We start from the raw sequence: 281,115 nt of genomic DNA, 5'->3' as shown, positions 1-281,115 counted from the left end.
AGGGAAGAAAAAGAAAAAGGAATCCAAATTGGAAACGAAGAAGTAAAACTGTCACTGTTTGCAGATGACCTGATACTATACATAGAAAACCCTGAAGAAGCAACCAGAAAATTACTAGAACTCATCAATGAATATGGTAAAGTAGCGGGATCCAAAATTAATATACAGAAGTCAGTTGCATTTCTATACACTAACAATGAAATAGCAGAAAGGGAAATTAAGGAAATGATACCATTTACCATCATGCCAAAAAGAATAAAATACCTGGGAATAAACCTACCCAAGGAGGCAAAATACCTGTATGCCAAAAACTATAAGACACTTATGAGGGAAATTGAAGATGACATAAACAAATGGAAAGATATATTGTGTTCTTGGATTGGAATAATCAATATTGTTAAAATGGCCATACTGCCCAAGGCAATTCACAGATTCAGTGCAGTCTCTATCAAGATACCAATGACATTCTTCACAGAGCTGGAATAAAAAAAGTTAAAATTTGTATGGAAACACAAAAGACCTCAAATAGACAAAACAATCCTAAAAAAGAAGAATGGAGCTGTGGGAATCATGCTCCCTGACTTCAGGCTATGCTACAAAGCTACAGTAATGAAAACAATATGGTACTGGCACAGAAACAGACACATAGATCAATGGAACAGGATAGAAAGTCCAGAAATAAACCCACACTCATATGGTCAATTAATCTATGACAAAGGAGGCAAGAATATACAATGGAGAAAAGACAATCTCTTCAATAAGTGGTGCTGGGAAAACTGGACAGCTACCTGTAAAAGACTGAAATTAGAACATTCTCTAAAACCCTGTATAAAAATAAACTCAAAAATGGATTAAAGACCTAAATGTAAGACCAGATACTATAAAACTAGAGGAAAACATAGGCAAAACATTTGTGGATATATATTACAGCAATATATTTTTTGAACCAGCTCCTGGAGTATTGGAATTAAAAGCAAAAATAAACAAATGGAATCTAATTAAACTTAAAAGCTTTTTCACAGCTAAGGATACCATCAACAAAACGAAAAGACAACTTACAGAATGGGAGAAAATATTTGCAAATGATGTGACTGATAAGGGACTAATTTCCAAAATATATGAACAGCTCCTACACCTTAATATAAAAGAAACAAGCAACCCAATCCAAAAATGGACAGAAGACCTAAACAAGCAATTCTCCAATGAATACATACAAATGGCCAATAAGCACATGAAAAAGTGCCCAGCCTCGCTAATTGTCAGAGAAATGCAGATCAAAACTACAGTGAGATATCACTTCACACCAGCCAGAATGGCCATCATTGAAAAGTCCACAAACAGTATATCCTGGACAGGGTATGGAGAAAAGGGAACCCTCCTACACCATTGGTGGGAATGTAGAATGGTGCAGCCACTATGGAGGACAGTATAGAGGTTCCTTAAAAAACTGAAAATAGACTTACCACATGATCCAGCAATCCCACTCCTGGGCATATATCCAGAGAAAAATAAAATTCAAAAAGACACATGCACCCCAATGTTCATATCAGCACTATTTACGATAGCCAAGACATGGAAACAACCCAAATGTCCATCAACAGATGACTGGACAAAGAAGCTGTGGTGTATTTATACAATGGAACACTGCTCAGCCATAAAAAAGAAGAAAATAGTGCCATTTGCAGCAATATGGATGAACCTGAAGACTGTCATTCAAAGTGAAGTGGGCTGGAAAGAGAAAGAACAATGCTATATGGCATCATTTATATAAAGAATCTAAAAAAAAATAATAATGACACAAATGAACTAATTATTATGTTGATTTCTTGAATATGTGTAAGCACATTTGACTGTCCTTTAAGATTGGATTACTACATTCTGTTGTTTCTTATTTTGTAGTTGGCTTTATTCCTTTGCTAACTATGTAAGTTTAAAAAGCTGAAGATCTAATCCATTCTTAGATACAAAAATTAGTACATATATGAAAACTAAAAAAATGTGCAGTATACTGTTTATATGTATTTATGTGCAATATAATGTGTATGTGCAGTCAAAGTAATAATTCTGCGTAATAAAACTGGAAGGAAAAAAAGGAAACAAAAACTAGATGAAAACAAGGGATAAATTCCATGTTAACTTAGAGTTGAAAAGACTTATCAATCTATTTCACAAAATCCAGAAGCCATAAAATTCAGTTACATAAAAAGAACAAACATTTATTAAAAAAGAAGTCAAAAGATAACACTGGAAAAACATTGTTTGTGGTATAACTCAAAATAAGTTCTAATTTCTACTATGCAGAAAAAATATCTTGAAAATGGTAAATGGAAAGTATCAACAGAAAGAAGGACAAAGAAACAAAATTAATGGAAAAAATGCAAATAAACATTTAACAACGTGCAACTTCACACAATAAGCGAAAAAAGAAAAGAAAAAGCCCACCAAAGAAACAAAAACCTGCATTGATGAAACTGGACTTTCATGTAATAGTGAAATGAAATATGTTGCCACTGGCCCTCTCTCCCACCAAAGAAAACTGAATACACTACAAAAATCACATTTTAAAGGATTCAGAGAGCTGTGGAAACAAGGACTGGATGGCGTAAAATTACAGAAAAGGGGAAACTGTTCCCAGGTAACTTGATAATTGCCAGCCCTTTGTTTATCTGAGGACAGGCTGTAGATTAGGCTTGTTTCAGACAAAGGGCTTTTGCTTGAGGGCAGAGACGTCAGCAGCCTTTTAGCAGTTGCTTGGTGCTGTAGTGACAAATGTAATAGTAAGGGGCTGTAAAAGCACACAGTTTTCACCTTGGGATATTTTCATAGTTCTATGGCTACACAAGAAATGGAGGAGCTAGCACAAAATCTTCTAAAACACAGACTGAAATATCTTTCTATTGTGCAGTGCTGCCAGGAAAGAGCTCTATGTCAAACACAGCGAGTTTCCTCTTAAAGACATTTGCCAAGTTTTGAGGCTGAATGAAGTAGGAGGCTAAAGAAAGCTGAAAGCTTCTGAAGGTCAGAACTGTCTGTTGGCTTCTAGGGCTGAAGAGATTGTATTTCCAGAATCTAGGAACAAGAACATACCAGAAGGAGACTGGGTCTTACTAAACATGCAGCAGATCCCAGATCAAGCTCAGTTTCTGATTGGATTGAGTTCATTAGCTACTCACCTTAGTTACTTAATGAAATTAAAGGGAAACCTTCTTTTCCATGGAACTTCTGTGGTTCTTCTAGACACACTATAGGGCACTGCAACAGAATGATTTCTAGATATGCAAAAAGGCAAGACTGTATGACTGATATTTAAGGGGAAAAGAATAGGTGCAGATCCATAGATGTTGCCCATATTGAAGTTAGCTGATAAGAACTCTAAAAAATATATATTTAAAATAGAGGAAAATAACAAAATAGATGAAGGATAGAAAGTTTAAAACAATTGGAATATTTAAACAATAATCAAGTGGAAAGTTTAGAACTGAAAAATGCAGTTTGTGAAATATAAAGCCCAACCTATGAGTTTGACAGGAGAGGGGATATAGCAGAATGTAGGATTAGTGAACTGTGATATGGGTCATTAAAAAATAGGCTGAAGAAGAGAAAGAAAAGGTGGAAAAAAGATAAGAGTCAAGTAAGACATACTCAAATGGTTTACCATTCACGTAATTGGAATTTGGAGGAAAAGAAGAAAGAATGAGGCAAAGCAATATTTGAAGAGATAATAGTTTAGAATCTGTTTAAAATTGATGATGGACGTCAATTTGTGGACACAAGCAAGTAGGAAACCACGCTTAGGTTCATCATGGAATAACAGCTCATAAAGACAAAGTCAATTACAAAATCAGAAAGGGGTTAGAGAAGAGCAATACATTGCCTTCAAAAGAGTGAGACGATAACTAACAGCCAATGTCTTAATCAGAAACAGTTGAAACCCAGAAAGCAATGGAATTTCAACTTTAAACTGCTTATAGAAAATAACTGAGTCTACAGTTCTATGTGAAGTGAAAATTTGCTTCAAAAATGAAGATAAAATACAGACATTTTCAGACAAGGACTGCCAGCAGGCCTGCTCTAAAAAATATTAAAGAGATTTCTACAGGCAGGAACAAAATGACACTATATGGAAACGTGGAATATATACAAGATCTTGTGATAGCTCACAATGAAAAAAAATGTGACAGTGAATATATGTATGTTCATGTGTAACTGAAAAATTGTGCTCTACACTGGAATTTGACACAACAAGAAAAGAAACTGCAGGAGGGAATGAAGAACATATGAAAAGTTATATAGTGAGTAAATATACATGAATCAGTATTGTACAAAACAATAATTGTTGTGTTTTGAGTTTAAATTAAATTATTTTTAGAATTATAATGTATGACAACAGGTGAGTGACATTATCAAGATGGCAGAGCAGGAGACTGAAGCCCCTGCCCCCCCACAAAGAACAGAATTAGCTATCCACAAATTAAAATAGCTCTGGGAGCACTTAGGAGTCCACTTAAGAAGCTTTAGCAACACAGTGGACCAAAAGCCTGATAATAACTTCGTTTTTAAAAAAGGGTAGAAAGAACAGTTTCATTTTGCCTGCATCATCTCAGTGCCAGGTTAACACTGCTCCGTGCCAAGTGGGCGCTCCCTGGCCCAAGATAATTCCTTTGCTGGGAGAAGAAGAAAGGGCTGAGTGACCAGCTTACCCAGACTTTCAGGGCACTTGCACAAAAGACCCACTTCATTTCAGCCCACCCAGAGGCTGGCATAGCTGAGACATCTGGAGATGGCTAGGAACAAGGAAGAGACACAGTGCACCCCCCGGCAGACCCAGAGGCACTACATGCCCCCACATTTGGCACCTCACACCACTAGACCAAGGGCCGCGGCATGCACCAGCATGCACCGGCATGCCCTGACCCACAACTGAAGGTTTTTTCTAACCAAAATCAGTCCATAGAATGTGGAAGAGGTTAATCCTTCTTCAAACGCCCAGACACATACACAAGGTTACATGGATCACAATGAGTTTGGGAAACATGACACCACCAAAGGAATACAATAAACTTTCAGTAACTGATCCCAAAGAAGTGGAGATCCACAAATTGCCTGACAAAGAGTTCAAAATAATTGTTCTAAAGCTCAGAGAGCTACAAGAGAACATAGATTGACAATTTAACAAAATCAAGAAAAGGGTACCAGAACAAAATGAGTTAAGCAAACAGATAAAACATTAAAAAGGCCAAATTTTGGAGCTGAGGAATACAGTGATCAAAATTTTAAAGTTCCATAGAGAGCTTCAAGAGCAAACTTGATCAAGAGAAGAGAGGATCAATGAACTAGAAGACAGGTCATTTGAAACTATCCAATCAGAGGAGAAAAAAAAAATGAAAAGGAATGAAGCGAACCTACAGGACAACATCAAACCAAACAATATCTGCATTATAGAAATCTCAGGAGGAGAAGAGAGAAATGAGCAGAAAGCTTATTTAAATAATGGCTGAAAACTTCCCAAATTTGGAGAAAGATAAGGACATCCAGGTACGTGAAGGTTAAAGGTCCTCAATTAGGTTTAACCCAGCAAAGACTTCACTGAGACATATTGAAATGGTCAAAACAGAAAGCCAAAGAGTGCATCTTTCCAGAGAAGACAAGAGCAGCAAGAGAAAAACAGCTCATCACATACAAGAGAAACCACCCCCCACCCCCATCCCCCACCATAAGGCTATCAGTAGATTTCTCATCAGAAACCTTGTAAGCCAGGAAAGAGGGGGATGACATTCTCAAATTGCTAAAAGAAAAAAACTGTCAGCCAAGAATACTTTGCCCAGCAAAATTGAACTTGAGGAATCTTTGAAGGAGAGATCATCGTATTCCCAGGCAAACAAAAGCTGAAGGAGTTCACCACAACTAGACATACCTTGTAAGAAATGCTAAAGCAAGTTCTTAAAGTTGAAAAGAAAGGGCAAAAAAAAGTAACATGAAATCCTATGAAAGTATAAAACTTACTGGTTAAGGTAAATACATAGCCAAATTCAGAATACACTAATATTGCAATGGTGGACTTTAAATCATGTCACTTTAATGTAAAGGTTAAATTACAAAAGTATTAAAAATAAATATAGCTACAATAATTTGTTATTGGATACACAATATAAAAAGATGTAAATTGGGACACCAAAATTCTAAATTGGAAAAGCAAGAGCATTGTTGGTGGGAATGAAAATTGGTACAGCCACTATGGAAGACAGTATGGAATTTTCTCAAAAAATTCAAAATAGAAGTTAAATTTAATTAAAAATTAAATAATTCATATCCAGCAATTCCCACTTCTGGGTACATATTCAAAGGATATAAAATCAGTATCTCGAAGAACATCTGCAATCCCATGTTCATTTCAGCATTATTCATAGCAGGCAAGATACAGATACAGCTTAAGTGTCCATTGATGGATGAGTGAATAAAGAAAATGTATTGTATATACATAAACGAATATTATTCAGCCTTAAAAAAGAAGGAAATCCTGCCATTTGTGATAACATGGATAACCTAGAGGACATTATGCTAAGTGACATAAGCCAGACAAAGACAAATGTCACATGATTTAACTTACGTGTAAAATTTAAAAAAGAAAAAAAAGTTGAAATAGTATCAGAGAGTAGATTGTTGTGTACTAGAGGTTGGGGGAGGTGGAGGAAAAGGAGAGGTATCTGATCAGAGGGTACAAACTTTCAATTATAAGATGAATAAGTTCTGGGAACATAGTATACAACGTAGTGACTAGTTAATATATATTTGAAATTTATGGAGAGTGGATCTCAAGTGCTCTCACCATAAAAAAGGAGATAATGGATATAATAATTAGATTGTGGTAATCACTTCACAATGTATCAAAATAGCACAGTGTGTACCTTAAAAATACGTAATTTTTTTTTTGTCAAAAATAAGGAAATAAAGGGGAGGAGGGTATAGCTCAAGTGGTAGACCACATGCTTAGCATGCATGAAGTCCTAGGTTCAATCCCCAGTACCTCCTCTAAAAATAAATAAGTAAATCAAATTACCTCCTCCCCCCAAAAATAAGCAAATAAAGTATTTTAAAATAATAATATAAAATGCATGATACCAATTACAAAGCAGTCTGGAGGGTAAATGGATTATTAAGAGTATTAGGTTGTAAACATATCAGGAAAATGAAAAAAATGTAGTTTATATTAGGCTGTAATAACCCCTAAGAGCATGTTGTAATCAATAAGTTAAACACTACAAGTTAATAGATGTCTGGATGGCTTAGCAAGTCCACTACTAGGTACCTACTCAAAATAAAATTTAAATATATCCCTCAAAACTCCTGCACACCAGTGTTCATGTGGCTTTATTGGAATAAACCCTGAAGTAGACAATTCACATGTCCTTCAGTAGGAGAACTGGTAAGCAAATTATAGTATTGTATCCCTTCCTTGGAATACTACTCAGAAATTAAAAGGAACAATGCCATGGATTAATCTCATAAACATTGGTGTATGGAACAAAAACATAAAAGAGTAAATACTTTATGCTTTCACTTACATGAAATTCTATAACAGACGAAATTAATCCCTGGCAGGGGAAGATGTTAACTGGAAAGGTGCATGGAAACTTTCTGGGATAATGAAAAAGTTCTGTATCTTGATTGGAGTGGTGGTTACATAAGTGTATACATTTGTTAAAAATCATCAAACTATACCTTTAAAATCTGTGCACCTTATTTTATGTAAATTTACCTTGATAAAAAAATTACTGATAAAACAACAACATAAGGAAAGAGTAGCAAAATTTTTATTAATTAAAAAGAAGGCAAGTGAAAAGGGAAGAGGGAACATAAACCAGATGGGCCAAATAGGAAACAAATAGTAAGATGGTAGATATAAACCCTATATCAGTAGTTACATTTAATGTTAATGGATTGAATATTCCAGATAAAAGGAACAAGTTGTTAGTGTTATTTGCATATCTCTTAGTTTAGATTTGTCTGTCCTGCATACAAGAGATACACTTTAAGTAGTAAGATACGGAAGGGTAAAAAGTAGAAGAGTGGATAATGATAAAGCATGCCAACATTAACCCAAAGCAGGCTAGCATAGTGATATTAATCTGCAGATAGTAAGAACAGAATTAGTTTTTGGTTACATGTTGTCCAGAAACTAAAGAATATACTCGGGTATAAAGTTAACACCAAATATAATGTCATCCTCATTTTCACAAAGAAAAACCACCATGGTTCATATGAGTGAGAAATCATTCTTTTCAGGTAAAAAGAGCAAGCAACATTTTGCAGTCATTAGAGGGAAGCAAACCTAGAAATATAGTTAATTAGATTCTTCCAGAGTTTGTTGAACCAGGAAAGATTAATTTCCCTCAACCACCCACCTAGCTTCAGAAGGGTTCAGACCAAAAATTAACACCAAAACCCTGTGAATTACTTGCAATGAGTAGCACGTCTTAAGGTAAAGTTTACCATTTTGTGAACTCTGCGTGGAATGGCTCATTGTGGGTTTAATTACTCTCAGCTAATCATGTGTATTATTCTTATTTTAGAAAACAGTCTGGGTTCAAATCTGGGATCCACCACTTACTAGCTTGGAATATTTGTGCTAGTTAACTTAACGTCCACGGGCCTCAGTTTCTGTCTGGAGCTCAGCGGAGCTGGAGAGAGCTGAGCTACCAGGTGTGGGAGTAGATGATTAAGACATCAAGCCAAAATAAAGGTAGCCATTCAAGTATTTACTCGCCTAGTGCTATAGTGTAAGTGAGAGCAGAGAGAGCAGGCCCCAGATAAGGAGGCCTCTGAATGAGGGTGCCTGGGCTAGGAATGCACGTACTTATAAGTATTAAGAACATGGCCAACCAGGGACCCAAGTCCTGGACTGCAGCTCCCTTCAGATAGTGGCATTGGATTGGTTGTGCACTGTCTGCTGTGGTGGGCAGCTTTCCTCCTCCACCCCTCTAATGTGATGCCTGCCAGGTAAAGCCTTTGTAATTGTCCATGGTTGGGCCTGAAAAATCACACGTAGGTTTTTGGCCAGAAACTGGACTTTCCTCAGTTTCCACTGTAGAATGGGAGATCATAAATGGCAGAATGCATATAAAATGTGCAGGAAAACACCTGGCAAGTGATAAACTCCCAATAAGTGTCTGTATTGTTATTTTGCTGTAGTTGTTAATATTATCCCTGAGTTAAAACTCCTTACATGTTGTGATGTGATATAAAAGAAATACATATAATGTGTATATATATGTATGTATATATATATATGTATATATACACACACATATACAATTGACGCTGGAACAACACAGGTTTGAACTTACACGTGGATTTTTTTTCCATAATAGATATTACAGGATTACAAGATCCTCGACTGGTTCAATCCAAGTGTTAAGGAACAGGGATACGGAGGGCCGACTATAAGTTATCCTTGGATTTTTGACTTTGAAGAGGGCCAGCCTGTCCAATCCCTGCATTGTTCAAGGGTCAACTGTATTAGGTCCTCATTTCAGGCACTGATCTCCTGAAACCCTTGGAATTTCCTATAATGAGAGTTACAAAATTGTGTTTTGTTATGTTAATGAGGTGACCATTGGGCTACACCTAAAGATGGAGGCAGGTTGCCAGAGGGACCAGCCTTGTGCCTAGAGGTTTGGAATTTGCAATCTCACCCTCCAACCCCTCTGGGAGGGGAGGAGAGGGGCTTGAGATTAGATTCAATCACCAACTGTCAGTGATTTAATCACTCATGCCTAGGTCATGAAGCCTCCATAAAGACCCCAAAGGACTGAGTTTGAGACCTTCCAGGTTGGTGAACATGTGGGAATTTGGAGAGAGTGGCACTGGTAATCTACTGAGTAAATAGGCTTCCTGAGTTCTGTGAGTTGTTCGAGCAAATTAATCGAACCCAAGGAAGGGTCGTAGGAAAGTCTGATATGTAGCCTTTGGTCAGAGTTCAGATAGCAACCTGGCCTTGCACCTGGCATCTGAAGCAAGAGGGCGGGCTGTCTGGTACAAGTGAACCCTTAAGCTGTGGAGTCTGATGCTGTCTCTGGTTAGATAGGCATCAGAATTGAGCTGAATTGTAGGACACTAAGTTGGTGTCTATAGAACTGTTTGTTGGAGATGTGGGTAAATCCCCACCCCCCCCACACTGAAATTGGGTCCAAGAACCCAAAAGACTTATAAATGCTTACTTATAAGCAATTTCTATAAATAACTGCAATTAAGACTCTGATATCTGCCCCTCATATGTTACTGGTGAAAATAAAACAGGTAAAACTTTTCTGCAAAGCCATTTTGCGGTATGTATCAAAGACCTTAGGTACTCAAAGTCTTTGAGCATGGGCACTGCTAGAAATTTACTGTAAGAAAGCAATCCAGTATGTGGAAAAAGATACATTCTCAGAGATGATCATTGCACTGTTTCAAACAATAAAAAATGAAATGTCTAGCAATAGGAAAAATGATTTTAGAATTTGTTTCATTCATATGATAGAATATTCTGCAACTCTTAAAAATCATGTTCACACGTACATAAGCAATTCACCGAAATAATTTCCATTGACTGAACTGGCACAAATTTATTTATTTATTTATTTATTTATTTATTTATTTATTTATCATTGAAGTATAGTCAATTTATAATGTTATGTTAGTTTCTGGTGTACAGCAAAGAGATTCAGTTATACATATATATTATTTTTCATATTCTTTTCCATTATAGTTTATTACAAGATACTGTATAGTTCCCTGGGCTATACAGCAGGACCTTGTTGTTTATCTGCTTTATATATAGTAGTTTGTATCTGCTAAACCTAAACTCCTAATTGATCCCTTCCCCCTCCCCACTTTGGTAACCATAAGTTTGTTTTCTATGTCTGTGAGTTTGTTTCTGTTTTGTAAATAAGTTCATTTGTATCATATTTTGCATTCCACATGTAAGTGATATATGTTTGTCTTTGACTCACTTCACTTACTGTGATTATCTCTAGGGCCATCTTTGTTGCTGCTAATGGCATTATTTCATTCTTTTTTATTTATTTTTAATTTTTAAAAACATTTATTTTAAATTCTATGATGTATTCTACTTAAATGGCTTTACATTTAAAAAAATTTTTTTATTGAGTTCTAATCATTTTACAATGTTGTGTCAAATTCCAGTGTAGAGCACAATTTTTCAGTTATACATGAACATATATATATTCATTGTCACATTTTTTTCTCTATGAACTACCATAAGATCTTGTATGTATTTCCCTGTGCTATACAGTATAATCTTGTTTATCTATTCTACATTTTGAAATCCCAGTCTGTCCCTTCCCACCCCCCACCCCCTTGGCAACCACAAGTTTGTATTCTATGTCTATGAGTCTGTTTCTGTTTTGTATTTATGTTTTGTTTTGTTTTTTAGATTCCACATATGAGCGATCTCACATGGTATTTTTCTTTCTTTTCTGGCTTACTTCACTTAGAATGACATTCTCCAGGAACATCCATGTTGCTGCATATGGTGTTATGTTGTTGGTTTTTATGGCTGAGTAGTATTCCATTGTATAAATATACCACTTCTTCTTTATCCAGTCATCTGTTGATGGACATTTAGGCTGTCTCCACGTCTGGGCTATTGTGAATAGTGCTGCTATGAACATTGGGGTGCAGGTGTCATTTTGAAGTAGGGTTCCTTCTGGGTATATGCCCAGGAGCGGGATTCCTGGGTCATATGGTAAGTCTATTCCTAGTCTTTTGAGGAATCTCCATACTGTTTTCCACAGTGGCTGCCCCAAACTGTATTGCCACCAGCAGTGTAAGAGGGTTCCCTTTTCTCCACAGCCTCTCCAGCATTTGTAATTTGTGGATTTTTGAATGATGGCCATTCTGACTGGTGTGAGGTGATACCTCATTGTAGTTTTGATTTGCATTTCTCTGATAATTAGTAATATTGAACATTTTTTCATGTGCCTGTTGATCATTTGTATTTCTTCCTTGGAAAATTGCTTGTTTAGGTCTTTTGCCCATTTTTGGATTGGGTTGTTTGTTTTTTTCTTATTAAGTCATATGAGCTGCTTATATATTCTGGAGATCAAGCCTTTGTCAGTTTCATTTGCAAAAATTTTCTCTCATTCCGTAGGTTGTCTTTTTGTTTTACTTATTGTTTCCTTTGTTGTGCAGAAGCTTGTAAGTTTCATTAGGTCCCATTTGTTTATTGCTTTTGTTTCGATTGCTTGGGTAGACTGCCCTAGGAGAACATTTTTGAGATGTATGTCAGATAATGTTTTTCCTATATTTTCTCGTAGGAGGTTTATTGTATCTTGTCTTATGTTTAAGTCTTTGATCCATTTTGAGTTGATTTTTGTGTATGGTGTAAGGGAGTGTTCTAGCTTCATTGTTTTACTTGCTGCTGTCCAGTTTTCCCAACACCATTTGCTGAAGAGACTGTCTTTATTCCATTGTATATTCTTGCCTCCTTTGTCGAAGATTAGTTGACCAAAAGTTTGTGGGTTCATTTTTGGGCTGTCTGTTCTGTTCCATTGGTCTATATATCTGTTTTTGTACCAATGCCATGCTGTCTTGATGACTGTAGCTCTATAGTATTGTCTGAAGTCTGGGAGAGTTATTCCTCCAGCCTCTTTCTTTTTCTTCAGTAACGCTTTGGCAATTCTAGGTCTTCTGTGGTTCCATATAAATTTTACTATGATTTGTTCTAGTTCTGTGAAATATGTCCTGGGTAATTTGATAGGGATTGCATTAAATCTGTAGATTGCCTTGGCAGTGTGACCATTTTAACAATATTGATTCTTCCAATCCAGGAGCATGTGATATCTTTCCATTTTTTAAAGTCATCTTTAATTTCCTTCATCAATGGTTTATAGTTTTCTGTGTATAATTCTTTCACCTCCTTGTTTAGATTTATTCCTAGGTATTTTATTACTTTGGGTGCTATTTTAAAGGGGATTGTTTCTTTATTCTTTATTTTTTAATTGTATTATAGTCATTTTACAATGTTGTGTCAAATTCCAGTTATTTCATTCTTTTTTATGGTTGAGTAGTATTCCATTATATATATAATATGTAATATAGATATACCCCATTTTCTTTATCCATTCATTTGTTGATGGACACTTAGGTTGCTTCCATGTCTTGGCTATTGTAAATAGTACCACTGTGAACATTGTTGTGCATGTATCTTTTCAAATTAGTTTTCTAGGTGTATATGCCCAGGAGTGGCATTGCTGGATTATATAATAACTATATTTTTAGTTTTTTAAGGAACCTCCGAAATGTTTTCCATAGAGGCTGCACCAATTTACCTTCCCACTAATAGTGTAAGAGGGTTCCCTTTTCTCCATACCCTCTCCAGCATTTATTATGTATAGATTTTTTGATAATGGCCATTCTGATCCTTGTGAGGTGATACCTCATTGTCGTTTTGTTTTGCATTTCTCTAATAATTAGCGATGTTGAGCATCTTTTCATATGCCTGTTGGCTGTCTAAATGTCTTCTTTGAAGAAAAGTCTTTTTAGGTCTTTTGCCCAGTTTTTGATTGGTTTATTTGGATTTTTTGTTACTGAGTTATATGAGCTGTTTGTATATTCTGGAAATTAAGCCCTTGTCAGTCACATCATTTGCAAATATTTTCTCCCAGTCTGTAGGTTGTCTTTGTTTTGTTTATGGTTTCCTTTGCTATGCAAAATCTTGTAAGTTTGATTAGGTCCCATTTATTTATTTTTGCTTTTGTTTCTATTGCCTTGGGAGACTGACCCAAGAAAACATTGCTATGATTTATGTCAGAGAATATTTTGTGAATTGGCACAAATTTAAATGTTCTTTGACAATACCTTTTGCCATCAAGGACATGGAGAATTTGTTGATAACCTAAACAAAGTTACAAATGCTTATGCTCTTTGACGAAGAGCTTCTAGGAATTTATCCCAAAATGTATTTTCAAACATGTATATATGTGTATGGGTACGTATCTGTGTGTATGTATTTACTTTGACATTGTTTGTAATGGCAAACAAATGAAAACTGGAAGGGAATGGTTAAATAAATCACATACGTCCATTCAGTGGTATTTTATGCACTTGTAAAAATGGAGAATGTGCTCTCTGCAGTGATATGGAAAGATCTCAACATATATTGTTCAGTCAGTAAAGCAAGATGCAGAACTGTGTGCAGTAAATTACCTGTTGTGTTAGAAAGTGGAAAAAAAAAACCATGAGTGTATTTTCCTGTGTGCTTGCATTTGCTTCTATCTGGAGAGATGCATCAGAAACTGACAGGCTCAATAATGGGCCCTAAAGATATAGCCACTTCCTAACCTCTGGGACCTGTGACTGTTACCTTATATGGCAAAAGATGTGATTGAGGAGATTATCCTGGGTGATGTGGGTGGGCTTTAAATGCCATCACAGGTATCCCTATAGGAGAGAGACGGAGAGTGACTACAGATGCAGCAGAGGAGAAGGCAGGGAATAGAGTGATGTAGTCAAAGGTCAAAGGATACTAGCAGCCACGAGGAGCTGGAAGGGGCAAGGAGCAGAGTCTCTTCTGGAGCCTCTGCAGTGAGCGTGGCCCAGCTGACACCTTGATTTCCTGGCAGTGACACTAAATGGAGACTTCTGGCATCCAGAGTTTGACAGAATAGATTTCTGTTAAGCCATCAAGTTTATGGTAATTTGTTACATTAGCCGTAAGAAACTAATTCAGAAACTAATAATAATAATAACCTCTTATGGAGAATTAGGTGACTGGAACAGAAGTGAGAGTAAGATTTTTCACTGATGATCTTTTTATAGTGTTTATTTTGTCTAACAAGATGAATACATTTACGTTTAAAATGTTAACTGTTAGACATAGAGAACAAACTTATGGTTACCATGGGGGAAGGGGATGGGTGGAGGGATAAATTGGGAGTTTGGGTTTAGCAGATACAAACTACTATATATAAAATAGATAAACAACAAAGTCCTACTGTATAGCACAGGGAACTACATTTAGTATCTTGTATTAAACTGTAATGGAAAAGAATATGAAAAATAATAAATATATATTATATATATATAAAGGAAAGAAAAATAATATATATGTATAACTCAATCTCTGTGGCTATACACCAGAAACTAATGCAACATTGTAAACCGACTATACTGCAATTAAAAAACGTAAACTGTTAAAACATTTAACTCAAAGATTGCCCCTCTTCTCCGCTCAGACCGGCCCCCAGTTCTGCAGACCAGCAGTGAGGGAGGGGACTAGACTGTATTCTGGGCCTCCACTCACTCTGCTGTCCCGGCTGGCTTCTGATGTCAAGATTCAAGGCAAAGAGCAATCCCCTCCAAGTGGCCTTAGCACAGTCTAGGTACCTGTGTCACAGCATGCTGACCCTACTGCAAGCTCTTCATCTCACAGCATGTTTCTATGAGCTATTCAGACAGCTCTTGGAGGCCTTGGCGCTGCCACATTCCATGACCAGCGTGAGAAACAACTTCCTCTGACTCCCCTTTAACTCCTACTCTTTGAATCTTGGGAAGCAGGTACGGAGTTCCCATATCCTGCCCCTTACTGAACAACGGGTGCCTTCTCCTCTGGTCTTTACATAACCAAAGGAGTTCAGTCGATTTCACAGAACGATGAAGATCAGTTTCAAGGAAGCCATCTGCCACGGGCACTCCATTCAGTATCTGCCTTAACAGGCAATCTATTACAGAAGCAATCACAGAGTTCTGCCATTTTGAATGCCAAGATATTTCTCAGTTCCATTCATTTGCCTTGCCACCACCTCGTTCAGGCCACATCTTTCACCTGGATAATTGTGACAGCTTCCTAATGCTGCCTGCGTAGTATCATTTCGTTCCAGTCCATTTCCTAAACAGTAGCCAGAGCACTCTTTCCAAATGCAAATCAGATCGTGTCATCTCCTGGTTCAAAACAAGTCAGATGTTTCCCACTGCCCTCCTAGTGAACCCCTACTGTGATTTTACAAGACCGTCACGATCTGGCCCCTTCTTACTTCTCCAGCTTTGCATGTCATCTTCCTCTGCCTCCCCCACTGCTCACCAATCCCTTTACTTCTTTCCTAGTCCTGTCCTCCTGATTTGCTTTCCATTTCTGGCAAATACTAACCAGTTTCTCAGAGGAGAAGGCCCCCGTTGTTCAGTAAGGGGAAGGATATGGGAACTCCATACCTGCTTCCCAAGATTCAAAGTTAGGCAGTCCTGTAAACATAGGCGAGAAAGACCTCTTCTGACATCAGACAGGCAGTGGGATTCTGTAAATACAATGACTGAAGAAAGGGGGCTGGTGAACAGGGACCAAGACTGGGATCTTGGAGTTTATTGAGAAGGGCTGGTGTAGGCATAATCTGTGGTTGGTCCTGGAGGCTTCTCTAGACCTAAGGTCCCGAGCTTTTATGGTACATGATGTGGCACTCCTTGTAGCCTGAGATGGGCTCTTGATCAAGCAGCAGTCAGCTGTACAGAAGTTGTTTACAACAGCAAAACTGTGGAAGAACTCTGTTCAATAGCCATTCTCTAGTTGGGTCTTCACTTGGTATTTGTATGAAGAACCAAGACCATCCTTTCTACCCTGATCCTACCCCATTGATTAGGTAAGCCCTGGAGGTCATGGCCAATTATGAGATGTGATACAGAGGGAGGAAATGGACTTGCTACTACCAGCAGGAATGGAGTCTTGAATTTATAATTGTTTCTGTCTGTATTGAGCTCAGGGATGGTGAAACAGGTAGCACTGGTTCCAGTTGGGTATTAGGAGTGAAGGAGAAGGAGGAGTCAAGAATGTTTCTCACGATTTTGTTTTGAGATCTGGGTCAACAGTGACAACATTCCCAACCGTGTGGAATTCGCTGCCCATCCCTGTGCTATACTTGGCTAGGCTTTTATATCTTTTTCCAGACCCCAGACAATAACTAACATTTGCATAGTAGTTTGCCATTTTTTTAACTTTAAAAAGTCATTTTTATTTATTTTTTTATTTTCTTAAACATTTTTTATTGATTTATAATCATTTACAATGTTGTGTCAAATTCCAGTGTAGAGCACAATTTTTCAATTATACATGAATATATATATATTCACTGTCACATTTTTTTCTCTGTGAGCTACCATAAGATCTTGTATATATTTCCCTGTGCTATACAGTATAATCTTGTTTATCTATTCTACAATTTTGAAATCCCAGTCTATCAGTAGTTTACCATTTATCAGGAGCTTTCACACATATTGTCATATGTGATGCTTTTCAATGCCCTGCGATGTCCACTAGGCTGTCTGCTATTTCTCTTTATTATGATAAAGAAATTGAAGCTCAGAGAGGTGGAATGAGTTACTCAAGGTAATACAGCTAATAAGAATTCCAGCTCTGGATCCAGTTCTTATAATTCAGTCATTGCTTGTTCATTTATATATCCATTCTTGATTTCTTACACAAATATTGGGTGCTTCCTAGACCAGTTACTGGGGTAATCTCCAGAGATACAAAGGTATGCATGCTATTCCTTCCCTGAAGGACTGGCATGGACAGATGTGTTCACACATCAAAAAAATGCAAGTAGATTTCTTCAAAAGAGTAGATGTTGTGTAAGGGCGCCGGGAAGTCCACATGAATGATGTGTGAGAAATGTCAAGTGGAGGAGGAAGAGAGACACCGCAGGCAACTGCTTTATGTTACTGCATGTTCCATGGTTCTCTGATGTATCACTGAGAGAGTGAAGTTAATGAGACTGACTTTTATGAAATTTTATGAAAAATTTGGAGGGAAAGAAGTAAGGACTGAATTGAGGGACAGCATTGTTTTATGCAAATGGTGAGATTTAATGAATAAATTCTTCCTTTAAAGGTCTTTTTTTGAAGTCAGCTATGTAGTGAAAGGAATTATGTTTCTAATATGGGCAGTGTTCTCTATTGTGTTTCACAGTTTGAACCCAGAATACTAAACATTCCTCCAAATTACAAAGCAGGGGAAGTTGAAATTTCATAACTAACAAATGTAAAATTGCAATTGTTCACCAGAATAGTATAAAAGTCTGTATTAGAGCAGGTGAAAATATGGTGGTCCCTTTGATTCTTAATGGAAAATATTGTGACATTTCTATGGAAAGAGAAGTTTACAAAGTCAGACTTTTTTATCCTAATTCAGTCTGAGCACTATTCCTTTCCACAGTTAAGTGGTATAACATATCATCAGTTCATATTGAACTGAATGTCCTCCGAATTTTCTTGAGTCATAATTTATGTCTTTTCTATACTTCCGCACCCATCTTTTTACAGCAACTAATAGATGGGGGACTGACGCCAACTTCCCTCCCCAAAGCCCTGTGTTACCTCCGGCACCATCACTACTGTAGAGGAGATTTTCCCATTCATCCTGACTCTACGCAGTCCCACCTTTTCTTTTCCCTTTAAGATCTGATTCTAATTACTTTGTTAGTGGTGGTAAAAGTAAGATCTTCCTTGAAGGGCGTTTTTAGAAGTGGTGGATGAAACTTCAAGAAAAAGAATGCAGTTTAGACTGGCCTGTCTCCAAGGCCAGAACCCCGCCAGTGACTCCTACTCCACTGTGGTGTAGGACAGAGACCCTGCTGCAGGCTGAGGCTGTCTAGGGTTCAGGCCTGGCTGCGACACTCGCAGTGCACTCCTCCAGGATGGCCCACCTCACTTGTATCTGGCATGCAAACACCTAGGCCTTTGTCTCAATAGATGTTGGGCGAGTGGATGAAGCCGTGGAGCAAACCCCTCTCCCTCTCTCTCTCCTTCTCACCTCCCTCTCTGCGCCTCCCCTTCCCCTCCCCTCCTCTCTTCTCCTCTTCTCCTTTTTAATAATAGACCCTTTGCATTCCCAAGTGTTCCACCTCAAGAATCCACGAACTGAAAACCACTGTGGAAAATAATTTTCCCTATTAAATGCACGTAGAAGAGAGAAGAGGAAAAAAAGTGCACAAAACAAAAACCCAAACAAAACACGAAACAAGCAGACAAAACCCAGATCCCTCTGAGGTTTTCAGATGGTGGCCCTTCTTCCATGTCCATCTAGTCTTCAGTCTTGTCAGTTCCTCCATCCAACAAACAGCCTCTCGGACTATCGTCTCCCCCTCATTCCTCCTACCTCCAGTTCCGGTCCTCGTTACTTCACACTTTACTTACTACAATAAACTGTCCACTGGTCTTCCTGACTTTGCTGTTTTTGTTTGTTTTCTCTAGTCTGTTGCAGATTAGTGGCCCTAGACATCTCGATATCTCCTTTCTTCTTGGCGGGTGGTACAGAGTGGCCCCAGTAAATGTACTGGCTCATATGCGGACTCCCTCCAGGAGCTCTGTGTCAACCATCCAAGGGATGTATGTCACCCAGCAACCCTGCTTCCCACTCCTGAAAGCCACTTAAAGACCTGCACGGCCCAACGCGGAGCCACTAGCCATATGTATAATTGAACCTTCAAAATTTGCCCTGTAGGCCTGAGCAATCCAACTTTTAATTCATTTAATTTTAATTGTTTGGCTTTTAAATTTAAAAACTGAGGCAGTTTTGTCAGGGTAGCTGTGAATCGTAACAGAAAATGATTTTTGATGTTTGATTCAGTTGTGGGAAACCTTTTATGTATATTTGGAGCATCTTGGGTAACTGAATTAATCTTTTCAGTTGTAAATTTGACAGTGTCTAAATGCAGATCAAATATTGCTGATGAACTTAGCATCCAAATTGAGATCTGTTGTAAGTATGAAATGCACATTAGATTTCTGAGACTTAGTATGAGTAATAGAATGTAAACTATCACATTAATAATTTTTGTATATTGAGTACATATTGAAATAATAACATTTTAGATATATTGCGTTAGATAAAATATATTTTAAAAGTGAATTTAATCTGTTGCTTTTTTGCTTTCTTTTAATGGGGCTACTAGAAAATTTTAAATTGTGTATCATGTATTATATGTCTATCAGATAGTGCTGTTCTAGAACCATTGAGCCATTTTCCATGTTCTCCCTTCAACTTAGATTTTCCAGGGCTGGCTAAATTTTTAGTATTTCCTATAAGTGCCCCTCTATCTGTATAAATAACTCATAATTGTTAGATAACCTGTTCGAATGAATGGTTTAGAAAATGTGATCCAGGCTTCAACCCCCTTCTAGTGTTTTCTAACATTGTTCTTTGCATTTGGAACATCCTTGTTTTCTTTTCCAAAGTCTGCATATCCTCTCGGTTCAGCTTAGATGACCTGTCCCACCCTACCCCTCTGCCGTCTGTGACTGCATGCCGTGGGTTGATGTTTCCTATCTCTTGATTCCCAGAGCACCCAGAGGCAGTTTCCACATACTCAGACTCATTGCCACATTCCACACCACTCTGCATTGTTCTGACTTCTAGCATGTAAATCTTCCCTTCCCTTCTAGAAAGTTCAGCCACTTGAGTTAAGCATTAAGCTTTCTCCTTCATCTGACACATCTCCCAGGTTTAAACTACTTTTTGAGCAACAAAAAGGCCAGTAAGGACCAGTGCAGGAAAATTCCGTATATTTGACTTGTACCCTTGTTGAGTTGCCAAATATTAAACTGTGCAATTTAAATTAATTAAAGAAAAATATTTATATTTTTGAAGATGTGCTGGAGTGGAAAAAGAATTTGCCACGGAGTCAGCAAGCGTTTAGTTCCAATCCTGCCTCTCTGGGCACCTGATTTTGGACAAGTACACTTCACCTTTCTGGAACTTTCTTCGTCTGTAAAATAGATTAGGTAAGCTCTAAGGTATATTGCAAATCACATATTTTATAAGTCCATGATGGAAATCTTTCTGAAATGTCTTACATACTACTCTGAATTTTTAAAATAGAACAGGCTGAACAGAAATTAGCATTTTTAAAAATGTCAGAGTCATCATTAGGGATGTCAATTATTATGCACTGACAGTGTAATGCAGCTAAGGGGTTATTGTGATGTGTCTGACTGCTTACTCTCCAGAGCATGTGGTTTTTATTTTTTAATTAATGTCTGCCCTTTAATTTCCTCATTTAATGTCAGACTGTCACCTGTCACTTACTGCTGACACCAGTCCTGCCTGTATTAGTACCTTCCCTGTCCTCATCCCACATAATCTGGGCTTCTTAACCTAGGGTGATGTGGGGAAACCCAGTAATGGTAAGCTTGTTTGACTTATGTCTGAAATAGGTCATTTCATCTGTCAGCAACCATTGACTGGGTGTCTGTCCCTTTGTGTGAGGTACAAGTGGTGCGGGGGCTGAAGAGGAAATAATGTAGAAACCATCTGAATAACCTTAGGGAACTTAATAATGGGAAGAGTATCTGAGCTTCAGTGCAAGGATTCTGTAGGCCTTTTTCTCCACCTCTCAGTTTCCAGCTCCTTTCCTGATGGCCGACTTTCCCAGACAAGTCACCTACAGGTAATAGAGGGCTTAATAATAACAATGGTGAATCAACATTGTGAGGAACTCTTGCAGAAATATGCTAAGAGACAAGGAGAACAGAACAGATAGGCCAGAAATAGACTCTGTGTATATATAGGAACTGGATGTATACAGAAGTAGTTTCTCAAAACAGAGAGAAGGGGGGAGGGTATAGCTCAGTGGTAGAGTAGGTGCTTAGCATGCACAAGGTCCTGGGTTCAATACCCAGTACCTCCATTAAAAAATTTAAAAATAAATAAACCTAATTACCTGCTCTCCTGCCCCTGAAAAAACCAACAGAGAGAAAGGAATGGGTTATTTTATGTCTCATTTAATTCTTACAGTAAGCTTGTGAGCCAAGTAACACTATTCTCCCCCTGTTACGGATAAGGTAAAGAAAGGGTCAGAGACTTGCCCAAAGTCTCTGTGGTAGATCTGGGAGCAAGTGTATTGTCTTTGGTCTATTTCTCGCCTTCCTCTGTCCTGCGTTAGATCATGTGTTAGATGATCTAAACACTTCTGACAGTCAAAGGAAGCAAATAGAAAAGTGGTTCTCAAACCGGAATAATTTTACCCCCTCCCGCAGAGGAATTTGACAATGTCTGGAGACGTTTTTGTTTCTCTGAGCTGAAGTGGGAGAGATGCTGTAGTTCGAGACCAGGGATGCTGCTACATATCCTGCAACACAGGGCAGCTCCCAAGAATGACCCAGCAGAGGCTGAGAAACCCCACACTGTGTAAAAGAAAGCTCTTAGCCCTTGGCTAGTCCTGTGGATTGGATTAAACTAAATAATGTATCTGAAGTCTATGTTTTTATTCTTTTTTTATCCTGGTCACACCATGCTGAAGCAAGAAACCAGTGGAAAGAAGATGAGAAAGAGCTTCTGCTGCTTGAAATACCTGGAAACATTTTAATTTTATCTATAGGAATACAAGTAAAAATCTAAAGATCTGCTACATAGCTATAGTAGACATTACTAATATTTGCCAGCAAGATTTCTTATCCTCCGTTTTAGGGTGAGGGTGACGGTGGTGAGCACATGCTTCTTGAATTTAGGTGTAGTCCTGTGAGTGAAATCTGAATTATGGATGGAAGCAAGTTCATGGTTTTCCATGCTCTCATCCTAGACCTCAGCAGCCACGGCAGTGTCTGTTGGTGTGGAGAAAGCGCAGCATCTAAGCACCGTGGGAAACTGCTCCAGTTTGTGGAGAACAGCCGTCCTGCCCAGGCTCCCAGAGCTGCTGAAGACTTTGTATGAGTAAGGACTAATCTTTTATTGTGCTATACTAGTGAGAATTTTGGAATGATTGTTGTAGCATATTCTAACTTATCCTGACTAATACATCCAAGTTAATTGGCAAGCACTAGAGGAATTCTTGAACCCCCAAATTTCTGGGGTGTTGCTTCTGCCATGGGAATCAGGATATATGAATATTCCACTACATGTTCATTCACACCGCTGCCTCAAATTCTGATTAGCATTGAGGTCCTAGAGAGATGTCAGTCTCTGTAAAACTCCAGTGACTCTGCAGTAAGCAACAAATGTTCTCACATATAATTGCTGGCTCTCTATGTGAAGAAATATTTTTTTAAGGCTTTGAAAATACATTTTTTGTCAGAAATGATTTCTATTGACATTAAAATATGTCTTGAATTGTGGCATCTCAAGCTTGATGACTTTTACCTGCTTAGTATATAAATTCTGTTCTATAAGATATAATGTAAATTTTATTTAGTTTCCTGAATTTCGAGATGAGAGATTGTGAAAATTTCTAGGACAATACTAATCAACTCCTCCCTCTTCCCTTCCACACACTTCATGCTCTCTTGCTTCCTAATTTGACTCAAACCCCTGGCATAATTTCTCTGACCTGTTGGAAACAATTCCCTTTTTTTGTAAGTTAAGGATCCAGAGACTGAAAACCAATCTTTTCTTTCTAAGTTATCATCAGTACTCCTGTAATGTTACTTTATGTCTCAAATCCAGTGTGATTTCTACCCACCCCCTTCTAAGTATTTAACTTATATCTAACATATTTATTATTGCATTTTTTTTACTTACTCAAAAGTATTTATTTACTTCATAGCAATCCTATAACTTTATTGCATGAGCTGTGACTGTAACCCAAGGGTCAGTGGTCTGGAAATCCTCAGTTCTTTTCGCCTCGGGGTATTTTGTCTCCTTTTCCTCTGATGTCACATAAACCACTCTGAGGTGCACTCCCTCAGATGGTAGAAAGTCTCCCATGCTGACCAGCGTCCGGGCTGTACCATGCATCTGACTTTCTCATGGTCAGTCCGCCCTGTGGCCTGCTCCCCTTTCGCCCCCTGCTCTCTAGTGGCTGCTGTTGTCTCTACACCAACAGTGGCCTCTGCGTGTGTCCATCACTTCTGGTATGGGGCACTACTCTGTGCTGGGACAGAGGGCTGTTGTCACAGATTCTGATGGAAGGTTCAGGGTAACAGAGAGGGACCGCAACGCAGACTAGGCATGATGAGCCGTGTAAGATTGGCTCATGGGCACTCCAGTTCTCCACAATCCCTTGGCCACCCTCATTACCGAGAATTGCTCAGTGGGTGTCTTTCTTTTCCAGCTGCAGTCGTCACCAGGACACTGGGCTCTTTCATTTTCATGCTCTCCTAACATCTCCCCTTCCCTGTTTCTCAGGGCTCTGACTCCACCTCCATCAGACTCTCGTCACCCAACTTCTCTGAGGCCCATAATTCCCTTGCTCCAGTAATGACTACACTTTGACTTTTCTCGTCTTTAACTCAACCCTTGTCTTGCTTTTTTATTTTGTAAACTTCAGCTAGACATTCTGCCAAACAAAGGCCATCTCCTCTGGGTAGATGCCCTTTGAAAACATATACTTTCAGATTCTTGTTTTCTTTAATCTAGTGCATTTGTTAGAAATGGGAGTTACTAATTTCTAGAACAAGGAGGAAGCAATATGAGGTATCAAGGCACTTGAGGAGCATAAGCAGTAGACAGCTTCATGGGAAGGAGACGTGGCATGTCAGAGCACAGGAGAGTTGAGTTGTATCCAGCGGGCTTGGAGTGGTCAGAATGGGCCATATAATGGAGGCTCTTGGGAAGTATTATGAGGGCAGAAAGAAGCTTTTGAAAGACGTAAAGGAGGAGAATGTCATGTCCAAAACTGCATTCTAGAAAGGTCAGTCTAGGTTGGGTCACAGGGCCACAGAGTGGAGTGAGAGAGAGCAGTAATAAGACTTTCATGCCAGGAAGAAATATAAAATGTGTGGGCTGAGGTGGGTAATGGAGTGAAATGGATTTGAGAGCTATTGAGAGGGTGGCATTGAAGGGGCTTGGCAGCTGTTTGGGCAGATGAGTCAGTGCAAGGATGAGCCTGGCTTGAGCAGTGTAGGGGTGATGGTGTGCTCGCCGAGGTAAGGGAATGAGGAAGGAGGAGCACTTTGAGGTGGGGCCGGAGGAAACCGTGGGTGCGGTTATGCCCATGGTTAGTCTGAGGTACCAGTGGTACCCTCTTGAAGATGCTGAGTAGGAAGCTGTAGATCCCCAGACACCAGCACCCACGGATTTGGCATGCTTGGTTTTGATTGTTCCTCAGGGTCATGACATTGCAGCAGCACAAGTGTAAATCAGGTGGTGAAAAGTGGGTGTTTCAGAGTGAATCATGTAGCCTGCGAGTGAGATTCACACATCTACCTTTTTGAGGATCAGGAGAATTCAGGAAGGATGGGTTCAGAGACAAAAGTGAGAAGTGGTGGCTAGTAGGCCAAGAAGGAGGAGACAGTAGGTAGAATTTAAGCCTGTGGAGTTGGAGTGGATGGAGTGACACCGAAAAGCCACTAAAAGTCAGGACTGGAGCTTGCGTGGTACCAGGACTGCACTGTTGATGAGGGAAGCAGAAGTCGAGTCCATTTGGACAAACTACAGCCTTTGATTTTTTGATTTCTTAGCTCTGTGAAGCAGCTTGGAGCCAAGAAGCTGGCCCTAACATTTTGAGTTTGCTCTGCTTTCTTCAAGCACCACCCCCCACAACTGGCAGGGACTCATAGTTCTTTAACAATCTGCAGAGGGATTGAGGCGACTAATGAACTTGGAAAAGAGAGTAAAATCTAACCCGCATCAGCAGGGTTATATCTGTTATCTCTGTATGCCTGGGGATGAAAAACAGCATGGTATTTGAAGCCAGAAACGTGCTAAATTTTCACTTCTGACACTTTAATTTTTCTTGTTTTAACTTTATTGATACTACATGGTGTCCCTCCGTTCCCCACCCTACTGCTCCTGCAAAAAAGCTTGGCAAGAGTTTCTTCTCTTCCCTAACACTCCCGTGCTACACCCCACCCCTGCCCCTGCCCCAGGTACACACACCCAAAGTCCTACTAAGTAATTTGACCCAGGCATTTCAAAATACAATTTCTTCATTGGTGAAGAAATACATGGTGAGTATTTTAAAATACTGGGTGGGGAGAGGAATTCCTGAAGTCTTAAAGGTAGCAGATTCAACTGCAGTCTGGTTCTGTAGTTACATTTTCTGGCACCAAGTTTATTGCTGAAATCCAAGTAGCGTCTCTGCTTTGCCCCAGCACCGCCTGTGCCTGTGGTTGATTGACAGACAGGTCTCGAAATCCCTGGGTGATCTGCACACCTTGTCCCTAGGAATAAACATCACTCCCTTTGGGAGAGCTCAAGGCTGAGTGATTCATAACCACATCCTTTTGATGTCTACAAAACAGTAGCTTTCTTGGAGTCAGAGGCGAATTCGTGACTGATTCTTTGCCACCAGTGCAGATGTCTTGGCTCTCAAAATGAAGCTTGGTTTTCACACAGTGGAATGAAGAGAATTTATTCAAGTCTCAGTACTACCTAAATCTGAAGATACCAGCATCGGTGCCCTAATTTTTCCAGAATTTCTTGTATTTGCCGCGTACTGAATCTTTTCTCCTTCTGAAATACCTTTCCAAGGACCATAGTAGAAACCACGGCCTGGTGACTTTAAAGGAAAGGGTTAATTGACTGAAGGCCTATACGTTTCTTGGGTTGTTTGCATTTCAGCTTAGAAAACAAAAGAAAGAGGGTACCACATTCAGTTATCTAGTATCCTAATGCGTTTAGATGTTCTACAGTCACATTAATTCAGTGTAGCCCAAACTGCATTTTTTCTCTCTCCCCAGTGTTGCTTCTCCTCCCGCAGTTCCTGTCCTAATGGATGGTACCACCACCCATGCAGACACCCAGTCGAGAAGGATGGGAGTAACCCAGGGCTCCTCTTGCTTCTTTACCAGTCTCCAGATTCTCTTGATTCTATCTCTTCAACCTCTTATTTCTGTTTTCTCCTCTGCTTTCCCACCACTTTAATTAAGGTCCCCACCATATCTTACCTGATCTATGGTCATAGTGTTCTGTCAAACTTTCCTGCCTCCGAAAGCTTACCACCCCTGATGTCAGCAGTTGGCCTTGTTGTCCTTACAAAATGACCCTTGTGTGTTGCAAATCTGATTGCTTTATTCCAGCTTGAGACCCCTCAGTCATTTCCCGTGACTACAGGATAGTGTCTGAAGTCTCTAGTATAACCGCCAAGGCTTTCCCCCTTTGACCTGGTCTCTGCCTTTCCTCCTGACTCTCTAGGCCAACATTCTGCCCTGTGACCCAATGTTTCAGCCACATGGTATGATGCCATGCCATCCTATGACATACCAAGCTCCATGGACTTGCTGTTCCTTTCACGTACCCGGCATATACCGTTCTCTCTGGCTGGAGTGGCCTTCCTCCTCTCCTCTGCCTAGGAAACTCCTCATTACCTTTTAAGAACATCTTACCCTTGGTAGCAGCTGCCTAGTTTTTCTTATCCTCACCCTCACCAGGGCATTTACAGCATTACCTTACAATGATACTATCTGAAATGTCCTTCTTTGCTATCAATCTAGGAGCATCTTAAGGAGGAGCCATGATCCATTTATCTTTGGCCCTAGTGCCTAAATAGCCACAAGAAGGGAGGAGGATGAGTCAGGTGGCCTCAGTCCCAAGGTTTCAAGGAAATCACAGGGCTCTTGAAGGAGAATAAGCCCCAGAGCTCTTCTTGTGGTCCATTTTGCCCTTTTGTTTGTATTTCCCAGGGACTGGAGTCTTCAGAATTCTTTTTTTTTTTTTTCCCTAGCAGCCACCAGTGCTGTTGGCCTGGGGACATGGTGTTAATAAAAAGAAGTGGAGGAGGGATGGATGTGTTAATGGGGCAAGGGGCTAGCAGTCATTTTAAACTGAAAGGAATTGGGAAATCATGATTATGCCTAGAGCTATATTTTTCAAACTTTCAGAAACATAATCCCCCCCAGAAGGATATACGGCTTTGTTATGCTCTCATACACATAAACACATGCACATACATATGTGGAAAAAAAAGTGAAGAAAAAGGTTCACAAAATGGTTACCTTTCCTATGTGTCAGGCATTCTGATACTTTTTTTATGTTCACAAAATTTAAAAAAAATTTTATTGACATATAGTCAGTTTACAACGTGATGTCAATTTCACAGAAATATAAGTAAAATGAAAAAGCAGAGGAACCACTCCCAATTAAAAGAACAAGAGAAATCCCCTGAAAGAACGAACGATGAGATAAACTCCAACAGTCTGCTAGTCATGACTTCAAAAAGGGGGTGATAAAAGCACTGAAGGACATTCTCATATTTTGTATTCTAGTTAGTCTATCCTGTTCTATCTTGTTTTTTAAAAATTCTGGTTATGACCCATCGGATGATTTTACAATTCACCAGTGGGTCACGATCCCTATTCTGAGGAATCCTGTTGCCAGACCTGCCCCTCTTCCACTCAGGTGCACGCTTGTACGCGGATGAAGATGGCCACAGTCCCAGACGCCCTCCCAAGACACAGCAGTTTGTGGGAGGGAGCCGTGCATGACAGGGGAGATGAGCATCCAGCTGAGGAAGAGAATTCCTTGCAGTTTTAAAGAACTGAAAGAAGTGTGCAGCGTAGCTCAATTTTGACTCCCAAAAGCTGAATAAAGCAGCCTGATTAACCGAGCACGAACTCAGAACCTGGAACAGCCGATGGCTGTTTGGTCCCAGCAACCTTGGTCATAGGGATTTGGAAATCTACACTGTGGCTCCACCAGTTGAGGCGGCTTCCAGCACCCGCATCGGGTGTCAGTCTCATCAGTGTGGGGCTTCTGCTTTGGTAATTTCCACTGCGTGGTTGTTCCCCGTGCCTATCAGACTGACTGACAATTAGTGGCTGAGTGTGTAAACAAAGCCCGGGCAGAATTTAAATCCCTTACTAATGAGCACTCATGTTTGTCAAGGGAACACTGTTGTTTGTTCCATTGGATTTCACATGCAAAAATATTGTTCGCTATCTTCACAACAATGTGAGAGGGGAAAAGGAAATTAGAGATCAAGGTAGATGCAAACAAGGCAAAATGACAAGTAGTATAACTTCCAAATCTGTCTTAAGCCAACTAAATAATGAAATTATTTAGTTAATCTAATCTAATCTGTTTATTAAATTAAAACACTTCTCTGTTGTTCCGTGGAGCAGGTACTGAATATATGCAGGTCCAGTGCAAGAGGAGACCTTAGCTAGTATCTATTTTCCACACATCCTCTCTTCATTTTCTAGAACTTGTAACAAAGTACCACACACTGCGTGGCTTAAAACAATAGAAATGTCTTTCCACAGGTCTGGAGGCTTGAGGTATGAAATCAAGGTGTCAGCAAGGCCATGTTCTCTCTGCAGGCCCTCGGGGAGGATCTTTGCTTGCCTCTTCCTAACTTCTGGTGATTTCCAGCAATCCTTGGCTTGTCCATGTGTCATTGCAATCTCAGCCTCCATCTTCACATGGCATTTTCCTTGCCTTCACATGGTATTCTCCTCTCTGTCCCTCTCAGTCCAGGCTGACAGTGGTTTTGCTGCTATAAAATTCTCAAAAGCATGTCAGTATTCCGGTGAAATTCACAGGAATATGAGCCATTAGACAGGAGCATCCTCCACAGCCCCTTCCTGGATAACCCCATGTCTATTCCTGCTTCTGCTGTGACAGCTGATTGGGTCCATAAATCACAGGTCCAGTCTCTTTAACAAACTGTTGTCCGGCCACACTCTCTGCAGAGCACACTTTCTCAGCTTTTCCTGCTATTTGAATAGGCTGAAAAATGTCCAGATCATCATGTGCTGGTCCCTTTTTGCTTATCAGTTCTTTCTCAATTTATTCCTTTCCTTTGGCATTTTATTATAAGCAGCAGAGAACACCTTTCATGCTTTGCTTGGTTACCTCCTCGCTGATAAGTTCTACTTTCTATAAAACTCTAGGATACAGTCCACCCAAGTGTTTTGCCACTTTAAAAACAAAGACTGCCTTTCCTCCAGTGTCCAGTGACAGCTTCCTCATTTCCATCTGCGACCTTTAGTGCTCATATTCCTGCCAGCAGTCTATTCATGATGATATATGTATTCTCTGGGATAACAGGAGCTTTCTCTACTGTGTTCCTCACTTCCATATTAGCCTTTACCGGGATAACTTTTAATGTCCATGTTCCTGCGTCTCTTCAAGGCAATCTAGGCTTTTTCTATCAAGCATCTCAAAATTCCCCAACTCCAAACCCATTTCCACATTTTCAGGTATTTGTTACAGCAGTATCCTACTTCCAAGTACCAAATTTACATCAGCCAGGGATCTCCAGAGAAATAGAACTAGTAAGATATATATATATCTAAATATCCATATCTGTATATCTATGTTCTGTACATCTGTATATCTGTCTCTGTCTGTGTGTCTGTCTGTCTGTCTATCTGTCTGTCTCTCTGTCTAGTTTGGCAGGATGGAAACTCAGGCAAGAGTTGATGTTCCAGTCTTGAGGCAGAATTTCTTCTTAATGTGGATGGGCCTCATGCAATCAACTGAAGACTTGAATAAAACAAAAACACTAAGAGGGAACTCCTCTTGCCTAATTTGAGCTGGGACATCAGTCTTTCTGCCTTCAGACTTGAACTGAAACTTCTATTCTTGGGTCTCCAGCCTGCTGGCTTTGGGATCAGAACTGACACCATCGGCTCCCCTGGCTCTTGGGCTTTTGTACTGGGATTGGAACTATAACATTGCCTCTCCTGGGTCTCAGGCTGGCTGACTGCCGATTTGGGGACTTCTCAGCCTCCATAAAATGTAAGCCAGTTCCTTATTTTATATATATATTTATATCCCATTGGTTCCTCTTTGGAGAAACTTGACTAATACAGCCTTCTGCCAATAGCCGTGTGAGTGAGCCATCTTGGAAGCCCCAGTCAAGCTTTCAGATGAGTGCTGCCTGATCTGGCATCTTGACTGCAGCCTCATGAGAGATGCTGAGCTGGAACCCCTTACTAAGCCATTCCCAAATTCCTGATCCAGAAACCATGTGGGATAATAAGTGTTCTTTGTTTTAAGCTACTAAGTTTTGTGGCAGTTTGTTATGTAGAAATAGATTGCTACCACACTAGGTGATTCCAGTGTGCAGCCAAGCTTAAGGAGTACAGCCTTACTTTTCTACCAGTAAAAAAATCACGAAATACCTGCCTTTTAGGTCCTCAAAAGAATCCTGAGCACTTATTTATATTGTACAGGGCCTGTCAGATGTCTAGGTGAAGCGGCAACTTTTCTTTGCTTCTCAGTATTTTCCAATTTCACCCTTATGTCCAAGCAAACTCTCCCATCAGTGAGTTTCATACCTGGGCCGTTTTACGTTGTCCTGGTCCTTGTCTCTTTGCACTCAAAATTGACTTCCGAGCTCCAGTAATTCTGTTATCTCATGTTTGGGTGTAGGCATCTTTGTGTTTAGGACATGGTAAAAACCCTATGAAAGACATAATATTGTTCTAAATTTTCCTGCTGGCTTGAACCTTGCCTCTTGATTTTCAGAAGGAAATTGCACAGGAAAAATAATAGAAGCCACTAGACACAAGTTCCATTAATTTTCTTGTCATCGAACTGCTTTTATACCCAATCTTCCCTCTCCTCTGGCTGTTCTTCTTGAAGAGTGGCTGTCCTCTTTTTCACAGGCTAAGATTTCCAGTTGTGCTCTACAGGGCATCATCTCCTCCTCTCCACAAGGACTGGTCTGCATCCTCACCACTCCCTCTCTTCTGGCTTCTCCTCATTAACACTACTCATGATTTTCACTTAAAGATTTAACTCTTTCCCCAGCAGAACTGCAGTCTCCAAGAAGGCAAGGGCAGTGTCTTGTTAGTGGAGAGTCATTGAAAATATGAGTGAATGCATTAATTTTTCAAATACTGAAGCATTTAATGAAGAATAGAATCACTCTTTCATTGTCTACCCCAAAATTTGTATTTCATTTTGTTGAGAATAAAAACCAAGATGGAAGTTAGAGCCTCTTCTCTAGAGGTGTAGTAAAAGAAGCTACAGTGGTATTAAACTTAAAATAGGAATGTGTCTGATTGGTGGTCAACTACCAATTTGACAACCTAATGGCCCTTTGACAGCATTGAAAGCATCATATTGAAACTGAGAAGCTGCAGATCTGAGACACCCTTTCTTTTATTGCTGCTTAAGTGTTCTTGATTTCTCTTTATTTTACAAAGTCAGAAAGTCACATTCACTCAAAGAGCCTAATGAAATTTTCCCTAGGAAGCAGAGTAACAGCCGTTATTAGGTGTGAAAATCACAAGGTGGCCATCGTCTCTCTCAATCACATTATTTATTACGTTCTCCTTTTGGAATGTGCACTACAAACTGACTATGTTTGATTTTTCCATCACATCCAATACGGTGCCTATTACCTCCTTACCCTATAGGCTTTTCATGGAAGAGTCAATCACTACCATTACTTAGAGAGGGTCAGTGAGACAGAGGAAAGAGCATAGACTTTGTATTTAGATTTAGTTGAGGAGGGAGGATAGAGCTCAGTGGTAGAGCATGTGCTTAGCATGCATGAGGTCCTGGGTTCAATCCCCAGTGCCTCCATTAAAATACGTACATACATACATACATACATACCCCCACAAATAAATAAGAATTGTAATAAAAGTTATTTTTAAAAAGTTTCCTAGAGTTAGTTGAATGCTGGTTCTGCTATTATTAGCTATGTGGCTTTGAGGAAATTATTTGGTCTTTCAGAATCTCAGTATCCTCATCAGTAAAAATAATGTACAGCCAGAGTTGTCATGGACAATAGATAATTTTGCAAACATTTATTATGGTGGCAGTTTCTTTGCCTTCCGTATTCACAGATGACTTCCAAATATATGTAGCCCCACTCTTCTCCTTAGATCCAAATCTGTGATTCCAACAGCATATCTCAAAGATATCTCATTAAGGCATCTTCAACACAGTTGCTTGACTCACTGTCTTCCCTTTCATCCTTTCTCCTCTGGTGTTCTCTAGTTTAATTCACAGCAATATCACTCAGTCACCCAACCTAAAAACCTTTGCATTATCTTTCATCTTTCATTTTCCACTCTCTCTGTCTTCATCCCCGGGGGCTGTCAGTCAACAAACTGTTGATTCTGCCTTTAAAATTATAACCTGTCCTCTTCCTCCCCACTTCTACTGCCTTGGTTCTGACTCTTGACTCTTCAACCTGGATCATTGCCAGGCTCCATGTAAACAGAAGCAAGTCACTCATCTGATTATACACAAGACACATTAGTAACAGTGTCCCAGAGGATCCCAATATTCCCTGTGTAGCCTCTATGGATCCCCCACAGTGCTCACCAAAGACTGTGCAGTTGTTGATGCTATGAACCCCAGTACCCAGAACCACTAAGTCACCACAACCCCCCCAGACCCAGAGTTACCACTTACCCCTGCACCTGGCACCTTGAAACACTAGGCCCAAGGTCACAGCATACTCCAGCATGCCCCCATCCACAAATGAAGGTCTTTCCTTACTAACATCAGCCCATAAAGTCTGGAAGAGCTGACTGTGTCTTCAGATGTGCAGACACCTGTGGAAGTCTTCAGGGATTACAAAGGTTCAGGGAAACATGACTTCACCAAAGGAACACAGTAAACCTCCAGTAACTGACCCCAAATAAGTGAAAATACAGGAATTGTCCAACTAAGAGTTAAAAATAATTGTTCTAAAAATGCTCAGAGAACTATAAAACAACACATATAATCAATTTAATGAAATAAAGAAAATAATACAAGAACAAAATTAGAAGTTCAACAAAAAGACAGGAAAAAAATAAAAGAAACAACTTTTGGAGCTGAAAAAAAACAATGACTGAACTGAAATTCAGTAGAGAGTTTCAACAGCAGACAGGACCAAGAGGAGAAAGCATCAGCCAGTTCAAAGACAAATCATTTGAAATTATCTTATCAGAGGAACGAAAAGAAAAAGGAATGAAAATAAATGAAGGAAGCCTATGGTCTTTAGGGGCACCATTAAGAGAAATAATCTATGCATCATTGGAGTCCCAGAAGAATAAAAGAGGCAGAAAGGGATAGAAAGCTTATTTAAAGAAAGAATGGCTGACAGAAAGAGAAAGAAAAATACCATACGATATCATTTATATGTGGACTCTAAAAAAAGAGAAAAAGAGGACACTAATGAACTCATCTACAAAACAGAAAGAGACTCGCAGACATAGTATACAATCTTATGGTTACTGGGGGAATGGGGGTGGGAAGGGATAAATTTGGGAGTTTGAGATTTGCAAATGTTAGCCCTATATATAAAAATAGATGAAAAACAAATTTCTTCCATATAGCATGGGGAACTATATTCAATATCTTGTAATAACCTTTACTGAAAAAGAATATGAAAATGAATACATGTATGTATATGCATGACTGGAACATTATGCTGTACACCAGAAACTGACACATTTTAACTGACTATTCTTCAGTAAGGAAAAAAAAAAAAAGAAATAATGGCTGAGAACTTCCCAAACCTGAGGAGAAACTTGGAATTTCAAGTTGATGAAGCTAATAGAGACCTCAAGATTTCAATCCAAAATGATCCTCTCCAAGTCACATTATAATAAAACTATCCAAAGTCAAAGACAAAGAGAATTTTTAAACAGCAAAAGAAAAAAATTCTCTCATGTAAGTGAACCCTCATAAGGCTATCAGTGGATTATTCAGCAAAAACCTTGCAGACCAAGAGAGAATAGGATGATATAATCAAAGTACTGAAAGAAAAAAAATTCTGCCAGCCGAGAATACTTTACCCAGCAAAGTTGTCCTTTGGAAATGAAAGTGAGATAGAGATTTTTCCCTGAGCCGAGGGAGCTCATCACCACTAGACCTGCCTTACAGGAAGTGCTAAAAGGAACTCTTCAAGCTGAAATGAATGTGCACTAACAAGTAATATGAAAACACGTGCAAATATGCAACACATTGATAAGATAAGTATATAGTCAGATTCAAGTACTCTAATACTAATATATGGTAGGGTGTTAACCACTTAACTCTAGTATAAAGGTTAAAGGACAAAAGTGTTAAAAATAGATACAGCTATGATAAGTTGTTAATGGATACACAGTACAAAAAGATAAAAATTGTGACATCAAAAGCATAAAAAGTAGGGGTGGGAGTAAAAGGATAAGAGTTTTGTGATCATAGTTAAGTTCTTATCAGCTTAAAATAGACTGTTATATCTATAAGGTGTTTCAGGTAAGCCTCAGGGTAACCACAAAGGAAAATCCTTCGTAGATACACGTAAGATTGAGAGAAGAGAATCAAAGTATACCAACATGGAAAATTATCAGTTCACATAGGAAGACAGTAAGAGAGGAAGAAAGGGAGGAAGGAAATACAAAACAGCCAGAAAACAACAAGATGGCAGTAGTAAGTCCTTACCTATCAGTAATTCCTTTAAATGTAAGTGGATTAAATTCTCCAGTCAAAAGGTACAGAGTGGCTGAATGGATAAAAAGACAGAACCCAACTAGATGCTGCCTACAAGAGACTCCAGCTTCAAGTACACAGATAAGCTGAAAGTGAGGGGATAGACAAAGATATTCCATGAAAATGGAAACTGAAAAAAAAAGGCCAAGGTATCTGTACTTACAGCAGGTGAAATAGTCTTCAAGTCAAATGCTGCAATGAGAGACAAGGTCATTATAGAATAAAAAAGGGACCAATTCAACAAGAGAGTATAACAATTGCAAATATATATCAACCCAATATTGGAGTACCTAAATATATCAAGCAAATGCTAACATCTGAAGAGAGTAATAGACAACAAACAATAAATAACAGTAGGGGAATTTAATATCTCACTTTCAAAACAAGCTAAATGTCCATTGATGAATGGATAAGAAAATTGTGTTACATGTATATACAGTGCATATTATCAACCATAAGAAAGAGGGAAATCTTGCCATTTGTGACAACGTGGATAGACCTTGACAACGTTATGTTAAGTGAAATAAGTCAGACAGAGAAAGACACTGTACAATCTCCTTTATATGTGGAGCCTGAAAGCATTAAACTCACGGAAACAGGGAGTGGAATGGTGGTTGTCAGGGGCTAAGGGGTGGAAAAAATGGGGAGATGTTGGTCAAAGAGTATAAACTTCCAGTTATAAGATGAATGAGTTCTGGGGGTCTAATGGTGACTGTCATTATCAATACCATATTTTATACTTGAAGTTGCCAAGAGAGCAGAGCTTTAATGTTCTCACCATAACAATAACAACAAAATGGTAATTATGTCAGGTGAAGGATGTGTTGAATAAGCTTATCGTGGTAACCACTTTGTAATATATACATGTATCAAATCATCACATTGTATACCTTATACTTACACAATGTTATATATCAATTATATCTCAAGAAAACTGAAAAAAAAAAGAAGTAATGAGAACTTCATGCTAGAAAAAAATCTTTGCTTTAAATTCCTTATCCAACATAGGCCCTAAATGGCACATTCCTTTTTTAATTTACAGTATTTTAAATGGAAATCTTATTTGTGACCAAGTGTCTAGATTACTTCCAACTTACTTTTTGTGTTTTTAACTCTTGACAAATTACAACTCTTTTTACAAGGAGGCAATCTGCCTAATTTTTTAAAAAAAATGGGGCATTGATACTGAAACCCAGCTCCCATTTCTGTTGGCCAACAGGATTCAATGTATATATTCATCCCAGAAAGTTGCTTAGCTTCAGGAAGGGGTAGGTCAGTCAGGTGAGAAGGGAGAGTCAGGTTCTAATCAAAGTGGGGCATGAAAAAGTAACTGACTTCCATGGAGAGTCTTGCTTTTTCTTCAGACCCAACATATTCAGTGTCTTGAAAAAACTCCTCTCACTAATTTGTGCACATATTTCTTTTGAGATTGATGCTTTTGGAAGGAAAGTACAAAATGACAGTGTCTGAGAACAGTGCTTTTAGGAAGATATTCCTGACCCAGTTAAAGAACCTCAAATTTCAAGCAAAAACCCATGCTCCCAATTTCCTCGGCAGTTCTGTGACACATTTTAGTGAATTCATTACAATTTTTAAACCTTTCCCAATGTAAAATATTATGAATATAAATGTAAGATTTTTATAGTTGTAACACAGTTGTCATCCATTTTTTGTTTTTGTCATTCTTGCCCTACGAGGAACGGAGGCTGCTCTAGAAACCAGGCTGTTAAAATGTCCTGTTTTCAAATGTGTTAGCAAGTGTAATTGGTTCATATAAAAGAGGACATGGAATCTCAATGGCTGCCTTAGCAAGAAAAGGCGTGTTACCAATTGAGAGGATAATAGGCGGCTTTATCATCGCTTCAAGTTTAATGAACACACAGAGCACACCTTTTGACAGTCTGGGTTCTAGTTCTAGCCATCGTGGGTTGTAGCTTTCACAGCCTTTCTTTATGGGGAGCTGAGAAGCAACAGGGTAATCTCTTAGCCCCAGAGTGTCCACTGTCTAGGGACTCTGTCAGAGATGTCTTTAGGGCCCATGTCAGCTCCCTTGCCTGCTTCTAACTTCTGCCACAGCTGGGTTGCACAGTTCCTTGCCCGCCCAGACTCAGCATGACACTGTACTAGTGTGCCAAGCCTGCAGGAACAAAGTACCGTGAATCTCTCACGGTTATGGAGGCTAGACATGCGAGGTCAAGGTGTTGACAGGCCACACGCCCCTCCTAAGGTGCCAGGGGAGGGTCGTCCCAGGCTTCTCTCCTCGCACCTGGCAGTTCCTTGGTCTGTGGCAGCAGAACTCCAGTCCTCACGTGATAGTTTCCTTGTGTGCTTATGTCTGTGTCCAGGTTTCCCCCCTTTTCCAAGGATGCCCGTCATACTGGATTAGGGCCTGCCTGAGTGACCTCGTTTGAATTTGATTACCTCTGTCAAAACCTCTCTTCGAATAATGTCACATTTCTGATGTGCTGGGGGTTAGAACTCCAACATATAAAGTTTTGAGTGGGGGAGCAGGAAACATAGTCTAACCCACAGCAGCATCACACCTTGGACTTGCCTTCTGTCTCTTGGCCTTCTCAACGCTGAAGCTGTGGAAGTCTGCTGGGCTCAGGAGGTGAGGCCCTTGACATCCTTGGGGCAATCCTCCATCAGTCAGGGCTGGGACCCTGTGAGAGGTGCACCAGCCCCCTCTCCTTTGCGTGGATTATTCTGGCAGGTATTTTGTCTTTGCTCAGAAGTCCTGATGAGACTGCGTCCTAATTGCTAAAGCAGCAACTTCATGAGTGCACCTGACACTGGCATTCTCCCTCGTCTCACTGCTCCCTTCTCTTAGTACAGCTTCTTGGGGTCCCCTCTCAGATAGATTATCAGTGCTTTGCTGAGATTATGTCTTTGTCTGAGACTCTGCTTTTGAGACCATCCAAACAGCTGCTTTTGCTATCTTTAGTAGGAAAACTAGTCCCCTAGAAGGCTGCATCTCAATTTAAGTTATACATGATAGTAGTGCCTGTGATTATGGCATTAACTATGAAAAGTATATTTTTCTAGTCTTCATAACTGTGCCCTGTCTTGCTAGTATGATTATAATAGACATAAAGAAAATATAACTTTATTGCTGAAAATACCTACTCTTACTTTGGCAGGTGAGAAAAACGGAACCTCAGAGAGTATAAATGATAATACAGAAAGTTAGAAGCAGAGATGGATATAGACCGTAGATTCTCTTATATCTAAATTAGCATTTTTCCCTCTCAACACGTTTAATTCCAGTTACCAGGGATACTTTGTATGCTAATAAATGTTGTTCCTTTTAGAGGGCGTTTTGCAAGCTTTTAAGGTCATGGAATATAAACTTCTTAAAGACAGGGAAAATTCCTATTTATATTTGTGACAAATAAGGTTAATGTCTTTCATAGAATAGGTACTAAATAGATATAATGTTAGCTCCATAATGGCACAGATTTTTGTCTGGTGTGTTGGTTGATATATCCCAATAACCCAGAATAGTGGCCATAGTAGGCATTTGACAAGCATTTGTTGAGTGAGCAAATGAATGTATACATGCTTAAGAGACAAGAAACAATTGTTTCTGTCTCTTTTGCCTTCTGTTAGAGGGCCACCTAAAATCCATTAATAATAGCACAGTTACACATGTCAAAGAATGTTCCAGATTGTTTACATATATCCGTGATCTAATTTAATCCCGCAACATCCCTATAAGGTAAGGACACAGAGACTTAGAGAAACCTCATAACTATTCCAATATCACAAAGCTAATGACCGACCCAGCCGTGTCTGGATCCTGTGGTCTCTGTTGACATAGCTTAGATAGCTGCAGTGTTAATGCTGTCAAGAATGACGGCACATGGAGCTTTGGTCTGCACTCATCAATTAAGCAATCATCTTGCAACCATCATAACCAAAAGGTGAAGGGTTCAATCCACGATATTTCTAAACATTGAATCTGATGGAGTGTCATGGCTCATCATAAAACCAGAAAGAAACTTTCTCTCTCCCTGTTGGGTTGTTGCAAGTCTGTGGGGAGGGAATTTTATGAAAGTGAAATTACCTTCATTGTCATAATTCCTTATGTTATTAAGTTCTCTTCTTAATTGTTGGTTTTCTTTGTCCGCTTTATTATTTTTTTCTGGGGAAATAATGTTCTGCTGAACAATGGCAAGCAAATAAAATCTCCTCCTTGTGAAATGTCAGCTCTCTTTGACAGCCTGAAACAGTATATTCCAGAGGTCACGTCAAGGGCTCTGCAGTCAGCCGTGTGGCTTTGACAGGTTCCTTGCCCACTGTCAGTTCCAGGTTCTATGTCTGTAAGATGGGCTCAAAAAAGTACTTAGCTCATTGTGCTGTGTTATGAAATGAAATACTGAAACCAAAATCCTTGGCACAGGACCTGGCTCTCGATGTAAATGCTCAATAAAATATTGCCGTACCACCACCACCACCTTCATATTCAAGAAAAGTCCCTTTTTTAATGGCATAATACCATTATTTGTTTGAAGAAAGATCACCTTTGCTAGGGTATAGATGGCTTCTTTGGGTTTGCAGATACGACATAGAAGGTGAAACTTACCAAGATGAATTGTGTTCCTTCTTATGTGATTTAGTAAAGGCCTCACCATCCCCCACAGCTGTGCTGTCCAACATGGTAGCCACTAGCCACGTGTGGCTCTTGGGCGCTCCAAATGTAGCTAGTGCAACTGAGGAACGAAATGTTACATTTTATTTAGTTTTCATGTATTTAAATTAAAACTTAAATAGCTACTTGTGACAAGTGACAACCAGACTGGACAGCACTGTGTCTTATGCTGGAATGGGACTTTGCAACCCTTTGCCAGCTGTTGCCCTATTAGGCTCTGCCAGTAGGGGGCCCTAGAGGAAGACTTCAAAGTTAGGAGGAGAAGGGACTTGTTCCTTTCTGTTCACTTCTCTTTTCTGACAGTGTCACTACAGCAGTGGTTCTGCACTCTGACAGTGGCAGCTGGTTTTAGTACTTGCCACACTCCCAGAACTAGCCCCATTGTACCCCTCAGAGTTGCGAAGACCAGTAGGGCAGTGCCCACCCCTTCCACCCATGCCCCCAGGCCTGGCTTCCAATTCCATGGGGCTCTTCCTCCAAACCTTTAAATCCCAATCATTCTCACCTCATATAGGGATGAGTTGCTGCTTCTGTTTCTTCCTGTTTTCTTATCATTTCGCTGACAACAGGTCAGTCAATTCTCTAGGTTAAGTCTTTTCTGTTAACCTGGCATGGTGTCTGTTTTCCTGTCTGGACCCTGATACCAGCTTCCTGGGATCCCAGTCCGTGTGGGGCATATTCCTGCTCCTGCAGCCAAATGCAGCTCCAGCCCCATGGCCTCACCTAGGACTTCACCTCTGACCCAATCTAGCCAGATCCCCCCCCCTTGTTCCCCCCTGCTAATAATTCTTAAATTCACCGTTTAACCAAAAAGTTTTCAGTTTCATTTTAACCATACCATCTTCAACTTCTGTTTCTGTTACTTATCTCAGTGGATTATTACTGTGTTTTTTTTTCTTTTGGCTTTCTCCTGTCTTATTCCTGATTTCATTTAAAGTCTCATCTGTTTCATTTATTTTCCCTTTCTTTTTTTTTCCCTTTCTATTGTTTATTCTGAGTGAGTTTATTAAAAAAAAGCTTCAAAATGAGCGAATTAACTTTCTTTTATTTTTAATTTAGAGATTTAACTCTCTTTGCTTCCTTTTCTTGATTCTCTTTGTTTCATATATGCTTTAATTTTAAAAAATTTGTAGTAAAATACATGTAACATAAAATTTACCATCTTAACCATTTTTAAGTGCACAGTTCAGTGGTATTAAATACATTCGCATTGTTGTGCGACCATCACCACCATCCATCCCAGTAACTCTTTTCATCTTGTAAAACTGAAACTCTATAGCCGTTAAGCAATAACCCCCTGTTCTCCCCTCCCTCCCAGTTCCTGGAATCACCATTATACTTTCTGTCTTTATGGACCTGACTACTCTAAGTCCCTCATGTAAGTGGAATCATACAGTATTTGTCTTTTTGTGACTAGCTTATTTCCCTTAGCATAATGGACTAAAGTTTCACCCATGTTGCAGCATTTTGCAGAATTTCCTTCCTTCTTAAGGCTGAGTAATAATCCATAGTATGTGTATCCATTCATCTGACAATGGATACCTGGGTTGAGCCTACATTTTAGCTATTGTAAATAATGCCGCTGTGAACATGGGTTACATCATATATGTTTTAAGTGACTTTTCATGAGGAAAGCAAGAACTGAACAAGTCTCACAGATGAGCGAATACTTTAAATGCTGAGGAAAATGGTGGCTTTTTTTCCCCTCTCTCTTCTGGTATTGACTTCTCTGACTTCCCCTCATGGATCTCCAAGCCTAGGTGAGGCTGGTTCTCCCAGCAAATTCACTGCGTAGTGATATAGAAAAGTTACCTCTCCTCAGAGTCATAATCCCCATTTTGCCTTTGACCCACTTTCTTCACTGGAGCGTTTTGCATGCTGACATTTCACATCATTTATCTCACTGACCTTTAAATCCATGGTCTATGAAATATATTATCATTGGATTCCGGACAGATCCTTCTGGCGTCACAGACCTGGAGAGCTCGGCATGAAGGAGGTGGTAGGCAGGGCAAGGCTGGCCTCGTGGTGTTCTCAGGTGGTAATGAACTTCCTGATACCAGTGGAGGCCCAGGACAAGTTACGTTGCCGCTTCTTGGACAGTTTGACCGCAGCCTGCTTCCTGCCTGCTCCCGTGGGGCTCTTTCTCCTCGCTTTCTTATCAGGGACGTGGAGGGGCTCAGTCGAGGCACGCTTGTCCTCTGCGCCTTTCCCTGGCCACGAGGGCCGAAGAGAGAGTAGCTGAAACAGACGTTAGTACAAATAGGAGTTAAAAAATAGTTTATTTCCTTTCAGAGAGGTTCTTTGATTTGTCAGGTTCCATTCTTGGCAGCTGATGACAAGAAGGACCAGACCCCCACCATTTTTTGATGACAAGTCCAAGATGCCACAGCCTCCCCCTGGAGGGCAGGAAATGACCTCTCAGCCTATCAAAGCTGCTGGGTTGAGGCTTTTTAAGCCCCCCCCCCTTTTTTTTGCCATCGCCCTGTCGTAGATGCTGCTGTGTATCACCCAGGTTTTTCTTCAACACTGAAGCACCAGTCCCCCCAGCTGCCGGGAGCGGGGGTCCCTTTTCGGGAATTGCCCTTGGCTGAAGAGAACCACCTCACAAGGGTCACATCCCTTCCCCGGGAGGGCAGGAGGAGAAAGCCCTGGCCCTCTCGCCTCAAGGCAGGGCGATTTAAAGGGCCGTCTCAGCTTCAGGACGCTCCACGTGGGCTCAGCTGAGGCTGGTGTTGTGCCCACATTGCAATTAGCCTCTCTTTGTGCCCAGGCTTGCTTTCCTCACACCCTTACACGTGTTCCCAAAAACACTCCTACACCTAAGAGATCTGGTGCCAAGAGAGATCTGAGGAAGCTCGCTCTAACATGGGATTTGGAGGGTGGATTACCCACCGGGTAGCTGGCAAGCAGGGCCCTATTACTCTGGGGCAATGAAACTCTCACAGCCTCTGGCATATAGTAGCTCTAGGATTGTTAACACTTTCAAAGGTGGCAAACCAGGATAGAGTGCTTTTATCTCCTGCAGCCAACTAGGGGATAAATTAGGGTGATATCACAACATAACCCTGCCAGAGAAGGGCTGGCCTTCCGAGGGAGGAAGGAGACTGTGTCCCAAAGTTGCTGCAGGATCTAGCCGACATCTGCTGTGAGGATCTGGAAGAGAACTGTGGTACTGCATCTTGAGATTCAGGAGGAGGGAGCAAAAGCTTGGACCAAAGAGAGTGTACTGATTTGGGAGCACTCTCCTGGGATGCAGGATTGGGCACCCTGGCAAGGATGCAAGGAGACCATGCAGGCACGCCAATTGGCATGGCTCTGGGAAGCTGGAGGAAAACAATGGCCTGCACCAAGTCAACTAAAAATGGCAGAATTACCATAGCAGATGGCATAAGAAGGAGCCAAAAGGCTCAGAGAAGTGGGTACTCTAGCCTGGATATACTGTGAAAAGCTGGAAAACTTCAACAATTGATGATACTGCTAATTGCTGGAACCCGTGAGAGTGTTATTGTACATGGCAGAAGGGACTTTGCAGATATGATTAAATTAAGGGTTTTGAAATGGAGTGACTGTCCTGGATTACCTGAAGGGGGGCCCAGTGTAATCACAAGGGTCTTAATAAGGGAAAGAGGGAGGCAGGGAAGTTGAAGAAGGAGATGTGATGAATATGCAGAGGGTGAAGTGATATGATTGCTAGCTTTGACGATGGAGAAGGGGGCCGTAAGTCAAGGAATGCAGGCAGCTTCTGGAAGGCAGAAAAGGCAAGGGAATGAATTCTCCTCTGAAACCTTCAGAAAGGAAAGCTATCTTGCCAACACCTTGATCTTCACCCAGGGAGGACAATTTCAGACTTCTGACCTCCACAATTTTAAGAGAACACATTTGTGTGGTTTTAAAAAGCCACCGAGTTTGTGGTTGTTACAGCAGCAACAGGAAGCTAATACTCACACAGGCAGGCATTGCTACCGTAGTACATCTGCATCCGTGCCCGTTTGTAGCTGTTGCATTCACGTGGTTGGGGCAAGTGCCAGATCTCTCCAGAGTACCTTCTCCTGTAGTTATGCCCCAGCATTTCTGTACCGAAATATACATTATTTTTATTGTGAAATATGTTCCTTTTCATTCTTCATATATTCTTCCCTTTGGGTTCACAGTGCTCACAGTCTGTTCTCACAAACATCCCCCTGATTTTTGTTCTTATCGTTTAACAAATTCCTGAAGGTATCCATCATATAAGCCTTCCCTTCCCTAGTTTGATTCCACACTCAGCTTCTCTCTCAGGGCATGCTGGGATCTGATTCTAGTTACTGCCTGAGCGACAGTGACAATGAGTTGGGTACATAATATGACCTTTGTTCCACAAGGGCACATGCTCAGGTCAGGAGGTGAGAGTTTCTCTAAACAGGGGGAGGAGACCTGCTCTGCAGACACAGGATGGCCAGTGGGAAGCACTTCATGGGGGCTTGGGGATTCAGGGTATTCCTCAAAGTGTTCCAGATATTTCCATTCAAATTGCTGGAATTGCCCTCTTTCCAGGTCACTGCCATCACGCACATCAGAGACCTGGCAGGGGATATGAATCCAACTGGTACTGTAATTCCGGCAGCACACTTGGATTTGATCAGACTCACAGTCTGAGTTAGATTTTTGGATATTTTATTTTTACTGCGGTATGAGATAAAAGGTTTTAAAGCATGTTATAGAAAATCTTTGATTTCAATCTGTGCCTTCAGGTGAATGCTTAGGCACATGAGGTTTTTGTTCTTCCCTCTTTAAGTTCAGCTCCACCATCCGGAGTGGCCTCCCATCCTTCAGAGGTACATGTCTGAGGCCCTCTCCACCCCTTTCTCAGAGGGTCTCCAGTGGGATGGAGCCCTGCTGCCCTCAAAACTGACACAATAACACATCCTTTGTTGTTCTTTTTCTCTCTTCCAGCCTCTCTCTTTCTTGCTCCATGTTCCTTTAGTCCTGCTTCCTGGGGTTACCTCCCATACCTGCGCCCCAAGCCTTTGCCTCTGTCGTGCTTTGGGGAAACTCCAAACCGGAGAGCCAGGTTCTTGGACTGAACCCACCCCACTGCCTGTTTCAGGTAGCCCGCTAGTGAGCTAAGAAGGATTCTCACATTTTTAAATGGTTGCAAAAAAATCAAAATAAGAATATTTTGTGACACATGAGAATGATATGAAAATTATATTTCAATGTCTGTAAAGTTTTATTGAAACACAGCTACACCCATTAATTTATGTATTGCCTACAGCTGCTGTTGCACTGCAGGGCGGGATTGAGTAATTATGACAGAAACCATCTGGCCTACAAAGCCTCAAATAATCACTGTCCAACTCTTTCCAGTAAAAGCTGGCTTCCCCCATGGATCTGGGCAATAAATGTTCTACTAAAATTGAATTGCAGCGTTATCAAGTATAGGCTAAAATCTAAGTTTCCATGTTATATCAAAATCATTTATTTCAGAATGTTTTGGGCATTTAAAAAGCTGGGCAGAATTTCTACCCAGTTATCATGAATAACTTACTTTTTAGACCTCAGACTAAGATTTAATGTTGTAGAAAACTCTTTTCTGGTTATATGTACAGAACATAGTTAAAAAACCCAGAAGATGATTTCAATATTTAACTTTAATATTTACTTCTTAAATAATCTATTAAGTGCTTGGCCCACAGTAAGCAGGTAGGAAATATTTAATACTAAACCAACAAAAAATGACCATACTTTTATGAGATCCCAAGTAGTTCTCCTGTTTCATGTTAGAAATCGAACTTGTTAAAAAAAAAAAAAAAGAAATTGAACTTGTTATAGAGAGAAGTGTTTCATTTTGTAAAAAGCGGTCCCAGGCCACAGGGAAACAAGCCTCCTTTTCATGGCTGGCCATAATCATGGTTCAAAGTCATTTGATCTATTCATGTGTATTTAGAGCACAAAGCCCCTTTGTACATAGAAAGTAATCAACACCTAAGAATTTTTCATGTTCCTTTATTATATTTTGCTATACTTGCAAGTTTCCCATTACTTAGTAATGCACTTGGAAAATAACCAATATATTACGTTTAGTATCAACTAAGGTTTATTAATGTAGCCAATTCAGCTTCATGTGGAATGTTCTCCCTTACTGAAAAAAGTTGTTAATAGTTTTCCATTGCTCACAGGCTGTGTCCAGATTCCTTACTTAGGCTCCTGGTAGGTGCAGCCTGTGTCTCTGAACTTATCTCCCACTGTCCTCCAGGTAAATATCCTCTTACTCTGAGAAGCATCCCTAACCTCTGTGGCCTCCACATTACCTCTTCTGATGCATGAGGGGCCCCCAGAAGCAGACTTAAAGACAAGGATTTGTGTGCAAGTGATTTCTTATGGAAGTGCTCTCAGGAGGAAGCGGCGAGGGGATGGGGCATGCAGGCTGGGGAAGGGTCGGGTGGCGGGCCAGGTCCCACATGGGGTTCCCCAGCCTCACCCCTCAGGGGAACTCTGGAGTGTGAGTTACTTCTCAGCCTTTCTCTTGCCTTGAGGAACAGGACCTAGACTTTTATACCCTCAGGGCTCTGAGTTACTGGCTAAGTGCTGCTCAGGAGAAGTAGAATCTTGGCCACTGGGGACTTTCTGTGCATACGGGCAAAGTGGCTCTAAGCATCCAAAGTCATCTTCTAAACAAGATCACAGGTACAAGCTGTTACAAGCAGAATCACACTGAAGCTAGGGAAGGTGCACAGAAGTGATAAGAGGGGTCTCAGTTTCTCTCCCATCAGTTCCTCTAGCATCACGTGACAGGTACTACCTTCTCCTTCCAAATACCACTAGAAGGAAACAGCCCTGCTTGTGAATCTTGGCTCCCTACCCAACCAAGGAATCTTTGTCGTATGTCTAAACTTCTCTTAGTCTCTTAGACTGGGCTTCTTTAAATGAGCATTGTTATACGGAACTAGCACACAATAGGTCTTCCATACAGGTCAAGTCTGAAATTGTCCCACTTTGCCAGTCTCTGGCACCTCCGTGCTCTCCTAACCATCATCTAGAATTAGTCTCTATTTTATGACATATGGAATGAATTATGAGCGTCTCTATTCAGTACAGTTAAGCACCATTACCCATGATGCATCATTTGTAGTTGGGTTAATAGCAGGACTTTCCAACCTCTATTGACATTTTGGGCTAGATAATTCTTTGTGATGATGGGGGCTGCCCTGTGCACTGTAGGGTATTTAGCAGCATCCTTGATCTCTACCCAGTACATCCTAATAGCACTCCCTCCAGTTGTGACAACCAAAAATGTTACCAGACATTGCCAAATGTCCCCTCAGGAGCAAAATCACTACTAGTTGAGTACCACTGGGTTAAAGAAATTCCTGGGAGCTGTGCAGAGTTGATTTCAATATTGGAAACTATGTAGGTTGAATAACAGCAATCTCTTTTAAATGCTGGAAATGCTTTCCTCCTTTCCCTCTTTAAATAATATAATTTTTCATGCATCGTTTTTGTTTTCATGTTTTGATTGTTGCTGCTTTGTTTTGCTTTGTTTTGGACATTGGGGAAGGTAAAAGAGAGGAGCCTTGCATATTCCAAATGCAAAAAGAAGCCATGCTTTGAGCACCATGTGATTCTCAGAGACCCAGAGAGCTCACATATACCGTATCTTGAGTTTCTGAAGGAGTCAGGATTTGAATGCAGACTGCCTTGCTCCACCTGGTGTTTGAGAAGCTGCCATTCGCAAATGAGGACATTGGATAATGGTTGATTGTTTCATAGGTAACGTTTTACTGGGGACAGGAGGAATAGAATGTGTTATTGGGTAGGACAGGATGTGTCAATCTCTTATTTAGAGGGAAAGATTGACAGGGTTTTGTGACTGTGATTCTAATGAGGCATACTTCGGAGTGAATATTTCCATACAAAATGCCATCCAGTAATCTTATCTCTGTATGATCTATGGGTTCCAATTTCAGCTTGTTTCAGTCCTCCTTGTCAAAGAGAATGCCAGAGTAATTGAAATCATCGAATTACTGTAATTGTGACTTTGGACTCATCCACTAATTATCCCCTTAATTCAGTTTTCACTACTGAATATTTGTATGTCTATTAGGGGCAGATAGAATTGAAAAAAGAAATATTGAGCATTGCAAATTATAATCTCAGGAATTTGAACAAAGTCATTACTTTCTCATCCTCAGAAAATAATTTGCTGTTTTCAAGCATTCCCAAAGTGATGATGGGTAACTGCTGAGAAACCTCTCTCAGTAGGCCCCCTGATAGGTGGACGCCTGCGAAAAACCAGCTCATTTTCACTGCAACAGACCTTCATTTAAGAGAGGCTTTTGAATCTTCGGGATTTGGGTTTGTAAACCTTTAAGTATTCCAGCATTATAATGATTGGTTTTATTTTTGTAAACCTACTTTTAGACCCAGCGGTGCCTGGCACAGCTCCGGAAATCACCTATTTCTTGCGGTAAAGCAGAAATCCCTGCAGAGAGCAGCAGACTGGGCCAGTGTTGCCTGGCCGGTGCCCTCCAAGCCCCTCCTGGCTCCTCTGAGCCTACCTCACATGGGTGCTCAGGAGTCCTCTGATCTTTCTCCCTCCTTCTATTTCTTTTCCCGACCCATTCCTCCAGCTTCATCCCTCTGACTGCCCAAAAACCGACCCAACGTGACCCAGGTGGCAGGTCTCCCTGCCTTGTATTAGCAAGTCCCGTTTTGCTCCAGGTCCTTATTCAGTTCAGAGTGGCACATCTGCAAGATAAACACCCCCTCTCTTGCTAACATCGATCCGTTCTCATAGCTTTATTTTGATGTTTCTCATGAATAACAAGGTTAGTCTGGTTATGTGGTTGTCAAACTTTATAACAACTAAGCAGCCCGGACTGGTGAAACAGACACATGCGCCTTTGCTTTTGGAGAAGCGGGGTTCCTGGGCTGTCCCCGGCCAGCCCTCAGGGCTCCCCTCTCAGCTCAGGCACTTTGTAGACTGGAGACTTCCATTCAGTACTGTTTGTAAATCATTGTTCTGGCCCAGCCTCCTTATTTTATAGACAAAGAACTTAATCCCTGAGAGTTACTGGTCCAAGTTCCAAGTTTCACTGCTTGTTTCTGACAGAGCCAAGATTTGAAATGGCCTAGTGCTCTGTGCTCAGCTGTCCTCCCAACCACCGTGGCCAGATGCCCAGCAGATAGATGCTCTTGACAACTTGAAGCAGGTAGGCATTTTCCCTCTGATTAGTCCAAACTGTTTGCTTGATCATTGTTGAACTGAAAAGCACTCTGAAAAGATACTACATCCAAGCTGATGATATGTAGCTTCTCACATCACAAGGAAACCTCTTTTCATTTCCCCCTTTCCTGCAGTGGCAGGGCCCTTACCATCTCCTTGTCCCCCACCCCACATGGCTTCGAGAGCTACCAGGGGATATAAAATGTGCCTACAAACAAATCACCAGTTTCGGGCCAGCTGATCTCAGGCTCTGCCTCCTCCCAGCTGAGTTTGTGGCCACTGGAGTCCTGGCCGCCGTACACTGCTCCTCTTGCCTGGCGATCTGGTGTGGGGAGGATGGAGAATCTCTCTTTTCTCTGTCATCCTCTGTGTAGCAGCTTCTTGTGCCCGGGAGTTTCATAGAGTTTGTAATGAATGTGGCGAGGCGCCCTCCATAAGGCAGACATTTGTGCAATAGTAGATGCTGGCTAGAGGTAATGCTCACAGACTTCATGCAGTATTCAAAATAGCCCCAGCTCTCTGATCACTGTAACCGGGTATCTGGATCAAGCTGGTTATGCAGGATTTTTTCTTTTGTTTTCTTAAGTTTTGTCCCAAGAGGCCCCTTAATTCCACAAACAAACAAACCAAAAAAGAGATTTCTGACAGACTCAACCCACTCAGCCCACAGACATGCCCAGACAGTCTCAATTCCCTTGGTGACTCCAGAGCAGCTCAAACCGAGACTCCACTGTGAAGAAAAAGCAGTTCTCATGGTTTAGGATTTGTCTACAAGCTAGGCTCTTTTCTGGCCCGCTGAACTGGTCCGGAATAGGCATCTCCCTTTCTTTGCTGCTTCCTATCAGCACCAGGATTCCAGGGTATCCTCGGAATGCTATGTTCTGACTCAGCCTCATTCTTCCATAGGTCCCCTCTTCTAGGCACACTGACTGACCAAGCCTCGACTGTGTTGAAAGACAGAGGAAGGAGAGCGGGGGAGGGATTGGCAGGAGGAAAATCTGAAAGTATAGAAAAGAGAATTATATGTTAATTAGTGTAAAATAATACTTTGCAATTGATCAAGGCTTTTATGTATACTTAATTCACTTAACAACCCTGGGAGTTGGGCATTGTTAGTCCTTATAAGGTTTTAGTTTCTTTGAGATTACAGTGCCAGGAAAATTCTGTATTTCCTGATATTCACTCTCCTTAATGAAAACTAAATATATGTAGCCTCATTTTCCCTTCATGCTCCAGCTTCTAGGAACTTCTGATTCTAATGTGATGAATATTTATGGCCATTATATCAACTTTTATAGTTAGTATGCTTTCTCCCTTTGCTTTATTCTGATTCTTCTCAGTTCCTTCTTCTCTTTTTTTTTTCATTCATTTATTTTCTTTTTCATACTTACCCTCTTTCAAAACATTTGAAGCAAATTATGAAAGCTGATACCAAAATAAAAAGATTGGGTTAGATGCATGGAAATAACAGAGTGGAAATTGAGGAGGGTCCCACAAGGAAATGTTCTAGTCTATAGATAATGTAGAGGCATGGCCAGGGCTTTAGGAATCTGATTGTTAGCTACTTGTGAAAGGATAGGAAAGAAAATATGTATTGAAACATTTATTCTCTTCCTCTGAGTTATATACTTCCCATGAATCATAGGAAAGTTTTCCTATCCCCAGGTTATAGAGAAATTTGTCCTTTTCTTCTCTCTAGTACTTGTAAGATTTCAAACTTTTACCTTGAAATCATTGATGCATTTGGACTTGATTTGAGGGCACAATGTGAAGTGTGGAGCCAACTTCATCTTTTTCCACAGGGCTACCGAATTGTCCGTACACCATTGATTAAAAAGTCCAACTTTACCCAACAAGTTTGAGATACCCCTTCTATCATATGCTCAATCCCATTTGTATTTCTCTCCCATAATTCTAGGCTAGTCAGTTACATTGACATTTCCAGTTGTGCACTAGTTCCATATTTTAAAATTATGTGCCATGAGAAATATATTTTAATTTCTAATAGCACTTGTCATTCTTCATGGCTTTTATTATTTTTCAGGTCTGTGCCCAGTCTTGTCTATTTTCTCATTTAACTTTATGATTAGCTTATGTAATTCTCGACAGAAAATATTTGCATTCATTGGGATCTTGTTAAACTTATAAAACATAAATTAAATTTTTTAATGGCTGCTTAATATTCTTTTCTATTGACATACCCTAATTTATCAGACCCTTCTGCCATTTTGGACATTTAGGTTGTAGGCATGGATTGTTTTGTCAGATCTTTATTTACCTTCCTTCTTTTGAGTGATTGCTTCTATCTCAGTCTAATCATATGCTTTGGTTGAGGGCCATTAAATGAAGAATCTCATCACGCCCCGGTAGTTGGTTCAACAGATGGATCTGTGACTCAGGTCAGGCCAGTCAGACTCTTTCCTTGGGATCCCTCTGAATTGGGAATCTCATTGGGCATAGATGTGTGAGGTTGTGAACCCAGAGTTGTAAGCAACGATGGTTTTATTTCATAGAGAACAGAGCGAAAAAAGGAGAAAGCTGACACCTACCTAGTGTTCTGGTGACCTGGACCTCCAGCTTCGAGCATCTCTAACTAGAATCACACTCTTGCTGGTTATGAGAGCCAGGACATCCCATTTTGCTAAAGATAGTCCCTCCCTCCCAGTTTTATTGAGGTATAATTGACAAAAATTGTATATGTTTAGGATATAGAATGTAATGATTCAATATACATGTACGTTGTGAGACGTCACCACAGTCGAGTTAATTAACACATCCATCACCTCACATGGTTGCCATTTTTTGGCGTGTGGTGCGAACACTTAAAATCTACTTTTTTTTTTTTTAGCACATTTCAAGAATACAGTACAGCATTACTAACTATAGTCAGCAGGCTGTACATTAGGTCCCCAGAACTTATTCATCTTATGCTGAAAGTTTGTATCCTTTGACCAGCATCTCCCTATTTCCCCTCCCCTCAGTCCCTGGAAACTACTGTTCTAGTCTGTTTCTGAGTTTGACTCTTTTAGACCCCACATGTAAGTGAGAATACAGTATTTCTCTTTCTGTGTCTGGCTTATTTCACTGAACATATGTTCTCCAGGTCCATCTATGTTGTCACAAGTGGCAGGATTTCCTTCTTTTTTATGGCTACATAATATTACACTCTGTATATGTAACACAGTTTCTTTATTCATTCATCTGTCAATGGACATTTAGGTTGCGTCCATATCTTGGCTTTTGTGAATAATACTGCAATGGACATGGCAGTGCGGAGATCTGGCGATACTGATTTCATTTCCTTTGGATATATACCCAGAACTGAGGTTGCTGGATCAAACAGTGGTTCTTTTTTTAATTTTTTGAGGAACTTCCATACTGTCCTCCATAGCGGCTACACCAGTTTGCATTCCCACCAACAGTGCCCAGGGTTCCCGTTTCTTCACACCCTTGCCGACAGTTATCACCTTTTTGATAATAACCATTCTCGCAGGTGTGAGGTGATATAAAGAGGATTTTACTTCAAGTAGTACTGAACAATATAAACGATATTTTCCCTCTTTCCCTCCCTCCTCCATGCCTCTGTTTGGATGTGCGGGTCTTTCTGAGCATTGAATACCCTCTAAACTGTAGTCATGGCCTTTCCACAGGTGTCTCTTCCTCCTGTTCCTCCCTGCATCCTGCACGTCAGCCGGACTGCCGTATGACTATACCTTTGCCTTTCTTGCCTTTGAAACCTCTTCCAAGACTCCCAGATCCTCTCATTTTCTGATTCGAATAGCGCTATTATGATACTTCACCTTTCATACAGAGTGTGTTCAGAGCACGCACAGACCCTCGCCTTTGCTGACTTGAAATGCTTGTTCAGACTGTCTTCTGAGCTGAAGTTTTGTGCGAGGCATGTGTATATCCTAGAGCTGACTCCACTCATCACCGAAGTTTTGAGTTTCACTCGATTGTTATTTTTTTTCTTTGTGTTCTTACTATTCTTTATTTATTGGTCCTATCAATATGACCCTTTACCCAGGTCCACTGTTCCTGTGTGCACTGGTTTTGTAGACATTCACGCCATATGTCTCGATTTCTATTTTTTAAATGCCCTTTTTTTAACCTCTTTGTAAATTACTATATGCCGTAGAAGAATAAGAAAAATTGAAGGTGAATCAGTGAAAAGACACATGGCCAGCTAGTGTCACACGTTAGCCCAGTGATGCACTCACCTAGCCTACAGGCTTGTGACAACTGCTCTTTATATGTTTGTTTGAAGAAAATTCCCCATTATTGGAATTACATGAAGCTTTGATTGTTTAGTCAGCTGGGTTTAGCTTCATTTTTTTTTCCACTTTGTTTTTTATTTGCATTTAGTATTAAATAAAATTTTTATTTTATTTTTTTTTTTGAGGGAAGAACCCAAATTTGATTCATCCCCCATATCACTTTCAGGTGCTTACTAATTTATGTCATGGTTGAATGGATTTTCGTATACAGATGAGTTTTTCCCAGAGCACCTGGCACAGTGAAGCACTTGATAAAAATTTACTGAATGAACAAATAAATGTATCTGAATGAAAATGGAATGAATAAATGAAAGAGTGTAGATCAATGAACTAAATGTTATCAGAGGAGAGATTTTCTGAGTACCAGAGAATTACAGCAATCTGACTTGTCAGTACAACAAATAGCTCACTGATACCTCTCTTGAACAGGATTTCTCAACCTTGGCAGTAATGGCGTTTTGGGTCAGGTGATTGTTTGCTGTGTGGGGCTGTCCTGTGCATTGTAGGGTGTTTAGAAGAATCCCTGGATTCTACTCACTAGATGCCAGTAGCTACTACCACCTCTGTCCCCCACTTTGACAACCAAGAATGTCTTCAGAAAATGCCAAGTGTCCACTGGGGGGCAAAATCTCCCCAAGTTGAGAACCGTGGCTCATAAGATCCTTTGTTTCCCCATTTCTTCCCTTCTTTCCAGCTACATGTTTAACAATGTGTAAATCATTTTTAAACGTCTTTCCGTCCCTCCAGCGGCAGAGTGGACACTGGCGGGTCCCTCAGTTGTCTGATGTGCATTGCCCATTCCCATCTTTGCTCAAGGAACTGCAGGACCTTATATTTACAACAGCCATCGCTTGCCTGTCATTCAGCATTTTCGAGCTGAATCAAGCTGTCAGGCTTTGTTACGTTGAAGCTGCTGTTGCCAACTTCAGTAAGCAAGAACAACCAAAAATGCCTTCTGACTTCCCTAACAAAGAGGTCCTGTTTGATAGATTAGATTCAATCAAATAGATACTGAGGCATTTCATTAATAAATGACAAACTTAACTGTCATTTCTGAGCTATCTTCTTACTCTTCACCTGGAGAAGGGGGTTGGCTTCTTAAATGATGGAACCATTCTCGATTATTGTGTCTCATAAAGGAGACAGGCTGATTGGCCAAGATAATGGGTAGATAGTTATTGACCATATTAGTCATTATTTACTGTGTAACAAATTGCTCCCCAAACTTAGTGGTTTTAAATAATGAGCATATATGGTCGCACTTTCTGTGGGTCACAAATTAAGAAGCAGCTTAGCCAAGAGGTTCTGGTTCAGGGTCTCTCCCAAGGTTACAATCAAGATGTCAGCTTTGGCTGCAGTCAGATGAAGATTTGATTGAAGCTGGGTTGAGGAATTCGTTTCATTCACATGGCTGTTGGCAGATAAAGTTAGCAGATTTTGGAAAACAAACAAACACAAAAACAAAACCCTGGATGCCCAGTTAAATTTGAATTTCAGACAAACAGTGAATAATTTTGTAGCGTAAGTATGCCATAAGCAGTATTTGGGACATACTTACCCTAAACTGTTATTCATTGTGTGTCGGAAGTTCAAATTTAACTGGCATTCTTTTTGTACCTGACAACTTTATTGGCAGTAGGTCTCAATTCCTTGCTATGTGGGTGTTTTACTGTCCTCATGGCATGGTGGCCAGCCTTCCCGAGAACGAGTGGCAGAGAAGTAGAAACTACATTGTCTTTTATGATCGAGCCTCCGAAGTCATATTATCATCATTTCTGCCAATTTCTGTTGGTCACATAGACCAACTCTGATACAGTGTGGGAGGGGATGATACAAGTGTCTCACCATAGGGTGCCATCTTGGAGGCTGGTTCCCACATCTCCAATGTGGGGTTTCAGGGCAGTTAGTAAAATCTTCCTTAATCTCCAAATATTACCCTCTTGTGGTAGGCTGAATTCTAAGGTAACCCTTCATGAGTTATGCCCTTATACAGAACCCTCCTCTTGCTTGTGAACAGAAGCCAGGACTTTCTTCTAGGCCACAGAATATGACAAAGGTGAGGAGATGGCACTGCCTTGATTAGGTTATGTGGTATGGCAAAGGCAATGGGACTGTATTTTCCTCATTCTTTTACGTTATATGAGTCCCTTCTTAGTCAGAGACTCTCCCTTGCTGGCCTTGAAGCAGCCGCCATGCTGAGAAGTCTGCTCGAGGCTCTGTGACAAGGAAGATGAGTGGCTCCTAGGACTAGACGGTGGCTCTTGGCTGTCAGTTAGCAAGAAAGCGGGGATCTCAGTCTGACAGTGGCGAGGACTAAGTGCAACCAACAACCGGGTCACCTTTGGAGAGGACCCCGGGACTCCTGAAAGGAGTGCAGCCCTGGCGACACCTTGATTGTAGCCTTGATTATTCAGACCCCCAAATGGAGGACCCGGCCAATCTGCACCTGGACTTGTGATGCATGAAAACTGTGAGAGAATAACCACGTGCTGGTTCAAGCTGCTAAATGAGTGGTCATTTGTTACAAAGCAGTAGATAACTAGTTCACACTTTTATCTTCTGCGCTGCATTGGGGCTGACAGTCTACCTCTGGGAGCCTCTTATTCAATCTTCCTCCCTTCACGTGCCCTCTATTAAAATATGTGCACTCTCACAATGTGCCTGCAAAGAGATATAAAGCCAATTTGCAAAACCTTGGTTCAACAAGTAGTTGTAATTAAATGTGGTAAGTTGTTAGGACTGGCAAACAACAGGGGACTTTGAGCACACAGCAGGGTGAGCTTAAATAAAATAGTCTAGGAATTTGGGAAGGGGCTTCTGGAGGAAGTGCTACTGAAAGTTGGAAGAGCAAGTTATTTAGGTGCAAAGAGTAGATGTGGAGTGTGAAGGCAGAGAATTTTTCAAAAGTGTAAACCATTCTGTAAACAGAAAAAGTGCATAAATCCTCAGTGTGCACCCTGACAAATCTCACAAAGCAAACACCCATGCAGCTATTGCTCAGATCAGTAAACAGTATTCCCTGCCTCCCGGAAGCCCCCGTGTCCCATTCTAGAGAGTAACCTGCCCTTTTTCTCTGCAAGGGTAACCCTGTCCTGACTTGTAACGCCATAGTTTGGTTTTGATTGTATTTGTCCTTTATATACTTGGTCTAATATAGTAAATGCTCTCTGTACCTGATTCCCCCCTCCCCAGTGTTCTGTTTGTGAGATTCATATATGTTGTTGCATAGCATTGCAGTCACTTCTGTCTCATGGTTGCATAGTAGGCCCCTTTAAGAAGATACGACATTTATTCACATTCATCTGGGTGATCTGGGTTGTTTCCCAATGGGAGCTGTTAAATACATAGTGCTGCTGTGAATGTCCTCGTGCGTGGCTTTGGTGAGCAGCCACGCATGTTGAGTGGATACCTAAGAGTGGAATTGGATCATAGGATCAAGGCATTGGACTTCTGAAATCAAGGAGTGGAGCATCTAATGTTGCTTACAGGGAACTAAGCTACCTTTCCAAGCTTGGTTTAGACCGCCCTCTAAATCTGGGTGTTCAGAGCAGGGAATAATCTAAACCGGTGTCAGACAGTTAAGTGCGTGCTAGATTGCTCACTGCCCTGTGAGCCACATTTGAATTTGACTTTATCCTGAGGAGCCATTTAAAGGCTTAGAGTAAGTAAAAGATCAAACTTCATTTAAAATATGTTTTCCTGGCTACATTTTAGAGAATGCATTGAAAGGAGGCAAGCCTGGTGCGGGGAGAAAAACTGACTGCTGTTTCAATAGTCGTGAACCACAAAAATATTTGCTCTTGTAAGAGTTTATGGAGTCTGGTGTTGATGTTCTCTGAAGTAAAACACCTTGCATTTAATCTCTGTTTTTTTTCCTATATCAGCCAGAAGACTTAGCTGGCAATTTTCACAAAGGGATGAGGAGGCTGGTGGACTTGCTGGTTTTCTTTGGCTGGCTAACACACACTCCTGTCATAGGCATACAATCTGCAAATGCTACTGCAAAGAAAACAGGAAAAGCCTATCGGAATGGGGCCTTCCACCGGAGTAAAGAGAAGCATGATTTCAGTGCTTTCATAATGGAAATGCATCCTTGGTTCTCTCTGGTTAGACAGGTGCGGTCAACATACCCTCCTCCATACACTGGAGCCAGTTCCATGCAGAATGGTCCTTTCCCCACGTTATGACTGGGCTTCCCCCATTGTGCTGTCTTTATCCGTCCCCACCCAAGCTTAGCCATTATGTCTACACTGTGCACACCTTCAGAGTGCCCCCTTCTTCACTTTCTTATGAGAAGCTAACTCTCTAAATAGGCATGTGTGTGTCCTCTCCAGCAGGAACTGTACCTGTCTGAAACCTGTTTCATGTCTGTTCCCTGTGTATCCACCCCCACCATGCTCCACTCATTTTCCCGCTTCTGTCATAGTCTTTCCACCATTTGCTAAATCCCGTCCATTCTATCTCAGAAAACCCTTTCAGGATCAGTTTTTCCTTTCTGCACAAACTGCTGGTTTTCTACCCCAATTTCAGGCACTCGGCGTCCCTTGAATGACTCCAGCAGAATGACCCCAGCTGACATCCTTGCCCGTGCTTTCTTCTCCACTTCATTTTCTTCATATATCCAGGAAGGAGTGCATTTTTGACACTTTCATTCCATCTGTAGCACAATCAGGATTCACTCTTAGAGTTTCTGAGGTTGTTGCTGCCTGTTCTATAAAACCTAGGATTGCTGTTCTGAAAAGTGATGAGATGCATGGGCCAGAATGGACCCACTTTCCTTGGGGCTGGTCAGAAGAAGCAGTTGTTTCTTAGCCTTCTGAAAGCTCAGTCTTTGCCCACATCTCAAGGTCACTCTGCAAGTCCATTGTCTGCACACCCTCCCGCAGTCTGTAGATGCTCAAGTTTCACGACTCCCCTCAAACCCAATCCTGGTATTAATCACAGCCTGGGTAATGCTACCATCAACTTCTACCAGCAGCGTGTCACCAGCTCCTTATAATCTCTCACCCCTGGACCCGATCCATTCTATTTCAAAAGCTTATCTCATGCCAGCCTCTTCATTTCTGCTGCCACGCCTTAATTCAAACCCTCATCATCTCTGCAATCATTTGCAGTTGATCTCCCTGTCACCATTCCCCCTCCTGTGACTTATTTACAATTATCTAGACTCTTTCTCGAATACTAAACTGCTGTGTTACTCTTTAAGCCTTTTAAGATTACCTCTGTAAGGATTTGTGTGTGTGTGTGTGTGTGTGTGTGTGTGTTTAATAATATTCCATTGTATGGGTATGCTACATATTTTTAATCCATTTATTAGTTAATGGACATTTCAGTTGTTTCTAGCTTTTGGTGATTATGAATAATGGGGCTACAAATATTTGTGCACAAGTTTTTATTTGAATACCTGCTTTCAATTCTTTTGGATATATACCTGGAGTGGAGTTGGCAGATCATATAGTAACTCTATGTTTAACTGTTTGCGGAACTGCCACACTTGTTTTCCACAGGGGCTGCACCATTTAACATTCCCACCAGCAATATATGATGGTTCCAATGTCTGCACATCATTGTCAACACTTGCTATTTTCTGTTTTTCTGATTATAGCCATCCTAGTTCACATGAAGTGGTACCTCATTGTGTTTTTTTTTAACATTTTTTTTATTGATTTATAATCATTTTACAATGTGTTAAATTCCAGTGTAGAGCACAATTTTTCAGTTATACATGAAGATGTATATATTCATTGTCACATTTTTTTCTCTGTGAGCTACCATAAGATCTTGTATGTATTTTCCCTGTGCTATACAGTATAATCTTGTTTATCTATTCTACAATTTTGAAATCCCAGTCTATCTCTTCCCACCCCCCGCCCCCTTGGCAACCACAAGTTTATATGCTATGTCTGTGAGTCTATTTCTGTTTTGTATTTATGCTTTGTTTGTTTTTTTTTTAGATTCCACATATGAGCGATCCTATATGGTATTTTTCTTTTTTTTTCTGGCTTACTTCACATAGAATGACATTCTCCAGGAGCATCCATGTTGCTGCAAATGACGTTATGTTGTTAGTTTTTATGGCTGAGTAGTATTCCATTGTATAAATATACCACTTCTTCTTTATCCAGTCATCTGTTGATGGACATTGAGGCTGTTTCCATGTCTTGGCTATTGTAAATAATGCTGCTATGAACATTGAGGTGCAGGTATCATTCTGAAGTAGGGTTCCTTCTGGATATATGCCCAGGAGCGGGATTCCTGGGTCATATGGTAAGTCTATTCCTAGTCTTTTGAGGAATCTCCATACTGTTTTCCACAGTGGCTGCTCCAAACTGCATTCCCACCAGCAGTGTAGGAGGGTTCCCCTTTCTCCACAGCCTCTCCAGCATTTGTCATTTGTGGACTTTTGAATGACGGCCATTCTGACTGGTGTGAGGTGATACCTCATTGTAGTTTTGATTTGCATTTCTCTGATAATTAGTGATATTGAGCATTTTTTCATGTGCCTATTAATCATTTGTATGTCTTCCTTGGAGAATTGCTTGTTTAGGTCTTCTGCCCATTTTTGGATTGTGTTGTTTATTTTTTTCTTAAGTTGTATGAGTTGCTTATATATTCTGGAGATCAAGCTTTTGTCAGTTTCATTTGCAAAAGTTTTTTTCCCCATTCCATAGGTTGTCTTTTTGTTTTACTTATGGTTTCCTTTGTTGTGCAGAAGCTTGTAAGTTTCATTAGGTCCCATTTGTTTATTCTTGCTTTTATTTCTTCTAGGAGAACATTTTTGAGAAGTATGTCAGATAATGTTTTGCCTATATTTTCGTCTAGGAGGTTTATTGTATCTTGTCTTATGTTTAAGTCTTTGATCCATCTTGAGTTGATTTTTGTGTATGGTGTAAGGGAGTGTTCTAGCTTCATTGTTTTACATGCTGCTGTCCAGTTTTCCCAACACCATTTGCTGAAGAGACTGTCTTTACAGGCCTCATTGTGGTTTTGACTTGCATTTCCTTAATGACTAATGATGCTGAGCATCCTTTCATGCACTTATTGGCCATTTGTCTCTTTTTTTTTTTAAAGAAATGTCTATTCAAGCCCTTTGCCCATTTACCCATAGATTTGTCTTTTTTTGTTATTAAGAGTTCTCTATATATTCTGGATATGAGACCCTAATCAGGTATATGATTTAAAGATATTTTCTCCCATTCTGTAAGTTGTCCTTTCACCTTCTTTATAGTGTCCTTTGATGCACAAAAGTTTTCAGTTCGAATGAAGTCCAATTAATCTGGTTTTTTCCTTTGTTGCTTGTGCTTTTGGTGTCGTAACTAAGAATCTGTTGCCAAATCCAAGGCCAGACCTACTTTAAAATTTCCATTTCCCATCATGAACCTTCATCCTATGGTTCACCCAAAGTGAATCTCTGATGGGGCCCTGGACATGCAGTTTCCTTTACCTGGCAAACCTTTTCTTTTCCTTCCAGATCCAGTTCACACATCACCTCAGTGAATTCTCAGTGCCCACAGGGAATGTTACTTATTCAGATACCTCCCTCCTTCAGGCACTGGTCCTGTCTTTACTAACCTGGTATGTAAATTTATCTGGGTCTTTTTCTCCTTTTAAGGTTATGGTGCTTTGAGCACAAGGATAAATTTTATTGTACTCTGAAGTCTATGCCTTTAGTTAATGCTCAGTGTTTGTGGAATGAATGGATGAACGAGCATTTATGGGAAACAACACATTCTCTTGTCATGTAGCTTTCAAAGTCATTCCTTACATCCCATCAGTTTTGTGAAAAGCGGAGAGAAATTTCCAACTACCAGGGTTAGGTAGATGTAAGACCGATTGAAATACATGGTGTTGTCATTTGTCACTGAACAGCTAGCAAGGTTCATCCTGGCTCCCCTACTGCCCGTGGTCCTTTTGGGAGACCTTCCAGTTCTCTGTGACTGACCATGACCCTCTTTACATGGGAAGTCAGGATAGGGGGAGCTCACATGAGATCTAACCTGGGCTTCATATTTCTAAAGAGATACCCCACATCCTATTTTACTGAAAGCTAGGGACATGATATCACCAAGAAAAAAAGGTGAGTCGTGTGATTCAGGAACTCTCTCATCAGCAGTATACAGAAATGAACGCTGTAAGCTGCCTGAATGTAAATCTGTTCTCTGATTCCAAACATCGTTGTATAAAACACAAGACTACCTTTACCTTTTGTTTTCTTTTTTCCTTTCCCCTTCTGTTCCTCTTCAATATCCCACACTTTGTCTTATTCTCCTCTTTTGTCCTAGTGTTGGGGCAGTCAGAGAGATTATGTTTTTAACAAAATACCATTCTCGGGACTTAGAGTTTTTGTAGTTCATGAGGGCGGGAGCGTTGCCTTTCAGAGGAGCAAGATCTGCGGGTTTTGGCTGACAGACCTCTTCGTAGGCTAAGATGAGAAGTGGCCCTGACTTAGGCTTGGGCAGCCGTGATGTCGTGGAGAGCCGCACCCCACGCTGTAATAAGCTCATAGCACATTGTGAAGGAGCATCCGTGGCCACGTGAAGCCGTGCATCGAACCCTTGCAGTGTCCCCCATTGTTTTCCAGAGTTCTGATAATTCACAACAGCCCCCACCCTCCCAGGGAAAGACAGCCCATTCTCTAGCCATGGTAACAATCAAACCCCAGAACAGGGTCTAAAAGTGTTTTTGTCTGTCACTGATTACTCTCTGAAAGGCAGCCAATCAGTGACCATCTCACACGTTGGCAGTCAGCTGGTGGAAGGCTTCTGACTCTGAATGTGTCTCTAAGCTGACCCCTCCTGTCTCTTTGACAAATGTAACCTCAAAACAAACCCATCCTCTAAATCAGCAGTTTGTTTTCCTCAGGGCGACTCTGCGTGAGTGGCAAAACTCTCCTTTCCTTAAGTAAGAAAGAAACGCAGGGCTTTGGCTTCAGAAATTGTGTGATGGTCTTATCCTTTGTCAGTTTCCGTTACCTCTTGGATGTCTGCCTACGCCAGTATCGCACAGTTCCGTCATCTATGCTGTATGTGATATATCACGCTAAAAACGATAGTTACCCAGCATAAAGCTGTGTCCATGCAATATAAATGATGCTAAGTCTTGTACTTATTGAGCATAAATGAAAGTATATTTTGCACAGCCACAGGTTAAGAGAGGTATTGTATCTCTCTAAGGGGATCGAGTAAGCGTTTCACGTATTCAGTGTTTAAACCCTCTCTGTTCTTATATTCTGATTTTGTTTTTTATTTTAGATTAGAAGAGTCAGGTTTTCAGATTCATGGCCCTTGGGCCAAACTCAGCCTGTGAAATTTGTCCTCTGAAAAATACTTAAACCAACATTTGCAAATCTGGGAATTTCACATTGAAGTCTAGATTTCCATATTTTCTTGGGGAAAAAAAAAGGTCAGCTTGATATTTTGAGGCCTCCCATGCTGTAGAGCACACTTAGCAGTACCAGTCTTCACTGCCGTTGCCCGGCAGGGAGAGAGGGCATCGCTTTCCCTTTTCCTCATTCCCTACTTGTTGTTTTCTTATAACACGGACCTATTACTCTGCACAGGACTCTCTGGCATTCAGTTGTTTATGTTAAGTGCATTAGAGCTTCAGAGGGTGAGCCCTGCAGTTCTTTTACAGGCTTTTAAATGTGACCCCTTTGAGCAATACAAAAAAGCTGGGTGACGGACCCTTTCCTAGTCAGCTTGTTACAGGCCCTTTTCCCTCACTGCCATGGCATCTTGATTTCAGAGTCTTTCAAGGTTATAAATTTAAGTGTTCATATCTCACTATTTTGGAGGCTTCTGTCTTGCCTTCTCATTTCTTCCATTAATAGCATATTTTCTCCCTTAAAAAAAAGACAATTTTATCCCCTGCATTTAGCTGCTGTGGTAGCTTGTAAAAATGGCCACAGATGTCCCACTTCTTCTATGCATGATGTATGGGCATGCTCTCCCACACTGACTCCAGGCTGGACTTGGGACCTCCTTTGGCCAGTGGGACGTGAACAGCTGTGATGCACAGAAAGCTTGGAGAGCATGTGTGCCTTGGGGCTCGTGCTCTTGCTGAGCGTCACAACTGCAGCCCATCGCAGGAATGAGCCCGGCTTAGCCTGCTAAGATGATGAAAGACACGGAACTAAGTCATCCTTCTCACCCCAGCTCCTATTCAGCCAACTGCCAGACACGTGAGGGAGGTCGTCCTAGACCACCCGCCGCAGCCCAGGTGGCCCAAACCGTAAGGGTCATTTGGCTGTCCCACAAATTATGCGAAATGATAAATTTTTATTGTAATAAATTTTTGCTGTAAGCTTCTGTTTAAGGGTGGTTTATCATGTAGGAAAACTAATTGGTACAATCTAAATCAAAGGACATTCTATGACCAAAAAAAGGCCTACATTTTTCAAAAATGTCAGTATCATGAAAGAAAAGAAAGACTAAAGAAACGTTCCAGATTGGGGGAGAGTAAAGAGGCGTGAAAATCAAATGTAGTATGTCATACTGGACGGGGTCCTAGACGGGGTGGTGGAAACGCTCTAAAAGGCATCAATGGGAAAACTGAAAAAATGGGAATATGAGCAATAGACTAGATAAGGGTATTGTGACAGTGTTAATTTTCTTAACATTGATCTTTATATTGTGGTTATGTAAGAAAATATCTTTTCTCTTAGGAAATAGGCACTGAAGTGCTAGGAGGTAAAGTGACATGATTTATGCAACATAGTCTCAGAGAAAAATAACAATAATAATCTCTCTCAAAGAATACATAATAATAATAATGTATGAGTGTGTGTGGTGGTGGGGGGAGGAGGAAGAGAGAATATGAAGCCGCTGTGACCAATGTTAAAAATTGATCAGTGTGGGTAAAGTTATATAGAAGTTCTTTATACTATTCTTGTATCTTTAAGTTTAGAAATATTTCAAAAAAGTAAAAAGACAAAACTCAACAATTGAGGAAATAAAAAATTAACTGACAAAGCTTTCTTCAGAAACTCCCTAACAACGTTAAGTCAGTATATTTGTCTAAGGCAAAAGCCAAGAGACTTATTTACGTAGACATCAGATCTGGGGCTTCTGGTTGAAACAGGAAATGGAGAATGCTAGAATCATGTTCATTCTATGCCCAGGACATGTGGAGATAAACAGAAGCCCTATAAAGGCATGGGGTTAGTGAAAAGGATGGTGGAGAGGGGGCAGAAAATCTGGATTTTTGTCTTGGTTCTGCCACAGCTATCTTTATGTTTCAAAGCAAGTTATCCAACTCTCTTGGCCTCACTGTTCTTTCTAGAGTACATGGGAAGGTGGTCTTTTAAGGTTCTTACTGAGGCAAACATTTATAAAATACTCATAAAATGAAAGCGAATGTGTTGATCAATGACTTCAAGTGCTGTGATCGTACTGACCCTTTGTTATTATGTGATAACTACACATGCCATGTATTTATGGGTATGGATGGCTGTCTCATTAAATACGTAGAAGTGTAGTGAGCACAGGCTGAAGTTATTACATGGCTGCCCCTGTAGAGGCTAGGCTCCCTGGGGGGGATATTAGCAGAGAAGGCTTTTTGCATGATCATGAAGTTGGGAGCCCTCACTGGTGATGAGGGTGAGTGATACAGATTGCCAGGACTGGGATTAGTAAGGATCAGCACCCTCCCTCCCCCAATAGACACACATACATATAGCCCTCGCTCCCCAGAATGACGCAGGAGAGAAGAATCACAATGACAGAAATGACAGGGTGGCATATGGAACAGAAAGACACGTTGTAATCTGGAAGACATGTAGTGGATTGCCCATAGGGAAGACTTGTATTTTTAGCAACAATAAAACTTAGCCCAAACAAGAATGCCAGTGTCACTGTGGGAAAGTGTCCTGGACCCTTTTGTTATTGTCAGGGATTTGGGACACGTAACACAAAATGGCAGGTTCTAGAAAAGTGGTAGATACCTCTGTAGCCTTATTAGGCATCCTCCCCACCTCTCCTCCCTCTTTCGGGTTTACTTTCACATTTCTCTTCTGCTCCTTTTCATTTTTTTGCCACCTTTCAAAGGCTGGTGACACACTCGTGAGCAATGCAAGTCTCTCTGAGGAAGAATGCTATTTAAAAAACTTTTTATTGAGGTATATTAATGAATTTTCACCAACTGAATGCACTTTGTAACCAGCCCCCCACCCTCATTCCAGAAGAGAACAATACCAGCCGTTCTCACTCTGCACCCCTTCAGTAATCCCCTCCGAGGGACCATCATTTGAACTTTTGACCGCATATTTATTTCATCAGTCTGGAACTGTTTATAAATGGAATCACACAGTAGGTGTACTTATAACTTTGGCTTAGTATGTGTGAGATTCATCCATATTGGTGCACATAGTTGTAGTTTATTCATTTTCATCGCTGTGTAGTATTGCATGTAAGATATACTGCAATCTGTTTGTCCAGTCTGTTCTTGGTGGGCATATGTGTGTTTTTTATGTTTTAGCTCTTATGAACACTGCTGCTCTGAATTTTCTGGTACTTGACTTTTGGTAAATTTGTGTATGTGATGGGTGTATATCTGGGAATGGAATTGCCGGGTGGCCGTAGGGGATGTATGTGTCCCACTCCAGTAGATGCTGTGGGAGGCGCTATTTTGCAAATACCTTTTATGGTCCTGGCAGGATCTTATTATTTGAGCTTGTGCTGCTGCTGGAGGCACTGAGATTCAGAAGGGTTAAATAAATTGTGCAAGGTTCCTTACTGTATGGGCTAGAGCAGAGATTAGAATCCAGCCTAACTTGACTTCAAAGCCTTCCAACTTAAAAAAAAAAATTTGCCCTCCCATAAGCTTCTGATCTCAGATTTAGAACCATGCCAGACTGTTTCCATATGATTTAAGGATAAACAGCAGTGCTTTCTAAGCAACGCTATTTATTTTATTGGTAACACTTCTACCTATAAAAACCTCTGATGTGTGTATTGCCTAGAAATGCTGGGAAAAGGAAAGGATGCAAAGTGGTAGAGAGCTGTGTTCTCTCTATTCCGCAGTGAGCAGAGATGCTACCTGTTTCCCTAAGATTTGAGCTCCCCTATTGCAGTGTTGCATTGTTGCTGGCAAAGCAGGAACTATATTTCCTATCCTGCTTGTATCTAGTGGGACCATGTGACAAGTTCTCACCACAGGCATGTGCATGATAGTGATGTGTGTCATCTCCAGGCATGAGTAGTTGAAAGCAGGTGTTCCTTCTCCTCCCTACCTTTTTTTGCATACTAGACAGACACGGAGAATTCAGTATAGGCCTTTAAGCCCATGGTGATGCTGAAGCCATCAAGGGAGCCTGGGTCCCAAATCATGGCTTGGAAGAGAGGAAAGCTACCTGCCTGTCAGAAATGCCCATTTGGACTTTGCAAGAGGGAAGAATGATAAACTTCTATTGTGTAAAGTCTCTGAGATTTGGGGGCTTATCTGTTATAGCAGCTATCATTACGTTAACTAATACACATGGGGAATCTCCAGGCTTATCCCACCATTTCCTCCTGCTTCCATCATTTGGATTCTGGTACTTCTTCCATGGCTGAAACCCTCAAGACTTACTTCCCTGCCTCCTCTTACTGGCCAGAATCATAGGAGTTGAACACTCTGCTTTGGCAGGGCCTTGATCTGATTATCTTTGTGAATCATCGTCAGCCCCATTATTTATTGCGTGTGCTGTGACAATGTGATGTAATTTAATGTAATTTAGCCTTTGAACCTCTTTGTTCTTTGTGAAGAAAGCCATTACAGAATGAAGAAAGGCCTTTTCATGGCAACAATGGGAAATTTAGTAGAACCCTTTTTATATATAGCCATGAATTTGTACAGCTCTTCTGTGCTTTTCAAACTTCAACCCTCCTGGGAGCTTTGTGACATAGGACAGGCAGCTTTTACTATCTCTATTGGGCAGTTGAAGAAAATGAAGTGCAGAGAGGTTCAGTCACGCTGAACTAGAAACCAGACTTGTGACTCCAGTCCACTGTCCTTTTGACTCCTCTCTGATGCCTCAGTGTCCGCGTCAGAAGCCAGGTAATTATCGCAGAATCTACCGGACCTCATTATGGTAGGCTGTTACATTTGGGATTCTTCAGTCTGGGTCTGAAGAATGAGTCACTTAAAGAAATCAATTTCTCAGTAATTTCTTTAAAGTTGGCTTCTTGTGGCCTTATTTTACATGTTAGTTCCCAGAGCTGAATTAGCCCATCACAGGGCTGTTTCGTACAGCTGTGGAGACTGATCAGTACCTAGCCCCATCCTACAGCCGTACGGTCATGTAGTGACGATGCAGATGCCTCAAGATCAGGGCTTTTGGCACGTTTTAGCTCCGGATCCGTACCCTCTGTCTATAGGCGTAAGCCCTTCCGCTTTCCTTCTACTTCAAGACTGTGAAACTGGCAAGTTTCCCACATTCTGACGCTCACTATCTCTTCCTGCCCACCCATCTTCCTTTTTTTTTCTTCCGGTTTTGTTGAGATATAATTGACATACAGCACTGTGTAGGTCTAAGGTGTACAGCATAATGATTTGACTTACATACATCTTGAAATGATTACAAGTTTAGTGAATATCCATCATCTCACATAGAAAATTAAGGAAATAGAGAAAAGATTATTTTCCTTGTGATGAGAACTCGTAGGGTTTATCCTCTTAACAACTTTCATATATAACATACAGCAGTGTTAATTATATTAATCATGTACATTACATCCCTAGTACTTATTTATCTCAGAACTGGAAGTTTGTAGCTTTTGACTGCCTTCATCCAGTTCCCCCTCCCCTGCCCAGCCATTTTTCTTACTTCCAGATTCACTCTGGCTGCCTGCCATAAAGTCTCATGCAAATATTCCTTCCTTGGTTTGCCTGTCCATCAGGATTTGTCCTTTTTTCTCTGCTGACCTTTCCTCCTTGTAGGTGCCATTTCTTTGCAAGGCCTCTCCATCCTTAGCTTTCATTTGACCTTCAGAATAATTGACCAAACCCTGGAGATTTTGATTTTCAGGAGACAAAGTCCCATCACTGTTTTTCTGTCATGTACCCCTTATGTGTAGTGCCTTCCCTAACCCTACCATTCTTCCAAGCCCTGCTTGAACCTTACTTTGTATATTCAGGGTTCCCCAGCCCTTCTGATACTCCTGTCCTCTAAACACTGCCATGGGATGCTGGAGAAGAGCCCTGGAGAGGGAATCAGAAGTCCTGGATCCAGTATGCCACCTCCATGGACCCTGTGGCCCTGGGCAAGTCACTTAGCTCTTCTCAGCCTCAGTTTCCATTTCTATAAAATGCGGGCATTTGGCTAATGACCTCAATGTTCCCTTCCAGACAGAAATTCTCTGAATTTAGGCTTGCTTTACACTGATGGGATCCAACCAAGTTTTGGGCGCATGCCCTATTTCGTTTCCATAAACACCAGAGCAGATTCAGAAAGTCTTGCTCCGTTTCCTAGCAGTAAGTACTTAAGGAGCCAAATCAGTTGAGCTCTTTGGGGAATAATTAAGTCATGCATTTGTTCTTTCATCAGCATACATTTACTGAATGTATTAGTTATCTATTGTGGCACAACAGATTGCCTTAGAACTTAGCAGCTTAATACAACTAACATTTATTATTGTGCAGTTTCTGTGGGTGAGGAATCTGTGCAGGGCTTAGCTGGGTCCCCTGGCTCAGACTCTTTTAAAAGGCTGCAATCAAAATGCTGGCCAGGACTGCAATCATCTCAAGGCTCAAATGGTGGAGGATTTGTTTCTAAGCTCATTTATATGCTTGCTGGCAGGATTCACTTTCTCGTAGGCCTCATAGATCTAAAGGGCTTCAGTTTCTTGCTGGGTGTCAGCCACAGGACTCCTTCAATTCCTTGCCACATAGGCCTCTCCATAGGGCAGTTCAAAACACGGCCACTTGCTTCTTTAGACCAAGTAAGCAGTAAGAATCAGAGAGAGCAAGACTGAAATCACAGTCTTTTGTAACCCGATCCCAGAAGTGACATCCTATCACTTTGTCATATTCTATTTATTAGTGGAGACCAACGAACAGCCATCTGCTTTTTCCATTCAGTCGTGAATTAATTGAAAAAATCAGATGAAGAGGTGAGGCAGATGGGAGGCCCAGCTGCAAACATCTCCTGCTTAATAATTGGTTTTCTGTTAATGAAATTAGGTGTTCTGCACAAGATGCTAAAAGAGTCCTTTCCCAGTTATTTTAAATGGGAAAAATTACTATGTATTACCAGTCAACCCAAACCCTCAACCAACTAAAACACATGAAAATGCCCATATGTAAAGAACAAACTGTCATAACATGAAGTAAGTTGCTTAAAACATTGCTTCCTTGGCACCAAATAATTAATATGGTTGTTAACAAGTAATTGCTTTACCTACAATAAGGTCTTTCTTAATGCCAACAGCATCTTAGCCACAAATCCCCTCTGTTGACACTCTGGACAACTTCAAAATATCTATGTGTGCTTCTGATCCATCCAAATTTGATTTATTCTAAATGCCAATTGTATTAGGAGCGAAGCTTGAGATGTTTCCCGCATGCTCTTGTTAAAAAGGTTGTATTGATTTTTTAAGGCATAAATGTGATAAATTATTTTAATACAACCCTCATTCCCCTGAAAAGTACTCATGTGAAGTTTGTCTACTGAAAACCAAGAGACATTTTCCTGAGAAAACATTAACCAAAGATACATTCTGCGTGGTATACCTGTGTCACTTTTATTATAAATAGTGCTGATATTGGAAAATGTGATTTACATCTGTGGGCGAGCAGGCTCTAAAATTTTGCTCTGTAGAATTATTCAGACTTATCTGTTGAGTCATACGTTGTTCTGGAGAACTGTGGGCTTTCCCCCAAAGGAAAATGCTGAAAACATTTCCTTTATAGAAAACATTTCCATTATGTTGAAAGCTATGGCAAGACCAGAGCACAACATGTAATTTTGGAAGATCGGCCGTCCCCTAAGAGAAAGGAGAGAAGAGGGGGCAGGAGCACACTTTCAAACTCCACAGTCAGATTCAGTCACTTTTCCTTTCCAGGGAGGGGCTGAGAGTGGCCAGAAGAAATACGCCAGTGAGTTCCCCCTACATGGAAAGAGATCCCTGAGTTTGGGGGACAAGATCCTCGCCACAAACCCTATATTGTAGGTTCTAACACTTCACGTGCATGAATCTCACAGTGGCGTTGCAAATCAGGTGTGCCTGTCATTATTGTCATTATAGATGGGGACACTGAGAATGTGAGAGATGAAGCAACACATCAAAGGCACAGAAACAAAAAGGAACAGAAAGTGACACATTAGAGACTTGAACCCAGTCCTGTCCGATGCTAAATCTTATGTTCTTAACCACAGAGTGATCATATCCTTACTGTTTCGCGTACTCTGCTTAACTCTGGATTGTAACCAGAATCAGAATGTTGCTGAATTTTCAGCTGGTCACGTGGTAGATTTTGATAAATTTTAACTAGCCAAAATTTTTATACAAATTTCTAGGTTCCATTTTGTTTCTGTCTTTGTCTCGACCAGCAGTTTTCCTCCTTTGCGTAGGTTCTGTTCAGCAGTAGACGGACCTCGTCAGGTTACAGCAGGAATATTTAGTTCCAAACCTTAAGCCACCACCCCTCTCTCATCTTCATCTGATTTCCTCTGTACTCTACAGCCAGAATTACGTTCTGAAATGCAAAATTGCTCATGTTCTTCCACTGCTCACAACCTCACAATGGCGTACCATTACATAGGAGAAATTCCAAGATCCTTAAATAGGCATGTGCCTTCATTGTTTCATCCCTGCCTTTCTCTCCAGCCTCATTCCTCATTCCCATTCCAGAATAAGATCCAGCCATTTTAAACTCTCTGCAGCTGGTGCAGTTTTTCAGTGAAGGAGGACATGGAACATTAAGAGTTTTCACTGAATGACTTAGTAAAAATAGATCCACAGAATCAGATCCCCACAAGGCCTCAAGAACATCTCCAACTTGTCCACCAACTGCCCCAAAGTACCCCTTATGTATTTATGATGAGTTAAGACTGTTTTTTAACAATCCAGAGTCCCCAGTCATCAGTTTCAATGCTTTTATTGGGTTTGGAGGCCATCAGAGGCTCCCAGCAAAACACTGGGTTGTGTTTGTCCAACCAAGTAGGAAAGGTGACTATTGTTGATGGATTCTGAACAGCTTGGAAGGGAAAGAAGCTGAGAAGATATATCTGGAATCAAAAAAAGTTCATCTCTTCAATGGGGCTAGAGAGGAAAGATGTAAATCAGCCTTAATTCATTTTTAATCTGAGGTCAGTCAACCCACAGGCTGGATAGAGCCAGGACACGGTAACTTCAGGTTGATTTGCAGCCTGATGTTGCCTTGCCACTTCATTAACAGCTTGTTACATTAGTCCCCAAAACCACTAAGAAAATTCCTGGTAAGAGGGAACTAGTGGGAACACCAAATACTGAATGTCACTTTGATACCTCCTAGGACCCACTAACAGGACTTTTTTTGCCTGTCTTGATGTGTGATGTTGAGATATTTGCAGTCTGCAGACCCTTACATGTGAGCCCATTTTAATGACAATGGTGAGCAAAATAGGAAAAATAAATAGATCCATCCAAGGCTTTCCTGAGGTCAATACCATAATTACAGTTTAGACCCTCCAGGTATTAATCTTCTACTTCCTTTCAGAAAAGCATTTCCATTTTCCTAGCATTGGTCTCTTACAAATAATACTGCTTCTCCTTGGCTCTTTTGAATTTTTTCCCCCTGAGGGAGAAGGAAAAGCAAGCTTTTTCTTTTCACCTTCTTTGCTCCTACAGCCCTTCTTTCTTTTAAATTGAATGTTCACTGATGCTCTAAAAAAGACCATGCAGAGAGAAAAGGCTGATGTGAAAATACTTTATAATATTAACAGCTTAAATGTAAGCTGTTTTCAGTGCTTTCTGACACTCCTTGATTTCATTGTTTTATTTAACAAATATTCATTGTGTTTGTTGGCTAAAAATAATGCTAATACTATTTGTTGAATGCTTGTTACGGGGCTAATGGTTGTTCTAAGCACTTGACATGAATTAATGAATTTAAATCTCATTAGAACTCTGTGAAATAAGTACTATTTACACATTAGGACTTCAATGCATAGAGAGTTTGGAAACTTTGCCCTGAGGCTCACAGCTAGTAAGGGTGGAACTAAGATTTGATCCAGGCAGTCTCACTCCAGCACCTGCATGCTCAACCACTAAGCTGTATCTGGCTGAATCTGTATGTACCTTACACGGGGCGAGGTGCCTAGAAGGCTGTAAAAATTAAACACAGTTGGTGCCTGTACTGGGTTAATAGTGTTCCCCCAAAATTCATATCCACTAAGAACCTCAGATTGTGAACTTACTTGGAAATTGGATCTTTGTAGATATAATTAGTTAAGATGAGGTCATACTGACCTATACTCTGAAAACTGTAAAGCATTGATGAAGGAAATTGAAGATGATACAAAGAAATGGAAAGACATCCTGTGCTCTTGGACTGGAAGAATATTGCTGAAGTGGCTCTACTACCCAAAGCCATCTACAGATTTAATGCAATCCCTATCAAAATAGCATGATGTTTTTCACAGAACAAGAACAAACAATCCAGGGGGAGGGTATAGCTTAAGTGGCGGAGTGCATGCTTAGTAAGCATGAGGTCCTGGGTTCAATCCCCAGTACTTCCTCTAATAATAAACAAATAAATAAATCTAATTACCTCCCTCCCACTAAAATAAAAAAGATTAAAAATTTTTTAAAAAGAACAAATAATCCTAAAATTTATATGGAATCACAAAATACCTCAAATTGCCAAAGCAATCTTGAGAAAAAAAGAACACAGCTGGAGGTATCCCCTGCCTTGACTTCAGATTATACCCAAAGCTATACTAATCAAAACAGAATGGTACTGGCACAAAAACAGACAGACAGATCAATGGAACAGAACAGAGATCTCATAATAAACCCACACACCTGTGGTCAGTTAATCTATGACAAAGAAGGCAAGAATATACAGTGGAGAAAAGACAGTCTCTTCAATAAGTGTTTCTGGGAAAATAGGACAGCTACATGTAAAAGAATGAAATTAGAGCATTCTCTAATACCGTATACAAGAATAAACTCAGAATGCACTAAAGACCTAAATGTAAGACTAGATACTATAAAACTCCTAGAGGAAAACAGGCAGAACACTCTGACATAAATTGCAAAAATATTTTTTTTTGAATCTGTCTCCTAAGGCAAAGGAAACAAAAGCAAAAATAAACAAGTGGGACCTAATTAAATTTAAAAGCATTTGCACAGTTAAGGAAACCATCAACAAAACGAAAAGACAACCTATGGAATGGGAGAAAATATTTGCAAATAATATGACTGACAAGGGTTTAATATCCAAAATATATAAATAGCTCATACAAGTCAATATAAAAAAAAAAGACAACTCAATCAAAAAAAGGACAGAAGACCTGAATAGACATTTCTCCATAGAAGACATACAGATGGCTATCAGGCACATGAAAAAATGCTCAACATTGCTAATCATCGGAGAAATGCAAATCAAAACCACAGTGAGATATCACCTCACATCTGTCAGAATGGCTTTCATCAAAAAATAACTTACATTGGTGAGGGTGTGGAGAAAGGGAACCCTTGTACACTGTTAGTGGGAATGTAACTTGGTGCAGCCACTATGGAGAACAGTGTGGAGGTTCCTCAAAAAACTAAAAATAGAACTATCATATGATCCAGCAATTCCACTCTTGGGCATATACTTGGAAAAAATGAAAACACTAATTCTAAAAGATACATGCACCCCAGTGTTCAGAGCAGCACTGTTTACAATAGCCGAGATATGGAAGCAACCCAAGTGTCTATCAACAGATGGATGGATAAAGAAGATGTGGTGTGTGTATGTGTGTGTGTGTGTGTGTGTGTATATTTATGTCAGCCACATAAAAAAATGAAATTCTGCCCTTTGCAGCAACATGGATGGACCTAGAGAATATTATGCTTAGTGAAATGTCAAAGACAAGTGTCATATGGTATTACTTATATGTGGAATCTAAAAGATAAAATAAATGAATGTATATAGCAGAATAGAAATAGACTCACAGATGTAGAAGACAAACTAGTGGTTGCCAGTGGGGAGAGCGGTGGGGAGAGGGGGAAGATAGGGGTATGGAATTAAGAAATACAAACTACTGTGTATAAAATAGATAAGCAACAAGGATGTATTTTACAGCACAGGGACTTAAAGCCATTATTTTGTGATAACTTTTAATGGAGTATATCTTTAAAAATATTGAATCACTATGCTATATACCTGAAACTGACATAATATTGTAAATCAACTATACTTCAATAAAAAAAGATAAGGTCATACTGGATTAAGGTGGGCCCTATAAGGTGTTCTTATAAGGAGAGAGAGATTTAGAGAGAGATACTCAAAGAGAAGATGGCCGTATGAAGATGGAGGCAGAAATTGGAGTGATGTGGCTGTAGGCCAAGGAATGCCAAGGATTGCCAGCAACACGAGAAGCCAAGAGGCAAGGAAGGATTCTTCCCTAGAGCCTTCAGAGGAAACGTGGCCCTATTACAGGTTAATTTCATACTTCAGCCTTCAGAATTGTGAAAGCATACATTTCTGCTGCTTTAAGGCACCCAGTTTGATAATTTGTTACAGCACTCCTTGGAAATTAAAATGGTGCCCTTGAAAGTGTTAGAGGCTGGTAGGGGGAATGGAGAAGGAAACAAATAATTTTAAATGACATGAGAAAATCTACCAGAAATAAGTATACAAAATATATATTTTGTCTGTCTCTCATGATAATTATGTGTATACAATTGTATATAAATTTATATCCATCAAGATACATTTTTTTATATTGAAGAAGCAATATAATGTGAATAAGAGCATGGATTATGCAAAATGACTGACTGAGTTTGAATCTTGGCTGTGACATTTATAGGCTGTGTGCCCTTGGCAAGTTACTTTACCTCCCTATGCCCTACTTTCCCCATCCATAAAATCATTTTCAGATGCTTTTGACATTTGTGGTTTCTTTTTCTTCTCATAGCAGCCCTGAACTATGGGTAGGTGGAGCAAATATCATCATTTTATTCCACAGACATTGCCTAGAGACATACAGCTGGTAAACGATGGCTGGATCTGCCTCTGTGACAGTGAACCAGTCCCTTAACTGTGCTATGTTTCAGTTTCCTTATCCCTCAAATGATGACAGTGATGATGATGATGGTAATGATGGCAGCGATGCTGCCGCTGCTGGTGCTGGTGATGATGGCTTGCTCCATGCTAGGGTCTCTGATGGGAAACCATTCTTCTCTGTTTTACAAGAACATAAACTGAGGCTGTGAGAGAAACTTGCCCAAGGCCACCATTTCTGTGATCAGGGGATGATCTGGCAGAATTTATGTGACAGCAATTTTTAAACTGTACTGCTGCGGCATGAACGTCAGTTATATATAGCAGAAGTCTTCCTAATCACTTCCACCCACTGGCCCTGGTATGCCAACTTAAAGTTTTGAACATTTGAATCAGGAAAATGTTTTCCTTCCTGTATTAGGTCAAAATGAAACAAAAACTCTACTGTCCCCTTTTACCAAAGAAGTTTCTTCAGACCGTCTCTAGATATGGTCTTGTCACTTTGTCAGGCTTTTTGATGTTTAGATGATAATTTAAAATTGTAATAGTTAAGGTAGACCACACAAGAATAGCCTTCATTCCCAGGTGATAGATTCTGAATGATGTCATTAGTGAAATAAAACATTATTAGTTGAAGGTGGGTAGGAAGGGAAACTAGAAGGTGGTAGCTATTATTATGTTACATAGTTTGCAATATCTTCAGTACTGGGGCATTAAATCTTTGCACAAGGGCACCCTGCAAATATGAGACCAAGGGGGAATTTGAACTCAGATCTGACTCCACAAACTATGCCTTCACAACCATGCCACCTTCCTTCCAGAAGAATGGGCAAAGAATCACATGGAGGTAGAATAATTTGAAGGAGAGAAACTTCCCTTTCGAACTTTTTCTACTTAAGATATGTGGGGGGAAAGCTGATGGGAGTATTTAGAAAGGAACCAGGATAGGATTCAGGGGATTTTGGTTTCTGAACCCAAAGTTACATTAACATGCTCCATGTCTTGGTCTGTTAAAGTATATTAATAGGTAATAGACCAAAAAAAAAAAAAAAAAAAAAAAGATTACAGGTGCTTTTCCAGTGCAGTGCTGGGGTTGACATTGTATTATGTGGGCCAGTCCACTAGAAGCAGAGGTAAACTTGCAGAATTTTGTCCTGTAGAGATGCAAATAATTTCTGCCCAAAGAAGAGATAATTCCAAAGGTTACTGTTAATGACCCTGTTGGACATCAGTCAGTTTTGTTTCTAGCCCAGAAAACTTTATCCTAATAGTGCTTATAAATACCTAACTTCTCAAATTCTCTTGGGACTGGTTTTAACATTTTACTGATTTTTTAAAAAAATCAACTGATAAGTTAAATACGATTTTTGACACATGTTAATTTTATATTTGTGCTAGAGTCATGATTTTATCCTTGTAAAATATATTATTTTTTGCTTTTTTGGGGGGAGGATTGGGTTTATTTATTTATTTCTGGGGTTACTGGGGCTTGAACCCAGGACCTCTTGCATGCCAAGCATACACTGTACTACTGAGCTATACCCTCCCTCCATGATTTTTATCTTTTTGAAAATTATACTTCAGGAATATTTATATAGAAAGCTCAAATCTACAGCCCTTTCTAGAATCTCTGCCTCTGCTTCCTCCAAGTGACACCACAATGGAAGTGGAAATTGGAACTGCCACCTGGCATCTCAGGCTCCTCCTACAGCACTCAGCAGGCAAAGAAGGGGGTTACTGTACTAGCTGGGGTGATCGAGCCTGACTATCAAGGGGAAATTGAGTTGCTGCTCTACAGTGGGAGTAAAGGGAAGTATGTAAAGATGTCTGTAATACAGGAGACCCCCCTCAAAACTTCATGACTTAGAAGGCCCATGTCTTCTGCTTAAAAAAGAGAGAAAGAAAAAGGTCCATGGAAAACTACAAAAACTCAATACAGGTAGAGCTGCTAATGTGTCAAGTAAAGATTCATAGAATTAGGGTTTTTCAGAACACACTTTGGAAAATCTGAATCTAGTGCAATTCCCAAAATGTGCTCGAGTTTTGACTGCAATTTTTATCTAACTGTCTAGTATTAGATTCCTTAGTTCTATCTCTAAGCCTCTCATGCAACATGCAATTAACTCCTTAATAAGTATTAACTATTCAATATTCATAACAAATACTATATTGATTTAACACCTAGTAAGTGCTGGGCACAGATCTAGACCTTAGGAGTACAACATTGAACCTGTGTTTCTACTTACTCACATGAAGCTGTCCTTCAAGTGTGTGTGTGTGTGTGTGTGTGTGTGTGTGTGTGTGTGTGTGTGTGTGTATGACAATAAACACATAAAAGCATCAATTGGAAGGTGACAAATGCTATGCAAAATATAAGGCAGGAACGGGAAACAGTATAAATGGTTGGAGGTACTAGTTTCTATAGGTTGGTTAGAGAAAGCTTCTCTGAGAAGGAGACGTTCAAGCAGAGTCCTGAATTAAATGAGTGAGTAAGCCCTGAACGTATTTAGAGCAGGGGCTGGCAAAGTACTGCCCATGGGCTAAGTCTGGCCTGTCACTTACTTTTGTAAATTAAGTTTTATTGGAACACAGCCACATTCATTGTTTACATATTGTTTTCATACCATAAGAACAGAGTTCAGTAGTTGCAGAAGAGACCATACCGTCTGCAAAGCCTAACCAGTTTACTATCTGGCCTTAAAAAGTTTGACAGCTCCTGGTCTAGGGAAAGAAGGTGCCAGGCAGAAGAAATAGCAAGTGCAAAGGCTCTGAGGTAGAAGTGTGGTTGGCATGTTTAAGTCCTGGGCAGTAAGCCTGGAGGGAGAGAAGTGGGGAGAGGGAGGTGGGAGAGGAGGTGCGGTCAAATCATGATGCCACAGTGAAGATTCTGGTTTATTCTCTAAGATGGGAGGCCATTGGTGGTTTAAAGCAGAGTGACATGATCTGATTTATGCCTTGAAAGGAACTTTCTCACTACTGTCTTCCTTTTATCTGTCCTCCCTTTCTCATTACCCCGACTCTAAATCTGTCTCCTTGGAATGCAGGGATAGCTTAAGAAATGATTATCCATTGAAGCTGATGAAGTCTTGGTTATTTCTAATCCTTGCATATGAAGGGTCTCCTGGCTCTTAATTCTATCCTTTTAGAGAACCTGGAGCTTCTGCTGAGGCTTCAGTCTGCATGAGGACTGACTGAGCTGTCCATTCCATGACCAGCCCTAGGTCCTTCAGGAAGAAGGCCAGTGTGGCACACTCTTCACAAGGAACATCCCCGAGCTTTGCTCTCCTCTTTGAAGATCCGTTCACCTATTGATGTATCATTTTTGCAAAGTAATAGTGTACTTTCTAAATGCTGGCTCATGGTCTAAAAACATCTAACACACACTACCCTCAGCTGGAGGGAAACCATGTTACTTGTTATTTTTAAAATGCATTTGCACCAAAGTAAGAATATTGCATCTTTTCTTACGTGGGGGCATGTGTGACAATGCAAAGGTCATTTTCCCTCCTTCAAAAGTGGAAATAAACACCTTCTAAATTGAACTCCGTTGGTAGTTTTTTCAACTCCAGGACATTTTGGGCCATTCAATAACACAAGGTATTTCCTCTCAATGAAGATGTTCTTACTGCTATACGCAGCATTTGAGCTATTTCTCTTAGGCATTTTCAATGGAAATATTCTATTGTCTGCTGTCCTTTACCAATTTATTTCCAATTTATTTTGTCATCCATGAGGGTGGGTCAGTAGTACCATGACATTTTGCTTTCCAGGTTTTTATTTTCCTAGACAATGTGGTTATAGTAAAAGGAGTTAGAAACAAATTATGCCAAATGTTCAGCCTCTGATATGATAAGTGATTTGGCTGAGGTGTCTAACTCATGGCGCTTCTGTTTATCTTTTGACCAAAGGATGGATATTGACTCCTTGTGATCTGGCTACTTTGGATGATGATTAGAGTTGAGTGCTGTTGTAGATGTCAAAACTTGTTGATATGTTGAAATATATCAAACTATATGAATATGAAGTCGTGGTGGTGTTTAGTTCTTCTACTTCATGATCTGTGAAGAGCATGCATTACTTGAATCATTCAATTTATACTTAAAAAAAGGAAAAAAAAATGAACCCCAATTGGTGAAAAGAAGAAAAAGTTGAAAGCAGAGTTTAAAAGATTAAAAAAGAGTATTTGGCATATACATGCATGACTTACATTTATTCCACAAATTGGCTTCGGGCTCAAACCAGGAGATGCAAAAATCCTAAAAAGTATTCTGAATAGTTTTTTTTTTCTTTTCTGAAGTGTGAATCATAAAATATGGAATTTGTGCTGTGTTTTGTTTAGAACCTACTTATTTGATATTAATGGAGTGAGCAAAATGTAAAATTATATTCACTTAATCTTTATGGAAAAATTGTTTTCAGAATTTGGCAGTTCTCTTTAGCGGCATAGATGGGAGGCTTAATGCTAATACTGTTTGGAAGGATTTTTTAAAAATCTCCAGTCAGTCTGGTCTGTAGCATCTGTTTTGGACCAAGGTGTTTGAGAATGCCATGAAGAGTCTTAAGCCTTAAATCATCTCAATCTGTTCTAAAAACCAAGTGGCAGTAATTGAAAAATGTTTAAAAGACAAATCCCCCAGTAATCCATTATCTGAAAAATGGTAGCAATGGTTGGTTACTGCATGTCATTGCTTGGTTGGGAAAAAACTTGTATAACTTTGTCAACAGGCACAGCACATCCTCTTTCACCAACTTGTCCCCAGTGATAGTAATAATATTCATTGAGCATTTGAGCTTTGGCAGGCAGTGCAGAGAACCCATGGAAACGTAAACACTTTCTTCCAGAAGATTCCCATCTAATGAAAACTGGTAGTAAGTTCTCTTCCTCGGAGCCATGATTTTACTCTTGAACTATTTTCTTTCACATACTATTGTGAGAAAAAAACATCCTAAATAAAATCCCCAATAACATTATAGGGAAATTATCTATTTTGCTAGACTATGTTGTACTCAAAATCTTTTCCCTGAGACTTTATTTTATTTATATGACCCAAATTCAAGAGATCTTTCCACTGAATGTGGACTAGAATTAGAGCAAAGTCAAGAACCCCTTTGGCCATCCAGGGTGCCTTTACCTACTTGAGTGCCTGGCAGATATGTTTAGAGGTGATTATTTTTCAATTTTTCTAACGTGAGGGCCACATCCCCCTGAAAATTATATGGTACACACTTTGATTAGACGTGTTCATTTAGCTTGGGATTTTCCCTCAAGGTACCTCCCCATCCCACCCTATGTAGCATCAGGGCTCTTCCTAGAACTCTTATGGCTCAGGCCCATCTTGGACATTTTAGCCTCAGTTGTACTATTTTTCAGTGGGAGAAAGAGAATTGAGACCAATCAAATACTTTGCCTCACTTGTCTGGAAAGGAGTAAGCAATAAGACAGAAACAATGGTTTGGCAGTGAGGCGGAAAGCATGACCTTAATCTTGCCAAGGCTAGGAATTATGTAACTTCTTGCCCAGTGTAGTGCTATTCATAATAATACTGCTACTTTTTTATTATTATCTGTTAGTTATTGAGAATTTACTGTGTGTTAGACACTGAACTAATAGCTTTGCTTGCATTTTTCTCAGTTCATCCTCTTAAAACCCTATGAAATAGGAGCCAATCAGAAAAGTCAGGTAACTTATCCAAGATAATACTCTTGATAGGAGGCCGAGCTAGTCTTCCTGTCTCCAAAGCTCATGCCTTTAGCCCTTCTGTGATATTCCTCTCTATGGAAATGATTCAATATTTGGCTAGGTTTAAAAGACCATTCATCAACTTATGAATCCACATCTTCCTGAAAATTTTACCATGGATATCTTTGGTTAAGGGAAATCTGCAAGGGCCAAGATGAATTACCTTTATTTCACTGGGATTCTCAGAATTTTTTTTTTCATTATGGAACTCCATTCCTGACAAAATCAAAATGGGTAGGTGGACAGGTTGGTCTTTTAAATTTCTTTTCACTTTGGTATTTTGTGATTCCTCAGTGCTCTTGGAAGTTTTCCACATCTCGTATGAAGTCCCTAGTATTAGATTCTGCTCGCAGTGACTACTAACACTTCCATGTCTCCATTTCCCTATTTCTACTGTGAGAACAACGTATTTTTTTCTTTCTTTATGGGGATTCCGTAAACTACTGTTACAGTACAATGAAAGTATAATAGCTATATAATTGCTTCGAGTTTATGAGGAAGACCAGAGACAACAATCCAAGTTACCATTGACATTTAAATTATTTACATCCTAGTGCAAAAATGGGAAGACTCTTAGAGAACTTCTGTGGCACACTTAGCTTTATTGAAATTGAACAAATATTTTGATAACCCCTTTTACAGCACATGTAAAATTTAATTTTTTCAGTATATTTTTACAGGTTGTCTTTAATCTGAGTAAGCAAAAATACGTCTTTTTTTTTTTTTTTTCTTACTTAAAACATGTAGCCAGGATTCAAACCACGTAGCTCTGGTACCAAAAAGGCAACGGGTTATGAAAATCACAGTACAATTTTAAAATTCTTTAAGTTAGTTAAGGATATTTAAAACAATGTTCACTTGTATTGACAGTAGAAATCATGAGTCAGTTGACATTAGGACTAATAGTTACACCTACAATGAGAGCAGAAATGGGAAGGTCAGGCTAATATGAGCTACGTCGTTCAGGACACATCACCTCCATAAATACTGTGGCTGAGAGGCTGCAGTGGCTAAGTCACACTTGAGCACTTAATTGCATGTAAATATAGTCAAAGCAAAAAAAAAAAAAGTAGTGCACTAACTTGGATCTAAAAGAAAATGGGCATTTCTTTTTAAGAGAGTATACCATCAAATCAATTTCACAACACACAATTCAAATCCCAAAATTACATCTAGGAAAGAAAAATAATATTAAAATGCACACCTACACAGACATTAAAGTAGAAATCTCTTCTTTGTGAGTGGTTTTTATTTTTGTTGTTGTTTTCTCGATAAGTAGAAATTATTGATGACCCACAAAAGGTAATTACAGACATTGTAAAGAACGTAGCTTGGGAGGCTTGTTTTAAAAACGAGGCAGCATTTTCCTGAAAAAGTTTGGTCCTCAACTCACGATAGGCTAGTCACTATGGTCAGATGGTAAGCATTTTCCTTTTGTGTGTGTGTGTGCATACATGCACGCGTGTGTTTGTTTTAAGCTAACTTTTCAGTACCCGAATTAGTCAAAACCAAACCAAACCAAAAGACAAATAGCCCTCAAGTACTTGACCTTGCTTAGCATGTCTAATTAATGCATCATCTGAAAGAACAGTGCTAAAGACTATGAAGGGAATTATGCTCACGTGATTCTGCGACACCTTAATTTTGTGCAAACATTTTCCTTCATTGCCCGGATAACTTATCTTTAGGTGCTATTCACGTAGGTGCCAGGAAACCCGCCCCCATGATCCTCCCTCCCCCCTCCCCGAGGCGTCTCCTCTGTCAAAGTGATATAAAGACAATTTCACTGTGTATTTACAAGCGCAAGAGTTAGGCAAGAAGTCCGAGGGTCTGAAGGGCACATCTATTTCTTGTGGACATCTTCATGCCGAATTATCTTGTATGTGATCCAGTAAAAGATGTTGAAAATGAGGAAGGCCAATGGGAAGGCAGCTCGAGATATCGTGTCAATCCTTTTTGCCCGGTCCACAAACTTCTTCTTGATGGCATCTGCATCTTTGGGGGGTTGTGGGAGCTGGTTGGCAGGTGTGGCCTTGACAGCTGTTCCATCTTTCACTTGGAGGCAGTGACCCATCCCATAACCGCTGAAATTAAAACGACTTTCACGAGTAACATCTTCTTCCTGGAAGAATAAAGACAGAGGAAGCACAGATTGGTTGTCAGTCAAATCAGATGAAAGATGCTTAAAATTCTTCAGAAGGAAAAAGATAAATCACAGTTAACTGGTAGTGTGGGAAGCTTTTGAAACTGGGAGTTCTCTTTCAAGTTCAACTCAATTGCTCTTAGAACAGCTACAGTTCATTAACTTTTTAGGCTGAGAAATTAAAGGTAAGAATAATGACTCTGGTCATTTTAATTAATTAACAACCAGAAACACTTCATTGTATTCAGCACTCACTTTCCCAAAATCTAGTTTATTCATCCACAGCTTTGAATGGACTGTTTTAAAGCCAACTCTCCAAATCCCAACGTTATACTCTAAATCTTTGAAGAGGACCATGCGCTCATTCACTCACTGACTCATTAATTCATTTACCCATTCATTCATTCAACAAAGCATTTACTGAATCCCTGCTATGTACCTGGCCCTGAGCTAGAAACTTATAGTATTGTGGCCCATTCATAGGCCAGTTTTTTCCATTAATGTTGGCTTTAATGTTAATAATTGATCTCAGATTAACCCCTTAAATGGATACCTTTTTCCCCGCTAGCCCTCTAGTTCATCCCAGTTATACAGCAGAAATAAAATATTCATTGTTTGGTGTTGAATATTTCTACTATGGCTAATTTTTCAGTGTCAGTTTTTACCTTTCTTCTTTGGTGGGTTATTCATCTCTGCCATATTTAAACGTGTCATTTTAGCTGATGTCAGTGGTATTTTGTGTTGATTATTTCTACATGAATTAGATCAAAGACTGAAAAACTATAACCTTATGGTAAGAGAAAATACCGCCAGTAGAAACAAATGTGTGGAAATGGGGTGTGCGTTTGGGTCAAAATGAAGAGGTTGAAAAGGTAGGATTGAAATGACCCCCTTAAGAAAAATTTAGTTCTCAATAGCCAGCAATTGAATCTTCTGCTGCTGCAACTAGGTTACTGCTCTCCACAATACTATGCCACCCCTTTGAGTCACCAAAGGCACTGTACTCTTTCTCTTGCCCGAGAATAATATTATATTAATTAATTTGGTTATATTTTCCAAGGGACAATAAATTTGGTATTAATTTTATTTCATCAGTGTTTATTGTACCTCATTTGTGCCTTCACACATATAAAAGATATACTGAATAAAGGACTTTTAACATACTATTAACGAGAGAGAGGCCAACTGTAATCCAAATGGTATATAGCAAGGACACATTGCTGTCAGGAAAATCAGGCCAAACAAAGCTCTTCTAATAAAGTAACTGTGAAAATACTCCTTTATAAAACCATCTTCCCAGTGCTTTTATTCACATGGGATTGTCCTCCACAAGTTGGTTCAGGATGCTCTGTTGAGTATTGAGTCTATGGCAAGCATTTTGCTAGGTGCTGAGAGACAGCTGAAGTTGGACAAGAGCCCTACCTCCGTGGAGCTTTCAGAACCCAGTGGGTGTGGCCAACCTAAAGGCATTGTCATATAAGGAAGCTGGCGTTAGAGTACTTCCATGTACTAGCTTTATAAGCCCAATAATGACGACTTCAACTGGACTCTGATTCAAATATTACATCTATTTTCTTTGTCCTAAAATGTGAATGATATATTTTATGGGTGCAAAAGTTTCAGCTAAGTGAAATTTTTGAAAATGTGGAATAAACAGATATATTAATCATTACAGTGCCATTGGGAGACTTATTCCATACTTAGCAAGAAAGGAAGCCCAGAGGTCACTAGAAGGGGATGTGATAGTCACATGAGTTATAAGCAATCTTAGACTTTCTACCTATTACTAACTGGTAATTTGATCTTCACCAATGTGTGAGAAAAGTGGCAATGGTGCCAATTGGTTTAGTAGAGAAAGACCTAGACTAGAAATTTGACTATTTGGGTTCTAGGCCTGGCTCCAAGTATAATAAGCTGTGTTGATTGTATAGACAAACAAGATGTGTATTCTTTCAAGGGCTCGGAGACCTCATGTCAAATGTTGAGGCTGGACTAGATCTGTGGGCCTCAGCTTTGGCTGCTCAGTAACTTTCACAAGTGTATGTATGCCTGCCTCCTCCAGCCCCTTCCAGATCAACTGAATCTGAATCACTGGGAATGAAAACTGAGAATCCATATTTTTAAAAAAATCAGGTGACTCTAATGCAAAAGGTTGCAAATCAGTGGCCCAGATCAGCTCTAATATTCAGCTCTAAAATGCTGAACCTATGCTAATTATTAAATCTAAGATTACTTTTCAAGTGGAAACAATCACTCAAAATACATTTCCCCTTACCTGCCTCAATTTACTGTGCTGTATTTCCTTCCATATCTATAGAATCTTACAAATTGCTGTCCACACTTCTATAAACATTTAGAAAATCGTGATTAAGTATATAGTTGACTGCCTGAGTGAGAGAAGATTCTTTTAAGATTCCTGAGCTTCTAAAGTAATAGAAGAAGTGGTTAGCTAGTAACCTGTTTTTAGCACGTAAAACAAAAGGAAACCTAAATACACACGTCCATGTTTCTCTCCAGACTGACTCATTCATTTAATTTCTGAAGTCTTTCTTCACATACTATGATTGGACAGCTGATGAGATGAACTCATTCAGTTAACTAGCAGAACTAGAATAGAACGATGCCAAGTTAGGTTATTATGATGTCATAGTTGCTGTGCAAACTGTGGGTGCTTAATAAATGTTTGTTGAATAATGAGCAAAAAGAATTTTAAGAGTTTTCTCTGTCCTTGAAAATACTTCCCTCATTCATTCAACAGTATTTCAAATTATGCTTCTGAGCATAGCTCTGCCTAATTAAATCAATTCTTCAACATTCTCTACCACAAAAATAAATGTCATACGTAGAAATTATCCATTTAATTTTTCATGCGCAGGAGATATGAGTGTTAGTTTAAGGGTCTTCTTATTTACCATTATGACTCATTCAATGCATTTTAAATATGGAACCTTGAATTACCCACGTCAAAGTGTATGGTTTTGATTCAGAAAACATAATTGCAACCAATTTGAAATTTTGTGTTATAATGAGTGACTAATTGCCTTTATAGCAGGTTCAGAATAAAATGTTATGGTAATATGGCAAGATTCCTACATGAGGGCAAAATGGAGATGAGCCTGAGTCATGGATAAACTGAAGCTAAAATAAAGAGCAATTTGTAGGCACAGCTTAGTTGATTGTGTTCACAGGGAGAGTCAGGTTGATCCTCTCAGTGAGGAAAGAATTTTAGGCATATAGTTCTCCATTTCTTCTGATTAGTTACAAAACCAATTGCTTAATTATTGCTGCTGACCCGCCATCTTCAGTAACTTTGAGCTGTAAGTACGTCTAGCTCACTGTTTCGTGATTCAGTGACTAAATCCCCACAGAAAGTGAATCCTACAGTCACAGTTTCAATACATGCAATTTTCTGTACTCCACTTGGATAAAATCTCCTTAAATCCTGTCTGCTATATGAAGCGCTGCCGTGGCACCGTGCCATTCATTTGAGACCTAACATCTTATTTTATTTGTCTTACCCGTCAGTTTGACTTATTGTAAAATTTACTAATTCCTGTGTTTGGGATAACTGTTGTCTAGATGTGAAATTGAACTGAAAGCTCACAAGAATTACATTCTACTGAAATATTTGTTATAAGCAAATAACTTCAGTCAAATTAAAGAATATGGTATTTATAAAATGAAAGATTTTAGTGAGACCCGTATTTCCAGTTTTTCTTTTATGTCCTAGAAAGGAGGAAATAAAAGGACTCCTGGAAACTGAGGTAGGGGAAAACTCTTTCCATCCCATTTCTGATCCCGTTTCTCTGATTGAATCTTTGCCCTTCTGTTGGAATAGGAAGTGGCTCTGTTGGAACTGAAGGTTGTAGGGAACGTCAGTCAATACAAGGACATAATGGAGTCCTCAGCCCTCCTTAGGAAACAGTGTGAGTCCAGACACGAGCAGGTTTTTACCAAAAAAGTCCCCTGAGCAAATGAAGGCTGGATGGTGCTTAATCGAAGGCCTGCCGATTTCTATCACCTAGACTTGGGGAAGAGGGATGGCCTTGAGAAATTCTTAATTCTTGTGGCCTCAATTTCCTCCTCTGTATCACAGGGACTCGGGAGTAGATATGAATAATAAACATTGATCATTTATTGATTATGGCTATATACCATGCACTTAAAACCACAGTCAGTCCTATCACCAAACCGTCCCTGCAAATCACATGCTTTCAGAGGAAACTGAGACTCAGAGAAGTTCTGTGGCTTCCTGAAGTTACATTGCTAATAAATGTTGAAGCTGAAATTCAAATCAGTGCTGTCTAATCCCCAAACTGTCTGATTCCTAAGACTCTGGAAGTCTTTGGTTTTAATGAATTTGTCCCTTTCAAACTCTAAATGGCTTCCATTCAAGATTATGGATGAAGGGGGATGGATATAGTTCAGTGCTAGAGTCCGTGCTTAGCATGTGCAAGGTCCTGGGTTCAATCTCTAGTACCTTTATTAAAAAAAAAAAAAAGATTATGGATGAAAAATCTGACTGAACTTTGTAGGACAAATTTGAAATAAAGTAAATCAAATATAACCCCTTGTTGCTTAAAGACATGTGGTGAAATGAATTAAAATTGTCACAGTATCATTTGGGGGCAGACAGTGAATAGCATTTTTTCCAAAAGAAAACTGTATCAATGGATCATTTCTTTTTCAATGCAGGATATCATTATGATTGATTTTTTAATTGAAGTATAGGCGGTTTACAATGTTGTGTTAATTTCTGGTTTACAACATAGTGATTCAGCTATACATATACATATAAATATATTCCTTTTCATATTCTTTTTCATCATAGACTATTATAAGGTATTGAATATAGTTCCCTGTGCTATACAGTAGGGACCTTATTTATCTCTTTTATATGTAGTAGTATGTATCTGCTATTCTCAAACTCCCAATTTATCCCTCCACCCCATGATTGATTTTTGAAGAAGGAACTTGCCATTTATGTATCCATATTTCCAACAAATAATTCTTTGAGCATGTATTATGTGCCAGGTATGTGGTGAGGATACAGCACTAAACAAGGAGATGAAATCCCTTCTTTTTTGGAGTCTGTATTCTAATGGGGAAAGAGTAACAAGTAGAGAAATCAGGTGCACACACACAGACACCCAAACTCATCCTTAAACATATATACACATATATACACGCAAGACACTCCCACACTTTTGCACATACATGGACACACACACATAGATCATGATGGATTCTTTGAAGAAAAACACTCAAGGTAGGAGACTTGAGAGATGAGTGGCAGATAAATGGATGTTTTAAGTTGAGTGCTCGGAAGAGGCCTGAGGAGATGCCTGGCACTTTGCCATTTGCCGGGGATCCAGTGGCGAGCAAAACAGGATCCAACTCTTGCATACAGGTAGTTCCCAACCATGAGGTGAAGACAAACACGCATAAAAGAATCACATGACTAGATAATTACTAACTATGCCAAGGGCTCTGAAGGAAAATTATAGGATGCCATGAGAACTTATTAATGGGGGTTCTGGTCAACTCCGGCAGATAGGCGAAGCTTTTCCCTGAGGAAGTGATATTTCATTAGAGATCTGAAAAATGAGAGGCATTAAAGAGGGGAAGGCAGAATTGGGAGATGTCTGAGATGGGAAGGTTTGCTGCAATGGAGAGATGGTAGGACGGCTCCTGGAATGCAGGGAGAGAGTAGGGTGAGACAAAGTTTCCGAAGTGACCAGGGGCTAGATCACACAGGGCCTTGCAAACCATGCTGCCCGTTTGGAGCTTTATTTTAAGAACCAAGGGAGCAAAAGATGAGTAAGACCTTGGGTTTTGGAGGAGGGGCATGGAGGACTAAATAGAGAATAATATGAGAGAGATTGTTAAGATGTGTGCAAAGGTTTACTGGAGCTCAGATGAGCCTGAGCCCTTGAGAGTTGGTGAGGGTATCAATGGTAATACTGCTGAGATATACAAGGCAGTGTGCAAATCATCTAGGATTCCCTTAATCTGAAAAAGACTCTATGGCTACCTATTGGTTTTTAGAATTCATTTCCAACTTTCTTATTATTATTTAAATTTTTTTGCTTCCCAATCTTGTTAAATAGGTAGACAGGGATTATGATAGCTGATTTCCACTACTGTCTCCACTCACCAAAGCGTAAGCTCACGGGAGTGTGCCCAAGTCATGTCTGTAGCCCTATTCCCTCCTATAATGCTGGGCCCATGCATCCAAAACTGTGCTTGAAATGATCCTCTTGATTCTGAGAAAGGTCTCGGAAAGGACGTTCTCCTGGGGGGAAAGGAGGGGACAGCGATTGTCTCCCAGCTGATCTCCCTTTCTTTGCCAATTGTAGTCCTTTCTGTGGCCCCTGGATCAGTTTTGCCCAAAAAACTTCCATCCTATCCCTTTTGCAACAGACTCAATAGCCTTGACATTGTAGAGGAGCAGAGGAAACGCTGGGATAGAATCTGAAAGGCTTGGATTAGATTCTCATCTTTACTACCTCCTACATTTGTGAGTTTAGGACAGCTCCTCAACTTTTTTGCTCTTCCATTTCCTCTTTAAAATGAAGAGATTAGCCATTGGGCCATTTTCTGAGTTTGAGTATAGGACTAAATGCTGGCCTTGAGACTAATCTCTAGCTGGTTGATAGGTTTAAGACTTTCTTCCCAACCATAGACTAGACAGTATGCAAATAAGGGTCTTAATGCCTTCTTCCTCCCCCTGCTCTGATACCTTCTGCTAGGGTTGGCTTTGTCGGCATGCAGACTGTGCAGCCATACAGTGCCCAGTGCTTAGAAGGGTCCTATACTTGGTTTAATGCTTTGCTGTAGCCATCTTGAAATTCATAATGAGTTTTGAACAAGCGCCCCTACGTTTTCATTTTGCCCTGAGTCCCCAAAATTTTGAAGCCAGCCCTGCTTTCTGCTTTAGTGAAACTGAGGGAATGCCATTGACGCATTGCCTCCATTACTGGCTTAATACTTTTCAACAGCTTCTCATCTCCTTAATGACAACTGCCAAATTACTTTGTGTGACATTCAAGGACCCCTATGTCCTGCCTTATACCTACTTCTCTCACAGGGTTTCATGGTCTTTGGCTTTAGTCAGTTGCTTCCCTTTGCATAGAATACCACTCTCTTCTCTTCACCCAGTGAGTTCCTGCATGTCCTTCAAGCCTCCACTCTTGTCATCATCCCATTCAGGATGCCTTTTTTTGACCCCTGAGCCTGGGCCATGGCTCCTGTAGCACCTGGTTACATGCCTCCATGATGGAACCTGCTGCATCATACTTTAAAATCAGCTGTTTACCTGTCGGCCTCTCTTACGTAACCTTCAAGCACAAGGACCCAGTTTGCATGTATTGATAGCCGCGGTACCCAGAACAATACTTGGCTAAAGCTCACTATGTTGAATCCTATATATAAGGTAAATGCTTCTTAAATTAAAACAGGCATTTCATAATATGAAAAATGCTTCCTTGCATCTGTATTGTGTGGTTTGTTTTTGCATGTTGAATTTCTATAAAATCAGGGCAAGCCTAAACTCAACAATGCCACTCGAGAAGTGAGGTATTTTTGATCTACATTTGAAACACTGTCCATTTTTTCAGCTCAGTGATAAGCTAGTGAGCAGCCCAGATAGTGTGAAAATATGTAAAATTAGATCTATCTTATTAACAATCTTAGCAAAAAAATGCATATGTATTTGCAAAGAAAATAAATGGAAAAGACAAACATTCCAGAATGCAGAGAATTTTTTCCATTTGTGCATCTATTTGCAAATCAAAATAATAAAGCTAGGTAAATGAAAAGCCAGTATGTATTATATATATGCAAACATTTCGCCAAATAAATGGACCTTATCAGTTGTTACCCATAGCAAAAACTAAGGAGTATTTGTAAAACATTAAGGGTATTTGAATTCAGATGCCCTCCATTTGGGTTTGGTGAAGAGAGTTAAATTCCTATAAATCCGTGGTCATCACCAAGCATGAGTTTTAAGTCTTGAAATTTTAATTAATGGAACATTTTTCTTCACAAATCTCTTAAAACCAATTAATACCTGCCCTGTGGTGCTCTGCACCATTTAGCTATCTTTACACAAACTCGCTTTCATTGCCTCAGTCACACATGTTATTTTCACAAGCTTCTGTATAAAAAGAAAAGCCAGCAGGGTTTCTTATTCAGGATAAAGCTCACCTGCAATAACAGGGGGGAATACGTGGACAAGCGAGGGCAGACAACTCAGCTGTGGTCTGAGCTGGGATCCCAGAACTGGGGTTGCTGCAGCCTGCAGGTGCCTTGCAGGGGTTGGGGCGTCGGGTGTTGAGCTGGGCTAAGACTCCTGATTATATACGAAAGCCCATCTTTCTTTCTTCTTCCGGTGGTGGGTCTTTCTTGAGCTCAGAGTTGCTTAACTATAGTACTGCTGATACTGGGGGCCAGGGAATTATTTTTGTTGTACGTAACTGCGTTGTGTATCTTAGGACATTTAGCAGCCTCCCTGACCTCTACCCACTAGAAGCCAGTAGCCTCCCTCCTCCACAGATGTGACAATGAAAAATGTCTGCAGACATTTCCACATGTCTATTGTGGGGCAAAATCGCCCCTTCTTAAGAAGCCCTGCTTAGCCGCTCACCCACGTACACATGAGGAGACTGTGCTTTCCAGCCTCCCCTGCATCTCTGTGGGGCCATGCCACACATCTAGTGCCGGGAAGTCCAACCAGCTCAGTCTCCAAGCCAGAATCTAGTCACTTCCTACCACCCACTACGTGCCATGCTGGTCTGAGCGACCCGACGGTGGCTCAGCAGAATCATTCCCACCAGAATTCTAGTGATAGCGTTCTACCTGGTGCCCCAGCTTCTAGATCCTCCCTGCCGGCAATAACGTCTCTTCTCAGTACAGCAGCTGGAAGGATCCTGTTACAGTTAGAGTCAGGTCAGATCAAAACCCCAGTGGCTGTCACCTCAGTGAGAGACACGTGCCTGTAATGTCGCCTCCACCTCTCAGATCTCAACTCTTGCTCTTCCTCCTCTAGCCCAGGTGTCAGCAAACTTTTCCTGTGAAGGGCCAGAGGGTAAATATCTTAGACTTCCTGGGCCACGTTGAAGTGTTGGTCCTTTAAATGTATATTTTGAATCTGCTATTTTCTAAAGTGAAATATACACTTCATTCTATTTTGTACCACGCTTCACCTATAGCACCATATTTTTAATGGATGGGAAGTAATTATTTTAAAATAATTGTTTGACTTTGGGTTCAAAATCTGTAGAGCAGAAATGTTTTCACTTAATGTCAGCCAAAGTCCTAGAGGGTAGTTTTGAAATCAGCGACATGGTTGTGAGGGTTCCATTCCTCAAGAGGGGAGCCATGCCTGGCACGTGGAAATTCTTTCTTAGTAGTCTCTGTCAATTCTGGTTGGGCTAGAATGCTCAGAAGACACACTAAATTCTAAGAAGCACGAAGGTGAACATCTTCCATCTGGAGTGTGAGCTGTTTGATTATTAACATAGTTTGCCATCTGTTCAGGGTGCAGACAAAGTGAATGTTGAGACTGTCTCCACAGCACAAACCGGAGGGGACAGGTGATCAGAGGATGAGTCTACTGCCGGACTGAAAGCAATGCCAATAGCAGCAACAGCAAATCATATTAAGCATTTACTTGCTTTAAAAAAAAAAAGATTCTTCCTTTTTCTGGGAAGGGGGGAGGTAATTGGGGTTATTTATTTATTTAATTTTTTTTTTAACAGACGTACTGGGGATTGAACCCAAGACCTTGTGCATGCTAAGCCTGTGCTCTACCACTGAGCTACACCCTCCCTCCTCTTGCTTTCTAACTTGGATGACTGTGACTGCCAAATGCCTCAGACCATTTTTCATGCTTTGATCTTTATATATAACATACACACCTGGTGTCAAGAAGTGGTTATTGTGTGAGGTTATCTGTTGTTTACCTGGCGCAGTCACTCCTGAAGTGTCTGCCTAAGGCTGAGAAGAACTACGTTTCCCAGAATCCCCTCCTTGATTGGTTCCCAGTAAGGGGTGGCCAGTGAGAGGAATTTGGGAGATTTGGAAGGTAGAAGGGAAGAAGAGGCCGTTATTTTGCGGGAGTCTGTGAGGGTCAGATGAGGCTGCTTTGTTAGACACAGTGGGATTCCAGACCTTTCTGTGGGCTCCCATTTTATGATCCCACTTTTGAGGCTGGATATTGTAGCTTCTCAGATTTCCCTGTGAACACCTGCTTTTCCTCCAGAGCTTCAGCTTAAAGTTTTCTTCTGACTAAAGCCTTCCAGACCGTTATTCCCCAGTTACTCTTGTATTCATAAAAACCATAATTCCTATAATAAACCCCTTATCCTAGTAGTATGTGTAGTCTCTCTCTGTTCCTGACTAAACCCAGCGTGATACAAGTGTACAGGTACTCCAGACTTAGAAGTACAAAACACCATTTTAATGCAAGTTACTAATGGCTTTCTTTAACTAAGATTTATTGAGCATCATAATGCACCAAGCATTGGAAAGAAATAAGGGTAAAAAAGACAGTCTTGCCCTTGAAGTCAGTGTGGGATTGGTGGAGGGGGTCTAGAACATGTAGACCAGTGGTTCTCAACTAAGAGTGATTTTGTCCCCTAGGGGACATTGGGCAATGTGTGGAGACAGTTTTGGTTGTCACAGTGGGGGAGAGGGTGCTCCTGGCATCTAGTGGCTCTGCTAGGATACTGCTGAACATCCTACAGTGCACAGGGCGGTCCTCCACTACAAAGCATCAATCGTCTAGCTTCAAATGTCAATAATGCTGAGGTTTGGGATCCCTGATGCAGTGAATGCAATATGATTTGATACCTGCTATGGGAAAGGAATGGACAGGCCACAGGATACTATGGAAGAGATGGTGTCAGGCTAGAGTAATTAAAGGAAAGTTAGATGGCATTTTTCTGTAATAATACCATGGAATGCACTGCCTCTGCAAGAGATACATGAGTATTACAGATATATTACAGAAAAGTGAATGTAATGGCAGCCTCTTTGGTCAACTGAGCCTGCTTTTTTACTGCAGCTACAGAGCAGCTCAAAGACACTTGTCTGTGCCATTCGGCCAGGCGTTAATACCTTTTAATCTTCCTGTATCTCAATCAGGGAGGATTTGTTACAAAGGACAGAAACCTGCTCATGATAGCTTAAATAAATGGGGAATTTCTTTAAGAAATTATTCCAAAAATATTGTAAGAAAATCTCATGTGTCTCCAAGGATAGAGGAGCAGTGCCCTGGAAAGGTAAGAAGCCTGGGTTCTGGATCCAGAACTCCTGGTTTCCCAGGTCTGCCACTAAGCAGTGTGGGAGCTGGGAAAGTCACTCAGTCCCCTCTGTAGTGCAGGGGGAGTCAGGGCATCTCCCTCATAGGGGTTTTGAAAGGATTCAGTGAGCTGATGCACATTAAGGGCTTATAACAGTGCCAGTCTATAGTACGTACTCAGTAAACGTTAGCAGTGATGGCATTGATGCTGGTGTAAGCCAGGCTACCCAGTCCAGGAGCGCCAGCAGGCAAGGCAGGAAATGAGATATTCTCAGTCTCTCAGGGCTGTTATTCTCTCCCATTTCTGCGTTTCTCCTTTCAGATGCCTTTACTTATGCATATTCCAACTGGGCCACCCCAACCTCAGCCCTGTGGGAACCTTTTCAGCCTAACTCCTTACTCTTATCTGATGAGAGTGCTCTTCGTTCAAATTCCTGAAAGAGAGAATGTCATTGAGATCCCAGTTGGTGGACTGTTGTCCTTGAGTCATTGGATAGGAAAAGCATAGGAGGTACAAACAGGACAGTCTGAGAGCAGGGTAAGGGGCAAGGGAACCCTGCCAGGGTCCTGAATGTCCCTGAAAGAGCACCGCATGAGGAAACAGAAGGAACGAGAGAGGCTGGCCTTGAAAACAGATGAGCCTGGCTCATGTGACAGGTGTTTTCAGAGGGGTGGAGAGCATCTGTACTCATGGCTCACGGTTGCTAATCAGAAATAATTGGTTGATGTTACAGGGAGACGGACTTCAACTCAGTATGAGGAAGAACTTTTAACAACTCTGTGACTGAACATGGGGCACCGCGTCCTGGAAGGTAGTGAGTTCAAGTGTTTAATCATTTGGTGGAGATGTTGGGTATTGGTGTAACATGTGGCTTAGGGATGAGATGACTGGGTACCTTCTAGTTGTGGGAGTCTCTGATTATGTATGGAAACTGCTAAGGTAAGACGTCTGGGAGGGCAAACCACACTGAAGACACTGACCCAAGTGCAGGAAGATGTATTCAATAAGCTGTGCCCTGCTATGACCCTCCTTGACCTCCTGGAAGTTTCTAGTCATTCTGAAACCATTTTGAGAAATCCTGCTCTAATGTAATCAACCCACAGCAATAGTTTGGTTCAGGTGTATTCTTTTTCGGTTATCTTTGACTTGCAGAATATTTTATTTCATCATTTCTAAGGGTTTCATTTAAGTATCAAGTCCTTTGCTGCTGTTATAATTTTGAAGAAGATTCTAATATGGAATAGATAAAATATAGACTTATAGAATAATTAACAAAAATCCAAATAGCAATGTGTAACCTCATATTATATAAAGAATTAGTCACAGAATGGGTGTATTTTTAGAGGTCTACACAACACATTTGTGGAGGCCTATATTTATTATAGCCAGTTTTGACAGCCTAGCGGTTCCATGCAATAACATCACTCTTTCAAATAGCCCCTTCTTTCTTTCTCCTCTTTCTTCCCTCCCACTGTTCAATTTTCTGCTGAAAGCAGCTCAGAGGGCGAGGAGTCAATGCTTTTGGAATTTGAATAATCCTGGTAAGCCAAGTCTTCTTTGATGAGTATGGACTGTAAATTCTGTTTTAAAATTGGCAGTTGTAGAAGCAGACGAACACTGTAAACCATCCAGAGGCACTTTCCTATTGCTTCTCCCAGGGACTTTCAAAGCAGTGAAATGATGAGAAACACCATCTATGCTCCGTTCTTCTGAGTTATTTAGTTCTGTGCCCATCTATGCCCTTGCTCTCTTCTCTCTTCCCTGCAAGCATTTGTTCACTCCAACTATAGCTTCTTGTAAACAACTCTTGCAAAAAAAAATTAGGAAAAGGAAAATGGAAAATAATGGAGGGTTTGGGTTTGTTTGTGGGTTTTTTTTTTTTTTGAGTGTCTGTACTGCATTTCCAAGATTTCCCCGCCTCTCTGCTTCATTACTATGGTTACCAGATTTAAGATTTCAGACAGAAAGTTGCCTGTAGGCCCAGAGGGAAGACTGACGGCAGTAAACCCAGAAGACAGAGATTAGGCACAATTTGAAAATAATAGTGGTATCCGCTGATCTAATTGTTGAGCAGTCGAGATTCTAATGAAGACAGTGTGTGGGGCGATCAGTAGCACAGGACTTGGCGCATAACAGGGACCCTGCCTCCTCTTCCTTTTCAAAGATGGCAACACCATAGTTATAATCAGAAACAAAGAAGAAACCTTATGTGGTGATAAGAAGATATATTTCTATAGAAAACAGACTGAAGTCCTGGGTAGGTGTCTTTTTACTTCCAGTGTGTGCCTCCTCATAAGGCAATGTCACACCCGGCTGAGGATGACAGAGCTTCCACACTGCAGGTGCAGGTCACTTCCTGCTGAGCCACAGGGTCACCGGCATCACAATGCTCAGGTGCGATGTGGCTGTGGCTGGTGAGACGAGGGCGAGGGGTTCCATGAGTTTTAATGAGGCTCAAGAGTTACTGCAGGGAATGCCTCCTGTCCGTGTCATCCTAGCCACCAACTAAGGACCCGTGACTGGCTCTTCAGGGTATTTGAGAAGGGGTAAGCCAGAAAAGCTCAGGTGAAGTTGTTCACCTAACACGCTCTACCCTGGAGTCACTTTTTGGCCATGACACAAGGTAGGAAACATGTATTCTGTTACCAACCATCACACACACACACATCCTCCTACATGAGCACATCTAACAGAAACAAAACCTTCTCAAAGTGGTACTTACTTTTCCAGAGCAAGATGCGCTCTGATTGTTTTCTAATTTTTTCCCCTAATTTTCATGTTGCAAAAAGATGGTGGTGAGTCACTGAGCTGACTCGATGAGCCACCAGCCGAAAGAGTCCCGTGTTTACGGGTCTTGGGTTGTTTCTTCACTGTCAGGATTCATCTGTCAAATGTTCACCCAGCATTTCCTGTATGACAAGCATGTGCTCGGCATGGGGGAATCTCAGAGAGGCGTCCAGAGACAGGGGAATCCTGCCAGAGTCGCACGTTCTGTTTAAACTCATTGCCACGGTCACCTGTCGTGCTTGAGGGGCACTGGGATTTCACAGGGAGTCTGGGAGATGGCCCGCTGTGACCCAGCATCATGCAAGGCCCGACTACTTCCTCCCGAGTCCTAGACTCTAGGTGTATACAGCTTTTGTTTGACTTTAGCCATGAGGTAGCAGTAAATGCTTCCAAATCTTCAAGAGCTTCTCAGGAGAAGAAACCCTCTAAGATGTAAGATCCAGTGATGAAGGTTTCTGGTTGTCCATTCACTGATTGTTTCCTCCTGGATAAACACGCAGATCCTGTGGGCACAAATCACCAGGCCCTTTCTCATCAGGCCCGAACGGAACATTCGAGTTTCATTTTCCATCATTTCTCCTTACGGTTTAGAAACTCTCTGTTCCTTCAGTGGCCCAAACTTCTCCACATCTCTGCGCCTTTCCATGTCCTGTTCTTTGTGCCTAGTGATTCTCTTTGACTTCTGTCTGCCTACTGACAGTTCAACCTTCCACCCTTAGTGCAAAGGTTTGCTCCCTCCAGGAGGCTTCTTCCATCAGACTCCTGCCGCCTGTTTAGCAGTAGCCATGCCTTTTTTGTCTATTCTCTGCTAAGTGCTTGCATTTATTAGGTTGGAGTTTAATAATATTGTTGTGAGTCTCTGGTGCACTAAACAGTATGCAATGAAATTAATCAAAATAACACATAGGATCGTTTCAAAGAGTCAGAGGACATTTTACAGGAGTACGAGTAGCTATGTTTACATCAAGAGCTCAAGCGTGCAGTAAGTTGTAGAAGGGCTGGGGAAGTGAACTCTGCCTTGGTTTACAATACTGGCAAATAATGGCTTTGAAAAGAAAATGAAATGTGTTGAAAGTCTGACCATATTAGATTCATTTTGGTGGATTTATTCATCAAAGGGTAAGGAAACTGGTGAATCTTTTACTAGGAAATGTTTCTGTCTAAATGAGATCAGAGTCTTTACGGGAGAGAATTAAAAGCCTGTGTCATGGCAGATTTGTAACAGTGATTCGTTCGGGTAGATGTTGACTGTTATGTGAACTATATTTGGCCAGTGGAAATGAAAATTGCAAAGGACTGTAAATAGTTAAATCCAAATGATTTTTCTGTATGAATGAAATATACAATTTAAAAAAGTCACACATATTAAAGGGCTCAGTTATACTATTCCAGGTAGCTCTCCATTCCTTTCCCCACAGAGGCATGTGTTTGGGTAGAAGTCAGATGCCAGAGGGCTGGATTCTTAAGAGGACCAAGCCATCTCTGTTTAAAGGACCCCACATCAGAAATGGCATGACTTCTGACGACTTAGTGCCACCTGGGTTTCCACCTTCAGACCCCTGAGCTCTAAGCCCTGCATAGAAACCAGCCCTTCAGTCAATATTTCTTAAGTACCTGGTATGGGTCAGACAGGCTCCTCAGATTGAAAGATGAATAACAGCCTCTGCTGTTTAGAAGATTTCTGATGACATTTTCCTGAAGGTTTTTAAAATTTTTAAAAATTTTTCAATTTTTTAAAGGTTTATTTATTTATTTATTTATTTAATGGCAGTACGGAGGGTTGAACCCAGGACCTCATGCATGCTAAGCACACGCTCTGCCACTGACTATACCCTCCCCACTCCTGAGGGTTTTTAAAAAAAAAAAAAAAAACGGGTGAAGGGACAAGGAAGGAAAGATTTGATGAGTGTTGGCTGTGTGCCAGGCACCGGGGTTCACACACACAATCTTGCTTACTCCTAAGAGTGATCCCCAGACAAAGGGTTTATTAGACCCTTTTTACAGACAATGAAACTAAGACCCAGAGTGTTAGACCATGGCCCCCATCACAGCAAATACAGTACTTTGAATTCAGCCAGCTGGACCCCTGGCCAACGCTCATTTCACTACACCATGCTTCTCCCCCATCCATTTGTATGATTTTAAGAGAAGAGGTATAGATTTTTAAAGAGGACAGGAATTCTCATGGCAGAATTCTTCTAGAAAAGCATGCCATCATGAAACATGTTGACAGGGTATTTGGCTGCTATGAAGAAAGCTGGCTTTATGACAGCTTTTTATAAGTTTTTTTTTTCATCAGTCTGTCCTCAGAGACTAGAAGTGTGAAAGAACATTTGTTGATACTATGATGAATGAAGGCATCTACAGTCTGGCAGCCAGGAACTGGCTTACGACATTTAGCAAACCTCATAAACTCCCTATGGAGAGATCATGGCCAAACTACCTTAATTTGAAGCATTTCGTTCTTTCCAGAATAAAGTTGTGTGACTATTTAGAACAAGCGTTTCCCCGCCCCCCCCGCTGTATGCGTGCACAGCGCCATCCTGTTAGCCATGATGAAAGCCCTCACCCTGGCGTGGACTCTACTGGGTGGCATTCACACCGTCCCCTCCTCCTGCCTGCGGGCACAGAGCTGAGAGCGCGCCTTCTCAGTTACGGGAGAAGGTGTTGTGTAGAGCTCCTGTTTGCCTCTCAATGCCAAGTGAGAATCCTGGGCCACTCAATAGCTCATGCTACTCTTCTTAAAGAAAACAAAACCAAATAACAACAAGCAACGTAGGATTAAGTTATTCTATATGATTGAAATCTTTTATAATTAACAAAAGTTACAGAAAAATTGAGCAGTCATAGTGATGAACTTAGCATTTCTCAGTAAAAGAAAATTAAGTTTATTTAGAACTTTGGGGCATTTCCCCATGCCTTAATACTGTGCTTTAATTTAGACTGTGCATATTGTGATATTGTACATTAAAAAATGGACTATTTGCAGTATGTTCTAGAGCAGCATTTCTCAAGCTTCAGTGTGCGGGTGAATCCCCTAGGGATCCTGTTGTAAAGCAGATTCTGATGAGGTAGCTCTGGGGTGGGGCCTAAGAGTCTGCATCTCTGACCAGCTCCAGGTGCTGCTGGTGCTGCTGGTCAGTAGATGACGTTTTAAAACTGAAAATAGGCTTACCACACAATCCAGTACTCCCACTCCTGGGCCTATATATGGAGGAAACTACCTCTACAGATAAACACACCCCAGTGTTCACAGCAGCACTATTTACAATAGCCAGGACATGGAAACAACCTAAATAGATGACTAGATAAAGAAGCTGTGGTATATTTATACAATGGAATACTACTCAGCCATAAAAAAAGAATAAAATAATGCCATTTGCAGCAACACATATGGACTTAGAGATTATCATACTAAGTGAAGTAAATCAAAGACAGATTTCACATGATGTTACATATAGGTGGAATCTGAAAAATGACACAAACTTATTTACAAAACAGAAACAGACTCACAGATATAGAAAACAAACTTATGTTTACCAGTTGGGAAAGGGGTGGGTGGAGGAATAAATTGGGAGTTCAGGATTTGTAGATACACACTACTATATATAAAATAGATAAATAACAAGGCCCTACTGTACAGCACAGGGAACTATATTCAATAGTTTGTAATAACCTATCATGAAAAGAATGTGAAAAGGGATATATATATGCATAACTGAATCACTATGCTGTACACCAGAAATGAACACACTTTAAACCGACTATACATCAATATAAAAAAATAAAAACCAGGTGACATTTTAAGAAGCGAGGCTCTAGTGAAGTAGTTCTTAAACTTGCTGGCACATTGGAATCACCTGGTAAAGCTTCAAAAAATCAAGATTCTTGATTTTTCCCCCACCCCCAAAGATTGACTTAATTAGTTTGGGGTGTGGGCAAGGAAAAAAAAAAAAATCGTAAAAAGCTCCCAGGTGACTATAATATGTAGCCAGGCTTGAGAACCTTGTTCTCGTGGGTTACCTCATCTCTAGAAAATACGAGGACTCATTTCTGGCTTTTGTTTGTTTGTTTTTGCCTCATATTTTTTTTAACATTTTTTATTGATTTATAATCATTTTACAACGTTGTGTCAAATTCTAGTGTAGAGCACAATTTTTCAGTTATACATGAACATATATATATATTCACTGTCACATTTTTTTCTCTGTGAGCTACCATAAGATCTTGTATATATTTCTCTGTGCTATACAGTATAATCTTGTTTATCTATTCTATGGTTTTGAAATCCCGTCTATCCCTTCCCCCCCCAACCCCCTTGGCAACCACAAGTTTGTATTCTATGTCTGAGTCTGTTTCTGTTTTGTATTTATGCTTTGTTTTTTTTTTTTGTTTTAGATTCTACATATGAGCAATCTCAAATGGTATTCTTCTTTCTCTTTCTGGCTTACTTCACTTAGAATGACATTCTCCAGGAGCATCCATGTTGCTGCAAATGGCATTATGTTGTTGGTTTTTATGGCTGAGTAGTATTCCATTGTATCAATATACCACCTCTTCTTTATCCAGTCACCTGTTGATGGACATTTAGGCTGTTTCCATGTCTTGGCTATTGTAAATAATGCTGCTATGAACATTGGGGTGCAGGTGTCATCCTGAAGTAGGGTTCCTTCTGGATACAAGCCCAGGAGCGGGATTCCTGGGTCATACGGTAGGCCTATTCCTAGTCGAGGACTCACTTCTGTTGTGACTTTTGTTGCTCTTGAATAAATCCAGCAGCAGACAGAGTGAAATGAAGTGGGAACAGTCATTGACTTAACCTCCTAATGTTTGCACCAATGTCAAACTTCTTGAAAATCAATTGCATTGTACACCCAACAAAATTCATACCCTTGTTACCAGTGCAAAGAACCATATTTTGGATCCCCGTTTTTACTATCTGGTGTAAACAGAGGTAGCTCATATAGAATAAAGTGCTAACTTACTGAAGAGGAAATTCTTAATTAAACAGTTTTTCTGGACATGACTTCTTTTGGATTATACCAGTTCTAATTAATTACTCCTCACCTGAGTGACATCCTTGTTTGTAAGAAGATTGTAATTATGAAGCTAAACCTTTTTTCCCCCCTCTCAAAAGCCTCTGTCTTAAAACAAACAAACAAAAAAAGCTCCAGTTTCCTGTGTGTCTCTGCTACTTCCTCCTTGAGAATAGCCCCTCCTCATCAGCTGGAAGGATTCTCCCTTCCTGGGAATTGCCACGGCTCTGACTCTAACTGTGCTATAGTTCTCTATCCTGTGTAAGAAAATTTTGCATTTTATTTTTTCTTGTACTGATCTCAAAAGCTGCATGAAAACAGGTTTCAAGCAGCTTGCTTAGCCTCACTCCCCCTTATCTAAAACAGAACTCTGTACAAAGCTAGCATTATAAAAAATACTTGTTAAATGAATTCTAGGGTTGTCCAGCAGCTTAGAGTGAAAACTAAGAAAATAGGGTCCCTTTCCTTATACCTACTTCTGCGCAGAGCTAGGGTCATGTATTTTCTAAGTGGTTGCACTTGCTTTTGATAATTCATCAATCAGGTGAGAAATAATTCCAACTTCACTTAAGTGTCTTGTCCCCAAATGAGTTTATTACAAAGAATAACAGTATTGCTAGAAGACAGATTAATCCTGTGATTGGGCAAAGCCACATCTCTTTAATGTCAGAGAAGCCCCAGACTTCTCTTTCATTCAGTTTGATCTTTTTATGAGTATCTAGTTATGGTGAAATAACCACAGCTTGCATCCTCATGAAGAATTCTGCAGCAATTAAGAGCTAGCCAGTAAAAGGAGAAGGTTTAAGATATTGAGCAGCCTAGCCTTTCTAAGACAGCATAGAGCCGAAGGCACAGGCTTGATTTCTGGGACACAGAGAAATAGAATTGTGTTAGGAAACCTGTCAAGTTGTTTGGAAAACCCAGTAGCACAGAAATATTTTAACAATTCCAGGTGTAACGTGCAGTAGATGGAATGCAATTGTTTGTAATTTGGAGAAATCACTATTTTGCCCTCAGGGATGCCACTCACTGTTCCTTCTAGATCCTTCGCCCTTTGCACACTTTGGGCACACAAGGTAATCCAGGATCAGTTTGGTATTTGGTGAAGAGGCAGAGGATGGGATTCAGTGGGACTGGGATTGCCATCAGGCCGCTGGCCCGGGAGGCATTGCACCTGAGTTTGCTTTTGTTCCCGCCAAAGCAACCATGAGACAAGGATTTGTGTGCAGGTAGCTTATTTGGGAGGCTGTGTTGGCAGAGAAGTGAGGGAGTAGGGAAGTGGGACGGACAAGGGGGAAAGTCAACAGATGGTGTGTGAGTGATCAGCAATCATCGCTGTTGCCAAGTGGGGCGCAAACCTCTCAGTCTTAGACTTGACCTACCAAGGGCTGAGGAAGTTGAGTGTTAGGTCATCAGCCCCCTAGCTCCTGTTGGTTGAGAGACACTCCACGGGCATTCAGCTCCTGGCCCTTCTGGCCGGCCTCCACTGGGCACAGAGCAGGCAAGAGTGGGCTGCGGACATGCTCAGAAAACCACTGCTGTGTGTGGTTGGCAGAATCGTGGCTACCAACGATGTCTGTGTCCTAATCCCCGGAACCTGCGAGTGTGTTACTCTGCAGGGCAAAGGAGTCTGCCGGTGTGATTAAGTTAAGGATCTCCAGACGGAGCGAGGGCCCTGGATGCTCCAGGTGAGCCCAGTTTACCATGTGGCTCTTAAAAGTGGAGCTGCGTTCTCGGCTGTGGTCAGAGGGCTATGGGACTACGGGAGAGAGTCGTGGAGCTGCGACAGTGCTGGCTTTCAAGACGGAGGAAGGGGGCTTTAAGTCAAGGCATGTGGGTGGCCTCGAGAAGCTGGAAAAGGCAAGAAATCCGATTCTCCCCTAGAACCTGGTTACGTAAATGAGGTAAAGGTGGCCACCATGAGGGGCCCCCTAGATTGTTCATTTCTCCATGGTAGGCTGAGACCTGTTAGCTCAAAAGCCTGCTGGTACCAAATTCAGATTTTACACATTGCATAATTTTTAAAATGGCCAATACCAGCAGATTTTTGGTCACTTAGAGCCTGCCTGCTTTGCCCAGCATCTGCTGGCCAGGGATCAGATAGAGCCTGTGGTTCTAAGACCCCAAGCTGCTGCTGCCCTTGGGAGCTGACAGAGACAGTCCCTGCATGCTGCTGAATGACGTCACGGAGACAGGTAAGTCCCCTGTCCCCTCGCCCTGTTCCCTTCTGGTCGGTAGCTCCTTGTTGTAAGTCTCTGGACCGGCACGTGCTTTGAGGGACTCCCCTTCGCGCAGCCCCGCCCAGGCCCATGCTGGACAGCTGCTGGTGTGGTACTCCTCTCGTGGGCATGTGTTTTTCCCTCCATCAGTCCCCAAATCCTGAAAACCCCTGCAAACCCCCAGAAGCAACACCACTTTGCTGACAACTTGTTTTTGCCCAGTGAGGTCTGGATTGCACCTCTGACTGCCAGACCTGTAGATAAGTCAGTCTTGTTTCATGCCTCTAAATTTGTGCTGATGTTACAGTGACGATAAAAAGCGTTGGGTACTGCAGGTAATTCAAAGCACAAAAGCCATTTTTGTGTTTACACTTGTTGAAGGCAAGCTGTGCTAAGATATCTTGGATTTGGAAAGGTAGTTTGAGCAAAATTACAAAAGGAAAAAGGTGTATGCATGTGATCTGTGCCTCTGGGCGAGCCTTTCAGCTAGGTGTAGACTAATGATGCATTTAAAAGTGTTTAAATAGAAACGCTGAAGCAGTGTTTTCCTGATACTGTGCCTCATTGCAGTTTGACCCTTTCTGTATGGAGTGATGCTTCTACAGTTCCATACTGATGACAGCATCTTAAAAACCTTTTGGTGGCTCGCAGTTCATGAACAGTTGTTGTCTTTGTGCATCATCGCCCTACGTCCCCAACACTTTGCCAGACCCAACTCTTATGATGACCTGAAAGCATCGTGTTGTTTCTGGCCTGTGAGCGTTTGACTAACTTAATCCTTCAGCCTGAATATCCTCATCCCTTTTTTGTCTGTCGCATTCTTATTCCTGTGTCAAGACCCAGATGAACAGTCAATTCCCTGGTACTGCTAAGTGGACAAGCTGTTCTATCCTTGGTCATCACCAAAGCTGGCACTTAAACCTCTCAGGTAGTGTGCACAATTCTGTGTTGAAATCATTTGAGTCTGTCTATCCTAGCAAAGAAAACACAAATAGCCTAAAAGCATTCTAGTTTGATACAAGTTCTCTTCTTGTTTTAATGTTGAATTCCCTTTAAAAAATGGTATAGCAAAAATCTCTTAAAAGGGCCTGTGCAAAACTAGAACTTCAACCAAGTTTGCTAATTATAGGCATGTAAAAAATCGCTGATGTTAAGGACCTGAGGTAACTGTTTCATTGCAAAGAAAAAATAAAAGTGGGTATAACTGCTGTATTTTATTGGTTGCATTTTCACTGATGTAGAAAATGTTCTTTCATTCTCATTCTTCTCCCCTTTACATTGTATCCATTTCTCTACCCACCCCTTCTTGGACCATCACATGACTCATACTTTTGTCCATTCATCCATCCTGTCTGACAAAAAACCTTACCCTTCACAGGCATGTGATCTGTGCAGACACTCAGGGTCCCGTGCTCTGAGGGGGCCTGTGCTTAGTTTAATGTTCTGCTGTTGCCATCTTGAAATCTGTAATTTTTTGAACAAGGGGCCCTGCATTTTCCTTTCAGTTGGTCCTGCCTGGATCAATTTTGGAATCTACTGTTTCATTTGTCTTCCAAATTGCCAAGCCCCTCTAGAGAACTTCACCCACTCTGGGACACTGATCCCCCTAACAGATGAAGTCTCCACCCCAGCTGGAGCCTAAGGCTGTTAGAAGCCTTCCATGGATTCCCGGTGATGCCTTTCCCAGTTCACCGATATGTCAAACCTTTCCCGCCATTGTCACACTTGCCACTATCACTTCCCTACTTGCTCTCTGAAAATGAATGTCTCCTCCGTCACAGAAAGCATTTGGATGCCATCCGGTGGGGAGTCCTTCAGCATCCTCTTCGCCCACCCCGACAATGATCCTGTCCTTAATTCTTCTTCCTTTCCCCAGGGACTGTGCGAGACTATCCCTTCTCCCGGGCTGGGCTGGGGCCCCGCCCAAGCCTGCTGGCTCACCTTCCCAGGCAGCTCACCTTCCTGGGAAGCTCGGAAAAGTAAACCGATTCTGTCCACTCTACCATTAACTCTCTTGCCCTCATTTAAATGCTCCTCAAGTCTCTGATTAAAAGCAAACAAAAAACCAAACTCATGGTGTATGTACCTCTTCAGCCACTTCTCTGTCCTTGGAAAAGTCAACTCTAGGCATGTCCTCACCCCCTCACTGCCGCCCCCTTCGTCCCTCTCCTCCCTGAACTCCTCGGTCTGCCTCCATCTCTCCGCTGCCCCGGTTGTGGTTGAGGTTACCAACATCCTGAGTTATGAAAACCAGGTCAGTTTCTTAACTTGGACCTTATTCGAATTCTGTCTTCAGACACTACGAACTTCCGTCCAGGATATCGTTCTTCTGGCTTCCAAGTCCTGGTTTTCTTTTGACCTTTTGGAGTTTTCCCTCTCTGTCTCTCTCCCAGATGCCCGCCCCCTGCCTGTCTCTGACCTGCTGGCGCTCACAGGGCTTTGTCCTTGGCACCCCCTTCCCCTTCTCCTCTCCCTCTTCACGCTCCCCCTACATAATCTCATCCCCATCCACAGCTTTAACTGCCCTCTATATCCTGATGCCTCCTCCCCAGGTGTGCCCAGTCAGTCCTCTCTTCTGAGCTCTGGGCTGCCTCATGGATGTCTCTACCTCCAGGTCTCACGTTTCAGTTTATCCCACACTGAACTTAATTTTGGTGCCTCCCGCTGACCAGTCTTCATCCCATAACACCACAGTCCCCCTCTTGATAAAGCCAGACTCCTGGAAGTCCCCTAGGCTTCTTCCTCTTTACATTCCCCGTGTTCAGTTAGTACCTATCCTCTTGAGTTTGCTTTCTTCATTATTTTTTTCTTTTGTGTGTGAGTCTTTTTAGTAAAAATTTTTATTATAAATTTCAGGGGTATAACATTGTAGTTCAACGTCTATATACACTGCAGAGTAATCACCACCATGTGTCTAGTTACCATCCATCCCTGTACAGTTGACCCCTTCACCCATTTTGCCCACCCCTCAATCCCCTTCCCCGCTGGTCACCACTGATCTATTCTCTGTATCTATGAATTTGTTTTTGTTTTATTGTGTTTGTTCACTTTTTTAGATTCCACATATGAATGAGATCATATGGTATTTGTCTTTGACTTATTTTACTTAGCATAATACCCTCAAGGTCTCTCCATGTTGTTGCAAATGGCAAGATTTCATTACTTTTTTATGGCTCAGTAGTATTTCATTGTGTGTGTGTGTATGTGTGTGTACACACACATAAAACATATTCTTTGTCCACTCATCTATCAACGGACACTTAGATTGTTTTCATATATTGGCTATTGTAAAAAATGCTGCAATGACCATAGGGATGTATATATCTTTTCTAATTAGTGTTCTCGTGTTCTTTGCACAAATACCCAGAAGTGGAATAGTTGGGTTACATGGTAGTTCTATTCCTAACTTTTTGAGGAATTTCCATACTGTTTCCCATAGTGGCTGCACCAATTTACATCCCCACCAATAGTGTACAGCCATTTCCTTTTTTCCACATCCTCTCCAACATCTGTTAATTCTTTTTTCGGTAATAGCCATTCTAACAGGTGTGAAGCAATATCTCTTTGTGATTTTGATGTACATTTCCCTAGTAACTAGTGATGTTGAATATCTTTTCATCTACCTGTTTGCCATCTGTATGTCTTCTTTGGAAAAATGTCTATTGAGATCCTCTGCCCATTTTTAGTTGTTTTTTAAAAAATATATTTTGGATATTAACCCTTTATCAGATACATGATTTGCAAATATCATATCTCTCATTCCATAAGATGCCTTTTCATTTTGATGATAATTGCTTTTGCTATGTAGAAGTTTTTAAATTTGATGTGGCCCAATTTCTTTTTGCTTTTGTTTCCCTTGTGTTTGGAGTCAGATCCAGGAATTTTGTGGGTTCAGGTCTTAAACTCAAATCTTTAATCCATTCTGAGTTAATTTTGTGTATGGTGTAAGATAGTGGTCCACTTTCCTTCTTTGGTATGTGGCTATCCAGTTTCCCTAACAGCATTTATTGAAGAGACAGTCCTTTCTTCATTGTATGTTCTTTGTCCTTTGCTCCTTTGTTAATTAATTGTCCATATATGTGTGAGTTTATTTTGAGGTGCTCTTTCTGTTCCATTGATCTGTTTTTGTGCCAGTAGCATACTGTTTTTATTACTATAGGTTTGTAATATAGTTTGAAATCAAAGAGTGGGATACCTCAAGCTTTGTTCTTTCTCAAGGTTGTTTTGGCTATTGGGGATCACTTGTGGTTCCATACAAATGTTAGAATTATTTCTTCTAGTTCTGAGAAATATGCCATCGGAATTTTGATAGGGATTGCAATCTGTAGATTGCTTTGGGTAGTATGGACATTTTAACTATTCTTCCAATCCATGAGCATGGAAGATCTTTCCATTTGTGCCTGGGATTTCATTCCTTTAGTGCATTTCAGTGTATGGGTATTTTACCTCCTTGGTTAAATTTATTTCTAGGTATTTTATTCTTTTTGATGCAACTGTAAATGGGATTATTTTAAAAATTTCTTTCTGATAGTTTGTTATTACTTTATAGAAATGCCACAGATTTTTGTATATTGATATTTGTATTCTGTGACTTTACTGAATTCATTTATTAGTTCTAACAGGTTTTTGGTGGAGTCTTTAGGGTTTTCTATACATAGTATCTTGCCATCTGCAAATAGTGACACTTTTACTTCTTCCTTTCCAGTTTGGATGCCTTTTATTTATTTTTCTCTCCTAATTGCTGTGTCTAGGATTTCCAATACTATGTTCAATAAAAGTGGTGAGAGTAGGTGATCTTGCTTTCTTAATTTTTTAGAAATTACTTAATTTCTTGTTACCTCTTAGGCCCTAATCATCTCTGGTACTGATTACAGCAAGAACCTTCTCCTGTTTCTCTTGCCTTCTGTCCTGCTCTGTGGGAAGCATTTTCCATAGTGCCCACCTGGACTGTTTTTTTTTCCATAATGCAAATTTGACCATGCCACCCCTACCTACTTAAAAACTTAGTGTCTCCCCATTGCCTTGAGGAGAAAGCCCACCCTTCTTCGCATGGTGTGGAGCCTCTCCTTGCCTAGCCCCTGTCCAGCTCACCAGCTTCCTGTTCTGTTACTCAGCTCTGAGGGAGTCAGTTGTGGGGTTGGTACTGGTCTTAGTTGGCTTTTTCTAGAAGGCTCTGAGAAAAGCATTTGAGTGGAAATAGTTTATGTGGGAGATGATCTGAGGAGGCACCGGTAGAGGAGTGGGAAAGTGAGGTGAAGAAAGAAACAGTGTCACTCCAAGGTACACTGGTAAGCAGGCTACAGTGTGGGCCACGGGGGCTCAATGCTGCTGGGCATCACTAACAGCCAGTATAGAACATGGGTCAGAGAGCTGAGGAAGTCGGGATAGTTCTCCTCAGCCCCCAGCTGTTACTGATGGAGGGGATGTTCCTGGAGTAAACCCTCACTGTTGCCAGCTTGCCCTGCGAAACTCAAGCATGCTTCTGGGGACGAAGACACCTCCTTCTCCTCACACCAAGGCAGAGCAGAGCTTGTAGGAGGAAAGCATCGCTGTATGTAGAAGCAGTGAGTGCCATGGGGATATAGGTGGGGCATCGATGGTGTTTACCGTAGGGCGTCTATGACACTATGTCATATGTACACAGACTAACGTGCAGACACATCTTCTGTGTCTCCCTGGACTGTTAGCATCCTAAGAACAGAGTCTATTGAACTTTGTGGATGGCTTGTAGTAGGTGGGCAATACATTTACACTGACTCTGTAAATGAATGAATAAACAAAATAGTCTGAAGGTAAAGGAAAGAGAAAATTTTGGAGAGAAGAAAATCAGAGACAGAAAAATATGATCTAGTAGGAAGGAAGATGATAAAGAAAATAGAGATAATGGGGAATAGCCTGAGATGAGAGAGAGACTTGGAGGGAGACACTGAAAAGACAGGGATTTAATGGGCCAGGCTGCTTCTGCAAGTTCCTTTAAGTCTTGCAAAAGAGAATTCCATATTGCAAGCCCTAAAATAACAGTCTGTCATAATACCTAGCCAAACGGAATAAGCTTGGAAGAAGGAACACCTTAAAACTCTTTGAGGCCTTCGTGTCTCTGACAAGCATCAGCTCTGTACCTTGGTGGTTTAGGGGAGTTACAGCATACCGTGACATTTATTTTTTCTTGCTGGCTTTCACAATTAAGTCCAAACTCCTAATCCACACAGGTCTGTTAAAGCCTCATCTAAACCCCTCAACCTTTACAACAAAAAACAAGCGTGCCTCCCGCCTCCCAGGGGAAGCAGTTACAACCTCTTCAACATCCTGCTCGCTAAGGAAGTGGCTGTTACCTTAATTAATGATCTATGAAATCCTCTTTAAACACCTTGTGCAAACATGTGGCAGAAGATGGAAAAAATGCTAAATGACAGAAGAGAACATATACTGTTTCACTGTATTCTTCTTGAAAAGGGGCCGGGGGAAGCTTCCTTTCCAAGGACAAGGAAAAGGGAGACCTACCTATAGGGATCTTCAGTCTAAACTGTATTTGTTAATCCTTCAATGGCTAGTTTCCCAACATGGAATCTCTGGGGTTAATGTCCTTGACGTGACTGTGGACACATTAGTTGCAAAGGTATGAAGTCATAATGGCATCACTGAAAGCCATTTTAGGAGCTCTCGGGGGCCTTGCTACGCAAAGTGTGGGTGTCTGGATGCACAGCATCAGCTGGCATGGAATTGTTGGCACAGTCCCAGGCGCTGACCTACTGAGTCAGAACCTCTGGGGCTAGGACCCCGGCATCTGTGTTTCACCTGGGCCTCAGGTGACTCTCATGTGCTCCCAAATTTGGGAGGTACTGATCTAGAGCGGGGCAATCAAGATGGATCCACACACCAGCACCACGCGTGAATTGTTCCTTGTCTCCCAGTGGACAAGTGCATTTGTTACTGGTGATTCTCAATTCCTGTGCCTGTCTAAGTAGTGAGGATTCCTAGGCATTCTCCCAGTTTGAGTAACAAACCCAGTTTAAAAGTTGCCTCTGAATTTTTTCTAGAACGGACAAAATCATTTGTTGTCTTTGTTTAATGCTGTCCTACCACCTTCCCTTTCTCTTGAACACCCATCATGGTTGTGTGCGCCTGTTGCACTTCAGATGTTCAGGTGTTAACCCTACAAATAAGTTTTCATTACGACTCTTCACACTGCTGAGCATTCCCTAAATAGATGTGATAAAGAACTTAATGTTTTTCCCACCCACATACAAGCATCTTCATCTCATAATTAGGATGTTAATTCAGAGTCTGAACCTGGTATTTCCCTGATGTGAGCCCTGTCTTACTTCATGTATGAAGCTATGCATAGCATCAGAGATCTGGGTTTTCTTTGCAGGGGGGCATGTGGTGTGTGGATCCACATGATTTATGTCTTAATGAATGAAGCCAGTCAAGTGGAGTTTTCCTTCATACTCAGCTGGGTGTGCATTTGAATAAATAAATCATATTTTGGAAGATAGGGTGCTGGACAGAATTCACCTTTTTCTAATGTAAGGGCAAGACAACTGGCCATCACTCAGTGGGCCCCACGTATATGTGAATCGTGCAGGAACTGACTCTGACTGAAGTTAGGAGAACTGAGAGTGCTCTCCTGACTTGGCAGGCAGATGTTTGCAAGGGAGACTCGATTTCCATACGAGAAACAGAAAATAAGACTTTCATACTGAGGTGTAACCTCACAATGTTCTACACTAGGGTTTTCTCCACCGTGGAGCTGTGAGCATTTAGGGCTGCGTCGTTCTTTGTAGTGAGGCTGTCCTGTGCACTCTAGGGTGTTTTTCAGCATCCCTGGTCTCCACTCACTGAGTGTTAGTAGCATCCTCCCTTAGGTATGACAACCAAACATATTTCCACGCACTGCCCAGTTCCCCTTGGTGGAGGGTAGGCAAAATTACCCGGGTTGAGAACCACTGCTCTAAGCCGTTGGAGAGGAATAGAAAGGTGAGAGACCTTAAGAAGCAAGATTCTCAAAGGTTGACCCTGCGCTAATTCTAGTTCAGTGGGTTCCTGACTTACTTAGGTTTGTCGGGTAGGTTAGGCTTAGTGGTAGTGACATCTGCATTTCAACAACCTTCTTGCAAAGTCAGTTTACATTCTGAGTTGGAAGGGTCTTAATGGGCTCTCTAACTTTGAGAAAAGTGCCCTTACTGGCTGTGGGTAAACTATATCTTACCAGTGGGAGGTAAAATGGAAGGATTCAGCTTTGCCCTTAATCTTTCTGCTTCTCTTGTTTAGACACTGTAGAGTAAAAGCACGAATTCATTATTTCAACCCTGTGATTATAAAAATAGCTGTACATGGGTTACATCTTGCTGTGCAATCTAATTTCCCTTTGTGGAAGAAAGAGGAGTAACAATGGGGGAGGGGGCACGCAGGCAGCCTGCTGCTGTGTTCTAAGATGGGTGATTTTAATCAATAGAATATGTTCCCCCATAAATTGAGCAAAACCTTGATGACCCTGAGTCCACTACATGACCTTGGTGGTGGAGAAAGTGGATACTAAAACCAGCAATCACTAAACCTAGAGCTTACCACGTGCCAGGGCCTCTTTTATGAGCTTTTTAAGGCGTGGGAACTCATTTTATTCTCACCACAATCCTGTGAGGTGAATACATATTATTAACTCTCTTCTACAGATGAGACAATGGAGGCAAAGAGAGTGTTTATTTTTTTTTTTTTAAGTAACCTGCCAAGGTCACAGAACTGGTAAATGCTAGAGCATTCTGGCAGTTCAAGTCCTCACAGAATACCAACCTTAGGGTTACTCTGAGACCGTGATTGAGTGAGACAAAACAAGGCCACTTTGGAATGTTACCTAAGCAAAGACAAAAACAAGGTCACTCTGTCACCAAAAAAATACTAAACATCTTTCTCTGAGTTAAAATGAGTAACTGCTGCTTGACCAAATACAGTTTTATTCTCACTCTAGTCTGCCCTCCTATAGATAAGATTTGTTGAGATACCCAGTCATCGCATCTCCCCTGCTTTCTGACAGCATCCAAGCTAGAGCAAACCTCCTGCTTCCGTAGGCTTTCCTCCCAGATCATCCGCTTTAGAGCCCTCCCTATCGAATGTGTTCTCCCTCACTGCAGACTAGTAAACCCAACTTGTTCAGCTGCCGGCTTATTCCTGGAGGCCTTTTGCTGAGAGGCATCGACACCTATTTGTCAACATTACAAAGCTAGAAGTGGCCAGATGATGAAATCAGCACCAAAAAGATGAATACATTCTTAAAAATAGGCCACATTCAACGAGGTGAAAATTTACGGTAATAAATATAAAGTCCTTTACTCAGGTTGAAAAAAATCTAACACATAATCAAAAACAGACAACTTGATAGCTGTTTGTATTAAAAATATGGAAACAAAGACTTGGGATGTGAACAAGCATTAGCAACGTCAAAATGAGCCAATAGTGGACTCTGACTACTGAAAAGCACTATTGTAATGTAATGCTCTAGTAAAAAGTGCAGATAAGGAGAGGCAGTACCACTGCTTTGCTGTGTTACATGTTCATCATACCTGGACAGTCTTTCACATTCTGAGACTCACACTTCAAGATGTCACTAGCAAACTAGGGAAAGGATGAGCCATGTGCTGAGGGGCTGTAAGCCATGTGATAGGAAGGATTCGATCTATTGAGCTCAGAAGCTTTGAGAAGACCTGCCAGCTCACCATCCTTAACTGTTGGAAGCAGTGTCTCCAGGAAGAGAGGAAGGGGAGTTGGTCTGACTGGGGACATTCTGGGGACATTCCAGGACCCCTTGGGTTTAAATAAGCCACTCCCAAGTGTGGAGAAAAGGGAACCCTCCTACACTGTTGGTGGGAATGTAATTTGGTGCAGCCACTGTGGAAAACAATATAGAGATTCCTTAAAAAACTGAAAGAGTTATCATATGATCCAGCAATCCCATTCCTGGGCATATATGCAGAGAAAACTCTATTTTTAATAGATAAATACCTCATTGTTCACAGTGGCACTATTTACAGTAACCAAGACATGGAAGCAATCTAAATGTCCATCAACAGATGAATGGATATAGAAGATGTGGTATATATACACAATGGAATACTACTTGGCCATAAAAAAGAATGAAATAATGCCATTTGCAGCAACATGGATGGACCTAGAGATTAGCAGACTAAGTAAATCAGAGAAAGACAAATACCATATGATATCACTTATATGTGGAATCTAAGAAAAATGATACAAATGAACTTATTTATAAAACAGAAACAGACTCACAGATATAGGAAACAAACATATGGTTACCAGGGGGGAAAGGAGGGGAGGGGATGAATTGGGAGTTTGAGATTAGCGAATACAGACTACTGTATGTAGTATAGGTAGATAGCAGGGTCCTATTGTATAGCACAGGGAACTACATTCAGTATCTTGTAATAACCTACAATGAAAAAGAGTATGTATGTATGTATAACTGAATCACTCTGCTGTACATCAGTAGCTAACACAACATTGTAAATCAACTATACTTCAATACAAACAAAATAAGCCACTCCCAGGTGACTATTTGCTCTGGGTCCTTGTCTTCTGGCCTTCACGAGTCGGACCTGGTGTCCAGTTGGAATGGGGAGTTCTAAGGACCTTGGAAGGATGGGGAGGAAATGGTGCAGGGCTTCCGGACCTGCTGAGTGGAGGGACAAAGGTTTCTTCTAAGTCGCTCACTTCCTGGGGCAGTTCTCTGGGGTTTGAGGCTAAAACCTGGATAAAAATCAAATAGTTGTTGTTCTCTCGTAGGTTCATTCCCCTACAGTAGGTCGATGGGAAGATGACTGGTTGAGAGCAGGATTCAGGTATTTCTATGTAAAGTGTCCTAAAGAATACCCCCCAATACATTTCAATTTTATCTTCTGGAAGACAACGGATGGGAAGAAAGTGACACCTTATGAAAAGGGACAAATTAGGTACTATGAGTGCTTGAGAGAGTGGCATCATTTCAGCCCTGTAGGATCAAGAGAGTTTTTTTTAAAAGAATTGAAGTATAGATGATTTACAATACTGTGTCTGTTTCCGGTGTACAGCAAAGTGATTCAGTTACATATATGTGTATATATTTCAGATTATTAGAAAACTATCTTTTGAGAAATCAGCAAGTTATCTAAGACTTAAAGAACAGATAAATGAGGGAGGGAAAGAGAAAACCACCAAAAAAGAAAAACACAAAAAAATGAGTACTTTGCCAAGTTACCGTCATCTGAGACATTTCGGTCAGGGCCTCTCATTCTCACCCTGTTGTGTAATTATGTTGATGTCCCATATTTCCTTCTGGGGAGGCTGAAGTCTAAACAGTGTATTAACATTCCTTTTTTTTTTTAAAGGAGGTACTGGGGATTGAACCCAGGACCTAGTGCATGCTAAGCACGCACTCTACCACTGAGCTATACCCTCCCTGACAACATTCCTTTTAGAAGGTGGCTCATCCTGAGGTGGCCTGAAAGCCATAACCGTGTTCTCAGGCAGCCACAATTTCTGTTTAGTCACTGAAAACAGAGAAGCAGGGCTATATGGGTAACTGGAAACATCTGAAATTAGTCACAATGCCACAGTCGGGAGTGGTGTGGCCAAAAAGAAGGAAGAGAGAAGTGCAGGTGAGGCTTTGAAGTTCTTATGGGGAAGTTGTTACAGCCATCACCTGGTGTGAAAGCTTATTGGAGCTGAGGGCATACCATAAAAATAGAATTTTACTACATAGACTTGAGGCATCAAACTCTAATAGACAATGGTTGGCCCAACCATAGAGATTGGCAAGTTCTGTCATTGAAGGTCTAGATGTGATTGTTGGTAAGAAACTCTGCTTTGCTAAAACTGACAATGGCTCCTTTTTGATATGTAGAAAAGATAATCAGAGCAAGTACACCTAGTTGCAAATTGCCTGGCCCTTCTTTGAAAGTGACCCCATTTTCTGACTTGATCGTTCAGTAAGCACCAGGCACTCGTCCCATGTAAGTAAATGTAATCTCGGGCGCTCTCTCAATAAACATCTTCCTCAAATAAATCATAATGCCAGTGTCACTTTGGGAAATAATCTGCTCTTGGATTTTCTTAAACTGTTTAAAGAATAAGCCTTTATTGTGTTGGGGAGATCAGTTTCCCAGTGGGAAACAACTTCTTTCATCGGGAGTATTGAGCATTTTTAAAGGGTGGCTGGTTTTTGTTTTTAAACTCAGGCCACAACCTATTAGATTTTGTGAACATTTAATGATTCATGACCCACTGGGCTAGAACCAGGGCAAGGTGAGAAGGCCTCAGGTGCAAAATGCAAGGGGTTGCCCAAACCCCAGTACTCCAAATAAATATTTTGATGCAATAGTTTAAAAATCCCTTACTAGTGCAAAAATATATGGTGGAAAAAATACCAATTTTAGATAAAACCAAGCTCTGACCCTGCTTATCCTCTATTTTGTTTGTCTTATGTGCGCTGAACCTGTGTTTTCCCATGTTTTCCACTGACCCCACCAAGTGGTAGCCTGGTGGCTTCCTGGGTTTTGCATGCCACATCATGGACCAAGGCTGGCACCCCATGTGGCCAGCAGGACAGCAGTGTCTCACCACGAACAGACCAAAAGAAAGAATTATTTATCTCAGCCTCTTATGTCTGAGTACACTTCATTTTATTAGCAAGCTCCCTTCAAGCTATCCTGGAAAGAGAGTGCTAGTTATGAGATTGCTTCTGGAAAGGGTCAAGAAAAGAGGCCAGGGATGATGATGGTCATTTTTTAGATTTGACCACATGTTCAAGTGAGAACTTGTATACTGCACATGTATACCCCACCCCAGAAGATGACATCGTGACATAGGAAGTCAGCCAGACCCGTCTCAGTTTATTTTAATGTAACTATTAATATGTCTGTTTTAGCATTTGTCTTGGATTATTTGTTTTAAATCACCCAGTGTATCAGGAAGATAGGCAAAATCAGAACCTTCTGCAATGAACTGGGCTGTGTGATCAGACAACTCACAGTTGAAGGGATTAAATCAATGACCGTATGGAATGTGCCTCGTTTATAGTAAGTCTTCAATCACTGTGAGTTCTTGTTACCATTTTTTCTTCCGATGGTTCAGGTTCAAAAAATGTGAAAAAGTGCTGCCTTGGAAAGATGCCATTTCCTAAGGGACCAGTAACTGGAAATGCCTCCGCCTGCCTTAATTTTTTCAAAATTCAGTTGTTAGTGATAGTAAGAACCTTGACTGTAACGGGGCACACCTGCTGATTGTATTAATTTAATTAAAGTATTAAATTTAATTTTAAACTGGAAATCCATAAGCACAGACCTCAGGTGGGCACTCCCACCACCTCTGCCTCAGCATTCTGACCTCATCTCTCTTCCTTAGAGCATTGGCTCCTTCACTCTCCCAAACTACTTTTTAATACTCTTTCCTCCTCCTGCCTTCTACCGTCCCTCTTTCCATCCCATTCTCAACTGATAACCTGCCTCTTAATCCATGGAAACAATAGACGCTCCTACATCTTGCCATCATCAAACTACCAGTGGCCCGGCACCCGTTGTCACCCCCCACCGTGTTTGTACGGTGCCGATGCGCGCAGGCTCCAGAGACACAGCATCACACTTGAGATCTTGCTGTGCTACTTCCTGGCTCACGGGCAGGGACAAATTGTTTACCCTCTCTGTGCTTGCGTGTCCTCGTCAGTGAACTGACGATAATTGGAGACGTCATTAAAGTGGCTGAAATATCTGTCTCCACGGAAGGCCAACCCTGACCCCTGGCTTTGGATTTCACCCTTTCTCCTCTTCTCAAGGTATTTTTTTCCTTGAAATTATGCTCTCCTTTCACTGCAGTGTTAATTTCCCCCCTTTTCACTAGAGTATTCCTGTCATCAGACACGTTCTTTGATCTTGCATTTTGAAAAAAGTTTCCTCGCGTGAAGTCACATTTTCTTCCATAGTGTTTTCTGTGCTCCCCTGCACAGCAAAGGGAATTGCAAGTGATGTGCAAAGTCTGCCACCACTTCCTTTATTCCAGACAGGTTCTTTAAATGGTGGAGTTTTCAGAGCTTTTATTTTTGCTTTTTCTTGAGGAATGGTTCCATTACTCAGTGTTGGAATTCAGTTTCCCCTGCTCAGCTGTATTGGGGTATAAGTGACAAACAACAGTTGTGTATACTGAGATGTACAACGTGTTGTTTGGATATATGTGTGCACTGTGAAATGATTACCACAGTCAAGCTAGTTAACATATCCATCACCTTACGTGGTTACCTTTTGTGAATTTACACTTAGGGGTGATCTCACCCAGGTTTGTGGGTTTTAAATATTACCTGTTTTTGCTTGTCAGTCTCAAATACACTTTTTCAGATTGACTCTCTCCCTTGAGTGCATATATCTAATTACTTGCCACCACTACTGGCATGTCTTACAGGCATCTAAATTTAATGGCATCAAAGTGACTCAAGTTCCAAATCTGCTTGATAATATTCTCCATCTTAATGAACAGAAACACTACCCACCCAGTTGTTTAAGCCAAAAACCTGAGACATTCCCCTCTTTTCCTCACCTCTGTACATCAAATGCATCCGCAGGACCTATGGTTTTACCTTAAAAGAATAACTAGAATGTACGTTTCATCAAGGGATTGCATTTTATCCGTCCTGTTCAACAATGTATTCTTGGGATTTAGACAGCGCCTGACTCACAGCAGGAAGCAAATATTTTGGGAATGAATGAATGACTCTCGACCCTGACCACTTCCCTCCTTTTCCATAACCAATACCACAGTCTAAGCAACCAACATCTCACCTCTGTTTCTTCAGTTGCCTCCTGACTAATCTGCTGCTGCTACTCTTGAACTCATGAACTGTCCACTCGATAGCCTGATATTTGCTATGTTGAAACTGACCAGTGGATTTCGATCAGAGTAACATCCATTCCTTCATACTGACCTGTGATGTCCAGTATGAACCTGAAATTACCTCTTCCTCCAACCTCATTTCCTATGATGTTGTCTTTCTCATTCTCTTCCACCTGCTCTAATACTGCCCAGGTTTCCCCAAACCATCTTATCATAAGACACCTGGGACACTTGTGAAACGTACTGATTTTCAGTGAACTCCCTGCAGACTCGAATTCATAAGGTTTGGGTGGAGCACAAAATTCTATACCCTGAACAAACACTCCAGGTGACTTTGTATGATGAGATAAGATACCTCTGCACAGCATTTCACGAAAATCCCACCAGTTATTCATAACTGGGAAGCAAAATGAAACACATTTTCCATCTCTGGTCTAGGAGAGCATGCAGTCAGTGGCTACCTACTATGCTCAGCCAGGGAATTCTGAGAGTACAGCTGATGTGCTAAAATAGCCTCACTTTGTAGTAGTATTTCCTGGGTGGCACAAGTGACCTCAACTTTCTGCCACTTTGCGCTAGATACCTGTGGATGAGGTTGAAGAAACGGTTATCACCAATAGGAGGGTGAAAATTGAGAAAGGCTTGATATTGAACAATGTACAGCAAAGTGTGTGTGTTTCCTTAGGCTGTGGTGGGACAACATGTTCTGAGAGGTAGGAAGGAGAGAGGGCAGCCAGCAGGATACCAGCCCAGAATATATGCAGGGAACATTTTGGCAGATGCAGGTAGCACTCAGCTCACACACACACAAGCTCCTCCACAAAAGCATCATCTAAGTCACAGCAAATGTTCAGCTTTACATCTAGGTCTTTGGAAGCATTAAATTGACGATGAAACATTTTCGGTTTTGCTCTCACAAAGTAGTACATAACTATGGCTTTACCAGCAGGTTTAATTTATCATTTTGAGGGGGGAGAGATTTTGAAAAATTTCTCTCATCTCCTGTATGTAAAATTTTAACTTTGGTTCTCTGTGATACTGTTACAGGCACTGACATTCTCCTTATCAAAGAGCATGTTTCTCTCCCAGAATCTGAAACTGAAAACAGGTACAAGGCTTCTGGTCTCCTATACGAATTTGAATGATAATCCAGAGCAGTGTTTCTCAGTGTGTCTGCACACTGGAATTACCTGGGGAGCTTCAGAAGGTACTCCAGTGCCCCATGCTGAGACTGGGATTAATTGGTATGGGGTATGGCCAAGGTTTGGAATTTTTGAAACATCTCCAGGCCATTGTAATGTGCAGGCAAGTCTGGGAAACACTGAACTAGAGATTTCAAACCGTGTATTTCCAACTTCAAACTTCTAGATAGTGGAATTTTTGAGTTTCTGCATTGAAATTTAAGTTGAGACGATGAGGTTGGTCTAACTGGATTTATCAGGTTGAAATCAACAAGAGGAGGGACTTTATTTACATAAAGTCCGATTTACATACTTATTTCATCAATTGATGAAAAAGTCAAAGCAGTTATGTGTGCAGTGACATCCACACAAGTGATCAATATTCAAAACAACAGGATTTTTAAATAATTTTATCAAATGGAGGATATATCTCCAATTAGAGTCACTAAGTAAAACACAGAACCCCCAGTTAAATTTGAATTTCAGATAAACAATGCATAATTTATTAATATAAGAATGTTCCATGCAACATTTGGGACATACCTATACCAAATAGTGTTTATTATTTATCTGAAATCCAGGTTTAACTGTGTGCCCTGTATTTTTATTTGTTACATGTTGACAACCTTGTCCCAATTTTAAAGGACTAGCCTGGGCAGTAATTCAGTACAGTAGGACAAATCAAGATAAAAATTTACCTTAGCTTCCGGTTCACTATGATTGCCTGGTTAACCACCTCAAGCTCTATCTGACTTTGTCTGCACTGAAGGTCAACTGTACCTTGTTCTGCCTTTTCTGTCTTCTTCGGAGCCGCAGGAACTCCTTATGCTGCCTGGAGACAAAGTTCACAGCTGCATATTCCAGTAAGGCTGCAAACACAAACAGAAGGCACACCGCCATCCAAATGTCAATCGCTTTCACGTAGGAGACCTAAGAGAGAGGGAGAGACAGACACTATGAAAACTTGTGGGGAAACCATAAACCAGGATCTTTATGCTGTGAGCAGCAGAATAACCTCATTTCCCTTCATCAAGGATTGTTTTCTAGGCTTTTCTTAAGAAAGGACTTACACGTTTTCCATCCCACTTGGCAGATTCTGGACAGAGCAGTGAAAGTTACATGCCCCTGCCCCCCCGCCTTGTTCCGTCTCTCTTGGCAGAGCCCACCCACTCCAGTAGTCTCACCCCTGAAACTAGCTCCAAAGATGGCTACAAGAATTTCCCTAATGAAAAATGAGTAAATAAATAAAAATAAAACTTTGTGGCAAAATAGAGTGGGCACTACTCTTGAAATTGCTCATATCCTTCTATTTTTTCTTAACATTTAAAACCTAATTATGATAATTCCAAAACTTGGATGAGAAATAAACTATGTTTGGCTTTGGGCCCTTCATAAAACCAATTTTGGGGGAGAGAGTATAGCTCAGTGGTAGAGTGCATGCTTAGCATGCATGAGGTCCTGGGTCCAATCCCCAGTACCTCCTCTAAAAATAAATACATAAACCTAATTAACCCCTGCCCCCAAAAAACCCCCAAAATAAATAAAAACAAAAATATAAGGGAAAAACCCAAAACAAAACCTTTAAAAAAAAACCAATTTGTAATTTCCATTAGTCTTTTGGTCCTGACATGGAAACACATTTCTAAATAGTTTTTTAAATTCAAGTATAATAGATGTACAATATTATATAAGTTATAGGTATACAATACAGTGGTTCACAATTTTTAACGATTATAGTTACAAAATATTGACTATATTCCCTGTGTTGTACAATATCTTCTTGTAGCTTATTTTATACATAGTGGTTTGTACCTCTTAATTCCCTACCCCTATCTTGCCCCTCCCTCTTCCTTCGCCCCACCAGTAACCACTCATTTGTTCTCTATGTCTGTGAGTCTGCTTCTTTTTTGTCATATTCACTAGTTTCTTGGGTTTCTCAGATCCTGTGTGTAAATGATACCATTCAGTATTTGTCTTTCTCTGTCTGACTTTTTTCATTTAGCATAATACCACCCAGTTTCATCCATGTTGCTGCAATGGTAAAATTTTTTTAATGGCTGAGTAGTATTCCATTGTATATATGTACCACATCTTCTCTATCCATTCATCTCTTGATGGATGCTTATGTTGCTTCCTTACCTTGGCTATTGTATATAATGCTTCTGTGAACATTGGGTGCATGTATCTTTTCAAATTAGTGTTTTTGTCTTTGTGTGGATATATACCCAGGAGTGGAATTGCTGGGTCATATGGTAGTTCTATTTTTAGTTTTTTGAGAAACCTCCATACTGTTTTCCACAGTAGCTGCACCAATTTACATTCCCATCAGCAGTGTATGAGGGTTCCCTTTGCTCCACATCCTTGCCAACATTTGTTGTTTATGTTCTTTTTGATAGTAGCTATTCTGACAGGTGTGAGGTGATATCTCACTGTGGTTTGCATTTCCCTGATGATTAGTGATGTTGAGCATCTTTTCATGTACCTCTTGGCCATCTGCATATCCTCTTTGGAGACCTGTCTATTCAGGTCTCCTGCCCACTTTTTTTTCCCCCTTTATGGAAGCACTGGGGATTGAACCCAGGACCTTGTGCACACCAAGCAAGCACTTGACCACTGAGCTATACCCGTGCCACTCTTCTGCCTACTTTTTAATCGAGTTGTTTGTTTTTTTGATGTTGAGTTGTATGATCTGTTTATATATTCTGGATATTAACCCCGTATTGATTATATTATTTGCAGATATTTTCTCCCATTCAGTAGGTTGTCTATTCGTTTTGTCAATGGTTTCCTTTGCTGTTCAAAAGCTTTTAAGTTTAATTAGGTCCCATTTGTTTATTTTTGCTTTTATTTTCTTTGCTTTAGGAGACGGATCCAAAAAAATATCAATGCGATTTATGTCAAAGAGTGTTGTCTATGTTTTCCTCTAGGAGTTCTATGGGTTTGGGTCTTATACTTAGGTCTTTAACCCATTTTGAGTTTATTTTTGTATATGGTGTTAGAGAATGTTCTCATTTCATTCTTTTACATGTAGTTGTCCAGTTTTCCCAGCACGGCTTATTGAAGTCACAGTTTTTTCTCCATTGTATATTCTTGCCTGCTTTGTCGAAAATGAATGGACCATAAGTATGTGGGTTTATTCTGGGCTCTCTATTCTGTTCCATTGATCTTATGTGTCTGTTTTTTTTGTTTCAGTACTATACTGTTTTGATGACTGTAGCTTTGTAGTATAGTCTGAAATCAGGGCACATGATTCCTTCAGCTCTCTCCTTTCTCAAGATGGTTTTGGCTATTTGGGGTCTTTTGTCTTTCCATACAATTTTAAAATTATTCTAGTTCTGTGAAAAATGCCATTAGTATTTTGATAGGGATTTGAATCTGTAGATTGCCTTGGGTAGTATAATCATTTTAATAATATTGATTCTTCCAATCCAAGAACACAGTGTGTCTTTCCATCTGTGTCATCTTCAGTTTCTTGGATCAGTGTCTTCATAGTTTGCTGAGTACAGGTCTTTTACCTTCTTAGGTAGATTTATTTCTAGGTATTTTATTCTTTTTGATGTGATGGTAAATGGGATGGTTTCCTCAATTTCTCTTTCTGGTAGTTTGTTGTTAGTGTATAGAAATGCATCAGAGTTCTCTATATCAATTTTTTATCCTGCAGCTTTGCCAAAGTCATTGATAAGCTCTAGTAGATTTCTGGTGACGTCTTCAGGATTTTCTGTGTATATCAATATCATGTTATCTCCAAACAGTGACAGTTTAACTTGTTCCTTTCCAATTTGGATTCCTTTTATTTCTTCTTGAATGATTGCTGTGGCTAGGACTACCAATACTATGTCAAATAAAAGTGATGAGAGTGGGCATCCTTGTCTTGTTCTTGATCTTAGAGGAAATGCTTTCAGCTTTTCACCATTGAGTATGATATTACCTGTGGATTTGTCATATATGGCCTTTAATATGGTGGGGTTAAATAGTTTTAAACTATCACAGTTCAAGAATATTCAACCAAAATAAAATACCAGGCTCTAGCCTTGTGAAAGTGTCTGATTAAAAAGGACACTTTTATAACCCTTCAGTGTTTGGTTGAGTGTTTTATATATCTTACAATTTGATAAAAACAGATTCTGAAAGCAAACATTTTTTATTTGCAATGCAAAGTTCTCCCTATCTCACTCAATTTCCAATTATTTTTTAAAATATAAGGGAGAAGATAACTAGATGAAATTGTAACATTCTGAATCACAGACTACAGAGGATGCTGATCCAACTGCCTTTTGAATGTGCACTATCTAGTTCTAAAATAGGATTTCCCACTTTTTGATGGCTGGCACTAGGTGTTTGCCACCCAGAATTTTAAGCATTTTATATATATTAATTTTCTAACCATTGCAACAACTGTATTACCCCCATTTTCTGATGAGGAAACTGGGGTACAGAGAGTTAAATTATTATCCAAAGTCACAAAGCTGAAAAATGGCAGAGCTAAAATTGGAATTGGAGCCCAGTCTGACTAGTGAATTTCCTTTCTGGACACACACAACCATACTACTAGGATTGTACCATTTGTATCTTGACTTTCTCTTTGACTTTTATAGTGAGCATTTCCCATGTCATTTAACTTTATTCTAAATCATAATTTCCAGTGCTTGCATAATTGTCTATACTATGATTAATCATTCTGTATTATAGGATACTTGGGTGATTTTTCATTTTATTTTATGCTACTAAATTGAGGGCTGTGAACATTCTTCCCCTCAAATATTTGACTGTATCTCTGATTATTCATTAGATCAATTTTTTAGACTCAGATCATGGGAGTAAATGCTAAGAAAATAAGCTCTTGACTTAGAAAACGAATCGGAGCATAGAGGATGTAAAAACAGAGACTCCAGAGTGAGATGCCCCAACTAAGAAACGGTGCTCCTTTCCTGACTCTAACTTTGCCAAATTATTTAACCTCTATCTGCCTCCCTTCCTCATCTGTATAAAGGACAATAGTAGCTATTTTATAGAGTTACGTGGATAAAATCACTTAATATATGTGAAGTTCTTAGAATAGTGTTTGGCACAGAGTAAGTGCTGTATAAATGTTTGCCATTATTTGGCTACATAACGGTGTGATTTTGTTAAAGGAAAAAATTTGGAGGAGACAGAAAAAATCAACAAGGAAAATAAGTCATGCACAGTCCTAATATATTCCAGTTATTATTTTTAAGGTTACCACCTGCCTTACAGTGTTTATCTCAGTTAATCTGAACTACTTGTTGGTCCCACATATGAGGTAACAAAGTGGTTCAGCACTTTGTCATCTCCACCACTTTGAATATATTAGTCTTCCTAGCTGGGATGCTTATTCTCAGTCTTTCTGATTAACAGACCACTCAGAGTCCTTCATGACTTGACTGGGATACCAGCCCCTCTGGGAAACCTCCCTAACCTTCCTGCTGTCTCTCATCTGGGTTGGGGGCCACTTTACGTCGCTCCCTTATAACTCCCTCTCAAACTTGTCTGTTCTTTCTTAGTCCACCAGCTTCCCTGACCCCACCACTAGACGCAATAGACTGGAAGCTTTTTCTCCTTTTGGACGGATCCTGTGTAGTATTACTCTTAGTATCACCAGCATAGGACTTGACAAATGGTGAATAAACAGTAGATCGGTGGGATGGTTGGATAAATGGATGACTGAATGACAGAAGGAAGGAATGAAGGAAATATCTGGCCATCTTTCCACTTTTATACTTTATTCTATGCTATGTAACATTATCCACAATTGCATATATTAGCTATTTCTAAGAGCGGACTGTTAGTGCACTGTAATGCTCTTGTAACACCTAGCTTTCCTGGAATGTTTCTTTCCTTAATAAGCAATAATTTTCTTCTATTGGCTATTCTGGAGCAGCCCTCTTCTCCTGTAATAATAGAACATTACCAATCACAGCATTCCCAGTTATATATTATTCAGATTGCCCATAAATGTTTTAAGACCTAATAATGAGAAGAATTTGTCAGTGCCTGATAGATGTTCATACACGAGCTAAGTCCAGCGGGACTTACCATCATTCCTCCCCTTCCTGGTGTTGACAGCATTCAGTACTTTGTAAATCTGTCCCCCATCTCCTTCTGGCCATCAGCAGGCCAGGCACGTATTTGGCTTCTTTTATAGCTGCTCGTAAATGAATCCTTTCAGTTTCTTAATCATTTTGGTTGGTCTCTGAGTTTCATTCAAATCAGGATCATCTTTCCAGCACTGAAGTGCCGGTATTAAATGCATTATTCACATGGCTTTAGAGGGTGTTGGGAGACATCTCTTACATATGACGGAATGCCCCTCAGTGCTGGTCTCTCAGGATTGAAATGCCTTTTTGTTACTTTAATCCAGCTCTGATGTCAGATTCTCTCTCTTTGGCAGCTAGTCCTTAGGTGTTTTTAGTTCACATCATCCATCATTCTTTCTGTGATTCTTGGGCTTACATGATCCCTTCCTGAACTACTTTACAACATCTTGCAAAATAGTTTTCAAATTACGTAAGCCCTCAAAATGCTATTATGATTCACTGGGTTGTTATCTTTCCAGGTATATTTAATTCAGACGCATAAACGTTGGGGCCTACTATGTGGAAGACACTGTACCAGGTGCTGTTGGGAACTGGGGCAGAAGATAGAAGGATAACTAAGATGCACACTGATTCTTCCCAGGACTTCCTAGATTATACTCCGGGTTACCCCATTCACACTGTACTCCAGAAACCGTCGTTCACATAGGTCAGGGAGCAGCAAACTATGGCCTATGGATCAAATCTGCCTCACCACACGTTTTATAAATAGTTTTATTGGAACACAGTCATACTCATTCATTTACATATTGTCTATGGCTGATTTTACACTAAAATGGGACAGCTGAGTGAGATCATATGGCCTGGAAACCCTAGAATACTATGTGGCCCTTCACAGAAAATGGTTGCCAGCCCATGACGTAGGTGTAGTGTTGTCTGGTTTGTCTTGGGGATGTGCATCTCAGGGGCCCTGCTTGGTGCTTGAGAAAACCACAGTCTCCTGAGGGAGACACTCAGGTGAGCGAATAAGTGATACAAAGCAGATGGTCCCGTGTGCCGAGGTAGAGGAAAAACCAAAAGGCAGCCGAAAGGTGAGGAGTTTGATGTTGACAGGGGAAGTCAGAAAAGGCTTCATTCTGGGATGGCGTGGCATTTGACATAGGACTTGAGGAAAGCCAGGACTTTGGGTGGAAGAGGCTGAGAAAGCAAAACCATGAAATTGGGAGAGAATAGGTAGACTTGAGGATGGGGAACAACTCAGTGACCAGGACCTGCTGGGTACCTGGGCAGTGCATGGGGAGGCGTGGCCAGCTAGGCTGGGCCAGCACACTGGAGGCCGAGGGGTTTGGGTTTCAGATTACTTGTCAAGATCCGCTGATGATGGTTTTGAGGTGGGGTACTAGTTGTATAAGTGCTTTGCTAATTAGGTTTAATTTCTTTGTCTCACAATGTCTTAGCAAAAGCAGACATTTTCTTTCATAGAAATTGACTGCCTCCTCTTGCTGCTGTCAACTCTACAGTGGGCCAGTTCTCTTCCAAATTTTCTAACAACATCTCGGAATCCTTTGCCGAATCTTCTTCCATTTGTTATTTGAATTCCTTGAAATCTTCCTTCTTCAATTTTCCCTGTATCTTCAGGTCCTCAGTAAATTCATGGAGTCATATAGGTGTCTTCGTGTGTGTGTGTGTGTGTGTGTGTGTGTGTGTGTGCACGCGCGCGCACATGTTCCATAGCAGAGACTGGCCAAGTTCTTGTAAATCTGTGAATCCCATTCCCTCTTCCTGGGACATGAGGTAAACTATTTTTCAGTTCAACTGGATCCCCATTGGAATGTGGGCAGAAGTAACATACCCACTTCAGGGTCTTCAGAATCTCTGAGGAGGTCCTTAGTACTTAACCCTTCTGTGGCCACCTTGGATGTCACTCATTTAAGATGGCAGTGTCATAAGATTGAAGAAGCCTGGATCCCTAAAAGACCCAGGGGCACCCACTGTGCAGTGGAATGTAATGTGAGTGAAAAATAAACTCTTACTATATTAACCCATGGAGATGTCAAGGTTTTGTATTTCTAACACTCCCAAACCCATCACTCAGCCCTGACCTCTCACCAGCATTCCTATGCAAATTCTAAAATGCCTGTAGTTAGTATTTGCAAAATCAAACTCATTCAGTGCCCCTCCTCCCCATTTGCCTTATTTGAGTCTTTCCTTCCAGGAGCAACATGAATTTCACAGTTGGTTCCTTCTTTGCCTTCATCTCTAATGCTCAGTCTGCTGCCAAAGCTCAAGATTTCTTTCTGCAAAGCACCCTTAAGTTTACTCTTTTCTCTCCATTCCAAAGATGTCACTACCACCCTGGCCGTGAACGTTTACACCTGGCTCTTAAAACAACTTGCTAACTGATCCCCCTGTATTCAGCTCCTCCCTGTGGTGCTTAATCCTTTTGCTTCTGCCAGATTAAGTTTAAACACCAGTTCATTTTGTAACACATCTGCTTAAGAACCCCCGTGGCTGCCTGTCACAGGCTCTGGTACCCGAGGTCTCACACAGCGTGTGCCCACCCTAGCCCCGCGGCCTGACCCCGCGCTTCCCTAGCACAAGCCCTGTGCTTTGTCGCAGCGGTTCTACTTCCTGCTGAGGAAGCCATGCCCGCTCCCACTGAGGATCTCAGCGGTTCTCAAATGGGTGGGATTTTGCACCCCAGGGGACATTTGGCAATGTCTGGAGATATTTTTGGTTGTCACAACCAGGGGGAGGTGCTACTGCTGTCTGTTAGGATGAGGTCAGGGGTGTTAATAAACATTTTGTAATGCACAGCCCCCTCAATGACTAGTTTTCCAGCCCAACATGTCAATAATTTTGAGATTGATAAACTCTGAGATAGAGAAAGCAGACTCCCCGCTTATACCCGGGTATCTGTGTCTAGTTCAGTGGTTCTCAACTGGGGCTGATGTTGCTCAGAGAGGACACTGGGCAATGTCTGAAGATGTTTTTGGTTATCTCAGCTGGGAAGTTGAGGTTCTGCCACTGGCTTTTATTGAGTACAGGCCAGGGATACTGCTAAATGCCTGACAGTGCATGGGACAACCCTCATGACAAGAATTATGCAGCCCCACGGTTAATAGTGTTAACGTTGAGAAATTCTGGTCTACACTCTTCTTCCAGCATAGAATTCCTGCCTCTTCTTTTCCACTTTCTCTGCCTGTTTCTTTCCAGATAATTCCTCAAGGAGTAGCTCAAATTCCGTTTCCAGAGTGACGATTTCTCTGCCTATTCTAGCCCACAGTGGTCTTCCTCATCTTTAGAATTCACCATGCACTTGGAGTTAGGGTCATGCAGTTGAGTGTTTGCTTTATGTATGCCTGATTTATCTGCCCAGCTGAAGTATAGGGTGCTTGGAAGATAAAGACCCAGTAATGTCTTTTGTATCTGTGCCACCAAAGTTAAGTCTTTGCATGGAGTAAGTGCCCCTTGGTTTCTGTTGATTGACAAGTTATTCATGCTGCATATAAATTCAAATTCCTTTCACAGGCACTAAAAGGAAAAAAAATAGCTTAGGTCTTTTAAAGCCAATAGCTGATGATAATTAAGATTACTCTTGATTTATTTTCACTAAAGGAAAGAATACTTACTCTGAGGAATTTACAATTCATATAAGTTTACAAACATATCTGGTGAAACAGCAGGGCCAGTCAAATGGTTTGGGTTTATGTGGCACTAAATAAACGTTTGTCTGCTACGTGAACAGATCAGTTTGATGGTGGACTTTTAGCTCATTGCTTAGTTGCTTTGGCATCATGTCACCATTTCTTAGAGATGTGTTTCATTAATGTTTTTTTCAACACTGTCTTGGTATTTTTGGAAACCTTGGCAAGTTTTCAAATTTTGGAGTAAATTTTTTCATTAATCATATACTCAGATCAGTTTCGAACTAGAAAATCAGGCCATGAATTTATTTACTTTAGTCCCATAATTTGTCTACCTTCAAGGACTGTACCACGTCCTGTGTCATGAAGCCAGTTGTAAATGGGTTGGGCCATATTCTACCCAGTGTTTATTTCCAGCCCAGAAGAGTGGCTTGTCCTTGTATAAGAATTGCCTGAACTTCAGCTTGAATGCCCTCTCCATCCCTCATGGCAAAGGCACTCACATTTGACAATGTGCCAACTAAAATACATCCACATTCCAAGCCCATACGCTGACCCCAGGGAGCTCTGATATTCCTCCAGCAGCCAATCAAAGACGATTGGTTATGAAGACTTACAGAGAGAAGTTCTCTACAGTAGAGAAGGATCACAAATGACTATGATAAACCAAGTATTATTTTTCAATAGAAAAGAGAAAAAATGGAATTCATAGGACAATCTTAAAATTCTAAGATATTTTTCTTGCTCTAAGTGGAGTGATATCTCACACCCACCTGCTTGAGTCAACATTTAATTATTCTAAAACTATGCAAACAAACCATTGCTAAACCAGAATAGAAGCTTATCTAGTCTGTACAGTGTAGTTTCTTTTTATCTAATTTAGAAGGAAAAATTTTAACCCCGATTAATGCAGCTGTTGAGCTGGATACCTGCTGGTCACAGTAGCCTGACTTGTGCTTTCATCACATGGAACAGAGGCCTTTGGTAGCTCCCATCAGGTTGTCTTTTATTGAGTGTTACAAAGTACACCACCACCCTCTCCATCCTCATTTTGTGGGGAAGAAAAATAAGTTTATTAAATGTGTGTCTAAATCTTACACAGCTAGTCATCAACAAAGGTGGAATTGAGACTTCTGGCTTTGATTTTCTGTTTTATCTCTTACCTGTATTCAGTCACTGTAAAAATCTCATCAGAAAAAAATATAGACATTTAAATTAATCCTAGTGCCAAGGATTCATGGTGGTGTACAGTTTTATCTTTACGATTTTACTGCCAGGTTGCCATTTTTATTGCCTAATGAAAGAGACTGCATCTGCTGTGTAATGCCAGGAAAATCAGATTTCCTTGGCAGAAAAGGATGGTGGCAGCACTGACTACCTGGCCTGTCCCAGTGTTACCATCCCCACCCCCTTTTCTCTCCATGCCTTATACACTTGTTGGGTTCTGGGTAGAGTGTTGACTAAACACAACTCTCGTGAAGGTGCTATTTGTAGAAACAGCCATTGGGTGGCAGTGCCTCCAAGCCTGGTATCTGCAGGAACCAACTAGTTACAAATGGTACTCCTTAGATCACAAAACTTTCATCAGGACAGGACCTGAACAATTTTCAAGGACCAAATAATGTGGGCGTTGGGTGGGCACAGGTATAGTTAGCTCATACTATTTCCAAAGATGAATCAATTTCTCTCCATTATAGTGGTCAGAAAACTGTTCACCGTAGGTTGCCAAAGCACACTCTCCACGTGAGTTTTGTGAGTGGAGAGGTAGGAGAATGGTAGAACTGCCAGCCCCAGAGTGCTCCAGTAATACCAGATGATACGCACTGTTAGCGGCATCATAGGGACACCCTAGAGAAAGGCACCCCCAAGTCTCAGCCTTCCGCACATGGAGGCATCTGGGGTGGGAGCCAAGGTGGACAGGGAGTGGCATCTGGAGGAAGGGGAAGAAGCAGAACTGGGGGGACTCTTCCCTGAGCTTGTGTCTACCACGTGTCTCACCATATTCTCAACTGATGGACAGGAACACTAATTCCTTCCATAGTCTATTTCCTGTGGCTGCATCTTCAATGACAAAATAAGTGCAATATATTGCTTCTCAAGCAAGGGCGGGACTGAAGAAGGAGTTGGGAGTCAGGAGCGAATTGCCCAGCAGTGTCAAAACAACCCCCAGTGAAGACAAGAGCGAACTGGATTGTCTCGGTATTAGAAAGACAACCACTGGCTTTTGGGGGATATTGAGATGATGCACCACAAATAGATACCTGTGTATTGAGGGGGGGTGTCTTTGTGGGCAGAGGGAGAGAGGGAACAAATTGGGGAGATTATGAAGATGGGAAAGAAAGGAAGGAAGGAAATGAAGAGCTTTGGAGCCAGGCTAACTTGGCTCTGAATCCTAGGTGAGTGGCCAGTGAACTTGGGGGAAGTACTTAACCTTTTGGAATCTCAGTTTTCTCATAGTGAAGTGGAGACCCAAAGATTCCAGTGTCATGAGGTCACTGAAGGATTGAATAAGACTCTTGATGTAAATCTTAACACTCATTTGGCAGATTGTAGACCCTCAGTCACATTGGTTTGCCAGGGATGAGCTCCTGAAGACATTACATAATTCAAAGCTTGCATAATTCAAGGCAATTTTCCCTAGAGGAATAAATGTAAAGTAGAATTTGTTGTATTTCATGTTCTGTGCATGCATCAAGACTTTATTGGTATTTTTATATTGCCCTATTTTGAATTCACATAAGCTAAGTTCGCATAAAATGGAACGTCATTACAGTGAGCACACCTCTATGTCAGGGGGGCTGAGATAGGCTGTTACAAAAACAAAACAAAACAACAAACTACCACCATCATCATCAGTGAAAAGCTTGGGACAACACAACTCCACAAGTTATCTCTGTTACAAAAATAAGAAAGCCGTGTTTACTCATTCACTTTACCAAAATCACACAGCAGAAGAGTGGCTGAGCCTTCTGTTCACATCTGCCCTGACTTGACTCCACACTCTGTGCTTTCCTGGCTCGCTGACCCCTGTGGAAACCTCCCTCTCTGGGAAGAATTACTCACAGACGGTGATTTCACCAGATGACAGCATCTGATGTGAAAGAGAAAGTGCGGGCAGTGGAGTGGGTTAGTGAGAACCAGCACGGTCACCCCTGCAGCCGGGAGACACCAGGAAAATACACGTTTAAAGATGAGATAGAACCAAACTGTTCTTGGTTTTCTTTCTCAGTCAGCAACGAGTGCTGTTTCCACTTCTTTATCGACTGCCCCACCCACCTCACCCCAGATTCAAATTTCATGTGTGTGAACAAGGAAGAAGAGGAGGGAAGTTTAGGAAAAGCTGTCCAGTCTTGTTCTTTGGGCTAAGGGCCTTAGAGTGTGGATGGGGTTTATTGTGATGACATAGGTTCCCTCCTGCTCGCCATCTTGTGCTCCCCAGAGAGGGGCTGGATGGGAGGGGTCATGTGGAGAAGCTGAGCTGTCTCCACCTCCTAGACTGGGCTTGTTGGTTTCGGATCTCCAGGTTGGCTGTGCTCCCTCGAGTTGGGTGAGGAGGCCAGATCAGAAAGGCAGCATGGGCCAAACAGCTCACCCCCGAGCATTTCTGAAACTATGAGCCTGATGAGAGTGAGTGGGTGGGCCAGTGTTAAGTGTGTGCAGGCTCTTCGTCATCCCCGAGCAATGGCGATGGTGTACTTCTGATGCAAGCAGACTGCTGAGATCACCGGTGAGTGGGATAGGTGGGGAATGGATGATTCTGGACTACAAAATCATGGCAGTCTTTGAAGCCCATTTCAACCTGCGGTGATAAAGAAGCCATTTCCTCAAGAACAGCTAGAATCCTGTGATGACTCTGGAGTACAGAGAGGCTTCTCCAGGGGCTGAGTTTCCCCCAGTGCACCTGAATCCTCTGAGCATTGGGATGCTCTTTCCTGGGGATGAGGACAGGTGATCCTTTGGTCGAGGGCCAAAGAATCTTTCACAGCTGAGAATACAGCATGAGATAGTAATTTCAATCAAATGGCAGTCAGTGGCAGCCAAGAAACTTTGCTACCCAACCCCTGGCCTGTGGCCTGGTTTAGCATCAGCTCTGCACTTTACTGTGAGCTTACGGTTGGAGACAGCAGGTCAGTGAGGATGTCTCCATGGGAGCCACCTTGATGGAAACCTTCCCTTCTTGGCATGAGACCCTGGGCACCCGTGCCTGGTGCATGCTAACCTAAAGCTCTTGAAGTTAATCAACTACCTACTGTTTCATAGTGTCCAAAATGAACCTGAAATGGAAAAATTCCAGGGCCCCACCATGGTCGAGGTTACATATGGGGAGGAGAAAAAAGAAAAAGAAAAAGAGCTCCAGGTCAGTCAGAGGCTGGGAATTAACTGGTACAAAAGACTCTGGCTGGGCTGGTCATCTCACTTTTTGTTGCTGTAAATTACCAAGGATGTGGCCTCCACTGTGTCCATTTCCTGAAGCAGCATTTTGATGCAAGTCAGTTCCATGCCTTTCTCCTCATCACAAAAACCGGAAGCACAAACCACCCACTAATAATTAGGTACCTATTTGTAATAACTACTAGCCTGCAGGAGTCTGTTAGTAGTTAAAAAGAAATCCTACAGCATCTTGAATAAAATGACGCAAATAGATATGCCAGCTCTTGGAAGAAATTAAAGAGGCCATACTATCAGGAGGCATTTTTATATTTCAATATGAAACTGTACAGACTGCTAAAAAAAAGATAAATTGTGAATGTGGAAAGATTTGGGTTAGGCTTATGAGCACATCAGTTTTTAATACATCAGTTGCATATATCTGCTTCAGAGAATTTAGATCAACCTTAGTCCCTTGGTGGCAATCAATCCTGTAGCATTGCAGAAACTAAGAGAAGGCAGCAGGGCTGTGATGGAGAGATGAGTCAGAAGATGCTAGGGATGTGGGTCTCGGCTTTGCCACTGGCTGACTTTGTAAACATGGGTGCATCATTTTACCTTTCTGGGCCTCAGGTTCCTTCTTGGAAATATAGAAAGATTGGATGATCATCTCTAAGGTTTCTCCTATTCTCTGACTCAAGGGAAGGAGAAAGTGATCAGAGGAAACCAAGTCAGTAACGGGATGAGGTCTCAATCAAACTGATCAGAGCTGTGAATTCCAGAAGCAGCCTTCTAGCTCTCTGCTCTGCCTTCTTACATCCTTCCATGTCATCCAGTAATGTGTGTTCATTGGGCACCGCTGTGTGCAAGGCAGAACTTGCCTAAAATGGTGAATTTCTTGCTTAGAAACCAATCGTATTGATGAGGAATGTTTCCATGTGTAATACTATGTGTAGCAGATGCACTGTGTTCACCTGCAAATTCAGTGGGAAAGTCTCTGTAAATCATCAGCAACTCACCTCAAGCTCCTGAACCTTGTTATTTTTCTGCCCAAGAGATTTTTTTTGACACTTTAATAACTTTCTCAACGTGAATGCAAGGAAGCCTAAAACATGGCTCTCAACCATGGAGGGATGGGAGTTTGTGGATAAAGACTCCAGATTGCAGGTTACTTGGTGGGATAAGTGCGATTAGAATTCTATATGGTTTTTCAGAGCATCCCCCGCAGAATTGAACCCTCCTTGCTGTCCATGGTAACCAACTCAGTAATACGCTTTGTTGGCTTTTCTCCTTTCCTCGTTTATACTCCATACTCTCTTACTTGTCTTTCCTGAGACTGCCTCCCAAATGAGCTGTCTACATCCGAATATTTGTTACAGGGTCTGGAGTTCACTGAAACAAATTACCTAAAAGTAAAATTAGATCAGGGAAGTCTGATACAGAAATGATGCCTGTCACATCAGGCACCATTTAGAACCAGAATAGCAAACAAACCACACGTCCTCCTGAAAATTCCTTTCCTATTCACAAAAGCCCTTTATCTGTCTAGTTTGCAGTCATCAGTGAGAATGGAGTATCAACATAGTTCAAAACCCATCTGGAGAAGTAAGCATCCAATCAATTTGGAATCTATATTACCCATGTAATTTAGCACCCATTACTTCCCTTTTTGCTTGGCACAGCTAGTTTTAAATTAACAAAATTAGAATTGTGTAACTATAACAAAAACTGATTTCCTGTCTAATACCAAGCAACTGTTATTCTGCATATACCAACCCTCCTGGGGTTGGAGGAATAAGGAGAGCAGCTTCTTTGCAGAAACATCATATAAGTAAACTGTTCCATGCTAGGTATGAAGTTTGTTAGGGAGATGGAATAACAGGTATATTTTGAGCCTGAAAGGATGTAGATATTATGAAGGTACAAATTACTCCTTGTTGGAGGATGGAGGGAACGAAAAGTGACCACCAAACTGAGAAGGTACCTTGACACCGGAAAATGAGGGAGGCAGCTCCATATTATTAATGGATCAGTTTATTATAGGGTAACATACTTGAAGGATGGCACTGGGACATGGATCTGGAAGCATTTGCAGCTGTACTTCACACAGCCAAGGGACCACTGGGACAATTTTATAGTTAACCTAGGATATTGGGGTAGGAGCTTGGAATCAGGATATGCATTCCTAAGTCAAGATTCATGAATGGGTAACTAGTCTCATTACTGAGTGCCGGGAATACGTCAGCAAGTATTTTCATTAGTGTTTGAGGACTAACAGAACATAGATGCCACCTGGTCCTAATGATTATTAAACAATATGTGTTAACTGCAAAGCCCTTCTCTTTCAAGGCTTTGCAGAGAAGGGCTTTGCTGCACAGTATAGTCCTGGGTAGGGTCAGCAAAAGGACAGGACACACAGTAAGGGCCAAAGATGGCCTCAGTTATGCTAGCAGTCATATACTCGTGTTGACAGGACATCAGTTAAAAATGTCAGCGGCATTACATTTAAAGACCAAAGAAGACCTTGTTTTGCTAGAGTGCGGTAGGCCACCTTCTAAAATGGACCCCAGTGATTTCTGCTCCTGGTATTTATATTCTTGGGTGACCCCCTCCCCTTGACTGTGGGCTGGACCTAGCACCTTGCTCCTCACATACAGTATGGCAAAAGTGATGGGATGTTACTTTCATGGTGAGGTTCTAAAAGACCGACTTCCATCTTGCTTGCACTTGCTCTCTTGCTGGCCTTCTCTCTGGCTCCTCTCATTGCTTGCCTTGGTGGGGAGGCAAGGAAATGAGTCTGGCATTGAGTCAGCAGTCAGTGAGGAACTGAGGCCTCAGTCCAACAGCCCAGGAGGAACTGAATCTTGCCAGCAACTACTGGAAAGTGGGTCCTTCTCTCGTCGGGCCTTGGTGTAAGACTGCAGTCCCAGCTGCCACCTTGATTTTAGCCTCCCGAGAGACCCTGAAACAGAGGTCTCAGCTAAGTTGTGCCTGGACTTCTGATCCATAGAAACTGTGCGGTTAAAATGTTGTTTAAGCCAGTAAGTTGTTGGGGGTTGGGGGACTTGTTCCCCAACAGTAGATAGCATCTATATGGTGTCTTTAGGAGAGGGGAGGAGAGAGAGAAGTTGTGCACTTTGGGTCTCATGAATCTAGAATTTGGTAAGATAGGATGGTTTATTTTTGGACTTTTTGAAGAGGAAAATTTAGTTAACAAAATAGTAGGATAGCTGCGAGGATAATCAGGATAATATATATTTTTAATATATTCATTCAAGTAGGCTCCCTGCTTAAACGTGAATCGAGTAGCTACTCAAAATCAGTTTACCTATGCTGGAGTCCAGGGGTCAGCAAACTACTGCCCATGAGTTAAATCTGTCTTGCTACCTTCTTTTGTAAATAAAACTGCACCCATTCTTGTGTATACTGTTTGTGGGTGTCTGTTCTTTACTTATAGTGGTAGAGTTGATTTACAGTGGTAGAGTTGACTAGTTAAAACAGGGATCTTACAACCCAGAAAACCTAATAAGTTTCACAGAAAAAACTTTTAATGATCTAATCATATATTATAATTCAAGCTAACCGCTATCCAAGGTAGTCTGAATTCATAAATTTTTTCTGTATTTTGGTTAACATAGACAGTAAAACTAGATAGTTCATAATCCAAAACATTCCACTGTAAAGGCTTTTTTTTTTCTGAAATCACTTAAGTTCTCAATTTTGTGTTGCTAATTCAGATATAGGGTCCCATAATGAACTGCATATTTTTAGCAGTCAGTCAACAAATGATGGTAAACCGTTCCCCATGTGTGAGATACTGAGAGATACACAAAGATAATTAGTATTTGGTTCCTTCCCTTGAGAAACCTGCTTTATAGAGAAAGACAAGAAAATAGATGACGGCATGTACTCTATATCAATCCTGGATAGGCATGGTGGTGAAACCCATTAGGACTAGTGTTCGACTTTGAGGGTCCGAATCTGGTCTTGCCTCTTCCTAGCTGTACATCTTGGGCAAGACACTTAATCACTCTGTGCCTCAGATTTCTTAACTGAAAAATGAGGACAATAATGGAGCCTATCTCATAGATTTGCTATAAGGATTGAGATACACATGAAATAACAAGTGTGTAGTGCCTATAACTGGGCCTGATACCTTGCAAATGTCTAAACATGTTCCCTTTCATCATCATGGTTGAGTTGACCTCTTGGACTTCCGTCCTGCCACTAGAGCTGATTGCTTGAGTACTGTAAATTAGTTAAATTAATTAATAGTTTCACCCAATTTAGGATCTTCATTAAAGTTAAATGTGGGAGTCAGTCTCCTGTGACGTCTTCCTGGATGGAAGCACTTAAGAGATTTCGAGCAACTGCTGTATCTTGAAATCAATGCTGTCAGTGAAGGGCTAATTTTCCTGCTACTATTCTTGTTTTAAAATTACCCTTTGGCCTGAAATGGCTCAGTCTTACCTTTAAATCCCAAACTTAATTTTCTGAGAACCAGGAAAATTATTTCTGTGGAATTTAGGTAAACAGGATGCAAACTTACATTCTCTCAAATGCTATTTTGAGAATCATTTATGTTTTTATAATTCATAATTGAATTTGATCTTTTCCATAAACTTTCGTTGAGCTTTATCCAATATTATGACTCATGGTCATAATATTGAAGGCATTTCATTTATGAGTAACATTATGAAAATACTAAATTTGCATAACTTTGCCTAATTTTCTCTAGCATTGTGAAGCGTGTTGTCATCGCAAACAATTAGTATTATGTATGTCGTGTAGGGTACATTGATCTTTCAAAAACATTTCAATATATAATTCATTCTGTCTCCACATACTGCAGTTGTGCAGGTAATGAGGTCAGAGAGCTTGAGAGATTTTCGTTATGTCAAAAAACAAATTAAGAACAAAGCTAGACCTGGAACAGGATTCTTGGTCTAATCTTATTTCCACTGTGACATCACATATTCATTGTAGTTTGAACACTTGGAATATTTTTATTGTACTATAATTCTTTCAACATTTTATTTCCTGGTGTCTTAGATCTAATGATTAATTAGAATATTTGATTAGCCAGAATGCTTCTTACAATACTATTTTTAGGAAACTTATGCCAGTGGAAAGAGTTTGGATCAGATGTTCTCTTAGACCTTTCCTCATTCGTTTGTCTCTGATAATTGATAACAGATTGTTGGTGTTATTCACTGTTAAGATGATTTTTGCCATATCTCAGTGCTGTGGATGGTCACAGGCTGACTGTATGACTCCCTCCCCTAATTTGAGGATTTATTGAGTTCAGTATTCGCCTTGCTTACCTTTACTAATTCTCCATTGGTGATTGGGTTTATTTAGAATAATTGGTACAGGCTAGATGACAGAATACTAACCAGAGAAATTTAGAGATATATTTATCACCAGCATTTTCTACATCCCTTTCTACCTAGATCAGCTAATTGAATTCCCTCATTTTTCAGATGAGGAAAGGGAAGGAAAATGACAAGATAGTATATGGCTGCCTGCTTTACACTATGCTGATTCCATGCATTCCACAAGCATGATTAAGCATGGAGGGTGAGTGGGTATTTGGAAGAGATAAGTAGCCACTAACTCAAGATACAGATTAGCAGGCTCCCATTTGGGGATGAACTGATATCCTGAAAACTTAAGTTGATAGAGTCTGTCACAATTCCTAGAAAATTAATAAAGCCAATACTCAACCGAGACTGGCCTAATTGGTTGTAATTTCCATTGCAGAGGGAAAAAAGGACTGAGGAAATGTCTGAACGTTGGAACCAGAGCAGTGATATGAGATTAGTGGCTTCTTCAGGGTCAGGGTACAAAATAAGGGATGTAGAAAATGCTGGTGATAAACACTGGCCATTTTGCCATTTTTCCTGGTGCACTTGAGCTGATGGTGCGCTACTGGCCGCATCTGAGTACCACTGTGCAGGCCGCCAATGCGAATCATAGGGCTTGTTTGGAAGACTAGCTGCTTGCCAGACACTTCCAGTCTGTCCTTAATATTTTCTTCCCAATGTCTCTCTCCCTCTCTCCAGTCTCCTTCTCTAAGAGGAACTCTAAAGAAGGGAAAGTTAGGAGATATTCATCCATTCACTTAACAGATGATTCTGAGGACCTTCTGTGTGCCAAGAGCTGTCAGGTCCGGAGAATACAACGGTGGGCAAGACATGCTTTCTGTTCTTAAGAACCTTGAATGTGTTGACAAGCCAATAAGCAATGATAATACAGTGCACGAGTTGTTAAAACAGCAGGAAGTACAGGTGGTAGAGGAGCAGATAGGAAAAGAGCTTATTTGGGTTTAGGGTGTGCCTGGTTTATAAACGTGTATCAGAGGAGATGTCCAGCAAGTTGAGATTTGAAGCGAGCACAAATGGAAGGCCTATTAACATTAATGAGGAAGAGCTAACTGCTATTTTCTGAGCTCTATGAAGAGTGTGCCTTCTTTGCAAATACCCATGTAATATTCACAGAAATCAACCATGTACTAGACTGCAGAGAAAATCTGAATACATTTCAAAAATTGGAAATAGTACAGCAAACATCTTCTCATAATATAGCAAAACTAAAAATAACAAAAAGGACAACAACAAAGCTCAGAAAATAAAAAGTCCTTACTTTCTGGGGTAAAAAAGAATTTCTTGTAATCCTTGTATCAGAGAAAATACAAACCTAAGTTGCATAGCATCTAGAAGATAGTGATGAAAACTGTATCACAATTTATAAGGCAGATCTAGAGCACTTCAGGACTGAGAATATTTATATTTAATATTTTTATCAGTAAACAACAAAGTAGACTATAGAAAAGTGGAAGGAATTATAAAGATAAAAGTAGAAGTTAATGATCTAGAAAAATAAATTATTTGAAAAATAAATACAATGAAAAACTAGCTTTTAATGTAAAACAACAAACTGCTAGCTAGATTAATCAAAAAAGTACAACTATATAAAATAAATGATAATGGAGAATAAAACAGAAAAAAATGAAGACTCATAAGCAACTACTTTGTTCAACTTAAACCTATGTATTTCAAAACCTGGATGAAATGGATGATACTGTAGAAAAATATGATTTCCTGAAAGTGATCGCAGAAGAAATTAAAAAACAAAAATCTAAGTAGACTATTTCTGTGGAAGAAATAGAGACATTTCTTCAAAGGCTACTTTGCATATAAAAAACCATGTGATTTCTCTCCTTAGATAAATCAATATGAAGTATTTTAGTATTAGATTTTCTTACAGAAAATTATTGCATTCTTGAATAAATCCTACTTGGTCATAACTTACTGAATTGTCTGCCACGTAGAATGATTGTATCCATTTTCTTAAATAAGACTCATTCGCACTTATCTTTTGTGTGTGTGTGTATTCTTTGAGGGGAATTTTGATATTACTATTCTGTTTGCTTTATGATCTAGAAGTTTTTCTTTCATACACTAGGTTCTGCAATAGACATAATAGATTAGAATTATTTACTCTTTCAAGGTATACTAGAAGTCCTCTGTGAAGCCATCTGGACCTGTGAAATCTAATATGAAAAACTATAAGGTCATCTACTGATAGGCTAAACAGGTACCTGTAAAATTCAACAAAATTCTTGATAAAATATTTAATAATTTTAATTTATGGAAAATATGTATGCAAAAGCCAGAACTATGTTTACTGGGAAAATACTGGTAGAATTACAATTAGTACTAGGAACAGGACCGGGAAGCCACCATTTCCTTTGTCTTGCAACATTGTACTAGAGGTTGGCATAAAGCAATTACGCAAAAGAACTTAACCAGAAGTGTAAAAATTGGGAAAGGAGATGGTAATGTAACTACTTGTGAATGACAGAACAATCTACCTGGAAAACTTAAGAGAATCAACTGATAAATCTGCAAGTATTAAGAGAATTCAGTCATGTAGCAAAGTTTAAAATTAACATACAGAAATCAAAAATAATAGCAATAGAAAAAGAATAAAATATTTAAGTAAACTTAAAAGGAAATGTGCAAGAACGTAAAAGTTGATTTAAACAAATGAAAAGACACTCCATGTCCTTGTATAGGATGGTTCAGTTATCATTCAAATTTTAATCCTTTTATGGGTTAAATTTGTTACTATAATGTGTTCTTGATAAATATATGAAATGTTTACCTGTTGAGAGTGATACAAACTTAGGAACTGTGCCTGTGGAAGATGGGGTCATGGGAGGCTTAAAAAATACCTGTAAAATACATGTAAATGTATTACCTGTTCAGAAAAGTAGTAAATAAATATTTTTCTAAATCAGGTGCAACTAAACCTCTAAAGTCTGAACATTCATAAATATTTTGTTTGGTGCCTGGAATTCTTACCAGGATAATTTCTCTATTTTCAAATCATTATTCACATCTGAAATACAGTTTTGAAACTGAGTTAGTTTAAGTGAATTGTGTTGTTCATCTTTCTGTGCAGTAATATATAACCTGAACTTAATGTGAGAAAATAGGAGCTGAGCTTTCTGGAACTCTGGATTCAAATCACATCTTTTCCTTTAAGTAAAACTGTCTTGTTAATCGTGAATTTTCATTAATGGGTCTGTGTGTGTGTGTGTGTGTGTGTGTGTGCACACGCGCACGCATGCATGAGTGTGTGTTCTGTTCTGCTTCATGAATTTTAAAGAGACAGATCTTAGAATGTATAATTTACCCTAATTTATCACAAGTCAGCAAATGGAATTATAGTGACAAACTAGCAAGTATTCAGGAAAATAATAAATCCCAGATGTCCTGGCACTTCAGTTCTCTCCACGTAACTATTGGACCCCATTTCTCAAATGTGATATGGAAATTAAAAGTGATAAACTATTTATATTATTGTTACATTTATTTGGACAGAATTGTAGGTTTTAATAAATCACAGGCTTATTATTCAGCTCAAAAATTAATAATCTGTGAAAATGTACTTTATTCTTAGATTTGGGTGATATTCACAAGTCTTTTCTATTTTAAAATTAAGATTTAGCCAAGTTATGTACTTTGTAGAATTCATTATTTTTCTCTTGGCCTGATTTTCAACTATGGAGTTTTTCCCAGATGAATTAATTTTTCTGCTCTTTTTCTTCGGAATTCAACTTCTCTGATCATCTAGCTTGTCTAGAAATTGACAACTCTTCTTTGATTAATATGAGTCATTCTGTTACGTCAAGAATAACAAGAACTAGTACTGCCAATGTATTATCTCTTGATACAACTAAAATGATGGGAAAGACAGTATACTGCCAAGTTTGAAGGTCATACTTGATCTTTTACCATGATGCCTACTGGAACATGCTTTATTAAATATCATTAAAGGTAAATGAAACAATTTGAGATCTACTGTCTTCCACAGATGGAAAATACTCCTTTCTCAAAGCATGTAAATTGATCTTATGAAAGTATCTGTCCATTCATCCATTCATTCCTGTAGCATTTTTGAACATCAGTAAATAAATGTTATACATTATGTTCCTGGCACCATATTAGTGGCTAGAAATAAAAAAAATAAATGAGACAGTGTCCTGCTATCAGTTTATAGTTGAATAAAAGAAACAAATTCTGCGTGCTTTTCATTTCATTACAGTCAATGAAATTTGCATTTCTAGCAAGAACCTCCTATTAACTCCATACTTATATATCCAATGCCAATTGAATAACTCTACTTTGATGTCTAATGGACATTTGTGCTAACCTGCTCTACCTACTCCATCATTCTAGTTGCTATACTAAAAAGTTTAACTCCTTTGTTTCATTTAAATTCCATATCCAATCCATTAGGAAGTTCTGTTGGCTTTATTTCATTATACATCCAACAGAATGTAACCACTTTTCATCTCCCCACTGGCAGCAGCCACTGGTCCCACTCCCTATCAGCTCATTTGAATGACTATTAGACTCCTAGCTAGTATCCCTGCTCCCTTCCTTGTTCTCCCAGAGTCTATAATCAACAAAGCAGCTGTAGTAAACTTTTTAGAACATAAATCATGTTGCTTCTCTGTTCAAAACCTTTCATGGCCCATATTTCACTTAGAATATAAGCTGAAATCCTTTCAATGGTCAACAAAGACCTACATGGTCCATCCACCATAATTACTTTGTCCTCATTTACTATTCTTCCCTTCACCCTCTACTCCAGACACACTGTTGTTCTCTTTGTTATTCCCACCCTAGAGTCTTTGCACTAACTGTTGTCTCTGAAATGTTCTTTCCTAGATATCTGTGTCTTTCTCTCCACTCTGTTCAGTCTTTGCTCAATATCATCTTCTCAGTGAGGTCAACTCTGACCACAGTATTTAAAATTGTGTACTCCATTTGTCTTCACAACCTCGCATTGACTCCCCCTGCCCTTTCCCAAAGCACACATCTCCTTCTAAAGGACCGTATAATTTATTTATTGCACGTATTGTTTGTTATCTGTCTCCCCCTGCTGGAATGTAACTTGTAAGAATATGGAGGGTCTCTTCTTTCATAAATCCCAAGAGAACCTGGAGCATAGTAGATACTCCATAAACATTTCTTGAATGAGTTTGTTGACTGGAAAAATTGCCAGAACCCAGTTTGCAACAAATAAATTCACTGAATGATCAATTTACCATATTTAACAAACTTATCGAATTACCAAACTATTCCAAAACTATTTGTGGTGAATTGCCTTGTTTCCAGTTAATTGTTAGACATGCTATGAGGGTCGTCTTATAGAGCAGGAGTCAGCCAACTTTTTCTGTAAACGGCCACCCACATGGTAGTTATTTTAGGTTTTATGGGCCATACATCCTCTGTTAAGACTACTCAGTTCTGCCTTTGTAGTGCACAGACAGCTGTAGACACTCTGTAAATGAGTGACTGTCACTACGTTCCAATAAAACTCTTTACAAAAAGAGTGAGTCAGATTTGGCCCATGGGCCACACCTTGCTGACCTCAGTTCTAGAGGATACTAGAGTCCTTAAGGGAGGTTGAAAGGATTAGGTCACATACCCCATGTCTGTTGTGGCTAAACTCAAGGGTTTTTTTTTATCTACTCAGACCTGATTGGAATTCTGGATCTGCATTGATTTAACCTATCCTGTTGGGTAAATGAATTAACTTTCCTTTAAAAAAATCTTAAAATGGCAAAAATTTAAACCCATCTCAGAGTAAGAAGTTGAGAGAGTGTATTTGACAAGGGCAAAATATAAACATACAAATGGTCGTTGTCTTTTTCCTTTTCTTCTAAGAGGAAGGTTTTTTTGTTGTTGCTAGCACTTCTGCTTCTTTGGTGAGGTCAGTCAATTCAGTATTCATCCTGTTGCCTCTGTAGGGCCAAGGCAAAAGAAGCCTAAAACCCAGTAGATTAATCTATACTGTAAAGGATACAAAGCTACTCTAGAGAGAAAAAATTGGATTTGGGAAGGAGGAGGCGGGAAAGAGAAGAAAAGCCACCCTGGGATGGGCTTCAGGGAGAGAGTTTTAGAAGTCTGGAAGAAGTGGGATATCAGAGGCGGGGCTCTCATGCACTGCTTTGTAGGCTGGAGGGATGCTGGAGGGTCCATGGAGGGATGGGCAAGGAGGGAGAGAAGGATTCTAAGAAGTGTTGCTCTGTGTTATGAAAGTAATTCTCCTTCTGCAGTTTTTAGAGAATACAATAAAGACTAAAACTATGACAAACTTTAAATTGTAGGACTTAAAATAAATCCATTGTATTGCCTGGCCAGGAGGCTAGCCTAACTTATAAGGGTCACGTAAGTATAGCACTTAGCACAGAGCCTGACAAAGAATAAGAACTGGAAATGGTAACTATGTAGTTTTTGTTCCATTAGTTATACACAGTGAGAGGGAGAGAATGGAAAGCTACTTAGAGAATAGACTCTTAAGTTGAATTTTGTAAGATAAGTAGGTGTTTGTCAAGCAGGTAGGTGATAAGACTGTGAGCTCAGGCTTTGAAACCAGCAAGTCTGGAGTTTCCGGCCTGGTTCAGTCGCTTCTTGTTTCTCTTTGGACAGGTTGCCCAATTTCTATGTTATTCAGGTTTCTGAGAGTAAAGATGACAGTAACTAATGCATAAGGAGATTGTAGGCATCAAATTTGATAATGCACGTGAGGTACTTAGAAGAGAGATGACATAGAAGTAAGTTTACTTAACGTTAGTCAATGTTGTTGTAATTGTGAATATTTAATCTGCACTACTAGAGCCAAATAGCATGTGGAAAAGGGGAGACATCACAGATACATTGATCATTATCATCATTACAACTCATCATTATTAAACATTGTTTCTTTGGGGGCTTATGTTCTAACTTCAAGATTTTGCAATTAAGACTCCTATAAGTGGGACACAAATCTCTGAACCCTAGATGGGTTTTGGCAGTTGAACTCTAGAAATAAAACTGACATTTGGGGGGTGGGGGAAAGTGGTTGAAGAAGCAAGCTAGAAACAAAATAATGTTCTATGTCTTGGCTGAAACCAGAGGCCTATGAAGTCTGGAACCAGAACCATGCTCGAGCACTCAGACTCCAGGCCCAGAGGGCCAGCTTTCTCCTGATCCTGGTTTTCTGAGCATTTCACAGAGCTTTGATAAATCAGAGGGGAAGAGACAGAAGCAGGAGAGTGCCTAAATAGACCTTTTCATCACACAAGAGAGCTGGAGTAAATCCACTGAAGTCAAGGCACTGCCTGGAGCAGTAATATTATCTCTGCATGTGTTTGGGAACATAGGCCTGCAGATTCCAAAGTAAAATATTATACTGAGTAGAGAAGTTGAGCCAATGATGATGATGCTCTGGTTTTCTGTTACTTTTCTGCTGCCCCCAATATTAGATATTTTTGCCTTTAGGTAGCTGATGTTTCTCAAAAATGCACTAAAGCTTTGATAGTTTCAAGACAGAAGAAAATCTGCCTGATCCTTTAAGTCATAGACCAGAGACATTTACATAGAATCCTGCTGCAACCACCCTTGCCCTCTTGTCTACCCCTTGACCACTTCCAGCTTGTTTCTGCCTCAGGGGTTTTATTCTTTTTTTTTTTTTTTTATGTCACAGAAATATTTTTATTAATTCTAGCAACTTGAACAAAATTACTAATTTTGTAAACATTTGTATCTGTTGTAAACATTAATCATTTATTTATTGATTTAGTCAATACCTATGACATGCAAACGGTAGTATATTTATATATGTACTCACATGGCTTCTTAAGGCCATAGTGAATATCAAATCTTATAATAACCTATATTCATAATATACTTGTACAAATTTCAACTAGGCTTTTTTTGAGTTTTTAAAAATTTGATACCATTGTATCTTTTTTTAATTGAAGTATAGTCAGTTTATAATGTGTCAGTTTCTGGTGTACAGCTTAATAGTTCAGTTATACATATACATATATATTCATCTTAATATTCTTTTTCATTATAGGTTACTACAAGATATTGAATATAGTTCCCTGTGCTATACAGTATAAAATTGTTGTTTATCTATTTTATATATAGTAGTTAGTACCTGCAAATCTTGAACTCCCAATTTATCCCTTCTTACTCCCTTACCCGCTGGTAACCATAAGTTTGTTTTCTGCATTTGTGAGTCTGTTTCCATTTTGTAAATAAGTTAATTTGTCTTTTTTTTTTTTAGATTCCACATATAAGTGATATCATATTGTATTTTTCTTTCTCTTTCTGGCTTGCTTCACCTAAAATGACAATCTCCAGGTCCATCCATGTTGCTTCAAATTGCATTATTTTATTCTTTTTTATGACTGAGTAGTATTCCATTGTATAAATATATCACAGCTTCTTTATCCAGTCATCTGTCCATGGACATTTAGGTTGTTTCCATGTCTTGTCTATTGTAAACAGTGCTGCTATGAACATTGAGGTGCATGTATCTTTTCCAATTAGAATTTCCTTTGGATATATGCCCAGGAGTGGGATTGCTGGATCATATGGTAAATCTACTTTTAGTTTTTTGAGGAATCTCCATATTGTTTTCCATAAGTGCTGCACCAGACCACATTCCCACCAGCAGTGTAGGGGCATTCCCTTTTCTCCACAGCTTCTCCATCATTTGTTATTTGTGGACTTTTGAATGATGGCCATTCTGACTGGTGTGAGGTGATACCTCATTGTAGTTTTGATTTGCATTTCTCTGATAATTAGCGATATTGAGCGTTTATTCATGTGCCTATTGGCCAATGAAGGCCCAATGTCTTCATTGGAGAATTGCTTGTTAGGTCTTCTGCCCATTTTTGGATTGGGTTGTTTGTTTTTTTGTTATTAAGTTGTATAAGCTGTTTATATATTCTGGAAATTAAGCCCTTGTCAGTCTCATCTTTTGCAAATTATTTTCTCCCATTCCATAGGTTGTCTCTTTGTTTTGCTTGATTTCCTTTGCTATGCAAAAGCTTATCAGCTTAAGTAGTTACCATTTGTTTATTTTTGCTTTTATTTCTACTACCTGTGTAGACTGCCCTAGGAGAACATTGCTAAGATTTCTGTCAGAGAATGTTTTGCCTACGTTTTCTTCTAAGAGATTTATAGTGTCTTATCTTATGTTTGTCTTTAAGCCATTTTTAGTTTACTTTTTTGTATGGTGTGAGGGAGTATTCTAACTTCATTGATTGACATGCAGATGTTCAGTTTTCTCAGCACTATTTGCTGAAGAGACTGTCTTTATTCCATTATAAGTTCTTGCTTCCTTTGTCAAAGATTAATTGACCAAAAGCCACTCTCACCACTTCTATTCAATATAGTATTGGAAGTCCTAGTCATAGCAGTTACACAAGAAAAAGAAATAACAGGGATCTAAACTGGAAGAGAAGAGGTAAAACTGTCACTATATGCAGATGACATGGTATTATATATAGAAAACCCTAAAGGATCCACACAGAAACTACTAGAGCTGATAAAAGAATTAGGTGAGGTAGCAGGTACAAGATTAACATACAGGAATCAGTTGCATTTCTTTACACTAACAATGAAATATCAGAAAAGGAAAGAAACAATCCCTTTTAAAATCACATCCAAAAAATAAAATATTTAGGAATAAATCTGACTAAGGAAATGAAAGACATACATGGAGAACTACAAAACATTGACTAAAGAAATTAAAGATGATTTAAAGAAATGGAAAGATATCCCATGTTCTTGAATTGGAAGAATTAATGTTGTTTAAATGGCCATATGACCCGAAGCAATCTATAGATTTAATGAGATCCCTATCAAATTACCCAGGACATTTTTCACAGAACTAGAACAAATAATCCTAAAATTTATATGGAGTCACAAAAGACCCATAATTGCCAAAGCAATACTAAAGAAAAAGAATGAGGCTGGAGGAATAACCCTCCCAGACTTCAGACAATACTGTAGAGCTACAGTAATCAAAACAGCATGGTTTTGGTACAAAAACAGACATATGGATCAATGGAACAGAACAGAGAACCCAGAAATAAACCCACAGACTTTTGGTCAATTAATCTTTGACAAAGGGGTATTTTTTTCTTGCAGAATCTCAGCCTATCTTTGCCTGGCTTGCTTCTTCCATCATTCAAGTCTCTGCTCACATGTCCCCTCCTCAGAGAGGTCTTCTCTAATTACCCAGCTGAGTTAGCTTTCCCCACTCTCACCTAACAATTACTACTCTCCAATACTTTACTATGTTTTATTTTTCTTCTTAGTATTCATTACTACCTATGCCTCTATTCTGCTTTATATTTTTATTTGCCTGTTATTCATATCTCTCATTTTCATCTAAGTTCTATGAGGACAGGAACTTTTCCTGTCTTTGTTGTTTATTGCTGTATCCTTGGTGCCTGGAACAGTACCAACAGAACAGAATAGATGCTCATAAATATTTGTCAAATGAATGATTGACAAATAACTACTTTAATATAAAGTCATTTGTATATGACTGACAAAGAAATTGATTTTCCAACAAGTTCAGGGGTCTGCCCAAGGTCATAAATGTCATATCTTGCAAAGCCAGGACACGAACCCTTGTTATCCACCTCTCTTTTGCTTTGGTACCCCATCAACCATAACACATAATTGTTAAGCACTGTACAAAGGGCAATTTGGAGGACACAAAAAATACAAGAGGTAAATTTGACCCTTAGAGACCTTCTAGTCTAACACTGAATACACAACATGTTCAGCTATAAGGATACACATTTTACCTAATGTTGCTTATTCTACGGAAGTGTTTCTCAATTCAGACTGCCGTTTAAAATAAATGTGAAAATTAAAAATAAACTTACACCCCATATCAGGGCTCTGCCTCAAACCAATTAAAATTAGAATCTGTAGGAGTGGAACCCAACTTTCATATTTTTTGACATTCTCTGTGTGACTGTTGTACAGTCCCTGTTTTAAAAGCCCCTGTCGTAGCCCAGTGCATCTCAAATTGTAATGTGTACATGAACCACCTGGGGATCTTGTTAAGTTGCAGATTGTGATGCAGTAGGTCTAGGGAAGGGCCTGAGAGCCTACATTTCTAACAAGCTCTGGTGCTGCCAATACTGCTGGTCCTAGACCACAATAGAGAGGTTCCCAATCATAAGGAGTGATCTGTGTTAGAAAAAAAAAGTCTTTGTACTGTTATGAAATAAATATGCAGAGGGCCATGTTATAACATAGATGGATACATGGGATAGACCCCATATTTCATAGTAAGGTTCCCTTATATGTGGGAAAAATTAAAAGAACAACAATGTATAAATGGAAGCAACTCAACCCATTATAAAACATAGACTACAGGTACTGGGAGCATGTAGAGGGAAGCAATTAAGAAAATAATCCTAAAAACCCCCCCAAGCATTTACTGTATAGCACAGGGACCTATGATCAATATCTTGCAATAAACTACAATGGAAAAGAATTGAAAAAATAATATAGGTACACACATATATATATATAACTGAATCACTTTGCTATACATCTGAAACTAACACAATATTGTAAATCAACTATACTTCAATTAAAAAATTTTTTTTAAATTTAAAGAAATAAATATCCTAAGAACTGAAAATAGGTACCAAGCTATGGAAACCTTCTTCTGGACTGATTCTGAGAATAGAACAAATCCAGAAGTGCAGCTGCAGGAGCTGCCTGCAGATTCCTCCAGGGAACGGTGGCCATCGAAGAGTCAGGAGGGGTTTATACAGGAACACTCAGGTGGGATTGTTTTCACCTGAATAACAGACTTCTCATGGGAATCTGGTCAGGTCATCACCTGTGCAGATCTACAGCAGGATTAGGGTTAGGGGTTGGGGTTGGGGTTAGGGTTAGGGTTAGGGTTAGGGTCCATGCTGAATAGATTGCAACTCAAATTCCTTGGTGGGTAGAAAGGAGCTGGGATCTACTCCTTAGGCTTCAGTTCCCAAGCTCCATTAGGGAGGAGGCTGGGAGGAGTGGTTGGAAGCTCTCTAATGAGACAGAAGACTTCTTTGTTTTCCCAAAGGTGAAAGGTACAAGAACATTCAGATGTTTTTTTTCTCTTCCTGCTATATTTACTTGGTTAACACGTCATGAAAGAACAAAAGAACAGAAGGGAACAAGGGAACAGGGATTTTGTTAATTTTTGTTTTCTGAACAGAGCTTAATTTGCACACCATGAAGAAAAATTGATCCTTTTCTTACGTCTGGTACTCTGTTGAGAGTGTCCTTTGCAGAAAATCAATTTCCTTGTCTCAAGTCGGTTTGCCTATTTAATTAACTTAGAGCTTAATGGAGACAAACATGATTAAAACAGTTGTAGAAAGGTTTCAAAATTGTCATTTATTATATAGAAGAATATTGCATCAGAGATTTCCCTATCATCATTATGGTGTATTTAGATTTTGTTTTCCTTGAACCAACGTTTTATTAGTTCTTGAGGGTGATTAGGGCAGTAGTCCTATGATAACCAGAAACTAAAATATTCCAATTACGCTTTAACATATGCAATATAACATTACCTGGGCTGGAATATTACATTTCATCTGAATCCATAACTTGGTGTTTTAATTGGCTTACCTAGAGTTTTTGCACATTTGTCAACTAATTCAATACAATGATAAAAGGTTTTCAAGATCAACTTTTTGGAAATCATCTTTTGTATCTGCTTCACATTTTTTAGCTCTACTTTTTTTTAGTGTAAGTGATGAAAATCCATGTATCCCTGACGAGACAGAGAAGGAGACTTAGGAATATATGTTTGGAATCAGGTTAGGCAGGTCAGAGAACTTAAATATTAGGGAGAAATATGACATATTGCTTCTTGAACTTTACTTTAAAAGTTATTTTAACCTCTCAGCATTAAAAATAAAATTTATTTAAAGTTGCTTAAATATTTTTAAATTAATAGGCACTAAACTTACTGTCCTCTAATTTTTGCTAGAGATGCTGTATCTACATTATTAAAAGCATAAAGCCACTATGTACTACGTTTTCTCCTTTATGGCCTTAATTTAGTTTTAGTTCTGCAGATAAATAAGGACCATCAGTCCTTACACTCTTAAGGTTCATGGTATAGATAAACTACAGTGTGCTTATTCGTTCAACTAGTGATGCACATTTGGGTTGTGTTCAGTTTTAGAATAATGTGAGTAATACTACTGTAAACACTTACATGCAATCTCCGTGTGGACGTATGTCTTATTCTGTTGGGTAAATGCCCAAGAGTGGGATTGTTGTGTTATATGCCAAGTGTCTCTTTAATTTTATAATACATTGCCTTATTATTTTCAAATGGGCTTTAACATTTTGCATTCCTCCCAGCAATACACGAGTATTTCAGTTGCTCCACATTTCTCACCAGCATTAGATCTAATCAGTCTCATTAATTGTAACCATCCTGGTAGATGTATAGTGGTGTCTGGTTGCAGTTTGATTTTGCATTATCCTAATGACTAATGATGGTGAGCATCTCGTGTTTATTGGCCATTTGTATATCTTCTTTGTAGCGTCTGTTAAAACTTTCTAGCCCATCATTTTATTGGGTTGTTTCTCTTGTTATTATTAACTTGTAAGAGCGCTTTTTATATTTTGCATATAAGCTTTCTCTTCAGTTATGTGTCTTGCAAATATTTTCTCCCAGTTTATGGCTTGCTTTTTTCAATTACTTAAACACTAATTTACATTTCATAAGGTCTATGTTAGCATTTTTTATTTTATGGTTTGTGCTTTCTGTGATTTGGCTGAGAAAAATTGGTCTAATTGAACATCTCTGGTTTTCTCCTGTGTTTTGTTAAAGTTTAATGAATTTAATGCCTACATTTTTAGATGTATGGTTACTCAAGATTCAATTTAAATATCACTTCTCTTGTGACTTTTCTAGGAAGACTTCATCAAACCTTCCTTCTGCACTTTCACATCACATGTACATTTATCTACAAGTACTTAGTTGTAATTATTTATTTAAATGTTCATCTTCCTTACTAGACTGTCAGTGCATAGTGATAAGTCTTACTCATTTATGAATACCAAATGCCTAGACTGTGCCTGATATGTAATAGGCCTTCAAATAATACTTGTGAAATGAGAGAATGAATGAATAACTGAAAGAATGCAATTATCTAATATTAATTCCTTAAATCATAATTTTACAAAGCACTTTTGTATCAGTGTCATTAAAAATCTCAGAAGAAACCCACAAGACAGACATTGTGTTACCTCCATGTTTGTCAACTGTTATTCGTTCTCCAAAGCCTAATGAATTAAGATCAAATTCTTTAGCTTGACATTCAAAACTGTCTATGATATTATTCCCCCACCCCCACCCTTTTCCAGCTTTCTTTTCTGCTGTCCCTTTTCACAGAGCCAGTGTAAAGGCTGCGCTGGGCAGTTTATTGTTCTTTATCTATGTCCTTGATTTCTGCCTCTTCACACTCATTCAAGTTGTCGCTTCCACCTTAAAATTCTCTCCACCCCATTTCTGCTGGAGAATATCCTACCTATCTTAAAAGCCAATACTTCATGTACTTTCCCATAATCTGACCTCCATCTGTCTTATCTTAAATAAAATAAATGGCATCTGGTGGGGAAGGTATAGCTTCAGTGGGAGGGTGCACTGCCTAGCATTCATGAAGTTCTGGGTTCAATCCCCAGTACTTCCACTAAGTAAGTAAATAAATAAACCTAATTACCTCCCCCTCCAAAACAAACAAATGGCATCTGTCCTTAGCTTAAGACCATTTTTCTCCTGGTACCCATCTGCTGACTGTGACGTGCTCTCCTCGATTTGTGGGTTCCCTGTTCTCCTCCCCTGTTGCTCCCCCCTCCAAGTTTCCCTGCTTGGCCTCACATATCCTTAGACCAAGAGCCAGGAGATGTGGATTCCTGTTCTAGCTGTGTCAGGCACTGGCGGTGGGCCTTGGGCCCTTCGTTGTCTCCTTTGTAAAGGAGATCTAGTCTTGTCTGCCTTTGAAGCCTATTCTAGAAAGACAATAATACAATGAATGGGAAAGTCACTTGTAAATGTACATGCCACACAAATAGAAGCTATCATAACCGTTATTGAAATCAACCTTTAGCTTGACTCCATGCATCTCTCAACCCCCCACAGTTGAGGACAGATGTGTTTGGGAGGAATGTCTTAGGGCAGGTGTATTTTTGGTATTTCCTCAAAATGGCCCTAACATCCTGAGTCTCCCTGTGGCCAAGGTGAGCCCTAAACACCACCTTCTTGTTCCTCCCTGCGTTCAGCTTTATGTTTAATTAGACATGTTTGCATCCCTCTGTGCGATGCTCAACATCTGTTCACACTTCCTCACAACAGGCTTTCTACAGCTAATGTGAAGGGGAGTGATGGCTTATTTTGCCTGATTTACTCAGGTGGTTGTAATTGTGAAAACCTGGCCCGAATGTGGCTGTCACTGTCTTTTATGAGGGCCAGGAATACAGATGGCAAGAAGGGAAAGCTGAAGCCCAGAATAACCAGTCACTTCCTATTCTCAACACCAGCAAAGGATCGGGCCTCCCCAGGCAAAACTCTGAGGTCATCACAACTGGGCTGCCCACCTTCCTTGACCGATGGACCCTCCCTACCTTTGTTAACTTTCCCCTCTGGACTGTTATCACCCTCAGTTGGCTTTGTCACATGTCCACCTGCATATCCCAACTATCCCCTTCCAAGCCCTCTGGATTGGTCTGAGATTGAGTCTCATTCCCCACATAACGTTTACTTTCCCATCTCTTTCTCACGGGGAAGGTTCAAGTTAGTTAGTAATGACATAGGGAGAGGCCATGGTTAAAAGCATAGCCTCTGGTACAAGATTTTCTGAATTCAGATTCACTCCCTGCCATACTCTTTCTGATGACTGCAAGTTATTGAACTTCCCTTGCCTCTGTTTATAAAACTGTAAAATGGGCTACTGAGAGTCACTGCCTCATTCCTTGTTTGATTAAATGAGTCAAAAGGTTTAATGAGTTAATAGCATAAGGAATTAATTAAAGTATCTGGTACCAAGGAAACAGTCAATACAAGTACTATATACCAATTAATTGCATTAAAATAACCTAGAACAGAACCATAAAATACATGGTTTCATGCTTTTAACTGTGTAGGTTCTAATCTTGTTTCTGCCACTTAACTGGTCACACAATCTAAGTCTAGGCAATTAATCTTTGTAGGCTGAAATTTTTCATCTGTAAGAATAGTACCTTCACCATAGAGGGGTGCGTTAAGCATGAAATAACATATGTATTAAATCACTTTTAGCGCAGTGCTTGGAACATAGTAAGCACGCATTTGAATTGGGTCCTTTTATTTCTTAGATGACTAGAACGCCCCTTCCTAATTATTTAATCATGGTCTTCTGGAGCACTGTCCAGATGTCTCCACTTACGCCAGAGGGATGGCTTTCATGGTATATTCTTCAAGTCAGGTTGGAAGGAAGAAGAGCTCTTTCTGCATAAACTAGATTTGTGACACTTCTCAACTCACAGAGGCTCAACAGGAGTATTGTACAAGGAAGACAAGGGAACAGGCAAGAAAATGGGCAATTTAAATTAAGCCAACAAATAAAAGCCCTTCAATTATTTTTCAAAACACATCTATCTCACTCTGTGGGAAAACCAACCATCTAATATTGCACCAAATCCAGCAAGCCCCAGGTACACTCTGTTCCAAACGCTGTGATGAGTGCTTGTTCTAGTCTTTCTTTTAGGTTAATTACAGAGAGGCAAATTGTAGATTGAGAGCTGTGTTTTGTTTGGATCTATGTTCAACGTATTTTTCTTTGAAAAATGATTCTGCCATTGGCACTTGTTTGTGCACAGGGTCTAATTATAGTTTATGGGTATTTCTCCATATTTTCTCAGTTTTCTATTGCTAAAAGTATAACTTAATTCCCATCCCTGAGGAAGAGACTGGGAAATAGAACCCAGTAAGAATATGAAGCATGTATAGCCATCAGGAATGGAAAAGAAAAAAAAATGAAGGCATCAATTAAGTGTCCACCTTTATGGTAGTGCAATAAAAGGAAGAATATTTATTACACACTTTCATCTGTAGGTTAAAATCAAGGAAAATATACATCTTCCACCTTGCGGTTATCTTTTTATCTACTCAAGCCAAGTAATCAAACCATGGGTTGAGCAGGCATGGGATTTGCTGTCCACCTTTACCTGCCTCTGCCACTAGTGTGGATCAAAGAAGTATATCAGTTGTATAAAATTATATTTCTCATTGGTGCCCATAGAAGAAAGTTGTACACTCCATTTTTATTTATGCCTCCATCAAAATTTTTCACATGAAGATGAAGACTTAAGTAGTAATATGTTTTTGGAGATTGAACAATGAACACTAATTACAACACCCATTAAAGTGCTGTGATGAGTACTAGAGGTTAGCACTAGAAACGTACAGGATAAACAAGCAAGAAAGACATTGTTTCTATCAACTTATAAAGCCAAAAGCCAATACTGAACTGAATTATCTTCTGTTCATTCCTTTCCCTCGAACCAGCGTTTAAGGTGACTAGTACGAATGTTTAAGTACAGAGCAATACTTTAAATAATTTATAACCACTCACTTAGGTAGGAAATTGTTTGGTAGACCAAGGAACCTTCTAGTGTTTGGTTTTTCTGAAAAAATATTCTAATTAAAAAGATAAGTAAAAATCCATCCTCTGAAACCTTTTATCAGCAAAAGAAACACTGTAACTTAGGATTATAAAATTAATTTACTCTGGTTTGATGTCCTGGGCTTTTCCTTATGAGATTTTTCCCTGTAGGGAAGGCCATACTTCTTTGCTTTGCTTGAACTAGCAGGGTTTGAAGCCTGATGGGGAAGGGCATTTTTAGAATTCTGGCTACCACACCAGGTCAAAAAGCATATGAAAAAGGGTCCCAGGATTGTCTTTCCTTTGAGCCAAATAATTCTCAAGAGTCATTTTTTTAAATCCACACAGTAGAAAGTTAAACCTAAGCAAAATAAAAATAACTATCTGCTCAGTGCACGTATTAATAATAAGACATCCATGTAGCTGTAACCTGATGAGTTGTGCAAAAGAAAAAATCATGACCAAGTGCAAATTACTGCACAGTCTTCTGGGAGCATTTATGGGAAGCTAGCATCCTGGTGGCATTGGATAATAAAGGGTGTGATTCTCCTCTGAATCTCGTGAGTCAGCAGAGGAAGGACAGTCAGTCAGTGCTGTCTTCTCTCCTCATTGCATCGAATGACTGAGGAGCTTGGTGACTGAGTGATCCTACCTGGTTGTACCTTGAAATGTCTCTTTCCTTGAAAAATCATTCCTGACATGATGCTGGCACATGTAAAGGAGTAGAGATAAAGACTTATTTCTTCCAGTATCGGGAAGAGCAGATTCTCGTTAGCAGAAGAGCTGCCAGGCACCCAGCCTAGACAGATGGACTTAATGAGAGAAAAAGCTCATGGCCCCCTTTAAGTTACTGACAGAGAGGAAGTGCTCTTACTTAGGCAATTTCTCCCCTGCCACATTTGACTCGTGCTCTCTGGTCACTTGGAAATCCTTGAATATGTAACCTTTAGAGGAGTGTATTAGAGATTTTAGGAAACGATTCTCGTGGAACCCAAGTTCTCATTTAATTAATGTGCTCCTTTGTCTTGGGCTGCCTGGAAGGGGAGCTGTTCTTTTTCTCCTAAATATTTTCATTCCTATTTGGAGCCAGACTGAACCATTTACAAGTCATGAATATGTATAATTTGGCCTGGGCCCTCCTAACTCATACACCAGTGGAGCCATTAGGCATATGCTGGGTCCTCAAAGCCAAATGGACCAGAAAGAACATTTCAACAGGCATCAGTGATCATTTCAGTGGTCATTTCACACAGCCAGTTCTGGAAATTCACGTCCAATCTCATGGTTTTTGTGTCAGTGGTCCCCCTCCACATGTGAATGCTTCCCTAATTCTTTGCATAGTGTTTTAACCTTCTCTTGATGGAACAGACACATTGTGGGCATACTCTGACACCCCAAGTAATGTTATCAGTAATGCTATTGAGGGCTTGCTGTGTATGGCTTATACTCTAAGAGCTTTGTATAGATTTAGCCCATCATGACTCCCATTATACAGGTGAGGTATCAGAGGCATGTAAATACCACCCACATCATATGGTTTGAACCCAGGCATCTTGGCTTCAGAGTCTATGCTCTGAACTACTAAACTGTGCAGGATTTTGTCCCACTTTTGATAATATATGCGGGATAGGAATCCGATTGTAAGGAATTATGCACTTGAAGAAAATGGTCATTTTGCAATCACTGTTTTTGAAAACATGACAGAGAGCTTTAAAAAGGTATAAATTATTACCCCTGAAGAACCTTATTAGATTGGTTTACTAAAATTACATGGAACTCAACATAGAGTACTCAGATAACTGAGTTAAACTCCAAAATTGTGCTCAGGCAATAACAGAATGGACAAAAACTTGGAACAGGCACTTGACAAAAGAAGAAAAGTAAATCGCCACTAAGTATATGAAAAGGTGTTCATCACCGTTAGTCATTAGGAGTGTGCAAATTAAAACCACAATGAGCTACCTCTAAATACCACCTGAACAGCCCAAATGAAAAGGACTGACAATAATGAATGTTGACACAGATGTGGAGCAGCTAGAACTCTCATACTTTGCCAAAGAAGGCATTGTTTCAATCAATTGGGAAAATTGTCAATATATACTGGAGCCAAGCATATTCATGCCCTGTGGCCCAGCAAGTCCGTTCATAGATACAGTCTCCAAATGAATGAGTGTGTATATCCATCAAAAGTTACGTATCAAGTGTTCATAGCAGATTTAACACATAATAAACTAAAACCTGGAAGTGATACCTATCGACAGGAAAAGGGATGACAACAAAGGATCAAATTACAGCTACATTAACATGGATATGTTCCACACACATTATGTTCCATGAAAGGAGTCAGTCATAAAACAATACATACTGTAAAATTCCATTTATATGAAATTCAAGAAGAGGCAAAACTAGTCAACAGTTAAATATGTCAAAACAGAACACCTTCTCGGGGGAGGTATTGACTGTGAAGGGGAAATAAAACTATCTGAAGTGCTGGTAATATTCTCTATTTTAATCTGAAATATATATACATATAAAAATTCATTGAGCAGTACACTTAACATTAGGGCATTTTAATTGGTTTTTTTACTCCAATAAAAAGGTAAAAATTTGTGCCTGGGAAATTTTTTTACATGTGATTGAACAAGATATTTTAGCTCTTTTTCATTTCCTTTTCATTTGCATGTTGTTCCTGTCCTCACAGTGCAATACTTGTTGATTATTTTTCTTATAATGAGTTTACCACACAATTCTAGGCATCTTCTAAGGAAAAATGTTGAGGCATTGCACATTTTCTTCCTGTATAGTGCCTGCTATATTTTGCCTGTCTCTCAGTAAAGCAATGGGCCTCTTTTCTTTCTTCTTCTTCTTTTTTGGACCACAAACACAAATCTTTAAGAAAAGCAAACATTTAAAATTTAAATCCATTTCAAATGTGTATCCACATGCTGTGGTCTGTGTTGAGTGTCACTCTACCAGGGCCATGCAGAGAGGAAGGGATCATGCACTAGGATGGACACAATTGCAAAATATTCTTCCAATTAGGAATGAAACTTGAATTTCAGTACTAAAATACTGATTGGATCACCAAATATGTGAAATTCACATATAAAATTTACTTGTTCTATACATCACACAAAAACTTTTTGACTATGATTTCTTTGACATCTGTTATAGTGGTTTTTCTCTTTATTATTACATTCTGCTGAATAATAGAAGTTTGAAAAAGTTGTATGAAAACATTCCCATTAAAGATAAAAAGAGCTCTGTACAGTGACTTCTTTCCTCCTCCTCCTCTCTTATCCATAGAAGGCAATAATAGTATCTGCCCTGCTTATGACCAAGACTTGTTTTGATGATTAAAAAATAGCAGAGATTTGAAGACTAAAAATTATGTAAAAATGTATTATTATTAATAGAGTTAGTCTATCCTCCAATAGTAGCATAGATCCTGTGTTATTTTCAGTGTTTTAAAGTTTTTTTTCTTTGTTTTCTTATATGGTTTTTATTTTTGTGGCTCTTAGTTTTGGAGCTACACAGCGATTGACATGTGTTCTTCAGTGTATATACTGTTATATATGTATCCTTTATATGAAGCTCATGGGAGCAATTAAGCACTGTAATTCAGAGTTTTTCAGATTTTATTAAGGTAACTCAGTAACATATACAATTTATTACACATTACTTCTAGTGGGGCTTAGGGACAACCCCGTAATCAAACACATTAATATTTCTTTGGCAAGCGGTATGCGTATTTCCACTAAACGGGCTATGTAGAGCCTATAATTAGCCTCCCATCAGTTCAGGACAGGTTTGCTGCCAAATGAGCTATGGAAAACCTTTTGGTTTTCAGAGCTTTGGGGATTTCAGAAGTGTGGATAAGGGATTTTGGACCTGTACATTTTCAGGAGTGTTAGCTATTTATTTCATATTAAGGCTGCTTCCTCCAGCCCCCACCTATCTTAGATGCTTTATGATCGATCATTCCTTTATTTGGTGGGAGCTACCCTGCTGTCCCTATTGCTCTCCACCCTGGGAGAAACTCCTCTTCCTTGTCCCACCTCCCCACGGCAACCCACCATCCATAGGGGAGGGTCTCTGGGCAACCCTGTACCTACATGTACATACATGCCTTGATGGTAATTGATTTGTCCAAGGTAAACAGGCAACCGAAGCTAGGCTAATCAGAGTTCTTTCTCTGACCCTGCCTATCACAGTTGGTGGAAACATAGGTGGACTCCTGTCCCAAAGTGGATGATCCTTTCCTCTGGGAATTTGGAAATGGACCAGAAAGAGAGAGAGCAGTCCCTTTTCAGGTGCCTCGAATTATACAAATGAACATCCCAGCACTGTCTACAGCCAGGCTCTCTGTCCTATGTGAGTAAGAAACAAGGAAGAGAGAGAGAATGAGAGAACAAAACAAATCAGGTCTCTTATTTAGAGACCAAGAGGGTTCCCCTGGTCCTTATCATCCCTCCAGTCCAGTTTGGATGCCCAGGGGCACATCAATTCTTAGATTATGTAAGATATTTCAGTTTCAAAATAGATGTCACTTTTTAAAAATAAACTGTAAGAAAAAAGTTTGGAATAATTTTAGATTTACAGAAAGTCACGAAGATAACAAAGAGAGTTTGCATATACCCTACACCCAGTTTTCCCTGATGTTAACATCGTACTTTGTTATGGTATGTTTGTTGCACGTAATGAACCAATATTGATAGCTTAATTTTTGCCTAATTTTTGTTACTGTTGTTCAAGGATCCCATCCAAGATACCATACTACGTTTTAGCTCTTGTCTCTCGTCAGGCTCCTTTTGGCTTTGATAGTTTCTCGGACTTGCCTTGTTGTTTATGAGCTTGATAGTTTCGAGGAGCACTGGTTAGACATTTTGTGAAATGCCCCTCAGTTGGAAACTGTCTGGTGATGCTTTTCTCATGATAAGACCAGGGTCATGGATTTGGGGAAGGAAGACCGCAGAGGTAAAGTTCCCTTCTCATCACATCAAATCAAGGGTACATACTGTCTACATGACTTATCACTGTTCATGCTGCTGACCTTGACCATCTGACTGAGGTAGTACTAGTCAGGTTTCTCCTCTGTACTTATTCTTTTTCCCCCCTTCCATATTGTCCTCTTTGGAAAGAAGTCACGGTACAGAGCATGCATTTAGGGAGTGGGGAATTACACTGCATTTCCTTGAGGGTAGAGTATCTACATAAATTATTTGGAATTCTGCCTGGGAGATTTGTCTACTGTGCTCCAACTATTTTTATCCAGTCATTTATTTATATCAGTCTGGACTCCTGGATATTTATTTTATGATATAGGTTTTAATCTAATACTACTTGGTTTCGTGGCTTAAATTGGTCCAGGTTTGGCCACTGGGAACCCATTCCCTTGGCTCCTATGTCCCTTTGAGATACCTGTACCATTATGGGTTTTTCTCTTTTTTTGACCCAGTCTCTGTCTGGCCAGGGAGGACCAGGAGCAGTGATTCTGCTTGGGCATGAGGGGGAGTATCTCTTTCCTCTCAGTTCAAACTGCAATATTTGATCCCCATAATTTGGAGATAGGAGAGACAAATTCAGTACTCAAAACTCGTCCCTGGGAGTTGTTTGCAGTAGAGGCCATGAGAGACGTATCTCGCATGACCCAATTAATTTCATGTAAAGAACAAATTAACACTTCTCTGGAGGCCCTCAAAGCCCATGACAGACACTGTCTTGCATTCTCATATTTTGAAGGGCACATTATATCCTTCTTATACCATCTATTTTCTTCTGAATAGTGACCCAGACTTCAGCCCTTCTATTTCTCTTATTTGCTTATTTGGTGACACTTGTTAGCAAAAGAAGGTTCCTACTCAGAAGCTACCACCTACATGCTCTCACAGATGCACAGGTGTTATATAAACAGATCCTACTGATGGATAGTATCACTATTTGCTCCTAGAATCTCTCCCGTAAAATAACTCTCGGCCTCCTCATCTCTCAGCCACACGTGCATCGTCAGTTTCCATTTTTGCTGTATGTCTTCATTTTCTCAGTGGACATGACAAAGCCAGCGAGTGTCTAATTCTGAAGTTATTTACTCTCAGTACAATTCAGAAGGTTCATTTAAATGCTAACTGCTTGGTGTTTTTCTTTAAAGAACTGCTCAAAAGCTATGTCTTTGTGAAACACTATACATTCTACAAAATGATTTCTATGGGGATACTAACAATTGCAAGAGGATTTGAGAATCTTTATCAGCTTTCCTGTCTTTTCAGGTTAAACTTGCCATAGGCAATTTTATCTGCTGTTGCATAATTAATAGAACACTTAAGATTTTTACCCATTCCCTAAGCTTTATTATTCATTTTAATACTACACTGATTGGATTTTAACCCATTTAAATTATTCCAAATTCCATGCAAAAATGTATTCAAACATAAAGATTAATTCACTTAATTAACCTTTTGATTAAAAAATAAAACCCCAGTACTTATCTCTATGGATTTTCCCCTTGAAATAAACTGTGGAGAATTGCAACTTAGAAGTTATATTTCAAGTGGCTACTAATTATGGTCAAATCTACATGATGGAAAAATTAAAGGAATTAACCCATGCACAATTACCAGATTTCTTACCAAAGCTCTTGTTGAAAAATAAAGGTGCTATGTGGTAACAACAGAACATTTTCACTCCTTGTCAGTCACCTAGTTTTTAAACTATTTCTGCGGGGCCTCAGTGTCTAGTAAATCCAAATGGTTTGGGCTGAAGTGGATGATTTATTAATCCCACAAAATTTTGGCTATGCTGCTGGATTTTCCCTCTGTGCTAGAAATAGTGGAGATTCAAAGATTAGCACCATATAATTATGAACAATATATAATCTTCACCCTAACAGTAAGGATTGTCTACTAGAGAAACAAAGAGAAACTTAAAAACCCCTAAACTGTGAGACCGTGTGAGATAATGGACAGAAGAGGGGAGCTTAACCAGTCAAGAGGAGGAAGACACTATTTCTGCTGGGGAAATCCAAAGTCCTTACATTTCCTTATTTTTCCCCCTCACTCTTGAGTATAATTAACATTCCAGATAAATAGGAGTACTTAACTTCTTCCCCTCAAATCTTCAGTACTTACTCATCTCTAATATTTATTTCAGATCTTTCCCTGTCCCTTCTGCTTATTGTAATTCTAGCTAATCTTAATACATCAACTCAAATATTGCTGCTTCTATTAAATCATTCGTTGTTTTTACAAACCACATATTAATATATGTCTCTCCTTTCTTACTTCTGGTCATCTTCGTAATACATATATTTTTCTTTGTACTTCTCAGCGTCCTCCCATTAGATCAGGAGCTTTATTGGCCCACAGCCACCCTCACTTATTTGTGCATTCTCTCCCACTGCCTTTGCGCTGCAACTGCAGAGTTGAGTAGTTGTGACAGTGACCTTATGGCCCATAACACCTAAAGTATTTACTGTCTGGCCCTTTGCAGACAATATTTGCTGACTCTTACACTAGATTATAAGTTCCTCAATTTTTAAACTTACCTAATTTTTAAACCTTACAATTTTACTGTCTTACAATTTTTAAACCTACCTAATGCCTGACATAGTAGGTATACCTTGACTTATTGAATTGAGTTGAATCTAATTACAGTAAATAACTATGTAATTTAGTGACTGCATCCATGGGGACAAGCAGAAACCATTAAGTCAGAAAGAGAAAGAAAAATACCATATGATATCACTTTCATGTGGAGTCTTAAAAAAAAAAAAAGGACAAATGAACTTATTTACAAAACAAAGACAGACTCACACACATAGAAAACAGACTTATAGTTACCAGTGGGGAAAGGAGGTGGAGGGGGATAAATTGGGAGCTTGGGATTCGTAGATACTAACTACTATACATAACATTGATAGACAACAAGGTCCTACTGTACAGCACAGGGAACTATACTCAGTACTTTGTAATAGCCTATAATGAAAAAGAATAGGAAAAGAATTTATATACATATACATATATATATATATATCACTATGCTATATGCCAGAAATTAACATAACATTGTAAATCAACTATACTTTAATAGAAAATAAATAAAATTGTGAAATCCACCCTAAGGAACTTAGAGACTAAAAGAAAGTACATTCTTATTCTTACTTAAAAAAGAGAGAAACTGACATGTAAAGGGGAGTTGCTGTACGAGAGATAAGGCTCTCTCTTCCCAAAGTAGTCCAGAGTGTGTTATAAAAAGAGTTAAGATTAATCAGTCATTTATAAGCCTAAATATGTTGGAATATATCACTTTGAAGCAAGTCTTTTGATGAAACATTTTGTAGAACAAAACCAATTTTCCCATTAGAGTATTAATATTTTTGCCCGTACATAACCAATTTGCAAAACATTTGTTCTCAGTCTTAGAGTTCACAGACCACGTGTTTAATAAATGCAGACTTTATTGATTAGAACAATTGAACTCTTAGCATTTATAGTCTAATGCTAGTTCTGATAATTATTTTAGTTACCTAAATTGTCACACTCAATTTATTTATATTACATGTCAAATTTTAAAAATAAATCAAGAATTCAGAACCTTGGCAGTGACTTCTACTTAAGGGCAAAATAGAGTAACAGGATCCAGACTGAATCAGCTAAAAATCTGGAGAAAACATGAAAAAGTGATTTTCAAGAGATTAGAAAATTAGGCAAAAAAGACAGTAATCCTTGAAAGATGGAAAGTGAATGAGGTCAGTCCTGCTGTTGCTTCAGCCTACTGTCTTAAGAAAGTTGCCAGGTCATGATACAGAGAGAAGGAACCTAAGCAGAACCCAAGAAATTCCCAAAATTAAAGAGATGGAACTGAGGATCTGGGGAATCCACAGTAGCTAGAGTTTACAGGGTAGATAGAGTACCTGAGTGGAGAGAATTGCAGAGAGAGAGAGAACTGCTGAGATCTGAAGAGTGTTCCTCTGGAGCAGTCATCAGAGTACTGATAAGTGCATACATGTGACGAAGGTAACCGAGGCCAAGAAAAGAAAGACACACACACACACACACACACAGAGAGAGAGAGAGAGAGAGAGAGAGAGAGAGAGAGAGAGAGAGAGAGAGAGAGAGAGAGAGAGAGAGAAACGAGAGGAAAAAGCACTTGGAGTTCTCAAAGGGCTAAGAATAGTGTTTTTTCTCATAAGCCAGATTAGAAAACCTGATCATTCATGGGATACTAGTGTATTCAGAAGGGTCTTGTCTTAACTCAATTGCTTCTCTGAGCCCACCTAACAAATCTTAAAAGCAAGATCAAGAGGCTCAGGTTGTTTCCAAGCAATTTAACTGTGTCAGAGCATCTCAATAGTTTTTATAGAAATTTGAAAAAAAAAAAAAAAAAAGCCCAGCACCCAACAAAGTAAAAACCACAATGCCTGGCATCTAATAAAAAATTGGTAGGCATGAAGAGAAACTCAAAGAGACACATAACTAGGAGTAAAATAAACTAATTGAAATCAACCCAGAATTGACACAGATGTTAGAATTAGCAGATAAGACCATTAAAAGTCATTGTAACTGTATTCTGTCTATTCAAAAAGCTGGGGAAAAGACTGAACAGAGTAACAAGAGACATGGAAGATGTGAAAAAAACAAAAAGACCCTAATCAAACTTTCAGAGATGAAAAATACAATGCCTGAAATGAAAACTATACTGGATTGGTATTAATAGCAGATGATACATTGTAGAAGAAAAGGTTAATAAATTTGAAAATATGAGATTAGAAACTCAAATGAAACAGAAAAGATCACAAAAAGAACAGGATCAGTGAGCTGTGGAACAAGGTCAAATACATGTAATTTAATTCTCTGCAGAGGAGGAAACAGAGAGGGGTAGAGAAAAATTATTTGAAAAACTAATGGATAAAAATGTTCCAAATCTGGTGAAAACTATGAATCAACAAATCTGGGAAGCTTGATAAAGCACAAGAAAAATTAAGAAAATGACATTGAGGCACGTCATAATCACATTGCTCAGAACTAGGGATAAAAAGAAAATAGTTAAGATGATCAGAGGGAAAAAGACACATTACACAGGAAAAGATAGGATCACAGCAGATTTTTAAATTAGAGATGGTGCAAGTATAAGAAGACAATGGAGCAACACCTTTAAAGTACTGATTGGGAAAAAAATGTCTAGTGTTTTATGTTCAGTAAAAATATCTTTCCAAAACAAATGTGAAATGAAAGACTTTTCAGATATACAGAAGCTGAAAGAGTTCATCACCAGCAGATTTGCACTAAAAGAAATGTTGAAAAGTCTCATTGGCAAAAGAAAAATGATACCAGATGGAATTATGTATCTACCCAAGGAATAAAGCACACTAGAAATGGTAACTCTACAGGTGAATATTCAAGATAGTTTTCAAATAATTAGAATCACACAAAAGATAATTGTGTAGAGAAAAATCATGTAGGGTTTATAATATATTTTGAAATAAAAAAATATGACAGCAGTAGCACAAAAGCTGTGAGATGTGAAATGGAAGTTTGCTTTGTAGGGCTCTTGTACTGTATGGGAAGGGGTATAATATTATTTGAAGATAGACTTTGATGAGTTAAAGATTTATATTATAAACCTGAAAGAAACCACCAAAATAACACACAAAAAAGCATGGACAACAAGCCAACAAAAGCTATCACTTACAACACTATAGGGTACTATACGCAAAAGAAGGTGGGAAAAGAGGATAACGGTCAAGGAACAGATGGGACAAATAAAAGACAATTAGTAAAACAATGGATTTAAATCTAACCATATCAATAATCATATTAAACGTATATAGTCTAAACATCCTAATTAAGAAACCCCTGGGTGGGGTTTTCTGCTAAGCGCTAATGGTCATGAACCTTCAGGTTGGTGGTGTCTCAAAAGTGGGGATGCAGTTAGTTTCCTCTTGATGCCAACCATAGGCAGTGGACTCTCCCACTACTTCTCTGGTTCAGACCAGCGCTACTCAATCCACTGTACTCTGACAATAACCCCGAAATGGGAAGTATCCTTGGCACCCAGTGACACTACTCTTTGATACGTAAGTTACAAATCCGTGTTTCTTGTACTCCTGGTGCTTTGTGGAGGAGACTTTCCATTGTTTCTCACAGCCTCCCTTCCCTAGTGCTCATGTCTGAGTTACAAATCCCAGTCTGTACTCAAAACACCCACTTCTTCCCGTCCTGAGATGTTTTCCTTGGCTCAATCCTGTAGGCCCTCATTTTTAATTCCCTTAGGATGAGTTTTCCTCCAGTCATTGACTTTGGCTCCATTTCTGTCTCCACCAATTCCTTACATATAATCATATGTTTGTTACTATGTCCAATTTTACCCCCCAAATTTATCTCACATGTATCCATTTCTCTTTATTCCCACATCCAGTACCCTATCTAGGCCACCTCTCCCTGGTTGTTGCTGTAGTAGTCCAACTACGCTCCCTGTATCCACCCTGGCCTCTCTCAAATCTTACTCCGTCGTGGCCCTTTTAAAAAGATAGATCATATCATATCCCCATGGTAAGAAAACTCAAACATCTTACTGAGACCTACAAGGCCCTGTTTGACCTGGGTGCCTTTGTTTTGCCACTTCTCCTTTAGTCTTCTACATTCTAGCCAGCTTTTCTTTCCTTCTAATTCCCTAAAGTTCACTGGCTCTTTCCAACCTCAAATCCTACAGATCAGCACCTTCTTCCTCTGGGATCATCCTCTGCCACTTTCATCGTGGCACCTCTTACTTAGCTTTCAAGCCCCACTCAGACTTCACTTCCTTGGGAGAAGTCTTCTCTGACACTTGGCCAAGTACCCATTTCCTTGTTACATGCTCCTGTAGCACCCAGGATTACTTCTTAATAAGCATCAGCAGCTAATTACATGGTCAGTATGTGTCACTCCAGTGGGCTATAAAGGCTGGGAGCATGTCTTTTTTACCCACTTCTGTCTGCCCAGTGCCAGGCACAATGGCTGGCTCTAGAAGAAGTTTGGTATAGTAGTTCATTAAATCCCAGATGCCAGTGACTGTAAGATGCCCCATTATCTAACACACCACTGAGAAAGAAAAATATCTCCATTTAAACTCTGATTTGCCTTCAATTTTAAGCTACAACCCAAACTCAGAGCTGTGAAAATAGGAAAAAAAAATATCTTAGAATACAGTATATATCCTGAATATTAAATGAACTGAATAAATGAGTTAAAAATGAATCCTATACCACATATTTCTGTATTTGCAAGGGCATACCTTCCGTGGAGTCTCACAAAAAGAGAAATCCATGCATATGGTTTAGAACCAACAATAAAATTTATTGGTAAAGGGGAATGGTTTTCTACATGAGCCAGTTATGAAATGTTAATTCCTTTTTAACTCCTCTTTTAATTAGGGTTACATGGGGCAAGAAACATTAGGTACCAGTTTCTGTTTAGTATTTTGTACCTTCAGATGCTTGTCAATGACAGGAAGGTGCTAATTTCCCTTTCCATAAAAGAAGGTTGTTTAGGAAGTGAGCAGAAAATAGCAGTGGAAAGCAAAATACAGGATGAGACTGTTCCGGGGAGAAATCAGAACTGGATGGAAGATTCACTATGATTACTCCACAATGAACCACAATTTAAGAATATGGAAGAATCTCTAGGTTACCGAATCCTTTGAGGCCCATCAGTTAACTCTCAAGCATATAAACTGCAACAGGCATAAAGGACATCGATTTTAAAGGCTGAAGGGACATTAGTGACTATAAAATGAGAAGGAGAGTAGCATAGTAAGAAAAGAATAGAGATGAGGATCCAATTAAGTTTGAATTCTGGCTTTGCTGCTTAGTTGTATAACCTTGAGTCTCAGTTTACTTATCTGGAAGATGGGACCAATAATACCTAGCTCACAGGGTTGTTGAGAAGACTAATAATCTATGGATGAAAAGCACTCAGAGGTCTGGAACCTAGAGTCAATAAATACCAGCTTTTGTTATTTTCATTCTCCAAAAGGAAGAAGAGGAAACTGCCTAAAGTGTATGAGTATTCTCTATTATTTATTCATTATTGGTGCAAGCTGGGTTTTTTTTTAACTTCTTTATTAAAATATTTAAAAGTACCAGGATCAAGGAAGGAAGGAAGGAAGGAAGGGAAAATGGGCATGTGCCAAGACGTTCCTCTAACTTTATTTGGGGAACATATATTTCTTTGCTTTAGCAAACAACCTTTACTTGTTTTTTTAATCAACAAAATGTCCCATTCATATTGGAAAAAAGAGTACCAGGATCACAACTGTACAGTTCACTGAATCCTCAGAAAATGAACACACCCGTATCATTGCCACCCAGGTGGAGAAATACAACATTTCTTGCCCCCTGAAGCTCAACCCTTCATGGTCCAATCACTAAAGCTGCTCAACTTCCTAAATCTAACCATAATTCTAGTTTGAACATCAGAGATGAATTTTGCCTGTGAATATTTTTTTGTGATGGCTAACTTTTCCTCAGCTTTAGTGTTGAGAGATTCATCTCTGTTGTTATATGTGACTGCAGTTCTTACATTTTTATTTCCTTCTAGTATTTCATTGTATGAATAGGTGACAACTTGATTGTTCATGGTCATCAAATCTGCTTTTGTTCAACCTTTTAGTTGCCATTAAATGGTAGATAATGGCTTATACCTGGTTGGGCTTTTAACATAATCACATGTGAGTTGAAAAAATGATGGTTCCAATGGCTACAGCTGGTATGAGCAATAAACAGCAACTGAGATGAGTTACAACGTCTGCTGAGGAGGAATGTGGAACAGAAGCCTCAAGAATCATTATGTTATTCTTAATGTGAAAGAGAAAAGGCAATCAGGCAAACGTTGTCTCTTCATCAAAATGATGAACAAAGATACCCACTGCATATAATACACAGTGAATGCAATATGCACAGCCAAAAGACAGGGATTACAGAGCCTGGAAAATAACAGAGTCAAAAGCTTCCACCTGTAATTGGCATGGAATGGATGATGAGCTAGAAGGGAAAATGGGCACTTGCCCTCTGATCTAAACCATTGCTGTTTTAGTATTATTTCTTTGGTTATATTACTCTATAAGAAATAGCTATCCAAGAAAAAGGAATATAACACTACTTGATGCAATCAGTTAGAGAAGCAAAACTTTATAAAATGTTACTATGTTAGAGTGACATAATGTAGGTAGCCAGGATTCTCTGTGGTAAAGAATAGCCAGTTAAGGAAAGATGGGCCTCTGGCTATGTATTTTCCCTTTTATTTATTCTCTATTTTAGCGAAAGGTTAGATGGATTTCTCTCAGTAACTAGACTCTAGAGATGTATATAGTTATTAATTCAATCAACAAACATTTATTGAGCATATAGTAGAGGCTAGGTACTGTTATAGCGAACAAGCCAGATAAAGATCTTTGCTTTCATGGAGCTCATACTCAAGCTAAAGGAAACAGACAATATGCAATCAACATAATCCATAATAGAGTTTGATATAAATCAGTGTTGCTCTAAGATGGTAAAGTATACTGGGGAAACAAACTGAAAAGGTGAGTTGGGTCAAGGTTTTGTGGAGGGCATGGCGGAGGTGATAATGGCTTGAATAAGGCCTTTCTGAGAATGTAAGATTTGAATGAAGACTTGGAAAAGGTGAAGAAGCTAGTCATGTGAATATCTGGGGGCAGAGCATTCTAGGCATAGACAACAGTCTTTGCAAAGACCCAGGGATGACAGCATGAGCCTGGCATATTCAGGAAACAGCAAGGAGGCCAGTGTGCCTGGAGTAGTGAGCAGGAAGTTGGCAGTTAGTTGGCTGTCATCTTGCTGATTGAATAAATGGGTCATACGTCTTTCATTTAACAGGCTAGCCTGGCCTTATTCACATGGTGGTGTTCATAGGATCCCAAGAGCAGCAAGAGAAACCTAGCAAGCTTGCAGAAATATGCAAGCATTTTTCAAGTGTCTGCTTATGTCATATTTGCCATTGTCCCATTGGCCAAGACAAGTCACATGGTGAAATTGACAGTCAATATGGGAGGGGGCTATTACCCAAAGGATATGGATACAGAGAGGGGAATTATTACAACCATTTTTGTAAAAAATCTACCCCATTGCCCTTACTTTATGCAATTATAATCTCCTATTTTATGTATATGTCAGTAAGTTTCTTCATGTCTATATCGTATATCTATAGGTTAGGCATCATTCTTGCTGTCCTTATATTCCACATGGTTTAATAACATGTATGTAATAGGTGCTCCACAATAGTTCATTTTTTCCTCACTGTGTGGCATTTATAAGAACCAAAGACATTTCAGCTGTATGACCCAGATAGAGTTACTCATTTTAGTGAAATGGAAGAGTGTTCAAAATAACCCTGAACCTCAAAATAACCCTGAACCTCAAAATGCTATCCCAAAAAGATTTATGAGCCTCACCAGGACTTGAGCAGAAGCACAGCCTGGGTAGCTTCTCCCACTGTCAGCTTCCCTATAAAGGCTGCCAACAATATTCTAGAACTAAAGTGCCAGTGGTGCTCCAGCTCTGTCCCAGGAGAATTTGCACAGTCATCTCTTTGCATATTTTTGTCACACACTCACTACATCATCGACTCTTCAATTTGGTGTGGCTCGGGAAATGTCAGAAGAGAAAGTTTATGAAGTCTTCCACAGACATCTGGCTTAAGCAAGCAGGCCTGCAGATCAATTTGCCAAAGCTTAGGTTTCTTTTCAATCTTTTATCCAAGAATTTAGTAAAATCCTGATTTCACAAAACAGTATTGTTCCCAGCCTCATTCAGAAATACCATTCTGACCTAGGAAATTTGTTCCAATTAGCTGGGGACATACCTGATTCAAGGCGTCTTCATCTTTGCTTTTTAGAGTTAAAACAGACGTGTAAAAAAATCCTTATTTCAGAACTTTTGTAGGTATTGATCTTACTGCTTTCATAGTTTCTCTCACTGTAGTCTGTAGATAGAAACATTCTCGTGGGGAATGTAGCAAGACCAAACATGGCAGGACTCTTTTGTTTTAAATTCCAAGCCATCCTGAGTTTGGCAGCTTCTTGAAATGGTCCAGCTGGTGTTAGTTGACCAGATGGCTAAAGAGTAAGGCAAATTTTCCTTGTATAGGAAATAGGCCATCTCAGTTAATAATGGCTAAAGATAATGCCTCTGGGTCCTTGCTCCAAGGAGATAGCTATGGACCTGTCAGAGTCACCTGCACACTGCACCCCAGCTGTCCCCTACCAGTGCTAGCTCTCACCTCTACAGCCTCTGGGCTGTAGCCACAAATGTGACTCAAGACACACTTAGGAGTGGCGACAAATCATTCAGCTGTAATAACAAACACAGGGTAAAGGAAAAGAATTGTTTAACTCTGGCCACACTGAAAGCCTGTCTGATGTCTCACAGCCTTCTATTCAATTCATCCTGCTATTTTCCTGCAGGTCAGAAAGACAACAATACACCCAGCCTTTAGTCTGCCACTAGGGGTTTTACGCTCCAAACTGTTAGAACATTAGCAGCAGAACAGCCTCTTGGAGGTTGGTAGAAATGTATATTTAAAAAACCAATTTTATAGCTTCAAATGAGAAGGTAGCTATGGAACAGATATCATGCCGCTATTTCATTTTCCTGTATTTAGGGAAGAGATTGAACTTCTAAACACCAAACCAAATAAAACCAGACCAAACACACACACACACACACACACACACACACACACACACACACACAAAAACACAAAAAGCTTCAGTTGGCAGGAAGGCAGGAAATTAACTTGGAATCAATAAACACAAGTTTCTTACTTGAAATATGTTTAAAATTCGAGAAGCGTGTTGGAAACCTGCCCAGATTGTCTTCTAGAAAAGCTTATTTTATAAGTGTAGCCCAAATATTATGAGTAGGAAGTCCTCATTGCCTGGAATGACCTTTACCTCCTCCTACTTCACCTACTGAATCTGCTTCATCGATTCAGCTCAGGCTCCCTCCTTCAGGCCATTTTCCTAGCCCTGCTCCTTCTCTCCCTTCCCTGGCTCCCTCCTCCTTTCCTTCTTCCCTCCTCCCTCTCTATTTCGCTCTCTTTCGTTTTAATAGGTTAGGCACTGTCCTTGATGTCCTTACATTCCACATTGCTTAATGGCCACCATTTCAAGTATTTGTCTCGGGCATACCAGATTACACACCCCTGAGGGCAGGGACTATGTTTTATTTGACTTTGATTTCCCCTGCCCCTAGCACAATGAATAGCACGGAGGAGACTTTCCATAAATGTTAGTTGGATGGATGGACGGATGAACCGCCAATTAAATTATACCTGGAATACCACTTGACTGTAAGTCTTCTGAACCCCATTTATTCATTCACTAACCAACTCTTTTCTGAGCACCTACTATGAGCCAGGTGTTGTGCTAAGTGATAGGTGTGTAAACATGGACAAAATTGATGGAGTCCTTGCCCCCATAGTGCTAAAATTCTAAAATTAAGTAAGTTCATAAGTGTAATAGCATGGGATATTCATGTTGTCTCAGAATTTCAACTAAAGCCTGACTCTGAAGGGAGACTCTATACACATAGTTGCAGGATGCAAGACTTTCTAGAGGAAAGCAAATGCTGTCTAGGGACCATGATAGCCAACACCCTGTATTATTACAGAAGACTAGACATTTGGAAAGAATGAAGTGAAGTAATGGAATTTGTGGATGTTGACAGTGCTATGGCATTTTCCTTCCTCTCCTAAAGAGGGGGAGAAGGTGGTTTACCCCCACCACAGTAAGAGAAGAGATTGGCATCTCTTCCACATATCATGTCTGCTGAGCTGCTCGAATTCCAACAACTTGCCCCAGGGTCAGAGAGTAAAAGAGTTCTTAGGAGAACCTGTCATGTATCCTCAGTAGTTTGGGTTTTGTATGAAAATATGAACCCCAGTCTTTCTTTCTTACCTGGATAAATTCCAAAGTCAGTAGGTAGCTGGAATACCCAAGATGATGGGGTGAAGGCAGAAGGGTTAACAATTCAGTTGCACTTCCACTATTTAGCAAGGCAAGAACACATGTTCTTGGGGATCACAAAAATGGGATGGGAGATAGCCAGACGGGAATCACCTTGTAAACATGCCAACCAGGAGGGCTGTCTACTTGAGTAAGGAGACCCTGGAGGTAAGAAGCTGTGTGAAATATGCTGCTAGGAGACAGTTGCAGAGAGCAGACTGTAAGGCATCAGGCAGAGTGCATTCTTCATCCAGGGATGGTGTAGTGTGTGGGACCCCCAGAAATCTCCAAAGAAATCAAATTCAGTTCACAAGAAAGCTAGCACTGGGAGGCTTGCCATTAGAGAAGGCAAGAATTAAAAGACAACAGTGTCAGTCACATACAACTTTCTTCATCCACCCTTTCGCCTTCAGCCTGGTGAAGTCAGGGACAGGAGTGGGGAAGAGAATTGGAAAAGCACAGAAAGGAACTGTGAAGGAACAGACACTGTGCCTACCTTACTGCATAGCTACAGTAACAAGCCAAAGGGCAGGCCTGAGCTGGGGGCAAGAGAGGGAGAGAACATTAAGTTGGGTGTGAGACTAAGTTTTGCCTCAGGCTAGATGACTTTTCAAAAATCTGATAGTGGACTGTCCTACAGTATGTATCACCAGTACTTTGGCTGCCAAACTGTAGAGTACATATTTGTTCATTCTGGGTCTCATGGCATTACACATAGTGACTGAGAATCTATGGAATCTTCCTGAAGTGTCCCCCAGGAGCAGAGAAAACAGAACCAACTCTTTAATGGCAGTGATTGGAGAAAAACAGAGCCATTCCTTCTTCAGATCCTCTAGAGCCTAACCCATTCAACAAACTGCCTACCTATGAAAAATACACACATACGTGTACATGTACACATATGAGAAACTTTGGCTCATCTCACTGGCAGCATGACTATAACCAAATAATGGGCCATCCAAAGAAAATGGTGTCTTCTATTCATAAGGCCCTATGTGAGTCTTCTAATACAACGTCCCATCCTCTGGAGCATTCTTTTCTATTCCATTATGAACAGTGAACAATAACAACAAAATAACCAGAAGGAATTAAGCGCCTATCATGTACAAAAACTAGGCTCAACAGTTTATGTAGATAATGCCTCATTTAATTTTTCAGCAGAGTAGATGATAATATCTCACTTTAGAAATGAGGAAACAGGCTTAGATAGGTTGAGTGATGTGAAGGCTCTAAGATTTAGATACAGATCTGCCTGTGTTTCAGAATACATCTTTATGAATATATTCTTAACTTCCCAACTCTAGTTGAGAACTTCTGAAAAGGAAGGCATACTTCTTTAGAGAAATTCCTTTCTTCTATAATATGTCACATTGTTATGATATTCTTCCATATATTAGAGCTCTAATATTTTTCTTTAAAACTTTTACCCATAGATTCTGCTTCAAGTCTATTCTATATCTAATGCATGGTTTCACATGGGGGAATATGGCTGTTCACTAAGTAATCTATTCATCCATCCAGTGAAGATTTATTGATTAACTAGTCTAAACCACACACTGTTCTAGGTGCTGAAGATAACATGAGGAACAAGACAAAGTTTTTGCCTGAATGGAACATACATCCCACTGATCATCTTCCCATAGATCGTCCCTCGTTTACTCTATTCATCCTCAGTTCCTTCTTTTTTCCGTTGGAAAATAATATGAAAAAATATATAAACAGATGTCTTCTAGAACAAAGATAAAACACTCATATACAGATTTATTTATAATGATCATACTCAGAAGAGCAAAAAAGAAAATCCTAAACATCCAAGATGGTAAAATAAATGATGATTAATACATCAGATAGATTATGAAATTATTGCAAATTATGCTCACAATAGATTTTTAATGCCATGGGAAGTGGCACAAAGTATAGAACTGTGTAAAAGTTTGATCTAAATTTTCTGTGTGTACATGTGTGTAGGTTTGCCTACAAATATGCAAAGAAAAAAACACTGGAAGGAAATACACCAAAGTCTTAATAATAATTATACGTTGGATGATGAATGTTAATGATTATTTTCTATGTGTTCTTTCATATCTACAACAAGCATGTCTTGTTATAGAAAAGATCATGCAATGTGCATGCTTACTCTGTAAAGGGCATTGCCATATGCCCTGGAGCAACAATGCAATCAGTATAGCGAAGCACCTGCTCAGGGATTGCAATGTTTAGAAATTAGAATGAGTGTGTGTGTGTGTAAGTAGTTCTTCATTTTCTGTGACTCACTTTGTATCCCATTTTCCTTTCTCACTGTCATCCATATGAGTCATATCTCCCACAGTCAGTTGAGAGCCAATCATGTTTAATAATAACCTAAGAAAAATACACGTAGGAAGATGAACCTGTGATGGCAAAAGGATAACCACTATGAGTTCAGAGCCAAATATAAAATGATTTTTTATTATAACTTCTTTTGGTTTATCTGAGTTCCTGATTGTCTCTCATACAAAGATTACTGATCCGTGACCATTTATTCAGCAATAGTTTTTTTTTAATTGAAGTGTAATTGATTTACAATGTTATATTAATTTCAGGTGTACAGCATAGTGATTCAGTACTTTTATAGATTATATTCCATTAAAAGTTATTATAAAATAATGGCTTTAATTCCCTGTGCTGTATAATATATCCTTGTTGCTTATCTATTTTATACATAGTAGTTTGCATCTCTTAATCCTATACACCTATCTTCCCTAACCCTCTACACTTTGCACTGGTAACCACTAGTTTGTTCTCTATAAGTCTGTTTCTGTTTTGCTATATGCATTCATATTTTTTTATTTTTTAGATTCCATATATAACTGATATCATACAGTATTTCTCTTTCTCTGTCTGACTTATTTCACTAAGCATAGTATTTTCTAGGTCCATCCATGTTGCTGCAGATGGCAGAATTTCATTATTTTATATGGTTGAGTAATATTTCATTGTATGTATGTATATATATATACACACACACACATACACACATACTACATCTTCTTTATCCATTCATTTGTTAATGGACACTTGGGTTGCTTTCATATCCTGGTTATTACTGCTATGAACGTTGGGGTCATTTATCTTTTTGAATTAGTGTTTTTGTTTTTTCCAGATATATACCCAGGAGTGGAATTGCTGGATCATATGGTAGCTCTATTTTTAGTGTTTTGTGGAACCTCCATATTGTCTTCCCTAGTGGTTGCACCAGTTTACATTCCCACCAGCTGTGTACAAGGGTTCTCTTTTCTCCACATCCTCACCAGAATTTGTTATTTGTAGACTTTTTGATGATAGCCATTCTGAGAGGTGTGAGGTGATATCTCATTGTGGTTTTGATTTGCATTTCTATTATTTCTCTTATGATTAGCAATGTTGAGCACCTTTTCTTGTGCTTGTTAGCTATTTGTGTATCTTCTTTGGGAAAATGTTTTTCAGATCTTTTGCCCATTTTTGATTGGGTTATTTTTAGATATTGAGTTGTATGAGCTATTTATATATTTTAGACATTAACCCTTTGGTCATATCATTTGCAAATGTTTTTTCCCATTCAGTAGTGTGCATTTTTTGTTGTTGATAGTTTCCTTTGCTGTGCAAACCTTTTAAGTTTAATTAGGTCATATTTGCTTATTTTTGCTTTTATTTCTTTTGCCTTAGGAGATTGATCCAAAAAATAGTCCTATGATTTATATCAGATAGTGTTCTGCCTATCTTCTCGTCTAGGAGTCTTACTGTTTCAGGTCATACATTTAGGTCTTTAATCCATTTGAGTGTACTTTTGTTTATAGTGTGAGGAAACGTTCTAATTCTTTTACAGGTAGCTGTCCAGTTTTTCCAGCATCACTTACTGAAGACAATGTCTTTTCTCCATTGTGTATTCTTGCCTCCTTTGTCATAGATTAATTGACCATAAGTGTATGGATTTACTTCTGGACAATCTATTCTGTTCCATTGATCTATGTGTCTGTTTTTGTGCCAGTACCATACTGTTTTGATGACTAGTTTTGTAGTATAGTCTGAAGTCAAGGAGGGTGAAACCTCCAGCTTTGTTCTTTTATCACAAGATTGCTTTGGTAATTTGGGGTCTTTTGTGATTCCATGTAAATTTTAGAATTATTTGTCCTAGATTGGTGAAAACTATCTAGGGATTGTATTAAATCTGTACATTGCTTTGGGTAGTATGGCCCTTTTTTTTGGTGGTGGGGTAATTAAGTTTGTTTGTTTGTTTGTTTGTTTAAATGGAGGTTCTGGGGATTGAACCCAGGACCTTGTGCATGCTAAGCGGACACTCTACCGCTGAACTATACCCTCCCTCTCTGTATGGCCATTTTAACAAAAGCACAGGATATCTTTCCATATCTTTGTATCATCCTCAGAGTCCTTCATCAGTGTTTTATATTATCCGTAGTACAGGTTTTTATCTCTTTCATTAAGTTTTATTTCTAGGTATTTTATTCTTTTTGATGAGATTTTAAACAGAATTTTTAAAACTTTCTCTTTCTGATAATTCACTATTAGGGTATAGAAAAGTGACAGATTTCTATTATTAATCTTGTATTCTGCAGCTTTTCTGAATTCATCTATTCCAGTAGTCTTTCTGGTGAAGACTTTAGGGTTTTCTATATAAAGTACCATGTCATCTGCAAATAGTGACAGTTTTACTTTTTCCCTTCCAATCTGGATGCTTGTTATTTATTTTTCTTGTCTAATTCCTGTGGCTAGAACTTCCAATACTATCTTAAATAGAAGTGGCAAGAGTGAACATCCTTGTCTTGTTCCTGATTTTAAAGGAAAGGTTTTCAGCTTTTCACCATGGAGTATGTTGTCAGCTGTGTGTTTTTTTCATAAATGGCCTTTATTATATTGATATATGTTCCCTCTATACCCACTTTGATGAAAGTTTTTATTGTGAATGGGTGTTGAATTTTGTCAAATGCTTTTTCTGTGTCTATTGATACCATCATATGATTTTTATCCTTCCTTTTTGTTAATGTAGTATATCACATTGATTTGTGAATATGGAGCTATCCTTGAGTCCCTGGAGTAAATCCCACTTGGTAAGATGTTTGATCCTTTTTGTATATTGTTGGTTTTGGTTTACCAATATTTTGTTGAAGATTTTTGCATCTATGTTCATCAGTGATATTGACCTGTCATTTTGTTTCTTTACAGTGTCTTTTTCTGGTTTTGGCATCAAGGTAATGGTGGCTTCATAAGTGAATTTGAAGTGTTCTGTCCACTTCAGTTTATTGGAATAGTTTGAGAAGGAGAGGTATTTGTTTTTCCTTACATGTTTGGTAGAATTCTCTTCTGAAGCCATCTGTTTCTGAACTTTTGTTTCCTGGGAGTTTTTTTTTTTTAATTATAAATTTAATTTCACTACTAGTGATTGGTCTTTTCAAATTGTCTCTTTCTTCTTGATTCAGTCTTGGCAGGTTGTATGTATCTAGAAATTTGTTCATTTCTTCTAGGTTGTCCAATTTGTTGACAAATAACTATTTGTAGTATTCTCTTATGATTTTTGTATCTCTGTGTAATTGGTTATTATTTCACTTCTATCACTTTGAGTTTTCTCTCTTTTCTTCTTGGTGAGCCTGGCTAAAAGTTTATTTTGTTTATCTTTTCAAAAAGCCCAGCTCTTGGTTCATTGATCTTTTCTAATTTTTTTTTCTTTTGGTCTCTATGTTGTGTTTATTTCCTCTCTGATCTTCATTATTTCCTTTCTTCTGCTGACTTTGGACCTTTTGTTCTTTTTCTAATTTCTTTAGGTGGTAGGTTAGGTTGTTTATTTGAGATTTTTCTTGTATCTTGAGGAAGGCTTGTATTTCTATAAACATCTCTCTTAGAACTGTTTTTGCTGCAGCCCATAGATTTTGGAAAGTTGTGTTTCCATTTTCATTTGTCTCAATGTATTTTCTGATTTCCTCTTTGATTTTTTTCATTGGCCCATTGGTTTTTTTAAATGTCATGTTGTGTAGTCTCCATATATTTGTTCTTTTCTCATTTTTAGTTCCGTAATTGATTTCTAGTTTTATACTGTTGCGGTCAGAAAAGATATTTGAAATAATTTTTACCCTCTTAAATTTGTTGAGACTTGTTTTGTAGCCTAACTTATGAACTGTCTTGGAGAACTTGTGCACTTGTGCACATGTGAACTTGAAAAGAATGTATATTCTGCTGGTTTGGTATAGAATTTCCTATAAATGTCTATTAAGTCCAACTGGTATGTTGTGTCATTTAAGACTATGGCTGTCTTACTGATTTTCTATTTGGCTGATCTGTCCATTGATGTAAGTGGGGCATTAAAGTCTCCTACTATTATTGTATTGTTGTCAGTTTTTCCATTTATTTCTGTTAGTATTTGCTTTATATGCTTAGATGCATGTGTGTTAATGAGTGTAATATCCTCTTCTTATGTTGATCCCTTTATCATTATATAATTTCTTTCTGTGTCTTTTGTTATAGCCTTTGTTTTAAAGTCTATTTTGTCTGATATGAGTATTGCTATCTCCTGCTTTCTTGCCATTTCCATTTGCATGAAATATCTTTTTCTATCCCCTCATTTTCAGTCTGTATATTTCTTTAGTTCTGAAGTGAGTCTCTTGTAGGCAGCATATAAATGGGTCTTTTTTTTTAAAATACAATCAGCTACCCTATGTCTTTTGATTGCTGCATTTAGTCCATTGACATCTAAAATAATTATTGATAGGTATGTACTGACTACCATTTCGTTACTTGTTTTCCAGATGTTTTTGTAATTCTTCTCCATTCATTTCTTCTTTTTTGTTTCTTCCCTTGTGGTTTGGTGATTTTCTTTGGTAGTATGCTTATATTCTTTTCTTTTTAGTTTTTGTATATTTATTGTAGGTTTTTGACTTGTGGTTATCATGGCGGTCATATATATATGGACCTATAGCTATTTAAACTGGTAGTCATTTAACTTCAAACACATCTTAAATGATCTACATTTCTTACTCCCCTCCCCAACATTTTGTGTTTTGGATGTCATATTTTACATCTTCATGTTTATTCCTTAACTGTTTATTATAGTTACCGTTGCTTTTATAATTTTTCATCTTTTAATCCTTGTAGTGGCTTATTTAAGTGGTGTATCCTCAGTCCTTACTATATATTTTCCTTTCTTGTTGGGATTTTCTCTTTCCTATAGATTCTTACTTTTTTTCCACTTAGAGAAGACCCTTAAACATTTCTTTTAGTGTAGGTTTAGTATTGATGAGCTTTTTAAATTTTTCATTTTCTGAGAAGTTTTTCTCTCTCCTTTGATTCTGAATGATAATATTGCTGGGTAGGGTATCCTAGGTTGTAGGTTTTTTCCTTTCAGAACTTTGACTATATCATGCCACTCTCTTCTGACCTGCAAGTTTTCTGCAGAAAAATCAGCTGATAGCCTTATAGTTCCTTTGTATATGAGTTTTTGTTTTTATCTTGATGCCTTTAAAATTCTCTCTTTATCTTTAGCATTTGCCATTTTAATTATGATATGTCTTGGTGTGGGTCTGTTTGGGTTCATCTTGTTTGAGACCCTCCATGCTTCCTGTACCTCAATATCTGTTTCCTTCTTCACAGATCTGGGAAGTTTTCAGTCATGACTTCCTCAAATACATTTTCAGCTCTGCCTTCTCTTCTTCTGGGACCTCTATAATGTGAATGTTGGTATGTTTAATGTTGTACCAGAGATCTTGTAAACTGTTCTCATTTTTAAAAATTTGCTCCTTTTTGCTCTTCTGATTAAGTGGTTTCCATTATTGTATCTTCTAGCTCATTTATGTAGTCTTCTGTATTACTTAGTCTGCTATTCATTCCTTCTAGTGTGTTTTTTATTTCAGTTATTTAATTCTTTATTTCTGATTGGGTATTTTTTTTGTATTTTCTTGTTCTTTTTTACCATTCTCATTGTGTTCACCTATTCTTTTTCCTAATTCAGTTAACATTCTTATTACCAATGCTTTGAATTCTTTATATGGTAAATTATTTTTGTTTTACTATTTATTTTTTTCAAGAGTTTTCTCCTGCTGTTTCAATTGGTAATAGTTCCTTTGCCTTATTATTTTGCTTAACTTTCTTTGCTTCTATGAATTTAAGTGAAACAATTGCCTATTCCAGTCTGTGGAGGTTGTTATTATATGAGAGTGTCTCTATACAGACAAAAAGTGCCCAATGCCTTTGGTGGGAGAGCATATTTGACATGGACGTGAGTCATGTCTTTCCTCAGGGTGTGCTGGTAGCCATCACCTTGGTAGGTGCGGCTGGAGATGGAGGGGTTAGAGCTGTAGCTGGGTGTTGGGTAGGACTTCCCCTTCCCTCTGCTCAGTGGTCATCACTGCCCTCCAAGTTGCTGGAGTAGAAGCCCTGAGGGTTAGGCTGAGCTAGCTATGTTCCCTTTAAGTATGTTTTCTTCTTCCCTAGTACAGAGGCCTTTGCCCCAGAGGTGGGGTTTGCTGAAACAAGGTTGGCCCATGTGGACTCTTAGTTCATTTTGGCCATAGACAGAGGTCTGAGCTGTTTCCGACATGCTGCCTGTACAGACACCAGCTGTTGTTTCCCTCACTCTGCTTAGATGCAGTCTCGAGTCCAAGTCCCCATTGTCCCTCACTGCTGATCACTTCCCCATCTCTGCCACCCCTTCTCTGTTGTGGAATCACACTGCAGGGCAGGCAGGCCCAACATGGACTCTCTTTGTATATTGGGGTGAGCTGTGGTGAAGCAGCCACTATCAGAGCTCTGGGATGTTTCTTATACGACACTTGAGCAGGCACCAACAATGGCTATTGCTGCCCCATACAGGGTCTGCCCTGGGACCAGGTCACCTCTGCATTCCACAGCTGAGTTTTCTCCCTGGTTGTGGCAGCCCTCGATCCCATGCCACACTGCAACATAGAGTAAGCGAGGCTGGAGCATGCACCAAGGTGGTTGTGGGAAACCTGGCAGCCACTGGAGCAGTCCTCTAACTGTCCCCTCTGTCCTGCCCCAGGGGCATGCCAGTGCCCAAGCATTTGTGTGTGTGCATGCTCCTTAGGAGCAGAGCCCAGGCTTTCCATAGTCCCCCTGTTAGTCCCATTGGTCCTCCAACCAGCCAAGGGGGCTCATCTCCCCTATGTAGGATACCAGGACTGGGGCTTCCAATCTGTGGCTCTCACCGCTCACTCCCCAAGGCGGGTGTCTATATATTCTCCCTGTACCTCTGGGTCCATTTCCAGGGGTGCAGGTCCCAACCTGATTGCTTCTCTTCCCTTCCTGCTCAATTCCATATGTATTTTTTCTTACAGCCTTGGTTGTACAGGACTCCTTCTGCTAGTTTCCAGTTAGTTTTCAGTGAGAATTGTTCCATATGTAGATGTATTTTTGATGTGTTCATAGGGGGGATGTGAATTCCCCGTCCTCCTACTCTACCACCTTATCGATCTCCTTTTTAGCAAGTTTTGACCATCGATGTAGAATTACAATAGCTAGTAAGAATGAATAACAAATTTATAAAAACGCAGGCTCTCATTTCGAAAATAAATGACTTCTCATCGCAATGAATGGTTGGAGGCTAAATGTCTTATATTTTGACATTATCTACTTGCAGTTTGCCACAATAATTTAGCTATCTATTAAATTGTGAAATATATTTGTGTATCCTAGGGTTTAATGGCGTGGCATGCAGTGATGGCAATAACTAATAAATAACAAGAAATAAGCAAATGAAGATGTTTGAGAGGAGGCACAGAGTGTATTAGAATTTCTATTAGGTTGTATTGATTTGTTATTATGTACCTGAAAAAAAGCTGTTAGTATTTCTGATATCTAAATTCCAATAGAAATATGATGCAAGTATTTTGTACCATTTGCTATTCTGGAAAGTAAAAAAAGTATCAGAGACAGATCTATTCCTTTCTCTATTAGCATAAAAAATCTAATATTTATATTTAGAGGCATGAAACTTGGAAAATTGTATAACTATTTTCCCACTATTCAGCCCAGTTCCATTATATCCACAGAACTCCTCCATATGTCATCCTTTGTTCCAACATAGAAGATAATGTGGGACATGATCTAACATTTCTCATCATGTCAGTTGTAACACAACTGAACATAAGCCCAAGCCAGCAAAGATAGGGGATTACATCTCATTTATTTTCTGGAACTGGATTTTGGAGAGACTCCTAAACCAGTAGGAGACAATATATACTGAATACTAAATTGAACTCACACTCCTGGGAAGTTGAGGCTAATAGCTCAAGGTGATCAGTGAAAGGGGAAGATACACATAGGCACATCCTGGGCTGCTGGGGCGTTTCACAAGCAGGACATTTATCATTATTTGCTTAAGAAATATTTACAAATGCAGAGGGCCTGTCTTGCATAAAAATAGATTATACAGCCATTATGATTTATTATTCAAGGTCCTACAAAATGTCTGTTTGTCCCTGATATCCACTCTGCAGTTCTTTGTCAATCTGCCACAGAATTTTCGCCATCTTGGATGCCTTTACTCTTCTTCTCTAGGTACCTATGTCACTCCAAATAGTATTGTTATCAGCCATTAAGGTAATTTAAGGCAGAGCAAAGATCCATGTATCTGATTTGCTGCACCCTAATATTGTACCTTCATTTCTTATATATACTCACTGCATATGGCTTTTTTTGGGTAAATTTATAGGAACTTAATTCAGGCTTTTATTACTATAAATGACTGCACTGAACATATGAATCACAATAGCCTCACCAATAAATATGTCACAGTGTGACATAAGTTGCATCAGTCTTACCCCAATTCCTACAAACTTCATGCCTTATAAACAGCATGAGGTCAAAAGCACTCAAGGGCTTCGTAGAATTTCTGAGACATGTTTCTGCCTCTGCTCATTCCTCTTTTCTCTCAACCCTTATTCCTCTTTCCCTTAATTGATCTGACTATGAAGGTGCCCCATGTCCTCAGAGCTCCAATTCTCTCAAACTCAGCTTTTCGCTCTCTTATTGCATTTGCACCTCCAGCAGTGCCGCAGGATGGCAAACGTTTCTGTATTCACAGAATTCTCTAGCCTGTAAGACCTTTGACAAACCTCTCGGGTCACTTGTCAAGTGAGATTTCTTACCTTTGGCAGAGATGCCCTGGAGCCTGAACTCTGGGTGGTCATCGTTAAGACTGTGGTGATGCCCAGTGCAACCCTGGCAGGAGCTGCATCCATGTTTATCCAAAAGGAGACCCAGGATAAAATGACTATCAACAGACTGGGGATGTACATCTGGATCAAATAATATCCCATCTGACGTTCCAGGTGAAACTTAACCTCGATGCAGGTAAACTTTCCTGGAAGTAGGAAAGTATGATTTAAAATCCAGTTTGAACTTATCTTTCCCACTACAACCTCCCACTTTTTTTAAAGAGCATTACAAATGGATTTGAAAGATTACACAAAATGCTGACCTTATATCCCCATTTCAACTCTTTTCCAACTCAACCAGTCATGAAAATGACATTGTGAGAATGAGTGATCTAAAGAGTCACTGGACCAAAACCATGTGGCATATTTAATTTTCAAATCTGTGCTTGTTGCAGCCTGATTATTTAGACAGAGCTCCAGAATTTTCTAGACTTTCCAGTGGAAACAAAATATTCAAATTTTGTGGGAGTTATAATATGTTATATGTATATAGCATATAATATATAATCTACAGCATTTATGTATAGTGTATACTAGATGGCATGTAATACATAACATATAATATGTAATATTTGAAAGTGTTCCTTCCCAAGTAGTAAAGTTCACATAGGACTCCTAAAGGATTTGCATAATTGTTTACCTATCTTTGTGTTATCAACAGCAAGAGAAAAATATACATTTGTATGAGCCTTGCATATAATCTGGTCTTCGTAAAAATTTCATAACCCCCTGGATAATTGCTTGAGGACATTTAGAATATTCCTGGAATCTGTTTACAGTGTTACATTGCCTTTAAAATACAGAGCATATAAAGATATTAAAACTTACACTATTAAGAGACAGGTGTTCCTGCCCCTTGCCACTTTTCTTTCTCCTTAATTGGCTTGGAGTTAGAAACCTGGAAGGTAATTTGGCTTAGTCCACACAAATTATAAGACGTAGGGTTGGGTTCTTCTTGGTTAGGAAGAACACCTTGGAATCAGGTTTTAGTTATTTCATAGGAAGCACTATTGACTTCTGGAACAGCTATTCATGGACCATTCTACTCAGGAGTAACTCTTGGAGCAGTCACTGAACAAACCACCATGTCTCAGTTACCTCTCCATGATCACCTTGGATGGTGTGAAAGGCCAGAACATTCACAGGAGAAGCCATCAACTTTCCTGGGCAGGCATACTCTTCCAGATAGCAACACATGCCCACTGGTTGCTACTATCTCAGATTCTCCCCACCACTTGTGTCTGTCAGCACTACTGACAGTGCATGACTTTAGAGCCAGCTGAATTCCCACCAGCTGATTTTCATGCAAACTGTCCAGGCCTGGAGAGTTCAGCAGCTGTATATCTGGGTGTGCAAAGACCTGTGCTAGTTTTCCTCTCTTCCTCTAAGGCAGAGAGTGCAAATTGACCTGAGGAGCCAATGTCAAGAGTAGATGCCAGGAATAGGCCAGAACTTGTACACTTCCTGCTATTTCCTTACAAGATCTCATATACCTTTCCTCAGACCTTTTTGACAACAGCTGATCAGCAAGAGAACAGCAGAAGATTCCCAAACCTCTTTCCTTCTCTCTGTTTTGGAAGAATTATCTGTTGTGCTCACTGACCTATTCCAAAGGGTATGTGTATGTATGTATGTGTTGTTGGGTATCTTATGTGTTGAGAGGATTTTGAGCTAAGCTCAGGATAGTGCCTTGTAGCTCCATTTTCTTGATAAGTATGTGGCAATTAAGGTGATGGGATATATACCCCAAGCTGCAGATGGAGCCCACTTGGGTTTAGCAGCCGAAGGAAAACTTACCCGTGTTGTAGTGCTTTGTGCAATAGCCAAGTTCCTTTTCTTCTTTCAAAATAAACTGAGGCAGGGTCAATCCTTCAGCAACTTGAACTGGACCATCGCTTAACCACTCAAATATCAGGTCGTTCATCGTATACCCAACTAGAGTAAACAAATCATAGTGAAAAACTGAATGCATCTTTCCAGGAAACCTTGAAAGGCTAGCCATGTAAAGAAACAAGGAAATCATCTAAAGCAGACACGCTCAATCAATTTAAGAGCATTTTTAATAAAAGAACTGCAATCATCATGACAACTACATGTCATTGGAGCCAAAGAAATTGAAGACAGCAAGCTATTTCTGAATGATTTTTTTCTGTGGAAGGAGAGAATGGAATCTATAAAGTCCATTTTCTTCTACCCTCTTGTTTCACTAAATCTTTCTGAAGGATGGACAAGTAAACAAACAGAAATCCTTTGAAAATTGTCTTTGCTTGAAAGAGCTGTGTCTGTGGATCTCTAAGACAACGCAGTTCATGGCACCAATCTTAGTATTTCAAATGAGAAGCATTCTTTTTTTTTTTAATGAGAATGAATTGTCACAGGCCTGCCTAAAATATTCCCATTGCAAACTTGGCCCCTCTCCTAGGGTTTATTAGCTTTGTTTTCAGAAAGTCTATGTTAAAGTGTTTATGATCAGTCCTCAGTTACTTTTAGCAAGCAGGGAAGGCAGGTAACCTAAGGGGAAGTTGTGGAACATGCAAATCAAGCATATTCATTTGTGCTAGTGTCTTGCTACATGGGCCCCCTCATCACAATGATTAATATGAAGTAAAACAGATACTCTCTTATATGAAGTCATAGTGTCACATGACTCTTGAACCGTCCAAAGTAAGATTGTTATCAGTTTAGTAAACCAAAGTTAGCTCTTAGTCTCCAAGCTCCTGCTAACTTTGTCCTCATTTCAAGTGCTTCTGGATCCTTTTTTCACCCTAGAAATGAAGGCTGCTCTTTATTCAGGCATCACGTCTCTCCGCTCTTCCTTTGTTTGTGAGTTTCGAACGCTAAAATGAGAGTGAGGCGCATGAGGGTTATTATATGCGGTTTTGGCTGGCCAATAACCTCAGCACGTTTATCAAGTCAATAGGTTCCTATTCTTGTTTACTGCAAGGCAGTGACTCACCAAAGCTACCCAGAAATCAATGGCAACGTTAATTGGAACCTACTTTCCTCTTTCTTTTTTTCATTCAAAGCCAAAAACTCAAAACAAGCAAGGAATCACAAAGAGGACTGTATACAAGCATTGACAGTCCACAGAGAGAATGGCCAACCCTATCTCTTCCAGTCAATGCTGTATGTGGATTTCTTGGGTATCTCCAACAAATACTAGAAGCTCACCAAACACCCCACATTCTTGTCTTGGGAAACTTTTTACTGACCAACACAGTCATAGTCCTTGTCAGTCTTCCTGAAACCGCAGCCTGGGGCAAACCGAAGAGGTAAAGATGTGGGGAAGGAGGAGGTAATTGAAGGTAGAAAAGTAGAAAAGTAAAGAGCAATTCCCACCCTTCACAGTCAAAGTTAGTGGCAAACACATCACTGCTTCTTTGATTTCATTACTCCTAGGTCTTGCAAGGACCAAGCATATTTGCTAACTGGAGTTTTTAAGCCTTAGAAGAGCCTCAGATGACAGCTATAGTTGTTGTTTTACAGAGAAACTAAGTGTTGGGTTGAGGCAGGGGAAAGTTTGGAGCAGTAGCGAAGACACCAAGAAGGAAACCTTATATAAGAAAATGTTTTTCTCAACTTTCTTCTCAAGAAGAGGGGCGAGATGGAAAAAATGAACACATAAAGCCTATTATAAATCATAAATTCTCATTTTATCCCTGACAGCTTCTTAAAACAAAGATGTTTCATTATTTTGTTTATTCTGTAGGAAGTTTCAAGGGAAATCTACAGTGATTTTAAATGATCAGAAGGAAACCCTGTCACCGCCTATTTTTTTAAAATAATAGTTGATGTGTCTTTTTACATTTATTATTTTTTTAAACCAAGAAGTTTAAAGTATTTTCTTGCCCCTGCCTCATTAAATCTCCTAACATCCCTGGAGGTCAGTAGCGCTTATTATTCTCTGCCTTTTACAAACAGAGGAACTGACAGAACAAGCTAGAAAAAATTTCACGTCTCTTGCCTGAAAATCCCATTACCTTGGAGGCATCAGCACCTTATGGTGCATGTCAAAGATTTCAGTGGCGTCGGGGCTAGGGGACATAAAGGGGACAGAGTCATTGCATTTCTCAATTTCCTTCACCATGCCTTTGTGTATCTATTGCCCATCTAAGGGAGATGCCTCTTATTCCATATCATCTCCTGCCCCTCGTTTTTGCATCCTCTTCTGGCTAAGGCCCCTTTGTCTTGTTGTCAAATCAATTATCCCTTCCTGCCCAGATTCCTTTGGGGCGAAGGTCTATATGAGCATCAGATGGAAGGAAATACAATTTTCTGCCTAGAGAGTGATTCATTGTAGAGGTTAAATGACTCCTAATCTTAATTGTCCCAGGCAATAATCTTCATTTTGAAGAAAGCCATACTAAATCAGGCTTGCTTTTTTTGAGGAAGGGCTAGTTATTTGGCATTTTACTTTGAAAAATTATCTTCACTCTATTGGGTAAAAGACAGGCGCACATACTGTTGCTTGTCCTTCCATTCAGACCTTGGCAGTTGCTAAGTAGGTAGAGAATGAGTTTTAGGGGTTTTTTTCCTCCTTACTGACACCCTGAAGGAACCAGGTCATTGGTTAAAACAAGCAGGCAGTCATTTCAACAGTACTGACTTACAGCTCTCCAGCTGCATCGTGCAAGTCTGGACATCCATTGGAAAATTCTTCAAGTCCATGGGACAGGATAAGGTTAAGGTGAGCCTTAGCAAAGAAAAAATAATTGAAAAGAAGTTTTTAATTTGTGAGGTCTGATTTTTGAGAAACAAACCAAAGACACATTTGGCATTAAGCAAAGTGATGTTGATTCAAGTAATGAAATCTTGGCTGTCACTCTGGACATTGCCTTCTAATTTTCAAATGAACAGTGGTCATTGGTAAATTTTTTAAATATTATAGAATTTTGCTGTAACCCCTCACTCTCTGTTTCCCATCTTCCAGTCTCTGACTCTCACCTCCGCAGTGGCACTGGTATCAAGTTTATTCTAGAATCAAGAAGAACATTGAGAAATAGCGTGACAAGAACAGTGGGCTCTTACACACATTACTGTCCAAAGGAAATGAAGTTTATTCTTCTTTAGAAATATATTTTGGACACTTGGGCTTTGCTTCAATGACAAGAAATGATGTGATAAGCATAATTGGCTGTGATAAGTATTGGTTCTCCTTCCATCAAATGGGCAAATACTTCACTATCTTTTCATTTGCTGACTACATGGATAGGTTAACAGTATATTGTAGCGTTCGTTCTAGAATTTTGACAAATCTAGAGCAAATAATCCTTGATCTAAAGAAAAACTATTTGAGGATGGTGGCTTGTACATAGTCTTCACCTCTCTGCACCCTGGAGGTGCTACTATGCTCCCCCTTCCTTTAACTTTTCCAAGCTCCAGCCAGCTTTGACCAAGCCTTCTGTCAGACTATTGACTGAGCCACCATCTCTTTCCCACCATTTCCTTTCTTCAGTCCTCAAGGAGAGGGTACATATCTCTTGTTCTTCAATTTTTCTATGCCTCCGAGATTCAAGGAAGTAAATTAAGATTGAGAATTAGCATATCTGTGTTCTCTTTCCAGTTTTGCCTCAAACTGTCTCTGTCCCCTAATCAAGACCTTAAACTCAATAAACAGTCATCCTCATCAAATGATGGGGTAGGATAAATGATGCTTGTTACCATTTAGCCCTATTACTAGAATCCCTGTTATTCTGAAGTTCACTGCTCCAGATTCTGTTCATTTTCTCTCAAACCTTTTTTATATCCATAGACCCCTCTGACTTGCCCCGTGACCTAACTCTCTTGGGCTGTCATGCGCATTTTTGCCCTCCCCTCCTGGCTGCCTTCTCTTTTCTTTCTCAGCTTATTTTATACTTCCTATACAAACCAAGACAGAACAAAAAAGGAGTGGCATAGTTATTTTAAAGAAAGAAAGTGTTTGAGATTCGAAGTGAGATTAGACAAAGAATCCATGCTGACAATCTTCAGAATCACTAAAATACAACAGTAATTGGGAAAAGCAAGACACAAAACCATGCAGTATAATCTCAATTATGTAAAAATGTTTTCACTATTGTAAGTAAACCCAACACTATCTTAAGAGTAGATATTTCTGGTTGGTGGGATGATTCATAAATTTTTTTTACTCTATTCATTCTGCATTATCTATATTGACAAGTGTAGACTTTTTGAAGATGTTACTCTTTATGCAATTAAACGTGCGTTTCTTCAATCAACAACTTAAAGATAAAATTATAACATTCTGTTTGATTCAGTAATGTTTTGCTATTATTATAATTATTATTATTTAAATTTTGCCATAAATATACAGCATTTCACCTTCATTGCTAAATAAATTACCTAGTTTTTGTGGGCTATTCTGAGAATACAAATACCACGTCTCTAAAGGAAAAACAGTAGTTTTGAGTTCTAAACAACTGACATAACATTTGAGACAGGAAAAATAATTTTTGTCAATTGTGGAGTTCATTTAGTGCCATAGATATATAGTTAAACATATTTAAATTTCTTCCCAGCATGAAGACTCTAATTTTTGAGATTTTATTTTATTGAAATCAATGCCATGAACTCTTTAAAGTAAGGGAAGAGTAAAAGGATCAAACTTAAAATCCCTAGTAATCAGAAAAATTTTTTTAATTTGATACTTTATCAAGGAGGAAAAAAACCCAAAAGAATCTGTGGATCTAAAATTGTTATTAACACAGTAAGAATCTATTTATTCTTTTTTAAAGAGGAAATATTTTCATCAGACAAAAATATGTTCATCATACCAAAATAATCAGAGGGCATGTGCATAGTTTAAATGAATCAACACCAGAAAACCTGGCAGATACTAACTACTATATATAGAACAGATAAACAACAAGGGCCTACTGTATAGCACAGGGAGCTATATTCAATACCTTGTAATAACCTATAATGAAAAAGAGTATATAAATATGTATAACTGAATCACTATGCGGTACACCAGAAACTAACACATTGTAGATCAGCTGTATCTTAACAAGAACAAAACAAACAAACAAACAAAAAACCCAGAAAACCTGAAAATTTCATTTCATTATGATTTTAAAAACTTTACTTTTGAGAAATTAGAAAATAATAATAATGGGAATGAATACAGCTTAAAAACAGGCAGCAAAGAATTCAGCTGTACTTTGCTATTGGAAACAACTCAATTTTAATATTCTTAATCATAGATTTGCTGAATGTGATTCTTTTGCAAAGTGAACTTCTCACATTTATTAGGAAAAAGAGGCTTCAGACATATTTCTGCCTTTGTGGCAGATCTAACAATCCTACCAGGACCCAGAATTCTCGGGGTCATAACTATTAACAGCATAGAAAAACCCATGGAGAGAAATTCCCAGTGAGCATGAAACTTCCTCTGAATTTTGTCTCCGCAGAGAACTCGGTGGGTATTTCCCTTTCTCCCTGTGTGGTTTTCTAATTTCCTCTCTAGATGTGTTTTACAGTGGAACCCAGTGGGTGCCAGTCAGGAGGCAAGGGAACAGCTCCCCAGGTGCTAAATCATGTCATTGGCTGAGCACGTGGGAAATGATTGTAAAGATCTCATCAGTTGCTTCAAGCACCCCAGGGCCCATCATTTTTGATACCTGGTTGATCACACATCTGCAGGCCTCAAACTCAGACTTGCCCTTTACTTATTTTTTCCTTTTTCACTGACTTCTATATTAAACATAGTAAAAATACCCAAATCTGAAGTTACAGTGTGATAACTTTTTACATCTGTACCTACCTTTGACCAAGCACCCAGATCCACACTGAGAATATTCCCATCACCCCAGAACATTCTTTTGTGCTCTCTTCTCAGTTCAGAACCTTCAAGGGTAACCACCACTGCTTTTTTTAAAGGTATTTTTTTGATTTAAAAATATGAGTTTGGGGGGAAAAACGAGCTTGATATTATTTTTTACAGAGATGCTGAAATTGCACCAAATAAGACTGACACATACAACATGACGCTACGATGTGAACAATTTTTCTGTCTTTTACTCTGGCTCTCCATCTGTTTTTGGTGGGGTTCACAAAATTAAGTATTTTGATTGAATCTCAGACTTTTTACTGGCAGACACTGCCTACAGCATGTCAGATTTGCTCTCTTTCTCACAATCTAAAATATTACGGCACCTGAAGGCAGTGAGCTGAGGTCGCCGCCCGTCTTCCATTTGATTTTTCTTAAAGAACTCATTTCCTGAAGCATTATCACACATCCCCCCACTGTCATTGTGATATGCATGCATTTAGGGCGCCTCTGCTCCTGTGTGCACAAGGGAAGGAACGAAGTTCCCTTACAGAGGCCCTGCTGCTTTATTGAGAATAAGAAGGCTGAGCAAACATTTCGATTTTCAAGGCAAAAGAATGAGACAAAGCACAGGAAGTCAGTTTCTCAAAATCTCACTTCCCTTCCTTCCTACTCTCCTCTTCAGTTCTCCATAGGCATCAAGCCACTTCTTGGGGTGGTAGCTGACTTAAACTGATAGCTGCAGACATTGCCAGCTATTTCAGGTAATATAGTTTTTAAAATCAAATATAACTTTTATGGTATTTTAAAATTTTAATTTTCATACAGTTTTTGAAGGTTACATTCCATTTACAGTTATTGCAAAATATTGGCTATATTCCCTGTGTTGTGCGATACATCCCTGTAGCCTGTCCTACACCCAACAGTTTGTATTTCTAGCTCCCCTAATCCTATTGTACCCCTCCCCACCTCTCCCCACCGGTAACCACTAGTTTGCTCTCTATATCTGTGAGTGTGCTTCTTTTTTGTTATGTTCACCAGTTTGTTGTATTTTTTAGATTCCACATATAAGCAATAACATGCAGTATTTATCTTTCTCTGTCTGACTTATTTCAGTTAGCATAATGCCCTCCAAGTCCATTCATGTTCCTGCAAATGGCAAAATTTTTCTTCTTTTTTATGGCTGAGTAGTAGTCCATTGTGTGTGTGTGTGTGTGTGTGTGTGTGTGTGTATTACATCTTCTGTATCCATTCATCTGTTGATGAACATTTAGGTTGCTTCCATATCTTAGCAATTGTAAATAATGTTGCTATGATCATTGGTGTGCATGTATCTTTTAGAATTAGTGTTTTTGGCTTTTTTGGATATATACCCAGGAGTGGAATTGCTGGGTCATATGCTAGTTAATTTACTCATTTCTCCCCTAAGCAAGGGTCTTCCCTTATGCAAGAACCATGAAGGCAAGAATGTTCTCTATTTTACAGACCAAGATAATGCCTGGCTGGTACAGAGTAGGTATCCAATAAGTCTTTGTTGAACAAATGAATGAATCAATATCCTAAAGCTCTATGAGAGAACTTAAAGCTTTTATTCTGCAGAAATGGGAAAAGACAAAGGATTTAGAAGAGAAAGAGGGTCATCAGAGTCCACATGGTGTTGCCAAATTACATGACTGGCAAAAGAAGCCAGATAGCTTGCCTGGCCCTTTCTGTAAGTTGCTAGCATTTCTAGAGGGAACTAGAAATAAGGCAAATCAGGCTGAAAGAAACCCAGGAAGCCCTGCCCACCTGATCTCAAGCCTTGGTCGGGTAGCTGGGTCCACAGCCAGGACTGTTCTCATTTTACTAGAAGGGTGCAAATTAGTCATTTAACTCCTTGTTCATAAGGAACTCAGTATTAGAAATAGAAGTCCACTCCCAGTGAAAGATTCTTGAGGGGAAAAAAGCCATTTGAAGAGAAAACGAATTTTCAGATAGAACTACAAACTGTCATGAGTGATCCTTTTGCCAAAAGCAAAGGTTGCCAACCTCCTATTTGGGGAGCATTAATTCTAATGGTTAAGTAGTCTGTCATGTTTGGAAAAGAAGGGTAAGGGGATGCTTCTGTATTTTTCTGTGTTTTAGGAAAAGCAAGAGCATCTCAAGAATACTGCTGCTTTCCGTCTTTTAGGGACCGTGCTTACACACTCGGTGCAGCGCGCTGCAGACTCTCAGCAGCCCGCCCGGATGTCAGAGGGGATGGGACCTATGGTGTCTTTTAGGATTAAAACAGTTAATAAGGAAGAATGAAAAATCAAGTGATGTTGATAGTATTAATAATCACTCTCTGAACACCTGTGGTAGGTCAAACACTCTCATTATTTTACAGTCACGGGACCATCGCACGAGGCAGGCAACTTTCTCTCTATTTTTGAGATAAGCAAATTGGGGCTCAGAGAGGTTAAACTGTTTTCCCAAAGTCACAAAACCAGGAAGCAACCAAAGTTAGATTTGAACCCAACTTTAATTGATGTCAAAGTTTATTTATTATTTTCTACTCTACCACGTCTCTAGAAAAAGGATCTGTTGCTAATTTATCATGCTCGTTCATCTGTGAAGCCAGCAGAATAGGTGGTAGAGACCTTAGTTGCCTTGTACCTGCTCAGGGACACGCCTTTCATTTTTTTCTGCAGGCATCTGGGCTTCCCATGATTTGCCCTTTTCGGAACTCTTCCAGCCTCCCCTGGCAGCCTCACAGAGTAGAAGCATCATTGACTGGGGATCCAGGGACCTGGGTGGTAGACCAGGCTTACAGAGAAAGAGCGATTTGACCTTAACTAAATCTCTGAGCCTCTTTCCTCACTCACAACCCCATCCTGCTCAAAATGTCTGTGATTCTAAACTATAAGTGAAGGTGACCAGCTTAAAAGATTTCCTCTTACAGGTGAATTTGCACTCTTGAATATAATGAAAGCATTAAGTAAAAGGAATAATGCTTCTTAAAATAGGAACTTTCTGGCAGTCTGGGGAAATAGGTGAGATATTTGTTTCCCCCATAGGGCTTTGCCATCCAGCATCCTAGAAGGCAATCTAGTCTTTCTCCAAGAAGCTAAGGACAGCCTTCCCATAGTGTAGGTCTGTTGACTCTTTCCTCTCAGGTGTACTGGGAAATGTCTGAACCACGTGACATTCTAATGCCGAGAAGATTTGATAGGATACATCATGTGTTGAACAAGATTGTTATCTTAACCCACCTAGACCTGAAGTAAAATTAGCCCGGGGCAAGTTAGAAGTCAAGTTAAATGTACATGATGAATCCAGCCCACACGTCAGGAGAGGGAGGGAAGAGTTAGGCGTCTGTGGATTAAAAGACACCCCCTGGCTGGTTGTCTGACCAAGACAGCCTTTAGCACAGTGGGTTTCAGACTCAGGTGGGCACAGCGTCATCTGAGGGGCTTGGTAGGGATGCAGAGTCTCAGGCCCTCTTGAAAAGCAGCTCAGGCGATACTGAGCCTGGTGCTGTGAAACAGTTTACGAAGCTGTACTTCATGTCTCAAGGGATGACTTTGCTTACTGCCCACGTGGTAGACTATAAGGAGGAAATTTTGAAAGGGAGCTAGGAGGAGATGGAGAAAGGGGTTCACAATTTTTCAGTAGCACTAGCACTCTCTTTGGAAAACACTACTTTCTACTCGAAACCAGGGCAGGACAGTTAGGCCCGAGTAGGCCTTTAAGTGATTGTACTAGGGTGTTCATCACCAGCCTCAGCCATGATGGAGAGGCATGCTGGTGAGGTCAAGGAAGTGGGAAGGTTAATTCATTGGCAACCAAGAATATGGTGGATGTGGCTAGAAAGCTGCAATAACTGCTAAGAGGAGTAGGAGGTGCCCCAGAGAGGACACCAAATCAGCATGCTTATTAACGCACACGCACACGCACGCGCGGAGGTGGAACTCTGTTCCGGGGGCTAGCAGTGCGTCCGGGAGCTGCCTCTGGTCTCTGACTGGAACATCAGCCACCGAAAAGTTTCAAAGAAGTTGGGGTGGTGACTGCAGCATGCACTGGATGAACCCCAACTAAAAATTTACAAAAGTTCATGGTACTGGTCAGGGAGGAGGACAGGGCACAGAGGAAGACCAGCTCCAGGTCGTCAGTGCTGGGGGATTAGTGTTAACTGAAACTCCACCTAGGCGGTCACCTAGTACATCCATTCAGCAGTTTTTGGCAAACATTTATTGGGCATCATGCTTATCAGACACTTGAAATAACAGTTTCTCTCTTAAAGGAGATCGCAGTTTAATATTAGTAGTATATATGTGTATGTGTGTGTATATATATATATACATATACATATATATTCTTTTAATGATGTATATCCCAATGGTTGTGCATTTATCATTCAGCTTTTTAAAGTTGTTCCAATACTCATTTAAAGAATCCTTCCAGATTATGTAAATCAGACATGCCGGAACAAAATCAAGTGAAAGGCTTTTAATTACTCCCTTGGGGCCTGGATAGGCGCTGGTACTGATTGGGTAGAGCAGATAACCTACCCTTATAGACCTAGAACCTGAGAGGGCCCTTTGGGTCTGTCCAGGAAGTATGACTTGCAATAATCATCTGATGATCCTGAATCAAAACCCACAAAAGGTACCCACAAAAGGATCTTTGTCCACAGAGAGCAAAAATAATTGGTCCAAGTTTGGCTAGGCAGGCAAGGAATCAAAAATTTTAAACTCATCTTCTCAAAGCTCTGTAATTAAATGGCTGCTTTGAACTCACTGATCATATAAAGCATAGACACAGTCCTGCCCACTCCAGCTCTAAGCTGTTCACCTGGTCCATGGGCAGGCACAGATGTGGCTGTGCCTGGGAAGGCTTTTTATAGAAGGGAAGGTTGAAAATTCATGGTGTGTAAGTTATTAGGAATTACGGAAAGATCCCAGTGCCTGCCCTTGCTCAAACACCTTCCAACTCTTAGCTGCTATGTTTAATCAACTAACAGACATTTAGGTAAAGGCTCCCATGACCATTAAGGTGCAAATCTAGGGAGAGAAGAGTGTTTCCTGACTGTTAGTCATTTCCTCCTTTGTGTATATGAGTTGATAGATTGTCAGGTTCCCTCCCAATATCCCCAGGAGCAGACTGTGATACTGAGAGTATCAAATGGAAGGATGAAACTAGATGGAAAACTGGGCTCAGAACAGTGTAGCCAGGACACCAGAGAGAAATCATTTTTTCAATATTGTCTAGGGCTGAAATGAAACCCTAGGTTGGTCATAAGCTGTACATGGCTGGACTCTATCCTCTTAGTTAATTCCATATAAGTATAAGACCTATTTTTCCACATTGACCTTGGAATTTGGAGGAGATGAATGGCAACAGTGCTGGCTCATCAGCTGTTCTACTCCTCTCCCCTGACTGAGATGCCAGTGACTGACGAGGAAGGTCCATGTTTACCAAACATTATAAAGGCATCACAGAAAATACCCATATGCATTGAGCAGTACTAGCTGGGAAGGACAAAAATACAATATCTGCTCCCATCTGTGCCTGGTCCCTTCAGAAAATGTGCACACATATGGTTGGCCCATGTTAATTAAGTCCAAATGTGGATAGGATTCAACTTGGAGAGCAACTGATAAATCTGCAGCTACAACTTTTCCAAATGCTTTGATATTTCCTAAATGAAAATGTTTAGAAGGTGTTGAATGGGAGAGGGCTAAACTGCACACCATGAGAAAGATTTACCAAATTACCAAAGATTCAAATAACCAGTTCTCCCCACATTTTAGTTACACTTTAAATTTCAGGCATTTCACAGCTAGTATTTATGTATATACCCAAATAGTCACAAGAAGAAAAAGGTTATTAGCCTGCACGTTAAAATAATGAGAACTGACTTGTTCATGATCATTGTGTTGTGTAAGTTCACAGCTATTTCGTGGCGGCATTGAAGTGAAGAAAGAGAGAAAAGCCCTGTCTAGCAATTTTTTTAATGTTTTATTTGGGATTATTTTACTTTTGGCAAAAGGGAAAAAGAACAAGTGTTTATGAACTGTAAATCTGGTTTTAAGAAAACCAAAGTAACTTTTTATCTGCGGACAGCTGAGAGCAAAAGTGTGTTATTTGGCTGGTGTTTTGCTGCATTAAGACTTTTATTGTGGTAACTGGTGGAGAGTTGCTGGCCACTGTTTCTGTTGGCAGAGGTTGGAGAGAGAACAGGATCTTGGTCAGACAATAGGGTGGTCCATTCTTGATTAGATAACACTTTGAAACCAAACACAATTCCTTAGTTTATTCTTAACAAGCAGCTAAAGAGGGAGGCCCAAGGCATTACCTGAAAAATGATGCAGTTGTCACTTCTGTTATGAGCTATATGCCTCCCAAAGGAAGGAAACCCAAGGCACAGAGAGTACTCGTCTGCTTGAGACTCAAGATGGAAGGTGAGTAGAGCCTGAGTGTAACAAGTATTGAATAAGGAAGTGTCCATGTGTACGGGTTAGGCAGAATGGGGAGCTCTGTCTCCCCACTTTCCTACTCTTTATCCTACAGCCAGCCAAGGTTGATGATGCCATTCATTGAGCATTTAGTATGAATCTAGAACTGAGAAAAACTGCAGAGCAAAGAAAGGTTAAATGACTTCTCACAGTCACTAAGATTGGATTTGAACCCAAGTCTTCCTGAACTTCAGAACTGCCACCTGCCCCACCCCCATAACATTCTGTCTTTAATCCGTTAGCTCACTTATTACTTTTTAGCTTTCATCTAACTGTTCAAATTTAGCAAAACATCGCTACTTAAATGAAACATCAAATAAAACATTTGTTGTATTGTCCTATGAAAGGAATAGTCAATCTGCTGTGGGATGGCCTTGCTCTGAGTGTGTGTCACATGTAGAACGTCACGTAACTGTGTATGTCCGTAATTGTCTTTCAGTGACTGTCCAGCGATAAATGTTGTATCAGATGTTGGTTTGTAATTTTAAATGCCACAAGCAGGAGTAGAGTTGTTGGAAAGACACCTCCGAGCTTTGAAGAGGGACAATTTTTTCCCATTTGAAAATGGAGCACCTTTCCTTTGGATTACTAGCTATGAGAATGCACTCAAGTAATTCATGTGTCTCATAAGAGCCACGGTGATATTATGTGTGTTTATTTTGGGATTAATGCCATCCAGGGAGTCTTTCAAAGCAGCACAATGGACCAGGCAGAAGCCCATGTGAGCAGAAGTTGAGTAGTCTCATCAGGACCTCTGAATTTCCCTGTGGCTTTCTGCCACAAGAAAATTCAAGTAATAGCAGACTAACCCTTAAAGTCTGCTGGCTCAAACCTACCAAGTGATTTCCTTCAGCCTACATATCCTTTTAATAATTATCCCAGCCAACCATCTTTGTATAATTGTCTAAAAGTATGTAAACCCATAATTCATGAACACATTCTAAAATAATATCTTGTGGATACTCCTGCTGGTTGAATCAGAGGGTACAAATGATCTAATTTGCAATTGGGAAGTTTCTCCATAGAGAGTCCAGTATTAAGTATTTGTCACTGTGTAAACTGTATGTTGAATATAAGGCTGCCTCTTAAACAACAGGTAGTTCAGCCTTCCCTACCCAACTCCAAAGTCTGATTCCTCTCCTCAGGAGTTGGATATTCAGTTTGGGAGTAAAAGGTTCAAAGACCGAAAAGTTGTTTGAGATAGGCACCTTAAAATTCAGAATCTCCTCTTGTTGACTCCTAAGCCCTAAGAGACAGGAAGAACCCACTCTTGTTTCCTCATCCAGAAGGAATTTTGTAGTTTGGGAAGGAGGAAATCATTTTGAGACACTATAGACTTATGACAGAGCTAGAAGGAGCCTCAGACTTCACCTGATCTCCTGGTTCAATCTCATTTTATAGATTAGGAAACTGAGACTCAGAATGATTAAACTCATGGGGTTAGAGAGGCTGGTCAATGAGCCTGGAGGATACAGTAAATGATGGAAGGAAGTGTGGACTCCTGATGCCCTAAACCACCTTCTCAGTATTCTGTTCTTTGCACCATTGCTTTCAGAGCAAACTCTGATGAATGTTAATGCAGTGGAAATTTACCTCCAAAAGGAGAAAAACCTACTGGTTGCTATTGCTAGTCCAATCAGGTAAACAGTCAAGAACCAGCGGCCATGCCAGCTGCCATGTATTTCACTGCACCATTCCCTCTTTCCTTCAAACAAGGATAAGATCTTTACTCTGTTGTGTTTGAACCAGTTATTATGCCCTTGAGTGTATGTGTATTTCTGAACCCAATCAGGAGCTCAACAGATTTCCAGCACTTTAAGAGAGTCTGTCATGTACTGAACACACTTTTAGACTTTAATGCTTCTACCCTCAGGCATGCCTTTTTTGAGGACCACTCTCCAAAAATGCCCCCTCGGCACCACGTAGCTTAGCTCCTGCTGAATCCACCAGCGTTTGTGCATGCCGGCGCCTCCCACCCTCCCAACCTTGCTTGCCTCTAGGAAGAAGGGGATCATTGTGGTTTCCATGGCATTTCTCAGTACTTCTCTGAAGCCTCACTGCTTAATTCTGATGTGGGCGCTTATGTTACAGTCATTAATTACTGCATTAAGTCAAGTCACAAAACTAATGAGGATTTGGACACAGAGTTGGAAAATGAGAATGTAATTTTGCCTGGATTATAGGATATAAAGATAAACATGGTCCAAATATGCATAGAGAGAAGAAATCACAGCTTTTCACAGCTTCCTTCTAACAGAAAATACAGGCATATGTGTCTCATCAAAATTGGGAGTAAAATTGATCAGAATATCACCATTGGTAACGTTTAGGGAGGTCTTATTTCACTGTGCATTCTATTTTCAGCTCTGACATCTAAGTAAAGAATGTGCTTTTTTTCCTATGCTATAAAAATCATTCTTTACCAAGATTAGAATCTTTTGAAGTTCTTGCATCAGGCCATAGGATGAGTCAAGGTTGGGAGGCTATGTTAGAAAAGTTGGCCTTTTACGTGTGTGGATAGAGTTGGTCATTAGACAGGATTATTTGGGGAGCACTGTTGGATGTCTGTCTAGAAATTTATACTCCACCTACTCTCAGTGGTGCCTGTAATCTGTCATCAGAAGGAGAAGTCACGTCAATCCCCAAGAGTTCCCTATTAAACTGAAATACTACTGGGATGGTGGAACACTGAATCACCAACACCTGGAATTATGAATGGAATCAAAAGGAATTAACAAGCAGATCACCCCTAATGACATAAAGGAATAAGTTTCAGATCAGAGCTAAGTTTGATCATGAGGGGTGCAGATATCTTGGTGATACGGAATGCTGTTGCAGAGGAACAATCCCATGTTAGTGATTGTTCGGAGAACTCTATGCACTTGGAGGATAGCACAGGGCCTCCAGGTACCTGGTCAGTCAAATAAGAAGACACTGAAGGCACACAATATTTCCTTAGCAACTTGGCGCCAGGCATACCCATTCTGGAGGCATGTAATAAACCATGAAGCAAAATTGTTAACAGTTGGAAGGTGATAGCTTCCTTAAGAAAGATGGGGTTTCTCAAAACAAACAAATAAAAAAGAGCTTAAATACCCTAATATACAAAATGTGCATACACTTTTAGGGAGAGTCCAGGCCCCCCTGGAATTGTTACCTTGCCCTCAGGTTAAGAATCCCTGCTGTATAGGGTCACACTCAAGGAGTTGGTCCGGCCCATCCCTAATGTCCGGAGTTTGTAGGGAATCTATCCTGGTCAGTTTACTCTTTGTCTTAAAGATTGGAACATAAAGCACAGTCCCTCAATGACGAGAGATACCGAGGGTCCTAGAGTCTGGCAGTACTGCTTTGAGTCTATGTCCACATGACATAGAGTGCATTCTACTAAAGCTATTAGCCAAACCATCTCTTTTTTCACAGCTGAGGAAACAGAGGTTCAGAGAGAGAACAAATTTTCCTCAGGTCACACAGCTAGTTCTGAGGCCAGAGCCCCAAGCCCAAGGGTATTTTGACTCTAAACCCCCTGTCTACTATGATATCAAAAGGAACCAAGATAACATTCAACAGCATCAGTTTCAGAGTAGGGGCCCCAAACCGTCCAGCAAACTGAAAACTGCAAGATGAAGAACATCTTGACGCAGATTTTACACAGAATTAAGCCAGCAACACAGTGTTGGTGACCAAACATATGTCCACTAACTGGTGGGATGAAAATGTATGAACACAAAAACAGTGAGGTAATCTCTCCATCCTTCTAAAATTGGTAGCCATTTGTGTATCATGTTAATAAATGTAGGAAAAAGCAACTGATTTAAAGTTGTAGCAAATATGATTTAAGTTACAGAAGGAAGAATTTCTGCACATTGTTAGAGTGACTTTTATGGGATCCAAAGAGAGAATATAAAATCTCCTTCTCTGAAGGTCTTTAAAAATAGAATGAGTTCTCAACATGTTGCCCGCAGGTAGGAAGTTGACTTACTAACTTTTCATGGATCTTTTCAGCCCTTTGATCCCTGGGATAGTAAAATTTTTCAGAAAGTAGATATGCTATATAAGCTATGTAAAACTATCAAGTGATCTTCCTATTGGAAAGTTAATTGTTGCATTTTGAATTTAAACAGTCTTTTTAGAAATTTGCAGAATTTGGAGATACTTTATATTCTCATCTTAAATCTTCCCTTCTTCCTCTAATAGTCCTTTGAAAATTGAGTCTCAAAATGGTTGATTGCGAAATGACTTGTCTTTGGAATTGTATTTCTTTGTGTCTTTGGATTTGAGTTAGAGTAAATGAAGAATGATGTGGGGCAGGAGATGATAGCCCTGAAGTAGAAGTCAAGAGCTTTGACTCTCGTTCTAGCTCTCCTATTTATGGGCTCTGTTATTTTAGCTTATTTAACTTCTGAAAGAAGTCACTTCCTCATCAGTAAAACAAGGGTGTTGGATTAGATATTTTGCAAGGTAATACCTTCAAATTAAAAATAGGGATCCTATGCGTCTATAAAAGTCAGAGTTCTCACAGAAAATTCTCAGAAGCAGGGAAGAAAACAAATATTAGCAAAGACATTGTGGACATGTGAGACCAGCTGCTCCTCTTTTAAAATACTCACCTTCTCTTTTTTCTTTCATATTGCACACCATATGCCACGATGCCCTGACTTCTACTACAATTCATTATACTCAACTCAATAAATATTGTTTGAACAATGATATGTATGATACTCAGCTGGAAAAAAAAAAAGGAATCATCTGAGAGTCTGCCATGGTTAAAGCTTGAGACTTCCACCTTACTTGAGACTGCTTCCATTTCCATTCCTTCCCTCCTTAGTCAAACCTCCACACCCAGAGGGACTCCTGAGCTCTAAGGAGTACTTCCGCCCAGCCCTCTGAGTAATGAAGATTCTAGGTTCACACCACCACACCCAGCTCTGCAGCTACTGTGACAGATACTGGCAATTTTATGTTAGGATGATGGGACTGAACCAACCAATCAGAAAACACTTGAAAATAAGCCCCTTAAAAAATGATACTCAAGGCTCACCTCACTATTCCACTATGGATTCAGGCCTTTTTGAGTAATATGAATTTGGAATTTGACTGTCTCTGAATAGGGTGTGCAATGGAAGATGTGTGTCCTTGTTTACACTTTGGTCAAGGATGGTCAATGCTTAATGGGATGGGTCAAGAAAAAACTTGAAAAGAGTAAACTCAACCATATCGGGGAAGTGAATATTAAAAAAATCAGAGGAGAAATGGACAGAAATAGATTGGACACTTTTTCATCAAAAGAGACTATGTCCTGCATCACTGGATAGAAATTTTCTAACACTGAGCTAAGACCTTTGGTTCCTATTTTGAAGATTTGGTTGAATTTTACTAAAGTTCTATAAGTGTATAAATCTGCAGGACACTAATGCATTTTTGGTTTACTGTTTCTCCTTTTTGAAGCCTTTGTCTTTTGAGAAACAGATCTGTTACATCTTGGGAAGTGTGATCTTGCTTGTTATGAAGTCAGTGGACTACACAGTACTCTTTGTGTTTTGTTTGGCCATCAAAGCCTTGGACTTTGGTTACTATGCAGAGTTGATTCTACCTCTGCTACTACAAAGCTAAGAAAGTACAGCATTGTTCCTGGATGAAATGCTATCATCTATTTGATTTAAGTTTTAGGAAGACTCAAATATAAAACATCACCATAGAAAATCACATTTTTTAATGTGGACCAGTGTTTAAGTAGCTATTAAAATGTGTCAGGGAGAGGCAATTCATGAGTTTATCTTTGGTACTTATGTTGTATCCCTTCCTTGTATCTTTTTTGACTCTCTTCATCCTCTCTGATTTTTCCTCTCAGGCATCCAACATGCTTGTTCTCACTATCCTTCTCAGGCATTAAACCTACTATCAGAAAGAAAATTTCATATCAGCTCTTTATAGCTTAGTATGAATTTAGAACAGTGTATTCCCTCTCATGGGAATTTGTATTGTAAACCTGAGAGTAGAGGGAAAGTCCTTCTTAATGGAATGTCAGCAGGGACTTCCCAGCGCTTTTAAGACACCAGAAACTAGCCTGCTTGACTTTAAACTTGAGTTAAACCTGCAGTTGGGCATATATTAGCACTAATTACTTCTTACCATCTAGTTAAATTGAGTTCAGTGACTCAAGTAAACAGGATTGTGGCTGCCAACCCCAAAATTCTAACAATGTTTGAGTCACAAAATTCACTTGCAAAGTTACAGCCACTTTTTTTTCCCTGTTCCCTATTTATTTGTATTACTTAATTTCTCTTACATCTGCCTGCCTTGTTAGACTGGAGCCTTTCCAGGACAGAGACCACATTTTACTCAGCTCTGGATCTGTAGGCCCAGCACAGTGTCTGGCTCATTGAAAACCCTTCCAGGCAAATAATTAGATTCCTGTAGTTCGAATCTGCCAAGAGCCATGCTTCCCTATGATGGCATGCCCGGTTCTACTACACAAAGCCTCTTTCCCCTGATTTCATAGAATATGCACAGTGAAGGAAGAGTCTAAACCAGCCTGCCACAGGACAATCTTGACCCAACCCCAAACAATTGTTAGGGTATTTCAGAGCCCATGATATCCAGAGATAGAAGGATTGCCTCTGGCTCTAGGTCTGGGGAACTTTATATGCTTCGTGGTTCTAGAATGGAAGGGCCTTTATAGAACAGAAGGAAAAAAGCCTGGTTTTATTTCAGCGGTGCGTGATGCCAGGTATTTACTAGAGCAAATGCCACCCAAGGCCCAGAGGGTTCGCTGGAGCAGCTGATACCCTGTGCTGCTTTTTATAACTCTCCTTCCCAGTGCCATGCTCCACATATGTCCCATTTCATCAGGTCACATCATCTTAGGTTGTGCCCAGCACTGCATCTTACACCAAACGCATCACCATGTGGAATATTCTGTTTCCTTCAAAATTGTTATAAAAGTAAAAGTAATGTTTCTAAAAATAAAGTGGGGGAAGTTTCCTGGTTCTTTGTGGAAGCGGTGACTTTGCCACTTTTTACAAATGAGCAGCCTCTTTCCTTCCCAAAAGACATTGGAGCTATTTGCCATCAGCAGGCTGTGAAATTACTAGGTTAAGAATGGAATATACAGTACAGACCTAAATTGTATATAGATTTGTGAAATGAGGTAGTGGTGGTGGTGAGTCTGCAAACTTGTGAAAATCATTTGCAAAGACACTAGCTGTCCACAGTTTTGTTTTTGTTTTTGTTTTGTTTTGTTTTGTAATAAGATTGGAGAGAAAGGGGGAATTCTATAAAGGGTCTTTAAAAAGTGAGTATTCAATGTAGTCAGTATCTCTCATATATAATAAACTGTCTTGACCCTTTGGGAGGGATTATGAAAGATGCAAAATCCAAGAGCTTATTATTTAGAAAGGAATGCTAACTTTAAAATACAAACAGCCATCATTTCATTTATTGACAACATGCTCTGTGTCAGGAACTGTGGCAGGTATTTTAATGTACTCTCTACCAGGGATTGGCAAACTATGGCCAAAGGGCCAAATCTGGTCCACCACTTAGTTTTGTAAATAAGGTTTTATTGACACACAGACACACCTAATTGTTTGAGTGTTGTCTGTACTGTTTTGTGCTCTGATGGCAGAGCTGAGTAGTTGTGACAGACATGAGACAGTCTGACCTGGAAAGCTAAAATACTTACTGTCTGCCCTTTATGGAAAATTTTTGCTGACCTCTGCTGTATATAATTCATTCTTACAAGACTACTCAGAGATAAATATGGTGTTTCCCATTTTCTAGTTAAGGTAACTGAAGGTTATAGGTTATGTAACTTAGTATGTGACAAAGCTTGGATTTAATTCTGGATTTATCTGATTCCAAAGATCTACGTTCTCATGCTATATCTGGGTACAGAAATTGCCAAAATAAGAGGTAGGAAGAAGTAAGAGCCTTACAGATTCACAGACTAACTATTATTGGAGTTCAGAAAAGAGAGATTATTTTCAGCTTAGAGTGATAAAGATTCTGGAGAAGATGATATTTGAATATAAAAGTGAAAGTGCATCTGAGGAATTTTCTATCCCAGGCTCAAGCCCAAGAAAAGTTAACAGATCAAGGTCACGTGTTTATTTAGAAGCAGAGCTGGGATTAGAACCAGTGTCCCACTCACTGAGCTCAAAGTATGCTCAGTGACCAAGCTGAGCCATTGAATTTTTCTGTGTGTGTAGTTAAATGCGATAGAATGGCCTCATTATGTCAATTGAGAATTTGTATGTTATGTTCAATGGTAATTGAACTAAAGGGCCTTTACTTCCTTTATTGAACCAATCAAAAACATTTGTGCAGGTATTTATACGATACCATCTCCTACCCAGCATCCTCCCAAATGTATTTCGATTGTGGAGAATTCCACTTCTTAGACCATGGGAACCCCTTGCACAGTCATCAACTTTAAGATTCAAATGATAAACAAAAGACCACTAAAGTTAAATATTCAGCTACACCTTGCCCTGCAGAATCAGGCAGCTCTAAGCCAGGAGAAAAATGGAGAAGGGAACAGGTAGCAGACGAAGTAAGCTTACCTGATACTGTAGAGCACTTTGCCATTTTTGGAAATTCGAAGCAATTTGTTGTCAGTGGTGACGTCATGGAAGTTGGCACCCTTCTCATTGGCAAAGAACAGATCTGGTTTCCAAATGGAGTCCAGCATTGATGGGTCCAAGTCCAGAGAATCATCAGGGTACTCGCTATATGCCAGCCGTGAATCATTCCACTGTTGTCTCAGAAAAATATTCACTCGGTAGTCCTACAGAAATGCCATGTGTAAGAGTTACTTATAACCCACTCTGGCGTAAGAGTCCCTCTACATTTCCCCATCACTCTTCTCCCTGATCTGGTGCATGCAGTACTGGTGTCCGAGTAAAGCAGGCTGTGTATATCTTGGTCAAAATAAACCCCTCTGTTAGGAGTGGGAACGGAGGCGAGAAAGAAGACTTAACCAAACCAGAACACTAATGGAAGACGTTGAGTTGGTTGAGTTGTTTGTTTGTTTGTTTGTTTAAATTAGTCATTCAGGGAGGAAATAATACTAACTCAGTCTGATTTTGCTATAGAAGAACGTAACCACCAGTACAGAAATCAGACTGGAATGGCAGATTGTCAAATAAACCTGATTTATTTTCCAAATCAGAAATGACATGATCTCTATTTTCATTCTGCTCAGATGCTCTGGGCAGAAGAAAACCCACTCTATAATTCTGGTAGTGGAAATCTTATTATAAAACTCAGACATGATGGGGCAATATTTTTTAAATTCATCAACGTAAATATTAAGATAGTTCCTGTTGACAAGATCATTCCCTTGCAGTTACTTACTTTTGAAATTCTTAAATATGTTATCATTTCTCTGAATGGGTTGTATCTACAGTAGTCGACTTGATGCTTCATAAAAACAGAGTTGTTTTTTTTTTTTTCATGTTTTCCTAATCGGAGCACCTTTTGGTAAAGGTGTTCCTCCCTATGGGAGCCTCAGGTACACCCTATCATTCCCACTTGGCCTGGGAATTTTCTTCTGTGCTGATGAATCAGCTTGGGGCGGTAACTTCTTCTCAGAGATTTCTACTCAAAGGTCTTTAGGTTCATGGAAACTCTTGCTTCGCTTGACAGAGTGGACCCCAATAGAGACTTCCACAGTATTCTGTAGGCAAGTGGGACTATGGTTCAGAGCTAACAGTTGTCCACTTCTGCCACTTATGGTCATTTAGGGTGATATATACTCATCCCATCTGACTCTCTTTCCTTTACCTTTCTCACCTTCATTTGCTTTGTCTACACTTCTCTGTTGTGGTGCCTGAATTTTGGGTCATTGTTTACTTTTCTCTAATGGTGATCACCCTGACCTGGTTTGCCTGAGAACTTCCCAGTTTAGCCTCTCAGTCCCAGGCAAAACTCAAATGGTTGGTTACTCTATAGGGTACAGTGGAGACCCCCTGAGGATGGTCAATTTTGGTTAATCTCTTTAGAGCCAAAAGAAAAACCATCACTAGGTTAAGATCAGGGTATATGGGAAAGGGCTTCAATCCAGTTCCTTCTGCTTGTTACCAAACTCTCCAGATTCCCATGACTTCCTTCCAAATACAGCCATCCTGATGATCAGGCTAATAGAGTATTTTGGAGGTGGCAGTTCTTAGAAAGAGTGCTGAATATAGGCCTAAAGAATGCTAATGAGCAAACAGTTACTAACTTATGAAAATCAGTCATCAAAACCCAGCTCATTTGGAAAAGCTGAAATATTAAAAGAAATAACCATAAATTTTGCACAACATAAGAACTTTCTGACTCAGAAAATTTTAAAGCTGACTTTTATTTGAAATTATACCAGGCTTGCACGGCAAATTCCCAGAACTAAGAGGGTGCTGAGGTGGGCCCAGCCAGGCTTCCGCACCATCCTATTTGCTCCCTGGCTGTCTCCTCCCTCTGTGAGTGAACCAGGAGAATGGCAGAACTTCAAAGTTCTCCCCATCACGTAATTTGCATTTTTGGAATCGTCCAACGGGGCCAGACGGTTGTAACTGGAAAGAGATTATCAGTTCAGTGTTTCATTGGCAACAGGAGTTACCAGAAGCTTTGGAGTTTTGTGTGAGTAAAGAATAGGAATGTGTGATTTGTGGAAAATCAAAACAGGGGCTACTGAAAAATATACTAATCCAATTTGCATATAAATATGCCCTAAATGGATCAACTGTGAGATTTCCTGAGGAAAAATGCAATTTCTCCACTATGTGACTTCTACCCATTTTATTTTTCTGGGGGTGGGAACCAATTATCTTTAATAAAATTTTGTGTGTTGGGGGGAGGGGTCTCTGAGCTTGTTTCAGTAGGAAGTAGGAAAGAAGAGGATGTCATCCCTTAGTCAATTCTGGAGGTAGAGAAACTCTAAGTACAGGAAGTAATGACAGCTGGAAATAACAGAAGTGAATGGGTTAAATTTCTTCGCCATTGGGAGGCCACTGAGGCCCCCCACCCAGCAATAAATCAGAATGGGAGAGGCCAGGAACAGCCAGATAGCGAGTATTGGGCGGCAGAATCACCAGGAGAACATCACTGCCATCCTCCCTTGAACCTGAGAATGATTTAAAGATGCACATTGAGAAACTCTAGAGACTATTACATTCATTACATACAATATGAAAACATTACCCTTTTAAGAAAATCTCAATATACATTTTCATCACTAATGTACATCTTTCCAAAAAGTCTTTCCCATGAGTATTCTTCTCCAGTGTTTCCTGATTTTCTAGTTTGAATTTTATATATAGAAAATAATTAAATAGATTTCTCCCAATATTAGTACTTTAAAAAGAGCACTGAATCATTGTAAAATGATTATAAATCAATAAAAAATGTTATATTGTTTAAAAAAAAGTAAATACAGAGTCAATGTAATATTAATAATAAAAATACATATGTACCAGAAAAAAAATAGAGCCATTAAATGTCTAACAGTTCATTTAAAATAAATTAATTAGCCTATTTGTAAGCAAGGACAAGTGGAAAAGTTAGAGGAGAAAATATATTCTGTGCTACAATGACAGGAATTTTATGAAATAAGACTTCTATTACAGCCTTTGGAAGTATTTATTCTCTATAATGTATAGGAGTTTAAATTTTCCTTAATTTTGTTTATGATGATATACATTATTCCAAAACAAATGGCAACCATAAAGACCTTTATTAAAGAATAGAAAAGGACACCTAAGGATTTGGAGAAGTAGAAGCCAAAGTAAAGATTTTCTGGGGCTATGCCTTTGTAATTCTTTCAGTTCACTGTCATTTTCAGTGTAGGGTAAAAATTGGACATGTGTGGTTTATCTGTGCATCATCTCTGTTTACAGATAGGTTTATTCTTTCAAGATATTCCAAGCCACAGGAGATAGTTATATTGTTCGTAGCCTTTCTTTGTCTTTATTTTTACTTCTAGGTTTAATGACATATTAAGGGAGAAATCATGCTTAAATGTAGACTGAATTTTCTTTTACACTGTCTTCTCTCTCCAGAGGCAGATTCTACTTCAAATAAATGACATATTTCCTTGTATTAAAGTTTGTTTTCCTATGGTTGACTGTCTGGGTGCTGGATTAGGTAATGGAAACATTCACATTAAAAAATACGTATGTATATAAATATATATGTGTGTGTGTAAATACCTATTTGCACTTTTTATTTTTTCAACAGCTATGTGTAAGTCATAGGATCTTTATATTCTTAACAAGGTAATATAAGTTCCTATATTCCATATTATTATTTCACATCAAATTTAGAATTTCTAACGTTTCACTTTTTCTGGTACTTTCTAATGCTATGACCACACCACAAAGATTGTTTCCTTAACTTAATTCTCATGTTCTTGTAAGCATCTGAATAATATCCATTTAAATATTGACGCCTTAGATCCCAGAGTTGGCAACCTCTGGCTTGTGGGCCAAATTTGGCCACAACCTGTGTTTATAAGTAAAGTTTTTTGGAGTACAGCCATACTTCTTTGCTTCCTATTGTTTATCGCTGCTTTTATGCCAAAAGGGCAGAATTCAGTAGTTGTGACAGAAACTATCTGGTCCTCACAGTCTTAAGTATTAACTGCCTCGCTTTTTACAGAAAAAGAAGTTTGCCAGTCCCTACCCTACATGACATGAGGATTTATTCTTTGATTTAAGCACGGTAGTTTCAAAGTATATGTATATATATATTTATATTTTTTTTTAGTTTCACACAAAAGCCATAATTGAAGAAAATAAAAGATATTTTTAAAAAGCCAAATTACATTTGTCACATCAAAAGCTAAGACAAAATTAAAAAAGCACAATACACATCACTCTTCTGATCATGCGATTCAATCTATGTCATACAGCAGAATAGACAGACCGTTGATATTACACTCAAGCGATGATTTCCAAATTTTCTCATAGGAAACATGACAAAGGACACCTTAATAAGTGACCAGGAAGCACCTAAGCAGCCCACTTATTAAACACCTTCAGTAGCTCTTACAGACACAGGAAAACAAGGATAACCAGTTTCCATTTTCATCTCCTTAAATGTTTAGCTTTCTCTTGCAGGAATGAACATTGAAAAGGTGCACATTTACATTTTTGATTGAGGGTAAAATGCAATGAGATTTAGTCAAAGCAACTTAGGGGGTCTAATTAATGCAATCAGCATTAGGTCGTGCAAATATTGTCATTGAATGCCATCGTGTAAAGCTGGTGATAGTGATTTGGGCGGCTGGAAGATTTGCCCTCTGTTAACAGGATAAAACCAAGAGAGGAGAGACAAACTGAATGCCAAGTCCAGAGTTGGAGTATTCTTTCCATGATCAGCTTTTCTTCTGAGTCATTTAATAACCCTATCAAAACTATCTTATTTGGGGAAAATTCTTAATGCATTATGTCCTGTCAAAGCCCTAGAAGTGTCATTTCTGGACAGTGCTGTGTCAGAATAATATTAAAATGGGTAGTGGAGTTGCATTATGTCTGACTTGCCAGTAGAAAGGAGTGGTAAAAGGTAAATTACTCTTTTACATCAAGGACACCCAAAAGTACAATCATTTGTTAAACACAATCCTAGAAACCTAAAAGAATTCATAAAAACAGGGGAATGCTGTTTTTTACTTCTCGTGGCATTATTCTCATTATTTCACTTCTTGAGTGTTTCTAGGACATTAGCCACCATAGTACTTAGTCAAACTCGACTATATTTTATTTTGATCTCATCCAGTAATACCGCTGTATAATTTACATAGTCATGAAAATTAGAATCAGCCAATTGACTTAGGACTTAAGTGGTATGGGGACCAAGAAAATGTTTCACCCAAAATGTAATCTCACACCGTAGCCTAGCACTGTAAGGCTGCTGATCTAATAAGCTGTGTCACAGGCAACCCCACCGCTGTGACATCTATAAGGAACCTTAGTGAATTTGATAGTATCTGCAGTTGTTTCATGTATGTGAAACATGTCTGCACATAGATTATGATGAGTTTTAGTTTTATGTTTATGAGTTTTTTTTCTTTGGAAAAGCCATGCATGTGATGTAATTGCTGTGGACTTGAAACAGCTTTCTATTGCCACCAAATTGTGTGTGTGTGTGTGTGTGTGTGTTTATTTTAAGGTCATCTCCTTGGCATATATCTTAAATGTAGCATATCAGATGCTTGATTATGTTAAGACTTCCATTAGATGAAAAATATCTCCCAAACTTTGAAATTTCTACTTCTCAAATATTGGAGGTGAAAATGTTAAAATATCCTTAACCATAGACCATACGTATTACTGATAATTTGACCTAAATCTAACCAAACATCAAGTGTTTCCAAAACTTCTGTGGCATGATGGATAAGAGATTATTGAATTTTAAGTAATGAACACTTGAGTAATGACTTTCAAAGCTGAAGGAGTATAACTCATTGCTTTCTAGAGGTGAAAGAACTTGGAATTTGGCACTCAGTAAATGCCCCACAAATATACAACAGTGCTCTTTGATCGCATATCCCGTTTCTTCACACAATGGTTTCAATGCTCAGTCCCACTCACCATTGTAGTTTCTGCTATTGACCCAAAGCTGTTGATAAATATGTTGCAGGTAACATTTACAGGAGGCCCTGCAAGTTGAACAATAAATAGAAAATTTGACAGGTTGTGTTTATGGCATAATCAAGTCACGTCATTCTCTTGCCAGTGGCATTGTAGCACTTACCATGGTGGTTTCTGTCACTGATCCAAAACTGTTGATAAAAATATTGCAAGTAACGTTTACTGGAGGACCTGCAGAACGCAATAAGAATGTTGCAATAGACATTGAAGCAAAAATACAGCTCCATCAACATCTGTGCAAATGACTAAGGATGGGAACAAAATTAAAATGATGATGACATTGCAAAAAAAAAAAAAGTTTTACCCAGAGAGGTTCATAGTGATAACATTCCCACTGGTATTTCAAATAATGACAGTTAAGCATGATAACTTACCCTGAAGAGTTTTGGATTTGGAAAATACAAGCTGAAGGCTGTTAAGCTGAATTAATTGTGAGTGGTTGCTATCAAAATAGACTTTTGGATAGGTGGCTTTCTTTGACCTTAGGCTCATCAACATTGTAGATGTCAACAGTGGGCGCCCATGGTGATGAAGTAGCCTGGCTCGTGAGTTCAAATGGAGCTGCATTTTGAACTGTGGATGGGTCAGGAACATCCATCTCCTTTGGTGTGATACCCTTTAAATCAGTAGGTCTAGTTTGATTCTCTTGATACCTCTGAATTTACCCCATTCCTTCTTTATATTCTCTGACCCCCCCCGCCAATGAAAAATGATGCACAGAAATACAAAGTGAAAAAAAATTAGCTCATTTTAAGAAATAAACATAGCAGTGTCACTTAATGTCCAGATTTTTGCCTCAATAAATATAGTGTAAAGCAAGGTTTATTAATCCTAGATGTGCTTTGAACAAAGAGTTGGCTTTTTCCTCCAGAGACCCAGGAGCTAACTCTCATTTCCTTTTGCTCTTTGTCTCTCATCCAAGCACTAACCAGGCCTGACTCTGCATAGCTTCAGAGATCAGGTAAAATCAGGTGTGTTCAGGGGTCGGGTGGGTATGGCCACAGACCCTTTGCCCTTTGACAACAGATAAATCACTTTCTGATGATTTTCAGTTTCATGTTTTGCTGGGTAATATGTTTATTGCCCTCATATAGTTTCCCCATAATGCTTTCTGAGACAGGAACATACTGCCATGAACCACCTATTTACTCACTGCTTCTTCCCCCCCGTGGAAATTTGTCTCTCTTCACTCAACAGAGGCTCAGCAACCTGGTGCAAGCTACACCCCAGTTGGCTTTGTACCCAACAAGCCTGTAGGGTCTGAATGAGGAAGAGTTTGACTTGAGGCCTCCCTCAAAGGCTGGTATTAAACACAGTTGTGGCGGCACTCGAGTACCATGTTTTTACTTCCACAAGTTCACATTAGGTTCTCAAAACGAGGAAAGGAAACTTGGGCTAAGCAGCTAATTTAAGTCCCCAGGCAAGGACTTTTGGTAAAAGAAGGACCAAGGAGTTTTAGAAAAAGAGATGTGCTAAGCTGTTTTTCTTTTTAACATAGCTAACCTTTCTGGAGTTAATGAAAAAATAATTGTGTGTTTGTTTTTTTTTAAAAAAGGGGCTTGCAGGCATGGAATCACAGGCACCACCATATTATCAAAACATTTTCAGCCTATATCTTTGAAAGATTCCAAGTTCATCCCCCTGTTATTCAGCATCTGCCAAGATGACTTCTTCTCCATGGTCCCGTCCTACTCTGCTTAATTTTGTTTTTCTCTTGGTTACTCAGAATGAAACCAAACAAAACTCTAAATGAGTCTCTTTCTTGGCCATAAAATTCTATGCATAACAAATACATTATTCTCCTAATAAGAAATAAGTTAGATAAGGTAGAGGCAAGTCGTGAGAAATTGTGTCTCTTTGCTTTTTTCCTCCCTTCACAATAAAATATTTCCCTTTAGATGGTCCAATTCAGGATGGAAAACTTTAATGAATTTTTATATGCAAGGTAGAAAATGAATGATGTGGGGAAAGAAACAGGAAAAAGAGAAGTGTCATCTTAATGGGAGGAATCTGAAAATCCAAAAGTAGGTTGTCTTGTGCTGTGTGTTATCTGTCTGGCTTCCCCAACTGGCTTGGAAGAAATTAGAAGGCTGGGTCTTACCATCATATATTTGTTTTTATCCTTTCCAGTATTTTTTAAGTTACCACATATTAATACACTGTACTAAGCACATTAAAAATTATATTGTTTAATCCTCACAAAAAAACCCCCTCATTTTACTGTTTCACTAAATGTTTTCAGATGAGGAAACCAGGGGTTAGAGAGGTTAAATAACTTGCTTAAAGTCATGCCACAGTAGTTAGAAAAGCTGAGATTCAGTGTCTCATCATTCTGATTCCAAAAACGTAAAGTTTCAAGCACTTCGCTGCTCTGGATTCATTGCATAATGTCCTCTTTTCCCCTGACCTGCCAACCATGGTATTTTCCATTGGTTTGCACGTTTCTGGGATAATTTCATCCTTTACATCTGATCGCTTCAATCTTGGGCATTGCCTCAAGGTTCATTTGCATTTGGATATAAAACCTTAGAAAGAAAAAGAAGTAAAACTTTTGGTAAGGGATTAGCATGTGCATATAATAAGAGCTCACACATATTAAAACCTCACTGAGTGTCAGTGAGTGCGTTATTTTCACTCTTCAGTAATTACGTGCTATCGTGTCCCCCATTTTATAGATGAGGAAACTGAAGCACAGAGATGATTAATTTCCCCAAGGTCAATGAGTTTGTGTGAGACAGAAATTGCCTAACTTTAGGGATACTTTTTTAAACTACAGGGATAAAATGCCTGAGGCCAATAGAATTATCCTGATGATATAGTTTACCTAAATGTGGGAGTATGCCTGCAAGTTCTTTGGGTTGAATGATAGAATTGTTTTTCACTTTAAGAGTTATCCTGATATGTGCCAGAACAACCTTCCCTCTGTGTTTTAGCTCAATAATCTAAGGTGTTCTAATTAACAAGGACACATTCTTAGATGTGATCACCAGTGAATAAATGTGTGCTATAAACTTTAGAAGGAAAGAGTTAGCACTAGTTAACCTCATCTAATTAATCAGCAAAGGTTTTCCAAAGTGAATTGGATGAGAATTTGACTGGGAAGAAGAATTATGTAGACATCTAATCTCTCACATCACTATCTTCCCCTCTCTCCTTCCCACCCTCTCTCCCTCCCTTCCTTCCTTCTTTCTTTCCTTCCTCGTCTCCTACTTCCAGTCTTCCCTCTCTCCTTTCCTCTTTCCCTTTCTCTCTTGCTCTTCCTTCCTTTATTTTTTGCCTTATTCTTATGAGAAAGAGCAATCTTGCCATAACTCAAGTATGTGATTCATATATCAATGGAAATAAAAAACATTTTTGAAATACTTGAAATGTATTTGGAAAAATGGCTCCCCTCCCTGACCCCCAGCACAAAGTTATGACAAGCCCCATCCCATACTGATCCTCTTTGTTGCTATATATCATTCTCTCAGATTATCTTCTTTGAAGTAAGGCATTTGTTTTGGTAACCCAAGTAAAATTATAGTTATGCTACTTGACAAGGATAATATAGTTATTGATTATTGTCCATTAACATCTTCAGTTTTGGATCAGTTGATTAAATTGGCTGTAAGAGGGAAAATAGGATCACTGTGAATAGTGCATCCAACTGTTATATCCCCTGCTACTCAAACTGTCTTTGGAAGGTCAGCAGAATCAGCACCACCTGGGACCTTGTTGGTCCCTGAAACTCAGGCCCCATTCTTCACATCCTGCTGAAGCAGGCTGCTCTTTAACAAGGGGAATTTGTTCCTGCAGATCATTTTTAGTCCCTTTCAAGGTCAAGATCATTTCTTTGTCTTTCATGAGTGTTCCTTAAAATGTTAACTATAGTCCCTTAAAACTTCTAAGGTCAAACAAGTTTGGAAAACTCTGTTGCATAAGGTTAGGCAAATTTCTTTAATGAAGGTTTCCGCAAAGTTGTGCAACCATCACCACTATCTATAAAGAAGATGTGGTATATTTATACAATGGAATACTACTCAGCCATAAAAACCGACAACATAACGCCATTTGCAGCAACATGGATGCTCCTGGAGAATGTCATTCTAAGTGAAGTAAGCCAGAAAGAGAAAGAAAAATACCATATGAGATCACTCATATGTGGAATCTAAAAAACAAAAACAACAAAAACAAAAAACAAAACATAAATACAAAACAGAAATAGACTCATAGACATAGAATGCAAACTTGTGGTTGCCAAGGGGACGGAGGGTGGGAAGGGATAGACTGGGATTTCAAAATTGTAGAATAGATAAACAAGATTATACTGTATAGCACAGGGAAATATACACAAGATCTTATGGTAGCTCACAGAGAAAAAAATGTGACAATGAATATGTATATTATTCATGTATAACTGAAAAATTGTGCTCTACACTGGAATTTGACACAACATTGTAAAATGATTATAAATCAATAAAAAGTGTTTAAAAAAAATTTCCAAAACTTTTCCATGACTTTAAATAGAAACTTTGTAACCGTTAAGCAGCAACGCTCCATACTCCTCTCTCTCCAGCCCCTGGTAATTTCTAATCTACTTTGTGTCTCTATGAATTTGTCTATTCAAGATATTTCGTATAAGTAGAATTATATAATATTTGTCCTTTGTGTATAGCTTCTTTCACTCAGCGTCACATTTTCAGGGTTCATCCATGTTGTAGCATGTATCAGAACTTCTATTTTATGCCTCAAAAATAATCTATTATGTGTATGTGAGTGTGTGTGTATATGGATACACACACTACATACACACACTACATGCTGTTTATTTATGTTGATGGACACTTGGTTGTTGTCAACTTTTGGCTACTGTGAGTAATGCTGCATTGAAATATTTGAATTTGTGCTTTTAATTCTTTAGGATATACGTAACTAGGAGTAAAATTGCTAATTCTATCTTTAACTTTTTAAGGAACTGCCATGCTATTTTCCACATTGGCTGCACCATTTTACTTCATCACAAGCAATATATAAGACTCCCAGTTTTTCCACATCTTCAACAATGCTTACTTTCCATTTTTTGATAATAGCCATCCTAGTATGTATGAAGTGGTTTTGAATTTCATTTCCTTAATGACATTGAACATCTTTTCATGTGATTATTTGCTGTCTTCTTTGGAGAGAAGTCTGTAAGTTCTTTGCCCATTTTTGTATTGGGCAGGTTGTCTTTCTGTTGTTGAATTACAGGAGTTCTTTATATATTCTGGATATTAAACCCTTATCAGATATAATTTGTAAATATTTTCCCATTCTGTAGGTTGTCTTTATTCTTTTCTGACACTGTCCTTTGATACACAAAAGTTTTTAGCTTTGATGAAGTCCAGCTTACCTATTTTTTACTTTTGTTGCTTGTGCTTGATGTCATCAAAAACAATCAGCTGCCAAATCCATGATCATAAAGATTTACCCCTGTTTTCTTTTTAGGGTTTTATGGTTTCAAGCCCTTATATTTAGGCTGTTGATTCATTTTGAGATAATTTTTGTATATGGTGTGAGATAGAGGTCCAACTTCATTCTTTTGCGTGTGGAAATCCAGGTGTCCCAGCCCTATTTGCTGAATATTGGTCTCTCCCTCATTGAATGGACTTGCTACCCCTGTCAAAATCAATTGGCCATAGACGTATGGACTCTCAGTTCTATTCCATTGGTCAACATGTTTATGCTACTGTAAGTACCACACTGTTCTGATGACTGTAGCTTTGCTGTAAATTTTGAAATCAGGAATTGTGAATCCTTCTAGTTTATTTTTCTCTTTCAAGATTGTTTTGACTATTCAGGGCCCCTTGCAATTTCATATGAACTTGAGTATTGGATTGGATTGGATTTTTCACTTCTGTGGGAAAAAAAGGGTGTTGGAATTCTTATCAGAGTTACATTGAATTATAAATTGCTTTGGGTAGTATTTACATTTTATTAAGTATTTCTACCCATGAACATAGTGTGTCTTTCCATTTATTTAGGTCTTCTTTAATTTCTTTCAGCCATGTTTTGTGATTTTCAGTGTGTAACTCTTTCATCTTTTTGGTTTAATTTATTCCTAGGTATTTTATTCTTTTAGATTCTATTATAAATGGAATTGTTTTCTTCACTTCCTTTTCAGATTGTTCATTGCAGTTGTATAGAAACACAACTGATTTTTGTATATTGATTTTGTACCCTGCAATTTTACTGAATTAATTTATTAGGTCTAGTAGTTTCCTTTTGGATTATTTGGGGCTTTAATTATAAAAGACCATGTCATCCACAAATGGAGATTAGTTTCACTTCTCTCTTTCAAATTTGGGTCCCTTTTATTTCTTTTTCTTAGCTAATTGCTCTGGAAAAAACTGACAATAAAATGTTGAATTGCAGTGGTGAAAGCAGGCATCTTTGTCTTGTTCCTGATGTCAGGGAGAAAGCTTTTAGTTTTTCACCATTTAGTATGCCTCCTGTAGATGGCATATGGTTGAATCATGTTGTTAGCTGTGAATTTTTCATAAATGCCCTTTATCATGTTGATTAGGATGTTCTGTCATGTATTGGGTGTTCTATCCATTATTGAAAATGGTATATTAAAGTCTCCAACTACTACTGTAGAAGTATTATTTCTTCCATCAATTCTATCAAGGTTTGCTTCACATATTTTGGAGCTCTGCACTTTGGTGCATATATTTTTAGGATTGTTATATCATAGTGATGACTTGACCCTTTTATCAATATATATTGTCATTCTTTGCCTCTTTTAAGAAATTTTGACTTAAAGTCTCCTTTACCTGATGTTAGTATAGCCATCTAAGCTCTCTTTTGGTTATTATTTGCATAGAATATCTTTTTTCATCCTTTCACAGGCAATCTACTTGTATCTTTGGATCTAAAGTGAGTGTCTTGTAGACAGCATACAGTTGGATTATAATTTATTTTAACCATTCCTCCTATCTATGTCTTTTGATTGAAGGGATTAGTCCATGTACATTTAAAGTCATTCCTGATAAGGAATGACTTCTGCCATTTTTTATTTGATCTCTGTATATCTTACAGCTTTTTTGTTTCTCATTTCCTCTGTTACTACCCTTTTTGTGTTTAGTTGATTTTTTTTGTAGTGAACCATTTTGATTCACTTTTATTTCAAAAAAGTATACTTTTTATATATTTTCTTTGTGGTTACTATGGGGATTACATTTAACATCCTAAATGTATAATAATCTAGTTTGAATTGACATCAACTTAACTTCTATAACATACAGAAACTCTACTCCTATACACTTACATCCTCCTCCCTTTATGTTTTGGTTGCCCCAAATTATATATGTCTATTTATTGTGTGCCCAATAGCATAGATTAACAACTTTTTAATGTATTTGTCTTCTAAATCCTGTAAGAGATAAAAAGTGGAGTTGCAAACCAAAAATATATTAATACTGTATTTATATTTGCCAGTGTATTTACCTGTAGCAGAGATCTTTATTTTTTCATTAGGGTTTCAGTTACCGTCTAGCATCCTGAAGGACTCCCTTTATCATTTCCTGTAGGGCAAGTTTGGTTGTAATGAACTCTGTAAACTTTTATTTATCTGGGAATATCTTAATTTATCTTTCATTTGTGAAAGGTAGTTTTACTGGATATAAATTGTCAGCTACAGTTTTTTTTTTTCCTTTCAGCACTCTAAATATATCATCCCTTGCCTTCTGGCCTCCAAGGATTCTTCTGAGAGATGGGCTAATGACTTTATTGGACACATCATGTAAGTAATAAGTTGCTTTTGTCTTGCTGTTTTAAAAATTCTCTTGCTATCTTTGGCTTTCAGCAGTTTGATTATAAAATTTCTCGATGTGACTCTCTTTAGGTATTCCTACTTAGAATTTACTTAGGGTTTTAGATTTATAGATTTATATCTTCCATCAAATTTGAGAAGCCATTATTTCTTCAAATATTCTGTTCACATATTCAAAGACTCTTCTCATCTTAGCGTTACTCTCAGGGTGTGTATAATGGTCCGTTTGATGGTGTTCCATTGGTTCTTTAGGCTCTGTTCAGTTTTCTTTATAGTTTTTCTTTTCTGCCTCTCAAACTCAGTAATTCAATTGGCCCTTCTTCAGGTTTACTAATTTTTTTCTTTTTTCTGCTCAAATCTACTCTTAAACTCTTCTCGTGAATTTTCCATTTCTTTTCTTTTCTTTTTTTTTTTTTTTTTTTTTACTTTTCAGCTCCAGAACTTCAGTTAGGTTCTTTTTTATAATTTCTATCTCTATTGATATTTTCGTTTTATTCATATATCACTTTCCTGATTTCCTTTTACTGTTAGTTCCTGTTTTCCTTTAAATCTTTAAGCATATGTAAGATGGTTGGTTTAAAGGCTTTGTCTAGTAAGTCCAATGGCTGGACATCCTCAGGAGTGATTTCCGTCAATTGATTTTTTACCTTTAAATAGAACATACTTTCCTGTTTCTATGTATGTTTTATGATTTTTGTTGATAATTGGACATTTGACTATTGTAACTGGTAACTCTGGAAATTAGATCCTCCCCCTTTGCCTAGAGTTTGCTGGATAATTTGATTGTTGAAGGTTATAGTAGGCCATCTGTTTAGTGGCTTTCCCACACTGTTTTTGCAAAGACTATATTCCTTCTCGTATGTGGCCATTGTAGTCTCTGTTTCTCGGCTTGTGTTCATCTAGGGTTTCATCTAGAGATTTTCCTTAATACCAAGGGCTAAAAAAATCAACCAACCAACCAGCCAAACAAAAAACACCTCTCCCAGTTTTTGCAGATTGTCGCTGTTCTTGAGCACTCCTTCAGTACTTAGCCAGTCTTGAGCAGAACCTAGGAAACAGCCCAAGGTGAAATCTTAAGGTCTGCTTAGGTCCTTTCTGAGCATGCATCTTGCTCTTGCCCTGAGAATGCATGTGGCTTTCTAAATTTTCCTGCGTGCAAGGCTGATTTTGAATTTCCTAATTTTCCTGAGAAATTCCCCTCAGCTTTTGCTCTCAGGCTTTAGATGGTCTATTGCATGTTTCAACTGTAATCTTTAACCTCAGGCATCTGAAGGTTTTTAGTGTTTTTTTGCAGTGTTTTTGATCAATACCTACTTCTTTCCTATCCTGAGTTCCACCAGGTTAGAAGGAACAAAGATGAGCACTGGTATGGGCTGAATTGTTCCCCCTAAAATTCATACATTTGTTATGCTAGCCCTAGCAAACTAATACAAGTGCTTTGCATCTGTCCTTGCATCTTTTAGCACGCAGACAGGTTAGAATAGACAGACAAAATAATTTATGAATAATGTTTGCTTTGCACCGTCCAGAACGAGGGACCAGGATTTCGCACTGCAAATGCAGGCTGCCACTGAATCAAAACCAAAATCACTGCTGGAGAGGGGATGTAGCAAGGACAAGTAAAAATATCACAAAATTTTCCTACCATTTTGAAGTTAGCTTTTTCTTGATTCAGTAGTTTTCTGGTTGCTGCAAACTTATGACTATTTTCCAGAGTTCTGACAAAGTTAGTTCTGACAGTTTCTACTTACTTTTTGATATTTCCATAGGGGAACGGGAGCTTGGAGTTGCCTACTCTACCATTTTGTTGATGTTGGCCTTTTCCTCCCCAAAACTTTAATACATTCATGTGAATTATGGTGCCTCTGAAGGAGAACATAGTATGTGTTCTTGTTTACTGAATTTATTTGACCATAGGAGATTTTTTGTTTCTTTTAAATAGACCATCCTTTTCATGGAGCACATTTCAAAGATGGCCAGCATTCTTCAAGACATAGTTCTGAAAATGTTGATCTACATTAATTCATTTATTAATTCATCAACAAACTCTTGTTGAACAATAAATATATTAGATGATAATAGTATAACTATGAATAAGACCAAAGGCAATCATAGAGCTGTTATAAAACCCCGTGATCTTGCCAAGAAGGGAATGTTTTACTGGGGGCTGCAGCATAGGTGCCTGGGATGAGGAGGTAATGGAAGAGGAGCAAAGAATCAGTAAAGATCAGCTTAAGCTTTCCCAGTTATTTGTCTAAGACTAAATTTATGTAATGATCCTGTAGTTTAGAGATGTAATTCACGGATGCAAGTGAGAAACTCTTGCTTGTAATCAAATTTGATAAATATATTAATTCCTGGATGAGTTCTCTTAAAAACTCAGTGGCCTACATGACAGGTCAGCAACATATTTTGTAAAGGACCAGATGGTAAATATTTTAGGCTTTGTGGGTCACAAGGTCTCTGTTACAGTTACTTACTTCTGTCTTTGTAGTGAAAGTAGCCATAGACAATATACAAATCAACAGGTGTGGCTGTGTTATATAAAACTTTATTTACAAAACAGGTGGTGGACTAGATATGGCCCATGGGTCAAGTTTGCTGGGCCTCGCTCTGGACTCTTATTAGAGTTGGAGGTTGGAGAACAATAGAAATTGTTCTGGAATTCCATAATCGTTCCATACATGGAAGTGAGGACTGGCCACGGACATGGAGGAGCATAGAGACTGTCTGTAGGGCTATCTATAGTGAGTTTGATATTGTGCTTTGTGGCACGAATGAAATCCACTTCAGCAGAAAGATTGGATGGGAAATGATGTCCTCTGGGCTAGCTGCACTGTAGTGGGCCCAGATGAAGGCCACTACATTCCAGTCAGACCACTGTGCTATCACGAGAGCTAGGAGGCAGTATGGATATAAAATGGGGCCAGGACACATAATGTGGGCAATGAATACTTAATATATTTGATTCAGTAATTATATTTAATATGACTCAATCTTGCTCATAAAAATGAATCAGTGGTAAGAGCATTCTGTATCTTGCATATTTAAAACCTGGAACTGATTTTTATAACTTCTACCATAGTAATGAAAATGTTATCTATTATTCATAGTGATTATATTTAAATAAGCTTATGTATATTTGTATTGACCAAAGCATTCTAAATTAACAACAAATACTATTTTTTAAAGCTTCATGGTGGATTCTATTTATAAATAATCACCTGAGACAAATACTGTACGGTATCACTTTTTTCTGGAATCTAAAAGATCCAGACTCATAGAAACAGATTAGAGTGGCGGTTATCAGGGGCAGAGGGGTAGGGGAAATGGGAAGATGCTGGTCAAAGGGCGCACACTTACAGCTATAAAATGAGTAAGTTCTGGGGATGTAATGTACAGCACGGTGGCTATAGTTAACAATACTGTATCATATAGCTGAAAGTTGCTAAGCAAGTAAATCTTAAATATTCTTACCATAAAAAAGAAATTGTAATCATATGACAAGGTAAAGGTGTTAGCTAATGCTCCATGGTAATAATTTTGCAACATATAAGTGGGTAGCTCAACACATTGTACACCTTTACCTTACACAGTGTTATATGTCAATTATATCCCAATAAAGCTTGAAAAAATTTAAATGAAGGCTGTAGCAAAAATAAAAAAAAAAGCATTGGGAAAGAGTAGAGGATCTTGTATAACGCCAAAATAACTAGTCACTATTCATTAGCTTTGCCTCAGTTATGTTATTTTCCAACATCATTTTAAGGCAAAAGACTTGAGAGCAGGGGGCATTCTCTGAGTTCCAAGATGAAAATGTTATTTTTTTCCTCTTGTCACAAATAGACAAGAATGCCATTTTCATTTTGCATCTTATTCCTTGTAAACAATTTAATGTGTCCTCAAGTATTACAATTGCTTTAGTGTGGGACCCCTGGATGGGAATGGAATAGTAAATATATGTGCTCAATTTATATAGAAATTAAATTTCTTTTGGAATAAGAAGACTTTTATCTAGCAGAAAGATTCTTGCCATTAGCTCAAAAGATAAAGGTAGAAAATAAAGCACATAGAGGAATCAAAAGATGTATAGTTAAGGGTCACAGACTTGCTACTGGAACATGGGGAAGCACTGTTTCCTATGATGGCTGCCTATGTTGTTTGGTGCTTTGATGCCCATGAAAGAGAGAGTCTTGGAGGATGAGAGGATTGCAAAAGGAGGGAGTGGCTTTTCATGGTGGCACTCCCTTTGTGAGAGGTGATTTGAGGCATCTAATCTCAAAGAATGGAAAGAATGGAGACCTTTTCTTTTAACTTCATGATTGTAATTAGAAATGGTTACACAAACTAACCCACTGCATTTTTAAAAATCTTCTTGAAAATTTACCACTAATGAATTATATACTGTTGATTCTTCTGCCCAATACATGATTAAAATGGTTTTATCAGTCCTACATTCAGCTTAGTTGCTGACATCCAGGTCTGCAGAGGGCAAACTATTTGGATAAGTGAAAAAGTTGGGTATTTACTGATTCCCACAGCCTGATGAGATTCTTTAGCAAACCATTTGCTTTGGACCAGCCTTGTTGATAAAATGGTAAAATTGCCAGACAAAGCAATTACTTAGCAACTAAGGTAGCTTGACTGTAGAGAACCAAATGGCAGATTCTGCGCATCCTCCTCACTAATGGCTACCCGTTATCAACTGCTCTCACACAAGGATGAGTGGATAGACAGATGTGCACACAGCTCAGATCCATGTCAGAGGGCCTTGAGAATGCTGGCAAGTTTCTGTCTTTGCGTACTGTGGATTTCTCCAGGATTTAAGAAGAAGGGATAAGCCGGGGGCCGTTATCTCTTATGGGATGATCACTTTTAAGAGAGAAAGTGGGTGCTGTTAACACTTACACAAGAACACCAGGCATAAACCAGTACTATCCCGAGAAAACCTAGACTGCTACATACTACTCAAAGATACATTTAAAGTATGGCAACTACCAGTCTGTCTTGTTTTTGCCACTAGCTCTTCTTATTATCACCGATGAACTTTAAAGATTACCAAAACTCTCTGGGCCTGTTAATTCTTCTGTAAAATGGGAATAATGATGCTTGCCTTGATGGTAATTGTGAGAATTAGTAGTAACATTTGGAAAGCCTATAACAGTTCAATAAATTGTAGTTCATTTATAGTAATAGTATTACTATCATTTTCACAAGTTCATTGGATTGTCAAAATATAGCTGTGCTGGAGGTACATCAATAAACCCATTTTAATAAAGAGTAAACTGAAATATTGAGACTACAGCTTCGATCTCCCAGCTTTTTCTCTGCTAATCTTTACCTGAAATGATGCCCATCTCATCCAATTTCCTTTCTCTTCTCTCCATAAACTTTTTTTTTCTCAGCTCTGTAGAAATTTTTAGCAAGATCCAACTACCTTTAATAACTTTCTTGTTTCCAGAAATTATGTCTAAACATTCATGTCTGAACAACCATGTAGCACTGTGGGTTTGAGATCATTGTTTTCTAGCTTCTTTGTTTAAAATAGGGTTTTTCAGCCTAAGAACGATTGGCATTTGGGGCCAGATCACGCTTTGTTGTGGGAGTTTGCCCTGAGCGCTGTGGGATGTTGGGCAGCATCCTTGGCCTCTACTTGTTAGCTGCCAGTAGCACTCTGCCTCCCACGACCCTTGTTGTGACAACTAAAAATGTGTCCAGACATTGCCAAATGCTTCCTGCAGGACAAAATCACCCCCAGTTGAGAACTAGCAAATTATAAAAAGCAGGTAAAAATGCAGGATTAGTGGAAAGGCTACTCAACAAGGATTATATGTTATGTTACAATGAAATGATCTTCAGAGTATTTATTCTTCTGCTTAGCCAAACAAATACTTGAATCATATTAAAACATCTTTGGTCATGTGACCTTCTCATAAGAAAGTCATCTCTCATGTATTTCAGCAAAGAATGTGGATTTTTAAAAAAATATTTAAACACACTTTGAGCGAAAGCATGGCAGTATTATGGAACTTATACTCCTTTGTTGGGTTTGTTCATCAAGAAATTAAATTTGATGCCTCTTGTAGGCATTTGCTGAGTTCTGTGCATTTCCATCTTATAAATCTTCAGTGACTCACTAAATCAACAAACATTTATTGAATAGCCATTACGTGCCTGGTATATACTTGGTCTTCCACTAATTATCATTTACAATTAGATGGTGAATTGTGAGGCAAAATATAAGAAAATCAGGCATTAAGGACAAGCCAGAAACAATTTGCTGAAAAGCCCCTGAGTCATTCTGCAAGAAATGTCAGATGAAACAAAAAGTGTGTGCTCAACCAAGCATCACGGAGAGGGCATTTTTGTTAAGCTCCTTTCTCATATAAGTGATCTGCTGCTTTTTTGTTCTTTGCAGGATCATAGTGACCTTAAAGTAAGCAGTTTATGTTCTGGGAGATTTAGGGCACTTTGCTTGTGGTGACAAGGTTCATTTCCTATTTTAAAGATCTTAGAGACTAAATGGAAACCTTCATGTTGGAAATAGTTTGTAAGTGTAATCTACATATATTTCTTTTTTTAAAAAACATTTTTTATTGAGTTATAGTCATCTTACAATGTTGTGTCAAATTCCAGTGTAGAGCACAATTTTTCAGTTATACATGAACATACATATATTCATTGTCACATTTTTTTTTCTGCTGTGAGCTACCACAAGATCTTGTATGTATTTCCCTGTATTATACAATATAATCTTGTTTATCTATTCTGCATGTGCTTGTCAGTATCTACAAATTTTGAAATCCCAGTCTGTCCCTTCCCACTACATATATTTCTTCTTATGCTATAATAAAATGTCATTGGATGGAGAATTTCTGGAAAACATGGGATTCTCGCTATCTTGGGATTGAGGTAGATAATAAACAAAGGCCCATTTAACCTTAGAAGAAGACAATTTTAAATGCCATTTGGAATTAGTTTTGAAATGAAGAGATCTGCGAATTTCTCATGAATCCAAATGATACTTCCTTCATTTTAGGAAGTAACAAAAATTGAATTAAAGACGACTTGCTCTCATGTTAATTGAATCCTATACTACTTTGCAAAATGAATAGCAAGTTCATCAACTTGTTAGGTCTCGACAAATTGAAAATAGATTTGTTTTGCATTATTAAGTTTTAAAGAAGGAACTATGCTGTATTTGAGGTTATGATAATGAAATTGGTGGGTGCAGTCCACACGCGTGTACATCTATGTTCCCGTGTTCAAATCTTCTCATTCTTCAAATGATACCTACTCAGTGAATTTTCCCATGATTCTCCTCACTTGAATATCACCTTTCTTGGAACTTCCAGAGCCCCGTAACCCTTGCCTTGTTGTATTATAGTCATTTTTTCATATTTGTCTAATTCTTTCTTGTATGCTCTAGACAGGGTGTAGTTCAGATCTGATTCACTGTAGTGTTTCCCAAAGCAGTTTTTATAGTACTAAGCACATAGTAGGCATTCAATAAATGCTCAGTGAGTGCTGTTGATCAGAATATAAGGCTTTTTGTGTAAGTAAATGCCAGTGGCATGCCAAGAAATCTGTGCATTTCCATTCTATTGCAGAGCAAATTTCGATATGAGGCACTTTAACCCCATCAGTTGGCCTCTGTCCCTTCAGCTTCAAAGGACAGTTCATTCAAAAGGTCCTTCATTTAAATCAATTGTTTCATCTCAGCCTATGAAACCAAAAGTGAATTTTGTTTGCTCTCTTTCCAAAGCACTTAGCAGAATGAGAAAATATGACAAAAACATGACGGTCACCAATGAGCAGCATTACAACACGGCCCTTTGAAACTACTATTGAGCCGCTTTGTTTGAGGTGGGGGTCAGGAAACTTCTTCACTGTTCCCCTCCCTCCTGACATCATCCCTCATCAGTGCAGCGTGGAACAATGGAACAAAAATCATAAACTTCAGAGCTGGAACTGGATTTAAAACCTGGCTCTGCTATGTACTGTGTAACCCTCTGTAGGCTATTTAATCACTCTGGGCTCTCACTTCCTCATCTATAAAAGAAGAAATATCTTCACCTAATTCACAGGTTCATTGGGAGGACTGAATGTCATAGTGTGTGTGAAATGCCACCCATTTGTTTTCTCTTCCCATCTCTTTCCCCTATCAAGTAAGGATCTTCTTCCCAAACTTGAGATTTCCCCCTTTATTTAACGATCAGATGTGCTTTTCTCAAGCACCATGTCTCTGCCCTACATTTTATTATGCTCACTTCTACTCACACTGTTAACAAAAATACCTGGGTTTTAAAAGTATAAACAGGCTCTAGAAAAAAAAAAAAAAAGGAGATCTCCTTTTCGGAGAAAGAGAGTATTATTAAATATAACAGTCATGAGTCAATTGTGCTTCAAGGGAAAATTGTGCTTCAAGGGAAAACTATGGTTTGTCTATAGTACACCCTTCCATGTTATCTGACTCTAATTCTATGGGAGCTATTTTGCAAGTCTTTAAATTGTATAACTGATAGCAATGTGAACTAGCTCTTGCTTAGAGACAGGCAAATCCGGACCCTATAGGCGTCCAAGTGACTTCCCTCCCCCACTGTGGAAGAGGCTGGTTTTGCCTCTACTTGCACATTCATGCCAATGTTCTTCATCTATTAACGTGTCTGTTTCTTGGATTTTCTTTTGAACTGGCTATACCATCTGCCTGCTTCCCTCATCGGTTAATGAGTTAAATAAAATCTTTAACACGCATTCATTTTCTATCTGCATAAGAGTCATGATTTTATCTTTTTTTTGAAAATTATCTTTTAATGTGAGTTTTTAAAAGGAGTTATTACCCTTCGGAATTGTTAGACTCAAGGCCCAGGCTGTGAACGCTTGAAAGATCTAAATCCTATTCGAGGCCATGACACTGCCAGGCCACCCAGCGCTTCCTGTTTCACAGTCAAAAGAGCTCTTTGAGCACCAGGTCTGCCAATGAATAGTAGCTAAGCTCTCCTGTCTCTCCTCTGTTCATTTGTGGCTTCCACAAATGAGGACTTGTTTCCTCATTAGGCATTCTGCACCACTTCTCGGAGGGTAGGAAGGTCACCATTGTACTGTTAGGATACAGAAGTTTTCTATGTCAGCACGACATCTAAAAATAGAAACCAGAGTCCCTGACATGCACCCTTGTCTGCTAACAACTAGGACAGCCGCTTTCCTCCTGCAGAGGGAAACCCTGACATCACGGCGCTTGTTGTGTTTCCGTGTGCTTGGATTTGACCGACAGGCTCCGTGCATTTAGAGAGCACAGTACTTCCATCTCTCTCATCTCATGCGACACTAGCCATCTTTGTAACTCAGTTTCATTAAAAGGATATTTGTTGGACTTCTTCTGTATATTGGGTGCTTACTTAGTTTGGGTTACCCTCGAATCAAGGGTTCAGGTGAAAGTTGTTTATTAAGGAGGTGAATAATCTGCCATTTGGGAAGTGGGGAAGAGATACAGGGTAGGGAAGGAAGCCAAGAAAAGGTGCCTTAGCAAGTCCGTTATCCCCCCGAAGGCAAATGAAGCTTTAGCCCATAAGTCACTCCGGAAGACACACTCTTCTGAGCTATTCCGTTCAAGGGGAGAAGGAGCTGGGGTGTTTTATATCAACACCAGTCATTAGATGAGAATATTCTCAGGGGACATTAATTTATCTTCATTCTGGTCTGCCACAAGGGCAGGTAAAGTGGCTTGGGTCAGAGAAAGCCCTCAAGCAAAGCAATCCAAGTGCTGGCGTTTCAGAATCACAAGGCGTATCAGTGTGGTAAGGGATTGGGGATATGGGTGGGGTGCCGACAGTGGTGCCTGTACGGTTCTGGGAATACCAAAATGTACCTCATCCTTGCATTCAACAAACTCGCAATTTGTCATGGCAGAAAGACGTGACATTGCACCAACTGTAATGTAACCTAGTAGTAAGCCTAACATTTTAAGGGAACGTAGCAGAGGAGGCAATGAATGGTGCATGGGAAAAGGAAAAAAGGAAAGGAGAGGAGAGCTTGATTCTTTGTAGGGAGGTTGATGTATTTCTTTACGTACAGAGTCAGGGAGAGAGATGGCTCTATTTTATAAAAAGCACGTATCACTAGGCAAAATGTAATCAGCAATTGAAGAGTGAACCTGTATTATTGATCTTTGTATTGCATATCCTCCTTGAAACCCGAAGGTCCCCAACTACTGCAGTTAGATATTTTTTCAAGTTGTGGAAACTTGCTCATGTGTGGGTTTTAATTTCTTATATGCCCACCTCCATCTCAGTGTGGCAGGATCTCTGGTGCTGAGCTGAGTAGAGCTGTCCGTCCAAGAGTGAAGAAGCTAAGTGGCCTCTTCTCATTCACCACAGTTGAGTTCATACTTGAAGCAGAGAACGCCGTTCTTCTGTTAGACGCCACACCTTCCTGTGGGCTCATGACAGTGGGCAACAACCTCACCTTGGGACCTCAAGAGGCTTACAATTTGAAGACGAGAGACTTTGGATGGCTTGCTAAAGAAACAGAATGGAACTTGTGTTCGTGATCCTTTCACTCTAGAGACAAGATTTGTTGAGGCTTTTAAAAGGCTCTAATTTTGTGTGTTGCAGCAAACACAATAGAGCAGCGATGTAGGAAAGGCAATCCTTTGAGGAGAAATGGCCCCATTCTCAAACTCTCAGGTAATGGGGTTAGTCTGTCCCTCAAGTGAAAAGGCAAGAGTCTTCCTATGAGAGTCTTCTTTCTGAGGGCTAGCCTGAGCCAGTGCATACCGCTTCCCACAGCCCCTGCCAGGCAGACGCGCCGCGCGTTTTCAGGCGCAGACACGGGAGCCCGCCTAGAGCGCCGCCGGGAGCAGCGCAGCGGGTCGGCGGAGGCCCGGCGCCAACGGCCTGCATGTGACCAGCTGCCCTGCCTCTCACAGCTGTGCCGGCTGTAGGGCTCCTGAACGTTAGTTTCTGGATCTGGGAAAAGGGAACTGGTCACGGGAGTACCAGTATTGCGGGGAATAAATGAGATCACGCATGTGACACTTAGCGTGTTACTCGGCACCTCCTGAGGCACGCGTTGTCCCTGTACTTCTAAGTCCTTACTCATTTTCTGCCTCTTCCTTATACTTTAGCCATCATCAACTCCCCTTACTCAGAACTCCTAGTTTCCATGACATAATTCCATATGTAGCTGCAAGTTTATATAGACAAGAACTGGCTTGTGTTGCTTGAATTTGTGTTACGTGTGTGATTTCATTTGTTCAGCAAGATGTCCCATTGCTAGAGGACAGGGGTGGTCTGTTACTGCTTTGAGTAAGTTCCCAAAGCCCCTATAAGTTAGACACATCCCCAGTGTTTCTCCCAAATGCTTGGTGATTAATTTGTACCTTGCTACAAAGTAAACTTGACTTTGTATGTAAGCAGCAAGTACTTCCTCTGCTTAAGAGAAGACCACGTACATTATTCCAGAGAGCCGTCTCAGTTCTTAAAGAATGCTGTCCCAGCAGGCAGCACTCAGAACCTGTCCTGCCCTGTTCCCTTTGCAGGTCTGAGCTCCTCGCGTATATTGGAAGGTGGTCATAAGGAGAGTCAAACTACAGACTTCAGGTCTCAGACTTAGCCTTTTCTCCCACTACACCCAAATACTGAGATTATTAAATGAAAACATTCCCAGAGCCCAGATAGTAAACTGCACTATAAAGTAGACTGTAGGACTAGAGAAAACGCCAGATGGAAGGGCATGCTTTTGGTATGTCAGCGTCAGCATTTTCCCAGAATATATTTAAATGCATCACAAATGTATACTGAAAAAAGATGTAAAATTGACTACAAAATGCTGTTAGTCAGAGACAAAATCACAGAATGTGTAACCCATGAAGGTACCAGTTGCTGTATCCCACCTCCTTTCCTCAGCCACTAGCTACCTTCCCCCCACCCCTCCCAAAGATCTCAAGCTAGTTCCAGTACATTCTAAGCACAAAGCTTTTGGGTGATTGGAGAGAAATCAGCTTTGCTCATTTAATTATTCATCAAAACTTTATGGAGGATTAATCATATGCTTGAGTCTGAGGATGCAAATCTGAATAATAAACAGCAGTTTCTGAGGCAAAAATGCTCCAAAGACTCTTGAGGGCCTCCAGACTCCCAGCCCCTATCATGGCTCTGTAATTAAGAAACAGATACTAGGCTAACTCACGAACTTGGTGTCCAACAACACACATCTTCTAGGCCTTTATTGTCTCACTCCTGGCAACAGGGTGAAGCCAGTGCCAAACTGCCTGGGATTGAAAGCCAGCTCTGCACCCTTACTAGCCATGTACCATGAGCCACCACATAAGCTCTCTTTTCTCAATTTCCTTATCTGTGAAATAGGGATAATAACAACATACATGTATTTCTCTATGAGGTTATTGGGAGGATTAAGTGAATTAAAATGTAAAGTGCTTAGAAGAATACTTGACACATGGTAAAGACTCAAGTAATATAAACTAATAATGTTGTTATTGTTAACTATTCCTGGGATGTTCCAATTAAGGTGTTATGAACGATGTGGATGGATGCAGTGAGGAATAAAGGGTTGGTCAAGAAGGCCAATGATGGATAACTCAGACATTGAGCCCCCTTATTGCCCCTCCTCTTTTGTCTGAGTGTGGCATAGAATACCTTCTGGCTCCATCTTCTGGGTCTTACATTTAAAATACATTTAAAAATATCTCCCTACTGAATAAGCCTACTGAGAAGTAGATTTTTAGTAGAACACTCTGTTTTATGATGTCTTTAAATTTTACAAATGTTTCCTGAATGTCTGTCCGGATGGTAAAGAGGGCCATTGAGACAAAATGTCAAGAGTCTGGTGCTCTTTTTCAGCTTCATCGTGACTGTACCCAGGACCAGCCCAGGCGGTGGCAGTGGCCCCTCTGTGGCAGATGGCAGAACACTTGTTCACCAGGAAAATAGAGTCCATTTTAATATAAAAACAAAAACAAAAAGAACCTCCCTCCCCTCAAACTCTGCAAACTAATATCTGATCTCCCCTTTTCTCCCTGGTACTCATCTTTGAAATGAGGGGGAGGGTATAACTCAGTGGTAGAGTGCTTGCCTAGCAAGCATGAGGTCCTGGGTTCAATCCCCAGTACCTCCTTAAAAAAAACCCTAATTATCACCCCCCAAACACACACAAAAAAACTATACATAAAACTGGAAGGAATGAAATGAGAAGTCTATGCACTCACTTTCCCCCATTTTCTCCAAACTCATTCACTCTGCAGCCAGCTACAATCTGGGCTTTGGTCTCACTGCTCTAGAGAAATTGCCCTCACTAAGGTCAAAAATGTCCCACTGACAAAATCCAATTGCCTATTTCCTTCCCTCCTCCTATTCAGCATCCCTGCTGCACTTTGCAAGTTTGATTTCCTCATCCACAAGGCTTTCGCTTCCCTTTAACATCAGTGACTACATCTTTTCCTGGTTCTATTCCAGATTGTCTGACCACTCCTTCGTATTCTTTGTTGAGTCCTTCTCTTGTCGCCTTTTCCATCAATGCTCATGTTCATGGAAGTCTCATCCTTATTCCTCTTCTCTATTCATTCTACACATTTGCACTTAGTGATGTTAATTAATACTGTCATGAACTGAAGACTCCCATTCCTGCATTTCTAGCCCTGATCTTTTCTTGGCTCCAGATTAACATTTTCCACAGCAGATTAGACATCTCTGTGTGGATTTGTGGCGGTCATCTCAAAAACATGCTCAGAGTTGAACTCATTATCTTCCTCAGCATCTTCTTCCTCTAATATCTCCTCTTTGAGTAAATGAAAACACCATCTGCTCAGTTGCCTAACCTGGAACCTTGAGTCAAACGTTACTCTTTCTCTTGTGCCCTCCATATCTTGTCTAATGCAATTTGACTTTATCTTGTTAATTTAGCCTCTGCTTTCGAATCCCACAGCCTAAGCCTAAACCTTCACCATTTCTCTTTTGTGGGTGATTGTCATGGCACCCTGATTCCCCACCTTTCTGGTATATCCTCTGAAAGGCATCTTGAATTATCTTCTTAGAAACCACTTCTAATCATGCCCCTTCTCTGGTTAAAAACTTTGATTGCCTTCCTATTACCTATGGTTAGATCTTAATACTGTAATAATCTCCTTAATGCTCTAGCCCTAACTAACTTTATTCTGCAGCCTCATTTCCTATGATTTCCCTCTTTTTACTTCCTTTAGGTTTACTCATCTTTTGTTATCCCAAGACTGGCCAAATTCCTTCCAGACATTGAGTTCCCTCCCTGAAATTCTCTTATCTACTCATCTCTCAAGACCCAATTCAAGCATCACTTTTTGTTTTTTTATGAAGCCTACAGCTACTTTTTTCTCTCTTCTGTAGATTGAGCTCTCACATATAAAGGGCTCCAGAGAAATATGAAGCTTATCATTTGTAGTAGCTGCCTTAGTTGGGCCGCCCAGGCTTTGTAAAGATTTTTGGTCCATTGCCTCATAACCTGGGAGAATCCTGTATCTTGAGAATCACTTTTCCATTTTTTGATGAAGATGGAAGATGAGACTCAAAAGGAGAATTCTAGAGGAGAATCAACCACAGGTTCACTGGCTGGAAGGAGTTAAGTGCTATAACCATGAATTAAATCTGATACTCCTTTAGCAGTTGGAAATTACTGGTAATTCGGTATATCCAAAATTAACATTCGGGTGTACTGGTTTTATTTACTAAGTATTTCAAGTGCTAAGTAGGAGAGTTGCCTCAGGCCAATGGATTCTATTTGGGTAACATTGGTGCCACCATACATGCCTGTTCAGTACTGGGCGTGGAAAAATAAAGCTTCTTATACATGACATATTGGTTCTGGAGTAGGGTAAAGTAGAAGAGGGTGGGGAGAAAAGTTGGAGGTTAGAATGCTGGTAAGTCAGCAATTCTTTTAATTCTCGTCTACTTGGCGCCTCACACAGTGCCATATGCACAACAAATGTTTGATATATGACTATATGTGAATGAATCCACTCACTCAACATTAAACGTTTATTAAGCTCCTACAAAGACAGGAAGTACAGAAAAACCCACGACTTCAAAGATAAATGAGAATCATCCTGTAATAGAAAGGAGACAACACCTATGCTAAAAATAGATTCAATGAAGTATTGCAGATAGAGAATGAGTGTCGTTGGCATCACTCTCTAAATGATGACCCACATTTCTCTCCATCCTGAGCTTTATGTACCTGGAGAGCTAGTGTTGGCCTAAGTCCCATCTGATGACAAAATGACTTTTTCTTTCCCCTAAATAACACAATGGTAAACAGAATTACAGCTGTTATCCATTATGAGAAATGCAGGCGTCAAATGAGATTAACACATGGGAAAAGACTTCATGCGTTTTAGAAGAATCACAAATATTAGTAGATAATAATTTATTATTTTAGTTCAATTGCTCACATCCACCTTTGCATTAGTACAGATTCTGGGATTAAAGATTGGTATTGTAAATTTTTCTCTCTGGTTGATACGCGTTTATTGGCTGCCTACCTACTGTCAGGTGTTGGAAGTATAGTGAAGAATGAGCTAAGCCCAATCTCTGGCCTACTGGGACTGGTCTAGGAGGAAAAGAGACATGAAAACAGCCAATCGCAAGAGAGATTATAGACTGAACATGTAGAAGAGGATGGACTTGGTGGTTTAAGAGGAGCTTTCTAGAGGAAATGATAATGATGCTGAAGTCTGTAGCATGGGTAGGAATTAGGTTGGTGAAAAGGCAGCATGGTGAAGGGAAATGAAAAGGCAAGGCACCTGAATAAAAAGTTTGAGGAACAGGAAACAGGGTATTGCAGCTGGAACAGAATGGGAGGGTATGGCTAGAGATGTGGAATGATGATGTTGAAGAGGATAATATTGATGCTCCCCCCAGGTTCCTGGGATCCCACTTAGCATTTTGTGCCTCTCACCTCAGTGTACTTTTTTTAAAAACTGAAGTATAGTTGACGTACTACAGTATATGAGTTATAGGGGTACAATATAGTGATCCACAATTTTTATAGATTACACTCCATTTAAAGTTATTATAAAATATTGGCTATAATCCTTATGCTGTACACTATGTCCTTGTAGCTTATTTATTTTGTGCATAATAGTTTGTACCTCTTAATCCCCTACCCCTTTCTTGCCCTTCCCCCCCTTCCTTCTCCCCACTGGTAACCAGTAGTTTGTTCTCTAGACCTGTGAGTCTGCTTCTTTTTTGTTACAATCACTAGTTTGTTGCATTTTTTAAGATTCCACATGTAAATGAGATCGTAGCGTATTTGTCTTTCTAGGTCCGACTTATTTCAGTTAGCATAACACACTCCAAGTCCCTCCATGTTTCTGCAATTGGTAAAATTTCATACTTTTGCTTCCAGTAGCCAGAACATGTGGTTTTGCACAGAGGACTGTCCTGGAGCTACTGGAGCTCACTTGACCCACCCGAGAAAAGAGAGAAGCATGTGGGAATTTACTCTCCCCACCCACCCATATACACCCAGAGCGCCGTCCTTACCCAATACGTGACAGAGGGGACTGTGAAAGGTCAGCTGTCTTGCCTCCAGCCAGGACAACTCGGGGAGTGTATCTTACGCTCCAGAGTTACCCTGTGCGATCAGATTGAACTTACCCGCTGTTGGACTTTGAGATCACACCCTTACTTCTCTACCCATCGTCTGATTTCATCACTTCCTTCCATGTCTCCCTTGCTCATTTAGCCTTAATAAATCACTTGCACACAGCGTCTTCTCAGAAACCCAAACTCGGACAGATAGAGTCAGAAACCTAACCATGAAAACCACTGTAAACCATGTACAGGTGTATGGACTTTATCCGGAAGTGATGAGAAGACCCAGGAGAGTTTCAAGAGTCATGAGGGGCCTAGAAATTCAAGGATAGTAGTATTTTGAGCTCTTTACTCCCTTGGGTGACAGCTCAGCTTGCTTTTCCTGTGAATTTAGATAAAGATATAGCCAATCAGACAGCTCAGAGCAGCTGCACTATGAATTTTCTAAAAAAAGGATAGGAGTTTATTTCTGATCTTAGCTTTCCTTAAGGATCTATTTATTATCCTCTGTAGATTTCTCTGCCTTCTTTGCACCTGCCACATCCCCCCTCAGAAGTCAGTAACTTTTTTCAAAGGCATTATTCTGCGATTTATGTGGCATAGTGCACGATGGCACCGATGGACACTTCTTGTTAATACCCTCAGCTGCTTTGCTTTATCACTGATGGGGCTAGTTTATGCTGACATTTATATGGGAAGTTAGACACTAAGCGGATACCTGCTCACTTGAGACTTTACATGTGCATAGTTTATTATGGCATGTATTATTAGCATCTAGTTCCAGATTCATGTATAATAATCATGCTCTTTCAATGTATGGAAGAGTAAGAAAGGCCACATGGTGAAGAACTCATAACTCAATCATGGAAGCTTCACATGTTAATCTGTGGTCACTGAGCTCCACAGAGATTCCTTGGCCCAAGCTATATTGCTGTTAATTGTACACTGACGTCTCTTAAACGAACTCAGTTGGGGTGAGTGAGTGCTATGGAAGACTCTTCACTCAGGGGCTCCCACAAGCCCGGTTTCAAAAGTAGGCAGGAAACAAAAAACGTGCGTGCAATTATGCTATTTGCAGAGTCTGGTTGACAAGTAGAAATGTGGAATTTTTCCCCTGAGATAAGTGTATTCTCTTGCTGAGGAAATCCTTTCTTAAATGGGCTTTGGGATATTTGCCCCAAGTCACAAATTTGTACACTTTGCTGAAAGCCGTGCACGTTATAAACTTGGTCAGCATCAGGAGCTCTATGGAACAGGAAGCCACCTACTGAGTTTTAAGTGGGAATATTTGCTCAGAAGATTTGAATAAAGGATGAGCTTAAATGAGGCGTATGTGCACAATAAACAAATGTGAATATTGGAAATGTAGGTGCTTGGGGGAAATAGGAGGAATACATATCCCAGATTGTGAGTGATTCCCCCTGTTTTTGCAGAGCTGGAGAAGACATGTCTGATAACATAGGGTTCATTTGGCAAGGACCGGGTCAAGCACTCCACTGGCCAGAGTGGTCACTCACTCCCAAAGATGAAACAGGGATGTTCCAGAGAACAGAAATACTTCACAGTACAGCAACCTTGTTGCTCAAAAGTTATGACCTCGAATTTTAGAGAGAACAAGCAGAGTGGCATTTTAGCTATAAAAAAAAAAAAAAATCCCCCTGAAAGAAATGGAAAATTTGGTGCCAGGTTTCCTGTTCACAAGGCATGGCACTGGGCCTCTGTGACTTTTCCTTTCAAACAGAGTTGATCTCTTCTTAAATTTTTATATTTTAGGAAGATGCTACATACTTCATTTTTAAGCAAATCTCAGAACGTTGGAGAAAATGTTACCTCCTTGTTCATATTCCATGACTTCTATAACTAAGGATTCAGCAGAGCCATCTCCCCATCCCCCAATATAAAGCCACTGTCTCCCTCCTAGAAATGAGAAGAGCAGCAGTGATACTGGAAGCAGGTGATGGCCAGGGATCTGAGTCAGGCACCAGGCCATAGCAAAGGAAATCTGAAGGCAGAGTAAGCAAACCGTGTGCATACGAAATCACTTCTTTATAGTTAATCTTCACTCACTTCCTCTTCAAGGCCCAGTGTATCTAAGACTGCCAACCCTCAGTTACCAGAAAAGCTTAAAAATCAGTATTCCATTATCTGTGCATTGTACAGTGCAATATCACCAATGCTAATGCCATCTCTGTGGATACCCTGAAGCAATGTTTCAAATAAAGGACTAGTTTGATACAGAATGTGTAATGGCTCCATCATCAGTATGTCTTCAACTACCGTATGAGATACATACAGTTGACCCTTGAACAACGTGGGTTTGAACTATGTGGGTCCACTAATAAGCCAATTTTTTTTTTCAATAAATACCTACCAGTACTATACAGTTTTCTCAGTGGTTGATTGAATCGACCCATCAGAACTGTGAACACGAGAGGGCTGACTGTAAATTTATACATGGATTTTCAGCTGCTGAGGGTAGGTGCCCCAACCCCGACACTGTTCAAGAGTCAACTGTCAATGATGTAAATCAGGAGCCATTAAGTCTAAGGTAGCTTTAATATTTCCCAACCCCCTACTCTGTGCTCTATATTTTACTGAGACCCTGGAGTAAGAAACAGGAAGAAGAAAAATCATGCTTGCTTATCTGACAAACTCAGAGAAAGCATGAGGGAAGAACTAGTAATAAAGAAGTTTTATATATAGATAACTCTTTTCCCAAGACATTTAGTGGTATTTCAAAGACATTTCTCTTTCTGCATCCATCTTCATTGAAAACAATTTTCAGTAGTTTTTCTTGAGAATTTATATATCTCACTGTAGGAAACATCAATTTTGAGCAGAGCAACTTAGAATATATTTTAATACTAATAAATGAAGACCTTAACATTAAACCTTCACACATTATTTAAGATAAATATTGCATAATTACAGTTTTCAAATGAAGTTTTCTTTAGTATGGATTAAAATTTTTTACAATTTCATTTTAAGGAAGTGATAGGAAAAAAATTCTCAACAAACAGTTGAATGGGAATTATACAACCACAAGATTTATCCATCTTGGAAAAGTGCCTGAAAGAGAACATGGCAATTAAAAAAGAAGTTTTCCATCCAAGCATGAAATGTTGTCATATTCTGCTTAAAAAATATCTTCAGTTCAAGGTTAAAGGTCACTTGTTTAAGTCTATATTTGTCACTCAGCATTCAGGAATCATAAAGATTAAAACAGAAGGTAATTATCAGATCAGAGTATTTTGCTGTATTGACTCATGTCTTTTCTTTTGTCTTCAATGTTTGTTTTTCCAAAATGCCACTGTTTGCTTATTTATTCATGTAAATGAAGCAGGAGATAAATAGCCTGCAATAATATTCTAACTTGTAGAGTAATTCTCTTGTGGCATCAGAATGCTAATGTTGACCATGTATCAAAATGAAAGCCACATTTACTGAATGCCGGGGCCTTCCCACTCTAAGGAATATTGTCTTTATAGGAGCTCATTGTATTTTATGTATATTTAGTTTTCCCATCATCATCACTTCTTTTCATGGCAAATTTTTTTTTTAGATTTATGGATTTTACCAAGACCACATTTTCTGAAGTGTATTCCATAAAACACCAACTCCCCAGAATGTTAGTCATTTAAGGAATCTATGACCAGATAAGTATAGGAAAAGCCCCAGTGTAAAAAAAAAAAAAAGTTTTAAAAATATTTATTTATTTGTATATTTTTACGGCAGGTTTTCTCAACATCGTTTAAGATGACAATGAATATCGAGACTCTCTTAGAGGATGTTTTGCAGAATTTCTGTTTTTATTTCATACTTTAAACCTTATATCTGAGAACATTTCATGAGACTAGTGTTTTGAGAAACATCTTTGGCCAGATGCTGAACTAAAGAAACAGGGTAACTGCTTTTCCTAGAAGCAGCTTTTGTGCCTGAATTTGTTACCTCTGAACCAAAAGCAAGACAAAAATTGTGAATGACTGATTTCTTCAGTAATCCCCTCGTAAGTTTCCAGAGTCTTTCCAGAGAATAATGATCATCCTTGAAATATTGGGAGTTGAAATAAGGTATGAGCAACTGCAAAAGATTCTGGATAGAATTAATAATTTCTAAGAGACCAATTCTCTAGGAAGATTAGATGCATCCAAGCTCTTCTGTGGGTGAGTCAATAATTTACAAAAGGACATACCCAAAGATACTAACTTACACTATGAAGAGTAGGGACTGTCAAAGTTAGAAGTGACACAGAAACATCTTGGTCCAAGTCCTTTATTTTAGAGACGACAAGAATCAATCCCAGAGAGGTTCAACAGCTAAATGGCTTGCTCTAGGTCACAGGTGGCAACGCTGTAGTTAAAACCAGGCCTCATGAGTCTCAGTTTAGCTGTCTTTTTCTCTTGTGTGATGTCTCCCCACTTTATTTGGTAAGGCAGTATTGACACAGTATTTGGGGGAAAATATGTAAGGAAGATACGATTCTTCAGATTCAGGAGCAAAAATTTCTCATTCTAGTCCTGTAGTTCTTAAACTGTAGGGAGTAATGAATTTGTTAAAGTGAATGTTCCAAGATCCCATCAGTGATTCTGGAGAGGTAGAGCTGGAGAAATGTGGGGCCCAAGTATGTGCCTTCTTAACAGGACTCTCGGTTGGCTCTGAAGCAAGTGTTCTGAAAAGCATGGTCTGAGAAAGACATCTGTATGGTTGCTAATTTGGTTTAGCATTAAATCCTAAGTCCTTTGACTTGGCATACACTATACAGTGTTCAAGTACTAAAACCAGAGTTAATTCAAAGGAAAAAGTAGACTAGGAGAAATCCATTGTGAACACTGCAGTATATTTATAAATTATCCTGAATCACATCATCTAACTGGAGTTGTTACAGTGTGGTTTGCCAAATGTGTGTACCATTCACTTTTTAGAGACTTTAAGGTTCAAAGCAAAATAAACAGACCTCTTGTTTTCTGAATACATTTGGGCAGGGGAGTACAAAGAATGCTATTTCTAAGAGAAAGCCTGATAAAAGAAATCTCAGCTGCCTTGTTGGACATGAATTGGGTCTTTGAAATAAACATCTTGAAGTATTTAAATGTAAATAAATCAGAAGATAGATAGATTATATTACATTCTATGTACACTTGGGTTTTAAAAATGAAAGAAAAAGTATGTGGTAAAGCGGTTCTGAGGTTTCCCTAAAGTAGCAGTATTGCCACGATGAGGAGCTGTGTTTCACGTGCAGCAATCAAACCAACCAAGGTGTGGGAAACAAGCAGCTGGTCCTCAGATTCGCCATTTCCTCAAAACGTACACTACTCTGCTCCCAGGCTTCATGCTCTTCCAACCCCCACCCAACCTTCGCTTCTTCTAACGCTCCTTCTTCAGCTCTGTGTAGAACAGAAGAGCACGGAGGAGAGAATGTGTCTCAGAAATGTCCCAAAAGACTTGGCATCAAGTCTTGTGCTCAGATCTAAGCCCACAACACATCCCAGCATGGAGAGCCTGGAGGGGATTACTCTGGGGCAAGCGCAACAATATTAGCAAACAAATTAAATCAGATAGAAAGGAAACTGTGTTAATTATTTTCACATATTCCACATGGAGATCTCTCCCTCCTCCCTACCCCCACCCCCAACACACACCCCAGTCCATTGGTTGCACCTCTTTCATTGTCTGTTTAGGAAACAGAGGTATCACGTTACATTATCTTCCTCTCTCTTCTCTGCTTTTGGAGGTATCATTTATCTATTGAGATAATATGTCCAAATGATACCCATTTCTTACTTCCCTGCTGTCTGAAAATTGATAAAGGAAGGCTTACTAAACTGATCATCAGTTTTGGGGCTGTCTGCTCAACCACCTGAAGGTTGAGGGGTGACTTTGCTCACAAGGTGACTTTGTGCTGATTATCTTCCATTTTCTCCCCGGAAACACCCTCTTTTATGCTCTTTCCTGTTCCCTGAGAATATGACATTCTGGGTTTGCAACATTGAGCTCCTGTATCCTCCGATTTCTAGTTGGCTTTGGCCAATGAGAGGTTCCCACAAGAAAATGGACTGCAGGAGAGGGAGGTCAGAATATTTCCCGGCTTCCTTCGTGCAAGGATAGCACAGATGGACCCGGTTGCTCCATAGATCTCATCAGGTATCCTGTCTGTGGAGCCACTTTCTCTAGGTTCTGACAGCCCCTGCCTCCCTTGCATCTTCAGGTCTACAGTTGATAGTCCCAGAGTACTGCAGTCTGCCTTTAGGGACTGGTTTTTTCCCAGCCCTCCCACACCCTGTTGGAGCATGCCGTTTCTTTCCTGCAAAGATCCTGGATGATACAGCATTAAACTTACAAATTATATTCCAGTTTTTACTGAAGTGAGAACTGACATTTAAAAGCTTAAATATCTGTTTACCACTGTATACTTAGCAAGTAACATGGTGCCTAGCAATAGATATTGCTCACTACTTATTTATTAAAGGAATAAACAAAGGAACTGTGCACTTAGACTCCCATATAAAGATGTAAAACCTTTATCTATTATTTTTTGTGCTCGCATATCTGTTCCCTTGCCACAAATTTATTCTATTGCTTTGACAGCACTCAGGCAAGTGTATCTTATTTCTCCCTCCAGAAAATATGACCCACCCCCCCATTAGAAAAAATAAGAAGAAATAGAAAGCAAGACTTATCCAGTCCCATTCATAATTGCCTATTGAGGTTCCACATTTTGACTCAATCCAGGGTTTTATTTTTCCCTCTTGAATGGATATGTTAATAAACCAGAGCCAGCATTTGGTGTAGTCATGTTCATAGGGGAATGGTGGGTGCGTAAGCTGGGGCATGAGTCAGAGAGAGTGTCCAGTTTCACTCTTGTACTTGCCCCGTGACCACACTTGGTTTGCTAGCCAGACTAGACTCCAAAAGGGAAATCTAAGGACTTCATTCTTACACATCTTTCACACCAGTTAGAGACCTATTCCTTTTGCTCATGTCCTTCCTCTAGTGGACTTCACATGGCTAAAAGTGTCTGCAATCAGTCACAAGTGTTCAGAGTAGCCCTCTCAAGAAAGAAGTCAATGAGAAAATGCCGCATGCTGCAGTCAGGACAGCCTCTCAGGTGTTAACTCCAAGGAGAAGCCAGAATGCTTCCAAAGACTTTGTTGTGAGGCTTAATCAGCTATATTTTCATTTTTAAAATCCTTTCCCGAACGTGTCTTATCCAACACACCAAGAAAAATACCTAACACCACTAAGAACAAGCTAATAACTATTTTTCTCACTCTAAGCCTGATTGCCCCAATTGCCCCAACTGGCCACGTTATAATGTCCAGTCATTAAGTACTGAGATACCCTGATATCTATGCCATTATTTTTTAAAAAATAAAGTTTCAGAGTATCAGCAAAAGTGGACTGAATTGTTCTTCAGGGTGGGGAGTAACAGCAAGCACTTTAGAATTCAGGATAAAATGTTCAGTCTCTTTCAATAATGAAAATTAGGGATGTGAAGTCACCCAGAATCAACTAAGGAGCAATACATTCTCAAAAACTAAATTATGGGCTTCCATTTCCAGTGCTCTTAACCTGCCATGTTGTAGAGACTAAATGTTCTCTTTAAAATACGTATTTTAAAATAGGAAATAAGTTCAGCAGGTTTGTGCAGTGACCCTTGCAACTGCAGTTAAGTGGACAAGAAAATACATTAGAAATAAGTCATATGTCTTCCATTAAGTTTAGGGTCCTTCTTTCTAGGACCAAACGAAATTGATTCTATGTCTTTTACTTGGTTCGTTTTTAAAAATGAGTCTAAGAAGATAATCAGGAATGGGATTTGAATGGATAAAGATAATTCCTTCCCACAAATGTCTCCCTCTTTGTTTCATATTTACGGATATGAAATACCCCTTCAAGTTGGAAATCTTCCCACTGAACTAATAAAAGGAGAACCAGCTGAGACACATGACATCTACATCCTGCTTACTGCGGTAGGACTCTAAGATGCTATAACTTCTTTGACTTGTTTTTTTTTTCCATTAAAAAAAAATCAATTATAAGGACCCAGTCACCATGAAGGGTAAGCTTTGAGAATACGTAGTCGGGGTCAGTTATAAAAGAGAAATGGGAGACTAGTAATAATTCAAATTGTTTCTAATAATTTTAGTATAGTTGAAAGCAAATCATTCAGAAGTATTTCATTTGATGCCCAGAACAGCCCAAATGAGGTGGGCAAAGTCAGAAGAAAACCTGAGTCATGGAGAGGTGAAGACATCTTTTCTCAAAAGTAGCTGAACCAGGACGTGAATCTGGGTTTTCTGGATCCAAGTACAGGGCCCCTCCCACTTTACTACCACCATGGAATGGAAGATGTATTCCACTAAATGAACTTATCCTTTGGAATGCACTTTGCCAGAATGTGTTAGAATGCTGTAGATGCCTCCTTCTTGACGTTACCTCAAATCCCTGAAATAAATTGTGACACAGCCAGTGGATTTTGGATGTTCAACAATCTGCATCAACATCATCCCTGAACAAAACTGTCATATATAGATTTCTCTTTGTTACACCCGGCCTTTCCTTTCAATAACCATTTTCCCCCTTTTATCTCCTATTGTCTTGTTCTAAAATGACTGTACCCTTTGAGGTGCCTGAAAGTTTTTGCTACTTTCTGCACTCAAGTCAAATACGTCTGAAAAAAAAATTCTTCTGATACTTGCAAGCATTCTACTCCTTTTCTCAGAATCCATAGTAGTATCTGATGCCCACATCTACCAGGGTGATCAAAGAAATGATCAAGCTAGGGCTGCATTATCACCAACTGGGAGAATCACTCTTTCCAAGTGTCCCTGCTGGACATCTGTGCTCAAGTCACCGCCTGCAGGGCTTGGTAAGCACAATATGTGAGCTTCAGCTCCACTTGGCTACATATAAGAAAATTTCCAAGGGGAGAAACCTGAAGACCTCTAGTTTTTTGGGAAGTGGATCTGTTTCTTACTTATATCCGAAACACCTTTTGAACTGATAACTCTGGAAAATAAAGGAAACCATATTGCATGCAAATGTAGGTTTTAATGTCACACATCACACTTTCAAATTTAGGTCTCCAGACATGGGAAAAAAATCAGTGTGCAGGGCATGCCCAAAGAAGTGGAGTGAATAATTATCTCCTGGCATTATCTATTCCAGATCTTATCCCAAAATGAATGTTCTGGTGAAATGTATTTATTCACATTGAGATGAAACTTAGGATATAACTTTAAGTTAATTTTATTTTCAAAGAAAATTTCATTAAAATTGATAAAGGTTTTGTTTCAAAGAGAGAGAATCAGAACTAATGCATTTTGCCCAGGTTTGAGCATTTCATTTGGCTTCTTTAAAAGCTTAATGTTTAAAGTGGCATTTTCAAGATACAGTAATACTGACAAAGGAATATCTGTTAGGATGATGGAATAACACTGTGATAAATCAACTGACAATGAGACAAATCACCCAAGTGGGAAAAGAAGCTTCTCTGTTGACATAGAATCAGCATTTACCATGGTTTCAAAAACAGGTGATTGTGAATGGATAGAGCTTGTGTTTTTATCTGAACTGGGGATTTTGAAAACTTATGTTTTGACGAGATCTGACCCAAGTCTCTATGGATCTCATAGATAGAATGCAATTGACAACTCTGACTCATGACTTTGTTTATACACTTGTGCTTCAGCGCATCAGAAAAGCTATTTTTTTCCTATAGTTTCTAAGAATGGCTCTCAGTTACAGAGTCTAAGTCTGAATCATTTCTGGTTCCCTTTTCTAACTTACATCCATCTACCTTCTTGTATATATGCCCATTATGACATCTTTCTGAGCCCACCAGGGTTATGGAGTAGACAGGAAATATTTTACTGACTGGAAAGTATGCAGGAAAAATTCCTTCCAATAAGAAAAATTATGCATATACATTTCTTTTCCCTTGCCAACACATGGCAGCAAGGAAAACAAAAGTGTGCTAATATTTAATAAGACTTCTAGAAAAGCCATTCCCTTTATCACAACAGCCCGTATTTGGCTCTTTTATTCTTGTGGTCAAAATTTGCCCTTTTGTCTTCTTATTAATCACCATTATTATTATTTTCAACATCATTGTCATCATCATCAGCATGTTTATTATTCTAATTTGTTTTTTGGCATTTACAGGGAGCCTATCACTATTTCAGATACAGTCACATATCCTAATCACCCTTTGTTTCTACCTACTATATAAAATTTCTCATTGATACATTGCTAATAAACTGCAGTAAGAACTGTAGTCTTCCTAGCCGCTTTGCTGTTACAAGTTTCCTATTATCTTTCTTTTATTTCTCTCCTCAGCTCAGCTAAAAATCATCTTTGCTAGCCACTATGACCACTGGATGGTCCCTCAAAAGTTCCCATCCCTTCCCAATATCTTGTAATAACCTATAATAAAATATAATCTGCAAAAAACCCCTAAATAACTGTGCCGTACGCCTGAAACTAACACAATATTGTAAATCAGCTATACTTCAATTTTAAAAAATGTTCCCACCCTCAAGTTCTACTACAATTGGAAAATTGGAATTTTGGAAGCAATAATCTTCATAACTGACCTGCATTTTCCTTTCTTTCTTGGTCCTTATTTCCTCATTCTGGAGAAAAGGATGACCTCTTTGTGTATATATATATTTTATATATTATAAATATATAAAGTAATGTACCTCCCTTCCCTTTCAGATTTAGTGTGGGAGTGGGTTGATAAAACATAAATATGCGAAGGAACTGTTTAAGACATATAAAGTTCCATGGGAACATCAAGGAGGGAAAATCATTTTAGTCTGAAATAATAGGGAATGTTTTACATCCAGAAAAAGCCAAGATTCTCACTGTTAAGATAATTGTGGAGCTGTTAAGTAATTGATCTGATATAAATGGTCTATGGAGTTAAAATTCATGAAAGAGTATCAGGGTTCATTGAAGTGGGGAGTTAAAGGGAGAGGGAGACAGAAGTCAGTAAAGTTCATTCATGTTAGAGTCTTAAATTATATTCACCCATTTCCCCTTTATAAGTCTTTAAAATGTACTGTACTCAGGTCTTTAAGTACTGGGTAGATCTCAAAAACATGGCCATGCTTTGCTATACTTGATATTCTCCTCATTTATTCATTCTTTAGAATTGTGAGAAATGTGATTTCCAAAGGGTGACATCCCCAGAAGAATCAGAAAAAAAGCTATGTGTGGAAATTATTGCTCTTCCTATGTGGTCACTTAAAGTAGCAATGGCAACATGGGTGTTTATTTTATTACTCTTTGCACTTTTCTTCCTTTTTAATTATTTCTATGAAATGATGAATAATGGCTACTATTAAACAAGATGCTCATAAACTTGAAACAATTTTCCATCTCTGGACCTTCTCTATGAAGCTTTCCATAAATAGCTTAATAGGAAATCATTTCTACTTTTGTTGGAAACCTGTAGTGTTTTATCTGTACTTCCTAATGTTAGTTAACTATTAACTACTTAATTATTTCTATCAAATATTATATACTATTATATAAGAATTTATGTAACATCTCTCTCCACTGAAATTTTTGGTGGTAGCACCCAGATCTGTTTCATCTCTGAAGTTTTCAAAGCATGTGGTAGTTAGTGTTTTGCATGTAGTTCAGACTCAAAAGTTATTGAATGAATGGCTCAGTGAATAAATGTGCAAGTGAGCAGTCCCATTGAAAGCTGATTCTCGGCTTGTTACTCATAGGATTTTATTTCAAATATTGACTTCCAAAGCAACGACCACAGAATTAATATGAAATGGGATAAGTAGGAAAATGGTTTTCAGGAAAATCGACCTTTGAACTTAGTTCTATTGTCCCTTTTGGAAATACTCTATAAATCAAAAACACTTGGTTTGTCAAAATTCTGACGTTTCTTTATAAAATGTGCTCTTAGCTGGGTATATTCAGAGGTGCAGCATTTAAAGAAGAAATGAATTTAGAATTTGGTTTTCATGCTCATATTTGCCAATAATAAAAATTAATCAAAACTCAAGGAAAGCAATCCAATTAAATAGCTAATAAGCAAAACCAAAGCAATGCATGAATTATGACATAACACCTAGAATATTACAGGTTTATCCTTTTATAAAATATCATAAACACTTCACAATACATGATTTTAAATTAAATTATGAGATAAAATGCACTTATTTAAAATATGTATTTAAAAATTAAAACATCAAAAACAATTCAATTAGTCATAATTGGTTCTTTCCTATTACAATATTTTTCTGATTCAGAATAAAAATAAATCAAATAGATAAAAAGTAGTTTCTACAGACTATTAATTACACTTTTGTAGTGTTAAACAAATAAAAGCACCAAACTTTCTGGTTTGTTTCTAATCCAGCCTGTTTGATATGTGCACTTTACAATTCTATGATCTTCTTTGTTAATTTCAGATAAATAATTCCAAATAAACTATTAGAATATTTAAGCAAGAAGAAACCAAAAATTTGTAATATATTCAATTAGAGCCTTTTCTCACAATATTTGAAAATGAGAGAGGCCTGAAAATTTATAAAATGGCATGTTATATATTGAGATTTAAACTTCATTTTGGGAGTAGATATTTAAAGCCCAAACCAAAGATTTTGGTGTAACCATTCATACAAATCCAGTCAATCATTTGCTCTTGTATTCATTACTAGTCACACTCCCACTTAAGATAACATAGGGAATGTGGCAATAATCTCAGACATTAGTTTTCTTTGTGGAACGTAAACAAATGAGGAAAGTTTTTCAAAGTGGCAAGCAACCTCTAAAATTTAAGCTATCAAATCAACTAGTTCAAAAGAATGGCAAAATGAAATGAATGCTGTGCCTGCTGTTTCCATTTTATAGTAAAAAGCCCTGAAAACTTTTTTTCAGAGTATTCAAACATCTAGATTTCCCACAGGCTAAATTAATGTAAGTTTAAGTGGAACCTACCTTTAAAATTTGGCCTGATTCTTGCATCATATCCTGATGTCCTTCCCATTAATTTGTCCAAGAAATCTGAAGGAGATAGGGTCTGTGAAGGTTGTTTTCCAGACCGGGAGTCATGGTCTTTGCAGAAAGCCGCCCTAAACACATCATTAACTCTTTTAGCAACAATTCCATTCTTATCACCTGAAAACTAATGCTCACAGAATGTTTTGCATCATGTTTTGGAAATATGTTTGATATGTTAGTAAGAAGAAAAAGAAAATTTTAAACTCTTTGGTCAACTTCTGAACTTGTACATGGTCTAAAATTAACTTTGAATGATGAGAGGTATAAATCCTGAGTCATATCTCCTATGTTACCAAACTTTGCCGTAAGATGTTTAAGATGATACAACATGCATAGCTTTAGGTTGTAGATTTTATGGATATGTAGTTAAAGCTATTTCTTTCTAGAGTCGTCAGAGAAATGAAGATTATAATTTCTAAAATTTATGTGATTGTCTTAAAATTATTTCCCCATGACTTTCAAAATAATCTTCCAACATTTCAGTCCTTAATATAAGTCCTCTACTTTTTATAAGAAATATATAAGATGGGCAGAACAAAGTAAACCATGAACTAATTATCCCATTACTTACTATCTCACCTGCTAGATTCTGTTCCAGCTATCAGCTATTAATAATTTTCAATGTATTGTCTAAAAGAAAATTTTCACTTGGAAATTTAACTTCATTCCAAAATAGGTCAACAATGAGCATAGCTGTACATCTCTTACTTTATCAGTTGTTATTTATATATTAGCAATTAAATTGTTGACTGTCCAATAAAGTATTCATGAATAAGAACTTCTAAATCATTTTGTCTTTTGCATTATCAAAGCCACTAAATGATAATTGGAAAGTTTCTCAGATTTTCATTTTCCCTAAAGAGCTTATAAAAAAGAGTATTTGGTTTGTAATGAAATGAATTCTTTCATAATGCATAGTGGTTCACTGAACGTTGATTTCTTCCTTAAAATATATTTTTTACAAGCTTTGTTTTCAATAGTTTAACAAATAATCTTGTTAATTCTTAGCACTAATAAAATACTACATTCTTGCCTGTTTTTCAAAGAAGTAATATAAACTGTAAGTGCAAAAGATGATATAAACATTTGGGAAGAGTTAAAAATTGTTACAGTCACCTAGAAATACTCACATTCCCATATGCAGATTCATCTGATTAATCAAGTATTATTTGATTATGATGGTGATGATGGTGGTGATGAAGATGATGATGATGATTCTAATAAAACCCAGCCTACAGTTTTTCTTAATCATAGTAGGAGGTGTGAACCTGAAAGGAACATAGTGGGTTTTCCCATTACTCATAGCAGTATTGCTATATGTTCCATTTCTCTTGGTTCTGTGAAAAAATACCATAAAATTTGGTGAAAATTAAATGAAGAGTCCTACACTTTGTTGTATAAACATCTATCTCTATCCTGTCTTAGAACCTCTTAGCCATTAGAATGGCTATTTCACTTACTGGTAATAATCTGATATTTTGAGATATCAATTGATTAGACAGTTTGAAATTAAGTAGAAAATGCAAGCATGCAAATAATGATTTCTCACTTATTTTAATTATGCATAGTCCATTTCTCATGCATGCAGAAATACAAAGATGGCATATTCAGTTTTGATAGTCAATCAGTTTCCAAATATATTGAACAGTAGAATAGTGGTAAAATGAGATTTTAAATGTTTTTGATGTTTCAAGAAATTTCTTGAATTGTAGTTCTCATAGTATGTATCCAGTTGCTGAAATACAATAGAAGTCCCAAGTTGGCTAAGAATTTGGGTTCTTTTATATTTTATATGAAATGAGCGTGCTCCTGGCAAATTAACTCAATCACTTCCACCATATGAAAAAAATAATTGCATTCAATAACCCCTTTAAATGACTTACAGAAGAATTTTAAGGCAAAAAGAAATCATCATTATATAGAAATGTAAAGAGCATGCAACTCATCAGAGTATCTTAATATCACATTGGCTGTGAAAATGTGTTGAAATGCATAGAGTGGGGTTATGCATCATAAAACTTGCCTTTGTGAAAATTTACCACCTTCCCACCATAATTAAGCTTTTTAAAAAAACAAAAGAGATCTAACTCTCCTTTATAAAATTAAAATAATATGGTCCAGGGCATAGAAAAATAGATAAAAATTGCATGACACATTCTCTTTCAAACAGTTTTCATGTGGAAAATATCGGCATGCACAGTCGTTTCACCTACCTGAAGTGGTTTGTCTCTAAGAAAAATGCAAACAAGGCTGTCAAAATGTTCACTAGCTGCCGGTTCATTCCTGTATCTGTGATGCTTGTGGAAAATATTCCCGAAATGATTCCAGAAAGAAGCTAGGACAAAGTATCTATTTATTGTCCAGACTCAAAATCTGGCAGGAATCTAGTTTCCTTGAAAATCAAAAAGAGATTTGGGTTTGTACAGTTTGCTGAGAAAAAACAAAAAGTGCCAGTACTAGGCATCATGGTCAGGTCAAACCGGGGCTTAGGACCATCAGTTAACCCACGGAAGACAAAGCCTTAGAACTGATGGATCCCCCAGCTGCTTTTCCTGAATAATAAAAATGCTGCTACCTTAATCGCATCACCATGCAAAGGGGGCTGGTGACAATGCCATGCTGGAAGTCGGGTTGCTGTGGCTTTTGTTTTATGTCCTTTCTATTTAGCAAATCCCTTTTCTCTAGAAAATGTTCTCTTTTTAAAAGAAGTTGTAAATGAAGGAGAAGAAAGGACTCTGCGCGCTGGAGTGGGTAGGGAGAAGAGGGCAAAATTGCTGAGATCCTGTGCTGGAATGAGGGCTACAGAAAGAGACGGAGACGTGATCTTACCCAGCCTATAAATTTCAGCACTCGGACAGCTCCTAGCTCTGAAGTGCGCATGTTTCCTTTTTCAGTCGCTTGGGGCGGGGGTCGGGGAGAGGCATTCCAGAGGGGACATTCCTGCCATTCAAAGGCAAAGAGTGACCGGCTGTTCAGCGAAGGGGTGCTGAAGGGGGTGCGATGATGACCAAGGAAGAGCAAAGGTCAGGGTAGACGGAAAGGGTGAAAGAGGCTAGGGTCTGAGCTCCTGGAAATGCGAGTCTGTCGGTGAGTGGGCGGGACGGGAGTTTGAAGCAGAAAAGAGAAGGGAATAGGTCTAGGCGTGGGAAAAGAAAATTTGGGGAAGCAGAGAACAGCATCTAGAGTACCGAAATTATAATAGGGGAGTGGGTAGTCTACTCCTTGTCAGTGGAACCTGGAGGCAAAAAGAGGAATCCTCTGCTGAAGGGGAGGGGACATTTCCCTGGCATAGAGAAGCCCATGTGCAGAAAATGGCACATGAAAATCGATAATTTAATTTAGAAGCCGTTTATACCTTCCTCACCCTTTGAGTGTTTTCGTTTGATTTTAGCTGCCTGTTCTCAAAGGATCTCTCTACCTCTTTACTAGGGAAAGCCCCTTCGCTGAGCTTTCATCAGTGACTCGAAATCCTTGGGCATCCTCTTCAAGTCACGAATTTGTAGAGGAGGAAAAATACAATGGGCCAGCAGGGGGCAGTAGCAATCTTTTCCTGCCCTGGTTAAAGGTTAGAGTAGAGCTCCGAGTAAGAGCTGGAGCAAGGAAGGGTGAGACTGCAGGTTGAATTTCATCTGCCCATGCCAGATATTAATCACCAGGGAGGGTCAGGTAATAAAGTGTAAATGTTCTTCTCCTAAATTGCTAAAGAGACAGAAAATAGTAGAAGTTTACAAATCCTGTACAAAAGCATGACAGATAACCTTGCTATTTCAAATTAAACTTACAATTATGATTATTAATAAAAAAAGAGGAATGGTAAATAGTTCAATGTAAGTAATTATCGGCTTCTGGCAAAGGGAAATGAAAAATGCATCTTCTGCCATGAGCTGGGTGAGTAACCTATTTTTTGTCTGTAAAATGTACCTTGTTCATCACCTTGGCATTCTATTGCAGGTCTTAATTTTAAAACAAAAGAAAATGATTAATTTTTAGTCCATAAATGACTAATATGCCCTTGGATCAGTTTAAGTATCATAGCAGAGTAGTAATAACAAAGTATTATATATTTTTAAAAAGTAGATTCTGAGGAAAAATGGAAGCTCTTTTTTACCTTTTAATGTTAAAATAATCACCTGAAGATCTTGTTGAAATGCAGATTCTGATCTAGTAGGTCTGAGATGGTGCTTGAGATTGTGCATTTCTAACAAGTTCCTAACTGAGTTGATGTTGCTAATCCACTGATGACACTTTGAGCAGCAGTGGTCTGTATGCCCTTTTATCAGATTTCTGTCTAACCAAGACAGTAAGAACATAGGACCTTTCTTTAGATGAAAAGCAGCAGTGCCCAAGCATTCTGCTTATATACAAAATCAGTTCTTTGGATGTGTTCTCTTAACTCTCAAAGCCCAGAAAAAGTGACTCAATTTAAAAGGAAAACAGTATAGTATAGTGTGAGACATCCCTGGACTGCAACTTCAAATCTGTTCACTTCCAAATTTATCCACATGGAAACTAGACCCTACAGTCCTGACACAAAAAATAAAATCAATATCTGGAAATATGTTTCTTCAATTGGTGCTATGGAAAAATCATTCAAGATTCTTTTGTGCTCAAGATTCTCTCCAAAAAAGATAATATATATGTAAAAGTATATAAAAATGGTTTGTCCTAAAATTTTTTTAGGTTGTAATGATGCTTAAATTAATATAGTCTTTGCAAATCATTTCTTTCAACAGCAGAGTCTTGTTATTAACCAGGAGTAGGGTGAGTAGGAAAACCTGTGACAAAGGGAGACTCTGGCTAGCAGCATGAAATCACAGCATTTATTATTTTAGAGTTAGAAGGAACTTTGGAGAGGATCTAGCCTAACCTCCCCATCTCCCCTCAATTTGGATTCCATCTCTGTCAGTCTACAGAAACAGCTCTCACTAAGTCTGCCAATGTAAGGCCAAAGGATATTTTTCTGTTGTCATCTTACTTGACATTTCCATGGCACTTAACATCAGCGATCTTTTTTCCCCTTTTTTGGTAAATTTATTTTTATTTTATTGTGTAAGAACACTTAATTTGAAGTCTACTCTCAATAGATTTTTAAGTGTAAAATACAATGTTAACTATAGGCTTGATATTGTAGAGTGCATCTCTAGAAATTAATCATCTTGTATCACTGAAATTATACCCACTGATTAGCAACTCCTCATTTTCCCATCTCCTCTGTCCCTAGAAGCCACCATTCCGCTCTCTTGAAGCACCTTCTTCCGTTGTCCCTGTGACACAATACACTCTGGCTTGCCTCCTAGCATGTCCCCTTGGCAGGCATATCGTCCTTTACCTGGCTTATAAAAGTTGGGTTTTCTAAAGTCTATATTCTAGGCCCTCTCATCTTCTCACACTATATTCTCTTAGTTTTATACACATCTCTAACTGGCATTTTCCTTTTATGCAGATGACACACAAATATATTTCTTTCCAATGCTTCCTAAACACTTCCTGTTGAATGGTCTCAAAAGCCCCACAAAGTCCACATGTCAAAACCAGCTTTTACGGCTTACTTCAACTCCTGTTTCTATTCTACTGTGCCCTGTTTCACTGTCACCAACCAGAAGCCAAGGCATCATCTCTAAGACTCCCTGTCTGTCACCTGCCATATTCAGTTCTTTACTGAGCCCTGTTGATTTTCTCTCTCAAATATTTCCCAAATCTGTCCACTTCTCTCCCTCTCAACCTCCCCAGCCGTAGTTGAGCTATCCTCATCTCTTGCTTGTATTGTAGCAATAGTTACCTTACTGCTCTACCTGGAACAATAGCAGATGCTCCTTCACCTCATCCTTACACCGCAGCCAGAATGATTGTCCAAAAAACAAAATCTGATTATGTCATGCCTTCTAATTAACATGATGACTCTCTACTGATCTTTGGGTAGGACAAGAAAACTACTTAACATGACCTAAAGGTTCCACATGGTCTGGCCCATGCCTACATTGTCCTTCATCTCATTCCTTGCCCTCTAGCCGTATTGGTCTTTTTTCAGTCCTTTGTGTTTTCCATATTGCTTAATCTCAGAGAGTGCTCATGCCTCCCATTTTTTCTTGTTAACATGAGCTTATTTTTCAAATCTCTGCTTAAGTATTATTTCCTTAAGAAAGACTTCCCTGACCTGCATGACTCTATCAACTCTCCCTATTACAGGCTCCCTTAGTATTCAGCACCTTTGATTCAAAGAACTTGTCACTGTTGCGTGTATACATGTGTGTGATTAATTGCTTAGATAAGGAGCTTTGTAATGAACAGAGACAGCATCTGTTTTTGTCCACCATTGTATATCCATACATTCAATTTTAATGACAGTAATCATAATGGTATTGATGGTGATTAGAATGCAGTTTTTAAAATGCACTCAGAAGTGCTGCTTAAATAAAACTATATACTGAAATATGTTTATTTCTGTCAAAAATTACTTGTTAAGGAATTAACAAGTTGAGAACTACAATTATTGGAAAGGAAACCCAGCTTAGTGGCTCAGGAATCTATAGCACGAGATGAAAATACAAATAGGAGACTATGAATCTGATGTCCTTAATTCACATACCGCCTTTAACACTGATCAATTATATGACCTTGGGAAAGTCATTTAATCCCACTGAGCCTCATTTTCATAATATATAAAATACAGATGTAATATTGCTACATAAAATACAGAATACTTTTGAAAGTCTTAGGAATTCATAGCTGACTATGTGTTTTAGGCTCTTAATCTCAGTGTCTACTGACTGCTAAAACTCACATTTTCACTCTGTCCCTTGGACAATTCCACTTTCAAGGACAGTAAGTCTCAGGAGCTTGAAAAAGGTCTTATTTGCAATGCAATGGAATCCTGAAGTCGAATCCACCTATGCTTCTAATTCACTAAATTAGAGCTGGTTGAGGCATGTGGCACCCTTATTTTGTACTCATCAGAGAAATGGGAAGATTCTGACCCATCCTCTGACATCATAGAGATCAATACACAATCTTTGGTCTATATGATGCTACATTTTAAAAAATTGAAATAGATATAAACAAATAGACATTTTTAGGAACAACAGTATCATTTGAACATCAGTATTATTTACTGACACTGATAAATCTCTAACATATACATCATGCTTTATAGTTCTCAAAATATCCATGCTATGTTCTGGTAGGCAGAACAATGATTAATCACCATATTTTTTTCCAGTGAGGAATTTAAAGTTCATGTAAGTAAATCAATTCTCCCAAGTCCACATGATTACTGAGTGACAGAGTCATACTTTCTATATTTACTACCTTGTGAACAGACTTATATCTCATCATATATATGACTGATATTTTTCAAGTCACTGAAAACCCACAACTATTTTTCAATAACTATGTTTATGATTCCATTGCAGTAAATACCCCTTTCTTGATGGCATTTTGGTCTCCGTTATATTCATACACACAACGACAAGTGGAAAGCCCATGATTAAAAGTCTCAAAGTCAATTTTCTTAGGAAAAGATTTGAAAGATGACTAATACATCAATATCCTGCATCAGGACTCCTTGTGAACTCTGTGGGTCCTCCTGCAGAGAGATGGTCCTCCTGAAATATGGCCATTCTCTCCTTCATTTGAAAAGATGAGGTAGAGATTGAGAAAGGACTTATTAATTTATAATTGATACCATGTGAGAAATAGCGGTTTGAGGCAAATTAGAGGGGGCAAGAAGTTGTTTCACCAAATCTTGAGTCGCTTGAGGATGTTTCCTCACAGAGCATGCTAAAGCCCATTTCATCTGGATAAAATGCACCTTCTGAATTTCAGGAGAAATTCTCCTGCCTCTTCTCACTCTAGGGCCCTAGGTTAGAATGGATTTCTGGGTGAGAAAACCCTCTGACATGAGGATGTATGGTCATTATATTTGTTAAAATGTGTAACTTGTGAGATTAATGATTAGTGATTGCTGTTTTTTGATGGCATATGATACCTCAGGAGTCAGGTAGAGTCTATCTCTTAAATCCTAGATCACTAAGCTAACACTGCAGAGTCAACAGTTGGCTCTCAACTTTCATGGCCACTCGTTGGCCCATACGTCCTTTATCTCCTTGTAATGGTTATACTGGAAATAAAAGGCACACTGTGGAGCCCACTCCGTTGGATTAAGTTGATAGGAAGACAGGAGTTTGTAAAGGAAGGTTAGAAGTGAAGCATAGTTCCTGCATGTTGATTTGTACAGAATTCTGCAAGCTCTAGTACTGAGGAATTTTAAGTTGTTTTAAATGGCCAGCATTGTCCACAGAGCAAGGAAGCCTAAAGAGCTGATGTCACTCTGCATTTATTCTCTTTAATTTTTAGAAATCCGGCTTGCTTCTCTCTTTATCTTGTGGAATGAATAAAGATGTTCAGCATGCAGAGAGGCGAGCTTCAAGGCCATGAAGTCTAAATGTGGAATCACTGCTCTTTCAGACTCCGTGCAGGGAATTGGATGTCTGTCCAGAGCATTTCTGGATTAAATTACTTAAAGTCAGAAAAAATCATTTTAGGACTGGAATTCTTCTGCTCATTAGTGTTCAATGCTCGCAGACCACAAATGTGTCCAGCACTTGAAACAATTTCTATTTCCAGTGATGATTCACACAAATGATTGCTTCTCTGTTGGCTAATGTGAGAAATGCAGCATTTCTTTTCATAAACATCAAGTAGGCAAACAATAATTTGGAGGCTAAATCAAATAGAATCCCACTTGAATGTTATCGGAAAGGTTTCTCCTGTGCCACAATTCTCAGAAGGGAAATAATGAATAACAAGGAGAGTGACTGCTGCAGTGCCACTTGTCATAGAATCTCCTCAGTTTGGCTCTGCAACTCACATGAAAACTACATGACATCACGTTCATTATCATGATACTCTTGCTGTAATTTTTTTTTGGAGAGTTTTCAGATTTTAAAGTTTTGTTATTGACTTCATAATGTTTGCTCCCCTCCCCCATATTAAAATGCCTCTTCTTGGTTCACAGAAGGCTGAAAAGAAGCTGATTTTGAAAGGGTGAATTATTTTAGTTGAACAATAGCAATAGTTTTACATTTGCAAGTAAGCTAGCACTAGGTAGTTGAAGTGAAGTTCCACTCATTATAGTCAATGATGGTGTTTTTATTGTTGTTGTAAAGCATAGTATAAATGCTAACAGGATAGTGCGTATATAATCAGTAGTCCTGTTAATCAATCAATCAACAGATATTAATTGAGCATTTACAAAGTACTGTGTATTTCTCTGAAAATGGGGCAAAAAAATATAAGACATTATTTCTGCTCTCTAGGGACTTATGATCTTTATGTAAAGATAAGAAAAATAAATATGGAATTGAGACTAGACTCAAGGTATCATCTGGGACTATCAGCTTACTGACACATAAGAGCTTCAAAATGTGGCATTCACTTATGTATTCTTCCCAGTTTAAACTCTGTTTCTTAGCTTGGCAGGTTCACAAAATTGACCTTGTCAGTACCTCAATTATGTTGCTAATCAGGGATGTGACACACTGGCTATCTAAAGTGTAAGAGCCTAACTTATAAACCAGAATGGAAATACAGCTTTCAGGCTGCCAAGTAACCCATGTGGGGTGAGTGATGTATAAGCATCTTGAGTGCACTATGCCTGGGAAGGTTTCCTGATAAACATGAAATTAGGGTTATAGGATCTGACTATAAGGTTGAAATGTTAAAAAGGTGAGTGAAATCCATCTCAAATAGACTGATGGAGCCATCTCCCACTTCATAATACCCGTTTGTGAAACTCAGTATTTATATTATCTGTTCCTGTTACTTATTCCTTGCATTGGGATTTTATTTACATCTCTGACTTCTCTTTTTCATGCTCTAATTCTAATCAACTCCACTGCTTATTAATACCTTAAATTGCCTTTGGAAATGATATATTATGACATATAACATTTATAAAAGTATATATGTGAAATATATATAAAGTATACATAATGAGAAAATAAATTTCTAGGTAACCATATATGGCTTAAGACATAGAAAATAACCAACACTTCTGAAGCACCCCCAAATGCTAATCTACTATCTCCATTTTCTTGCTTTGCTTGATTATTCTTACACATACACGTTGTTTAGTTTCTCATGTTTAAAACTATACATAAGTTGAATGAGATTGTATTCTTCTGTGATTTACATTGTTTGGTTCATAGTATGTTGTTGCATGTAGCAAGAAGCGATTCATTTTCACGATATGTTGTTCCATTCTATGAGCATTCCACAATTTATTCATCCATTCCACAGCTGATGGGCTTTTGGGTAGTTTCCAGAATTTTTGGCCATGATAAATAATACTGCATAATCTTCTTATACATTTCTTCTACTTCACATGTGCATGTTTAGAGGAAGAATTACTGAATCCTAAGGTATGCACAGCTTCAATTTCTATTAGATGATGCCAAGTTGTTTCCTGCAGTATTCTAATAATTTACATTCTGACCATAGTGGAGAAAATTCTAATTTCTTTATGTACTCACCAACACTTGGCATTGCCAGACTTCTTAGGTTTTGCCAGTCTGGAGAATGTTAAATAGCATCTCATTGTGGTTTCAGTTTGTATTCATCCAATTACTAATGAGCTTGAGTACCTTTTCAATATGTTTACTGATCGTTGGTGTTTTATCTGTGAAACACCTGTTTATTTCTTTTGAAAACTATTTAATTAGGTTGTTTCCTTTTCCTCATTTATGTGTGAAAGTGATTTTATACCAATCTTTTGCTAGTTGTGTATTTTACAGATATCTTTCCCAGTCTGTGGCTTTTTACTTTCTTTATCATACTGCTAATATAAAATTTATTAATTTTTCCCTTATAATTTTTGTTACTTTTGTCTTTGAATATGAGTGTCAATATTGCAATTATGAAGATGAGTTCCTCTATTATCTTCTAAGGTTTTAATGTCATGCACATTTAAGTAATTAATACCTAGAGCAAACATTGTCTATTTTAATTATCTATGTGACTGTCATGCACTTTTAGTTGTTCATTGATGTGTGTAGATCATATATGAAAACAGGAATTAGGTGCTGTCCTTCTAAGAATTTGGAAATTAAAATGCCGTATAATATGAGTGTAGCACATTAGAGCATAGCTTTGCAAAGTCACTTCAAAGAGATAAAATGGCTCCTAATCCAAAAAGACTTAACTGTTGTCCTGGTACTATGTTGGCTGTATAATAAATTACTCCCAAATTGTTATGATTTAAAACAACTATTACTATCTCTCAAAGTTCTGTACGTGGAGTGGGTTCATCGGGACATTGTTGCTGGGGATCTCTCAAGCTGTTATGTGGAAGCTGAGGCTTGAGTTATCTGAGGGCTCAGTTGGGTCAGACTTCCAGATGGCTTCCTTGCATGACTGATACATTGATATTGGTTGTTGGATACTGGATGGGAACTCAGCTGGGATAGTCAACCAGAGGACCCACACACGGCCTTTCCCTGGGACTTGGGCTTCATACACCACGGTGCCTGGGCTCTGAGAAGGTGTGTCTCAACAATGAGCATTCCAGGAGAACAAGGAAGATGCTGCTGCAAGGATTCTTATGACCCAGCCTTGGGAGTCATGCTGCATCACTTCTGCTGCATTTTACTGGTTACACATGGCCAGCTCAGTTTCAATATAGTAGGGGACTTCTGTAGGGTATGGATACTAGAAGGTATGGTTCATTGGGCAGTTATCTTTGACAGTTAACTCTAACAGCCACGTCAAAGAATTGTCACTCTTAATATTTGCAGAGAGTGTTATGTTATCCTCTAATTCAAGTAATAAACAAGAGTAGACTAAAAAAACCTCTCAAAACACCTAAAATTAATGGATAAAATGTTTTTAAAAGCAAAGTTGGACTGGCCATGAACTAAGAGAAATTCTCAGAGGCCCCAAACATGAGAGCATGAATCCAGACTAAAATTCAAATGCTAAAGGCAGGAATTATCCTAGAATATTTCTTTATCTCCCAAGATTTATGATTTCAGTTATAATGGCAGCTTGGTGAGTTGGGAAGGAAGAATGAGAGAGAAAGCCTAGAGCCCAGATAAGGTGGGTGGTCTATTTGGAGACCCTCTATCTAAGCCATAGAAAAGGAGACAGAACACAGAATCTTACTATGGAGAGCCAGGAATATTACCCAGATCACTTGGTTTAAAGCTATACTGTGACACCACATTGGAACAAAGCAGAAAGAAAAACCAAGGAAGATAAAGATGAGCAGAGAGAATAACAGGAGTAGAAGATCAGAGGGTCATTGTGACAAGTTTTTAAATGCTAAGAAGTGTTAAATAAGATTAACATTTTCAACTGGAAAATCAAAGCTTTCTCTCTTTCTTCTCTCCCTCCCTTCTCTATCCTCTCTTCCTCCCCCTATTCATTTCTCCTTCCCTCTCCCCCCTCCTCCTCCCCTTCCTCGTCCTCCTCCTTCTCCTTTTCTTCCTACTCTCTCCTTCTCTCTTCCCTTAACTCCAGGTTCTCAGAGACCAAGATACTGGAATTAGCTCACTTCATATAAGAATGTTAAAGGACAATGTAATTGTCACCTTCAAAAATATAAAAGCCATTTTCTAAAATATACCAAGAGTGCATATCTCCATGTTTCAGTACAGCCCTATAGGGGCCATGGGTCTAGGATACATGAATGATGGGAATTCCTGCCAAACGGTTGACTGTTGGAGCAGGCAAGGAAAAAAATGTATGGAATCTCCATCAACAGTCTTTAAAAAAAAAAAAAAAAACCAGTGGGTCCGTCATAAACCCACTTGTTCCTCTCCAGGATTATGCATCTAAGGCACATGATATTAAGAATTTAGAAGGTGTACATCCAAGTTCGAGCTCCTGCTTACTAGGTCTACAATTTTAGACAGATCACTAATTCTCTGAGCTCCAGTTTCCCTTCGGTAAAATGGGAGATGTATCACTTTCCTTGTCTACCACCCCTCGTTATAGCAAGGATCCAGTGACATGAGTTGGAGGCTATATAAACTTCATAATCTCCAATAAATGTAAGTTGTTATTCTTGAATAAATGCTTTCATTATCACAGTCACATGAGGCCATTTCTATAATAGCTTCCTTAATCATTTACTTCTGAGGAGAAGATTATAATTTGTGTTCATCTTTTCACATTAATTTAGGAAAATAGAAAAAAAGGGAGATATATTTTTCAGTGATGGTGGATAGTATATGCAAAACGTGGATGAAGAAAACAAGATCCTCTTATTTTTCAGATGGGGAATTATATGGGCTTCTGGAAAGAAAATGTAATTCAACTTTTAAGTTATTAACTTTAATAATAACAAGTATGCTTAATAACCATGCCAGATCACTTGGATAAATTGCTAAATGTGAGTAGGGGGACAATTAAATTGGCACAAAGGAAAGGTTTTCTTGTCACAGAAAGACTTTTGAAGGGAGCTGGAGATAATTTGATGTAACCAGAAGACCGACTCTGGCAAATATTGAGCTGTGTTTGCTTCTTGACCAGCACACCAAGAAATGTAATCAACTAAAGAGACGGAAATGATTGAGTAACCATCCATCTTTCTCCTTTTAAGGAAAATTCTTTTTGTTATGGCTTGCAATGCCTTCAAGCTAAGGCCAAATTATATTATAAAACTAAATCAGTTTTTAAGTAATACTAGACAAATCTAGTTGCACTGGCTCCCATCATATAATTAGAAAATAAGCTTTTCTGTTTATTTATAGGGTACCATAAAGAAAGGATAAATGTAATTTTCAATGTCATGTATACAAAGTCACATTGATACAGATAAGAATGAAAATGAAATATGAATAATGGATGATGAATCATTTTCTTGGGTCTCCAGAAGCCACTTAAAAATTAAAATGAAAGGATGCCATGATTAATCTTTTGTTACATAACAACATTGAAAACAATCTTACTGTGGACTTCAGACCCCTTGATTCCCTTATGTTGAATAGACCCATTATCCCCAGGGGCGTGTCCTTTCACCATAGAGTACCAGCTTCTTGCACGAGGATTGCATACCCTTTCTACTTCCCAGTTCTGTCTGGCAGTCCATTCTCTTCCCAGCATCTTCTGGTCAAGACTCTATGGGGCCCTTAGGCACTCTCTTTCTGCCCGTATATCCCTCCAGCCTCTGGAGGCTGACATCAGTGGGCTACACAAATTAGGCTTTATTGACATCTGGTTCCCAGTTGATTTCAGCCAACAGGAGGCACCAGGAGGATACCAAAGTTGAGGAGGAAAGAGAAGTTGGAATATTTATTCCATCAGCTCCCTCCCAGCTGCACAGAAGTATGGTAGTGGCTTCGTTTTCCTATTGAAAGCCAAATTCAAAGAGACAAAATAGATGGGTGGTTTCCAGCAACTTGGGGGAGAGGAAAATGGGGAGTGATTTTTAATGGATATGGAGCTTTGGCGGGTGATAAAAATATTCTTGAATTAGATAGTGGTGATAACTTTGAAAATATACTAGGATTGTTTAATTGTATATCTCAAAAGGATGAATTTTGTGATGAGTGAATTATATCTCAACTTAAAATGGATAGAAAATACACAATGGAATATTATTCAGCCATAAAGAAAAATGAAATCTTACAATTTACAACAACGTGGATAGACCTTGAGGACATGATGCTACATGAAATAAGTCAGACAGAGAAAGACAAATACTGTATATCGCTTATATGTGGAATTTAAAAAAAGCAAGCTCATGGATACAGAGAACAGATTGCTGGTTGCCAGAGGTGGGGGAATGGGGGGGGTGGGAAAAAAGGGGGAAGGGAATCAGAAGGTACAGATTTCCAGTTCTAAAATAAGACACAAGGATATAGTGTATAGCTTGTAGTTAACAATAGTATATTGCATAGTTGCTAATAATACTGTATTGTTAAGTTGCTAAGGGAGTAGATCTTAAAAGTTCTCATCACAAGAAAAAAATTTATGTATGGTAACAGATGTTAAGTAGACTTATTGTGGTGATCATTTCACAATGTATACAAATATCAAATCACTATGTTGGACACTTGAAACTAATATAGTTGTATGTTAAGTATACCTCAATAAAAAATGGATAGAAAAGTTTCAAACCAAACTTTTGTAGCACAAAACAAAAAATAGGGATAAAAAATAGGAAACACTAAAAACTCAAATCATAACATACAAAAATACAAATGAAGAAAAGTGTATCATTTATATCAATTAAAGTACATAGAGGAGACAGACAGATACACAGCTCCTGGAAGATGGCACTCTCTGACAGCTACAGCTCTTTCCAGTTTTTAGTGATGGCTCCACTCTTGTGCCTTCAGGTTGCTGTTGGTTCCTAATTGGCTTCCTTTAATCCTGACCACAGACCTTTGTAAACAGACGTTTTAGTAAACCCTCTTCAATGAACTCATTTGAGTACACCCTTTGCTCTCAGCCAGGACCCAGTCCCGTATAAACCCCTATTGTCCATGAGATCACATCCAGAGTCTTCTCTCTGACCTTCAATTCCCTTTCCTCTTCTTCTCTACCTCTATTTTGCACAGTGTGATTCAACATTACTTTCTCTTCTTCCTTATCACCTCTAGCACATGTTTCCTATGCTCTGTTATGAGTTTGCATTTTGTTTTAAATTCATATATAATTAAAGTGTAAGACATAGTTCACCTAAAGATGACACAGAAATCCATTCTTTATACTTCTCTTAGCTTTTAGTCCAGGAAAAGGCACTAGTTAGGAGCAAGATTTGAAATTTTAACTCGTTATTTCTTGATTACTTCTCTTCCTTTCTAGCGTTCATCCCTATTTTTCTCCTGGACCCAATTCTTATAACCCTTTAAGTCCTGAGCATCCCTTTATAGAGCTGCTAAATTAGATTATTGATGACAAACCAAAGAACTCTGAGTTTATGAGTCTGAAAGTCCTTTGCTCTCTCAATGTAACAAAGTCTGAATTTTTCACCCTTCAGGGCACAACACAGAGCTCATTTTAAACATTTTTTTTTTGGCTGATCAAAGAAAGGAGGTCAATTTACTTGAAAAGCGCTATCGTGTCTACTTAAGCTAAACACTGTTGTTAGTCCTTTTACTGTATTTTTAAAAATTCAAGTGAAAGATGCTCAAGGGTCATATAGTAAATGAGGCTATTGGACCAGTAAAGATAAATAAAACGGAGACTGGAATGTATTTTTAGAACCAGATTCCACTTTGGCTTTATACTTCAGCCTATTACAGTAATGTCTCCTTCTGTATCCCCAAGAGCCAGCTTATGTTCTTCAAGATACGGCCAGAACACATTCTGTAGAGGATAACAGGGAGAGGGTGGACTTCTTTGCCCACAGTAGAAGGGTCCAATTCTATTTTCCTGGTGATAAGCTTCTGAGGCACCACTGTTTCTCCCCTTTTCAGAGAGGAGTGAGAAAAGTGAGAGGTGACTCAGCCCCATGGTGTCTGGGGAGGGGGCATTCTGAGGCCACTCCAATCGTGGAGGGCATGGAAGTTATTTCCAGTGTCGTCTCCACAGCACGCTGTAGTAGAATAAGTGTAGAACTCCGGAGGTGGACAGCTCTGTGTTTGAATCCTGGTCCTGTCGTTTACTAGACCAGGCACACTGGATGGAAGCAGGTTTCTGGAGGAATTCCAGCTTTGGTGACCTTGAAATCATGTATTCAGTCAACAAATATTTTATTGAGTGCATACTATGTTCTAGGCCCTATTTTGGGCACGGGGAATAAAAAATGGAGGTAATACAGAGTCCCTTACTTCACAGAGTTTACCATGACTTTGCAGGCTGGCCTTCTCTCCAGCCGTCAATTGACCCTAAAAGGGCTAGATGGCACATTGCCCCTCCTGCGTCCATAGGCAGTCATGCAAAATGCACTAATTAAATGTCTCCATAATGACTGTGTGCTTCAGGAATGGCCTGGTGCCAGCGCCTTGAAAAGACTGTGCTCCAAATGCCACTCTTGTCCTGAAGCTAATGGATAAAGTGACCACAGCTTATGCCTAGAATTGATTGTTTTCTTTAGATTTAATCAACCCCCCTCCTCTCCTCCCCTGAAAATGTTAATGCTTTCTCTTTACTATAGCCACTGTCCCTTAACATGAAAAGAATTAAATTTTCCCCTCTGACTTTTAATTATCCCCTGACAGCTTTGGGAAATGGCATGGGTAACACAAATCAGAAATGCCAGTTGGCCTTGGAATGCATCCTGCTTCCTTTAGAAACAGATTTTCTGAGTTATGTTTTAAACAAATGTTAACGTTAATTTATGTTTTCTTAACAGACACCAGCAGATGAGCAGAAGAGGAGAAGCAGTTCCTCACAAATGCGACGGTGTGATGGGAGGACTCTCCAGGATTAACAATACCGTGAAGGTAACGGGCTAGCAGAAAGGGGCACGTAATATTTCTGAAGAACGTCTTTCCAGGTGATGTATGCTAAGCTGTATATCGGACACTTCCTCAACTGAGGTCCTGTTTGTATCAGTGCTTCTCTAAGTATCTTTGGGAAGTGATTTATTTCTTTAAAGAAAATTTCTAGTCTAAAAGTTTCAGAGCGCTAACTCTCAATTTCTCTACTTTATTTTTTTTCATCACACACCAGTAATGAACAGCTAGCACTGGTCCATGAACCTCCCTTTGATTAGCCCTGTTCTATATAAATAAAAGCACATTCTAAAGGGCAGGTATTATGCCAAATATTTTATAAATATAATTTAGTCTTCACAACAATCCTAGGAGGTAATTCTTTTCTGTTTTACAGATGAAACAAATAGCAAGGTTGGATAGTTTGTAATGTGCAGGGCTATTGACAGGAGGATGACATCAGGGAGAATCAGATCTGATTGTCCAAAGTCATAAGTTAATGCTGGAAGCAAAAGACCAGGAGAATGCGTGAGTCAGGTACTAGGTAATCGAAGATAAGGGTGGTTAAAACAGAGTTGGCTGCCGCGTTATAGGGTGTTCCTTGTCAGCAGCTGCCCCAATAAAATACTGGAAAAAAGGGTTTTCCTTTTGTTAAGCATCCTTTTTTTCATAAAGCAACCAAAGATATTCTTATTAACAGCTGTCATGTGATTCTTCCACCACCTTCCAGTGTACTATCTGGATCTCACTGTATGTCAGTGGTCTTGATCCTTTTAAGGGAATAAGGTCATCAGTATCTATCAATAACACTTTACTCTCCATGGCAAGGGGAAGGGCACATCCTTTGGTGTGATTTGAGGCTCAACTGGAGGGCCTTTATCCTCCAGGAGACCAAGTGGTGTACTGTCCAGGGTCATTAAATTCAAGAACTTGTCTCCTCTTCATCACAACATCCTCTTCACAGGAAAGCACATCCTATGAGACCAACAGAACTGGGAGTCAGTCACCCCCTAAGGCTGGGAGGTGGACACAGAGTGATTACTAAGCTATTTGCAGGGAAAGAAGAGGACTTCACCAGGGGATTAGCTCCTAGGGAGACCCACTGAAAAAAAGTGTGGTGTCTTAGGGCTGGATCAGTCCCCTGAGAGCAGGGGACATTAAAGCTAATAATAGTAGCTCATATTGTAAGCTAAAGTAGGAGGAAGAAATGCAAGGTGGAAAATGATGTAAGAGATGAAGAAAGTGCCTTGTCAAAGTGGGGATGCAAGGCAAAGGGGAGGAGCCAAGGAAAAGGAGCCTATACGTGGGGGAGGGAGTAGGCCAAATGTAGTAGACAAGGCCAAAGCATGTCCGAGCTCCAGGGTTTGGCACAAGATTGAATAAGTATTGCATTCAAATGGTAGAAAATACAGACAAGTGCTCATAGACAGACACACACAACAAGAGATCAATCAGTCTCCCCTATTCCATCCCACAACCCAGAGATGATTATTTCAATATGTTTTCTATACATTATTTGATTTTGAGAGTAAGCAAAGCCCAATCAAACTGGTTCCTTGACTGTGTTCCAGTTAGTGTGTGTGTTGGAGGGACAGAGAGATACTGAGGCCAGAACTCTGAAAATAGGGGCAGCTTATCCAGTTCCGAAAAATAGCAATAATGTTGCAGATGGCCGAGGCATCGTGGGATTTCCGCCCCAGAGAGAACTTGAAGATCATCCAGTTGGTGATGTTAGAAGTCTGCTCTTCGGAGCCGTGTAGGTTCAGCACAGGTGTCTCAGGGGCTGTCAGGGGCAGAACGGGGAAGGGTTGCGTGTAGAGCAAAGTGGTCAGGGTTATAGGTCCCCAGCCCAGTGGCTCTGCTTTAGCCTTTGGATATATTCCTATCTGGATAAGATTTCATTTGAAGAAAAGATTCTGCTACTTTTGAAAGAGGAAAATAAAAATGATTGAATGCCAAGTAATCACTTTGTGAATAAAGAAACTGAAATCCAAAAGGATGAAAAGATTAGAGAACCCCATGGCCCAGAGTGGTAGCTGTAAGGAGCATTCCTCATTCCCTAGCCCCTCTGTGAGATTCTCCCTGAAATCAGCTGCATCCTCCCATAAGCTTCTTTAGAATAGGCCTCCTCTTACTCAGAAGACCTCTGCTCTTGACTCAGGATTATACAGCAATAGGATGATCTACCACCCCTGTTTTTCCAGGTCTGAGAGGTTGCCCTGTGTGTAGGACTTGGAGTGCTAAAGCTGAGAAAGGCCCAGACAAACCAGGACAACTGGTCACCCTGTCAAAAAGCCCCTAGTTCCCAGACTTTTCTTTACTAACCACTCTGTTTTTGTGGCTGGAATCCTGACCAAATTTCTGTCTCACTTTAGAGTCTCACAGACCCCTTCAACCTTTGAAGCCCAATCTTTGAGTCCGCCTTTCTCAATTCTGCCTTCTGACCCCATGGTTTCTGGTTCTTACCTGTATAGATGCACTTTGTCTGCTTACTTCTGTCTGTCATGGACAACATCCTCTATCCTGCTTTGCTTTTTTTCCCTCTGGGATCTGATCACATGTAGTCATTGAAGACATCACTGAGTGTCACTTGCTGTCCATATGAGTTGCAATAACTGCTGGCTACTTTCCTAATCAGTCCTGCCAAACTCGTACATTCTGAAAGGTCCTAGACCCAAATTCAGACTTTCATCAGAGTTTCTTTCCATCATCTTTTCTCTTCATGACTGACAGTTTTGGAAAACATTGTATCTTGACTGATAGAGGCCAAATATATATTTTAGCCTCCATGCAGTCCATGAACTGAGTGCCTGGACCTATCAGATTAGCAGGGGATAATTTTTTAAACACCATTTTTCAAATAGCTGGAAAGACCCTCTTTAGACCATTGCTGATCAGTGTATCTAAATTATTCTCACTACTTGTTTTTACCTTCAGAAGACTTGCTACATACCATCCAAGGAGGGTGTTGTTAAGTAACTCAAGCATGGAATGTTAGCATCTTATTTGACGAGAACTCTGCCAAAGTGCTCCTGTTACTTCACTCAGCATTTGGCCTGTGAGGAGGGCCTTGTGGCCTCTGCTCTGCTCATCTGCCCACTCAAATCTATTTTAGGTTTACTTGGTAGATTCTGATCTGAACTATTTTTCAGAGTCCCAGACATGTTCTTTTTTCAAAAACAAAAAACCAGTTTGGCTCAACTCTGTGTCTCTCCTGCTCTCTCCAGCTGCAGCGATGGCACTCAGACCTCTGTGCTCAAGGGATGCGATTAGAGACATGAAATGGCATTGAAATTCACGCCATAGAGCATTCAAGTTCAGCTGGCATGTCAAAGATCGTGGTGGTTTTCTTTCCATTCAGTGAACACTGTGTTATATCATTGCCCCTTCATTTTTAGCTTCTTTGGAGGGGAAAAAAATCACTTTACTTCCTACCAAACAAATAGTGAGACAGACATCAATAATGTTATAAATGTGCTATGGGAAGAAAATCTGTTACTTATTATATTTCCTGTGGTAGCTACATCAGTGGAGGAAATATTGGAGGGAAAAGTGCCCTGACAATTTTGAAATAGAATTTAGGATTATAGCTCATAGTACATTATCTCGGGACTCTTCAGATACCAAAATCTTTCTCTACAGATGAAGAAGGTGAGACTCAGATCAAAGTGGTGGTTCTCCATTCTGGCTGCACATGAAATCTGTCTGGAAGCTTTAGAAGATAGGGATGCCTGGGCCCCACCTCCAGAGCCAACATGCTTGGTCAGGGATGGAGCCTAGCATTGATGATTTTTTATTATTTATTAAAATCTTTTTATTTAAAAAAGTTTTTATTGAAGTATAGTTGACATACAATATTACATTAGTTTCAGGTGTACAGTGGTGTTCTGACATTGAAACGCATCACGAATTGATCACCACAGTAAGTCTAGTAACCATCTGTCAGCATATAAAGTTATCACAATATTATTGACTATACTGCCATTGTGGTACATTGCACCCCTGTGTCTTATTTTGCAATTGGAAGTTTGTACTTCTTAATCCCTTTCACCGATTTCGCTCAACCCCCACCCTCTTCCCTTCTCATAACCACCAGTTTGTTCTCTGTATCTTGAGTCTGTTTCTGTTTTGTTTGGTTTGTTTATTTGTTTTTTAGATTCCACATGTAAGTAAAATCAGATGGTATTTATCTTCCTATGTCTAAATTATTTCACTTAGCATAATTCCCTCACAGTCCATCTATGTTGTTGTGAATGGTAAGATTTCATTCTTTTGTTGTGGCTGAGTAGTATTGCATTGTGTATATACACACACCACATCTTCTTTATCCATCCATCTGTTGATGGACACAGGTTGCTTCCTTATCTTGGCTATTGCAAATCATGCTGCGATGAACATAGGGGTGCATATATCTTTTTGAATTAGTGTTTTCATTTTCTTTGGCTAAATACCCAGAAGTGGAACTGCTGAATTGTATGGTAGTTTTATTTTTAATTTTTTGAGGAACTGTCGTACTGTTTTCTGTAGTGGCCTCACTAGCTTACATTCCCAACAGCAGTGCGTGAGGGTTCCCTTTTCTCGGCATCCTCTCCAACAATTGTTATTTCTTATCTTTTTGATAATAGCCATTCTGACAGATGTGAGGTCATATCTCATTGTGGTTTTGATTTGCATTTCCCTGATGTTTAGTGATGTTGAGAATCTTTTCATGTGACTGTTGGCCATCTGTATGTCCTCCTTGGAAAAATGTTTGTTCAGGTCCTCTGCCTATTTTTAATTGAATTTTTTATTTTTTGATATTGAGTTGTATGAGTTTTATATAAATTTTAGATATTAACCCCTTACTGGACATATCATTTGCAAATATCTTCTCTTATTCTTAAGTATTAGTTATTTTGTTCTTTTTGATGCAACTGTAAATGGGATTCTTTTCTTAATTTCTGATAGTTTGTTAATTAGTGTATAGAAATGCAGCAGATTTCTGTATATTGATTTTGCAAATTTACTGAATTCATTTATTAGTTCTAATAGCTTTTTGGTGACGTCTTTAGGGTTTTCTGTATATAGTATCATGTCATCTGCAAATAGTGACAATTTTGCTTCTTCTTTTCCAATTTGGATCTCTCTCCTTCACCCCCACTTTGGTCTGATAGCTGTGGCCAGGACTTCCAATACTATGTTGAATAAAAGTGGCAAGAGTGGGCATCCTCGTCTTGCTCCTGATCTTAGAGGAAAAGCTTTCAGCTGTTCGCATTTGAGTATGATGTTAGCTGTGGGTTTATCATATATGACCTATGTTATGTTGAAGTGTGTTCCCTTTTGGGGACAGTTTTTATCAGAAATGGATGTTAAATTTTTTCAAATACTTTTTCTGTATCTGTTGAGCTGATCACATGATTTTTATCCTTCATTTCGTTAATGTGGTAAGTCAGATTGATTGATTCGTGGACATTGAACCACACTGATAGTTTTTTAAAAGCCTCCTCCCAGGTGGTCGTCATACACTGCCAATGTCCAGAATCCCTGTTTGAAAGTTCAGTGGCAGTGTAGAACGAGGCCACGTCAATCCCAGATCAGAGATGCGTCCACGCCCCCCCTGCTGACACCTTGCAGAACGCTGGCAGTTGGCATTGCAGAGAACACTTAAAGTAGGTGAGCCACAGCCACATAGGAGAGGGAAAGTATTGCAGCCCGGAATTGAGTAAGAGGGAGAATGCTAGTTCCATGTAAATCAGCTGCTAGCATTTCCCAGGAGACAGGACACAGGGACATGCTGACACACTGCATAACTCAGCTTGGACTTCAGTAGGGTCTTAACTTGATTGTGGTATCCTCTTGAAAGAGATACTAATCATTTAGCAAACAGAGTGATGGTGGAGCTCCTTCAGGAGGCAGATATTTGGAATCCTCTTCCTTCCCAGTGGATTCAAGGAATCAGAGCATTCCTGACAACTCTTTAAGACAGCAGCATTCATTAAGCCCCTCTTTTATCAGCCTACCACTGAGTGCCTGCCTGCTAGACAGTAAGGACCCCGAAGAAACTGCCTTGTTCTGCAGTGTGTCCTAGAACCTAATACAGTACCCAGCATAGAGGCCATCCTCATCATTTGCAGGCTCCATATTTGCAATTCACCTACTCACTAAAATTTGTCATCCCAAGATCAGTACTCACAGTGCTTTCATGGTCATTTGGGGGCACATGCAGGGCAACAGAACAATTTGGCCCCCCAAGCACATGCATGCTTCCAGCTGGGGTTGAACAAGACAAAGGTCTGCCTACTTGTTTTAGCCATAGTCCAATATGACTGGTGTCCCTGTAAGAAGAGAAGATTAGGACACTGATACGCACAGAGGAAAGACCATGTGAAGACACAGGGAGAAGACAGCCATCTACAAGTTGAGGAGGGAGGCCTTCAGAAGAAACCAGTCCTACGGACACCTTGATCGTGGACTTCTACCTTTTAGAAGTGTGAGGAAATAAATGTTTATTGTTTCCGCCACTTAGACTGTGATACTACGAAACTAATGCAATTACAGTATCCATGCCTGGCTGGTAAGTAAGACATGGCCCCAGATTCCAAATCCCTCAGAGTCCGGAAACTTGTCAGAACGCCCTGGAAGCCATTTTCTTCAGGACAGGAGCGGTATAGTTGCAAATGAGGCTATAACTAAATCCGGAATTCTGGAACTGCCTGCAAGAATGGGGCAAGGGAGAAAGAGTGCTGGATCTTGGGCCAGAGCCAAGTGGAACATAAAGGTGGCCAAGCCAGCACAAAGCACCGGGAGGGGTGCCAGCTCACCGAATTACAAGCAAGATGGGGAGGAGTTATGCTGGATGAGAAACAAGCCAAATGACCCAGCCAAGAAAGAGAACCAGGTCACAAAGGGAAATGTTTAAAAAGCAAAGTCCAGGCAAAAAACAATGGGAAAGGGATCATGAGGACTGCTTTCTGGATCCATAGCCCACCTGAGACCCAGTTGGCTGGAACGTATAGCTTTAAGGAGCTTAAACTCAGTTTTCTTTCATGCTGTTTTATCTGTATAAAAGCCAGTGTTGAAATTGAATTCTGGCATCCCCATTAAAATACGGTTGAGTGACAGACTCTTCATAACTGTGTCATGTTGGGTTCCCCAGAAGCAGAGGCTGAGAAGAAGATTCTGGAATACAGTAGTTTTTAATAGTAGGGACAATAAATCTATCCTTATTTTTTACATTTTCAAAAACATTCTTGACAATTTTGCATACTTTGTTTTCTTATATGCATTTTTAAATCTCTTTAAATTTAAAAGAAAGCCTTATTCCCATTGAAATTATATGAAATTAATATATTTCTAAAGGATTAACATTTTTTTTATATTAAGACTTTTGACTTTCTATCCAGGAACATGGTATGTCTCCACATTTATTCAGGTCTTGTGTTATGTTCCTTAATGAAATTTATAGCTCTCTCAAATAAATCTTACACTTTCTTTGTTAAATTTTTTCATATGTATTTTGTAGTTTTTGTCTCTATTGTTGATGGGTTGTGTATATGACTTTTTTTCTCATTTTCATTTCCATCTGTTTTCTACTTGTAAGTGAATTGATCTTTAAATATTTTTCCTGGTAGCCAATACCTTCCTAAATTATTTTACTTGTAATCCAACAATTTACCTTTTTTGTTGAAGTATAGTCGATTTATAATGTTGTGTTTATCTATTTCTGATGTACAGCATAGTGATTTAGTTGTACCTATATATAAGTCCTTTTCATATTCTTTTTCATTATAGGCAATTACAAGGTATTGAATATAGTTCCCTGTGCTGCACAGTAGGGCCTTGTTACTTACCTGTTTTATATATAGTCGTTAGTATCTACGAATCCCAAGTTCCCAATTTATCCCTTCCCACCCCCTTTCTCCCCAGTAACCATGAGTTTGTTTTCTATGTCTGTGAGTCTATTTCTGTTTTATAAATAAGTTCATTTGTGTCTTTTTAATTTTTTTTAGATTCCACATATAAGTGCTATCATGTGGTATTCTTCTTTCTCTTTCTGGCTCACTTCACTTAGAATGACGATCTCCAGGTCCATCCATGTTGCTGCAAATGGCATTATTTTATTTTTTATGGCTGAATAGTATTCCATTCCACACATATACATACACACACACACATCTTTATCCAGTCATCTGTCGATGGACATTTAGGTTTCATCCGCCACTTAGCTGTTGTAAACAGTGTTGCTATGAACATTGGGGATCATATATCCAATAATTTGTTTTTAATTGTGCCTGAACGTTTTTCTAGGAAACCATTGTATCATTTGCAAATCAGGATAATATGACTCCCTTCCAATATTTACATAACTTCTTTACTTTTTAAGGCTTATTGCATTAGCTTGAATGCTGAAGAAATGGAAACTGCAGTATCTCTTGAGAGAATATAAGTTATTGGCTAGTGTTGACATTAGGGTTGAGTTGTGACGGCAGGTGCTTTACCTGTAATCCCTCCTACTGGCTGGCCTATTCAGGATGATACTGCAGAGTCAGAGCGCCTCCCTGGACAGAACCACATGGCATCAGGGGGTTTTTAAGGGACACACTTTGACAGAGTTCTTCCTTCTGGCTGTGAGGTTGATGGGGGCGGGGTGTGAAGTACATCTCGGGTCGATTGTCCCACAGAATTGTTAGTAGTAGTAGCCACATATTTAAAAACCAAGAAAATGTGAACTTTTTACTTTCTGGGTCTGGTCAAAATGCCCCCTTATTAAACAGATGGCAGTGAACACACTCCCAGCAATGTACAAGTATGTGGGGCCCCTGGGAAGCTGTAGGCTCAGCTGGTCGCTCCCTCACTCTGTCTAAGGACCAACCATGCTGCAGGCCTGTGGCTGCGCTGTCATTTGCGAGGCCCAGGACCACATCTCACCCCCTTCTCTGAGCCCCAAGACAAAACCCACTTCACATAACCAGGCCTATGTGGATCCACGCTCAGAGAATCGTAAAGGACTCCACAGGGCTCGCTTCCTGCCTCTTACTCTAATGAGGAATTCCTTTTAATGCTTTAGAAATAAATAGCTGGGGTTCTGCTCCCTCTGTCTGCACCTTTTTGCTTCCCTGTTTTGAAATCACCAAGCAAGCTCAGAGAAGCCAAGATCAAGTCTCCTTAGTTATCAGATGATTTCTCTCTTTCACCTTGACCCCTCATCATCCCCTCTACATCATCTTTCCATGTGGTTCAAGTATTTATTTGACTGCCCTGGGCTCGAAGCTCGTTAGAGCAAGCAGCCGTACTTTATTTTTCCTCTTCTGTGTGCTAGGACACCCATAATAATTAGCAGCCTAAAATGAACCCAACCGTCAGAGGCACAGTGTTTGGTTGCCCCTCAAAGCTTTTTGTTTTTCCTGGCCGATCCTCACTGGAATGGCATTGTACTCAACTAAATTTAACATGTGTGCAATGAGAAGATTTTGCCTCGTTTTTATAGGACTTTGATGCTCTGGTATTTTAAACCAGCCAGGCTGTGCTAGCTCAAGTTGCCTAGTAACCAGCCGAAGACCAGCACAGAGTGAAACCCGTAGAAGCCACGTTCCATAATAAAGAGAGCAACAGCCCGGAACCAGCAGGTCCACGGTCACGGCTGGGCTGGATCTGCCCTCCTTTGAGGATGCAACTGACACATCTTTGATTAAGCTGCTCAAATCCTCCATCTGTAAAATGGGCCTGACTTTTGATGGCGGGTCCCTCCAGCACATATTGTGAGGATTAATAAAGAATCCAGAAAACAGTTTGAATCGTTCAGAATAAATGCACTTGGGAAATATGTTGGATTTATAATAATTTGGTGCTAGCACGAAGATAATGTTGGAAAGCAGGATCACTTAAGTTGCTGATTTCCAAGATTCTAAGGCAAATACAGTATTATCAGACTCTCTGCTTGCCTTATTTCTGAAGGAATTTATAGTTATCTCAAGGATGGAAAATGGTGATAAATGGATTGAAAACTGAGGAAAAACATATCAAAGTGTTCCCAAAAATGTGAGTTATGATGTCTGACGTCAATCCACATAGGTGGGATTTAGCACTAATTTGGCTAATCTTAGAGACGTCTGTCACTTCAAAGAGTAGAAACTCAGGATAAAGGCGTATAGTGCCGTGAATAGAATATAAAATGGCGTCATTTAGGTTTCAGTCACCTCTCTTAATGCCAAGGTGGAATTTTTGGTCACCTGAGCCAACATGCCTTACCTAGGGTTCAAGCCCCTCTCCTCCCGCTGTAATCTGAGCACCTACTTTTTTCCCC

The 281,115-nt window shown here is 39.4% G+C and overlaps 1 protein-coding gene across 3 annotated transcripts; it reads right to left on the bottom strand.

Annotated features, from left to right (window-relative positions):
* Positions 1-83,179: 83,179 nt before the first annotated feature.
* Positions 83,180-255,733, bottom strand: GLRA2 (glycine receptor alpha 2). Of its 3 annotated transcripts, none has more exons than XM_074359731.1 (9): positions 255,666-255,733; positions 253,390-253,523; positions 216,155-216,222; positions 209,986-210,209; positions 191,788-191,870; positions 188,975-189,112; positions 187,109-187,323; positions 121,654-121,803; positions 83,180-83,458 (listed from the first exon to the last, which is right to left on the bottom strand). In XM_074359731.1, the coding sequence occupies exons 1-9, from the start codon at positions 255,731-255,733 to the stop codon at positions 83,180-83,182; spliced, it is 1,359 nt and encodes a 452-aa protein (XP_074215832.1). The 3 variants fall into 3 exon arrangements, with proteins under 3 accessions (XP_074215832.1, XP_074215833.1, XP_074215834.1); XM_074359732.1 differs by lacking the exon at positions 216,155-216,222 and adding an exon at positions 215,992-216,059; XM_074359733.1 differs by lacking the exon at positions 255,666-255,733 and adding an exon at positions 254,583-254,602.
* Between the last annotated feature and the right edge of the window lie 25,382 nt (positions 255,734-281,115).

This window comes from Camelus bactrianus, chromosome X (assembly GCF_048773025.1).
Source record: "Camelus bactrianus isolate YW-2024 breed Bactrian camel chromosome X, ASM4877302v1, whole genome shotgun sequence".
Classification (NCBI taxonomy): Eukaryota; Metazoa; Chordata; class Mammalia; order Artiodactyla; family Camelidae; genus Camelus; species Camelus bactrianus.
This window is presented reverse-complemented; position numbering and strand designations above follow the sequence as displayed.

Coding starts and splice junctions, on each gene's coding strand:
- GLRA2 (XM_074359731.1), bottom strand. CDS start 255,733: ATGAACCGGCAGCTAGTGAACATTTTGACAGCCTTGTTTGCATTTTTC. Junction 121,804..187,108: donor CCAGGGCATCTCTGCCAAAG/GTAAGAAATCTC, acceptor CCTCTCTCTTAG/GTCTCCTACGTGAAAGCGAT. Junction 83,459..121,653: donor GACAGAAAAGGCAGAACAAG/GTACAGTTGACC, acceptor TTATTCTTCCAG/GAAGAAGATGTTACTCGTGA.